A 288,358-nucleotide genomic window follows, 5' to 3' on the forward strand; every position below is an offset into this window, starting at 1 on the left:
CCACTGTTGTACAGTTGCTGGAGAAGTTGTAGTTTGACTTTCTGCAATGGTTGCTGCAGAGATTCTACTGTCATATATGAATATGGTTTGGCCACTGTTGTATATGCAGTCTCTCTTCTCCCTTTTTGGAAAACATCTTGTGAAAGGGAAACCAATTTATGGAAGGTTAAAGATCCAACTTCCATTTCTCAGGAATTATCTAGTCACTTTCATAATTAACTGCATAGCAAGACTGTCTTAACCTTTTTATTATATAATCATGGTGATTGTATGATGAGAAAGTGTCTATTCAAGGCAGAAAGCAATGGACCAACTTAATGACTGCCATGAGAGAAACAAGAAAAATTAATAGTTCCTATAAAATTCTTGAACCAAGAATTTCAATGACTCGACCCAGGCCGAGAACAAATTTCATAAACTATGAGAACTGATCTTAGAGAAAAAAGTATCTTTTTCATTATGGTGATGTATAACCTGTTCACCCATGTTCTGTCACTGATACAAGTAGAGCAAGAATTAGCAATGGCAAAAAAAACCAAAAAAACAAAAACAACACCATGACCAGCCAACAAGAAATCAGAGCAATGTGCACCACTATTCATGTGAATGTGTTGAGACTCATCTGCATTCCATCTAAAGCAGAGATGGTATCATTAATACCTCTGTCAAAGCTGGTGATAAGTTTCTAACAGTCTTTTCAATTTGTATGATTCCCACTGGTAGGAACACTGCTCTGATTGTTTGCATAAACAATGAGTCAGTAATTCCCTGAGGTAGAATACCTGAATAATCAAGGGTTGCATTGTTTTGGAGTTTGTGTCTGAATCAGAATTTTCAGCCTTGAGGATTTATAGAATTAGGGTCTGTATGTACAGACAAGTCTCAGAGTACTATAGTCTCAGAGTACTATTCCTAATGTTTATGAGGTTTTGGTCTGAGGCAAAAAGGACCAGGCATTCTGGATGCCAAGGAAGTGGTATCTGGTAGGGGAATATGGACAGCCAGGAAAAAAGTAGTTCATGGAAGAAGGTCAGAACCAAGACCTTACATTAGTCATGTCAATATCTGTAATCTGTTCACCTCATACAGGTAGCAAGTGTTTGGTCCACCACCCTTCACAGGTTGTTGTTCAGTCGCTAAGTCATGTCCAACTCTATGATTCCATGGACTGCAACACTCCAGGCTTTCCTGTCTTTCATTGTCTCCTGGAGTTTGCTCAAATTTATGTCCATTGAGTTAGTGATGCCATTCATTATAGGTTATTGAGTTCAAATTTAGAATAACTTTGGTTATCATCAGTAGATTGTGACTTTGCTGTGTCCCTCTCTTCAAGAAAAAAAAAAGAACCAATTACTACAGGCTGATTTGTTTAAGTTCATTTGTCCACCCTTTGCCTTTCCTTCTTATGACAAGTTACCCTATTAAGGGCTTCCCTGGTGGCTCAGAGGTTAAAGCGTCTGCCTGCAATGCGGGAGACCTGGGTTCAATCCCTGGGTCAGGAAGATCCCCTGGAGAAGGAAATGGCAACCCACTCCAGTATTCTTGCCTGGAGAATCCCATGGATGGAGGAGTCTGGTGGGCTACAGTCCATGGGGTCACAAACAGAAGCTCAAAGAGAGCAGGATAGGATGAAAAGGAATGGCTGTTTTCTACCAAGGATGACAAGTGGATGCCAAGAACAAAATCTGAGTATTAAACTGTGAATAAATAGCTGAGGAATACAAAGAGTGCAAGCAAAGGATTCAAATCAGGTGCTGACTTACCATGTTGGCATGAACCTGACAGGCCATGAGCAATAAGCACGGGCCTCTATGGATACCACACCAAGCTGAAGGCTGGAGTCCACAGCACTGAGCAGTGCATGATGTATCTTGGTGGGACCTCAAAGAAAACATGAGTAAACAAAGACCACCCAAATAAGATCATAGACTATTCAAATTTACTGTAGCAAGGGAGTCAACACCACCACTTGTGTTTGGGAGAGACTGAAAGTTGCACAAAGGAATACAAAATTTTATGGGGTGGGGGGTTGGTGGCAGGAAGGGAGAGCTTCAGGTATGATATGCTTGGAAGTTACTGGATGGGAAAACTGGAAAGAGGCTACCTAAAAGCAAGGCATCTAGTATGATTGATTTGGGGAGCTTGCTGGCTTTCTTTGGTTGGTCCTGAGTTGGAAACAAGGATAAAAATAGGGAAAATGGTAGTAATTGACTAAGTCTTGACCATTCTGGACTGATTGCTGCAGAGGTTGTGGGTCAGAGTTCTCTTGTCATATATGTTCTCACCATTGTTCATCTGGTCTCTTGGAGCCAAAGTATCTATTTTTCTTTCATTGAAAAATGTATCATTATACAGTATCTTCATCTGTTCAGTCTGTTACAACAGAATGCCATAGACAGGGGGCTTAAACACAGCAGGAATTTCTTTCTCAGAGTTCCAGAGGCTGGGAAGTTCAAATTAAAGCACGAGTAGACTTGGTATCTGGGTGTAGTTAGATTTAAATTAAAGAATATTTCTCAGCATAGTAAAACAGGGTTCACTCTGGTGGCTTCAAAGATCTCTTTTACCCCCATGGTTTGATGAAATAGCTCACCTTCATGTGAAGTTTACTATGTGCCAGGTACAGTCTAAGCATTTTGTAAAGGAAATTTCTATAATGTGATTCTATTAGTAATGCTTTCTGAGGGTCTACTGTGTGCTGGCTCCAGTTACAATTACTACCTTCTCAATCCTTAAAATAATCTGGCAGAGGGGCTCTATTACTCTCTTTTTAAAAGTAACAAGTAAGATTCTGGAAAATAAAAGGCAGCTTTAGGGCTTCCCTGGTGGTTCAGATGGTAAAGAATTCACCTACTGTGCAGGAGACTCAGATCTGATCACTGGGTCAGGAAGATCCCCTGGAGAAGGGAATGGCTACCCACTTTAGTATTCTTGCCTGGAGAATTCCATGGACAGAGGATCCTGGCAGGCTACAGTCCATGGGGTCACAAAGAGTCAGACATGACTGAGTGACTAATACTTAGGAAACAGTGCTGCTGAAGAAAAGAGTAGGGCTTAGGAACAGTCTGGCCTCTGTCACTTAGTTGATGTGTGACAGTGGGGAAAGCCTTTTAACTTGTCTGAGCTTTAGTTTCTTCATCTCACAAAATGGAAATACTAAAACCAAATAGGCTATTTTTCATCTGATATAAAATAATCACCTTGTTAGAAAGTAGAAGTTAGATCAACAAATCTCATCCAGTCGATGATCTTCAACCTGTCCCTGACCAGGACTGGAGCAAAATGGTGCAACCAAAACAATCTGCTTTGTCCAAGAAAACAAATTTTCAGAACCTGGAACATAATAGGAATGTAATCACTAGTAGCAATTATAACCATTGCTTTTGTTATACACAATGGACCAGGGGAAATAAAGGAGACCTCTCTAGTGAGTAATTCTCTCTTGGGCTGATAGGTATTCAGCTGGTTTCTCCTAATTAACTACACCTAATCCAGTCTGCAGATGGTGATTGCAGCCATGAAATTAAAAGAAGCTTACTCCTTGGAAGGAAAGTTATGACCAACCTAGATAGCATATTGAAAAGCAGAGGCATTACTTTGCCAACAAAGGTCCGACTAGTCAAGGCTATGGTTTTTCCAGTAGTCATGTATGGATGTGAGAGTTGGACTGTGAAGAAAGCTGAGTGCTGAAGAATTGATGATTTTGAAGTGTGGTGTTGGAGAAGACTCTTGAGAGTCCCTTGGACTGCAAGGAGATCCAACCAGTCCATTCTAAAGGAGATCAGTCCTGGGTGCTCTTTGGAAGGAATGATGCTAAAGCTGAAACTCCAGTACTTTGGCCACCTCACGCGAAGAGTTGACTCATTGGAAAAGACTCTAATGCTGGGAGGGATTGGGGGCAGGAGGAGAAGGGGACGACAGAGGATAAGATGGCTGGATGGCATCACTGACTCGATGGATGTGAGTCTGAGTGAACTCTGGGAGTTGGTGATGGACAGGGAGGCCTGGCGTGCTCTGATTCATGGGGTCGCAAAGAGTCAGACACAACTAAGTGACTTCACTTTTACTTTTCATTTTCATGCATTGGAGAAGGATATGATATGATGTCACTAGTAGATATGATAAGTATTTCAAAGTACCCAAGTATCCAAGGCTTCTAGATACCAGGTGACATAGGGGCTCCCGTGATTCATTGTTAACTAGTTTTCATTCTTCACAAGCTCCTATAGATGTACAACACGGTGCGCCCACGCTCAGTCTCTCAGTCATGTCCATCTCTTTGTGACTCCACGGACTTCAGCCCGCCAGGCTCCCCTGTCCATGGGATAGACAGGCAAGAATTTTCAGGCAAGAATACTGGAGTGGGTTGCCATTTCCTACTCCTAGGGATCTTCCTGATGCAGGGATCCAACCCACGTCTCTTGGATCTCCTGCATTGGCAGGCAGATTCTTTACCACTGTGCCACCTGGGAAGTCCATCAGTCAATCAGTTCGGTAACTCAGTCGTGTCCAACTCTTTGCGCTGCAAAGTTGGAGTTGCGCTCCAACTCCCCATGCACTGCAGCACGCCAGGCTTCCCTGTCCATCACCAACTCCCGGAGCATAGTCAAACTCATGTTCATCGAGTCAGTGATGCCATCCAACCATCTCATCCTTTGTCATTTCCCTTCTCCTCCTACCTTCAATCTTTCCCAGCATCAGGGTCTTTTCCAATGAGTCACTTCTTTGCATCAGGTGACCAAAGCATTAGTTTCAGCTTCAGCATCAGTCCTTCCAGTGAATATTCAGGACTGATCTCCCTTAGGATTGACAGGTGGGATCTCCTTGGAAAGCCTGTTTAGTTCAGTTCAGTTCAGTTCAGTCACTCAGTCGAATCTGACTCTTTTCAACCCCATGAATCACAGCACACCAGGCCTCCCTGTCCATCACCAACTCCCGGGGTCCACCCAAATCCATGTCCATTGAGTTGGTGATGCCATCCAACCATCTCATCCTCTGTCATCCCCTTCTCCTCCTGCCTTCAATATTTCCCAGCATTGGGGTCTTTTCAAATGAGTCAGCTCTTCGCATCAGGTGGACATAATATTGGAGTTTCAGCTTCAACATCAGTCCTTCCAGTGATTTTCCAGGACTTCCAGTCCTTCCAGGACTGATATCCTTTAGAATGGACTGGTTGGATCTCCTTGCAGTCCAAGGGACTCTCAAGAGTCTTTTCCAACACCACAGTTCAAAAGCATCAATTCTTTGGCACTCAGCCTTCATTATAGTCCAACTCTCACATCCATACATGACCACCGGAAAAACCATATCCTTGACTAGACGGACCTTTGTTGGCAAAGTAATGTCTCTGCTTTTTAATATGCTGTCTAGGTTGGTCATGATCTCAGTTTTCTGAATGTTGAGCTTTAAGCCAACTTTTTCACTCTCCTCTTTCACTTGCATCAAGAGGCTCCTTAGTTCTTCTTTACTTTCTGCCATAAGGGTGGTGTCATCTGCATATCTGAGGTTATTGATATTCCTCCCAGCAATCTTGGTTCCAGCTTGTGCTTCCTCCAGCCCAGTGTTTCTCATGATGTCCTCTGCATATAAGTTAAATAAGCAGGGTGACAATATACAGCCTTGATGTACTCCTTTTTCTATTCGGAACCAGTCTGTTGTTCCATGTCCAGTTCTAACTGTTGCTTCCTGACCTGCATACAGGTTTCTCAAGAGGCAGGTCAGGTGGTCTGGTATTCCCATCTCTTTCAGAATTGTCCACAGTTTATTGTGATCCACACAGTCAAAGGCTTTGGCATAGTCAATAAAGCAGAAATAGATGTTTTTCTGGAACTCTCTTGCTTTTTCCATGATCCAGCAGATGTTGGCAACTTGGTCTCTGGTTCCTCTGCCTTTTCTAAAACCAGCTTGAACATCTGAAAGTTCACAGTTCATGTAGTGCTGAAACCTGGCTGTGAGAATTTTGAGCATTACTTTACTAGCATGTGAGATGAGTACAATTGTGGGGTAGTTTGAGCGTTCTCTGGCATTGCCTTTCTTTGGGATTGGAATGAAAACTGACCTTTTCCAGTCCTGTGGCCACTGCTGAGTTTTCCAAATTTGCTGGCATATTGGGTGTGGCACTTTCACGGCATCATCTTTCAGGATTTAAAATAGCTCAACTGGAATTCCATCACCTCCATTAGCTTTGTTCATAGTGATGCTTCCTAAGGCCCACTTGACTTCACATTCCAGGATGTTTGGCTCTAGGTGAGTGATCACACCATTGTGATTATCTGGGTCGTGAAGATCTTTCTTGTACAGTTCTTCTGTATATTCTTGCCACCTCTTCTTAAAATACAGTAATTAAATATTCTTTGCCTATAGTAATTTTTACCCAAATCTAAGAACTGTCTTTCAGAAGGGGAATGAAGAGAAGGGAAAGGAAATGGGGAAAAAGAATAAAGTGGGATCAACATGACCCTACTAGTTTTGGTTCTAATCAGAGGTGCATGTATGTGAAAAAATAATAGGACAAAATATTTAAACCAGAATCTGCCATAGAATCAGAGATGCATCATTGCCCATACCAGTAAAGGGCAGCTGCTGAAAGTCTGTTCATAATTAGCAGGCTTGTTCCTAGTCTGACACAACAACAGGACAGCTTGCAAAAGAAAGACAGAGCTAATCAGGTCATGCGAACTATCCTCATTAGCTTCACATTCCAGGTAGTGCTGAAACCAATGTTTGACTTGAAAGAACCATCATTTCAAACAACTCTGAAAATATTAGTACTTTAATTTGTTTGCCTACTAAAGAATGCGTGCATGCTCAGTTGCTGAGTCGTGTCTGAGTCTTTGTGACCCCATGGACTGTAGCCTGCCAGGCTTCTCTGTTCATGGAATTTTCCAGGCAAGAATACTGGAGTGGCTGGCCATTTTCTACTTCAAGGGGTCTTCCCAACCTTAGGGATCAAACCTGAGTCTCCTGCATCTCCTGCATTGCCAGGCAGAGTCTCTACCACTGAGCCACCTGGGAAGCCCCTCTACCAAAGAACAACATAAATAAAATGATATATTAGCCATCATCTTCTTTTGGTTACCAAATGTCCTTTGTTTTTATAAGTCAAGGGGATTTCACATATGATGTTGTCTTTGTTTTTTTCTTATTTCTTTAATTTTGTATCTATATAAGATGATGGACGTTCACTGCACTTACAGCGATAATCATTTCATGATGTATGTAAATCAAATTGTTAGCCTGCACACTTTAAACTTATATAGCACTATATGTCGATTATAGCTCAGTAAAACTGGAAGGAAAAGAAAATAAAGCAAAACAAAATAAAGTCCCAGACTGGAAGGGGTACAGACACTCCTGTCCACATTCCATTCAAGAGGACTGATCATTTGCACCTCTGAAAGCCAATACCACACATGAAAGAGAGCTCAATTTTTTAGTGAGCAACCAATCCTTGGGTCAGGAAGATCCCCTGGAGGAGGAAATGGCAACCCACTCCAGGGTTCTTGCCTGGAAAATTCCATGGACAGAGGAGCCTGGTGGACTACAGTCCGTGGCATCAAAAAGAATCAGACACAACTGAGCATGTATGCACTCATTAATAACATCTAAGCCACCACAAACATATAATTAGCCAGTATGAATAATTCAAGCTAAAACAACCCTCCCTGCCAAAACCTAGAAGCCCAAATTCTTTGGTCTGAACTTCTCTAATTATACAACCTACTTCATTTCCAGTGTGAAATCAAGGTTCTGTTAAGACTTTCCTTATACTGATATTTTAAATTATTGAGTAAAGTCCACAAATTTCGCTTTAGTTTTTGCAAAGCTATTGTAGCTTTATTGTGTTATTGTTGTAGCCTTAATATGTTGACTTATAGTGGAAATGACTAGCATGTTTCAATGTTGCCTTCACTGTCTCTTCTAATGGTCAAACTTGTGTGCTTGTGTCCAACTCTTTGCAACCCTGTGGACTGCAGCCTACCTGGCTCCTCTGTCTATGAGATTCTCCAGGCAAGAATCCTGGAGTGGTCTAAACTACATGTGTGTGTGTGTGTGTGTGTGTGTGTGTGTGTGTGTATAATTAGCATCAAGGAGAGGAAACAACACAAGGATCTCTTATTTCAGTGAACTCTTATCATATCTAAACATGAAAATTACTAGCTAATCACTTTGGGTGTTTTATAAGCACAAAACATTAAAATATTAGCAAATATATGCCCAATCTCAAGTGGAATAAACAGAAAAAATATTGCAAGTTATATTCAAAACAAATTTATTGAGGATCATAGTTTTATTTCAATATCATATTGGAAAACAGATCCTTGTCAATAGAATCCTATTTTTATAGAATAATATTCCTGTGAAGTCCCATTGAGTTAAGAAGAGGGTGCAGTGCTCACCATCAAAAGTAGGTGATGCTGATTGTGTGATGGTCGCTACTATAGTGACTAATTCAGCTCTCCTGAGTAATCTATATGCTCTCATATTGCAATATAGAGGTAGTTGTTCATGTCACCCCTGTTGATCACACGGTGAATGCCTCACAGAGTAGGTTTATCAGTGTTTTTCAACTAAAGGAAATTGGGTTGACCTTATAATTTGTGTGGTCCTATTTCCTTCCAGACAAGTGATTTGTTACTAATGTAAGGATAAAGTAATATGAGAGTCAATTTTAGTAGAGAAGTTACACTGCTATAAGTTTTCTAGCATGAGCTCTGTTTAGGATGGCAATAATATCAAAATTGGTTAAATAATGAGAGTAGGTTTACAACACTATTAACATTCCAGTGATTACCCAAAGGGTCTATTTTTATTGGCTTGAAAGGACTCAGAGCCATCCAAATAATTTCTATCCCCAAACACTGTAGAGTCATCTTCATGAGTCTTCTTAGTTTTAGTTTTTTCACTTCTCAGGCAGTAGCATCTGTTTTCCTGGGGGACTTCCTAAGCCAAGGGGTAGAATTTGACTCATTCACCTAAGGGTCTTGTGTAGGGTCTTTAACAACTAAAAATGGTTAGAAATCATTCTTGTTGAACCTCCTGGGTGGAGGGTTCTGGCTAGAGAAACAGAGTTCTTTTGTCCCTGCTACTCGAGGGGATCGCTGATTCTGAAAGCCTGATGTTGGAATTTTCCTTTTATTTTGAACTACCTATAGCTTTCAAATAAACTCAGTTTTTTGCCTAAATTATCTAGAATCAATTTCTGTAAATTGAAACCCAAGAACCTGGCAATACAAGGACTAAAATTTGTGATCAAATAGTCACCCAAAGACAAGATATTTCTAGGATTTGACTGGGTATCATTTTTACATCTTTAAGAGTTGAAGGGTTCTACCAAGTAGACACAGATGAAAGAAGGTGTGTCAAGTTCAAAGGATTTATAACTATGTTAACAGCCAAAGAAATGCCAAATTCAGTCAAGCCACACAGATGGAGATGAAGATTTCCATAAGCAAGGTAGGGAAATGACTACATAGATTAGCAGACAAAACTCTTTACATTATGAAGTCCTTCCAATAATTGATATTGCAAACCAGATTCCAGTCATCACCTCTACTAATAACCTTGGCTGTTACTATATGTGAGAAAATACCCCTAAGGTGCCTTAGGATTTGGTAAATGTTTATGTAGTAAGTGGGCTTTCCTGGTGGCTCAGTTGGTAAAGAATCCACCTGCAATGCGGGAGACTTGGGTTCGATTCCTGAGTTGGGAAGATCCCCTGTAGAAGGGAATGGCTACCCACTCCAGTATTCTGGCCTGGAGAATTCCATGGACTATATAGTCCATGGGGTCTCAAAGAGTCAAACACGACTGAGCAACTTTCACACAAACACACACTTATGTAGTAGGTAAACATAAAACTAGAAAGATTTAAAATTGAGTTTTAAATATTTCAGAGAATGATATATAAAACAAACCCATTATAATAATAATCATGGCTTAGGAATCTGTACATATTTTGTATTTTGTGTACTACTACTGTTTCAGAGAATTTGGCCTATTAGTATAATTCATTTCATAATTCTATTTTAAAATACATCAATATGTAATTTAGACTGGTGATTTTAAATAGAAAATGTTTTAGTGTTTGTATTATCAGAATATTTAAAAGAACTTAAGAATCACTGGTATTTTCAAATTTAATTTATTAGATTTAAAAGAATGTTTAAGAACTCAGAGAGGTTTTGTTCATTAAGCCTGACAACAGAAACACCTAAAAGGAAAATAAAAATATCTCATTTATAATTGCAGTTTAAAATATATCAAGATGTTTAACTTGCTTTGTATAGAAGGCTATTACTCAAACTTTAAAAATAACTTATAAAATTGACTTATTAATGATAGAATAAAATTTGTAAGCTGAGTACAAAAATTTCAGCATTTGTAACTTCAATAAATACAGTAGTATTTTCATACTCAAAACAACTCCCCCTAAATTACATTGACAGAATCCATAAGGATGGATGGTAAAGGGAGAGACATTAGGACGTTAGTTTCTAAGCCAATTGTGTTAACCATGTTAACAGTGTTACATACAATGAAAATGTATTATTTACATCCTACGTAATACAAATGATTATTGGATCAAGTCTTCAAATTTCTCCTTGGCTTTCCAAACACATGATTTTTTCCTGTCATCGTATAAAACACTTAGAGCTTATATTTATTCTCCTGAAACAACTGGTCTACGACTTTCTCAGGAATTCCATATATGCACAAAGGCAGGAGAAATTACATTCAATTAAAGGGCAGAATGAAGAGAGTACCAAATTAGAAGTTGTTTGAACTAAGTTTAAGTTTCTCTCTGAACCCAATTTAACTACAGTTTGGGACATAGCACTTAACTTCTCAGTGCTATAGATTCTTCACCTGTGACATGCAGAGAGTAGACAGTATCTCCAAGGTTTTGCCCAATTCCACTATAACTATTAATTGCGTTAATCATATAAATCACTATCATAAATATTTTATCACTCAAGAAGAATTTAGACTAAAGATATGAAACATCATGCATTATGATTAATCTGTTAAAATAATTTTAGAAACATCATGACATAAAATGAATATATATCAAAGATTTTATTTATCTCCTTATTAAATGAGGAAACCAGTAAGGTGCTACAACTAATTCAAAGAATTTGAAATATCATACATTTAAAACAGATAAGAAACAACGAGATGAATTTATAAACAGATGCAAAATTGGTAAAACTGGTCAATATCCACAAAGTGATAGTCAATTTCACACTACTGGACATAATTTGCATTTCTGTGAACTAAAATTGGTTTCTATTATTTGAGTTTGGTACATATTTTTACAGTTCTACAAAGTTGCAAAATAGTCAAAATGAAAGTGTACATTCTGCAGCACCTCCAACTAAAGTTTATTCAGTAATTCCTTTTATCCATTTCAAAATATTCCTCAGTTCAAGCATAAACAGAGCTGTCAAGACAACTTTGTGGAGGACTAGAGATGGTAGAAGATAGAAGTAAGGGTTAGTTCTCTACATCTGTATTCATTCTCAGACAACTGAAGTATGATTCTATACTCAAGTAGAAAAATGGACATGAGAAAGTTCTCAGGAACTTCCCTGGTGGTCCACTAGCTAAGACTCCACTCTCTCAATGCAGGGGACCCAGCTTTGATCCCTGGTCAGGGAATTAAATCCCACATGCCGCAACTAAGAGCTCACATGCCACAAGTAAAGATCCCTCATGCCTCAACAAAGATCAAATATCCCTCATGCCACAGCAAAAACCCAGAACAGTCAAATAAGTAAATAATATTTATAAATAATAAAGGGCAAAAAGCGTTTCACTTAAGAACTCCCTTCAAGAAGAGTAAAAATTATTAATTTTGTTCAGTCTTGATTTGAATATGTATATTTTTCATATTTTAGGTAAATAAATGGCAAGTATGCATAAAACCTGTTTGCTGCATGGCAAAGGGGAGTGACTGTCTCCAGGAAATGCGATTATGTGATTACCTGAGTCAAGAGCTGAGCTAACCACTTTTCTGTGGAAGACAATTTTTACTTGAAAGAACAATTGACAAACTGTGGTTATTCAGACCTGGATATTTGCACCACATTTTTTCCATGATGTTTGACTGTCACTTCAAGGAAAACTATAGTATTTGGTGCAAATGGTAAGATTCAAGCTTTCCAGTGAAAATTAGAATTCTGCCAAACTTGTATCTTTCACCACTAATGACAGCTTCCCAATATTTAAAGACTTTTTTTGATGATGTAAGTGGAGATATTAACAAATACAATTTCTGATGTTATATAAAGAAGTGTGTTAATTTGAAAGGGAAAGTGAAAGTTGCTCAGTCATGTCGGACTCTGCAATCCCATGGACTGTAGTCCATGGAATTCTCCAGGCCAGAATACTGGAGTGGGTAGCCTTTCCCTTCTCTAGGGGATCTTTCCAAACCAGGGATTGAACCCAGGTCTCCCACATTGCAAGTGGATTCTTTACCAGCTGAGCCACAAGGGAAGCCCAAGAATACTGGAGTGGGTATCTGCATAGTTCAATGAACCGATATTTTCTATATGAACAGTGCATGATATCACAAAATCACCCATGGGTAAAAGATACATTCAAAGTACAAGATAAACCAATGGATTTTAATGTAACAGAATATGAAAATTTTATTGAGATGCTTTCAGATTCCACCTTGCTGCTAACTTTTAGGAAATTACTATTTATAGAGTTTGGGTGCAGTACAAAAGAATAAAACCATAATTTCTGAAAAGACCTTTAAACAGTTTTCAGAGTTCTTAATTTTAGGAGTGCAAAGGGATCCTGAGACCAAAATGTTTGATAAATGCTGCTCTGTGTACAAGTAGAATTTTAGGGACAAGCTATATTGTCAATGGAGAAGGCAATGGCACCCCACTCCAGTACTGAGTGGTAAGGAATCACTAATATTACACTGACGATTGGGGAACTTCCACTGTGGTCCAGTGGCTAAGCCCCTGTTCTCCCAATGCAAGAGACCCAGGTTTGATCCCTGGTCAATAAACTATATCCCACATGCTGCAACTAAGAGCTTAAATGCTGCAACTAAAGATCCTGCATGTTGCAACAAAGACCTGGCACAGCCAAATAATAAATAAATGAATATTTTAAAATACATGGACAATAGGGAAGATTTTACTATGAATATTCTTTTTTTATCATCATTCATACCAAATATAACAAGTATTATTATTAAGGCTCTGCCCTGACTAGGGTCTGTTCTAAATGTTTTTCATGCATTCTTTAATAATATAAGGATTATAAGTCCTTACAATGATCCTTTTAAGTAAGGTGTCATTATTATCATCATCTTCACTTCATAGAAGGGAAAACTGAGATCTAGAGAGGGTAATGAGGGTTAGAGGTCATGCAATCAGCAAGTCTGAGGCTTCCAACTACTCCACTATCATTAAGAAAGTCCCACCAATATTGCTCTGCACTTCTACAGAACGTACGCATGAGGCAAGGCTAGAGACTGGGCCCAGTGTTCTACAAACACACTGCCCATTATGAAAGCTGCTAGAGGAACTAAAGAGCCTCTTGATGAGAATGTAAGAGGAGAGTGAAAAAGCTGGCTTGAGATTCAGCATTCAAAAAACTAAGTCTATGGCATCTGGTCCCTCACTTCATGGCAAATAGGTGGGGAAAAAGCGGAAGCAGTGACAGATTTTATTTTCTTGGGCTCCAAAATCACTGCAGATGGTGACTACAGCCATGAAATTAAAAGACGTTTGCTCCTTGGAAGGAAAGCTATGAGAAAACTAGACAGCATATTAAAAAGCAGAGACATCACTTTGCCAACAAAGATCTGCATAGTCAAAGCTATGGTTTTTTCAGTAGTCATGCACAGATGTGAGAATTGGACCATAAAGAAGGTTGAGAGCCAAAGAATTGATGCTTTCCAATTGTGGTGCTGGAGAAAACGTTTGAGAGTCCCTCAGACTGCAAGAAGATCGAACCAGTCAATCCTAAAGGAAATCAACCCTGACTAGTGATTGTAAGGTCTATTGCTGAAGCTGAAGCTCCAATATTTTGGCTAACTAATGCCAAAAGCTGACTCATTGGAAAAGAACTTGATGCTGGGAAAGATCAAAGGCCAAAGGAGAAGGGGTGGCAGAGGATGAGATGGTTAGACAAAGGCACCAACTCAGTAGACATGAATTTGAGCAAACTCTGAGAGATAGTGGAGGACAGAGGAAGCTGGCATGCTGCAGTGACGAGTGTTGCAAGGTGTCAGACACGACTTAGCTACTAAACAACAGCAGCAACAACAGTCATGTTTGGTTATTTAATATTCAGCATATGCCTAGTCTGGGGACTTCCTTAGTAGTCCAGTGGTTAGAATTCCACACTCCCAATGCAGGGGGCCTAGGTTTGATCCCTGGTCAGGGAACTAGATCCCACATACCCCAACACTTTTCATGCCACAACTAAAAAAAAATATCCTGCATATAACAACTAAGATCCAGTGCAGCCAAATAAATAAATAAAATTAACAGCTTTAAAAGTTTATACAAAATGTGTCTAGTCTGAACTGAGATATTATAGAAGTATAGAATAAACATTGTACTGAGAAGCTTTAGAATGAGAAAAAGAAAATAAAATATCCTATTAATATTTTGCTTTCATTACATGTTGAATAATATTTTATTTGGATACATCAAGTTAAATAAAGAATAGCGTTAAAATTAAATTCATTTGCTTCTTTCTCCTTTTTCAAAATATGACTTCTAGAAATTTAAAAATTACATTTGTGATTTGTATTGGACAATGCAGTATAAACTCAGGTTTTAGACTTGTTTAAATAAGAGGTTTCATTGTGTGTATCACCTCCAAGAGGCCAGTTTCTTCCTTCCTGGGATATTTTAAGGGTTTCTTCCTTAATTAAAATAAAAAGCTAGTGACAAGTGGTTTGGTATCCTTAAAGAGCTCACACAGCTTCAAACAAGTTTATTTAAATAAGGGAAATAATCATGTTTCATCAAGCCCTTTTTCTGTTTTGTTCTGGTTTTGTTTTTTCATTTTTTTTAATTAATTTTTTAATTGAGGGATAATTGCTTTACAGAATTTTGTTGGTTTCAGCCAAACATCAACATGAATCAGCCATAGGTATACATAGGTCCCCTTCAACCTCCATCAGGCCCTTTTAAAACTGCCTTTGTTCAAACAAGTATTTTTTTGGCAAAGTTCCAAGGTCTGTTTCCCATATTGCATCATTGCCTTTAATCTTTTTATCATTAATATTTTAAAAAGGAAATTGGAATTAAAAAGAGAGAAGCAAAGTTATGTAATGAAATACATAGCAGAACCCACAGAGGTATTTTTGCAATGCAACTTAGGAAGAGAAATGAAATCAAGACAAAAAAAGAAAAAAGAAAGTGAGTTGGCCAAAAGCTTCATTCGGAAACATTACAGCTTATGTTGAAACCGAATGAACTTTTTGGCCAATCCCAAATATCAGGGTCTTGAGGCTGCTGCATTCCTGCCTTTGGGAGAGAGGGGGTTGGAGGAGGAGCTGTCAGAGACCATTTAGAACTTCCTCCTGGAGCTCAGATGTAACAAGAGTAGAAATGCCCAAGGCACAGTTCAAGTTTCATAACTGTGCATATGGAGAAATTGTCATACCAGCATTAATATTTTCTCCCTGTACTTTAGATCCCAAAATGATTTTTAAACATACCTCAATACTTTGGCCAACTGACAGTGAAGAACTGACTCATTGGAAAGGATCCTGAAAGACTGGGAAAGACTGAGGGCAAGAGAAGGGGGCGGCAAAGGATGAGATGGTTAGATAGCATCACTGACTCAATGGATATGAGTTTGAGCAAACTCCTGGAGATAGTGAAGGACAGGGAAGTCTGATATGCTGCAGTTCCTGGGGTCACAAAAAGTTGGACATGGCTTAGCGACTGAACAACAACAAAGTTTCTTCTTTAATAATAACCTACATTTATTGGTGCCTAGAACATCCCAAGCATTTCACATATGTAATCCATTTAATCTTCACCGTGTCAGAAAGAAACCAAGGCCACAGACGTACCAAGTAACGTCAGTTAATACATGGAATGGCAGGGATTAGAACTCAGCCTTCAGGGATCACGGGCTAGACATCAGAATTCAGCCTCTAACTACCTCACCACCTCTCTCAACTGAGTTATTCTGTCTCTACTTGGCCATGATGAATCAAGAGTCAAGAGCTGACACTTCCATATTACCTAATATGCATTATCTGACTTTATCTATAAATTATGATAAATTCAGGGTGTTGAAGACTAAGTCAGCCAAGGGTGATTTTTTTTTTTTAATATCGAAAGTCTACAATCCTAGAAATGCATTTTAACAGTGATCAAAAAGAGTGGAAGTCAGTCAGAAGCAGGCTTATCTTAGATTTTATCCCAGAGGAGCATTATGAAAGAACCAGGAAATCTATGAAGAAACTGGCTTTTGCTATAAGATGTGACTAAGAGGTTACATGCAAATTCCATCCTTGATCCCACTGTGAGGAGTGCAAGTCTCCCTGCTTTTATATCTTAGCATCGTTTGCTTTCCTTCATACTTAAACTTTCGTAAAGTATATCTCAGTCTATTTATTTGCAAAATCTGGATAACCTTACACAGTGTAAAGTTTAGACAGATTACTCAAAATGCTTGAAACAATTCCTAACATAACATAGAGAAGAGACTCAATAAATGTTAGTGGGTATTTATTATTTATAGTATTTCACATAATAAAGTGTTGCATATATTTTGAGTTCTTTTTTATTCAGTTCAACAAACAACAACTATAAAACAGTTCACTCATTTCTCCCATCCCCTTTCACTTTAACCTAACAAATTACCACATATATTTTGGGGATCATTCAATGCTTGACTCCTCACTTCTAGAATATAAGCTTCCTGGTGGCAGGGACCCGATAAGGCAATGGCACCCTGCTCCAGTACTCTTGCCTGGAAAATCCCATGGATGGAGGAGCCTGGTGGGCTACAGTCCATGGGGTCGCTAAGAGTCGGACACGACTGAGCAACTTCACTTTCACTTTTCACTTTCATGCATTGGAGAAGGAAATGGCAACCCACTCCAGTGTTCTTGCCTTGAGAATCCCAGGGATGGGGGAGCCTGGTGGGCTGCTGTCTATGGGGTCACACAGAGTCGGACACAACTGAAGTGACTTAGCAGCAGACTTAGCAGCAGGTGGCAGGGACAATTAACCACTGTGGCACACATCACAACCATGAAGAATGTGCTTCCTGGTGGTGAAGAATCACCTGCAATGCAGGAGATGCAGGAGATGTGGATTCAACTCCTGGAGAATAAAATGGCAACCCACTCCATTATTCTTGCTAGGAAAATTCCACAGACAGAGGAGCCTGGCGGGCTACAGTCCATGGGGTCACAAAGAGTCAGACATGACTGAGCGACTGAGCACACCATCAATAAAATATGAGCAGGACAATCACTTCCAGGTGGAAAACATAAATGCTGCACTCAGTTCTCCTCCTCAGTTTTTCCTGAGTGTATAAGACAGGGAGTACAACACTGAATCCTGATGTAGAAGACATCTGCTCTGGGGAGTAGCTGGATCCACAGCCGATGATGATCAGAGAGAAGTAAACCTCTATTGTTTAAGCGTCTGAGCAATAAGCAATAATGGGGTGGTTTATTACAGCAGCATAACCTACCTACATTTACTATTCCAACACATTTCATTCCCACAACCTAGTATAAGGTCTACCACCTAGTAAGTAATCAAATACATTTTTACTAAATTAATAAATCAAAAGCTTTAATGGTTGATAAAGACTCATTTTAGTTAAATTATTTTCAACTCTATTCTGTATACAATGAAAAGCTTTGGAAATTTTAACCAGTTCACATGTGGGGATCATAATCTGCTGTTGCTAAGTGACTTCAGTCGTGTCTGACTCTTTGCAGCCCTATGGACTGTAACCCTCGGTTCATGGGATTCTCCAGCCAAGAATACTGGAGTGGATTGCCATGCTGGGTACCAAACCAGCATCTTAGATATCAAAGCCAGTCACACATGCTTTGCACTACTAAGGGTCTCCATTAAAGTTTTATTGAATTTCAATTGAATAATTTTTTCTGTGAAGTGTTTTTGAAAAATATTTCTGTCACAGAGTCTCTTATTTAAATGACCCTATCTAAAGGCACCAGAGCCTTACAGAACGTGCTTGCAGAACTCTGTGTGTGGTCCCTGCCTCCCCACCAGTCACCACACAGATGCAGAAATTCTTCATAATCACATAGATTACACTAGAAACCAGAAGGACCTGAAGGTCAAAAACATTAAGACAACTTGTTTAATAAATTGAATTTGCAGTTTCTCTGGTCAGGGAGGAGGAAAGGGGGATGGGCATTTGGTTACTTATTTCAGCAAGAATCAATACATTTACCAAGACAAAAGAAAAACCATGAGCTCAGTTTAATCTGATTGGGGAAGCATGACAAGCTGTAATCGTGGTAACGGTGGGGTCAGGCAGAGGAACTGATGTCATCACAGAAAAAGTCATGAGCTCCAAGAGAATGAGAAAACGAAACCTGAGGCTCTGTCTGGGAAATGAGAAAGAAGTCACAGGAAAAAAAAAAAAAAAAAGTTGCCCTCCAGCACTACTCATGGTTCTGAGCAAATCAGTTCTTTAGAACACTCCTTAATTCCTGCAGCATGCCAGCTCTAGTGTCCAGGGGACCACGCTCAGTCACTTCGGTCATTCCAACTCTTAGAGACTTCATGGACTCTAGCCCACCAGGCTCCTCTGTCCATGGGATTTTCCTGGCAAGAATACTGGAATGGGTAACCATGCCCTCCTCAGGGATCTTCCCAACCCAGGGATCAAACCTGTGTCTCCTGCATTGCAGGCAAATTCTTTACCACTGAGCCTTCCAAGAAGCCAGCCTAGGGGACCACCAGGCTCATAATAACATAGATATTGGGAGGTGATCTGGCATCAGGTCTGATAGAAATGTAGAAATAAGCAGGTCTAAGGTGGTGGGAGGATAAGTGAAAGGTCAGCGCTGACCTGTGTGAATACAACAGAAACTCTGGGCTTTGAAGAGAGAGTACAGGGATGACCTGGGGTCCCTAGGCAGGCATCTTATCTCTACCATTATCTAGTTGTATGAACACAAGCAAGTACTTAAACCTCTCAGCACTTTCATTTTCTCCCCTGAAAATGAAGATATAACAGTGTCACCTGAAAGGATTGTTATGAAAACTTGATTTGGTTAATACCTGTACAGCACAGTTGTCCAACACACTGCATTTCTCAAGAAATGACAACCTTTGCTATTATGCCGTGGGACACAAACTCGTGACTTGTGGAATGCAGTCCTTACCAGTTCTGTGTCCCTGGGCACAATACTTACCTTCTCTGTGCCTTAGCTTTCTCATCTGTAAATGGAGTAATAATTCTTGTGTCATAGGGCCGTTAGAAGGCATCATGATACACCTTGTAGGGTTCCTCGCTCATAGTTATCCCACGATCAATGACATTGCCTGACCTTAGTACTATTTCTTCTGTTAACAGTAAGAAGCTGAATAGGATTTTGGCTCAGGCACCAGGAAATGCAGTGGGGCTGAATAGGAGTGAGGGTTTAAATGTATACACAGAATATTTGGGGAAATGAAAAAAAGAAAAAGGCTCTCATATTTGGAAAAAAGTGTATGTGCTTAGAACGGTGGGGTCTTGGCCCTTCGAGGTGACACCTAAGATGGCATACGGTCACCAAGGTTGTAACTCATGTAAGAAACCTGAGATAAATTCCTGAGAACAGAGATCTGCTCTCACTTCTTTGCATTCCCTTAGTTCCCAGCACAGTGCTAACGGCCCCAAACATTTGCTGAATCGGGTCAGAACTCGGGTCTCGCTCCCTGACTGTCCAGCAGAGGCCGCCCTGGGCCGGGACTCTCGGGACTCGAGCGCCAGGAGAGGAAAGGCCAGGGGTGGCCTTGTCATCGCCGCGGGGCCCGGGTGGGAGGGGTTTGGCGGCGGCTGTCGCGGCGGCGGAGGCGGCCCCGGGCTCCGGCGGCTGGGATGGAGCAGAAGCGCGCCGGGCGCCGGAGAACGAGCAGCTGACGGAGCCGCGCGGCGCTCGCCTCGCTTCCCCTGCCGCCTCCCGGGCCGCCCGGCTCCCGCCGCAGCCAGCGGGCCGAGGAGAAGCTGCCCGCGCTCGGGGGCGCTCGGTCAGTCCCGGCAAACTCTCCCGCCGTCCGCGCCGGGCTCGGCACCGAGTACCAAGGTACCATGGTCTGCAAGACCCTCTTCGCTCTCTGCATCTTCACGGCAGGTATTTTGGGGCGCTGTCCCTGGCGGAGGGGTCGGGCGCGGTATGGGACCCGAGGTCAGGGCTGGGTTGAGAGCTGAAGCCGGGGGATCGGGAAATAAGTCGCCGCGCGCGGTTGGCAGGAGTGGTGCGAGCCTCTCGGGTTGCGCAAAGGTATGTGCGCACTTGGTTTTGGGGTGATGCGCGTTTTTGGAGATTCTGTGCCGAGGCGGACCGAGGGGTTGACAGGGTTCTTCCCGCCGCAGCTCGCCCCCGCAACAAACTCCGGGCTTTGTGAAACAGGTGGCTGCCCAACGCGTTTGAAGCCAGGCTTGACGACACTGGGGTTTCTCGGGTCTCCGAGCACACCATGCCAGAGTTGGGCATCAGACTTCCTGACGCGGTTCCACCCAGAGAGGGATGAGAAAGAGAAGCAGGCGGGGGATAGCATCTGGAAAAGCGTGAAGTTTTGGCTGCGCACCTGGCCGGGCTGGTTTGTGTTCCCCGAGTTTTGGTGGGCTCTGTCTCCGCGTCCTTTCCTATTTACGCATGAGGCTGGTGCGGCAATGACAGCCCCGCTCCCCCCGGGCTCGAGCTTCTGATCACCGCTGGGGAGTTACCACTTCTACCTTGTGGCCCCTCGGCTCCCCAGAATCCGTGCCCTCTGGCTGAAACTGTTAACTTGGCAAAAACTAGCATTCTCCTGGTTCCACCCCTGCCCCTCCGGCCGGCTGGGCTTCCCCACGCGCGTATTTCTCTGGACCACGGACGGCAGCGGCCTCTAAGCAGGGGACTGGGGAGAGAGGAGCCCGAGGATTGAGCTTGGCTTGGTGGGGAGATGCAGAAAGGCGCTTTGAGTCAGAGATTGGGGTACCCAGTTTTCCTAGAAAATGCAGGCCGACAAGGGACAGGCATAGGAGGAAAAAGCCGCCGAGTGCGCGGACGCCGGCGTGTTTAAAGATAAGAATGTCCCAAAGCCACGTCCATACACAAATCATTTGACTCATGCTTGTGGAACGTGTATATATATTTTTCGTCCTGAATTGCTTGGGTTCTTGTAATCATGGACACAGGTCATCACAATCCCATAAAAAGAAACTAGGGATTTCCTGGCAGCTCAACAAAGGATAATGCAGTTTTGAGGAAAAGTTTCCCAACATGAGGCTACAGAGAGTCTTCTTCCTCTACTTGCCGAGCGCCTCAGAAAACTGTCTTTTCTCTGGTGTCTGCACGGTTCGGAGCGTCCGCAGCCTTGGCCAAGCTGGGAGCGCACGGATCCCTGCAAGTGTGACAGCCGAGGGTCCCGGCATTGCCAAGAAACGTTTATGAAATGACAGGGAAGGTGCCTTCCATTTTCCTCGCTAGAAATCTTTTCATGAGGCTCGGGGCTCAGAAAACCGTCAGTTAGCCAGTAGAGCTGGTAGGTAGGTTTGTTGGCTAATTTTATTTAGTGACTTGTCTTTGTTTTTTAAATTTCTTCCGGTTTTTTTGTTTGTTTGGTTTTTTAAACAACTCTAGCAGTTGGCAACGCTGGGATTAGGCAGTGTATTGTGGACACCGCCTCCTCCCCCGGACCCCCCTCCCGCCGTGGCCCCCGCGCAAGGAGCTCACGATTTTGTTTCCCTCCTTGGCCAGTTTTAGAGTTTAGCTCTGCTGTTTTTTGCAGCTGAAATCTTGCCCTTGTTCCTGGACAGAGTGAGGAGGCTGGTAGCTCAGGGACTGCCTGAGTAGCCTCATTCTCATCCTAAAGGACCTGTGTTGAGGTCAGCGTCCAGAAGATCACAGCCTCCGACTTCCAGGGCTCCCCTGACCCCCGGAGGACATAGTTATGTTTCTGGGTCCATCTCCCAAACAGAGCCTGCGGAAGCTTCATCCTTTCCTCTGAGTTTGTGCCTGGGAAGAAGTCTCTTTGGGGATCAGTGTGTTAGATTTACCTATACTAAGTTATCAGGAAAATCATATCAAAAAATGTATAAATACCTTATGAGCTTCTCTACATCCCCAAGTAGGGTGCTTTCAGAAACTAAAATACAACTTTTCTAGAAAAAGTTGGTAAAGGAAAGAGGGACTAGGGTTCTTAAGATGAAAGTGGCATGCGTGTTTCAGTGGATCATTCTGGCTCCCTTGGCAAAACTCTAGCTAGTTTCACCAGGCAGTTGCTTTTTCTTTTTTTTTTTGTTTCTTTTTTAATCCCCCCAACTTTAGTGGCTTCAGGAAATTTTCTGTAAAACTCTCAATGATACTTTCTTGAGTCAGGAATGGGGCGTAGCAGGGAACTTTGTTTTTTTAGCTTAATAAATCTACTCATTATAAATACCTAGCATTTCTTCCAACCTGTATAATGGACACTTGTAAATATCTGTGCATTGTCAACAATGCAGCAAAAGTAGACCTCTACACTTAGTTGTATTTTTAAAAGAAGGAAGAGAGAAATCTTGGGCTGTCTTCAGTTCTTCCAGAGCTGACTGTGGTAGAAAACTAGCGTGGCTATTTTACAAACCATTCCCAAACACCTCTAAGGCCAGTACTCTAGGCATACAGAAACACTACCTCTAAATTACAAGCCAGAACCTCCGAGGTTTGGCATCAGAACCAAGAGGGAAGGGAGAATGACGGGCCACAGGAAGTTTCCATCTTCATCCCTCTGTTTCCCCACTGGATTCAATTCTGTCATTCCCACCACCGCTGCTGCCACCCTCCAGTGCTCTATGGCACAATATGTTTAAAAATTCTCTCACTGAGACATCTGAGATTTACTGGAACTTTCCAAAGGCCTTTTCCAAACATTCAAGTAGTTCAAAGGAGAAACAAGCATAGATAAGAAAGACACAAAAACCCTTGACTCCATGTTTTCTGATGTGGGTTCTGCCCTGTATGCCCTTGATCTCCCCACCCCACCCCAGGGAGAATGCAGCATTCTGCCCCATTACCCAAGCTTGGTGATCAAGACCAGCAGGGCTAGATTCCAGTCTGCCACCCAGCTCGAGAGCCTATTTGTGTCTTGCGCCTGTAACATCATTCTTCAGGTGACTAACATCTCAAATGTCCTTCCTGGAAGACCCCACCCTCCACATTTATGGCTCTGTTCTCACTATAGATCCCAATATATGGAAGGGCCTTATCATAAGCATATTAAAGGAGTATCATAAATCTTACCATAAACGTGTTAAAAATAAACCCAAAAAATGCACACACGTTTAAGGCAACAGCAGGGTTGCCTATGGTTGGTTTAGAGTGGAGGTGAAGGGTGGCATGCATTGCTTTAGCCTGGTTACCTCCTATTCCCCTGAAGTCTGCGTCACAAAGGAACACATCCTTCACTGGGAAACCTACCTGAGAAGGTAGAAGTTTTCTATTACTATGGGATACATTTGTTGACACAGTATTGCAAAGTGGTGAGCACTCAAATTCTGCAGTTAGATTGTCTTGTACAAAGCAAAATTATTACCACTAAATTGTATAATCTAGGGACTTAATCTACCCATTCTTGACTTTTCTTATCTACAAAATTGAGGGACTAACACCTCATTAGGTTGTTGAAAGTGGTAAATGATTGTTCATACCTATAATGTCTGGGACATAGTAAGCACTCAAAAAGTATTAGCAGTTGTTATTGCTATTATTCTGATTAATAAAGGTGACTGTGTTCAGCACCAATTAGGTCATCCTCTCTGAAGTGTATGTGTTTCTGCTTGGCCTGTGTAAATTGAAGATCTCAACCAATATTCCAGCACAGTGCCAGCTGTTCTGGCAAATCCTCATGTGCAAATTAAGAAAAGATTCAGCTGAGCCTACTAAATGCCTAATTTGAAAAGGTTAATAATGTGCCAGCTCAAATTTAGCACAACAGTCCAAAAAACACTCAGTAACAAACAGAAGTGTCACCGAAGACTTTATTTCTTCCACAAAGTCTTTTGCAAACTGATGTGTTTCAAGAGCCCAACTCGGCTAAACCTTAAGGTCAAATAAGGCTTCCCTGGTGGCTCAGTGGTAAAGAATTCGCCTGCCAATGCAGGAGACATGGGTTTGATTCCTGGGCCTTAAACATCCCACATGTCACACCACGACTATTGAGTCTGTGTTCTAAGAACCTGGGAACCGCTCTAAGGTCATGCACAACTACTGAAGCCCACACCATAGAGTCCACGCCACACAGGAGAAGCCACTACAAGGAGAAGCTCCAGTGAGAATCACTACACTGCAATGAAGAGTGGACCCCGCTCACCGCACCTAGAGAAACGCCTGTGCAACAACAAAGACTCAGCATAGCCAAAAATAAATAAATGAACAAATAAAATTTTTAAAAAAATGTTTAAAATTTTTTAAAAAATCTTTAAAAAGATCCACAAATTTTGGATAATTGAGATCAAACAACTTAGGAAAAGGCATTTTGTGGTGTATGAATGACCCAGCATGGCTCTCTCCAGAATCCAAAATCATCAGTAATGGCCAGATCTCTAATTTAACCTGATCATTTGGGCCTAATTTAGTGTTGCTTATGTTTTCATGCATTGGAGAAGGAAATGGCAACCCACTCCAGTGTTCTTGCCTGGAGAATCCCAGGGACGGGGGAGCCTGGTGGGCTGCCGTCTCTGGGGTCGCACAGAGTCAGACACAACTGAAGCGACTTAGCAGCAACAGCAGCAGCATGTTTTCGTAAGAAAAATAGTGGCCAAATGTTTACATTGTTTGAGCAGATTTTCTTAAACAATAATTTTGCAGGGGGCAGGGGTAGGGGGTACAGCATTCACTGGAAACAATGAAGAGGGATGTTAAACATATTTTCAAAAGGGATTGGCTGTTTTTTAACACCCAAATGAAAGGAATCTTACTATAGCATTTACAATAGCTTTCTCCCTTTTTGAAATATCTGTTACTGAAATTGTATATGTTAGTTTAGGAAACAAATAGAGTCATCCTTCAGTATCCACAGCCTGCCCTCACCATAAAAAATCCTCAGATGCTCAAGTTTCTTATATAAAATGGCATAGTATTTGCATATAATCTACGTACATCCTTCTGTATACTTTAAATCATCTGTGGTGTTGGAGAAGACTCTTGAGAATCCCTTGGACTGTAAGGAGATCAAATCAGTCAATTCTAAAGGAAATCAACTCTGAATATTCATTGGAAAGACAAGCTGAAGCACCAGTACTTTGGCCACCTGATGTGAAGAGCTGATTCATTGGAAAAGACCCCAATGCTGGGAAAGATTGAGGGCAGGAGGACAAGGGGTTGACAGAGGATGAGATGATTGGATGGCATCATCGACTCAATGGACAAGAGTTTGAGCAAACTTCGGGAGATGGTGAAGAACAGGGAAGTCTGGCATGCTGCAGTCCATGGGGTCGCAAAAAGTCAGACGCGACTTAGCAACTGAACAACAACAATAGCAAGGTTGCTTAAAATACCCAGTGGAATGGAAATGCTATGTCAATTGTTTCAGGCATGCAGCAAGTTCAAGTTTTGTTTTTTGGAACTTTCTGGAATTTTTTTCACAATATTTTCAGTCTGAGGTTGGTTGACTCCATAAATGCAGACCCCATGGATATGGAAATCTGAATGAAATGGTGTAGGGCAGCTAAACTGGGTGAGGCACAGTTCAAAATAAAGCCAATCCTATGTCAAACGCATTGCTCTGATGAACCACATATGGAAGGCCAAAGGTAGCGCCGCTAGACAAAATACTGGGTGTATTTGCTTTGCTAGCAAGATATTGAATAAAACAGTTGCCTAGAAAAAATTAATGCTTCATTTAGGATATAGCAGTGGTCATGAAAAGACGTAGGCCGACAGTGGGAACCGTCATTATGCAATGATTGCTTTTTACTTGGAGTGTTAGTTGCTCAGTTGTGTCTGACTCTTTGGGACCTCATGAACTGTAGCCCACCAAGCTCCTCTGTCCATGGGATTCTCTCAGGCAAGAATATTGGAGTGGGTTGCCATTTCCTTTTCCAGGGGATCTTCCCAGCCCACGGATTGAACCTGGGTCTCCTGTATTGCAGGCAGATTCCTTACCGTCTGAGCCACCAGGGAAGCTCTAACCTATTAACCACTTTTACTTGGAAATGCAAGGTTAATAGGTTATCATCCAGTTAATGTACAAGTAGGGTGAATCCCATAGACAGAGGAGCCTGACAGGCTACAGTCCTTAGGGTTGCACAGAGTCGGACATGACAGAAGGGACTTAGCACACACAAAGGGTTACTATAAAATAAGACTCATTTGTGTACGTAGTTCATGGCATTACATTTCATAGTCACAGCTTAAATTATTTCAGTGATGGGGATTGATGTGACATCAGATTTTCTGATGTGTGGATCTTTAAATAGTCTTCATGATCCTTTACAGCAGCTTAGCTCATTTCTTTTACCTGTTATAATATTGTTGAGACTTTTGCCATTTATAAGGTAATAGAAACCATTAAAGCAAAATAAATGATTATATAATTGTTTCCATCTGTGTTTTTCATTGGTGCAAGATAGTATAATATTGATGGAAAATAAACTATTTTAGTTTTCTTTGGGTGAGTATTGCCAGGTTTAGCAATGAAAAATACAGGTTGTCCAGTCCAGTTTGAATTTAAGTAAATATGAATTCTGAGTCTATCCCACTTAGTGCTTGGGACACACTTAAGCTAACTAATTCTTCCTTGTTTATCTTGAATTCCGATGTAATGAGGCACCCTGTATTTTGTCTAGCGGCGCTACCTTTGGCCTTCCATATGTGGTTCATCAGAGCAATGCGTTTGACATAGGATTGGCTTTATTTTGAACTGTGCCTCACCCAGTTTAGCTGCCCTACACCATTTCATTCATTCGTCACAATCTGTTCATGGGAAGAAGACACCGAGATTTCAAAGCAGCTCTGTCTCTGGAAACAACTTACAAGGTTAGGATTCAGAAGGAGCTCTCCAACCGAACATTTTGAATTGGATTGCATATCCATTCACTGTGCACTGTGGTGGGTTTCTGAACAAGTGGTGGGATTTCTTTAGCCTCCCTGAGGCTACATTACTTTACCCTCCTTGTGACCTTTCCTTCAACAACGGAAAAAAAAGTATATTGTTTAAAATGGTAGCAGTGTTCTTGCATAGGAACTGGAACTAGTAGCTTTGCAGAATCCAGCTGGCAGCTGATTAAAAAAGAAAGTTATAGAACAGCTTTGGATTTCAAAGTTCTCTTCTGTGCCAGGATTTTAACACATCTCACAAATATTACATAAGGTTTGCATAATTCCTACAGGAAAGGTCTATACGTATCACTTGAAAGCTGTGGCTCTATGAAGCCTAAAGCAGCACATTAGACAGAATTTCAAGGCAGATTGGAGAAAAAAAATCCTTGAAGCAACTAGGCTGTGCCGGAAATTTGTACCTTTATACCTAAGGCCAAATATCTGAATAGGTGATTGTTAAGTGGAAAAAAATTGTGGAAAGTTGCCAGGTGTGATATTTAGAAAATATGTCTATTCAATATAAAATAAGATGGATGATAGAATACAACTTTGATAATATCTTACACTTGCAGTCCAAATTCTGACACTTGATTTTCTTTTCTATCAAGGAAGAAATAAGGACAGAGATTTTAGGGCAGGTGTTGCACATAAAAAGAATTAGAAGAGAGGGGATTTTGTTTATTTGATTTTTCTTTTTTTTTTTTTTTTTTTTGGTCATGGTTATGAACTTAAAGCTACCATTCAGGCTTCCTGCTGATTAGAACACATTAAAATATACATTACCTTTAAAATTAGGATATTCTTGCCAGGTTTGTGTCGTACAGAAGCATAATCTCATTACTGAGAGGGTTTATTCACCAGTTTGGTATCCAGGATGAGTTGTTACTGGCACTGTCTGCCCCTTATAAAACCTTTTCATTTTCCATTGGAAAAGCTTTTGTGATCCTACAGATAGACAGCAGACAGATACCATTGTACTGGCACTGAACAGTTATTTCACCATTAAACCCTCTATATTGCATGATTCTTGCTTTGTAATTTGGACTGTAATTTGGAGTCTTTAGAAAGAACAATAAAAATTATTGTGAGGATGAAAAGATGCTCTCTTTATTCACCATGCAAAAAGCTGCGTGTGTTCTGTTGTTTGTTGCTCAGTGGCTCAGTCATATCCGACTGTTTGCAACCCCATGGGCTGCGGCACGCCAGGCTTCCCTGTCCTTCACTATCTCCCTGAGTTTGCTCAAACTTCTGTCCACTGTGTCAGTGATACCATCAATCATCTCATCCTGCCCTCGATTTTTTAGGGAAATGTTTAAGATCCCAGTCATTCTCTTGAGTTAAAGTAATGTATCACATTAGGAGAGGACTCAGTCCATCTCAGAATTACAACATGAAGGTCTCTCAAAGCCCATTTGTCCATCAGAAGGTGCTAAGGAATCTGGTGGTCTGAACACCTCTTTCTTGGTTTGGGAAAAGTAGGTTATTGGTGGATCACATACTGCTGGTCATGGAAATTCTCTCTTTTGTTGGATCAGCTGCATGAGAGGTAACATCAAGATGAAAATGGCCATCACCCAACTGATGGGAACTCAGCATGTTTTATCTTAAAAATTGCAGTGTTGTCAGAGATGGCAATCCAGAGGAGAAATTTCTAGAACTGAACTTCCTGAAGAACTGCTGAGACAGTTCTGAGTAGGAGAAAGAATTACAAATTTTTGAGGATAAATAATCATTTAAATTTTGTTGTTGTTTAGACATTGAGTCATGTCTGACTCTTTTGTGAACCCATAAACTGTAGCCCACCGGGCTCCTCTGTCCATGGGATTTCCCAGGCAAAAATATGGAATGGGTTACCATTTCCTTCTCCAGGGGATCTGCCCAACCCAGGGATCATACCCACATCTCCTGCATTGGCAAATAGATTTTTTATCACTGAGCCACCAGGGAAGCAATATGGTTTATCTTCCAGGAGATGTAGGTGGGAAAGGAAGTGTGATATCAGATTATTGTATATGTGGAAAGTGGGTAAGAAATGGACAGAGGGTGGGGCCATGGCTGTTTCAGAATTTCTGTGGAGAATACGTGGAAAAGGCTGGGGGTGGTCCGCTACATGACATGGTGAGAATGTCAGATGGCTGAGTGATGCTGAGAAGTGAGCACTGAAATTATTGGGGCTACTAAAGTCCAAACCATTTCCATGATGATGCTGCTGGGAATGGAAAATTAATCCAGTTTCACTTTTAGGCAAGGGGGATAAACAATTTTCCCTCAAAATTTATATGCATATCAAGTGTCTTTTAGCCCACCTTTCTAGTTTTGTGAAAGGTTGAAAATTGAGCCTTTCAGAGGAATCATTGTGATGGCCCTTAAATGCTCTGAGATTTCAAAAGAAATTCAGCTGCATGGTTTGGTTCCATGAAGGAGGACTGAGTGGAGCTGAGTGACTGGGGCTTGCCCACTTCCAGGCAGTCCTCCTGGACTGCACTTCCCAAAGAGTCCTATTTTGAGCAGATTTTTCTTTCAGTGCTTATATGAAAAGAAACACAGCCCTAGTATTTACCTGGTAAGGATAGGATTTGTGTTACTTCCTCTGAGAGGCAGCGTGATATGGTGAAAGGGGCTTTGGAGGAAGACAGGCTGGTGGGATGCCAGCTCCAGGGTCTTGATTTCCTCCTGGTAGAGTCATGATAATATGTTTATTATCAAAAACATTGAGTGCCATGTAGGTAAACATCCAGCGAAGGTTTATTAAACAGGTACACCAACAGATAGAAGATTTCTTTTATTTCATTTGTTTATCTGCCTCTCACTCCTAGAATGTAAGGTGCATGAGAATTTTAGCTGTTTTGTCTCTGCTGTACTCCCAAGCTTGGAGAACAGAGCAAGACATGGAATGAGTACCTAGCAAATATTTGTTAAATTAATTTTTAATAGAGAACCTACACGTCTGTCTAAGGCTCTGGAGATAGGGCAATGAACAGAGTAGATGGAAGACTACCCTCAGAGAACTTACATTCTTTGAGGATGATGAATTTTGACTTGGTCAATAGTTGAGTGTCTCACAGTCATCTCAAATCCATCACGTCAAAATCTTGAAATCTGAATGTAGCCATAAGGGTTAATTTTGAATCCATCCTGGATCTGCTTCTGTGACTTTAATTCTTACTTTGCCATTTTTGTTATTATAGGCATACATAATGGCCTGCCTCAGGAGTGCTACCCACCCGCCTCTGCTTGACCCCTGGGCTAGGGTGCCTTTGTTTGGCTCATAGGGAGATAGCCTGATCCTGTCCACCTGTTAAGGGCTAGAAGGAAGTGAAACTAACATATGCCCCTGCTGAGGCTTGTCATTCTAAAAGATATTTTCATGAATTAAATGGTCTTTTTACTTTGTTTCCTCGCCTCCCCTCATTTCTCATCCATAAAAAAACCTGGCATCCAGGCCCCAACAAGATGGTTACTTTGAGGCCCTGATCTGCCATCTTCTCCGTGAACCAGCTTTCCAAATAAAGTTGTCTTCCTTGCCTCAACACCTCATCTCAGATTTATTGGCCTATCCTGTGGTGAGCTGAGCAAGCTTGGACTCCGTTACATGAACTCTTGGACTTTTCTCCTTAAACAGGCCCCAGTGGAGGCCTTCCTCACCTCAGTTAGTGGCAACCCCACCTTTTGAATTGCTCATGTTGAAAATCTTGAGTCTTCTTTTTTTTTCTCCTTTTAAACTTTTTATTTTGTATTGGAGTATAGCCGATTAACAATGTTGTGATGGTTTCAGGTGAACAGCTAAGGGACTCAGCCATACATATACATATATCCATTCTCCCCCAAACTCCCCTCCCATCCAGGCTGCCACATAAAATTGAGCAGAGGTCCATGTCCTATATAGTAGGTCCTTGTTAATTATCCATTTTAAATCTGGCAATGTGTACATGTTCATCCCAAACTATCCCTTCCCCCATCCATCTCCCTCAGCAATCATAAGTTCATCTTCTAAGTCTGTGAGTTTCTTTCTATTTTGTAAGTAAGTTCATTTGTATAATTTCTTTTTAGATTCTACCTATAAGGGATGTCACAAGTATTTCTCCTTCTCTTTCTGATGTACTTCATTCAGTATGACAATCTCTATGTCCATCCATGTTGCTGCAAATAGCATTATTTCATCATTTTTAATGGCTGAGTAATACTCCACTGTATATATGTACTACGTCTTCTTATAATGAGTCATCTTTGAGGCTCTTTTTCTCTCAACACCCCTCATTGAATGCTTCGAGGGCTTCTGCTCGCCCTACCTTTAATGTTCATACAGAAGTCAGACTCTTTCTGTCACCTTCATTAATGTCTGTGGTGTGATCCCCCATACTCTTTCTCTTGGAATTCTTCAGGGGCCTCCTCTCAGGCCTTGCAGCTTTAACCCTTTACCCCCTAAGGTCTGGTTTCTGCAGAGCAGCAGTCAATCCAGAGGAAATGTATCAAATGATACCATTGCTCTGTTCACAGCTCTGCCACAGCTTCCTGTTGCAACAGAGTAAAATTCCAGCCCATGTCCTTAGAGCTGCCATCCACATCTTCCTGAGCTGCTCCCTGTTCATCCTTGGACTCAGATTTCTACCTCTCCTCTGGTCCCCTGGCACCAGTCACACTGGTCTCCTTATTACATACCATGGCTGGTTCCTGTCTCTGGAATATCCATGTGGATATTCTTCAGATATCCACATGGTTAATTTCTTTACCTCCCTAAAACCTTTGCTCAAATGTCACCTTCTCAATGAGACGTGACCCTGTTCAACAATTTTTTAATTGGAGTATAATTGATTTACAATGTTGTGATAGTTTCTGCTGTACAATGAAATGAATCAGCTATATGTATACATATATTCCCTCCCTCTTGGACATCCCTCCATCCCAAACCCTCTAGGTCATCACAGAACAACGAGCTGAGTAGTCTGTTCCACCTGCCGACATCATATTCCCTATGCCTCTGCTTTTTCCTTAACGTCTCTCTCCTTTCATCTCTAGTCCCTTACCACCCTGGGATTTTTGTCTTTCACTGTGGTATCCCCAGTGGTATACACAGTGCTGTGGGTATCCCCAGTGCTGTGGTATCCCCAGTGCTGTGTGGCACTAAGGGGATACTCAGAATATATTTGTAGAACTGAATGATTCAAATATATTTTTGAGGGCAGGCAAAATGAAGACTTAAATTTTACCTTCTATCCCCTCAAAAGGAGACATGGGCAGACTGACTTACTATCAAGTGCTTGTGTCTATTGTTTCCAAATAGCTTAAAAAAAAAAATGAGTCAGTCTATTCATTTTCATTGAGGGTTACAGAAGCTGAACTTGAAAATCAGCTTTTTTAAAGCTATGCATATACAAAACACTTTTTTTGTAAAGGCAAGACTTTTTTTTTTTTGCCATGGATATCACTTGAAGATAGTTGAAACTTCTTAGTCTCTGGCCAGTTAAGGAAATGTCACCTTTGAGCTAAGCTAGAGAAGATAAAGATACTTCCATTATTTGAACATCTTTGAAAATTTTCTGAATAGCTAAAAAGAGCCTGATGATCAAAGTGATTTGAGCCTAAGGGAAGAATGACTGGCAATTTCCCAGTGGTGTCCAAGAAACTTAAGTCAATTCAAATGTTGAATGCTGAGGGTGTAATTAGTCACAAATAAGCTGAAGTGTAACAGAATGGGAGTTTTCCTGGCCTTACCGACTGCATTCTCACTTCATCCGTGATTCTGAACTATGAATTGTGTTTGAAGCATAAGCAATAGGTAGAAGTGATGTGAAATCCTGACTAAAATCAGACTGGTATTTCACAAGCACTTGTTCTTCACCCTGCAAGACTGACACCCCTTGACGTGGCTAGCAGTCACCCAGGCTGGCACATCCCCCAGCTTCATCCACCGACAAAGACTCATAGTACTTTCTGGCTGAAATAAAAACATCTACTCATTTAGCAGCTGCCAAAAAGAGCATGATCTTGGGAAAGAACAAAATACTGATCTTGAAGCCTAAGAGATAACAGAAAAATTTAAGATTATATCCTGGATAACTAGTGGGATCTTGGTGTATAGCACAGGGAGCTCTGCTCAGTGTTCTGTGGTGGCCTAGAGAGGTGAGATGGTGGGGGAAGGGGGTGAAAACGAGGTCCAAGAGGGAGGGGAGATATATATATTTAATATATACAGTTATATAATTAGTTATATAACTGATTCACTTCATTGTACAGCAGAAATTAACACAGTGTTGTAAAACAACTATACTCCAATAAAAACGGTGGTTGGTTAGTCATTCAGTCATGTCCGACTCTTGCAATGCCATGGACTGTGGCCTGCTGGGCTTCTTTGTCCATGGGACTCTCCCGGCAAGAATACTGGAGTGGGTTGACATTTCCTTCTCCAGGGGATCTTCTTTACCCAGGAATCAAACCCCAGGTCTCCTGCATTACAGGAGGATTCTTTACTGACTGAGCTATGAGGGAAGCCCATACTCCAATAAAAAATAATATAAAATAAAAAACTTCAGGGTAAAATATAATAATAAACATAAAAATATATGTTTTTTAAAAAAATATTGTATCAAGTTGAAGGGTGCCTTATAAACAAACCAAAGAAGGGAAAAGATGATCCTTTATATGAAAAACATGCTCCTTGCTTGTTCAGTGAGGTCTCTGGTCCATTCCTTAGGTGGAAAGATGCTCCACCATCTTGACAGCAGCATGGACTGAACAGAGTAAGGACAAGGAGGGGAGCCCAGGCTTTGTGCTGCAGAACCCATTGGGTATTGTGTCTGGGGTTGTGGGTATGACCCAGGAGGACAGGGGACCATGATGCCCCACCTTTCCTCCATGGGAGGTACCATATTCCCTGACTGAAATAAAAAATAAGGCCTAAGTTTTCACTGGAAGGAAAAGGAACAGGCATATGACACCCAGAAATCTCAAAGCCAAATGTGGCTGCTGAAACACTGAAAATTACTGCGTCACTGAGAATAGGGTTTCAGGTTGGAATATTATCAGAACGAGGGGAGATGTGGTTTTTGAGATTCAGGAATTTACAGTCAAGTTTTTGTTTTAAAAAATGCAATATCAGTAAGTTACAGTTGTCTCTTGTTCTATAACAGTTTTTCAAAACTGCACTCAAGCACTGATTTGTTTTTTATTTTTTATTATGGAAACTGTAAACATACACAGAAATTGACAAGATATATTTAATCTCTGTCCAGACCTGATTAAGCCTTATTTGTTTGTTTTGGTTAAGAGCTTTAAAAAATATTAATAAATTTGGAGCAATAAAGATGTGTCATTATGAAGTATTAGTCAGATCACAATAAAGAATTCCATGTTTATTCAACTGGGAAATATTCAGCAATTGTTTAAAACAGTGAAGTGACTCATTTATGTCCTGACAGGTAGAAATGGTGACAATATATTGAATTACTACTAGCAACTTTATATTTTACAATATATTGAAAGAGTAGGCTAAGGAATAAAATGAATTTTGTGATAAAATATTTAAAATGTCATGTGTATGCCTGTGGAGGAAAGAGTTTAGAAAGATACAGTGGTTATTTCTGACAAATGAATTTTGGGTCAGTTGCACTTTTTATTTTTTATACACTCTTGTTTGCCTGAAATTTATTTTAATGGGTTGTTTTGTCTTCAGAATTTGAAAAGTAAAGATATTATCAATATTTTATTCTCTCCTTATCAGTACTTAATGTGACTATAATAACTACTAGATGGCTACTTCTATCCTCAAAATTTTGATTCAAATATCACTCCAATGGAGTCCTCAAAAATAACATCTTAGAAAAGCAATAACTTCAAAAAAGTTTACAAGATATCACAGACTTAATGGGCAGGGGAGGTTCTGGGAAGGATTTGACTTAAAGTAATGCTATATTTTCTAAAGCCAGAGTGCTGCATAAATCATTGATCAGGACAACCATCTTGGAAAGTATTTTAAAAGGCTCTGAGCTAACCGTTTATGTTTAAGGTACTTTCTTAGTTTTTAATATCTTCAGCATTGGTCACTTATGGAAGCAATTTTAAATTAAAACATCACTCTAAGTTTTTCTAAAATGAAATTTGTCAACTTTGATGTCAATTAAGAAAAAACAGCCCTCAGAAGAATATGTGATCTATTTTTCTTTTGGCAACATTAAACTTATTATATCATCTTTTCAATGAAATAATAAAATGTGGTTTAGGTCAGTGCTGGGGGATCCATTATTAATACTCCATGGGGTTACCCCAGACCAATGCAAGTGTTAGTTGGGAGAGGGGACTGGGAGGAGACTGGGCTTTGGCGTGATCTGGGCCAACCCCATGTGAATTTCCCCTCTTCCCAACAGGTCTAGATTTTTCACATGTTTAACTATGTTCATTTCATCCACAACTTCATCTAATCCTCTCAATCACCCCAAGAGACAGGAAGTCTGTTCTCATTTTGCAATTCAGTTTCCTGAGTCTTAGAAGTTGAGTAATGAGATGCAGATCCCTCAGTCTGTAAGTGACAGAATTAGACTTTGAACCCACCACTACTGTCTTTTGCCCTCCTTGGCCCCTCCTGTCTTGAACTTGATAAATCCTCTTATGTAAATTTAGTCTCTAGCATCTCTCGCAACTCTGATACTCTTCACCATCCCCACAGCAACAGCCTTGGCTGAAAATCTTATCATCTCACCCTAGACTATTACAGTAACTCCTCAGTAATCACTGGTCACCCTTTCTCTTCTCACAATCTCTTGCCTCTCTCATGGAACTCTTTCAGCCCAGGCCCAACTGGCTATTCCCCTCTGAAAAAGGAGAAGCAGGCCCAGATATGCCTCACTCATCCAGGTGCCAGACTATCATTCCTACATCCCATTTCCAATACAAGGAACAAAGGCTCCTGGAGAAATGGCTAATTCCAGGTCTGAGTTCAGTTCAGTCGCTCAGTCATGTCCGACTCTTTGCAACACCATGGACTGCAGCACAGCAAGTCTCCCTGTCCATCACCAACTCCTGGAGCTTGCTCAAACTCATGTCCATCGAGTCAGTGATGCCATCCAACCATGTCATCCTTTGTCATTTCCCTTCTCCTCCTGACTTCAATCTTTCCCAGCATCAGGGTCTTTTCCAATGAGTCAGTTCTCATCAGGTGGCCAAAGTATTAGAATTTCAGCTTCAGCATCAGTCCTTCCAATGAATATTCAGGATTGATTTCCTTTAGGATGGACTGGTTGGATCTCCTTGCAATCCAAGGGACTCGCAAGAGTCTTCTCCAACACCACAGTTCAAAAGCATCAAGTCTTCGGCACTCAGCTTTCTTTATGGTCCTATTCTCACATCCATACATGACTACTGGAAAAACCATAGCTTTGACTAGACAGATCTTGACTAGATATGGGTTAGGAAATATATAAAATGAGCCTGGATGATCTTGTTATACCAGATAGCAAGGATGCTATCAAAGACTACCAGCCTCCTGTCAAAAGGACTCAAAACCACTTAATGAGGCTCTACTGGCCAGAGATAGAACAGTCTGAGCATCAGTAAGGATAATCGATTACCTTCTTTAAGCTTGTGAGTTCATTGTTGTTATGGTTTAGTTGCTAAATTGCGTCCAACTCTTTGTGATCCCATGGACTGTAGCCATCTGGGCTCCTCTGTTCATGGAATTCTCCAGGCAAGAATACTGGAGTGGGTTGCCATTTCCTTCTCCAGGGGATCTCCTGCATTAGCAGGCAGATTCTTTACCCACCAGAGAAGTTCTATGAGTTCATAATGGTACCAAAACAATGACTGCAGAAGACTTCACTGGTCTCCATTGGAAGATGCTAATAAACAAACCATTGTTTTGAAAAATAATAGATTAAATAATTTTCTTGATTGATCACTCGATCTTACTCATTTAAATTAGGTGTACACTGGGTGACCAAACATTAGATGATACAATAACTGTCTTCTTACAAGTATTCCAGCTAATAACTTGAGACAGCATGATAGAAATAGAAGATCACCATATTGCCACACCCTAGTGTATAGATGAGAACAGAGCTTGAGTAAGTGCCCTGAGGAGAGCTACCCTGTGATAGTGGAATCTGGGCCACCACCCAGATAAGGAGTTGTACAGTTCAAGTCATTGTGAATGCATGGAACACCAAAAGGCCCCCGGGGAAGCACAGAAAGGAGAGGGGATCCAGTTAGCCTGCTTCATTTCATTACATGTCAGCATAGGAACTCTGGAAAGGAATTAGAACTGACTTCCAGCCAGGCTTGCTATCTTTGTGCAACCACCCTGCACATCTTTATGAAGGAAGATTTCATTCTGGCTGAGTGAATGCAGTGAAGTTTGTCTTTAAATAATCCACAAGGTAGAGGAATTTAAACGGAAGTGTGCTCTCCTGGATAGAAAGGAAAACCTTTTCCTACCTCTCCGTTACCCAGCGGAGGTTGCTAGTTAAGTGAATGTCTGTCCCCAAACCTCATTCCCCCTCAGTTCAGTTCAGTTCAGATGCTCAGTCATGTCTGACTCTGCGACCCAATGGACTGCAGCATGCCAGGCTTCCTTGTCCATCATCAACCTCCAGAGCTTACTCAAACTCATGTCCATTGAGTCGGTCATGGCATCCAACCATCTCATCCTCTGTTGTCCCTTCTCCTCCCATCTTCAATCTTTCCCAGCAGAGGGTCTTTTCAAATGAGTCAGTTCTTCACATCAGGTGGCCAAAATACTGGAGTTTCAGCTTCAGCATCAGTCCTTCCAATGAATATTCAGGACTGGTTTCCCTTAGGATGGACTGCTTGGATCTCCTTGCAGTCCAAGGGACTCTCAAGAGTCTTCTCCAACACCACACTTCAAAAGCATCAATTCTTTGGCGCTCAGCTTTCTTTATGGTCCAACTCTCACATCCATTCATGACTACTGGAAAAACCATAGCTTTGACTAGACAGACCTTAGTTAACAAAGTCTCTGCTTTTTACTTTGCTGTTGAGGTTGGTCAGAGCTTTTCTTCCAAGGAGCAAGCGTATTTTACTTTCATGGCTGCAATCACCATCTGCAGTGATTTTGGAGCCCCCCAAAATAAAATCTGACACTGTTTCCCCATCTATTTGCCATGAAGTGATGGGACCGGATGCTATGATCTTAGTTTTCTGAATGTTGAGCTTTAAGCCAATATTTTCACTCCCCCCTTTCACTTTTAACAAGAGGCTCTTTAGTTCTTCTCCGCTTTCTGCCATAAGGGTGGTATCATCTGCATATCTGAGGTTATCGATCTTTCTCCCAGCAATCTTGATTCCAGCCTGTGCTTCATCCAGCCCAGGTGGCCCCATGTAGCACCACCCAAGATGGACAGGTCATGGTGGAGAGGTCTGATAGAATGTGGTCCACTGGAGAAGGCAATGGCAAAGCACTTCAGTATTCTTGCCTTGAGAACCCCATGAACAGTATGAAAAGGCAAAAACATAGGACACTGAAAGAGGAACTTCCCAGGTCAGTAGATTCCCAATATGCTACTGGAGGTCAGTGGAGAAATAACTCCAGAAAGAATGAAGAGACAGAGCCAAAGCAAAAACAGCACCCAGTTGTGGATGTGACTGGTGATAGAAGCAAGGTCCGATGCTGTAAAGAGCAATATTGCATAGGAACCTGGAATGTTAGCTCCATGAATCAAGGCATTGGAAGTGGTCAAACTGGAGATGGCAAGAGTGAATGTCAACATTTTAGTAATCAGTGAACTAAAATGGACTGGAATGGGTGAATTTAATTCAGATGACCACTATATCTACTACTGTGGGCAAGAATCCCTTAGAAGAAATGGAGTAGCCATCATGGTCAACAGAAGAGTCTGAAATGCAGTACTTGGATGCAATCTCAAAAACGACAGAATGATCTCTGTTCGTTTCCAAGGCAAACCATTCAATATCACGGTAATCCAAGTCCATGCCCCAACCAGTAACGTTGAAGAAGCTGAAGTTGAATGGTTCTATGAAGACCTACAAGACCTTTTAGAACTAACACCCAAAAAAGATGTCCTTTTCATTTTAAGGACTGGAATGCAAAAGTAGGAAGTCAAGAAACACATGAAGTAACAGGCAAATGTGGCCTGGGAGTACAGAATGAAGCGGGGCAAAGGCTAATAGAGTTTTGCCAAGAGAATGCACTGGTCATAACAAACACCCTGTTCCAACAACACAAGAGAAGACTCTACACATGGACATCACCAGATGTCCAACACCAAAATCAGATTGATTATATTCTTTGCAGCCAAAGATGGAGATACTCTATACAGTCAACAAAAACAAGACAGGGAGCTGACTGTGGCTCAGATCATGAACTCCTTATTGCCAAATTCAGACTTAAGTTGAAGAAAGTAGGGAAAACCAGTAGACCATTCAGGCATGACCTAAATCAAATCCCTTATGATTATACATTGGAAGTGAGAAATAGATTTAATGGACTAGATCTGATAGACAGAGTGCCTGATGAACTATGGATGGAGGTTCGTGACATTGTACAAGAGACAGGTATCAAGATCATGCCCAAGAAAAAGAAATACCAAACAGCAAAATGGCTGTCTGAGAAGGCCTTACAAATAGCTGTGAAAAGAAGAGAAGTGAAAAGCAAAGGAGAAAAGGAAAGATATAAGCATCTGAATGCAGAGTTCCAAAGAATAGCAAGGAGAGATAAGAAAGCCTTCCTCAGTGATCAGTGCAAAGAAATAGAGGAAAACAACAGAATGGGAAAGACTAGAGATCTTTTCAAGAAAATTAGAAATACTAAGGGAACAATTCATGCAAAGATGGGCACAATAAAGGACAGAAATGGTATGGACCTAACAGAAGCAGAAGATATTAAAAAGAGGTGGCAAGAATACACAGAAGAACTGTACCAAAAAGATCTTCATGACCCAGATAACCACAGTCGTGTGATCACTCACTAGAGCCAGACATCCTGGAATGTGAAGTCAAGTGGGCCTTAGGAAGCATCACTACAAACAAAGCTAGTGGAGTGATGGAATTCCAGTTGAGTTATTTCAAATCCTAAAAGATGATGCTGTGAAAGTGCTGCACTCAGTATGCCAGCAAATTTGGAAAACTCAACAGTGGCCACAGGACTGGAAAAGGTCAGTTTTCATTCCAATCCCAAAGAAAGGCAATGCCAAAGAATGTTCAAACTACCACACAGTTTTCCTCATCTCACATGCTAGCAAAGTAATGCTCAAAATTCTCCAAGTCAGGCTTCAGTAATACATGAACCGTGAACTTCCTAATGTTCAAGCTGGTTTTAGAAAAGGCAGAGGAACCAGAGACCAAATTGCCAACATCCACTGGATCATCAAAAAAGCAAGAGACTTCCAGGAAAACATCTATTTCTGCTTTATTGACTATGGCAAAGCCTTTGACTCTGTGGATCAAAATAAACTGTGGAAAATTCTGAAAGAGATGGGAATACCAGACCATTTGACCTGACTCTTGAGAAATCTGTTTGCAGGTCAGGAAGCAACAGTTAGAACTGTTGGACATGGAACAACAGACTGGTTCCAAATAGGAAAAGGAGTACATCAAGGCTGTATATTGTCGTTCCCCCTAATCTACTGCAAATGCCTTGCTTCCTTGAACTTTGCCAGCCTATCACATGCGCATGCATGCTTCATCACTCAGTCACGTCCAGCTGTTCGTGACCTCCTAGACTGTATTCCACCAGGCTCTTTTGTCCATGGAATTTTCCAGGCGGGAATACTGGAGTGGGTTGCCATTTCCTTCTTCAGGGGATCTTCCCAACCCAGGGATCAACCAGTGTCTCTTGCATTGGCAGGCAGATTCTTTTGCCATTGAGCTACTTGGGAAGCCTGCCAACCTACCACGCTTGGGACAAATATAGATTAGCTATTGTCTTAGGGTTGCCATAACAAATTACTGCAAACTTGGATGGCTTAAAACAACAGAAGTTGCTTTTCTCACTGTTTTGGAAACTAGAAGTTTGCCATCAAGGTTTCAGCAGGTCATGCTTCCTTCAAGCCTCGAGAGGAGGATCCTTACTTGCTTTTGCCAGTTTCTTGTAACCCCTTGAAACAGCTTTCTGCCCATTTCAGGTTCTCATTGGCTTCTGAAAGTATTAACTCTGATCTGTGACCTTCTTCCCTCTAAGTGAATCTGGGTTCAGATTCCCTTCTCTTAAAGACATTAGTCATCCAGTCTTGATCGGATTAGGGCCCACCCTAATTCAGTATGCCCCATCTTAACTCAGTTACATCTGCCAAGGCCAGATTTCCAACTAACGTCACATTCATAGGTACTAGATAACCCCTAGTTAGGGATTCAACATATCTTTTTGCAGGGACACAATTTAATCCATTCCAACTAAAGTATTTTCACATCTAAGCCATGTTCATGAAAGACCCTCCTCCACTGATAAAAGAAGCAGTTAAAACTTTATCAATTATTAATACAAGTCTGATTTCCCCAACGGCTCAGCAGGTAGAGGAATCCACCTGCAATTCAGGAGACACAGGAGATACAGTTTCAATCCCTGGGTCAGGAATATCCCCTGGAGGAAGGCATGGCAACCCACTCCAGTATTCTTGCGTGGAGAGTCCCAGGGATAGAGAAGCCTGGTGGGCTACAGTTCAAAGAGTTGCAAACAGTTGGACACAACTGAGCGACTAAGCACACACACTTTTATTCAAGATAGCAACTGCTATCACCTTGTATTTTTTAGTTACTTGTTTACCTACTTATTTATTTATTACCCTAGATGATAGGAGGTAGGTTGAGACTGTTTGAATCAGCCATTGCTCAACCAGATTGCTCTGTGCATTTGAAGGGGGATGTACTATGGGGACAGCCTCCCTCAGCCCTGACTACTAAATAACAATAGTACCCCACAGGCAGTGTGACAAGCAGAATAAAAGAAAATATTTCTTTAAAAATGAAGGGAAGAAAGGAAGAAGGGAGGAAATGCCTTCACAGATGTCTAAACTTACTAGGCTCATTGAAAACCAAAGGTCTACTTTAATGAGATTTTTAACAAATCTCCTTACAGCCTACACAAAATGGGTTGTTCTTAGCAATCAGAGTTCTGCTTACTCAGAACTTACTCAGCCAGTCTGCTGGCTGTGAGAGGACACTAGATGCTTCAGGAACATTCTGATTTGGCTCATAGGGCATGTGTAATATTTGCTTCCCTGGTAGGCCAGGTGGTAAAGACTCTACCTGCCTCTCCTGAATGCAGGAGATTCAGGGGACACAGACAGGTTCAATCCCTGTGTCAGGAAGATCCCCTAGAGAAGGAAATGGCAACCCACTCCAGTATTCTTGCCTGGGAAATCCCATGGATAGAGGAGTCTAGCAGGCTACAGTCCATGGTGTTGCAAAGAGTCAGACATGACTTAATGACTACACATGCGTGCATGCCTGTGTACTATTTGAGAGGCATGCGGCAGATTTTGAGGGCACTGTTTCCCTTCTCTGCCGTGTTTAATATGGTGTTATTTGCAGCACTGTGACTGGGGTAGAGTCAGAAAGAGAAGAGAAAGAGCAAAAGGTTGCAGGAGATGAAAATAGATTCTGCTTTTTTTGTGGTGAAGCTCACTACTGAGAGATATGACACCTTTCCTCTGTGCAGAGAGGGTAAGATCCACTCCCTAAAGATCCCCAAGAATACTGAAGTGGGTAGCCATTCTCTTCTCCAGGGGATCTTCCCGAAGGAGGAATCGAATCCCAGTCCCCATATTCCAGGCAGATTCCTTACAATCTGAGCCACCAGGGAAGCCCAATAAATGCCCATGTTCTTTCAATTAATATCCCAGTTACTAATCAGAAGACATGGATGTACATAATTAGGGCTGTGGTGGTGGTGGTGGTTTAGTCACTAAGTTGTGCCTGACTCTTGCGACCCCATGAACTATAGTCGGCCAGGCTCCTCTGTCCCTGTCCTCTGTCCCTAAAAAGGCTCTTTTCCTCAGTTCTAAGTAATGTAATTTCAGGGATTCCCCAGCCCCCGGGATCTAATGCCTGATCATCTGAGGTGGAGTTGATGGAATAATCACAGAAATAAAGTGCACAATAAATGTAATGCTCTTGAATCATCCCAAAACCAACACTTCCAACATGGTCCATGGAAAAAATGTCTTCCATAAAACCAGTCTTTGGTGCCAAAAACGTTGGTGACCACTATATTTTTGGATGTGGGACATAGGAGGTCACTGGACTCTTTCATGGGAAAATGTGGAAATTGTGACACTGTAGAACAGTGGATTTCTGTCTCTCAGTATGAAGAGTGTGTATGTGTCTGTGTACATGTGTGTAATGTGTGTATATTTGTGGGTAGGATGCGTGTTTCCCTCCTTTCTTACCTGCTTCCTTCCTGTCTAAAATATTTAGAAGAATTTTAAAAAGAAGAGACCAAGTAGCATAGAAAGAATGTCTTTTTCAAGGAAGATTAATGCTCAGCAGGTTCATATTTTTTCTGTAGTATCTAAAATTCAACGCTTTGTCTCCATAAAATAGCAAATTATCCTATACATTCAACAGCCACAGGCATGCCTGATGGCTCAGCAGTAAAGAATCTGCCTGTAATTCAAGAGACACGGGTTCAATTCCTGGATTAGGAAGATTCCTTGGAGAAGAAATGGCAACCCACTCCAGTATTCTTGCGGAAATTCCCATGAGCAGAGGAGCCTGGCCAACTATATAGTTCATGGGGTCACAAGAGTCAGATACAACTTAGCAACTAAACAACCACCACCCCAACACCCTAATTATGTACATCCATGTCTTCTGATTAGTAACTAGGATATTAGTTGGTAGAACATGGACATTTATTAGGCTTCCCTGGTGGCATAGACTGTAAGGAATCTGCCTGGAATGTGGTGACCAGGGTTTGATCCCTTCATTGGGACGATCTCCTGGAGAAGAGAATGGCTACCCACTCCAATATTCTTGCCTGGAGAATTCCATGGACATTTATTTGGTTCTGTGGCTGCCTATTCAATGTTTTTTTAAATCATAGCTTTCCTTGTAAATCAAAGTGAAAATCCACATTGGGAACTTTTTCCTCTGGGAAAAAACATAATATTACTTATAGGAGATTTAATTACTTAGATAGTTTTGCTTATATAGGCAAGAGAATAGTTTTAGAAAAGTAAGAGTCTACTGTTTAAAGCCTTTATTGATTTGGTTTATTCTTAAAGGGATAAAAAATAACTTTTTTAAGTTCTGACACTATAAACAGAGCTCCTTGATGAGAGCTGAGTTCATGCTGAGATAAACAGTTACAAAGCAAAAGAACAGTCTCATTATATTTTTAAAATCCCAGGGAGAGCCGTTGTTGTGCCAAAGCAGTGTGGTCAGACAGCCTGGGACCCAGTGTCAGTGCCCGAGAGACTAGGAGTAAAGAACTTTACAAGTTTTGAATTTTTTCTAAAACAATTAAGATTAAAGGAGTTAATCAGGAAATCTGAGGTTATATAAGGGGTGAGCCGGTCAACCAGCTCATATATCTGGTTTGGGGTGCATGTTTGGAGTGACCAAACTTTTCCATGGAAGATTGGACTTCAGGATAATTCTTCCAGAATGAAAGAAGTGACAAGAAACATGGAAGTTTGAAAAGTGATCCCCACTGCACTGACATCTGAGAGCATCCTGGTCCCCCCAGAGACATCTGACTGAAAAAAGCAGATGAGCCAGCTGGGACTCAAACCCCGATAGGACTCAAACCTCGGGCCCTGATAGGAGAAGGAAGGAAAGTGTGTCATGTCTAATGAAACAGTTTGCCTCCCTTAGCAAGTCAGGCTAGCTGATTTGGAGGCCACCAACAGCGGATAGGGAAGATCCCCTGGAGAAGGAAATGGCAACACACTACAGTATTCTTGCCTGGAGAATCCATGGACAGAGGAGCCTGGCGGGCTACAGTCCATAGGGTTTCAAAGAGTCATATTTGACTGAAGCAACTTAGCATGCACGCAAGCAACTGTATAGTAATTGCCCACCTCGAAACTGCCTCCCTGAAGGTGGCATGGCTGCTGCATGAGAATACATGACAGAAACCAGGAGGGGCTCTGGAATATATCTTCTGAAGTGCTAAGGCTCAACATCCACCATAAATTCTTCTCAAATTAGTGGAGAGAGATCATTCACTGTGTAAGCAAGAACTACCCAGGAATACTACTCAGCCATAAAAAAGAACAAAATAATGCCATTTGCAGCCACATGGATGCAGCTAGAGATTATCATAATAAGTGAAACAAGTCAGAAAGACAAATACCATATGGCATCACCTATGTGTGTGTGTGTATGTGTGCATGCATGCGTGTGTGTGCATGTGTGTGTGTGTGCGTGCTCATTTATGTCCAACTCTGTGACCTCATGAACTTCAACCCACCAGGCTCCTCTGTCCATGGGATTTCCCAGGCAAGGATACTGGAGTGGGTTGCCATTTCCTCCTCCAGGGGATTTTCCCCACCCAGGGATCAAACCCACATCTCCTGCATCTTCGTGCATTGGCAGGAAGATTCTTTACCACTGAGCCACGTGGGAAGCCCATGATATCACATATATGTGGAATCTAAAATATGACACAAGTGAATATATCTATGAAACGGAATTACCCACATAGAGAATAGACTGGTAGTTGCCAAGGGGGAGGGGTTGAGGGAGGGATGGAGTGGGAGGTTGGGGTTAGCAGATGTAAGTTTTCTATATGGAATGGATAAGCCACAAGGCCCTACTATAGCACAGAGAACTATATTCAAAACTCTATGATAAACCTTAATGAAAAAGAATATTTTAAAAATATAGTATATATGTGTATGTATATGTGCAACTGAATCACTTTTCTGTACAGCAGTAACTAACATTGTAAATCAACTATGCGTCAACTAAAAAACACACACAAAAAAAAGAGCAAGAACTTACCCAGGAAAACCCCAAAGCCTTCTGAGATGATGTATGAAGGGACAGAAATTCTAGGGAAAACACTCAGTTCTCTTGGACTTAGATGGAGCTGGTTTCTAGGACGGCACATAAAACTTGAATTAGAGGCTGTACAGGTTCCTTGGTATGTGCCAGTTGTACTTCGTCAAGTCTGTGCTAGCCAAAATGACATCATTTATCTTCTATAGAGCTGTGCCAAACCATACTGATCAAACTTTATTGACAGTAACAGCTTGGATATGGAAGGGCACCTATGTTCTTTGCTGAGCACTTACTGCCAGGTTTCTAACAACCCAAACTTGACCTTGTTTGACTCATAACGTCCAACAACAACAACAAAAAAACTATTAGAAATCACACAGCAAGCAATGTGTCGATCAGGACTTGCTGTAAATGCAACAGTTCTACCTGCCCATTTTCTTTTCATTTGTGACGCTGATAGCCTGGTCTAGCATCGTGTTCAGAAAACATAACCAATCCACTGCACCTGCAAAAGAACCATTTTTGCTGGCTGTGCGGAATAAAAAATAGGCACCAACTCCCCATCCGCAATGGGAATGTTGGTCTCATTACCCGGACTCCAAAATGTGCAGATTATATTGTTCACACGTTTTCTTGATTTTATTTTTATAAAAATGCACTTTTCTTAGCATCAAACCTCAGCAACACTTGATTTTTATTTTTGATGAGGAATCTGGCAGAACATAGGCAATTAGCTAGGAGCTGTGTCAATTTGGGAGACCTGATTAGCAGTTAGATCAAAATTCATCTCAGAATTTAGGTGTAAGTCCAAATGGATAAAATATCCTTCTGAAAGCATTAGCAGTTTGGCTTTCAGTGGGACATTGGATTAATTCAATCTGTGCTTCCTTACTACACAACATCATTTCAAGGTATAAATTCAATTTATGATATGGAAAATGGATAAGATATGCATAAGCTGGCCTTGATTTAACGAGGATGACAAGTTAAATATTCTGGTAAATGAAACGGTCCAAATAACTGAGCTTTCTCTGTACCATAATGTGGGTTGTTGATTTTTAAAATCAGAAAAAAACAACATATTTTAAACCATGTCTAACATTTATGATAAGGCCACTGATAAGTTCCATGCTTCCATTTGTCACCTGTTAAATAAGAGGATTAAATGAGATGAGTTTTAGTATCTATTCTTTATGATCTAAAACAGATTTTAAACCTGAGATCTACCAAACTTAGATGATCCATAAATGAGCTCCAGGAAATTCACAAAACATCATAGCCAACACTGCATGGATGAACTTACATGCCTTTTTTTTTGTTGGGAGACAATCCAGAAATTGTATCCCGTACTTGAACTCTGGCTCTCCAGTAGACTTAAGAGGGTCTAATACTCAGTCTGTGATTCAATTAACCCCTAAAGCTTTATTCTTTCTTGGACAGTTCGTAAGGTTCCTAGGGGTGGTCTGGTGTTTAAGGGTGTCCTTGCATGACAGTTGGTAACACTGGCTCATGTTTATTTGGACTGTGACTTCCTCAGTACAGATTATTATTGCATGGATTCACCTCACCTTGGGTTACCCACAAAGGTGGAGACTGTCCTTTCAAATTAAGGCTAAAGATGCAGGTGGGGAAAACAGTATGGCTTAGAGATGTGTCATTGAGATGGTCAGTGAGAGCCTGGGGAGTGAGCCTTGGGTGTTTTGACTTCCTAGGCTGGTGTTCTTTCCATTACAGTGCATTATGCAGAATGTCATAAAAGCTACATTTTAATGCATGCAGCTCAGCATTTCAGAAGCCATTTAGGTTACTTAAGGTTTCCAAACTCTAGCTGCCCACCTCTCCCTCAAAAACAGATCCAGAATGAATTAAGACTAGTGGCTAATATGAATTTCACTAAAAATGGAAAATCCTGCCCTGAGCATACAGCTCTTTAGGCTCCTGCTCCTTAATTCTAACAAAAACATCCATCTTGTGGATTCCCCAGAGCTTTCAGGTACAAAATGCTGCCCAGTCTTCACAAGCTCTTGGCAGTCAGCCAGTACCCCCATTATATAGACGAGCAAAATCAAGACTCATAGAAGTGAGACGACATGTCCAAAGCCACAGAGAAAGGTGCAGAGCCAGAAAGCAGTGCTGATCTCAGATCTCCAACTCTGCACCTGTTCACGGCAGCACAGCTGTTTCTACAGGATCCTCATGGCATTGGATGTAAGCGATGGGCACACTGGCTGGGACATACGTGGTCAGGTCAGACCATTTTCATAGACTTAAGCACTGGAGAAGCTGTCTGCAAAATAAATTCTATGGTAAAATAAGCAGTGTGTTCCCTGGAGTGTAGATTTGAAGAATTTTTCTAGAAAGTTCAGAATCTTTCTGCATACCAAGCAAAGGACAAATATATCTCTAACCAGCAAGAAAATAGCAAGACTAAACTCCTCCCCAGTTCTAAACGCAGCCAACACCTTTTTGCAAGAACTTTTTTTGTGGACTTACATTTTTTTTTCTAGAAGCAAACAGAACCTACTTCAAAGCAGAAAGACTATGAGAGAGATTTAGGACAAGAAAGACTATTATTTCTGCTTATGTGTTACTTAACTTTTTGCAAATTCAATAGGCATTGAAACCCAATAATTGTTCTATTATCTTCTGCCAATATTAAACCTTTTTCCTAAATAGTTATATGATGTTAAGTGGCTGGAAGAGGTATTTTTGTGATCAGGCTGTACTGAAGGCACATTATAATACACTGGAGAAATGCATGATTTATTTGTTTTGATTTTGACTTTTGAAAGATTTACATCTGGACATAGATATATAAAACAATAGTGTTTTGCCAGTGCAAAGGTAAGAATGGCTCAACTTCAACTAGTTTGATTCTGTCACTGCAGTGGTAGATGAGCAATTCCAAAACGTTCTCATTACAAACATGCAAAGAACTTGGTTTGGGTCTTGTGATCCCGGTTTTGAACGCCAGCCCTGCCGTTTTGGCGACAAGCCAAGAGGACGGGAAACTAACATGAAACCCAGTCAGATGCTTGCCATCATGTTTAGGCACGTTATACACATTTTCTTATCCAACTCTACAACAGCCCTGGAAGGTTGGTTCTATTGGTTTCTACTTCTGAATGAGAAAACAGAGGCTTGAGGAGGTCCAATCATTCCTCCAGAGCCACAGAGATAATGGATTCCAAATTTGAACCCAGATCTGTAAGCTATTAAACCCATATTCTTTCAGATTATTCAGCACTTCTTTCCTGGGCTCCCATGTTTCCAGCTGTAAAACATGATTACTAAACATATCTTTAGGGCTTCCCTGGTGGCTCAGTTGGTAAAGAATCTGTGGGAGACCTGGGTTTGATCCCTGGATTGGGAAGATCCCCTGGGGAAGGAAACTGCAACCCACTCCAGTATTCTGGCCTGGAGAATTCCATGGACTATTCATGGGTTCACAAAGTCAGACGCGACTGAGTGACTTTCACTTAACAAAACCTATCTTTTAGAATTGTCGACTTATAACATTCATTTACCCAGAACAATATAAATATATAGGAGGTCTTCAATAAATAATATTTCTCTTCCTACACTTTGTTCTGATAACAATTCTTAGTTTAGTAAATTAATTAGGGTTTTTTATTTCTTCTTTTTTTTTTTTAGATTTAGATTTTTTAACTTTAGATTTTGACCTAACTCAGGTCTTTTTAAAATGTAGAAGCAAAAATACAACTCTCAGTAGAGGTGCCAGTATGATGTTAGAGGACAAGGAAGACAGGAGTAACTTTCTTCCATTTTCTGTCTGGTGTGAGTAGCTTCAGGGCAGGGAGTAGGGTGGTGCTGTTCCGGTCCCAGGGAGAAGGTGTGGGGTTGCCAGGTGTCTTTTTAACTGTGCATCAAGACCCTGGTGCTGGGAAAGATTGAGGAGAGGGGAGAAAGGGGACGACTGAGGACAAGATGGTTGGATGGCATCACCAACTCAATGGACATGAGTTTGAGAAATTCCAGGAGATAGAGAAGGACAGGGAAGCCTGGTGTGCTGCAGTCCATGGGAGTCAAAAAGAGTCAGACAAGACTTAGCAACTGAACAAGACCCTTGTGAATACTTCTAACTTCATTTTATAATGTTACTGAAGTCCTGTTGCTTTGGGGAAGGGTTGAAACAAGACAACAGTCAAGCTGCGCCGTGTTGGCCTGCAGTATTTCTGAACGGCCTCTGTTGCCATAAGCAGGTTTCCCAGTGCACTGCCCAGGCCTGGTACATGGTAGAAAATGTGGACAAAATTTCACCAGAACTGGTGGGAAGTGTCAGTATTTCCTTGCTTGTAGGTGACAACCTGCTTACAGAGAGACTTGGGAAGAATTACTTGTCTGCAAGATGATTACGTATGTGTGTATATACGTATTTAACTTTGCTCCCTGGCTGAAGGCCCTGGAGCCCTCTGCATGCAGATAGGGAATGCATCTAAACCGCAAGTACCAGGGAAAGTGGAATGAATCAGGGTAAGCTGAAGCAGTGGAGAGAAGTGGTGATTCAATCTTAGAGATTTTGACATTTTCATTTAGCAAGCATTGACTCAGCACCTTTTTTTAAACTGAAAGTACTGGGCACACACTTCATCTTGAATGCACTAACCGTCTGGTGGAAGACCAGACTTCCAAACAAATGCTATAATACAGTATGGTGGGTTCCATGTTTGAGGTATGAATGGACTGTAATGTAAACAAAGCAGACAGGGTAACTATTTTGCCAGATAGAAAAGTAACAATAATATCTAGATAGTTTTAAAAGATAAATAGGAAATTTACAAACAAAAGAAAGGAGGAGATGGAGAGTATCCTAGACAAAGCATGTGCAAAGGCCCTGTATCCACAACAGGGGAGTTGTGAGGAATCCATGAGGCTTGGCTGTAAAACAAGAAGACCGGAGATCCAAATTGGGGCCAAGGTCAAACGTCAGGGGTCTGGATGACAACAGTCAAAAGACTCAAGGCCTAGGTCTGCCACTCCTCGGATGTGGCTCCAAACAACGCACATTGTCACTCTGAATCTTGTTTTCCTCATTTATAAAATGAAGAAACTAACAGTACCTATCTCAGAGAGTTGTGGGGATGCAATAAAAATAGCCTAATTGCTACAATTCCAGCAGTAGTAGTACTCAGTAAATGTCTACTCTTAGTAGCTATAGCTGTCATAGCAATCATTAATTTTACAATAAAATCAATAACTGAAAATGTGAATAGTGTTCGTATTAGACTTTTCAAGTGTCTTTCATAAAGAGAGTTTTATTGGGCTGTCCAGTAAAACTCTCTGTGAAAATGGAAAAGTTCTCCTTCTGCATCAGCCAGTTCATTAGCCATTAGCTGCGTCTGGCTTGTGAGCATTCGAATGTGACCCCTGTAGCTGAGAAACTGCACATTTTGTTTGATTTTATTAACTTCAAATACTACTGTGTAAGACAACGAAGGTGCAGAGTCATGAAATCATAGAATGTTTAATGTACAAGGAACTCTAGAGGTTGATATAAACTTTCCTCTTTCTTCCCCCACCCCCACCCCCACTACTGCCACTTTTCAAATATGGAAATGGAGGCTCGGAGAGGAAAACTGACTTTCCCAGGGTCACACAGCTAAAAAGACCTAGCAGTAGAACCCAGCAGGGCTTCTGGCCTCCTGGGCCAGGCTCTTACCATCCTGAAGTTTGGTCAGATAGTCCTCTCCACTTAAGAAAGTATAATATCTGTCGCCTAAGCTTCATGGTTTCTGGTGTCACCATCAGCCACCCCTCTTTTCCCCACCATGTACATTTCTGCTCCTTTTTTCCTCATACACATGCTGTACCCATTCAGTTCAGTTCAGTTCAGTCACTCAGTCATGTCCGACTCTTTGCAACCCCATGAATTGCAGCACGCCAGGACTCCCTGTCCCTCACCAACTCCCGAAGTTCACTCAGACTCACGTCCATCGTCCATCGAGTCGGTGATGCCATCCAGCCATTTCATCCTCTGTCGTCCCCTTCTCCTCCTGCCCCCAATCCCTCCCAGCATCAGAGTCTTTTCCAATGAGTCAGCTCTTCGCATGAGGTGGCCAAAGTACTGGAGTTTCAGCTTTAGCATCATTCCTTCCAAAGAACACCCAGGGCTGATCTCCTTTAGAATGGACTAGTTGGATCTCCTTGCAGTCCAAGTGACTCTCAAGAGTCTTCTCCAACACCACAGTTCAAAAGCATCAATTCTTTGGCACTCAGCTTTCTTCACAGTCCAACTCTCACATCCATACATGACCACTGGAAAAACCATAGCCTTGACTAGATGGACCTTTGTAGGCAAAGTAATGTCTCTGCTTTTGAATAGGCTATCTAGGTTGGTCATAACTTTTCCATAACTCACTGACAGATATCTTAGTCCCTGATTTTGACACATGCTAATGGGAAACACTATGTATTGGCAACAGCTCATTTAGAACAAAATACACAGACCACTGTTTTCATAACTAATACTTTTTTGTTGTAGTTATACTGGAGTATTATTGATGTTGTTGTTGTTACTTTGCCTGGTGGTTAAAACAAAGTGTCAACAAAGACCTTCTTTTAGTATTTACAAAATATGAGCCTAAATTCCTTATCCTTGGAACACTAAGGTGATTGAACAACTCACTTAGCAGGTCATTGGAGAGAGATGATCAGGTACAGACACAAGTCCTTGCAACAACCAGTGTAGTCCTCCTTAAACTCAGAGGCAGATCTGCTCGGGGCCTCTTGTGGTACCTGGTCTACAAATATAGCTCTTTCTTTCCTCTGCGGACAGAAGCTTCAGCCCTTCTCTGTTGCAGACCCTGGTGAGGAGTGGCATGTGGTGTCCGGGAGCTGACCTGAAGGTTTGCAGCCTGATTCTCTTCCTTCCTGAGCCTTGGGTGGGTCAAGGAGGGGCAGGGTGCATAGTTGAGGGAGGCATGGGCAGGTCAGCTAGCACTGACTTATTCTTAGTTCTCACAGTGCTCTACTGTGAAGTGGAAGAGGTCCTTAACTCTTGCCCTCCTGAGCACTTGCCATCACGCCCTGTATGGAGAAGGGCATTCACAATCTTGAACTCAGTCTTCTCTTGGCCTTTCAGGATTGCTGAACTCTGTGCATCTCTGTGCTCCAGACACACTGTTGTCTGTGGTTCTAGAAGATTCCTTCAGGCTCCCCTTTCAACCTGAACTGTGATTTTTCAGTCAGCTTAGCTCATTCGTACTCACTCCTTGAAAGTGAAAGTGTTAGTTGCTCAGTCATGTCTGACTCTTTGTGACCCCATGGACTGTGGCCCACCAGACTCCTCTGTCCTTGGAATTCTCCAGGCAAGAATACTAGCATGGGTTTACATTCCCCTCTCCAGGGGGTCTTCCCGACCCAGGGATCGAACCTGGGTCTCCCACATTGCAGGCAGATTCTTTACCATCTGAGCCACTAGGATCTCCTGCAAAAGCTACTCCTCAGGTAAACATTCCCTGAACCTCCACCCTCAAAAAGCAAATTAGCACCTCCCCACTCCCTGAAAATCTCTCTTACACACACACTCTCTCACACACACACATACACTCTCTCTCTCTCTCTCACACACACACACACACACTTTCTCACACACACTCTCTCTCACACACACACTGTCTCTCACACACACTCTGTCTCTCACACACACACCCTCTCTCTCTCTTCTCACACACACACACACAAAGTAGATCTCATTGCACCTTTATTTGATGTTTTCTTTATGATTCTTGTCGTCTTCTCATAGTTTGAAATGACACATCATTTCATGATTATTTGTTTAATATCGATCTCCTCAGACTGTAGATTCTATGAGGGTAGGGATCGTTTTTGTTTTATTCTGAAGCTTTAGTCCAGTCCCACACACTGTGTTGGAGCTTAGAAAATATCTATTGAATTAAAACATAAATGAAATAAAAGCAGCATACCAGTTAGCTACCAATTGGTTTAGCAACTGAAAACAAGGAATAATTGTTTGCTGAGTGAGTGAATGAATGAATGGCCTGTCCTACTGAGATTTCTATGTTAGCTTCTTCTTCAGTGGATGCTTTAGGGGTGATATTGCCTGAAGACTAGTTGGGACACAGCTCAGAGTGACTGACAAACAACAAAAGCAAAGTAATGAATGAATTTGTGGTTGCCTTGTAAACGTGACTGAAAAAAGCCAATATTTAGGAAAACTAAAGCTCCTACTCACTCATCCCACCCCCTCCCACCTCTACACCGCGCTGCCCACACGCCCCCCTTCCCGAAACCAGGGCCAAGACAAGTTGCTCAACTCTCCATTTCATCATGAATGAGTGGGTATTGTGTGGAAGCCATTTCTTGTCTGACAGATTGTAGGTACAAAAAAACTTGTTTTAACTTTCTTTTGTGGAAAAGAAGAACAGCTATTTGTGATGGAAAAATATTATTTTTTATCTACTGTCTCCAGGTTCCTTCTGTGCAGATGGGTCTTCAGAAGGGCCTTTGCTGAACAAGATGATGGGTGTAAACATGCATGAGATGGGAGTTGATGAGGTCTGGGCTGTAGATGGGTTGGAGTTGGGGGATTCCAGGCAAGTAGAGGCCATGTGGGTTGAACTTCCTGGGCAAAAAGGGGAAACACTGTTATTAGTGGTGATTTTCATTTCCTTGTGCTCTATTATATGCCATGTCACTTTCTTCTTGCCGTCCTCCACCTTCCATCATGAAAAATCTTCAGCGAAATTCCTCACTGGTGCCTTGGGTGGTAGGTTTCCCTTTGGCTAGCTGTGGAATTCAAAGGGTCTTACTTAAAGGTTAACTAGCAAAAGCTGCCACAGCTGCAATACTCAGAACAATCACAGAAACATGATCATGTAATGAAAAGGACACTTCTGTGATATTCTTTCCAAAAACCCATAGCCCCTGTCTAATGAGAAAAACATCAGACCAACAGAATTGGGAGATAGTCTCCTGGATGTGCATGTGGGTTAAGTCCCTTCAGTCATGTCCAACTCTTTGCAACCCCATGGACTGCAGCCTGCCAGGCTCCTCTGTCCATGGGATTCTCCAGGCAAAAATACTGGAGTGGGTAGCCATGCCCTCCTATCAGAGAGCTTCCCAGCCCAGGGATCAAACCGACATCTCTTATGCCTCCTGTATTGGCAGGCAGGTTCTTTACCACTAGGGCCACCTGGAAGTCCCGTTCTCCTGGACACCTGACCAGTGTTCCTTGGGACTGTCAAGGTGACGAAAAAGGAAAGACTGAAAAACCATCCCAGACAAGACGAGACTAGAGAGACAGGAAAACTGAATGTAATGTGGTACCTGGAACAGAAAGAGGACATGAATGGAAAAAGGATGAAATCCAAATAAAGTCCAATTAATATTGGTTTTAATTAAAAGTTTAAAAGTCATATATCCATGATAATTTCTTTGTTTTGACAAAAGTAGGATGTTAACAGTGACAAAACCGGATGAAGGGTAAGGGGCAGTTGTCTGCAACACTTCTGCAACTTTTCTGTAAATCTGAAATTCCTCCAGAACAAACAGTTTATTTAAAGGTAAAGCCTCATGACTAAAATAGTGACTGCTTTCTGTAAATCTAAAATTATTCCAAAATAAGCAGTTTATTTAAAGATAAAACCTCAAAACTAAAATAGTCAATGTTGGCTCTTTGTTAAACTAGTAGGGGAAGGAAGTAAAATAAATTACTAAAGTTTTTTGTTTTTTTATTTTTATTTTTTTTTAAGTTTATTTAAACAAAGTAATCACGAAATGGAAAACTCCACGCTAAGCAGACAGTGACATTTGTCATCACTGTCCCTGTTGCCAAAGGTCAAGGTTTTGGCCCCCTCATGCAGCACGGTCATCACTGCTAAAGGAAAAAAAAATTATTCTGACACTTGTTGAAATGATGAGGAAGACTTTATTCAAGGCCATTGAAATAGGAGTTAAGACTATAGAAACAGGGGAGAGAGATGGGGCTTATCTCTGAATATAACAATTTCAAATGGGGATTTATAGCCAAGGAGCAGGGTGAGAGGGTCAATGAACGGAAAATCACTAAGAAGCAATATCAAGGAGAGGGGGCTTCTCACTAAACCAACTTAGCAGGAATCTTGCCGAAAGCAGGCCAAGTACACCAAAGGTGAGGGATGAGGAACTTGGTCAGATATCCAAGGTGATGAGAAATCAAGGGGGCAGGGGTAGTTCATCAAAATGACTTAGCAGGATTCTGGTTCAGACTAGGCTAGTTGTTGTTGTTCAGTCACCAAGTCATGTCCGACTCTGTGACTCCATGGACTGCTGCACGCCAGGCTCCTCTCCTCAACTACCTCCCAGAGTTTGCTCTGATTCATGTCCACTGAGTCAATGGTGCTATCTAACCATCTCTTCCTCTGCTACCCACTTCTTCTTTTACCAGACTGGGCTAGGCAGGCCACAGACAGGATGAGGAAGGGCACAAAGGGACCCCAAGGTTGAGGTCAAGACAAGAAGAGGGTTCAGAGGAACCTGACTTAGGTTGAGAGGGGCTTTATCATCATCAGTCATGCCAGTACCATGTGATTCCCATTTGAGTGATGCTATATTATGAGCGTTTACCCTGCTTGATTCCTATCCAGGTGATTTGGTTGCATCCACAGTTGTATCCATAGTCTTGGGGGGCTTCCCTGATAGCTCAGCTGGTAAAGAATCCACCTGCCATGCGGGAGACCTGGATTTGATCCCTGTGCTGGAAAGATCCCCTGGAGAAGGGAAAGGCTACCCACTCCAGTATTCCGGCCTGGAGAATTCCAGGGACTATAAAGTCCATGGGGTCGCAAAGAGTCAGACACAACTGAGTGACTTTCACTTTCACTTTCTTTCATAGTCTTGGCGTAGTGCAGCCTGGGAGCAGATTCCACCTGTGATTTCACATTCAGCATCTGGATCTTGGACCTTGGCTTTTTGGGGTTGATGTTATCTGAGCCAGTTTCCTCCCAAATTGATTGGGTTGTGGGTCTGGAGACAACAGGCTTTGAGAATTTGGCCTGTAATTTTACAGATGGTTTGGTTCCTAGAATCCATTAGGCAATTCTCTCCCAGAGCAGAAGTCATTGTTCCAGTCAAAAGATCCTTATGCAGATGTAAGGACTTCACTTACAGAGCAAACACGAATCCCATCATCGGCTGGTTAAGGTCAAGGGCCAAGAGGGCTTTATTTCCCTCTGGGCCCGCCCAGCACATTCATTCACACTAACATCTCCAGGTCTGCAGGACTTTGCAAAAATCAATAAGCTCAGTCCCCATTTGCATTACTTTTGGTGTAAAATGTCATGGCTACTTGTCATTTGGGTAAGTTTTGGATCAGTGTGTTTCCACATAAAGCCAAGTAATGAAATGAGGACAGCCAGGCAATATCAAGCAGAACCAGTTTTTGGTTTTGGCCTGTATTCTGGCCTAAAATTATCTTCACAATAGCCCCATTTCTCCACCTGGCTTTGGCTGTGGGGCAGCTTAGAGCTCCATCTGCAGAGAGATAGACTGTGTCATGGGGAGAGCTTAGGGGAAGGGTTGATGGAGGTTGACATTGGCACATGGACTAAGCCAGTGAAAACTTAAGTTCAAAGTTGTTTTGTTTGGGTTTTTTTTGTTTTTTTTTTTTTTTTTTTTGGTTTCAGTTCCAAAAAAAACTTCATAAGCTAACACATTCTGACTCTCCCAACTCTTAAATAAATTCTGAAAGGACATAAAAGAAGGTCATAAAATCCAAGAAAATCTATGTCTATTTGTAAGGTCCTCTTGTTCTGCTGTTACTGAAATTGTGTTTTTTCCCTTAGGGGATATTTTAATATATGGAGAAGGTGAAACAGTGGCTAGCATATTGGGCAAAATGTAACCATTATTAAGCAACACACTGACAAGCTGTCAGCTTTTACCCCAACATTGGTGGTTTTTTAAGTATCCCACCAGTGAATAAAGCAGCAAACACAGGAGCCTTATGTCTTGGAAGAGGCAGGCAAAAAAATATAAACGTTTCATTATTTCTAAAGTCTTCACAGGGTTTTTTTCACCCTCCTTTCATTTTCCTTCTTGCAAAGTTCTTTAATTTTAATGCCATCTCTTAGCCAGCTTTCAAAATAAAATTAATATATGACTATGACTTCATTTCTTTTCAGCAGTTTATAATATTTAAGGACAAGCCAGTCATAATTTATTTATAAAATTTGATCCCATTTCTGTTTCTCTGTTTTGTCTCCTAGAAAGCAGAGGAAAATAGCCCTAAATAGATCTGAAAAAAATTAGACATTGAACTTTACTTTCCCCCAAATACTACAAATAAAATTAGAGCATTTGTCTCAAGAAAAATTAAGGGAAAGAACATTGCATCATTTGGAAATCAGATTACTAAAATATCAGGTCTGGATAATTAAGTTTGTACAGGTCAGGAAATAAGAAAGTTGATTTATTCTGGTTTTATGCCTCATCTTCTGTGTGGGTACTGTTTTCTGTAATAAGACGTCTGTGCTTCCTGAATTCTATACCACCTCAACGTCAAATGAGTTTTGAAAGTTTCACATGTCATACCCTGATTATTTGTCAGTGTACATGGAAGAAGAAAAGGAGGGGAAAATAATACTGGCACTTAAATTAACTGAAACAAGATTTGATTGTGGAGCCAGCCTCCACCCCCTGCCGTGGTCCCTCTGACTACAGAGAGAAAAGGCACTTTAGGATCAATTGTCTGTTATGTTTCCTTTTGCCAGTTTTCTTTCTTTTTTCTCTAGTGCAAAAGAAGGAACTTTTCCTTTTGATCATGTACTTCTGTCTCCTCAGTACTCAAAGGTAGCAAAGTACACAGTGTAATTTCACTGGGCAGAGTTAAACCTAGCTTGAGTTTGGGAAGGTGTCAAAATTGTATCCTAGAAATACAGGCAAATCTGTAGGGCTGTTGCTTTCCACTCATACCAAGAGTCGTGGTGCTTTCCGATGTTTAAGAAAGGCTGTGAGGAACTGAGAACGTCTCCAACTGCACAATCAGTGTGTTGAGGCCTGACACTGTCGTTTCAGTGTTACCTCCCCATCTCAGAGCATTTAACCCGAAACTGGGGATGAGCTTGACTGTTGGTAATATTATAACGTCACTGCATGATTTTAATGTACAGCTCAGGAGTGAAAGCCACACTTGAAAAGATATTTCTTTGTAAAGGGAAAGAAAGAGAGAACAAAAGAAAAAAAAAAAGTAAAGGAGGGAGGGAGGAAAGAAAAAATAAAAAGAAATGCTGTGTAAGCCAATTATAGACTAGGATGAGCTGGTTTGCAAAGCCGTTCATGTTCAAAAATAGAAATAACATTCTAGACAGAGACCCAGACTCAACTGCATACAGACATGCATTAAGCTGTGTTTTGACTGCAGGTCTCTCCTTGCAGGTGGCTATTGTCAAGGTCACCACTGTATATGAACACAGGGCTTCTCCTGACAAGGAAGAGGGTGGGGCGATGGGGGGCATCTGATGTCCTTCTGCCACTCCATCTCACTTTCATCAGTGCCCAGAGAAGCCAAGTCCACGGACCCTGGTGGTCACGTTGGGGGTCCAGGGCACCTTCCTGGCTGTGTCAGGTCGCTTAAAGAGGGTTTGCAGGCATTCAGGGGAAAGCACAAACCATAACTCTTGCTCAACATACAGACCAGCAGGGACCCCCGAGGCAGGGAATACAGTCCAGCACAGAGAAGGCTGTATTATTCAGGTTGCTGGATAATAGGCAGATAAAGCTGGATAAAGCAGACACCACATCTGCAGGCAATGGCCACTCCATCTTATCCAGCGCCAGCACCCGGGTCTTGCCTTCCAGACCTACATAGGGCTCTTCCAGAGCCAGACGAGGGCGAAAGGGCAGGCAGCCTCCCATGTCATCACAAGAGCTAAAGTGCCCATATTGGTGGTCAGAACAGCATCTCAAGGGCAGTGATACGTTCTCTTCAGCAACTTGCTTGAAGGCACAGCTCTGAGAGTGTTGCCTTTCTTCACAAGGTCAGAGAAGGCAAAGACAATAAAGGCCAGAAGACCAGGCAGTGGAGTGATGGAACCGAATACCCCCTGAGAAGGCCAGGCCTTAATTCCTCCCCTTGGCTCTGTCTCTTTGGGCACTCCCCAACACCTTGCCAACAGGCCGCCGGCAGCAAGAGTGGCCAGGGAGCCACAGGTTTGGTTTCCCACTGTTTTTGAGATCACAGTGCACCTCAACCTCCTCATGAGATGATCTGTGGGCTGAGTTCCCAGGGCACCTTACAGGGGCCAACCAAGTGAGGCTGGATACACCAGCCGCTGGGCTAGGTTCACCTGTGACCCAGATGTTGGAACACTTCGAGTTAAAGGAAGCTTGTCCCCATGTGAGGAATTAGAGGCTCTGCCTCCCTAAGTTAAACTTCAAAGTGACAGTGGGTGAACGGGAAGTACACAGTGTCTGGGATTCCTGGAGCACCAGCCAGATGAGACATTCTAGATCTTTCTCTTCCAAGTCTAATTTATGCCTCGATGCCAGCCTGGGCAGAAAAGGCACTGTAAGGAGTGCTGTCCTCTTGTATGGCCTTGTCCCTCTTCTCAAGTCTGAGGGGGCTGAGGGCCACCTGGGGCTCAAGAGTTCCCATGTCAGTCCCTGGAGCTTGTAGTGACAAGCAGGCTAAGCTTTCACCATTTATTCATTGGCACAGGAGTTTTGGAGGAATCTTAGCATGCTAGCTTTGAGGTGGAGGAAAAGATCAGGCTCATGAAAAACAGAATTGTTCTCAGCCTTCTCCCATATTCCAGAATGACCTAATAAAACATCAAATCTAACTGCCAGAAGTAGCTCTTTAATCCCCAGGCCTGTGGATTACCTACTTGGTAGATTTTCCTGAGCATACTGTAAATCCAGAGGCAATGTCCTCCCCACTGGCAAACGCCGACCCCAGTTACTGTCCACCTCTCTCCAAGTATTCAAGGAAGCAGTTCATTAATTTTGATATTATCATAAGTAAAACCTAGTCAAGAGACAAATCTTCTGCAGAGGAATTCAGTTTAGTTTTCCAGAGCCAGAGATCAATAGCTGGGAGCACGAGTCCAAGAGAGTCAAGGGGATCATCTTGAAGGGGTCCTGGGTCTAGTTGGAGTCCTGCCTCTCTCCTTATTAGCTCAGTGATTTTGAATAAGTCACCTAGGCTCTCAGCTTTGGATTTTCTGTCCATGAATGGAGCTACAGAGTGTAGTGGAGGGGGGGAAAATCCCTAAGAACTGAGCTCTGAGCATTTGAGGGTAAGTGACTTGGTATGTCTCACCCATTCTAAGGCACCCACTTTTTTTCCTTTATGATCACCACCTCTGAAACTTGGACGCATCTCACAATCAATGACTGAATTTTAATGGTGCATGAAATAATGGTTCATCTGAGAATTACTACCTTTGAGTTTGTGCTTCTGAGCTGGGTTTGCTCATCTGAAAATGAAGCAGTTGGAGCTCTGAATGGTCCATTCTGGGGGGGCCATTGGTGGGGTTAATGAGGACCTGACTTAACCTTTTAGTGACCTTATCCCACCTTTTCCCTGCCTGGTCTAGTTTATTCTCTCTTGGAGAGAGTTCTGAAGGTTCCTGAGATGTCCAAGAAGTAGGGACACATTCTTTCTGCAGCACCTATTAATGGGATGGGGCCAGTCCCCACCAGGGTCAGAGACTGGTCATGAGCATAAAAATTTGATGTCCAAAATGCTTCTTTATTCACATACAGCTCCTTGATGTGACTGGCAGTGGGGACATGGCTGGGACTGTGCACAGGTGAGCCAGGGCACTGATTACATGTGCCTCCCTGGCTCTGAGCAGGACACAGGGTGGAAACCCTGAAGATCCTGAATCACACCGAAGGAGCTCCCTTAGCATCTTCAGAGATGGAGAGAGAAGGAGCTGGAGGCAGGACCACATGGCCCTAGAACCTCCCCATCATCTGTAAGACCTACCTCATTCCACCATTAGGATCTCTGCTTTCCTGCCCTAAACGTTGGATTTGTTTTGCTTCTTGTTTCACGGTATAACAAAAAAAATTACTTTTAAAGCCTATGACAGCACTTGCCTTTCAACCACATTTGCTTACTTGATTTTGAAACCTCTCTGTTTCTTTCAGAACGCTCCATTTAGTGGGTTTACTATCAAGTTGCATGTGTGTGTTTCATAACAACAAGATAACTTCAGAAAGAAGCATGAATCTAAGATAAAACCTTTCTGAAGTCTCTGCCTTTGTAAACATCCCTAGCTGAACTTGAATGTTCTCAACATGTTTTTAACGCAGTTTTCCAGTCAAATCACATGAACTCTGACATTCTGCTGTAAATAGCTTCTCGATTCAAGAGCTCTATTTGGGGGACTTGTCTTTTACTTTCACAGCCTTGTGAAACCTCTTCTGGTAAATACATAAAGTAGTACTCCATGGTTTCTTATTCTGATTGGCAGAGACCCTAAGAAAACAATAGATTGGTCTGAGCCTATTAACAGCTGATTCTTTCTGGTCTCTGAATTTTATTTCCAGTGGGAAGTCCCTGATGATGTCATTGTGATGATGCCCCTTGTTTCCAGGCAGTGAGAAGAAATGAAAATGTACAATTTTGGTACAGGAGGGTTGAGGGCATCTGGAAACTGGTGTAGCACCAAGGAGAAGGCATGAGCTTGGATTTCAAGCAGGTGGCAGTTGAAAACGTTGACTCTGTCCCTTGTCTAGCAGACCTAATTTTCTGTGACCTTTCTTTCTCTGAGCTTCATTCTCCTCACTTGTAAATGAGACAATAGTACCTCACAGTGTTATTCTGAAGATAAAACAAGCTAATATGCGAATGTGCCTACTACAGTCCCCATCGAGCAGTGGTATTTGAACTTACCCCTTCCTCGCACTTCCCCATTGCTTTTAGAAGCCTTGTTGGTTTGAATTTTGATTTTATTTTTGTTTTTCAGTCAGCAAAGTGTAAAACCTGGGTGTTTTATGGCAGTTTTCATGGTACACATTGTATGCAATGTAAACTTGAGAGAGAAAAATGAGCAAAATCTGTGACTTAGACAAGGCTGGAAAAAATGTTATGTGGACGAGAGTAACATTTTTTCCCAATAACTATGAACAGACTTTAAAGAGTCTAAAAGAATAAATGACTTCAGCATATAAAATACTTCTCGTGTGTGCAAGCTCAGTTGCTTCAGTGGTATCCAACTCTTTGTGACCCCATGGACTGTAGTCCGCCAGGCTCCTCTGTCCATGGAATTCTCCGGGCAAGAATACTGGAGTGAGTTGCCATTTCCTTCTCCAGGGGAGCTTCCTGACACAGGGATTGAACCTGGGTCTCCTGAATTGGCAGGTGGATTCATTGCCACTGAGCCGCCTGGGAAGTCCATAAAGTACTTATATTTTCTCCTAAATATCTCCGTATCTTGAAGACAACCATGGCATCTCCCAGGACTAAATCACCCTCCCAGGGTAGAACTGGGGACGTGGTCTCTTCCAGACCACTGGAGAGTCAGGTCTCCTCGGCTGCATTGGAGTTCTGGAAGGGAGTGGAAGGTGAAAGCCAAATCCTGCCCTGAAGGTCTGGGTCACCTCAGATTCTTCACCCAGACCCTCTTTCACTGGCACAAGCCTCTAGCTGGCCATTAATTTAAATATACATTTTTCAGGGACTTTCCTGGTCCAGTGGCTAAGACTCCATGCTCCCAATGCAGGGGGAGCAGGTTCAATCCCTGGTCAGGGAACTAGATCCCACATGCCTTGACTAAAACCTAGGTTGGCTGCACTGGGTTTTAGTCAAGGCATGTGAGAGATATGCATTTTATATGTGCATTTTTCCAATGTAAAAAGCCTGTACTGTCCATACACTAAAGATTCTGGCTGTCTCTTCCTTTCCAACACAAGTTCCTAAGGTGTTGGCCAAGAAAACCCAGGCCGCCTCCCTCAGATTTCAGGACAGTGCGACCCACAGCTCTGTCCTAACCTCGCAAAGGTACGCTGGAAGGTCAGCTGCTATGAAGTATTGAATCCTACCAAGAGGGTTTGTTCAGATTTTTTAGACTTCCATATTTATTTAAGAGGAAGTTGTGCTTTTTTTTTTTTAAAGTTTACTTGTCTGAATTTTCTAATTTTCTATAATACATATATATTGCAACCATAATAAGGAGGCTTCCCTGGTGGCTCAGATGGTAAAGCGTCTGCCTGCAATGTGGAGGACTGGGATTCGATCCCTGGGTTGGAAAGATCCCTTGGAGAAGGAAATGGCAACCCACTCCAGTATTCTTGCCTGGAAAATTCCATGGATGAAGGAGACTGGTGGGCTACACAGTCCATGGGGTCACAACCATAATAATACAAAGTTCATTTTTTAAAAAAAGAAAACTATACCCAAGCCATTCTGGGAGAGTTCATTACATGGAGGTTAGTATCCAATTGGCTTGCCTCTCCTAACCAGATTAATCTGATTAAGACAATGGATGGAGTCAAAGGTGACCTAATATCAGTATGTTACCAACTTCCCTGGTCCTTTTTTTCTTTTTTGCATTTTTGAATCTCACTTATTTTAGCCATGACAGTATTCTTACAAAAGGATAATTTTAATAAAGATCCTTTAATGAGCAGCTCTCACTTATACATATTTATGAATCATCTTTGGTGCTGTAAGAGCCTATAGAAGTAATAACATCATACAGAGAAATGTAGTTACATTGAAGAATTTAAAAGATCACAGAAAAAGCATCTGGCTCCTGCTTTAACTTTTCCTGAGTTGACCGTAAATAAGCTGTCTGCAGTAGCTGCCCCTGAGACAGGGGACAACAGAACATAGTCACACGTGATGAGCTGGTTTCCAGAGGTGCTCTCTTCCAATCTAGATCTCCTCGTTCAAGGTCAGGACACATGGAGACGTGGAAGTCTTTCATTGGCCATGCTAGCCTGCCAGAATATTTCCATTCCGCATTCTGGTTTATTAACAAAGAATGTGGAAGTGGTTGCAACCACAGTAGAGGAAGGTGAATGCAGAAACAGGCATTATTGTGTCCACTTACAATTTGAGGAAGTGACTCTCAAGGGCAGCACTGGACAATGCAGCTGCCCTCCTGTCCGTTCTACTGTGACAATCAGACTGTGCCCAGCCCCGCCCCGCTCTGAAGGCTGAGATACCATCACGTATCCCTCAAGAGATAATTTGCACATTTCTCCTCCCCACCCGCCCCAACCTTTAAATGGCAGTGCAGTCTCTAAAAACTAAGACAGGTAGATCATGGCATCCAACAAATAGAAGATTCAGCCTCTATTCAGTCAGTCAGTTCAGTCACTCAGTCATGTCCAACTCTTTGCGACCCCATGGACTGCAGCACGCCAGGCTTCCCTGTCCATCACCAACTCCCGGAACTTACTCAAACTCATGCCATCAAGTCTGTGCTGCCATCCAGCCATCTCATCCTCTGTTGTCCCCTTCTCCTTCCACCATCAGTCTTTCCCAGCATCAGGGTCTTTTCCAATGAGTCAGTTCTTCTCATCAGGTGGCCAAAGTATTGGAGTTTCAGCTTCAGCCTCAGTCCTTCCAATGAATATTCAGAACTGATTTCCTTTAGGACGGACTGGTTGGATCTCCTTGCTGTCCAAGGGACTCTCAAGAGTCTTCTCCAACACCACAGTTCAAAAGCATCAATATTCAGCACTCAGCTTTCTTTATTGTCCAACTCTCACATCCATACATGACTACTGGAAAAACCATAGCTTTGACTAGACAGACCTTTGTTGGCAAAGTGATGTCTCTGCTTTTTAATATGCTGTCTAGTTGGTCAGAGCTATTCTTCCAAGGAGCAAGCATCTTTTAATTTCATGGCTGCAGTCACCATCTGCAGTGATTTTGGAGCCCCCCCAAAATAAAGTATCTCACTGTTTCCATTGTTTCCCCATATATTTACCATGCAGTGATGGCACTGGATACCATATTATTTTTCTGAATGTTGAGTTTTAAGCCAACTTTTTCACTCTCCTCTTTTACTTTCATCAAGAGGCTCCTTAGTTCTTCTTTGCTGTCCGCTGTAAGGGTGGTGTCTCTTGATTCCAGCTCATGCTTCATCCAGCCCGACATTTCACACGATGTACTCTGCATATAAGTTAAATAAGCAGGCTGACAGTATTCATCCTTGATGTGCTCCTTTCCTAATTTGAAACCAGTCTGATGTATAACTGTTTTAAAACACATCCTTAAGGGACTTCCCTGGTTAAGACTCAGGCTTCCAAAGCAGGGGGTACAGATTCGATCCCTGGTTGGGGAATTAAGATCCCACATGCCATGCAGTGCAACCAAAAGAAAATAAATTAACTAAATAAATGAATATCCTTTACATTTTTTAAACATGAAAAGGATCTTTAGCTTCTGTTGTTGTTTAGTCGTTATGTCCAACTCTTTGCAACTCTATGGACTGTAGCCCACCAGGCTCCTCTGTCCATGGAATTTTTCAGGCAAGAATACTGGAGTGGGTTGCCATTTTTCTTCTCCAGGGAAGCTTCCCAACTCAGGAATCGAACCCGCATCTCTGTGTCACCTGCATTGCAGGCGGATTCTTTATCACTAAGCCACCTGGGAAGCCTGATCTTTAGCCTGGCTTTAACATTAAATGAGCTCTAATTAGACATAGGGATCATTCCAGCCCAGGGATCAAACCCAGGTCTCCCACACTGCAGGCGGAGTCTTTACCAGCTGAGCCGCCAAGAAAGCCTAATTAGACATAACCAGACAATATAGTTAATGAGAGTCTGGGATTTCTCAGTCATGCTAGTTTGTGATTTTGGTTTTGTTTCTGGAAAGCAAAACAAAATAAAACAATACCATAGGACATAAAGCTCCAACCAGCAATGGTTTAGTGATCTCTGTTTCCTTGATCCACTTTAGAAACTTTGAAACAGATGAAAGACAGAAGTGTGTCTGTGAATACAAGAGAAGGGATATCCCTTACTAGATTTGGACATTTCCCAGACATTTTAGAGGCATCAACATACCAGAGAAGCTTGTAAAAAACTGGTATTACATCACCTTTGACTCCACTCATTGTATTAATTAGGAGAAGCAAGCAAATTGTAAGCAAGCAAGCATCTTCCAAAACCGCATCTACTTTGACGTCATTGACTATGCTAAAGCCTTTGACGTGTGGATCACAGCAAACTGTGGAATATTCTTAAAGAGATGGGAATACCAGACTATCTTACCTGCCTCCTGAGAAACCGATATGTAGGACAAGAAGCAACAGTTAGAACCGGACACGGAACAACAGACTGGTTCAAAACTGAGAAAGGAGTATGTCAAGGCTGTATATTGTCACCTTGCTTATTTAACTTATATGCAGAGGACATCAGGCGAAATGCCGGGCTGGATGAAGCACAAACTGGAATCAAGATCTCTGGGAGAAATATCAATAACCACAGGTATGCAGATGACACCACTTTAATGGCAGAAAGTGAAAGGAACTAAGCCTCTTGATGAAGATGAAAGTGAAAAAGCTGGCTTAAAACTCAGCATTCAAAAATCTAAGATCATGACATCCAGTGCCATCACTTCATGGCAAATAGATGGGGCAAATGTGGAAACTTATCAGATTTCATTTTCTTGGGCTCAAAAATCAATGTAGACAGTGACTGCAGCCATGAAATTAAAAGACGCTTGCTCCTTGGAAGAATAGCTATGTCAAACCTAGACAGTGTTTTTAAAATCAGAGACATCACTTTGCTGACAAAGGTCCGTATAGTCAAGGCTATGGTTTTTCCAGTAGTCATGTATGGATGTGAGAGTTGGACCATAAAGAAGGCCGAGCATTGAAGAATTGATGCTTTCAACCTGTGGTACTGGAGAAGACTCTTGACAGCCCCCTGGACATCATGGAGATCAAACCAGTCAATCCTAAAGGAAATCAACCCTGAATATTGTTTGGAAGATCTGATGCTGAAGTTGAAGCTCCAATACTTTGGCTACCTGATGTGAAGAGCTGACTTATTGGGAAAGACCCTGATGCTGGGAAAAACTGAGGGCAAGAGGAGAAGTAGGCAACAGAGAATGAGATGGTTGGATGGCATCACTGACTGGATGGATGTGAGTTTAAGCAAGCTCCAGGAGTTGATGATGAACAGAGAAGCCTGGCATGCTGCCGTCCATTGGGTTACAAAGAGTTGGACACGACTTAGTGACTGAACAGCAACAACAAGCAAATTGTACACCAACCTCTGTGTAATGAACTGTATCCCAATGGCTTGGATATAGTTCTTTTTATAATGAGCTTTGCATTATTACAGTTTTGATATATATGTACTGTAGAAAACTTGAAAATTCTAGAAGCAAACTTAAATATATAACAGCTTTCTTTTCTAACCACCCCAAAATCACCGCTGTTCAACCTTAGCACATGAGTGTATTTTTTCAAAGAAAGTTATTGATGCCTGGGAACAAGGCTTGAAGCACTGCCACGGCTGGTAAACGTGGATCTACTCCAGAGGCAACGGCCCTTCATTTCTGGGACAACTTTCAGACACACTTCCTTCAGGAACATTTCCTGAGAAGTGCAGTCAAGCTTTCAAAGAGAAAATGTGTGAAGCAAGTTCCCCAGAGATATGTCTGAATTAAATTGCCTTTATTCTAAGACATGTATAGTTTTTTCATTATAATTCTTTTATATGGGAAATCATTATCACCCCTTGAGTCAATCAGCTCAGTATTCAGAGGATTCTGGTGTCTGACCTCATAAAACATGCTTGTTAGCCTCATGCATCTTTCCCTACTTTTCCATTAACACTTGAACAGACAAAAAAAAAAAAAAAAAATCAGATTTTCACTGCCCTACCTCACCCTCCAACATCATAAAAATAATTGTTCCAGGGATCAGATACTGTCGTGTATGTGCAAGGATAATTCAGAATCTTGTACTCAGTCAGAGGGAAATCTAGAGGAACCAACTGCAGTTCAGGACTATGAAAAGGCTCAGTAAAAGCACTGACCTGCACTACCCCTTATACAGCATGAGGTTCATAGTAGAGTATGGCTTTCCTTACTGAATGCGGTCTGGGGATGAGTGCTTTTTGTTTTGTTTTGTTTCAGAAAGCTAACATCTCTTTCCTTAAGGAGGGAGTTTTTGAATCTTACCTCGTGACTCTCTTTTGAGACATATCTTCCTGAAATGTTATACTTTCCTGACTCAGAAAAGAAAGCAGATTGTGCATGAGCCTTGCAGCTCTGGGTGACTCGAGGTCATATTGTTATGGAACCTCAGTGATGCACTGATGCCATGGGATGCTGGCGTGGTTCAGCCATTATTCACCCTCGCGTCCTGAAGCCTGGCTCTGCTGGGAGCCATGACTGGCCCTGACCTGTGCCACCCTGTCAGTGTCTCTACCCTCTGTGCAGCCCGTGGCCCCTTACCTTCAGCTTCCTGCCCTCCTCCCTTCCCGTTACTTCTTTCTTCCACTACTTTGCCTCTCTTCCTTTGTTTTAAATTTGGCATCTGGAGAGTTTGGCTTTGTAATCAGAACCAGTGCCGGCAAGTTAGCTCAACTGTTGCTTTCCTTTGGCTATGGTTTCCCCTGGAGCCTTTACCTTCTAGTCCCACAAGCCTTCAAGACCTATCTTGTTACCTTTCTTCTCGATGTTACTGATGTCTTCCTGGCTGTTTTTTGTTCATCTTTCTCCTAGGCGGCTCTCTGGACTATTAAGAGTTAGTCAGTTAGTGTGACTTATTTTTACTACTTGTCCAGTTGAAAGACCATTCTGCAATCACCTGGGATCCATAAAGTAATCCATGAGACCCTCTGAATGCCATGCCTCTCACACTCTGATTGAAAGTAGTGCTCAGAAAATGTGAAAGCTCCTGTTATACACCAAAGCTGTACTTTGTGAAACAATAACTTAGTGACTAGTTCAGTTCAGTTCAGTTCAGTTGCTCAGTTGTATCTGACTCTTGCAACCCCATGAACTGCAGCACGCCAGGCCTCCCTGTCCATCACCAACTCCTGGAGTTCACCCAAACTCATGTCCATTGAGTCGGTGATGCCATTCAACCATCTCATCCTCTGTCGTCCCCTTCTCCTCCTGCCCCCAATCCCTCCCAGCATCAGAGTCTTTTCCAATGAGTCAACTCTTCGCATGAGGTGGCCAAAGTATTGGAGTTTCAGCTTTAGCATCAGTCCTTCCAAAGAACACCCAGGACTGATCTCCTTTAGAATGGACTGGTTGGACCTCCTTGCAGTCCAAGGGACTTTCAAGAGTCTTCTCCAACACCACAGTTCAAAAGCATCAATTCTTTGGCTCTCGGCTTTCTTCACAGTCCAACTCTCACATCCATACATGACCACTGGAAAAACCATAGCCTTGACTAGACGAACCTTTGTTGGCAAAGTAATGTCTCTGCTTTTGAATATGCTATCTAGGTTGGTCATAACTTTCCTTCCAAGGAGTAAGCGTCTTTTAATTTCATGGCTGCAGTCACCATCTGCAGTGATTTTGGAGCCCCCAAAAATAAAGTCTGACACTGTTTCCACTGTTTCTCCATCTATTTCCCATGAAGTGATGGGACCAGATACCATTATCTTCATTTTCTGAATGTTGAGCTTTAAGCCAACTTTTTCACTCTCCTCTTTCACTTTCATCAAGAGGCTTTTTAGTTCCTCTTCACTTTCTGCCATAAGGGTGGTGTCATCTGCATATCTGAGGTTATTGATATTTCTCCCGGCAATCTTGATTCCAGCTTGTGACTAGTAGCAGGACTTAATTTTCGGCAGGCCTTGTGCAAAAATGATAACACATTTTTGCACAAACACATGTTTGCACAACACATTAGGATAAACCAGAGGAGGAGTGGAGTGTCCAGGGCCAGTCGCCCTGCTGCCCTGAAGGTTGAGGGATTCCGTGTCTGCATAAACACCTGTAACCTACTCTTAGTACCCCTTTGGGAAGCCTGATATAAAGAGCCGTCCTGTTACCAAATAAGCAGAACTCACTTGTAAGAATGGAATAAACTAGCAATTGTGCCTTATGTGTGTATGTATGTGCTTAGTCATGTCTGACTCTTAGTGACTCCATGGACTGTAGCCCCCAGGCTCCTCTGTCCTTGGCAGCTTTCAGGCAAGAATACTGGAGTGGGTTGCTGTTTCCTACTCCAGGAGATCTTCCCGACCTGGGATCGAAGCTTCATGCCCTGTGTCTCCTGCATTGGCAGGTGGATTCTTTACCACTGTGCCACCTGTGAAGCCCATAAAGTTGTTGTTTAGTCACTCAGATGTGTCCAACTCTTTTGCAACCCCATGGACTATAGCCCTCCAGGCTCCACTGTCCCTGGGATTTCCCAGGCAAGACTCATGGAGTGGGTTGCCATTTCCTTCTCCAGGTTTAGAAATGAACAAACAGTAAGTATTAATTCAAAGATAGCTAACATTTATTGACTTTTCACTAGTCTTGAACATGCTGTTTTAAATGCTTTGTATGGCTATCAGGGAAGAAGCCAGGCTTCACGAGAGTGGGGTTATAACCTGTTCTCAGCCTATTTTTGTTCAACCTATGAATTACAATGGTTTTTAAAGGTTATTAAAGAAGTACACAAAGAAAAATACACAATAGACATGACTGTAGCTCCAAAGCCTAAAAATTTATTGTCTAGTCCCTATAGAAAGTTTACCAACATCTCTCAGAGAGGTTGGCAAAGGGTAACAAGCCTCCAAAAGAGATGCCAAGGACATAAGTGAGCAGAAAGACTGGCTCACCACCCCACAGTGGCTGAAAGTCAACAATGAGACTCAGCAGATAAGAACAAGACAGTTTTTATTTACAACTCAACAAACAGCAGGAACATCACATGGTGTGTTCCTCTGCCACTAAAGCCCACAGGACACGATGGGCCCAGATGGTGCCAGGGCAGGCGGTTATGCTGCAGCTGAGGAGTCCAGAATCCATGGCTCACCTCTTATAGTGACAGTGAACAAGCCAAGGAGCCAGTAGTTAGATGGTAGTTGTTGCTTAGTCACTAAGTCATGTCCGACCCTTCGGCAACCGAACTGTAGCCTGCCAGGCTCCTCTGTCCATGGGATTTCCCAGGCAAGAACACTGGAGTGGGTTACCATTTCCTTCCCCAGGAGATCTTCCTGACCCAGGGATAGAACCCACATCTCCTACACTGGTATGCGTGCTAAGTCGCTCCAGTTGTGTCTGACTCTTGGCAACCCCATATAGCCTGTAGCCCGCCAGACTCCTCTGTCAGTGGGATTTTCCAGGCAAGAATACAAGAGTGGGTTGCCATTTGCTTCTCCACTCCTACACTGGCAGGCAGATTCTTTACCATGGAGCCACCAGGGAAGCCCCACTCAGATGGTAGTCACCCTGTGTCACTTTGACTGACTTAATTGGCTACAAGAGTAGCTGGAGAAATGGCTCAGGGTCAAAGGGCCATGAGAGCTTGTAGTTTGGCACACACGGAAAAGAAGTATACAGGTGTCTACACCTTTGGCAAGCTGCTTTTCTGACAATGGACTGTCCCTTTCATCCTTACTGCAATCCTGTGAAGGAGACAGAACTCATCCCATTTTACAGATGAAGAAATTGAGGCTCGGAGAAAAGAAAGTAACAAATGAGCTTGCCCAAGGTCAAAAGTGACTTGCGCAAGGTTGCACAGCTCATAGGTGGTGAGAAGTGATTTAACACTGACTTAATTCTGATATTGGAGAAGGAAATGGCAACCTACTCCAGTGTTCTTGCCTGGAGAATCCCAGGGACGGGGGAGCCTGGTGGGCTGCCGTCTATGGGGTCACGCAGAGTCAGACACGACTGAAGCAACTTAGCAGCAGCAGCAGCAGCAACTCTGATATGACTTAACTCTGATCTGTCCAGATGCAGAGCCCCAACAACATACAGCTGCCTCATTCCATTGGGCAGGAAGCCAAGAACCACAAGGCCTAGACTGAAATCACAGACCTGATAAAGTAATTCATTGTTTTGCCTTCTTCCTTTAATACCAATACTGCTGAAATTTGGCATTTTTACAGTGTGGGGGGCCAGCAATGTACAACCCATTTGAAGATTTACATATGTTTAGATGCCAGCAAAAGTTTGCCAGAAACTTGCCTGGTAAAAAATGGATTTGGCTAGGTTTTACCTTTCCCGGTTGTTTTGAAAGGTTTCCTTTGAGATGGGAAAGACAAACACAGATTTAATTACCCTTCTCTTGCTAATGTTCAAACTGCCTAATTAGACTAGAAGCATTAATTGCAAATATTACAAACAGCAGCTCAGTATAAAATATTCCCTCATAATTTCTCGAGGCCCATCAATTAAACGAAGTCTCCGACATCTTCCTAATCCTTTGCATCATTCTCCCTGCAACTCCACAGGCAAATAATCATTTTATATAGAGCAGAGAAGCAGGTGCAAAGACGTGCTGTGTGTGCATGCCTGTGTGTGGAAAAGAAACTCAAACAGCAGAGAAGGTTGCTGGAAATGGGAATGTGAGCATATGCAGGTGAACTTCAGTAACAGTCCTGGCTCTCATGTGGAGCTAGTGTAAAGAACATGCCTGCCAAAGCAGGAAACTTGAGAGACGTGGGTTTGATCCCTGGGTCAGGGAGATCCTCTGGAGGAGAGCATGGAAACCCATTCCAGTATTCTTGCCTGGAGAATCCCATGGACAGAGGAGCCTGGTGGGCTACAGTCCACGGGGTCGCACAGAGTCGGACACAATGAAGCGACTTAGCCTGGCACACAGTGTAAAGCAAGGGGGTGGGGCTGTCGTAAGTGCCTTTGGGATTACAGGTAACTGAAACCTCTCAAATCGTTCAAGCAAAGGGGGAGAGCTTAATGAAAGCAATTGGTCCTCCCAGTACCCAAAGGTAGGCAATTTAGACAAGTCTCAGGCAAGACCAGTAAATCTAGATATGGAAGCTAGCTGGCCCTGCTCTCTGAAGTCCCAGGGTCCCTCATCCTCTCTGAAGTCCCTTGGTCCCTCATCCTCTCTAAAGTCCTGGGGTCCCTCATCCTCTCTGGAGTCCCAGAGTCCCTCATCCTCTCTGGAGTCCCAAGGTCCCTCAACCTCTCTGGAGTCCCAGGGTCCCTCATCCTCTCTGGAGTCCCAGGGTCCCTCATTCTCTCAGCTGCTCCAGGAGAGGAGAATGTCATGCTCACCAGCTGGGCCTTGAAGTCAGATTCCTGGGTTCACCTCCCGGCTATGTCACTTCCTATTCTCTCTCTTTGCCTCAGTTTCCTTGACTGTAAATGCTTGAGTTTCATTCAGTTCTGTGAGAAGTAGATAAGATAGTACCTTGTCGTTCAGTCCCTAGGTCATGTCCAACTCTCTGTGGCCCCGTGGGCTGAAGCACACGAGGCTTCCCTGTCCTTCACTCGCTCCCAGAGTACCAGACACAGACTAAATGCTCAGTGTCATTTGTGTTTCTCTTTCATGTTTGCCTCATTACTTTTTATTTGCAAATTAGCTTCTCCTTCTTCTTCGTGCCCATGGGAAGATGCCCTCCCAATTTAAACAGTAATCCTGGCAGACTACCTGATGGCTCAGTCCCAAATATTGGGTTGGCCAAAAAGTTCATTATGGAAAGACCCGAACCCTTTGGCCACCCCAGTACAATTTCTTGCAGGGTGGAATCTCATCGGTCTGGGTTGAGTCAAGTTTCTGCCCTCGGTCAGGTCAGCTGTGATTGGAGAATAGGACCAAGGTGTTTGTGTACGACCACAAGGGCCATTCCTTTGGTTGTGGGGGGTGGAATTTGTTCTCAGAAGAAACATAGCATTTTCATAACATTTGCACATCCACTATAAATATGGATAGTTATCAGTGAGAGACAGTGAATGTTATACTTAGTCCTGTCTAAAACCAGGAATTATATTAAAGACAAGTATGTAAATCAAACCTTATCTTAAATAGTATGAACAAAGTTCATGCACTAAAATTATTTGTAAAGACTTTCTAAAAATTTGAAATAATAACTACACTGAATATTCATTTTGTATATTAAAACTTAAAATATTTGAGGTGTTATCTAACCAGGCTGTCAAGGTCAGGAGATGAAATGGTGAAGTTTTAAAGTTGCTACTCATTTAGCTTGATCACCTTTTGAAGAAACTGAACTTGACAGAATTTGTGTTGTTCATGGTTTTCTCTTTAAGACTTGATCACTAAAGACAGAGTGTTCTGTTTTGAAAGGAATTAAAGTCCAACACAAAGAAGCAAGTCAGCACCTACTTCCCCCCAGGAAATTAAATGATCTTTGTCCTCCTTTCAGTTGTTTGGGACATAAACAGATTGTCAGTATCCTGACTCTCGTTTGAGCTGTGTTTATTTTGTTAAGTCAGAAGATAATTTGTTTCTGTTCCATTAAGCATTTATTTTGTGTTATCTGAGGTCCAGTGCTAGGGTCTATGTGTGAAGCTATGTGAGGAGTAGGATGTGGTCTTCCCTTGGGGACCTCACTGTGGGAGAGGTGGCCATACATACAGTGGATACACTCACACCGCCTTGAGAAAGATGCCCATGCTTACAGCTCACACTGCTGTGAGAGAGACGAGCATTATACAGTGAGTTCTGTCGTGTGGAACCTTGCACACAGGGACACTCAGTCATTTCTTTTTGAATCAAAGAATTAGTCGGTGCATCAAGGAGGGTGATGAAAGTGCTACCAGGCAAGTATAAAATGTCATGAAAGTATAAAAGACAAAGGGTGGTTCACTCTTCAAATAAATACTTGTGTGCCTACTGTGCACCAGACACTGTTCTGAGCATCAACACATTGCTATTCCTTCTGGCTAGAAAACTTTGAGAAAATGACATGAAGGAGTTGGCATGTGTGCTGAACCTTGAAGTTTACATTCATGGATTTAAACAGGCATCAGTGGGCCTGAGAGGATTTCAAGAGAAGTTACAAGTCCAGTTGGACTGGAGTTGACAGCAGTGGGAAGGGGTACAATGGCCAAGCTTACAAAGGTAATATAAGCCAAAATCACTGAGGAAAGGGCCTTTAGTGTTGGAGGATTCATTTGGGCCTGGATTTGTAGACAGTGAAGAGCTGTTGAAACTTGAAAGGGAAATTCACATGATCACTAGTCAGTTCCTAGTGATCCCCACTTACTGGTATAATCTCTCTTCCCTGTGTATGAGATGGACCTAGAGACTTGCTTCTAATGAATGCAATGCAACAAGAGTGCTGAGACACCACTTCCAAGGTACGGAATATAAAAGACTGTGATTTCCATCTTCCTCACACTCTTCCTGTATTTCTCCTGGCTCACCTGGATGATACAGTCTATTATGGTGTGTGCTACACTATAGAGAAGCCCATGTGGTAAACAATTGAAGAGAGCCTCTGGCCAACAGCCATGAAGAAACTGAGGTCTTCAATCCAAAAGTTCACCAGAATCATGCCAACCACCACATGCCTAAATGTAGGAGACCCTCCTCCGTTGAGCCTTTTTTTGACTGACGATCTGGACATCCTGCTTGTAGCTTTGTGAGAGACCCCGGCCCAGAGCACCTAGCTAAGCTGAACCCTAATTTCTGACCCACAGAAACTGTAAAATAATGCATGTTGTTTTAAGCTGCTCGGTTTGGGAGTGGTTTGTTATGCAGTGATCTGTAGCTGATATATCAGGAGAGAGGAAATGGAATATATGTGGGGATAAATATAAAGTACTTTTCCCCTTATTGTTTTTTACATATCTTTACAAGATAATTGGGTGTTTAAGGCAAGAATAGCAATAATGGAATGTGATTTTATTACAAAATTTTAAAAATTAAATGCATGGCAATTTTATATTTTTGGTGGACTGGGGTCAGGGCTGGGTATGGAGAAGGGTGTGTTTACAGGAGGGTATGAGGTAACTCTGTGAGGTGATGGGTGTGTTCCTTATCTTGATTTGTAGTGATGGTTTCATAGACATACATATGTCAGATCTGATCAGCTTTGTGTACTCTAAATATAAGCTATTTATGGTACATTCATTATATATTATGTATATACTGAGAAATATATAAATAAAAGTATAAAAACAGACAATAGAAGCTTAGGGAAGAGAAACCTCAGTGAGAGTTGTCTTTATTACAAGAGACTTCACAGAGGACAGAGGACCTAGCAATAGAGTGGGGCTTTGGTAAAATGGTAAAACAAAGATAGGGAGGAGCTGAGGCAGAGGGTAGAGAACCAGCAGGGCCAGGAAGCAGCAATTGGTAACTTGTGTGGAGGGGGAGAAGTCAATGCCCGACATTAAGCACAGTATGCCTTTTGAGGAAAACAGTCTTCTTTTATCTTTCCAGGGTAATTTCTTCTGGAAAATCTCCATAAGACAAATTCCTATAAAATCTAAAAAATAATTACTGCAAATTTCAAGAGCTGTTGATGCTTCCTGAGCCCTGAAATGAAGCCACTTATATTAAAACAACACCAAATCCCCTTAAAATTAACATTCTCACTTCAGTAGATGACATTACTTGTCATGGCGTGGCCTTCCAAGGCAAGTTCCCTTCATTAAGTCTGAATAAAGACTGAATGCCTTTATTCAGTTCATTTATGGCTATTCCATACTTAAACCTTTACTATCCTTTTTTGGCCCACAAAAGACAAAATAAATCAGCAAAAGCAATGCAAATGGTGTATAAGATTGTCACTACTGTAGATTGCAGACCAAAAATACTGAGAACACTTCACCATTGTGAAGATGACTTCATAGGGTCTCTTGTTTCCTGGTGTTCAGCTACTTGGGCACACTATCCAAAGTAGTTCTCTTACATGTGAATAAATAAATCATCACAAACCAAAGCAGAGTTTACATGAAATCTCTTGCAAATTTAGATCCCTGTAAACCAAAAGGGCACACACAGGAGTATCACTATAATGGGAAATAAGGTTAGAAAAGAATAAGTAAGATCAAGTTAGGAAACAGGTTTAATCATGAGATTAAGGATTTGGCAGTACTCTTGCCTGGAAAAATCCCATGGACGGAGGAGCCTGGTAGGCTGCAGTCCATGGGGTCGCTAAGAGTCAGGCACGACTGAGTGACTTCACTTTCACTTTTCACTTTCATGCATTGGAGAAGGAAATGGCAACCCACTCCAGTGTTCTTGCCTGGAGAATCTCAGAGACGGAGGAGCCTGGTGGGCTGCCGTCTATGGGGTCGTACAGAGTCGGACACGACTGAAGCAACTTAGCAGCAGCAGCAGCAGCAGGGAAGCTTATAAAATCTGGAAATGGGGAGTGACAGAGTGAAAAATGTCTTAAAGATTAACCTAAAAGTCATGTACAGAGTAGAATTAGGCAAAGGAAGAACAAGATGGGAAGGCTATTTTAGATGTAGTTCTGGAGTAGACTTGGTAAAGTCTGATGACATTGCAAACAAAGGAAATGACAATATAGTACCAAACACATTAACAATCATAATAATAATAATTAACATTTGTTGAGTACTTCATATGTTCCCAGCACCATTCTAAATCCTTACATGTATTAACGTGTATGCATTTAATGTCCATTTACTATGGAATATATACTATGGAATAATATTATCCCTATTTTACATTTCAGGCCCCAAGAGGTTAAATCACTTACCCATGGTCACGAAGCTAATGAGGAGCAGAGTTAGGGCCTGAACAGAGTGGTCTCCAGATTTCTGTGTATGCTCTTGCTGTTTCTCAAGCACTGACTCTGCACAGGTCCCATGATGGTACTGAGAGTGACAGTCAAACCCAGTCCGACACAGAACCAGAGTCCCTGCCTTCTCTCTATCTCCATGGCTACCGAGTCTAAGAAAGTGACTTCTCTTCTCCGAAACAGCTTCTGCTGCTTTCCCTGGCTCCACACTTGCCAGCCTCCAGTCAATTCTCTACCTTCACCAGGGCGATCTACCAAAAGCCTAAAGTTGATTGTGTCACTCTTCTGTTCAGAATCATCGGAATGAAGTCTGGTACTATTATGTGTCTTATAAGGCCTGCAGGATTCAGCCCCAGGTCATTTTGCCTTCTGGGTTCCAGACATAAGATTGTGCTCTCTCATTCTGGGATATTGTGGATGATGTTCTTCCCCTTTAAAATGTTCCCTATCCTTTCCACCTTCCCTGTTCTTCATGGACTGATCCCTACTCACCCCTCACATCCAATCTGAGAGGTCACTTGCCCCAGAAGTGCTCCAACACCCTGACTCAAATGTGCCTCTGACCCTCTCTGATGTGTTTGGGACAGTGCCCTGCACCATCACTCATTAGACAGCACTTTAATGTCACGCTTAGTTACTGGCTCACTCTATTCAATGTTAAGCTCTGTGAGGTCAGTGACCTGTTCATCCTTTTCTCCCCAACACTTAGCATGGTATCAAATACATGTGTGTTAGTCACTAGGTTGTGTCCGACTCTTTGCAACCCCACGAACTGTAGCCTGCCAGGCTTCTCTGTCCATGGAATTCTCCAGGCACGAACACTGGAGCCAGGCTTCTCTGTCCATGGCATTCTCCAGGCAAGAATACTGGAGTGGATTGCCATTCCCTTCTCCAGAGGATCTTCCCAACCAAGGGATTGAACCCTGGTCTCCTGCATCGCAGGCAAATTCTTTACCACTTGAGCTACAGGAAAGTCCTATCAAATACATAGCAGACTCTAGATAGTTGTTTTTAATTGAAGGATAAATAAGGACTGAGTTTGATAGGATATAAAAAATGAAAGTGAGAAAGCAAACTTTTTTAAATTTATTTTTTGAGGGAACATTGATTTATAGCATCACATAAGTTTCATGTGTACAACATCACACTTCTACTTCCATATACCCTACAACATGCTCACTGCCAGAAATTTAGTTTCCATCTCTCACTACACAGTTGATCCCCTTTACCCATTTCATCCAGCCACCCATCCCCACTCCTTTACCTCTGGTAACCACTATTCTGTTCCCTGTACCTACTACATCAAACTGTCTTTTAAACCATCATACCTAACTGGCACTATTGGCAGCATCAAGGAAGCATTTAAGAGAATTATTTTGGAATTGCTCAGGTTAGATAGGGACTTGTTGAATCTGGTGATAAGATGTTATCCAAAAAGAAACGACCTGTGTGCAGCTGGAATGATAGAATCAGGGCTCATCTGTGAAGCTGAAGATTCAGACTTGCTAATTCTACTCTTTTTTAAAGATAAGTTTACATTCCTTTCTTTGCTCAGTAGTATTTACCTAGACTGACTGTGGCTTTCTTACAGTGAAACATAAATCAAAATTAATACCTTGTATATTCCTCTTTAGGTTGTGTATACAATCGTCCATAGGAAGGAAAATTAAAATTCTCTATATGATTCAGAAAGCTTGCTTGTATCTTTTTTCTATTCTGCTGTTGTTTGCTTAGGTTGTGAATGAAAGGGAGGATTTCAGAGAAGAGAAGCCAAAGCTGAAATGCTCTGGATTCAATTACACAGCAAATGAAAATGCTATTCCTGAGCCTGTGAAGGATAATTTTGGCTTTTCAATATATTATTATTTGATAAGAACTTGGTAAAAAGTAGATTTTTTTCTGGATGAAGACTTGTGAATGCAATTATAGCCCTATAGCCTAACCAAGAAGAAGTGCTTGTGTTCCAGCCCGCAGAGATCTAACAGTTGATAAATGCTCTTAGGATGAGATGTGAATCTGTCTGCTAAAAGCAGCCTCTGAGATAGAGAGACAGTCCTCATAATCTGGCTGGCAGATAGGCCCTGCCAAAGGACATGAAGACATCTGTCCTACAGACCAAAAAATGACTCACTTATTTTCTTCTGGCTAGAGACAGGAGGAATTTGTATGTTTGGCTAGGCAGAAAAAATTCTTCCTTTCCGATGGATCATTTAGAAGGGTGTGTGTGTCACTCTCTCTATGTGTGTTATTGTGTGGCTTAATGTTTCACCACAGTGCAAACAAAGTGCTTCCTTTAGTAGCCTCAATATCTACAGGAATAAGATCCTTCTTACAAAAAGACCCACAGGATTGCTAGAAATACATCTCTGTGCCCAAACACTAGGTTTGCTTCATGTGAGCTGTGACTTTGGATGAATGGATTAAAAAGATGCCATTTGCCCCAAAGTGGATGAACCTCAAGGACATATGCTAAGTGAAATAAGCCAGACATAAAAAGAAAAAAAAATGACATAAGCTCAATTATATGTAGAATCTAAAAAAGTAATAGTAGAGAATAGAGTGGTGGTTACCAGAGGTGGGGAAGGAGGGGCAACGGAAAGACATGGATCAACAGGTACAAAGTTCTAGAGGATCCACTTCTATAGGATGAATAAGTCTAAACAGCTCATGTACAGCATGACAAATATAGTTAATAATACTGTATTGAGTTCTGGAAATTTGCTAAGAGAGTAGACTTCAGGTGTTCTCATCACACACCAAATATGGTAACTATGTGAGAAGATGATATGTTAGTTTGCCTGACCATAGTAATCATGTCATTGTGTATATGTCTATCTAATCATCATGTTGTATACCTTAAATATATGCAATTCTAATTTATTTTATAGGAATATAATTGCTTTACAATTTTGTGTTGATTTTTGCTGTACAACAATGTGAATCAGCTATATGTATACCTATATCCCTTCCCTCTTAGACCTCCCTCCCACCCCTCTAGGTCATCACAGAACATCGAGCTGAGCTCCCTGTACTATACAGCAGCTTTCCACTAATTATCCATTTTACACACGCTAATATATATCTGTCAGGGCTACTCTCTCATTTTGTCCCATCTCTCCTTACCCTCCTCAAAAGTCCACTTGCCTGTTCTCTATGTTTGTGTCTCTATTCCTGCCCTACAAATAGGTTCATCAGTACAACTTTACTAGATTCCATACATATGGTTAATATATGATATTTGCTTTTCTCTTTCTGACTTACTTCACTCTGTATGACAGACTCTAGGTTCATTCACATCACTACAAATGACCCAGTTTCATTCCTTTTTTATGGCTGGGTAATAGTCCATTGTATATATGTACCACATCTTCTTTATCTATTCATCTGTTGAAGGATATTTAGGTTGTTTTCATGTCCTGGCTATTGTAAATAGTGTTGTAAAGAAATAAATAAAAATAACTTGGATAAGGGGAAAGTGAAACTGAAAGGCACTCAGTCGTGTCCGACTCTTTGCAAGCCCATGGCTATACATTCCATGGAATTCTCCAGGCCAGAATACTAGAGTGGGTAGCCTTTCCCTTCTCCAGGGAATCTTCCCAACCCAGGGATCGAACCCAGGTCTCCCACATTGCAGACAGATTCTTACCAGCTGAGCCATAAGGGAAGGCCAGATAAAGGGAAGGATGATGACAAAAATAAGCCCAGAGGAGCTGGTTGGATGGGGAAGGAAACACAGTTGATAGACTTACTGACTTTGAGGGCAAAACTCAAAAGGCTGGAATTAGAGGACTGGAACACAGGGAAGAACGCCAGGCTGGTTATTTATACCTGGGAATTACTGTTGAAATAAAGCCATGAGGTAGAACTGCCTCTGCCTCCAGTTCAGCCTGTGTGCATATAGAGGGACCCTTTCTAATCCCAGCATCGCCAGAGGGAACCCACGAATAGATGAAAGAAGTGGTTCATGAGGTACAGGATAGGCAGTGTTAGTTTTTGAATAATTCTTTTCTAAGCAGCAGCACTTATAAATGTATTCTAAATAAGTAAACCCAAAGCAAAATCATTCTTCATGTTGAGCTACCAGCAGAGCCAAGTTTTATCCATCTTGCTCAGTTCACCCAAGTTAGCTCATGTAGCCAGAGTCTGTCCTTCCAGACTGACATGTTTAATTGCATCTATCAGCAGTGGCTGTGGAGTAGCATTTTAATGGATCCCAGAGATTTTCATCAGAAGATGCTGTACTTCAGTAATGGTGCCAGTGGTGCCTCCCCAGTTGGCATTGCTGATGCTTTTCCTAGCAGAGGATGTCATCCTGCAGGCATTTAAGAGATACTGAGGGTAACAGCAATTGGACGTTGGTTAACAAACGAAACCAACTCTGAAAATGATGTTTATGTGGCTGTATGTACTTGAGTAGTGATTTATGTTATTTTCAGCTGAGGTATGAATTCTGTGAGTAAGGTGAGTAAACTGCTGCCTCTGGAGTCATGAATATCTTAGGGAACAAGAGCATGAGAAGATCTGGATTTTTAGGCAAATTAAAGTCAGCATGCTTTACACAGGTGACAAATTAGGTGGTAATTAATTGCATTAAATAAGGATTCACCACGGAATTCCTTCAAACAGCCTGTTCCCCTCATTGCTTAATGTACTTGATTAAAATTCATTACCCACAACATCTCTTACATAAAGCATGGTTCCTCATATCAATTTCAGTGGATTTTGTTCATTAGGAGGCATATTTCTGCAGAGAAGATTCACCCCTGCAGAGTGAGTAGATTACCCTTGTCACACATAACCGGAAACAAGGTTGTGTCCACCCTTAGCTTGTGCTTTTTGTATCTTCATGTGAGCTCTTAGCTTGCACATGTCCTGGAACTTCCTAATGACAGATTCCTGTTCTTCCGGCCCTTTCTCTTTATTTGGGAACAAAGGGGCACCCAGTTCCCAATCCCCAGAGATGGTCCATCCATCTTTGAGTGCATATCAGGGTTTGGGCCACACTCCAGGAGACAGTAAAACACCAGATCCTCTCCTGGAGCCTCTGGTGGTGAGTAGGGTCTTGCTGCACATGGTTCCATCCACAGTTGTCATCTTCCATCCAGGTCTAGTTCTGAAAATGAGCCCTCTCAGTAGAGAGGCTAAGCACAGCACTGAGGGTCCCTTATGGGGAAATGGGTTAAGAATCCCACAATAGGGAAAGTGGTTCTCAAAGAGAGCTGTGCATCCAAGGAATGGTGGCCTCAACGCCCATGAAACCAGGTAGACTTCAGGGCTGCAGATTCTACCTCTGCACGTCCAGCCTAGAACTTGACTTGAGTGAGGAGCAGCTTCATTCTCATTTCCATGTCTGTAGAGGACAGAGATCCTTCAGTTCAGTTCAGTTCAGCCGCTCAGTAGTGTCTGACTCTTTGCGACCCCATGAATCGCAGCACGCCAGGCCTCCCTGTCCATCACCAACTCCCGGAGTTCACCCAGACTCACGTCCATCGAGTCAGTGATGCCATCCAGTCATCTCATCCTCTGTCATCCCCTTCTCCTCCTGCCCCCAATCCCTCCCAGCATCAGAGTCTTTTCCAATGAGTCAACTCTTCACATGAGGTGGCCAAAGTATTGGAGTCTCAGCTTTAGCATCATTCCTTCCAAAGAAATCCCAGGGCTGATCTCCTTCAGAATGGACTGGTTGGATCTCCTTGCAGTCCAAGGGACTCTCAAGAGTCTTGTCCAACATCACAGTTCAAAAGCATCAATTCTTCGGCACTCAGCCTTCTTCACAGTCCAACTCTCACATCCATACATGACCACAGGAAAAACCATAGCCTTGACTAGATGGACCTTTGTTAGCAAAGTAATGTCTTTGCTTTTGAATATGCTATCTAGGTTGGTCATAACTTTCCTTCCAAGGAGTAAACGTCTTGTAACTTCATGGCTGCAGTCACCATCTGCAGTGATTTTGGAGCCCAGAAAAATAAAGTCTGACACTGTTTCCACTGTTTCCCCATCTATTTCCCACGAAGTGATGGGACCGGATGCCATGATCTTCGTTTTCTGAATGTTGAGCTTTAAGCCAACTTTTTCACTCTCCTCTTTCACTTTCATCAAGAGGCTTTTGAGTTCCTCTTCACTTTCTGCCATAAGGGTGGTGTCATCTGCATATCTGAGGTTATTGATATTTCTCCCGGCAATCTTGATTCTAGCTTGTGCTTTTTCCAGCCCAGCGTTTCTCATGATGTACTCTGCATATAAGTTAAATAAGCAGGGTGACAATATACAGCCTTGACGTACTCCTTTTCCTATTTGGAACCAGTCTGTTGTTCCATGTCCAGTTCTAACTGTTGCTTCCTGACCTGCATACACATTTCTCAAGAGACAGATCAGGTGGTCTGGTATTCCCATCTCTTTCAGAATTTTCCACAGTTTATTGTGATCCACACAGTCAAAGGCTTTGGCCTAGTCAATAAAGCAGAAATAGATGTTTTTCTGGAACTCTCTTGCTTTTTCTATGATCCAGTGGATGTTGGCAATTTGGTCTCTGGTTCCTCTGCCTTTTCTAAAACCACAGAGATCCTTAGACTCTAGGAAATCTGCTCTGATGCCATACGTTTTTAAGCTTGCAGTTTTAGTGTAGTTTTTGCTGTTTAGGAGATAGCTTGAAAGGCAGAAACAGGATTAAAGGGTAGAAATGATAATTAATGAATACGAGTGGCTCAGACAGCAAAGAATCTGCCTGCAATGCAGGAGACTGGAGTTTGATTCCTGGGTCAGGAAGATCTCTTGGAGAAGAAAATACAACCAACTCCAGTATTCTTGCCTGGAAAATCCCATGGACAGAAGAGGCTGGTGGGTATAGTCCATGGGGTTGCAAAGAGTCAGACAGGACTGAGCACACGCACATACACCGCACACACACACCACACACACACACACCACACACCACACACACACACCACACACACCACACACACACACCACACACACACACCACAAACACCACACACACACACCACACACACACACACACCACACACACACACACATACACCACAAACACCACACACACACACACACCACACACACACAAACATAAAGGCCCACAAGCATTAACATGCATGAGGGGAAAATAGAGTCAAATTGCAGCTGTCAAAAGAAAGCCTATATAAAATACAAAACAGATTTCTCTTCCTGTTTGCTTCATCCATATAGCCTAGATACCTGGGTGCCTTGGTCAGAGCACTCAATACTTATTTGTTGAATTGGACCTAGACAAACAAAAACTGAATTTTTTAAAAATAAATTGCTAAGTGATGCTGAAAATTTAAAATCAAGAGTAGGTTGCCATTCTACTGAGTGTGTCTAACTTACATCTCATGGCTCTGACCAAGGTGGGCCAGCTCGTGTAACAATAACAAGTCCAGGGTCCCTGATTGTTGTTGAGGGGTCTTTGTTCTACTTCCTCAGCCTGCTGCAGTCACCTAGTCACAAGTGTATTCTTATCAAGACTGTGTTCTTGCACTCTTGGTGGGAATGTAAATTGATACAGCCACTATGGAGAATAGTGTGGAGATTCCTTAAGAAACTAGGAATAAAACTAGCATATGATCCAGCAATCCCACTACTGGGCATATACTTGAGAAAACCATAGTTCAAAAAGACACGTGTACCCAATGTTCACTGAGGCACTGTTTACAATAGCCAGGTCATGGAAGCAATCAAGATGTCCATCAACCAATTAATGGATAAAGAAGTTGTGGTACATACATACCATGAAATATTACTCGGCCATAAAAAGGAATGAAATCGGGTCACCTGCAGTGAGGTGGATGAACCTAGAGTCGGTCATACAGAGTGAAGTAAGTCGGAAAAAGAAAAACAAAAATCATATATTAACCATATATATGGAATCTAGAAAAATGTACTGATGAACCTATCTGCAGGGCAGGAACAGGGACCCAGACATAGAGAACAGACGTATGGACACAGCGGGGGAAGGAGAGGGTGGGACCATTTGAGAAAGTGACCATGTGTAAGACAGATAGCTAGTGGGAAGCTGCTATATAGCATAGGGAGCTCAGCCAGTGCTCTGTGATGACCTAGAGGGGAAGGATGAGGAGATTGGGAGGGAGGCTCAAGAATATAGCTGATACATGTTGTTATACAACAGAAACTAACACAACATTATAAACTAATTATCCTCCAATTTGAAAAAAAAAAGACATGCTGAAAATTGTCCCACAAGCTTTCTGAACTGTTTTTTTAATAAGGTGGAAAAATACAAATCACATTTAGCTTTTTTTTTTTTTCCTGATACATTCTGTGGGTTTTTGAGGCAGCTCAGCCTAGAGAATACGTCCGGGAACGCTGACAGGTCCAGTTGCTCATTGCTCTGTTGAAAAATGTCAGGGGTGCTCCATTCCTGAGGCTCATAGCTGATGGCAGGAGGAGGAATAGTGTCTCTTTAAGGATGCCTATTGAAAATCATTATCAGATTAAAGAAGGTGAAGGCATTTGGACCCAGGTTCCAATTAAACAGATCCACATAATAGCCTAGTATTTATTGAGCTCTTACTTTATGCTTGGCATTGTGATAAGCATTTTACGGGGTCTGTCATCTATACTGCTAATAATGCAAAGTCTGAAGAATACCTTAATCCCCAAAGGCATGTGTTGTTTATTTAATAGGAAGTCTGAAGTTTGGCATTCTAGTCCTGTCACGGCAAGATCAATAGTATCATCAAGGAAAAAGGTTCTTTCTGTCTTTCACTTCCATCTTCCCCAGTGGGTTGACTTTCATCCTTGGCTTCACAGGATGGTTGCCACTGTGCCAGACATCACATCTACATTAAAGGGAAGAAGTGGGAGGCACAAGTAGGCACTGAGAGAATTTCTCTTTCTTACATATTCTTTTTATGAGGAAGTGAAATTTCTCCAGAAGCCCCTTAGCCTATATCTTATCAACCTCATTTTGTGGAACTGGGCACACAGACATCTCTGGGTACAAAGGAGGCTAGGAAGGGAGCATTTCGCTTTTATAGTTTCAGTAAGGAGGCTAGCAGAAGGGGATTGGGAATGACTATTGGGTTAGTCAATCAACAGTGTCTGCCTTATATAGATTATTTATTTAACCCTCACAATAACTCTGTGAATGGAAGTACTGGTATTATCCCAAGTTGGCAAACGAGATGATCCCCTTCTCCAAGGGATCTTCCCGACCCAGGGATTGAACCCTGGTCTCCTGCATTGCAGGCAGTTTCTTTTCCTTCTGAGCCACCAGGGAAGCCCTTATATTACAATAGCTCTGTGAATGGAGGTACTGTTATTATCCCAAGTTGGCAAATGAGGAGATAGTAATTAACAGGCTTGCCCAAGGTCATGCAGCAAATAAATGGTCTAGCTAATATTAGCTAGATGGTTAAGAAGACAGGTTATTGAGTTAGACTACCTTCTAGGTTTTGAATCCCAGTTCTACTTTCCAGTTCTATATACTGGGAAGTTATTTAACCTCCTTCTGCCTCAGTTTTCTCACTTGTGAAATGGGGGTAATAATAATTATCCTAGGTTTATTGCAAGGATTAAGTTACTTAATACTTGAAAAGTATTATAGGTATTAAAAGTATTACAGTCTTAATGCCTTTTAATAAGCATTAGAGAAATGTTAACTAAGAAGCTATGAAGCAAGCATCTTCATTTATAATAACCCTAAACTGGAAATAGCCCACCTGTGCACCATTGGTAAAATGGATTAATAAATCGTGGTGCTGCTGTGCTATGCTGGGCTGTGCTGAGTCGCTCAGTCATGTCCAACTCTTTGTGACCCCATGGACTGTAGACTGCCAGGCTCCTCTGTCCATGGAATTTCCCAGGCAAAAATACTGGAGTGTATAGCCATTCCCTTCTCCAGGGGATCTTCCTGATCCAGGGATCAAACCTGAATCTCCTGCATTGGCAAGCGGGTTCATTACCACTGAGTCACCATAATTTGGTAATAAATGGTGGTATATTCATGCAATTGAGTGCTATCAGCAATGAGCAGTGATGAGTTGTTAAAACACAGCAACATAAGAGAGTCTCATGGTGAGTGAAAGAATCCAGACAGGGAAGAGGACACGCCGCATGCCTCCATTGATGTGAAGTTCAAAAACAGGGAAAGCTAATCTCTAGTGATGAAAGTCAGAACAAGTTTTCTTCAGAGGATTATGTCTGTGAGAAAGTATGAGGGAACTTTCCAGGGTGCTGGAAAGTTTCTGTATCTTGATCTTAGTGGTACTTATGCAGGTATATATATGTGTGTGTGTGTGTGTAAAAATTCACTGATTATGCACTTAAGATGTATGCATTTTATTATGCATATGTTATATTTCTATTCAATATTTTAAGAGGACACGAAATTTTTTTAAAGAAACTAGGAATCATAACCATTTGTGCTGACTGGCATCTTTGCTGAAAACCCTTAGAAGAAAAATGTTGGCAGGAGGAGAAAGGAGGCCCACCAATATCATGGGTCATTCGTCTTCTCTGAGAAAGCTCCCACCACCCCCTCCCACAGCCCAGGAAACTTGCTCTGAGTCATATTCCCAGTCTGGGAGATGCGTCTGCACTGGAGCCATCCCTGCCCTCTTGCCTGACTCCTAGGTGATCAGTGGTCAGCTTTGGTGGTGAGACAAATGGGAATGCATTTCATGGGTATTTCCCTGTGAGTAGTCAGGTTGCCTACAGATTCGCCAGTGAGAATGCCTATATGGGTTAACTTGGAATCCCCCCACCAACCAGGACTGCCCTGTCAAGGGCAGATTTCCAAGAAGGCATGGATGGGGCACCCACTGAGCTGGAGACAAAGTGGTGGGGAGAAGTGGTCAAGGACATTTAGTCTGAGAAAGCACCAGGGTGGCCCCAGCCCTTTGAGTAATTCCTAGCCTCCCAAAGGTCCTCGGAAGGAAACGGTTCAGAATCAAAGCAGACCCATACTACAGACTTTCTTAAGTTCTGATACTTTCTAGTTGCTGCAGAGTATGAGAAATGACTTGATTGTGATTTGGACCTAGAGGGCGGAGGTGGGTGGAGGAAGGCAAAGGAAAGGGTGTGACCTTTGTCCAGACAAGAAACCACTGCATTTTGTGACACCTGAACACAAAGACTTTTTTTTTTTTTCCTTTTCAATTTCACAGGAGAAATTTTTTTGGAAATTTCAGTAACCTACTGAGCAAACAAGAGAATGATGGGGAGCTGGATTGGGCCCCTGGACCACAGGGTGTGGCTCGCAGTGGGCATGGGGAGGAGAGACTCACAGCCTCAGCTATGGGTCACCAGAGGAGGGGCTGTCTTTGTGGAAAGCCAATCACCACGGATCACTCAAGATGCTCCCTGCACACTCCCTCCCTCCCCTCTGCCTTAGGAATGCCTGAAAAATCCCTTCAGAAAACCAAGGCCTGGAGGAACGAAGCCTTCCCACCAAGGCTGCTGAGAAACGAGTCCGGGTCAGTCTCCATCTTCGGTTCAGTTGAGCCCAGGTCCAGCTTTGATCAGTGCTGCCCCAGCACATCCTTGGTCCCCCTAGTGTCCGGTCACCAGAGGGATCCCCCGCAGAAGGCTGCAGGGTCCGGGTGGACCACAGGCTGGGCCACAGACACGGCGTCCCAGTCTGTAACAGGGACGCGTTCTCTGTGTGGGCCTCTGTGTGCACTCTTGCCCTGGGATCCACACGTGTTGGGACTAGGCCCACTGCAGAAGGCAATGCTGTTGTTCAGAAGATCCCCCTTGACCTGAAGGAGGCATCAAATCATTTTCCTCTCCCATCCCGCTACCCACCCTGTACCCACCTTAACCACAAAGCAGCCGAAGAGAAGGCACTCGCCCTCCCTATATCGTCTCTCTCTCCAGCTCGCCACCCTGAGACACCCCAATATGGCTCCTCCAGAATTTCGGGTGTCTCTTGGCATCTGTGCTCAGCACCGCCTCCTCCTGAGGCTGATCACCACAGTCTACCTCCAACTTAAAGGTAATGACTTTAGGGGAGCATTTGACTGACAAAGATAGCTGCTGCTTCTTGTGAGAAGAAAAAATTTTTTAAATGATGTACTGTATTTTTTTCTTCCCCAGAAAGCACAACTTTCTTCACAAATGTTATTCTGTCAATTAGCATGCACAGCCCCCACAGGGAGCTTGGTGAAACATGAGTCCAGATAGAGAAGCTGAGTCATACTCCATGTCTGTGGGTTCCGATTCAGTGGCTGGAAAACAGAAGGTCTCTTCCTCTTTTGGGACAAGAACGGGATCTCATTTCCACCAACGAAACTCTCAGGAGGATGTGGCTCTTCTCCTTCAAACAAGCGTCTTCTTAAACACAGTTTGATGGCTTTGGGGCATATACATTTTGTCTAGACATATGAGAGCTCTCAGATACCATATGGTTGGACCAGACTGATTAGTAATGGTTTTGCAGATGTTAGATGAACCTTCTGGAGTGTTGGGTACTCTTAGCAGCCCAACCAAACACACCATGGGGAATTTTTGTCACTGTGAGGAATCCAAACAATAGCTTTGCTCAACCTAAGCAATGATAAGGCCTAGTTTATATGTTAAAGTATACATATTGTTTTAAGATTCTTTTGTACTCTTTCTCACTCAGTTCAGTTCAGTTCAGTCACTCAGTTGTGTCCGACTCTTTGCGACCCCATGAATCACAGCATGCCAGGCCTCCCTATCCATCACCAACTCCCGGAGTTCACTCAAACTTATGATCGTCGAGTCTGTGATACCATCCAGCCATCTCATCCTCTGTCGTCCCCTTCTCCTCTTGCCCCCAATCCCTCCCAGCACCAGAGTCTTTTCCAATGAGTCAACTCTTCGCATGAGGTGGCCAAAGTACTGGAGTTTCAGCTTTAGCATCATTCCTTCCACTCAAACACTTGCTAAAGTTTAGTCCATTCAGTGCCAGGATGGTGAGGCCCACCTGTGTTTGGGCCAGTTGATTGACAGGCCAGCATTTCAAAAGCTGGTGACTCTGGTCTATATCATGCACAAAAAGAAGACATCCCTGTTATTGCCAAAGTGAAAACAAGCAAGCAAAAAGTATGTTTAGAGAGCCATCCAAAATTTCCTCAGAGCTGGTAGTTTTTATGGAGCTTAAAGACAAATCGAAAGGAAGATGCATTTCTGCTATCAAGGCCCAACAGATAAGCCAGAGAACATTTTCATTTTTCAAAGGGTAGAAAATCCAGGGTTTTACTGAATATTTATAAAGCACTTTCTCTGCCAGGAACATGAACAGCATGCTGTGGTCCCTGTTATTAGAGTTCCCAGTCTGATGGGAGACAAGCATCGGGAGAAATGACTCAGTATAATGTGTGCTACGATTAGCCACACAGAGGAGAAGGGCTCATTCAGGTTGGGGAATCTTCATAGAGGAAGTAAAGCTCCAGAGTTCTCAGGACTGGGGTAGGGTGAGGGAAGCCAGGGTGGGAAGAAGTACAGACTCAAAGGCTGGGAGGAGGAAGACAGCCAGTGTTTCAGAAATGTACACTGATTCAGATTACTAGAATCACAAGCCTCACCAAGAACGGGGTTGGGAGATCATCAGAGGTGTTATGTGCTGTGCCAAGGACTTCACAGTTTATCCTGAGGCCATTAGAGAGCCTACAGCAGGATAAAAGGGGAAGAAAAAGGGTCACATGGTCATGTAATTTTTTTAAAGCCCTCTCTAGTGACCCACCCTAGAGAATGTATTAGGGGAGATAAAGGAAAACCGGTGTTTGTTTGCCTTTACAAACAGGGGGCCCAGGCTTCAAAGACATCCTTGCATTTCCCCGTAAGTACAGTGAGATGGTTATAAGATCAGCCTGGAGCCAGACAGTTTCAGGTTCAAGCTCCAGCCATGCATGTTCTAGCTGCATGACCTTAGGGCGGATACATAACTTTTCTGATATTCTGTTTTGTCATCTGTGAAAAAAGATAACAATGGATATTACGATTGAATGGGATGATGCATGTGAAATGGTCAGCACAGTACCCTTCTAGTGTCCTCAGCTCATTCTAGCATTCATTTATATGTTTATAGTTGAACTCCTATTATGGATCAGATAATAAGGATATGTGAGGAGCAAATCCACTACAGCCTCTGTTCCATGTGAATCTTAGATTCTAAAGGGGAGTCACGCATTAAACAAAGCTTCCCATAAGCAAGTATGTAGTTACGTGACAATTTCAGTGCTGTGATGTTAAAATACAAGATGCTCTGAGCATGTAAGGGCTTGAGGCTGGAGATGGGGGCATGGGGGTTGGGTTTAGCAGGAGAATCAGCAAGGGCTCTTAAGCTAGCACTGGCAGGATGAACAGGAGATTCTCAGGCAAGCATGAGAGGGAGAGCTGTTTGGGCAGAAGGAATAGAGTACAGTGAAAAGTCTGATGTGTTTTCGGGCCTGGTGGGGAGCAAGGCTGAAGAGGCAGACTGTGCTTGGATCCCAAAGAGCCTTCTAGATCTCAGTGGGGTCCTGGAGTTTTATCTTCTATGCAGGCTTCCTTTCCTCCCCTCAGCCCTGCAAGGGGAGTGACATGGTCCAGTTGGCCTTGACTGTTAGCAGTTCCTTAGCAAGCAGAACTTCAGCAGGGCTGGGACCTCTGCCAGGCAGGCCTGGCACGATCCCCCGAGACCATGGGCAAAGGCACCCCTCAGGCTGACTTGGCAGCACAGGAGAGGGCTTGACTGTATTTTGATCAAATTTCACCGAATTTGCCAAAGCTTTGTCACATGTTTTCTCAGGTACTTAACAAGCCAAGGGCAGGAGAGGACATGTTGGGGGGGCTGGGGGGTAGAGAACAGGTGAGCAGCACAGGCAATCAGGCCACCTGGGACTTTGGCACTGGCCCAGTTTGCTGTTCACAAGACCCAGGAAGACACCTGTCACCCAGGTGACAGTTCAGGGCACTCCTTGTCCACCGGCTGCCAGTGTTGCCGCCCTGTGTTCTTGACACCCAGGCGGGCAGGAGGCAAGAGCACATGCACGGAATGCAGACTCTACCCTGGAGCATCTTGTAATTCCCTTCAGCACCGGGAGAGTTGCCTACATCTCCCAGCCATCAGCCGCCAATCTCTCCTCCTAGCAACGCCGGAAATCCCAGCTCAAGTCAGACATGGTTTTTTTGTTTTCACACATTAAAGGACAATATACAATGGAAACATAATCTATCCAACAAGAGTCTGCTTTTCTTCTGAGCAACAATCTGTCAGCTAATGTATTTTTTTTTTTTTTGCTTTTTAAAATTTTAAAATTTATTTTTTTTAATTGGAGTATAATTGCTTTACAGTGTTGTATTAGTTTCTGTTGTACAACAAACTGAATCAGCTATATGTATTCATATATCCCCTCCTTTTGAGCCTCCCTCCCACCCCATCCCCTATCGCACCCCTCCAGGTCATTACAGAGCACCGAACGGAGCTCCCTGTGCTCTACAGTGGTCTGTCTTACAGAGTGAAGTAAGTCAGAAGGAGAACAACAAATATCGTATATTAACGCATATGTATGGAGTCTAGAAAAATGATATTGATGAACCTATTTGCAGGACAAGAATAGAGACTCAGACAGAGACCTGATCTGTGGACACAGAAGGGGAAGAAGAGAGGGCGACAAATTGAGAGAGTAGCACTAGAGGCTGTTCTTGCCACAGAAAACGTTCAACCCGACCAAACTCCAGGAAGGACTTCCGTTTGTACATTTACAAGGAAGAATTTCAGATTAAGTCATACTTCTAGCCATCATAGCCCTGGATCTCTCACTTGAGCCAAGTATAAGCGATTTCCTTCCTTGAGTCACTCCGTTTCAGACACGTGAGCCTGTCACTGCCTGGGCAGGGACATGGTGTGTGGCAAAGTCACCTCTAATTTAGAGAATAATAGATCCAGTGTCTTCATTCTGTTTACTCTGCCATTTTCTCAAGAAAATATTGGCACTAATTCTTTTCTTCAGAGGAAAGTGGCTCTACTTTGGGTGGGAAAATTTATGGGGCACTGCATTATTTTGGGGGGATGTTTGTTTTTTTCTGGAGAAGGAAATGGCAACCCACTCCAGTATTCTTGCCTGGAGAATCCCATGGACGGAAGAGACTGGTAGGCTACAGTCCACGGGGTCGCAAAGAGTCGGACACGACTGAGCAACTTCACGTTCTTTGTTTGTTTGTTTTGCTTTTTTTCCATTTTAATGACTTCTTCTGAAATATAGTTGATTTATAATATCGTGGTAGTTTCAAATATATAGTTAAGTGATTCAGTTATACATATATCTATTCTTTTTCAGATTCTTTTCCCATATAGATTATTACAAAATATTGAGTATAGATCCCTGTGCTAATAGGCCCTTGTTGGCACATTATTTTAACTTCTTGGCTTATTTTAACATGGGCTCCCCCTTGCTTACTCTGTAATGATAGTTGCCAAAGTATGTTCTACAGGCCTTTTTGAGGTCTTTCCGAGACTAGGCACAGAGTGGTGGTGGGGAATTCTAATTCTGTGCCTGTCTCTACTTGATTTTCTTCAGGCAGCACTGCCCAACATCTCCTCATAGATGTGTAAGGTCAATTACACCACTTCCTCTTCCCTGTCTGTTCCCTCATTTATCCAATGAGGGGTCATAATCATGTGTCACCTAGACCTTTTCTTTAGCACTAAAAATAGTTTTGAAATCCTGGGATACATCCTTGGCTGTTTGACTTAATCAATTTGATCTTCCTGTGAAAACAAAAGTCCTACATATGAGAAAGCAGAAATGTTGTTTTCTTAGACTGTCTCAGTGATTCTCAGTGTTGAAGCCAATGTGATAGCATTTGAAGATGGAGCTTTGGGGAAGTAATTAGGATTAGACGAAGATGGAGCCCTCATCATGGGGTTAGTGTCCTTATAAGAAAAGACACCAGAGAGCTGTCTCCACACCTCCCAGCAGACACTGAGGAAGGACCATGTGAAGACACAGCTAGACGGTTGCCACTTACAGGCTCAGATGCAGCGCTCTTGCTAGAACCTGAATTGGCCCACACCTTAATCAGACTTCTCAGCCTCCCAACTGTGAGAAGTAAATTACTATTGTTAAAGCCACTTAGTCTATGATATTTTTGTTCTGGCAGCCTGAGCCAACTAGGACAGCAAGCATTCTCTAGGGTAGTCATGGCACCTGAGCTTTGGATATCTTCAACCTGAAAGAAGACCCAGCCTCACGTACTCAGAGTCATATGGAATGTACCATCAAATTAGGCAAATCAGAGGCTTTAATGCCTTGTTCACGTGAAGATGACCAGTGTTGGCCCGCAACTTCTACGCATTGTTGTTTGTTAGGGGTAAGACTCATCTGAACTATACCATAAAATACTTTAAGTGCTAAGTAGGTAGTCATGGGAAATGAACAACCACCACATTCCTCTTTGGAAGCAGGAAGGGCAGGAGTTATGAAAGTATATTAATCAGGGTTAAACAAGAAAATGGGTGTCTCCAGCCACCACACTTATTCCTGGAACGTGTCCTTTTCAGCACTATGATGATTGCCGTAGTACAGCTCTTAGCTCCCCTGGAAATGACAATGCAGCTGTCAGCCCGGACATCATATACTTTACTGGCATCTTGTGCGTTCTCATCCTTTCCAAACCAACTCAAAGGTCATCTCTTCTGTGACTTTTCTAAATGTCATTTGAAAATGACTTTGTACATTTTCGCATTCCATGGTCCCCATACCGTAGAATGGTATTCATCTTTCATCTATTCATCTTACCTTCGGTCTCCCATTGCAACTTGCTTTTACTTCCATAATGTGCTGATCATATCATATTACACAGAGTTGGGTGTCCTTTCTGTCCTGCTAAATAGTGAATTCTCTAAGTGCAAGGTCAGGGACATAGAAACTACTCAATAAAAGCTTGAATGATTGAATGAAGTTGTGCTCCTTTGTATATAATAGATGACATTGCTCATTCATGGCAGATTTCCAAGACTGACTTAGCTGCCAGACAAAGTCTCTGTCTACCTCCATCTGCACATCTATTATATGATATTAAATAGTAGTTAAATGTTGTCCATTTTTTTTGGCCTCGGAATCTTTAATGAGTCACGGGAGCTACGAGAATGCAGAGCCAGTAGGTTCTAATGTCACATAGGAAGATTCAATGTTTTCATAATATTTGTTCCAAGCATTGTTTGGTCCCTGTTTCAAAGACCTCATGACCTGCATTCATTCTGAAATTGTTGAGACTTCACAGCTGCCAAAAGTCCACCACTGTAACGTGGACTAATTTGGGAGGTCTGTATCCCTGTTTACTAAAAGAGTAACTCTCCTATAGTTCATGGTCTTCACCAACTCCTTTTAAATAAAATAAAACCAATTATTTTGACAACAATCAAAGTGTTCAATTCACTTAAATATTGAGAAAACTGTGTTTTCAGGTTAGATTCTGTAGCACAACTTTCCATCAGCTTCTGAGCCCATCACACAGCTGAATGCCTACATCCCTCTGCATCCCTCTTTTCTCCCTTCCTCTGTGCTAAAATCTAGCCCATGTTTTTTTCCTTATGCATCTTGATCATGTTTGGCTGTTACCTAATGCTACCCCCAAGGAAGTCACCTCAGAGTTTAGAGAATTAAATAATTGCAGACCTAACAAGACTTTCCAGGTGGTGTAGTGGTGAAGAACCTGCCTGCCAATGCAGGAGATGTAAGAGATGAGGGTTCAATCCCCAGGTGAGAAAGATCCCCTGGAGGGGTCATGGTAACCCACTCCAGTATTCTTGCCTGGAAGAGCCCGGCAGGCTATAGCCCATGGAGTCACGAAGGGTCAGACACAACTGAGTGACTGAGCATGCACGCACTAACAAGACACAAGGCATCCATGTATGCATGGCAAAGAACAGAGGCTGACATTTTCAGCAAGGTCCCTCAAATAACAGCAGGTAGGCAGCTAGACCCAGGCAGCCGTGGTGGATGTGGCCATACCCAGTGATGCATAGAAAGGAGTAGAGAAATGTTGGGTATTTTTTTAAATGAAGTTCTTAAGTTAGTTCATTTTTACACTCTCCTTCTTTACCTCCCTCCTTTTTTCCCTCCCTCCCTCCCTTATTTCTTTCCTTTCTCCTTCCCACAAGTACTTATTGAGCAATTACAATGACCTAGGCACTCTTCTAGGCCTAGAGGAAACAACAGTGAGTAAGACCAGGTCCCCACACCATCATGGAGCTTACCTTCTGGTGGAAGAGAGGTATAATAGGCAGATAAATAATACATAGTTTCAGGAAGAAACAATTTTATTTTATTAACTTTATGAAAAACAAAGAAGAGCAAAAGATGCGGTGGTTCCTCAAAACATTAAACATAGAATTACAATGTGTGGGGATTTAGCCACTAAGTCATGTCTAACTCTTGCAATCCCATGGACTGTAACACACCAGACTCCTCTGTCCATAGGATTTGCCAGGCAAGAATATTGGAGTGAGTTGCCCTTTCCTTCTCCAGAGGATCTTCCCAACCCAGGGATAGAACCTGTGTCTCCTGCTTGACAGGTGAATTCTTTACTGCTGACCTAATAGACAAAATTCCATTTTGGGCCATAGACCCCAAACAATTGAAAGCATAGTCCCAAACAGATATTTGTGCACATATGAGCGTACACTATTCACAATGACCAAAAGGTGGAAGCAGCCCAAGTGGCCATCACTGGATGAATGAATAAACAAAGGTGGTGTCTGCAATGGGATATTATTTAGCCTTCAGAAGGAAGGAAATTCTGGCATGCGCTATAACATGGATGAACTTTGATGATATTTTGCTAGTAAGTGAAATAAGTCCGAAACAAAAGGACAAGTATTGTATGATTCTATTTATATGAGGTACCTAAAGCAGTCAAATTCAAGAGATATAAAGTAAAATGTGGTTTCCAGGGACTGGGGAAAGGGGAAAATAAAGAGTTATTTTTTCACGGGTACAGTTTGGGAAGATGAAAAAGTTCTGGAGATGGATGATGGTGATTGTTGAACAATAATGAAAATGTACTTGGGGCCAATGAACTATACACTTCAAAAATGGTTAAAACATTAAATGTATATTTTAACACTAAAAAAATTTTTTTAAACCTTGAAAAAAATAAGCAAGGGGCTGAAATACGAATGACTTTGGCTAGGACTGTCTGGGAAGATTCGTCTAAGGAGGAGGTTAACATTTGACTAGAGATTAATCAGAATGATGAGAACATGGAATGATGAAAGGGAATAGTTTTGGATTTTCTTCTAAGCATAACCTTGGAAGGGTTTTGATCAGTTTAAATCAGTTTGATTTATCACTTTAAAATATTACACTGGCTGCTATGTGAAAAGTAGACTGAAACAGGAGGAAATCTGGAAGCTAGCAGACCAATTAAGAGATGGTGGCAGTTGTCTAGACAAGTGACTGGTGGCTCAGGTGATGTTGAGATGATAAGGGAGGTGGCAAGGAGTGACTGGATCTAGGTACAGTCATCATGATTTGCTGGTGGTTGGATGGAGGAGGGGCAGTGAGGGAAAGAGATGCATTAAGGATGATATTTGGATTTTTAACTGAGTAACTGATCGAAAGGCCTTGCCATCCACTGAGATGGAAATGACCAGGGGAAAAGCTTGTTGGGAAATGGTAAGGGGTGTGGAGGGGCAATCGAGAGATGTGCTACATAAAAAGTGAAATCATAAACTCAGTGTCTAGCATAGTACAAGTACATAGAAGCCATTTATTAAATATTTGAGTAAATGAATGAAACTGAATGGGATAAATGGAGGTAGGGAGGACAGAAGAAAGGAAAACTAATTCCAAAATTTTATAAAATATGAAAAAAATGGCAAAACAACATGAAGGTAAAGACCCCAGGCTCAAATTTGGGAGAACCAGGTCCTAGTCTCAGAAAATATTTCCAAACTTCAGATTCCTTCCTCTTCTCAGCTTTTAATCGGGGCCCTCCCCCTTTCTTCTTTCACAGGAAATGTGCTCACACCTTTATTCGCCCAAGAGGGCAAGCCCATAATCCTTGCATCCCTGTGCCGGGTTGCAGAGCTCAGAATCCTGAAGCAGGGAGCAACCAATCAGTGAGCACCCGTGGCAAGGAAGAGCCAATCAGTGAGCTCCACCAGCTTTGCCCTTCCCCAAACCCATCACATAGGCTGGGCATCCCCGCAGGCCTTGTGGAACAACCCCTTTAACAGTCCAGACAGATTCTCATAAAGTCGCTTCAGCAGAGCATCTCAGTATTTAAGGGCATGGCTTTAAGCAAGCAGAGACAAGGCTAGTTCACGCCATGTATTGGCTGAACTTGTGCATACTGACCCACTAATTGCTCCTGCTGAGCTTTCAGGCTGGTTCCTACTGATAGTCACCAAGGGAGGAGAGAGCAATTAGTGGGATGAAAATATTTTTAAAGTCACCTTCACAATTACAGAGGCACAGTGTAAAATGAGAAAGACCTGTGAAAATACTGTAACACAGCCTTGCTGTGCACTTTTTCACACATTAACCACTTTTGTCCTGGCTCTTCTACAGGGCTGAGGCTACAGAGCGTGTCTGCATCCACCCCTTCTACTGATTCTCTTCTGGCAGAGACCACCACACCGACAGCCATCTGGACCAGCTCTCCGCAAAGTCCTCCTGCCTCCCCTACCAGTGGCCCACCCAACAGCTCAGTCCTCCTAGATCCAACACCTGTCCCCACATCTCTACCCACAAAGAACATCTCCACAGAGCCCAGAGAAGAGCAGTCCACCAGCCCTGCCTCCAACTGGGAGGGCACAGACCCTTCACCAACAAGTGGTGGGGTCCACTTAACACCCACGCCTGAGGAACACAACTCAGACGCTCCGGAGGCCGGTGTGCCCACTACAGGATCGCAGCCCCCTGCTGAGTCCCCCACAGTCACCTCCCCTCAAGCACCAGCCTCATCACCTTCACCCCCATCAACCTCACCACCTGAGGTTCCATCTGCCTCCATCAGCACCAGCCACAATTCTGCTGAGACCAGCACCAAGCCCACAGGAGCCCCAACCACACCGGAGTCCCACACGGAGGAGCACAGCTCTACTCTCACACCTACTTCACATGCCTCGTCTGAGTCAGTGCCCACGGAGGTCACGCCTCAAGCAACAGTGCCCCCCAAAGTGACCTGTATACTGATAGACATGGAGACCACCACCACCTCCCCTGGGGTGATCATGCAAGAAGTGGAGCATGCGCTAAGTTCAGGTGAGTCTCTGGCTAGAACACATGTCTTTGACAACACTGAGATACTAAGAATGCTGTTCAGTTAACCAGACACAATGGATTGAATTTGAATTTTGGAGTGCAACACCTGAGCTGAAGTTTAATTTGCAAGAATTTCCACACGTGCAAACTTTACTCTCAGTCCCTTAATAATTTCCCCATGATAGTTCATTAACTCTGGCCAGTCTATATGATTTGTCTTCACATATGTCACAGGGAATGTAAAGGAATGAGACTGGGTAAGCTAAGGGTTAACAGCTTACTGACTTTGGATGGAGCTTCCTAGGTTTCAATTCCCACTGCTGACCTTGAGCAAGTCATTTCATCTCTTTGTGCCTTGTTTTTCCTCATCTGTAAAACTGGGATAAAGAAGACTCTATCATACATGGTTCTTGTGGAGATTAAATGAAATGACATATATAAGTGCTTAGAATAGTTCCTGGCAGGGAGTAAAGTACTCAGGAAATGTCAGTTGTTATTATGATTGTGCTCGATGTTTTAATGCTGTATTTACCTCATGAAAACAGTCAAAGAAAGTAGAGCGGGGGTGGAGAGAATGCTTGTTATTTCAAGTCACTGATATATTTCATGAGAAAGACAGTAAATTCTATTAAACATCACATTTGTTTTTATTCTTCCAGCCACTCATAAAGTTGGTATTAGTTTTATCTTGATTTTGCAATCTTGGAAATTATGACAGAGATTTAGGGTCTTTTCTGAGGTCAGATGCATCTGACATGGAAGTGAAATCTGTACCCTTTGGGGTACTGGGCAGGAAAAGGCCTTAGTGGGAACACTTAGCTTCTTGATTAAGAAACAGTGAATTAAGAACAGCCAGAAGGTGAAAGAGAAAATGAAGCTTTAGCTCCTTGCCTTGGTCATCCTGCCAGGGACATAGACTCAGAGGGGAATATTTGTGATTGACTGAGCCAAACAGGACCAGCTAGGGTCAAAGAAATGGTTGTGACTGAGGAGAAATTAACATCTTCTAACAAACAATGAACAACCACTGTGAATGGAAATCGTGGTAAACAGTGGAGCTGGGGAGAAACAGAACTAAGATTGACAAGACATAACTTCTCATAGAAGAGCTCGTAGTTTACTAAGGGAAAAAGTCCAGAAGACTTGCAAATTCTTATTTCAAAGGTCCAGCATATATCAGTGAGAGTCCCACCAAGAGTTAGAGATATTAATATAATCAAACTAGGATAAAGGAGTGAATGACAGAGTTACAGCTGGGGCATGAGAACCCCAGGGCATCGGAACTGCAGAGCTGTCATAAGTCAGGCCTTGGAGGAGAGAAGGGTAAACCAGAACCCAGAAGGCGAATCCTGTAGAATAGACCACCTCAGCAGGGGCAGTGACTCGGGCGAGGGACAAGGCTAACTCAACGTTAACTTCTGGAAGTGAAGGGGATCAATGCTCTGCCCTCTCTCTCCCCTTGCCCTCTGATATACTGCCAGATGCCAAGGACGAGAAGCCCACTGTGGTCCACATAGTTCAGCCTCCTGGAGGGCGGCTCAGAGAGCAAAGTGGAGAAAGGTGGAGAGTGGATCTGGAAAGGCGAAAGGAGGAACTCACAGTTCAAAAATTGCTTCCTCTGTCCCCAGTATCATCCTATTTGTACCTGCAGCTAGCACTTGGCACATTGCATTTAGATGTGTCCTTTCAAGAATTCATCTGCCAATGCAGGAGACATACAAGATGTGGGTTCAATCCCTGGGTCAGGAAGATCCCCTGGAGAAGGAAATGGCAACCACTCCAGTATTCTTGCCTGGAGAATCCCATGGACAGAGGAGCCTGGCAGGCTATAGTCCATGGGGTCACAAAGAGCCGAACTGAAGTGACTTAGCATGCACTCACGTTTCTGTCTTTGCTCTCTGCCACATCCCCACTTTCTGTCTCATGCTTTCCATGCTCTCAGCTGCCATGAACATTTCGAGCCTGGACTTGGTATCTGGATCAGAGTGGGTGTTGACTCAGTCCCTAACAAAGGTGCCATCCGAGGACAGGCTTGCCACCTGTGGTCCTGTCTCTTCTCTTTCTTAATGCAGACCTCATCACCTCCAGCATGGCATTGCTTCTTCAGTTTTCTAACTAGTCTCCCGTTCTCCACTCTCTACTCTCTCCTGTTCTGCCCTCTTCAGGGTACCATGGATGTAATGGACCAATATTCTGAGCACCTACTCTGAGCCTGGCATGCAAGAATATCCCTAATCTGACACAACCTACTACTTTATTCAAGTCCCTCTTTTTTATAGGGAAGATTATCTAAGACAGACCTGTTCCACTGTTCTGGCTTGTATTTTAGATCATGTGTCTTGATTTCCTCAACTCACAGCCAACAAGGCTAAGAGACAAAAAAATCAGTGACAGAGCTGGGTCATGCACCAGAAAGTTACAGTTTTAGAGAATATGGTCCCCAGTAGGAACTGCAGAGTGAATGAATGAAGGGATGATTGAATGACTGGAGGAGAAGGTGTGGCAGGTGAGAGGAAAATCCCTGAGCACGGACAGTATACATTTCCTAGACCCAAGGGGGTTTATCCCTTCAGATCAGATCAGATCAGTCACTCGGTCCAACTCTTTGCGACCCCATGAATCGCAGCATGCCAGGCCTCCCTGTCCATCACCAACTCCCGGAGTTCACCCAGACTCACCTCCATCGAGTCAGTGATGCCATCCAGCCATCTCATCCTCTGTCATCCCCTTCTCCTCCTGCCCCCAATCCCTCCCAGCATCAGAGTCTTGTCCAATGAGTCAACTCTTCGCATGAGGTGGCCAAAGTACTGGAGTTTCAGCTTTAGCATCATTCCTTCCAAAGAAATCCCAGGGCTGATCTCCCTCAGAATGGACTGGTTGGATCTCCTTGCAGTCCAAGGGACACTCAAGAGTCTTCTCCAACACCACAGTTCAAAAGCATCAATTCTTTGGTGCTCAGCCTTCTTCACAGTCCAACTCTCGCATCCATACATGACCACAGGAAAAACCATAGCCTTGACTAGACGGACCTTTCTTGGCAAAGTAATGTCTCTGCTTTTGAATATGCTATCTAGGTTGGTCATAACTTTCCTTCCAAGGAGTAAGCGTCTTTTAATTTCATGGCTGCAGTCACCATCTGCAGTGATTTTGGAGCCCAGAAAAATGAAGTCTGACACTGTTTCCACTGTTTCCCCATCTATTTCCCACGAAGTGATGGGACCGGATGCCATGATCTTCATTTTCTGAATGTTGAGCTTTAAGCCAACTTTTTCACTCTCCTCTTTCACTTTCATCAAGAGGCTTTTGAGTTCCTCTTCACTTTCTGCCATAAGGGTGGTGTCATCTGCATATCTGAGGTTATTGATATTTCTCCCGGCAATCTTGATTCCAGCTTGTGTTTCTTCCAGTCCAGCGTTTCTCATGATGTACTCTGCATATAAGTTAAATAAACAGGGTGACAATATACAGCCTTGACGGACTCCTTTTCCTATTTGGAACCATTCTGTTGTTCCATGTCCAGTTCTAACTGTTGCTTCCTGACCTGCATACAGATTTCTCAAGAGGCAGATCAGGTGGTCTGGTATTCCCATCTCTTTCAGAATTTTCCACAGTTTATTGTGATCCACACAGTCAAAGGCTTTGGCATAGTCAATAAAGCAGAAATAGATGTTTTTCTAGAACTCTCTTGCTTTTTCCATGATCCAGCAGATGTTGGCAATTTGATCTCTGGTTCCTCTGCCTTTTCTAAAACCAGCTTGAACATCAGGAAGTTCACGGTTCACATATTGCTGAAGCCTGGCTTGGAGAATTTTGAGCATTACTTTACTAGCGTGTGAGATGAGTAACCTATTAAATCAAAGAATATTTATTTTGCATCCACCAGGACCCTATGCTTGATGCAAAGAAGTACTAATAAGTAGAAGACCTGTCCTCTGAGATTTTATAGTTTTTTAGTTGTTCAGTCACCAAGTCGTGTCTAACTCTTTGTGATTCCATGGACTGCAGTACACCAGGCTTCCCTGTCCTTCACTATTTGCCAGAGTTTGCTCAGACTCATGTCCACTGAGTCAATAATGCCATCCAACCATCTCGTCTTCTGTTGCCCTCTTCTCTTCCTGCCCTCATTCTTTACCAGCACCAGGGTCTTCGCATCAGGTGGCCAAAATATTGGAGCTTCAGCTTCAGCATCAGTCCTTCCAATGAATATTCAGAGTTGATTTCCTTTAAGATTGACTGGTTTTATAGTTTAAGTTAAAAGAAAGAGTACAAGTAACACTTAACACCACTCCTTTGTTTCTTTTTTAAAAAAATATAATGCCATTTATTTAGAGCACCTTTCATTTGAAGTGTGGTTAATTATCCTTTACTCCAGTGCAGGAACCACAATGAGGCTAAGTGACTGCATTTCAGACTCGTTTGTTGACTATGAGGGCTACTCCATTTCTTCTAAGGGATCCTTGCCCACAGTAATAGATATAAATGTTCATCGGACTTAAATTCTCCCATCCCCATTCATTTTAGTTCACTGATTCCTAAAATGTCAATGTTCACTCTTGCCATCTCCTGTTTCACTACTTCCAGTTCATGGACCTAACATTCCAGGTTCCTATGCAATACTGTTCTTTTACAGCATCAGACTTTACTTTCACCACCAGACACATGCACAGCTGGGCATCATTTCCTCTTTGGTTTAGCCTCTTCTTCCCTTCTGGAGCTGTTTCTCCATTCTTCTCCTTATTGGACACCTACTGACCTGGGTGTCTCATCTTCCAGTGTCGTATCTTTTTGCTTTTTCATACTGTTGCATACTGTTCATGAGTTGTAGGAGAGGAAGGGAATTGGGACCCAAGGAGAAGGCAGGGCAGGGTAGACTGAGGTGCACACACCTGGGTTCCGCAGCACAAGCACAGAACTTGCTCTCGTCAAGGTCTCCAGTCCCCTGCACACTGCCACCTCTCGAGGTTAATTCTCAGTCCTGGTATAACCCAACCTAGCACCGGACATGGATGGCCGCTGCCCTTTCTGAAGCACTGTTTCCACTTGACCTCCGAGACGCCTCTCTCTTGGTTCCTCACCTACCTGGCCGACTGCTCCTTCCCAGTGCCTGTGGCCTTACTTCGCCCCCTCACCTTTCTACACTGGATCACCCCCGGGCCAACACTGCCTTCCTATCCCCCCAGCCTCTCCACACTCCTTTCTCCCCACACTCTGACCTCATCCTGCCTCCTGACTGAAATGCCATCCACATGCTGATAACCCAGAGATGTGAAATTCTATCCCTGTTTCCTTTCGTTGAACTAAAGACATGTCAACACCCAGCTGTCGATGAACTCATGGTCTCCACTTGGGTGGCTCTTGGGTGGCTCAGATGTCATGTGGATCAGGTGAGCTGCTGATTTTCTCACCCCTCCGTCTGCGCCTCTCTCAGAAACCACGGGCTAATCCTAGACTCTTTTCTCACAGACGCTGCATCCGGTCTCTCAGAATTTCCCCTCACACCGCTGTCCTCTCTCACAAGTGGGACTTGAACACCCTGTAACTGAGCTCTGCTCCCCACATCTTCACCAGAGAGATGCTTTTCAAGACCCAGGACAGATCCTGTCCTCCTTGGCTTTGCTTGTGCTTTACTTTTATCCTTTTAATTTTATATTGGAATGTGGTTGATTAACAGTGCTGTGCTTGTTTCAGGCGCACAGCAGAGTGACTCAGCCACACATATACATGTATCCATTCTCCCCCAAACTCCCTCCCATCCAGGCTGTCACGTGACATCAAGCAGAGCTCCCTGTGCTATACAATAGGTACTTACTGCTTATAGCAGTGTGTACATGCCCGTCCCGAACTCCCTAACTATCCCTTCCCCCTACCCTTCCCGGTTGGTAACCATAAATCCATTCTCTAAGTCTGTGAGTCTGTGTCTGTTTTGTAATTAAATTCATTTGTATCATATATTTTTAGATTCTGCATATAAGGGAAGTCATACAATATTTTTCCTTCTCTGACCTACTTCACTCAGTGTGACAGTGTCTAGGTCCATCCATATTGATGCAAATGGCATTATTTCATTCTTTGGGCTTCCCTGGTGGCTTAGATGGTAAAGAACTACCTGGAGTGCAGGAGACCTGGGTTCGATCCTTGGGTCGGGAAGATCCCCTGGAGAAGGGAATGGCAACGCACTCCAGTATTCTTGCCTGAAGAATTCCATGGACAGAGGAGCCTGGCAGGCTACAGTCCGTGGGGTCACAAAGAGTCGGACACGACTGAGCAACTAACACACACACACACAAAATTCCATAGTACAGATGTAACATATCTTCTTTATCCGTTCCTCTGTCAATGGACATTTAGGTGGTTTCATGCCTTGGCTATCATAAACAGTACTGCAATGAACATGGTGGTGCCTGTATCCTTTCAGACCATGTTTTCTGCAGATATATGATCAAGAGTGGGACTGCAGGGTCGTATGGTAGCTCTATATTTAGCTTTTTAAGGAACCTTCATACTGTTCTCCATAGTGGCTGTGCCAATTTACATTCCATGTTGCTGGGGATGCTTGCACTTTTAAATCAGAGTAAAACCCGAGGTCTGTATCATGTCTGCAGTACTCAAAACGCCCTGAACCTATCCTGTCTCTCTGCCTTCACCTGCTTCCACTTTCATCAGCAAGTACACTGGCAATCTTACTGCTTCTTGAACAAATTGCAGACACTATTGCCCCAGGGCCTTTGCACTTACATTTTCCTGTCAAGTCTTTAAAGGCTCCCTCCTTTTCATCAGGAAGGACTTTGTTTAGCTGTTATCTGCTCAAGAGGTAGATACCTCTTGATACCTCATACCCTGTCTGGAATAGTAATCCCATCAACATGGATCCCTTTACCCTACTTGCCTTTTGATCACTTACCACTTTCTGACATTATCTCATTTATTTAGTGAGTAGGTGTCTGTTTTCTGCCACCAGACTATCAGTTCATGAAAACAACGATGTTGTTCACAAACAGGAACATCCCCAACCACTGTAAATGAGTCAATCAGCCAGTACCAGAGAAGCAATTTAATCTCTCTGAGCCTTGGTCTTCTCATCAATAAATGGAATAAACATAGTCTCCAAGTGAAGAGGTTATTTAAAAGTTTAGTTGAGACAAGAAATATACAGCATAGTGGCTGTTGAGCAATGGCTCAGTTGATGCCTGTGCTTGTTATTTTACTATTATTTACCAGTATCAACAGCATGATTATTGTTATTATTCTGCTGTTGTGATTACTATTATCATTGTTACTGTCTTTATCATAATGAAGAATGATATTATCTTCAACAAAGTCTTATTGAACTTTCACTGGGAATCAGGCCTCTGGCTAGGCAGTGGGAATTTGGTGGTGAATGAAACAGTCACCCTCCTTGTGGAGTTTACAGTGTTGTATGTACACAGCATGGCAAGTAGCCTAAGTCTGGTCAATCCTAGGATGTGTGGAGGAAGACACTGCCAAAGAAGAGGAAGGAAGATTTTAGGACCACTGTAGCAGGATGAGACAACTGACTTTACTTGATGAGCCACTGATGGTCACCAAAGGCTTTGGATCAGGGGAAGAAACTGTTGAGCATTATACTTTAAGAGTCCTCTCCCACTATTGGTGGGAATGCAAACTAGTACAGCCACTATGGAGAACAGTGTGGAGATTCCTTAAAAAACTGGAAATAGAACTGCCATACAACCCAGCAATCCCACTGCTGGGCATACACACCAAGGAAACCAGAATCGAAAAAGACACGTGTACCCCAGTGTTCACTGAAGCACTGTTTATAATAGCCAGGGCATGGAAGCAACCTAGATGTCCATCAGCAGATGAATGGATAAGAAAGCTGTGGTACATATACACAATGGAGTATTACTCAGCCATTAAAAAGAATACATTTGAATCAGTTCTAATGAGGTGGATGAAACTGGAGCCTATTATACAGAGTGAAGTAAGCCAGAAAGAAAAACACCAATACAGTATACTAATGCATATATATGAAATTTAGAAAGATGGTAATGATAACCCTGTATGTGAAACAGCTAAAGAGACACAGATGTATAGAACAGTCTTTTGGACTCTGTGGGAGAGGGCAAGGGTGAGATGATTTGGGAGAATGGCATTGAAACATGTATAGTATCATATGTGAAACAGATCGCCAGTCCAGGTTCCTGCATCCATGATACAGGATGCTTGGGGCTGGTGCACTTGGATGACCCAGAGGGATGGTATGGGGAGGGAGGTGAGAGGGAGGTCCAGGATGGGGAACACGTGTGCACCCATGGCAGATTCATGTCGATGTATGGCAAAACCAATACAATATTGTAAAGTAATTAGCCTCCAATTAAAATAAATAAATTAAAAAAAAAAAAAAAGAGAGTATCCAACTGGTAGGAGTACATATATGTAAATTGCAGGGAGTTCAGGACTGGAAACTTGTAGACCAGTTTATACCTGGTTTCTGGTTTGCCATTGACACTGACAGACTATATTACTCACTACTCTGACTTTAAGGGCTCTTCACTATAAAGTGAATACAAGACAGACAGTCTTTCAGGGGTTGTGTATGTGTATGTGTGTGGGGTTTTTTGTTTTTCGTTTTTTTTGGCTTACCATACCATGAAAATTGTTTATTAGAATCATCCTAAGCAGAGGAAATGAGATTCACATTCATATGAAGTTTACTGAGAATTTACATATTTCAAAAATGGGCTAGAGATTCACACAGATAATCTTCAGAACATTCAGAATCTTCATCTTATTTTCAGAACATTCCAGTGAAGTGATCTGGGTGGTATCTGTTCTTTTTTTTTCAAGATTTATTTGTTTATTTATTGGCGTGGTTGGTTTTTGTTGTTGCACACAGGCTTTTCTAGTGGCAGCAAGCGGGGGCTACTCTCTGGTTACGGTGCGAGGGCTTCTCATTGCAGCAGCTTCTCTTGTTGGAAAGCACGGGCTCTAGAGCACAGGTTCAGTAGCTGTGGCGCACAGGCCTTGTTGCTCCACCACATGTGGGATATTCCCAGACCAGGAATCAAACTGGTGTCCCTTGCATTGCAAAGAGGATTCTTAATCACTGACCACCAGGGAAGCCTGGTGTCTGTTCTATAGGTGATTAAATTGGCCCAGAGAGGTTAAATGACTTAAGTTTTGACTTGAGTGACTTGGCCAGGATTCAAATTAATTCTTCTGAGGGACCCTAAGTCTTCCTTCCACCATACCCATCCTACTTGAATTCATAGAAATGAAAAGGTTGTAAGGATCCATGGCCTCCAGACCTGCTGTGAAAATGAGCCACATGAGATGTCAAATGCCCGGTGCTGCCCGCTGGGCCTGAGGGGCAGGGCTGCCAGATGGGAGGAGAAGCCCATGGCAGCTGCAGCCATCCCAAAGCAGCTGTGCAGACAGAATGAGTTTTCAGTTTTGTCTTTCAGTTTTTGTTTGGCTTTTGAAGGAAAAGAGAGACATGGTGTGTTACGTATGGGTCATCTTGTGTTATTAAATCAGAGTTCTTCAAGGGTGAAGACTGGGCCTGCTATAAGTTTGTGATGTCCTGAACTAGATTGAGTGGTGCCATGCAAAAGCTTGAGAGGCAAACTGATATCACACACAAAATTATACTCAAATAGTCCCTAATTCCTGCAAATGCAAAATTTCAAATTATACTCACCGTGCTTGTTGCAGACTGGATAGTCTCTTTTGTCTGTAAGATCCAGGTGGCCACTGGTCTTAGTCCGTCCTACGCTTTCCATTACAAAGAGAAGGACTCCTAAATGTGAAAATGGGTGAAGGCCTTTGAACTTTAAATTGCTAGTCTGACTCCATATCTATTCATTATGAACTGTGCTAATAAATACCCTGAAAGAAAGGGCACCAGGCAGGCACAGACATCTAATCCTCTCTGCATCTATACCTATGCAGGACTTTCAGCTGTCAAAACACCTTCTTATTCCAGGCTAACTCTTAGGATGAAAACAGATTTGAAAAATGAATTAACTCCTAGAAAAGGGGGAAGAATCATTTTTAAAGTATACATAGAAAGATTCTAGGGGTAAAAAAGTATATCTTATAGTAAGTTAATGACCAGTATATTTAGATGATATATTCAAAATATATAAGGGAGGGATGATGATTTAACAAACAAATATAAAATAATGTTAAACATTTATTGATCAGATTCTTTCAGATTGCTCAGAATGCATCAGGGAGCAATAATCCTAAAAAAGTATTGTATCTACCTTAGGCTAAGTTTTACAAATATTAAATCATGGTACATGCCCAGGCCTGGTGAACGGCACCAACAATTTTACTTCAATCCTCCATCACTGAGTCCTGTTGGTTTGAACTCTTAATAGGTCCCAAATTCATCCACTTCTCTCACTCTCATTTTCATGCCAAAGCTCCCATAATCTCCCTGTGATCGCCCCTGACTGGTCCATTCATGTCCTTTCCTGCACCAATATACCATCTTGCTAGTTCTCCACACAGAAGCCAGAATGATAATTAAACACAAATCTGATCAAAACATGTATAAACTCACTATTACCAACATCCCAGCCCCTCTGGGGCATCCACTGCTCTGAGGATGAAATCTACAAGCCCACAGAGCCCCAGCAGGGGTAGGGCTCTGCCCACGAAGCCTGCCTCATCTCAATGCCTACCCCTCCGTCTCTCCATCTCCCATGCCACCTCTCTCCTGGTTCCATGTACCTGTGACTCTCCCTCTTGTCACAGGGCCTTTCTTAGCCTGGAACCTTCCCACAACATGTCATCACTTCATCTAGTGAATTCCAATTCACTCCTCAGGTCTAGGCTCAAATATCACCTGTTCAGGAAGTCTCTGCTGGGGCCCCCAGTCCAGCTCTGGACTGTCACAAATTCAGTTGTTACAAACTCACAATTCAGTTCTTTGCGGTGTGCTTATACATTTATTTGTGTGGCTCTTTGTTCACAGCTTACACTGCTTTTTCAGGTACATGATGGGATGGGTGTTGTCTGTTTGGGCTCACAAATATATCCCCAGCACCTAATAGTGTCTGGCTCAGAGCAGATGCACAATAAATGTTTGATGAATGAGTAAATGAATGGCTTTTAATGACTAAATACCAAGCTTTAGACAATAAAGATGTATATTCACCTCACCTCATAAATTCTAAACTTCAAATTGAAAATGAAGAGAAATTAAACATTTTTACATTATCTTAATCTGTTTTGTCTACTATGACAAAAATACCATAAACTGGGTGATTTAACCACAAATATTTATTTTTCACAGTTCTAGAGGCTAGGAAGTTCAAGATCAAAGCACCAGCATTCCTAGTTCAGAGCTGGTGACTTACTGCTATGTTATCCCATGGCAAAAGGGGTGAGGGCACTCTCTGAGGTCTGTTTCATAAGAACACTAATCCCTTTCACGAGGGCTCCACCCTCATGACATAAGAACCTCCCAACGGCCTTACCTCTTAATACCATCACATTGCAGGTTAGGACTGTAACATATAAATTTGGGGGGTACATGTAAATTTTGGGATCCTGAAGACCTGTGCAAACCCCTCTAATACACCATCATCATTGTTGTTCCATCAGTAAGTCACATTCGACTCTGGCCCCATGAACTGTACCCCACCAAGCTCCTCTGTCCTCCACTATATCCCAGAGTTTGCTCAGATTCATGTCCACTGAGTCAGTGATGGTATCTAACCATTTCATCTTAGGCTGTCCCCTTCTCTTTTTTCCTTCAATCTTTCCCAGCATCAGGGTCTTTTCCAATGAGTTGACTCTTTGCATCAGGTGGCCAAAATATTGAAGCTTCAGCTTCAACCTCAGTCCTTCCAATGAATAGTCAGAGTCAATTTCCTTTAGGATTGACTGGTATGATCTTCCTACAGTCCAAGGGACTCTCAAGAGTCTTCTCTACACACAATTCAAAAGCGTCAGTTCTTCAGTGCTCAGCCTTCTTTTATACTCTCACATCTGTACATAACTACTGGAAAAACCACAGCTTTGACTATATGGACCTTTGTTGGCAAAGTGAGGTCTCTGCTTTTTAATACATTGTCTAGGTTTGTCATATATTTTCTTGGTCTCCAAAATCACTGTGGAAGGTGACTGCAGCCATGAAATTAAAAGACACTTGCTCCTTGGAAAGAAAGCTATGACCATCATTTTAGATGTCTGAAGGGCTGTCTACCACCATATGGGATTCTACCCACCCCATTCCTATCATGTCTCTCTTTTCCCATCATGCTGGCTCCTGTCTTTGATCCCCATGGACTGCAAGGCTAACAAGAGTATGAACTGGTATAAGCCCTCACTCACATTTTTTTCTTTTGTACCCAATTCTTTACACTTAAGCTAAACCCCTAAGCTTGCTAACACTCATATACTCCCATAAGGAGCTCCAACTGTCAGATAATATTTTAGATTTAAAAATATTCTGAATTCTACTACTTTTATTTCTCCTTTGGTTTACTTTTAATTTTTATTTCTTTAACCCCCAAAACATTTTGTATTGGGGTACAATCAATTAACAATGTTGTGGGAGTTTTAGGTGAACAGCAAAGGGACTCAGTCATACATATACATGTATCCATTCTCCTCCCAACCCCCCTCCCATCCAGGCTACCACATAACATTGAGCAGAGTTCTATGGTCTATATAACAGGTCTTTGTTGGTTATCCATTTTAAATATAGCACTGTGTACATGACCTTCCCAAAGTCCCTAACTATCCCTTCTCCCCCCAGCATCCTTTGTTTACTTTTACTGCTGCTGCTGCTGCTGCTAAGTCGCTTCAGTCGTGTCCGACTCTGTGTGACCCCATAGACGGGAGCCCACCAGGCTCCCCTGTCCCTGGGATTCTCCAGGCAAGAACACTGGAGTGGGTTGCCATTTCCTTCTCCAATTCATGAAAGTGAAAGAGAAAGTGAAGTCGCTCAGTCGTGTCCGACTCTTAGCGACCCCATGGACTGCAGCCTTCCAGGCTCCTCCACCCATGGGATTTTCCAGGCAAGAGTACTGGAGTGGGGTGCCATTGCCTTCTCCTACCTAAATCTTAATCTGGCTTTAAAATATTTACAAAACATCCTTTGAAAAATCTATGGCAAGGTAATAAAATCAGCTAGTTATCACTGATGTTGTTATCTAGTAGCAATGTAATATCATATTATTTTAATTGTCTCAGTATCACCTTTCATTACATTTGGAAAGTTTGCTCCATGGAACACTTTCTTTCTTTCTGCTTCAAATATGTTCATCAGTCACATATGACTAAATGATTAAGTGATTTTGGAAATGCTTCACTGAGGACATGGGATTTAGCTTATAAGCACAGCTGATATCATAAATGAATCTATGGCTTGTTGGCTCATTGGGAAAACTTGTTGGAATATACCTGATTCCACATCCAGACTGAACTCTTACTGTAATCTGAATCAAAGGAGCATGTTTTTTTGGTTACAGAATGCTAACAGGAACGTGAGACTAGATCAGCACTAACCCACTGTCTTCATCAGAAAACATTCTACAACTCCCACCCCGGTGTGTTGAGTCAGGGATATTGCATTTGGAGAACACATGATGGATGCTAAGTTGACATTGTCCTCAGCATGCCTTGCTTCTCAGGTCCTGGGAAAGAAAAATACTGGCCAGCAAGAGACAGCATTTTATTCTACAGTATCTTGCTTTTGTCATCAGACCCACAGCCTTCAGTGATAGAATGCAGGCTCCAAACCTTAAGGTGAACTTTGGTTAAAGTCATAAATCTCAGTACATCCATGGAAGTGGGCCATCAGAAACATTTTGCCATACTTTTGTTTGGTGAAATTATGGGGTCATTTCCTAGCCAAGCTCTAGAAGGGTAAAAATGTTACCCATAGTACAGACTTTGGCATCAGACTGCCTGGTTCAGCTCTCACCAATGCCATTGGCTAGATGGAAGACCTGAAGTTTATTCATCACTGAGTATCACGTTTTCCTCATCTATACAATGAAGGTATAATAGCACTCACTTTATAGGATTCTTTTTAGGATTAAATGAGACAAGTATACAAAGAGTCTCTTACATAGTTTACACGAAATCAGTGTTAGCTATTATTATTATTACAGTTGGGTGTCTTATTCTCAGTGTGGATACCAACAAGAGTTTGACTCTTCTAGACTTTGACTTTTTTTTAACTTGAAAAAATAAAATGTTTGTAAAAACACCTCGAGATTCCCCAAGAGGATTATTACTATAAATATTAGGTAGTCAAGATCCATTTAAGCACCTGTTTATAACACAGTTCAGAAAAGGATAATCCACAAAGTGTGAAAGAGAAAAGTAATGTTCACACTGGAAATTAGTAGTTCTTTCATGAAACTTGGGAAATCCAAAGTAAAGAGGTAAAGAGGACAAACAACTAGAGATTTCTAGCTGGGAGAAGATAAATCATGGAGAAGAAAGGACACAGAAGCTGAGCTTGAAGGATTTTGCCCAGGCTCCACTTCCACCTGATGGTGGAGGATTAAGACCTAGAGCATGCCTTCTTTGCTTAACTGGCATCAAAGTTTGCAAATTACTTTCTTGGCAGCCTGAGTCTGGGAGAAATTAAAACTTGGTAAAATACAATCTCCAAAAGCAGGTTCCTACCTGGCCTTAGTGATTAATTACATGGAGGCAAAGCTAAATTAACTAATGGTTCCAGAGAGATCCTCAAGTTCTTGGGCTGCAGTAACTGTACTGATGTCACTGCCCTTGGTCAAGGTGTTGAGACAGGTGACCTGAAACTGACTCTCTGCTTCCCAGCCAAGAGTCATTTTTCCATGACAGACTGGCATACTATTTGGGAAACAGGGTTAGAGCTCTGTCTTGGGTCCTGAGAAGCTCCTCCCTTCCTTCTTGATGCATCCTTGGAACCAAGAAAATGTCAGTGTGGAAAGTCTTATTTGCCAAGGCTAGGGAGTCTCAAAGGGGTCTGAGCCTTCACCTGCAGACTAGATGAATCTCAAAAAGGGCATAAACAAATTTTCTGGCTTACTTTTCTCTTCAGTATTGTTTTATCTGGAGAAGGAAATGGCAACCCACTCCAGTATTCTTGCGTGCAAAATCTCATGGACGGAGGAGCCGGGCAGGCTACAGTCCAGGGGTCGCAAGAGTCAGACACGACTTAGTGACTATACCACTACCACTATAGTTTTATCTGTGGTCACGTCTCATTTTCATCGCTGGAATACTAAAGAGATAGAACAACCAAAACATTTTTCAGTTTTCATGGAGATAAATGGCACCTGCATCACATGATTTGCCCCTCTATGTGGGGCATCTGTAAAAGGGTGACTTCAGAGAGGGGATCCTCAACTTGGCCCCCTAAGTTGAAAGTCAGAGGCCACAGCTAATTTCTCAGCCTGCCTGCTGCCTTGCAGCTAGTGGTCCCCAGATGGAAAACTCCCAGCTTTTCAGGGTTCCCAGTATCTATTTGATACTCTCAAGGCTAATTGCATTAAAGATAGCAGATAGCAGAGAGAGATCAGGATCTATTTACCTCTTTCTAACATGACTCCTCAGTAGAAATATCTTGGTCCTTCAGGCAAGAAACTTGATGACCCAACATGATACAGCTCACCTGCTCTCACTACAGATCAGAATTTTCACAAGAGGAGAAGGAAACTTCTCCTCATCCACGACAAACAATAAAGGGGACTCTCTGATCTTTTTTTAAAAATTAATCTCCAGAAATCTCTCCCATCCCAGTCCCTCAAAGATGACTCAGAGCCGAGATCCCCATCATGTCAAGGTGTGGTTCTCTCAGCCCAGTAGAAGCTATAATTCAGCTCAAGCTGAATTATCTTTAGTAAATCAAGTAATTTTAAAAGAGTAATGATAGGCTTATAAAGGGCTTCCCATGTGGCGCTAGTGGTAAAGAATCTGCCTGCCAATGTAGGAGATGTAAGAGATGCGGGTTCAATCCCTGGCTCAGGAAGATCTCCTGGAGGAGGGCATGACAACCCACTCCAGTATTCTTGCCTGGAGAATCCCCATGGACAGAGGAGCCTGGCAGGCTACAATCTATAGCATTGCAAAGAGTCAGACATGACTGAGGAACTCAGGCAGGCTTATAAAACCAGGCACTGAGAATCTGTCCTGCAGGAGAGAACAAGAAGCAGAGACTGACATGATTAGGGATAGATGTCAGGGCTTAGTTCCTGGCTTCAGGGTTGTTAATGGGTAAGAGACGCCCAGAGACTGAGACCTTTGTACTGTACTTCATGATGGACAAAGCATTTTAAATACACTAATTTGTAAAAGTGCTCTGAGAGCAAAGCGAGTGATTCATCAAAGCTGGGCACACAGTAAACATCAGCTGTGTGAATGATTGAATGAATTGCCACTTTACAGGGAGAGACAGGGCCACAGACACGCTATGGAGGCAGGAGCCATGAACCAACTTGCTCCTGACTCTTCAGCTAGCGTGTGTATAAAGCCAGTCTTCCAACCCAGGTCTTCTGGTCACAGAAATAAGTTTGGGAAATCCAGCCTCAAGGGTAGAATTCCATTTCTGCACAGTAACCAGATGAATAGGTTTTTATTAACTGCTTTTGCTAAACTCCTAAGTGGAAATGCCTACACGGCTCTGTCCAGCTCGGTGCCCGGCACAGGGTAGCAGGGAAGGAACCGGTGCCTGCCATGACTTCTGTGGCCACAGTTGTTTTTCTTAATGCTGTTATTTACTGCTTTTGGCACAATACTAGAGATGTCCCCTGAGAACTGTTGTGAAGTCAAGACTGAATTCAGCCTTTAAGGAGAGATTGTTAATAACATTCAGATGGAGGGGTCACCCCTGTTTCAGGAAGAAGGCTCACTCCCTGTGGGCTCCTTTTGGACTGGGGAGCGCTGAGTGAGAGGAATGCTCCCTGACATAATACTCATGGCAAGCTGCTGTGTGGTGATCAGCTTTCCCTGATGCTGTGGGGAAGGAGGAAGAGGACCACTGTTCACTCTTCTTAGAAACCCAGCCTAGTTCGCATGACAGGTGTCAAAGGCGAGCTGGGGTCAGGCGACCTAATCAGGTGGTTATAACAAAGAGGCTTCATTTGTGTTGGGAAAGATTGTAATTGCAAGTGAAATGAAGACACTTTAAAACTATGGTAACCAGGACCTGTGCAGATTTGTGTGCCCTGGCTGGCATTAATTACAAACCTGCACTCCCTGCATCCTTCAAGCACAGCTGACATGCCTGCAGGAGAGAGAAATGAAGGGAAAAGAAACGCGCACTTGCTCGGGAAAATGCAAATCTTTTATCTCAACAGAGAGTCGTGTTTCTTGTATACATTTTTTTAACTAAATGCTATCCAAGTGGGTAAGATACTTTTTAAAATTGGGGTATAGTTGTTTTCCAACATTGTGCTAGTTTCTGCTGTACAACTAAGTGAATCAGCCTTATGTATACATATACACCCTCCCTCTTGGGCCTCCCTCTCACCCCTGCATTCCACCCCTCTGGGTCATCACAGAGCGCCAAGCTGAGCTCCCCGTGCTATATAGCAGCGTCCCACTAGCTCTTTATTTTACACACGGTAGTGTATATTTTAGACAAAAATAAAGCCAGTCCCTAAACCAGGGCTTCTGATTACAGGAAGTAGAAAAATACAGGTATTAGGGATCCTGCCCCAAAGTTTGAATCCCAAGTCTGTCCACTGACCATTTCTACAAACTAACTAGCTTTTAGGAGAGAGTATAAACATGAAGTAAATGATTCCAATTGTGGTAATATTTGACCGATTTTGATAAAGTTCACCTCTGTCACTCTGTGTGACGAATTGACTGAGCAGTAATGTAATGATTTAAAGCTACAAGAGGAATGGTGCAGCGGAGAGGACTGAGACAAACTTAGATTGTACTAATTAAAAAGAATTCTGTAGCATATTTGCATGCAAGCTCTATGCCTCCTCCCTTATAAAACTCCTTATAAGGGAGTTTTAATTTTGTATCATAACTACTTACAAAGTTCGGTTTAACAAATAACTACACTTTAGAAGAATCAGTTCTTTTATGAGTTACTTACTTTGGGTCTAGACAAATAAAGAAGTACACTGTGTATCCTTAGCTTTTAAGGGACTTTCAGTGCAGAGAGTTTGCAGAACATGTTCACAGAAAGCTGTATTTCACACGTCTTTATCTTAGATGTATAAGCATACCTACCCACAGCTACACCTGTCACCGTTACAGACTAGAATAAGTTCATGGACTTGTGCCGTACGAAGGGAAAGATCAAACATCTAGAAAAGGAGGGTTCAAGATGAGCAGACATCACTGGGGGTGATTTGCAAGACAAAGTTGGACTTGAAAAGATTCTTGCGAATCCTGCCTCTGGCCAGAGTACTCCCATGGTTCCCACCCTCTCCACTGTCGAGTCCAAACAGCACATCTGGCTTTCAGAATTCTCCACAGTCTGGTCCTGAGTACCTAGCCACTTCATGGTCCCTTTTCATTTCCGTCACACCCACTTATGCTGACGGCAGCCTTAGTTTTGTCACCTCTGTAAGTTGTGTGACCTTGGGTAAGATACCTCTCTCCTCCATTCCCTCAATATCTCAGTCTCCTAACCCATAATGTGAAGGGACCAGGCTCACAACAGTCCCCTTCATTCATGCCCCTGTGCAAAGCACATCCTCCCATGTGACCCTACCAACAGCGCCATGATGTGGAAAGCACAGGGATTATCCCAGTTTTCAGGTGAGGACACTGGTTGAGGTGCTTCTACCTTCAAAGTAAAAGTGTAGTCGCTCAATTGTGTCCAACTCTTTGTGACCCCATGGACTGTAGCCCACCAGGTTCCTCTGTCCATGGAATTCTCCAGGCAAGAATCCTGGAGTGAGTTGCCATTCCCTTCTCCAGGGGATCTTCCCAACCCAGGGACTGAACCCAGCCCTCCCTCATTGCAGGCAGATTCTTTACCATCTGAGCCACCAGGGAAGCCCTCTGTCTCCAAACTCAGTGCTAATCCTTCAGACCTGAAATGTTAGGTGTCTGTCTCCATCTAGCTGGTTCTTGCCTCAAGCCTTCAATACTGTCTGTCCCAGTCCTGCCCACCCTTTAGAGAACAGTTTCACTCCCTCCTCTGCCCTACGCCTGCTGTTAGAGACACACCCTCCCCCAAGTCAGAGGCAGAAATACAGAGTTTGCTGCCACCCACCTCCCACTTTAAGTACCCACCTGTTTGTCCATCCCATGCTACACTCCCCTGTGAGGTCCCCAGACTCTTGTCTCCACCACTGGGTGGTGAAACCTCAGATCCCTGCCTGTTGTGTCTTTCTACTGGCACCGTCATAGCCCAAGAGAAGCCCAGGGAGCTCCATCAGGAGATTGGTTTGTAGCTTGTGGAATTGGTTTGAGGTCAGAGGGAGATAAGCTTCATTTCCTCTAGTATGAGAGAGAGTAGGAAGAAACACAGGGGTAAAATTCTAGCAGAATTCAAGGCCAGAAGTCAAAACGACCTTCAATAATGTAAAATTAGGATCTGCCTAGATTACAGTGTCCAAAAATGGAAATTTTTCTTTTTCACGTTTTCTCCCCCATATCACAACCTACACACACATGCATGCATGCACACACCCACAGACACACGACCAAAGCAAATCGCAGCCCCCGCCTACCCTGTGGTGTTGCCTATTCTGCAGTGTAAGCTTTAGGTGACACTCCCAGTAGAGTTCTGGACCACAGCACACACTAGAAACTGATGACCTGGCCCTTCTTGGGCTGCTGTTCTGACTGGTGTCTGCTCCTCACTGAACCTTCTCCCCATTAACCAGAATCATTGAGTTTCAGTTCATCTCCACCAGGACCCATATGAGGACCCAAACTCCCACATGGCCCAGAGTTGGGCCCTGATTCCTAGACAGCCAACAGAAGGTAGACAGAGAATGGGCCAGAGCAGCAGATTTTATTTGCAAGTGGACTCGGATCTAACGTGCTTCTCCTGCAATGCAAGAGACTTGAGTTGGATCGCTGGGTTGGGAATATTCTCTGGACAAGGAAATGGCAATCCACTCCAGAATTCTTTCTTGGGAAATCTCATAGGCAGAGGAACCTAGTGGGCTATGGTCCATGGGGTCACAAAGAGTCAGACTTGACTGAGTAACTAACACTTTCTATTTCACGTTGGGATCTGATACTAGGGTCCAGATGGCAGGAGAACCCAGCAGGTAATAGTGTGGACTCGGGAGCCAGCCCCTGTATCCCAGTCCCTCTAATTACCAACCATGGGCTTTGGGCCCTTAACTTCTCTGTGCCTCAGTTTCCTCATCTGTAAAATGGGGATAACAAGAGGACCCACCTCACATAGTTCTTGTGAGGATTGCTTGAATCGAAATATGTGACGCTTATAGAGCAATCCTGGCACAGAGCAAGTGTTGGTTGTCGTAATTTGTATTCTTGTTGTTTATTACTGTTTACCCTTGTTGTTGGAGGAAGGAGTTGTGACATGAGACTGTTACTGTAAAGAGGGGAGAGCCCTTCCGTAGTGCAATAAAGGGAGATTTGGGCACATCCAGAGGTCAGCCCTCCAGTTCCTTTCCTTACCAGCTGCCCACTTCTGTCCTCCAGCTCGTGGGCAGACACGTTCTTTTCAAGAAGAATTCATCTAAGACAGAATGTTCCTTTCCTCTTGGTGGTTTTAACTGAAGGAGCCACCACACACTCTGAAGTGGCCACCCGCTCTTCTTGTTCATTTCTTACCTATTCTCTAGACCAGGAAAAGGAAAGAAAAGATCAAGAACACTGAAAAACAGTCAAGAGGTTTGTTAAAGACTTCTCAAAATAGATCAGACGCACACACTCATACCCAAGATCCTGACCAAAGCACTTACACATGCATTCTAAACAAGCTAACTGATGAATTTCCAAGGAGAACGTAGTTCAGGAGTCATCCACGAATAGCAGCAAGACACACCTTCTTTTGTCACACTAGAAACATCCCACTGTCATCTCCTTTGCCCCCTGGCGCTCTCAGAGCAATTGCAACTTTTTGGAGGAACCTAGGAAAGCTCTTTCTTTCAGAGGTCATTTGAGTTCATGTCATCACATCCTAATATTCTCATTTCTGGATATGATTAGCAGGTATCCTGCCAAGAGGTCAGATGAACTGTTTCTTTCATGCTTAAAATAGGAGAAATAAAGGAACCCCCTCAATGAGAAGAGCCCCCTCAGATGAGGACATCTGAGGTTTGGGAATATTGCTAAGCCCAGGAAGACAGGAGAGCACCTTTAGGACAAGTGACTGGGAAGTAGGCTGGCCAGAGCTCCTTCTGTGTGTGCACGACTCCCTGTGTCTGTGAAGGACTAGGGGGAGTATAATAAAAAGAGGCAGGTGTTGGGAGAGAGAGCCCTTAAAATGATGCCATAGTTTATTCCAGGACTTCACAGGCACAGGACAGAGTCAAATAAGGCAAGTGATGCCCTCCAGGAAAGCCTGTCCTTCGGTAGTCCGCTCAAAGTCTGACCAGGAGCGTGGCTTTCTGGGATTTTGCTTTGGCTATTTCAAGGATATAATCGGATTCTATTCAGACAGATATTTCTAAAATAACTCCTCCTGCTCGGTCATCCCTGGGGACGCAGAAGCACATGCTGAGGTGCTTAGACCGCAGCTGTGTCAAGGGAGTAGCCTCTCAGGAGAGACCCGGAGCACAAGGTTCCAGGATGGATGGGTGGGGAGACTGCTGCTCAAGAACTTTCTTAGCACAGTGACTGGGCTCAAAAACTGCCAGTTATCTTTTTTCTTTGTCAATATTGCGTTTAATTATTCAACATTTTAAAAAATTAATTAAACACCCACAGTGGGCTAGAAGCTGCCTGGTGCTGAGAATTCAGGGAGGTGGCAGAAGAGACGCAGGATGAATGTGAGAGTCTGTCTGGGTAAAATCGCAAACACAACACAGAGTGTTTACGAGAAGCAGATACAAAGAACCGAGGACGCACAACAGCACTTCAACTTGCTCGGGGGTGTCAGGAAAGCTTCCCAGAAGGGCTGATGTTTAGTAGGAGTTGGCCAAGCTGAAAAAAGGGTGGCGATGTACCAGTATATTAATGATTAAACAGGCAAACCCCAGGAAATCGTCCTGGGTTCAAATGTTAGCTTAATGATTTGCCAGCTTGTAAAATCTGAATCAAGTTCTTAAATCTCTCTGAGCCTTGACTGCTCATCTATCAAATGGGACTCCTTCTCCTCACCTCATAAAGAGAATTAAATGAGACGTGAGCTGTAAGTTTCCCGGCCCAGTGCCAGACCTAAGTAACCACTGCAAGTATAGAATAGATTATTCTTTAGCCTGTTCTGGTTTTATATCCTATCTTGCTACCAAAGTGGGGGAAATACGAAACCCCTCTGAGAAGCCTCAGCCTTCAGAGATGCCTCCAGAGCTTCTTCTGCTCCATCACACCCTCCTCGTTTTTTTCTCCCCCTGCCCCTCCACCTCAAAAGAAGAAAGAGTAGCAAGTGAAGGGAAATCCCAGCTTACTTTAACCAGAACTCAGGGGGAAATGGCACTTGTTTTTGCAAGGAGGAAATCCAGCCTTTTCAGTTACTATATACAGTTGGGCTCATTTTGGCTCAGCAACCCCCTCAGATGTTCAGACCGCGATGTCCTGAGGTGTGGAACTTCCCAGGAGGGGCTTCTCAGCAGCTTCTGATGGCGGCAGCTGCCATGGAGGTGAGAGCAAGCTCAGGACATGAGACGTCCCAGGACCGGGGCCTGATGAAAGCCTTCCAGTTCCAGAAGACCCTTGCCCCCCCAGGTGGCATCCTCTGAGACAAGCTGGGTGGCAGAATAGTTAATAAAGTGGCCCAAATATATAAGTGTAGTCCATTTTACCTCACATGTTTCGTTCTCCTTTTGGGCAGTAAGAACCCTCAGAAATGCCCTTTTGTTCAGCTGCCCTCAAGGGCTCATGAGGTGACATCACCTGCTGATTCCAGCTTTGGTCACGTGGGCTGTCCTTTATGACCAAGAAGGGTGGCCTTCAAGAGCCTTATTTGAAGACTTGTCTACACCAAGGGCCAGATAGCCACCAGTCAGAGAAGTGAGTCATTCTACCACTCGCTGTATTAAAAAAAAAACAATAGCAACATGAGTTGGGGAAATGCTGGGGTTTTTTTTAAGGTTTAGTATTTTATTTTAAATGACAAATTCAGTTTGAATTTCTATTATGACAAATACAATAAATATAATTCACATAAACCAAAGCTTTGTGGAATCTCCATTAAGTTTTTTTTTAATTAATTTTTATTGGACTGTGGTTGCTTTACAATGTAGAGAACAAATATACGGATACCAAGGAAGAAAGGGGCAGGGTGTGGGATGAATTGGGAGACCGGGACTGACGTCTATGCACTATTGATACTGTGTATATAATAGACAACTAATGAGAACACCCTGTACAACACAGGGAGCTCTGCTTAATGCACTGTGGTGACCGGAATGGGAAGGAAGTCCAAAAGGGAGGGTATATACATTTATGTATGGCTGGTTCATTTTGCTGTACAGAGGGAACTGCCTGTTTTATCTTCAATAAGAGGTGGTATATAAAAAAATCCAGGAAATCGCAAAGTTGGAGAAGATCCAACAGCCTAGAGTTAGGGAAGAAACTTTGGGAAAGGTCAAACCTATGGTCTCCTATATTAATCATATCCTGGGGCAAGAAAGAAGGGTCTGACAGAGAAATCAACTATATTCTTTCTCTTCTCCCATTTTTTGAAAGGAGGAGATTAAATTCAAAGGTCAGTTTTCAAAACTGCTCCTAATTGCAATCAGTGTATCTTTTAAAATCCTGAAATACCCCCATTATTTTATTGTGCAGTAATAATCCTCATTTCTCAAGCTCTTAGAACAGCTGTTAAGAGGTTTCAGTGAACTTTGAATTGTTCTAACTTCAGCACAGTTTGAAGACCAGGAACCTAAGTGCCACCTTTCAAAGTAGGAGTAGAGGTTTTCCATAAAGGGATCTGATCTTGAATTTTCTCTGCTTGATCCAGTCTGCAGATTTGAGTGTTTGGTGCCATAATCATATCTTGATAGTAGTAAATGGGGCGTGAGAAATATACTGATAATTATGCCAGTCTGGCTCTAAATAACCCTAGTAGCAAAGAGGTGGGTGTGTGAGTGTTCAGGATGTGGGAGCTCTGAAATGGTGCACGATGTCAGTCTGTGTAGACAAGTCAAGGTCTGGTCTTGGTCTCGATGTTAGCAATTCCTCCTTGGCCTTTTAAAAATTATAACCAGTGGGGGCATTGATGTCTGCTGCAGCCTCCCTTCACCCAAAGCTTGGGGGAGTTACTAAAGAGTTCACGGGTAAACTGATTTGCTTCTTAGCTCTGCTCTAATTCCTTTGGTGGAATGACTAATGAGAAGCACAATACACAAAAGCCATTCATAAGAGAGAGGGAAAAATAGAAGAAGTGGCAAAATAATCTACAAATGGTATATCTCCAAAAATGTGGGGCAGATCCATCACCTTGATGGATCCATAAAAGATAGTCACTGGTCCAGGAAGTCATGTCTGGATAGGGCTTTAGCTTGGTGCACGTGGGTATATGCAGTCATGTCCAACTCTTTGCGACCATATGGATTGTAGCCCACCAGGTTCCTCTCTCCATGGAATTCTCCAGGCAAGAATAATGGAGTGGGTTGCCATGCCCTCCTCCAGGGGATCTTCCTGACCCAGGGATCGAACCCAGGTCTCTTACATCTCCTGCATTGGCAGGCGGGCTCTTTACCACTGGCAATAGCTTGGTGCATAGGGCATCTCATTTAATTTTCTTAAAATTATGCAGACGAGTAGAACAGCTCTTCTTTCTGTATATAAAGGTGTATATAGCAGGTGAGCAGTGTATGAGTCGACAGGGTTAATAGCCCGCATTCAGACAGCCAGTAATGACAGAACCACACTTGAATCTACATCTCCTAGATCTGAAGCTCTTCCCAATGTGTTTAAGAGTCCCATTCATTTGTTCAAGTAGAAAACAATTTCTCAGTGGCCTGAAATAGTGAATGGGGCCCCTAATAACAATTTTAGTCACTTTTAACAAAAAGTCACTTTAACTAAGAGACAAGAGCCCAATTGATTCTTGCATTTCTGAGGTGAAATAAATCTGAAATATATACATTATTAGTCACCAGCTCACACAAAAAGCATGCTGTGCTCCAAAATAGTCATCTGTGGAAGCAATGTGGTTATTCTCATAAGGTTACATGCTCAAAGGGTTTTGTTTTGTTTAAGTTGCCCTAATAGTTGCCTTTGGAGCCAGATTCTAAACTACACAATAAAACATTCATGTTACTTTATAACTGTACCTGGTTATTTCTACAAGCAAAAAATAGTGTTACCTAACAGACTTGACCTTATTTTATATATCAAACCTGACTTTATCCTCTACAAAATCAGATTTACCAAGAATGAAAGCTGTGGGGTTTGTTTTTTTTTTAATGCTTTGATTTGATGGCGTCATTAAAATTAGCACATTTCCTACCAAGATGACCCTTTTGAACTGGACACTGATGTAGCTGTGTGGCTCTGGTTTATTAAAACATCAATTGCATCATCTTGTCATGATCTTTGATTAAGCATCCTAGCTCTTCCAATATCTTGCGAGTGCTAGAAAGACAAGCTAAAATGAACTAAAGAAGAAAATGGGACTTCAGGAGATTTTAAATCCACTTTGCCTGCAAACAGCAGCAGCAGTGGCAACAGATTGGTGGTATTCTTAAAAAGATAATCAAATATTACTGTGGCCTGTTTTCTGAACTCCAGGTCACCCAGAAGGTCTTAATAAATAGTGACCATTTACTCAACTTAGCCTAACCTGAGAAGTGTTTTGATAACAGAATGAATCCCCTGGGGTTTGTTGCAGAAAGATCTGAAATGAGCACCCTCCCTTCACCTTCTTGCTGTGCTTTGCTCTTTCCCAGGCAGCATCGCCGCCATCACGGTGACGGTCATTGCTGTGGTGTTACTGGTGTTTGGAGTTGCAGCGTATCTGAAGATCAGGTAAGACACACCTTCTTCTTCTTCATAAAGAATGGAATTCCAATTTGTCAGGCTCCAGGCTGAGCGCTGTTTTGCTGAGTACTTGTTTCTTGATAAGTGTCTTAGCTCTCAGAAATCTTGGCAGGGAAGTGAAAATGGCCAGCGGCTTGCACCCTGGACAGGAATAGATGGGACGGTATCTGAAAGCTGGCAAAGCAGAAGAAATCAGCAAATATACAGCATGATGATGTAATGGAAGGAGAATGAACCCAGAGTCAGGAGACTGGGGCCTTGGTCCTCTGCCCTTAAATCACATCATCACCCTGAGAAAGTCACCTGCCTCCTAAACCCACCTTGTCTTACCTGTGAAATGGAAGAGAAGTGGGGTGGGGGGGCTTGATGGTTCCTAAAAATTGATGCTCTGAACACTGCTGTGGAGGTGTGTACCCAGCCTGGAAGGAGGTTCTCACTGCTTCTAAATCAAAATGTTGAAAATACAAGGATGGTATAGTGTTTCCTATCAAACTGGTTTTTCTTTTTCCCCCTGAGATTTTATTCTTATATTTTGGGTTTTAAAGTAGCCTGTCTCTTATGAAAAGAGTCACTCAGTGGTAAAGAATCTGCCTGCCAAAGCAGGAGACATGGCTTTGATCCCCAGTCCGAGAAGATCCCCTGGAGAAGGAAATGGAAACCCACTCCAGTATTCTTGCCTAGGAAATCCCATGGACTGAGGAGCCTGGTGGGCTACAGTTCATAGGGTCACAAAGAGTAGGACAGACTTGGCAACTAAACAACAACAAAAACCAAAGAGAAAGTTGTAGTACTCTGTGAGTCTCCCACTTTTGTTGTCTGTAGGAGTGTTAAGTCACTTCAGTCATGTCCAACTCTTTGCGACCCCATGGACTGTAGCCTGCCCAGGCTCCTCTGTCCATGGGATTCTCCAGGCAAGAATACTGGAGAGAATTGCATTTTCTCTTCGAGGGGATTTTCCCGACCCAGGGATCAAACCCACATCTCTTATGCCTCCTACATTGGCAGGCAGGTTCTTTACCACCAGCACCACCTCGGAAGCCCCTATTAGCACTCTGTAAAATCCCAAACTCTCAAAGACCACATTTTTCACACTGCATGTCCTGCCAGCTGTTAGATGCCAAAAGGCAAGCAGCACTCTGCTTCACCAGTCTGTGCAGTGCCTGTAACAGGAACAGGAGGACACGTGCCACTGCGGTGAGCACAGCTGGTCCCTGACCCCCAGCACATTATCCTCCCAACAGCCGGGGCCTGGTTAGAATCAGGTCAGAATCTCCTCTGACCTGTCATTCCCTCCCTCAGACACCCCCAGTGGCCTCCCCCTCACCCCTAGAATTCAATTGACTCTTCAGCTTGTCCTGGTTTTCTTCATGGACGCACCCTGCCCATGCCTTCTTGCTCATCACACATTTCTCTCCCTGCTAACCAGTGAGCTGCAGTCACACTGGCTTTCTATCCAATTTTTAGGATACGCTAGGTTCCTTGACTCTCCAGGTCCTTGGTTCTTGTGTGTGTGTGTGTGTGTGTGAGAGAGAGAGAGAGAGAGAGAGAGAGACTGGCTTTTTTATTGGAGTATAATCGCTTTACAATCTTGTGTTAGTTTCTACTCTGTGGCAACATGAATTAGCTATTGTTCTTCAGTCTCTAAGTCATATCCAACTCTTTGCCACCTCATGGTCTCCAGCATGCCAGGCAGCCCTGCCCATGACCAACTCCTGGAGTTTACTCAAACTCATGTCCATTGAGTTAGTGATGCCATCCAACCATCTCATCCTCTGTTGTCCCCTTCTCCTCCAGCCTTCAATCTTTCCCAGCATCAGGGTCTTTTCCAGTGAGTCAGCTCTTCGCATCAGGTGGCCAAAGTATTGGAGCTTAGGCTTCAGCATCAGTCCTTCCAGTGATATTCAGGGTTAATTTCCTTTAGGATTGACTGATTTGATCTCCTTTCAGTCCAAGGGACTCTCGAGTCTTCTCCAGCTCCAGTCCGAAAGCATCAATTCTTAGGTGCTCAGCCTATGTATACATATATTCCCTCCCTCTGGAGCCTCTCTCCCACCCCACTGCCATCCCACCCCTCTAGGTCATCACAGAGCACTGGGCTGAGCTCCTTGTGTTACATAGCAGCTTCCCAGCGGTTATCTCTTTTTACACACAATAGTGTGTATATGTGTCAGTGCTACTTTCTCAGTTTGTCCCATCCTCTCCTTCCCTGCCTGCACCCGCGTGTCCATTCTTCTCATCTCCGTCTATCCCTGCCCAGCAAATGGGTTCATCAGTAGCATTTGTCTTGTTGGACCCTCTCCCTGAAATGCTTTTCTTCTAGTTCTTCCTCATACACGGCTTTCAAGTGACATCCTCTAGGAGAGGTTCCTCCTCTTGGTTTGGTGCCCTTGTTATTTCTTCTCCTAGTGTCTCAGTTAATTTCATCCTGGCGATAATCACTATCTATGATTTCATTTGTTTTTTTATGTTTGTTTGAGTGTCTATTGTCTCTTTTCCCCACAAAACTGTAAGCTGCGTGAGGATCCTGGCTTCATCTGTGAGCATTTTGCTGGCACAAAGAAGATGCTTCATACACTGAGTAAATGAACAACCAAATGTAAGAACACGCAAGCACACAGGCACAGTGGTGCACACAGGTGTGCTCCTGGTTTTTGGTTTTTTTTTTCATCACTGCTGTGCTTCTTTCTCAAGGGGCACGTCTGGTCCCCCACACAGAGCTCATATATTTAGTGTCTCATCTGTAACCACACCTCCCCTCTGCTGCCTCCCATCTCTTCCAGTCACCCCAGCCCAGCCCAGTGCCCACAGGGGAGCCCTCCCCCCACTCCCCTTTTATCTCCCTCTATCTTTTGTTCTACACAGGAACCAAATCAATCTAATGACGGTGTCAAGTATCAGAGTGCCTTGTAATATCACCCTTATCTCAGGTACAATGAACAGGAAAGAAACATTTCAAAGAGAAACTGGAATTAAAGTGTCAGCATTATCTGTGTCTAAAGCCTTTATGAAAGGTTTCGGGGGTCTTCAGATTTTTTTTTTTAATTATCTTTCTCTTCATTAAGTCTGTATTTCCTTGAGCATCAAACAGTTTTATGAATTATATCTTACTCAGTGTTACCCTTTTCTGCCTGGCTTAATTACTAGTTTATCACCGTAGAAACACTGCATTTTAATTACGAGTTATATTGGCTTTTATGAACCTTTCTGGGTACCTCATTCCCACTTTGTAACAGAGCTTCTCTTTGTGTTTGGGAGATTCAGGGTGGGATTCAAAAAAAGGAACTTACAGAGAAACTTTGGAGTCATTTTGGAATCACCAATGGTGAGTTCCAAAGGGCTCTGTCACCAAAAGGAACACCCACAGTGTGGGTGTGGTGGTACAAAATAGAAACATTTCCCTCTCTCCACACAAAAATAATGTTGAAATAACCTCAGGGCTGTTGTTCTTGACCCCAGGCAAGAATTCAAGTTCACCACCTGAAGCGTCCCACTGACCACAGACAGGCAGACTAGAACAGTGACTAAGAATTGAGATTCCACTGGGGATCAGGGGGATGTCAGTTTCTGTCCCAGCCCTCGCGTTTTCTAGCAGGTTCTATTAATACCATCACCGTGGCATGTAACAGAGATTCACTAACCTTGACGTCCCTCCTCTTTAAGATGATGTGGTGGTTTAGTCACTAAGTCGTAGCTGACTCTTGCGACCCCATGGAGCCTGCCAGGCTCCTCTGTTGATGGGATTCTCTAGGCAAGAATACTGGAGTGGGTAGCCGTTCCCTTTCACAGGGGATCTTCCCAACCCAGGGACCAAACCAGGGTCTCCTGCATTGCAGGCGGATTCTTTACCAACTGAGCCACCAGGGAAGCCCCTTTAAGATGAGCACAGTAGCTTTAACTATTTGATAGCATCATTTGGAGGAAGATGGACGCTGCTTCCCAAGTACATAGTTCTGCCACCACCACCACCATCTCTGTCGTCATGATCAAAGTTACTGGAAGGAACCCCAGTAAGAGGGTTGCTCCATAGTTACTGAGCGTTAGCCATGTGCCAGGCACTCTTTTAAACCCTGGGGTGTCATATCAGTGATAAGACACAGTTCTGCCATCTCAGAACTTAATGCGTTTGGAAAAGTTAGCGGGCCATTTAAATTGGTTCTAATGAGTGCTGATTAACATTGTATAACATTTTATTTTAAAAATTTAAGATATATTTTTTTCTCCACGCTTTCTCCACATAATAAATTCAGTGCATGACTGAAAGGAACTAGTCGTTGTTTCTCTTCCCCATTGTGTAGATCCTCCTCTTAATGTAGAAAGGCCCCCAGTGGTGTGAGTATAAGAGTGTTCATTATTTTTGGCACTACAAACTTAAGGATGGATAAAGTGATCAGACCCCTGTTTGGAAACCCCCTAAGGAAAACCCCTTTCTGCTGCTATGTTAATTATTTTGGAAAATTGATAGCATAAGGAGGTTAATAGCACTCATAAATCTTAAGGTTGTGCTAAAACCCCTTCAAGTGTCACTCTGCCAGATTCTTGGAAAGCCCCACTAATCATTAAGAGGCTTCCCAGGTGGCACTAGTGGTGAAGAACCCGCCTGTCAATGCGGGAGACACAGGTTCGATCACTGGGCCAGGCAGAACCCCTGGAGGAGGAAATGGCAACCCACTCCAGTATGCTTGTCTGGAGAATCCCACAGATAGAGGAGCCTGGTGGGCCACTGTCCATAGGGTCACACAGGGTTGGACACAACTGAAGCGACTTAGCACACGCACTAATCATTCATCAAAAATACATTTGGCTCCGTTGTCAAGTGTGCATACATGCATGTGTGTGTTTACGCATACCTAAGATTAAGTTTGGCCTTGGCTGGAATTTCTTCCATTCCTATTGTCCCAGATTTCTGAGAACAGTAAAATGATAAGAAGTATGTTGTCTGTGGTTTTTCAGCTCACTTAGCCAGAGCAGCAGGTGACTGAAATCACAGCCCTTGGGGGAGCCATTAGCGTCTGGCCTGGGCTATAGCCTGGCCCAGCTAATTTCCGGGCCAATGCAGAAGAAGAGTCTATTTGAAAGGGCAGCCTCATCACCAGAAAAAGGGCCTCTTCCTCCTGGAGAGCTCTGTGAACCAGTGGCTTGAGAGTTTCACCTCTTAGCCAAATTCTAACTCCCTCTGAAGATGTTGAGTAAACTGATCAGCCATCCGTTTTCACACTCCGCTCTTTAGGAATCCACGACCCCTAGTTTTGTCTCATTATCTTCTGTCTGAAGGACCTCATCTCTCCGTAACCTAAGCCATGTTTAGATTCAGCTAATAAAAATGAAAAGCCCAGAACCTTCCAACTCTCTTTACTACTATCCGCCCATGCATTGTAGCCGGCAGGAGTATGGAGTGGAAGGAGGAACATGGGCTTTGCAATCAGGTTCGATCCTGACCCTTCTACTTACTATTTAGGTGGCCTTGGGCAAATTATAATCTCCCTGATCCTTCATTTCTTCACCTGAAAACATAGAGCTGATAACACCTATCTTTCAAGGTTGTCTTGTAGAGGAAATGGAGGAATGAATATAGGCAACCTGGAAAGACTGTATTACATGGTGGTTAAGAACACGGACTCTAAGGCAAGTTTACTAATCACTCTGTGCTCAGCTTCTTCCCTTATGAAAGGGGACTAGAACACGAATACCTAACTCAGGCTTGTTATGAGGATTAAATTATGATACAGACAAACATTCAGGCCCCAGGGTTGAAGTGAAGGCCATGGTAGGCTCAATACTGTCATCCTTGTAATCGTCATCACGTGCTTCCTGCTTAGTTGCTAAGTAAAATGGTAGCCACCAACTGCCCCATTCTCTAGGCATCGGGGATCCAAAGGAGAGTAGAGAGGAGAGGAGGAGGAAGATGGCACAGCAGCTCAGTTTTCTAATCACATGTTGATGTGACGACTTCCATGTCCCATCCTGGCAATTTCAGTGGAGCTTTGTCTAAATGCCTGTGGAGTGGCATCCTCGTGCTGCATTAATAGAAACTCTCTCTGCGAAGTCTTTATTCCAGGGCTTGTTTGCAACTTTAAAAGAAAGCAAAAGCCCTGCCTGCCTCTAGCAGAAGGGTGTCTTTAATTAATGATGATTGAAGAATGAGGTAAGTCGATTTTGTTTTTGTTTAAATTGGCTCAAAACTGTTCAGCCACGGGATAATCTCCCGGGCAGGAGACTGTATCTGTCATAGTACTGCGGATGCTGCTGTAATTAGGTGTGCTGGTAACCCAGACAGACAACACGGGCTGTTCCCGTCACAAAAATAACTGTGATCTTGATTTGTAGACACAACAGGGTCTGGCTTCTAAGACATCTGGTTAGAAGTAACCTGTTTTACTTTAAGTCTTCTGGTGATGACATTTTCTACAAACTGTATTCCTCCTGGCTGTTATTAGATTTAAAAAGCAGGCCCACAAGGAGCCAATCATGATGTCTAAGATCTTCTGGGGTTTGTTTGCTACACACTGGTCTTTTCAGACCAGCTTTTGGCATTCTGTAGGTCTAGTTGACTTGATTCTCTAACTCAGTGGTTCTCAAATTTCAACGTGCATGAGAGCCAATGGGCAAGCTTATTGAAAACACAGTTTCCTGGGTCTCAGCTCCTTAGGTTCCGACTGTGTGTCAGGGTGGGACCCGTACACTGGCAGCTCTCAACAGTTCACGAGTGATGCCAAAGCTGCTGGTCCAAGGACCAGACTTTAAGTAACCTCACTCTACTTTCACCTCCCAACACTCTAAAAACACTGGGCTCTAACGTTTCCCGGGTATGATCTTCTATTGTTTCATGCCTCTGTTTTTATGAACATGCCGATCTCTGACTAGAGGTGTTTGGTTCACTTTTTTTTTAATTCAAGCATAATTGCTTTACAATGTTGTGTTAGTTTCTGCTGTATAACTATCAGCTATATGTATACATATATCCCCTCTCTCTTGGACACCCACCCCCACCTCTCTGGTCATCACAGAGCATGGAGCAGAGATCCCTGCACTTTAAAGCAGCTTCCCACTAGCTATCTATTTGGCACATGGTAGTGTATATATGGTTGTCTGAGGAGGCCTTACAAATAGTTGTGAAAAGAAGAGAAGCGAAAGGCAAAGGAGAAAAGGAAAGATATACCCATTTGAATACAGAGTTCCAAAGAATAGCAAGGAGAGATAAGAAAGCCTTCCTCAGTGATCAGTGCAAAGAAATAGAGGAAAACAATAGAATGGGGAAGACTAGAGATCTCTTCAAGAAAATTAGAGATACCAAGGGAACATTTCATGCAAAGATGGGCACAATAAAGGACAGAAATGGTATGGACCTAACAGAAGCAGAAGATATTAAGAAGAGGTGGCAAGAATACACAGAAGAACTATACAAAAAAGATCTTCATGACCCAGATAATAACAATGGTGTGATCACTCACCTAGAGCCAGACATCCTGGAATGCAAAGTCAAGTGGGCCCTAGGAAACATCACTATGAACAAAGCTAGTGGATGTGATAGAATTCCAGTTGAGCTATTTCAAATGATGATGCTGTGAAAGTGCTGCACTCAATATACCAGCAAATTTGGAAAACTCAGCAGTGGCCACAGGACTGGAAAAGGCCAGTTTTCATTTCAATCCCAAAGAAAGGCAATGCCAAAGAATGCTCAAACTATTGCATAATTGCACTCATCTCACACACTAGCAAAGTAATGCTCAAAATTCTCCAAGCTAGTCTTCAGCAGTACGTGAACCATGAACTTCCAGATGTTCAAGCTGGGTTAAGAAAAGGTAGAGGAACCAGAGATCAAATTGCCAACATCTGTTGGATCATCAAAAAAGCAAGAGAGTTCCAGAAAAAATCTACTTTTGCTTTATTGAATATGCCAAAGTGTTTGACTGTGTGGATCACAATAAACTGTGGAAAATTCTGAAAGAGATGGGAATACCAGACCACCTGACCTGCCTCCTGAGAAATCTGTAGGCAGATCAGGAAGCAACAGTTAGAACTGGACATGGAACAACGGACTGGTTCCAAATTGGGAAAGGAGAACATCAAGGCTGTATATTGTCACCCTGTTTATTTAACTTATATGCAGAGTACATCATGAGAAAGGTAGGGCTGAATGAAGCACGAGCTGGAATCAAGATTGCCAGGAGAAGATCAATAACCTCAGATATGCAGATGACACCACCCTTATGGCAGAAAGTGAAGAGGAACTAAAGAGCTTCTTGATGAAAGTGAAAGAGGAGAGTGAAAAAGTTGGCTTGAAACTCAACATTCAGAAAACTAAGATCATGGCATCTGGTCCCATCACTTCATGGCAAATAGATGGGAAACAATGCAAACAGTGACAGAGATCCTTGTGCTTAACAGCACAATTTTGGGGGGGCTCCAAAATCACTGCGGATGGTGGCTGCAGCCATGAAATTAGAAGATGCTTGCTCCTTGGAAGGAAAGCTATAACCAACCTAGATAGCATATTAAAAAGCAGAGACGTTACTTTGCCAACAAAGGTCCATCTAGTCAAGGCTATGGTCTTTCCAGTGGTCATGTATGGATGTGAGAGTTGGACTATAAAGAAAGCTGAGTGCCGAAGAATTGATGCTTTTGAACTGTGTTGTTGGAGAAGACTCTTGAGAGTCCCTTGGACTGCAAGGAGATCCAACCAGTCCATCCTAAAGGAAATCAGTCCTGAATGTTCATTGGAAAGACTGATGTTGAAGCTGAAACTCCAATACTTTGGCCACCTAATGTGAAGAGCTGACTCATTTGAAAAGGCCCTGATTCTGGGAAAGATTGAAGGCAGGAGGAGAAGGGGATGACAGAGGATGAGATGGTTGGATGGCATCACCGACTCAATGGACATGAGTTTGAGTAAACTCTGGGAGTTGGTGGTGGACAGAGAGGCCTGGCATGCTGCAGTCCATGGGGTCACAACAAGTCGGACATGACAGAGCAACTGAACTGAGTATTTGGACCTTTGTTGGCAAAATAATGTCTCTGTGTTTTAAAATGCTGTCTAGATTTGTCATAGCTTTCCTTCCAAGGAGCAAATATTTAATTTCATGGCTACAAGCTCCACAGTGATTTTGGAGCCCAATAAAGTAAAATCTGCCACTGCTTCCATTTTTTCCCCATCTATTTGCCATGAAGTGATGGGACAGGATGCCATGATCTTAGTTTTTTTAATGTTGAGTTTCAAGCCAACTTTTTCACTCTCCTCTTTCACTTTCATCAAGAGGCTGTTTAGTTCCTTTTCACTTTCTACTATTAGAGTGGTATCATATGTTTATCTGAGGTTGTTGATATTTATCCCAGCAGTCTTTATTCCAGCTTGTGAGTCATCCAGCCATGCATTTTGCATTATGTACTCTGCATAGATGTTAAATAAAAAGGGTGACAATCTACAGCCTTGTTGTACTCCTTCCCCGATTTTGAATCAGTCAGTTGTTCTATGTCCAGTTCTAACTGTTGCTTCTTGACCCACATATAGGTTTCCAGGAGACAGTAAGGTGGTCTGGTTTTCCCATCTGTTTAAGAATTTTCTACAGTTTGCTGCAATCCACATAGTCAAAAGCTTTAGCATAGTCACTAAAGAAGTAGATGTTTTTCTGGAATTCTCTTGCTTTCTCAATGACCCAGTGAATGTTGGCAATTTGATCTCTGGTTACTCTGCCTTTTCTAAACCCAGCTTGTATATCTGGAAGTTCTCAGTTCACATACTGCTGAAGCCTACCTAGAAGGATTTTTAGCAAAACCTTGCTAGCATGTGAAATAAGCACAATTGCACAGTAGTTTGAACATTCTTTGGCATTGCCCTTCTATGGGATTAGAATGAAAACTGACCTTTTCCAGTCCTGTGGCAACTACTGAGTTTTTCAAATTTGCTGACATATTGAGTGCAGCAGTTTAGCTGCATCATCTTTTAGGATTTTAAATAGCTCAGCTGAAATTCCATCACTTCCACTAGCTTTGTTCCTAGTAATGCTTCCTAAGGCCCACTTCCTAAGGTCCAGAATGTCTGGCTTTAGGTGAGTGATCACATTATCATGATTTTGTGGGTCATTAAGATCTTTTTTGTGCAGTTATTCTGTGTATAATTGCCACCTGTACTTAATTTCTTCTGCTTCTGTTAGGTCCATACTATTTCTATCCAATAAAGGATCTTTGCATGAAATGTTCCCTTGATCTCCAATTTTCTTGAAAGATCTCTAGTCTTTCCCATTCTGTTGTTTTCCTCTATTTCTTTGCATTGTTCGTTTCAGAAGACTTTCTTACCTCTCCTTGCTATATTCTGGAACTGAACTCGGCAATTCAGTTTTATATATTTTTCCCTTTCTTCCTTGCTCTTTACTTCTCTTCTTTCCTCAGCTATTTGCAAGCCTCCTCAGACAACGACTTTGCTTTCTTGCATTTCTTTTTCTTTGGGATGGCTTTGGTGACTGCCTCCTGTACAGTGTTATGACCATCTGTCCATGGTTCTTCAGGCACTCAGTGTATCAGATGTAATCCCTTAAATCTGTTCATCACCTCCATTGTATAATCATAAGGATTTGATTTAGGTCATACTTGAATGGCCTAGTGGTTTTTCCTCCTTTCTTCAATTTAAGTCTGAATTTTGCAAGAAGGAGTTCATGATCTGAGCCAGTTTTGTGTAGCAAAACAGTGTGGCACTCAGCTCCCAGTCTTGTTTCTGCTGACTGTATAGAATTTCTCTATCTTTGGCTACAAATGTAATTAATCTGATTTCTGTACTGACCATTTGGTGATGTCTATGTGTAGAGCCATCAGTTATGTTTTGGGAAGAGAGTGTTTTCTATGCCCAGCATGTTATCTTGATGAATCTCTGTTAGCCTTTGCCCTGCTTCATTTTGTACTGCAAGGCCAAACTTTCCTGTTTTTCCAGGTGTCTCTTGACTTCCTACTTTTGCATTCCAATCCCTTATGATGAAAAGGAGATCATTTTTGGTGTTAGTTATAGAAGGTTTTGTAGGTCTTCATAGAACTGGTCAACTTCAGCTTCTTCAGCATCCGTGGTTGGGACAAAGACTTAGATTATTGTGATGTTGAATGGTTTGCCTTGGAAAGGAACCAAGATCATTCTATCATTTTTGAGATTGCACCCAAGTACTGCATTTTGGACTCTTTTGTTAACCATGAGAGTTACTTCATTTCTTCTAAGGGATGCTCCCACTGGAACGAAAGCTCCCTTAGGACAGGAATTTCTGTCTCTTAGTTCACTAGAATAGCCTGGAATAAGGCCCCAGAATAAGGCCTGATCAATGGCAACTTTTCAATGAATAAGTGAAAGAAGCCAGGCAGGGAAATGAGAATCAGAAAGAAAAAAAAAAAGCCACAGACATAAACAAAGGAGGCAGTGACAGCTACACAAACTGGCTTTGCTAATGGATGGTGCGAGTCTAAAGCTTAATGGCTGATGGCTAATGAGCTGCAAGTTCAGTTATGTTCTCCCAGCACTAAGCCATATCTTATTCATATTTATAACTCTCCTTTTTAGCAGGGAATAAGCCCCAATGATTGAATGGCAAGATACACTTAACTAGGGACAAGAGGACCTTAGGAGGAATAGTAATAAGCAAAGTTGTAGACTTGCTGGAGACCTGGAGCTCACCCTTATAAAGGAGAAGGTGTTTTCTAAAATATGTTTGTCTCGACAAAGAATAAAGGTAAACACCTCATTCATTCTCAAAGACCATTGAGTTCCATTAAGTACTGATGCTATAGCTATCTTAAAATAGGTATGTTTTCACTGTTGTGGGAAAGGCTTCAAACCACAAGCATCACCACTACATTTAGCGGTTGTCACCAAGAAGGCATCACTGACCAATTGGGGTGAGGGGAGAGGGAGTGGGGACTGCTGCTTTGTTAGAGCAAAGCCACTTGAGAAGAAAGCAATGAGGCAAGAGCTTCACATAAATCATATCCCATTTTGTCCCCTTGGGTTCTGTTTTTAGCTAACTAAACCATCTGATACAGTAGAACAACAATGACAAGAAGCATAGTGTCATTGATTTACAGGGGCTGTGAGCTCATGCTGAATGCTTTGAAACCATGTCATTGCATAGGAGAAATTCTAATTTTCTTTCCTCTTCTAATCTTTAGGGGCAAAACTGTGGCTTTGGCCCTCTGTGTTCCCTTTTTTTTTTTTTTTTGAGTATAATTGCTTTACAATGTTGTATTGATTTCTGTTGCACAACAAAGTGAATCAGCTATATGTATACATACTTCCCCTTCCTCTTGAGCCTCCCCCTCACCCTCCCCCCATCCCATCTCTCTAAGTCATCACAGAGCACCGAGCTGAGCTCCCTATGCTATACAGCAGCTTCCAGACATTCTACTGTCTCAGTTTGATACCCCCTCTCCTCCCCACGCCCTCCCCCACCACAAGTCTCTATGTCTGCATCTGCTAAAGTCTCTATTCCTGCCCTGCTAAAATAGGCTCAACAGTACCATTTTTCTACATTCCGTATATGTGCAAATTGCCACAGGCCATACTAATCCCAGTAGTAAACAATCCCCCTCAAGGCAGGAGACACAGGACATGTGGGTTCAATCTCTGGGTCAGGAAGATTCTCTGGAGGAGGAAATGGCAACCCACTCTAGTATTCTTGCCAGGAAAATTCCATAGACAGAAGAGCCTGGCAGGCTACAGTCCATGGGGTCGCAGAGTTGGATGCGACTAAGTGACTGGGCACATACTAATCCCTGCTGGTATTGACCAAGGAAACTGTGTATTTTCTCTGTGTCCTGTTTATATGCTACACTGGATCTAAGCAGTGATCATTAAGTATTTATAAAAGTATCATTGTGTTAAGAGCAACATATCAGACATTCATAAAATTAGAAGCAAAGTAAGTCATAATCTGCCCCCCGGGAGGTTTACCATCTAAGGGAGCCAGTGCACAGCAAATGAAATCCTTAGCTGTGCTGGCTGCCTGCCGGTCTTTATGAAGCAATGGAGTAAACAAAACTGCCTTGACCTGACGATGATGTCATTCGTACAGAGGGCTCTTCAGTTTGAAATTAGATCAGCCGCCTTGCAGTACAGAACCAACTGACCTTAGTTTTAGTAGCAGCCCTCCCATGACATCATAGAAACAGCCTTTCAGATCCCTGGAGCTAAGCCCCATCTTCCTAATCTTGAGAGTGGGAGTTTTTTCACCACTTCAGGCTCCACAAATGTCAATCTGGAAAAGTCCCCCATTTCCATCTAAAACATGTCATGATTTAAGACCTGGAGAGCTAGTTGAAAGTGATCATTAATGATACTCTACTTATCTCACAGACATGTACACACACACAAATACACACACAAAACGATGTGTTTGTCTTCCTCTTTCTGCAGCATTACAGAATTTATCCAAACCTGGCTTGAATTCCAGCTCACCCAATTCTTCTTGTTTAGGCCCATAATAAAACATGCCCTTTGGGTTCGGTGGGGCTTCTCTGGCGGCTCAGATGGTAGAATATCTGTCTGCAATGCAGGAGACCTGGGTTTGATCCATGGGTCAAGAAGATCCCCTAGAGAAGGGCATAGATACCCACTCCAGTATTCTTGCCTGGAGAGTCCTATGGACAGGGGAACCTGACAGGCTACAGTCCATGGGGTCACAAGAGTCGGACACGACTGAGCAACTACAGTACTACAGGTTCAGTACATTCCCAAGTCCGTTTTATCTCTCTTACATTGCTTTCCTCATTTTTGTTCAACTCACAGTTCATTCAAATGAGAAGACAAAGAAAAATGAAAGCTGCATTTTTTCCATTATTTTACTAGTGTGTGTGTGTGTGTGTGTGTGTGTGTGTGTGTATGTAGTAGTAGACATCTCTTACAACACAAGAGGTTCAGGTATAGCTCTGATCAATAGTCTTGCCTGCAATAACCACAAACAATAAGACCTGATGCCCAGAAGATTTTTTAATCCTCTAACCCAACTCCAGCGTGGTAATAATTTTGTTTAATTATAATATAAGAAGCTGGTTTTATAACCATGCCTGGGGCGTAGTTTCAGGAGTTCCTGGTGAAAGTGAAGGAGGTTCAGTTTTCACTCAGTAAACTTTTTTATTCTTTGCAGATCTACCATGAGTTCCTATATGTTTCATTATAATAAAAATTGAAAAGCAATGTTAGCCAACATTTATTGTGCCTTTACTATGTGCCAGGTCTTTTATATGCATTACCTCATTTAATCCACCCAAAAATTCTAATGCAATTTATTTTGTTTCTCCATTTTATAGATGAAGAAATATGGGGTTAAAAATATAGTCTAGGATGTACATCTATAGGTCCAACTGATATCTTATGAGAATAAAATTATATGATAGATATAAAAATACTGTGAGAAGTTTAATTACCATGCATAGGTGAAGCAGGAGAATTCTATCAATAAGAGAATGTGTTTTTTGGGTACTTGTTGGCCAGGCTTGCCACAGTAAATCATGCTGAAATTTAGGCCCAGTGCCAATCTTATAAGGGCTTCCCCGGTGACTCAGTGATAAAGAATCCACCTGCCAATGTAGGAGATGCAGGCTGAATCCCAGGGTCAGGAAGATCCCCTGGGGGAGGAAATGGCAACCCACTCCAGTATTCTTGCCTGGGAAATCTCATTGACAGAGGAGTCATGTGGGCAGGCTGCTGTCCTTTAGAGCACAAGGAGTCAGGATGCACCAGTCTTGTAATCCCTAGGTTTTTACTTATTCATTCCATAGCTTCCATTTCTCAACCATCCAATTAAAGGCTCTGATTGGACATCAACAATCTGGTTCTTTTCAAGATCATCTCTTCTCAAATACCGACAGATATAAGCAAGTTTAAAAGAGTGACAGCAATTATTTTAGCAACAGAGAGAAGTATAAAACAAATGCTTTTTGTGCCTCTGGGGCTGTATTTTCATTTTGTTTAATTTTCATATTTAGGTGAGAAAGAAATTAGGGGGGTATGTTTGTCTGTACTATATATATAGCATTCCTGATTTCCAGTGGCAAGGTGTAAAAATTCACAAGCTAGCCTGAATCTCAGAGGCACCAGAGTCTCATTTTGTAATATTCTGTCAGTCCTGCCATTAGTTTTAGTCTTAAAATGCCATAATCCTTTCCAGGAAGCTCCCATCTTGTGAACAGATTGAATTTTCAGGATTTTTTTTTTTTCCAATCACTGTTTCTTCCATAAACATTTGTTGAGGACTTACTATTTATTGAGGATTTACTCTTCTAGGTGCTGGAATTAGAGTTAAGAACAAATAAATCAGGCAAATAATCCATACATGAAGTCTAATTAGAGGAGAGAGGCAATAATAGTATAAATAAGTAAATTATATGGTATGTTAGAAGGTGATGAGTACTATGAGAAAAATTAAGCAGGGAGTCCTGTGGGATGGGAGTTGCAAGTTTAAATAGATTTTCTAAGGAAGGCTGCCTTGAGAAGGTAACATTTGTGCAGACTTGAAGGAAATGAAAAGAACTATGTGGAAAGCTGGAGGGAAAATGTTCCAAGATGAGGGGACAGTAAGTGCAAAGGCCCTGAAGCACGTGTGTCAGGCATGAGCAGAAAAAGCAAGAGGTGCTGGCATAGTAGCTAATGTGCTCAGAGAGGTAATAACAAGAGCCAGACCCTGTAGGGCTTTACAGACTATCGTGGTGACTTTGGCTTTTACTCTGTGTGGAATGAGGAGCTGCTCAATGGTTTTAAATGGAAGAATGATAATCTGATTTCAGTGTCTTTTAGAAACAATATTAATTGTGGAACAGGTTCCCGGGATGACCCAGCAAAGCCTGATAAGTGCATATTGCCACTGAACTCAGGTGCTAATCAAACTCTAAGAAGCTGAGTTCAGAGCACTGGGTCCAGATCCCAGAGGTAGGGACTCAACTCATAGCTCAGTTGGGTGACTTTGGGTGTGTCCGTTAACATCTCTGAGCCCTAGTTTCCTCATTGAAGAAGTAAGGATAAGCAATACTGGACCATGGCTTTATTTTGAGGCTCACATGCCTATGGAACATAGAAAAACTCTGTAGATGATGATAAAACATGATATGAAGTTCAGGGGGGTGGTGAGAGTATCAGTGGGTCTGGTTCTGTCATTATCATTTCAGGGAAAATGAAGTCCAGAACCTAAGCCAAAATGCCAGGAATGCAACCTTTGCTTTCCCCTTACTTCTTATTAAGTAGCCTTGGAAATGGAGCCTCTTCCTTCTCCAGCACCAGAGGTCAATGAGAGAGACAATGGCCCAGCAGACCTCAATAGAAGGTGCCAGTAGGGCTCCCAGTGGATCAGTCATAACTTACAGGGAGTTTGCAGACTGGGGCCTCCCTGCTTGATGGATCTGCTGCCAAGAGTTTGTCCTGTGAAGAATCACATCTTCCCTTCCCCTTCAGGCCCCAGGGCACGGGGCTCTCCGTAACATGGGCAACTTCAAATAACCACAGCCTCTTCTCCTTCCCACCAGGCATTCCTCCTACGGAAGGCTCTTGGACGACCACGACTACGGGTCCTGGGGAAACTACAACAACCCTCTGTATGATGACTCCTAACAAAAGAACGTGGCCAGGATGAGGAATAACTGTCTTTATTTATCAGTGCTTATCCAGTAGAATTAATAACAAGTACCTGAGGCGCCTTGAGCGACAATCCTGTTTTGTTGGTTTGGTTGTTTTGTTTTCTTCCTCCCTCTCCTCTGGCTGCTACAACTTCTCCTTTCTGGTACCAAAAAACAAAAAACAAAATTATTTAAAAGTGAGTGGAGTCTGATATGCAGCGGACATGGGCCAACCCTGAGCCATCCAGGCTGGATGCCACAGTGGTGACGTCTGTACCTAGCGGGGGTCCCACCGAGAGAAGAACCAGGAAGAGGGATGGATCAAGTTGTGTCGTCAGGGGTTACTTTTAGGGGAACTTTCTGTGTGTGGTATTTCTTAAACTTTTCTTTATGAAATTACATTAAATCTTGATGAGGGGAAAGGCTATGAGTGCTGGGAGGAGTTCGCCCTACAGGTAAGGAAGGTAAGGGGTTTCTCAGATTCCTTTTTAATCTTGGTTTATCTGGTTGTGTCTGATCGGATACCTGCTTGGCTCTGCAAGCTGGAGGCCAGCTTCTTAGATGCCTAATTAGGGAAAGAGAAAGCAAGAAGGTGCCTTGGAGGGGACCAGCCAGCCGAGTACTACTACAGAGTGGTAAACTGCTGTCGGATCTCAGCGTGCCAGCCCCCCAGCCGCCCCTCCAGGCCATCTGTGTCTGCTAAGGATGCCCGGTTATCTAGCCATCCGCAGCTGGGACCCCAGCCCACAAGCTTTCAGTGGAGTTGCGGTTCCACAGGAGAAGGCTGTGCAATGAGTTTAGTTGTAGGAGACAAAGGGAGAGGTGTGTGGAGTGAGTGTAGAGTCGGACGGGGGAGGGGGGGTTGTGGAGGAGGGTGGGAGGGAAGAGGGGCAACATGCATTGAATACCTCATTAAGGAAGGTAGGATCAGCCCCCAGTGACTGTCAGAGGCATCCACTGCATGGAGGAACCTGTAGAATCCTTGCTTTCTACCCACAAAGCAACTGGTTCACTGCCTTACTGTCTGTTGGATAATGGCTGTAAACTTTTTTTTTTAAATTTTTTAAAAGCTCTAGTTTTTCTGCAATTACTCAGTGAGCCTTTTCCATAGGAAATAGATACCGTGATTAATCCATTTATTTTTCCCAAATGCTTACCTTGCTAATTCTGCCATTTAATAAATGAACACCCCTGGGTACACAGTTTTAAAATCCTGTGTCACAAATTTTGAGAAAGAACTGATTGTCTTTGCCGTCATCCATTTCCAGCTGTATTCTCAACAGCAGGTAATTTCACTCCACTGCCCCACTGGGAACATTTGAAAATACCTGGTATAATTTTTGAGTGTCACCCCCTGGTGCTCCCAGTGGGTAGAGGCCATGGATGTGCTCACCATCCCACAGTGTAGAAGATAGCCCACCCCAACTGAGAGTTATCCGGCCGCAAATGTCAATAGTGCCAAGTGTGAGAAACCCTAATTTATTGCAATGCCCATTGTGACAAAACAAGACGTTCCAGGTTAGTGATAGTTTTTACTTTTAACTAAATGAAATGATTCGTTAAATTTTTATCTGAAAAAGTATTTAGTTTGTTGGCATTGTATTTAAAGTATTTAGTTTGATGATCTGTTTTTGCGCATGATTGCCTTTTTATTTCTCTGTGTTTTCTAGATAGCTCTATTTCACGGCTCTAACCCTGTCCTCCTGAAACACCCGGTAATAGCAACTGGCATCTTATGTCTGATTTCATGGAGTACAAAATATACTTTAAGTTCTGTTTCAAAATGTGTTCTCTTGTCCGACGCTGTCATACAGAACGTAAAACTGCATTTTTTATTTCTAAACTCGGACCTGCTACCATGGCTGTTTAGTTTCCAGAAACTTGACCTTGGACTCATCCTGTCACTTGCTGTGACCCAACGAAGTCCTGGCATGAAAACGGCCACTGCCGGGCAGTTCTAAACCTCTCTGGTATTAGAAACATTAGAGCTATGCTACTTTCTGCAGCCTGCCAACCCCCGGCTCTGAAAGAAATCAATCCTAAACTCCCTAGGTGCCAAAGGAGAGTGAGCAACCCCCAGAAGTATTTTACAACAGGAGGAGGGAATGAGAAGTAGGCTTCCAGGAATTCTCATATCTCTGATTATGAAAATTATTAAAAAGTGGACTTTCTCAGGAAAGTGGCCAGGAATGACCAAGCATGCCCCCTTTTAGCAGTGCTTGGCCTGAATAACTATCCCTCTTTCCTACCCACAGCCTTCCCCCCATAGGCTTTCGGTTTGGCAAAGGACACTTCAACAAAAACAAAGGACATTCCATATATTTTCTTTTCACTCGGACACAGATATGTTGACAAAATGTCTATGAAGCCCCTTTGGAGAGGTGGTCTTCTGGATGTTGCTTGAGTCAAAAACACTGGGTGAGAGGGACCGGCCTCTTCCCAGGGAATCCTGACCAGTTACAAATCACTGGGTCAGCAAGCAGTTTTCCTCACCAAGGCTGCTGTTGTACAAGAGGCTTTGATACGTTGGTTGCTCTTATGAACTTCTGGATCTTTATGATAAAGAGAGGGCTCTGGGCCTGCAGCACATGCATTCGGCAAGGTGACAGCTTCCCCTAAACACTCGAGAACTCCTTGTTATGTTAGTAGAAAATACCTATGGCTTGAATATTTTTCCAAGTGCATTTTTCTGTGTTTAAGTTGGCCAACAATGTTAATAACTGCATTCAACACACACACACACAAAACATATGCCAATAAGTGACGTCCTTTATCTCAGGGAGCGAGTCTGTTCAAGCTCTACACAAGGGAATTGACTCCAATGGGTCTACAACAACCACACACCATCCAGGCACTGGACTAGTCAGAAAGTGTTAGAGAGAATGTCACTCACACTAGAAGCCCCTTCTAGAATATAGGTTACAAATGCTGACAGAATGGGCTTCAACCTTGATTTCCTGTGGCCCCGATGAAGGCTCCGGCCCTCCCTGGACGTCTGTGTCTTCATTTCTTAGGCGGGCGTGATGCTGTCCTATGGACCTCACCCCATGCTACCTCACAAATCTGTTGTGAGGATTAATGAAGTTATGTCTACAGTGTTTTTAGTTTCTGGAGAAAAATATTTATAGACATTTTAAGTATTACATAGATGTATAAGTGATCTTGGTTTCTGGTTTGGTGTGTTGTTTTACTTAAATGTATTAAATGACACCTGTCTAGTAGCTACATACAGACAGCTGTTAGAGCTCTGAGCTGTGCCCCAATGCCACTGCCTGACTGCCTGGGACCACAAAGGATGGTTTCCATCCCTGAATGAAAGGATGGCCCAGGATGCAGGTCTCACAGACTGTTGAGTTAGGGTAACACGTGTGGATATCTGAGCGCTAACAGCCGTGGACCTGGCCTTTACCACCCCGAAGTCTTCTGAGTTCTTTGTGGAGTTGATTTGGGTTTACCATCATCTGTTTGCCCTTTGTCTTGCTTGCAGGGGTGCATGGTTCAATCCTTCGCATCTGAGAAATGAATTTTGCAACTGGGCCAGATGCTAATTTGCACGTTGATTCACCTTCTTTGCCTTTTACCTCTTTTGGCAAATGAATGTACCATTTCAACTTTGATTTTAAAGTGCTAGTTGATATTGGTAATAGTGCTATCCAAGAGACCAATGCCAGATTGCTTTCTTTGGGTAAGCTCACACCGTTTAAAGATGGAAAGACGTGCAACTTCTTTGCTATTTGATGTCATTGTATCTACATTTGTTGTAAGACATATTGCATACTAATGATAATTATATCAATTAAAGTTCTTAAAAGCTTGCATCTGACAGTGGTGATTCACATTTTGATATGTTTTGTTTTTCAAGCCATTTGGTTGCTGTGCTTGGTACTGCTCGCATTAAGCAGCCATGGCTCCTTCTTAGAGAAAATTTATCCCACATCAATAAATAATACTTTCTGCAGAGTGGGAAGTTCTCTCTGATCTTGAAACAGAATTGAAGGATATCATAAATGAAGAAACTTTCCAAGCAGTGATTTTACTCTTAACTATACACCATGCCTTATAAAATAGTTGTAAAAAGAAACACTTTGATTTGACAAATAGTTATATATAATAAGTTATATTAAGGTGGTAGCAATACATTTGATACTTGCTTTGTTCTCCTTCAAAAACACTCAGCACACCCATCCTATCTGACAGTGAAATAGTAGGCAGTTTTAATCATCCAGAATATTATTTCCACCCCCAGAAGCCAACCAAAGACTATTCTAATTCTGAAGAAAATGGCAATAGCAAAGCCCAGACATCTTACAACATAAGAAATAAAGGGATACTCTTGCAAACTAGAGCATGTTGATTTGATGATGGATTTATGCCGGGGTCCTGCCCCAGCTGATCCAGGGTATTCGAAGGGGAGATGGCGTCGGCGACTTAATTTAAATATTCATCAAAGATATAAAGAGTAATAGAATGAGGATAGCTCAGCAGGAAAATTCAGTGGAGAAAAGAGGCTGAGTAACTTGGTTTACGTGGGATACCAATAAAACTTCAAGACAAGAAGTTTGCACCACTTACGTAGGCCGCAGGCGTCCTTCCATTCTCCTGAAGGAGAGGAGACACTGAGGCCTCCCCAGTCGGATCTTAGAAGCCCAGGCATAATTAGTAAGCATGGCGGGTTCCGCGCTCCAGATGGAGACTCAGCCAGAATTTGAGAGAGAGAGCAACAGGGGGAGACCAGTCTTTTGAGGAACTGATCCCAATTCTTTATTTTCCAGAGTCTGTTTTTATACACTGAGATGTTATACAAAAGTCACGCGGGGTCAGCAGTCCTGACTTTTATTAAAGTCAGGTGCTTCATACAAATGTATACAGAGGTCTTAGGGGCGTTACATCATCTTCTGGCCAGGGGGCCTGCTGACAATTTATGACCCTCTCCTTGTGACAGCGGTCAGTCAACACTTATTTCTCCAGGGGTGATTATTCTTAAAACAGATGCCACCTTCCGAAGGTACCAGATAAAGTTACATTCCTATAGGGTGAGGGTGTAGTGGGTTTTAATTAAGGAAAGAATTTACTTAGCCTAAGGTCCAACATGATTAATATCAAAGGTTAATACTTATTTCTTCTATATATTCATTAATGTGTATAAGGGCAGGGGATGTGGAGACTTAGCAGTAAACATTGGCTCAACAAATGAAAAACTCTTCACCAATACAATTTCTAATCAGCCCACTGTACTTATACTAATAGTTTTCCAACTTCTCTAAAGAACCTGTTTTTAGAAGGTTTAAAGCATCTCGTGCCTCTCACAGTTGGGAGGCTGTGAGCAATCACATGTGGCCAGACAAGCCTGTCAGGCAGGCTAGAGAACCTTCAGAGGAGTTTGTAGGTTGAAACACTCCTATCACGCCCAGGAATTATTATTAACTGGAGCTCTAAGTTAACTTCTTCTCCAAAAGAGGTGGTGGGGGGACAGCCCCCCGTAAAGTCAGAGGTGTAGGTGAGAGCACAAAGTAGTAAAGTAGGCAGGCTCTGGTTATGGGGGTAGATGCTTGAGGATTTCCAGGGGAACTCCTGAGGCTCGATCCTGCCTTTGCGTATGTCGAGCCTCCTTCCTCATGACCTTTGCCATGGGCGGAGTGCCTCACGCCAGCCCCCAACAGATTTAAACTTAAGGTCAGACTTAATACGTTAGATACCTGCCTTCCAGTGCCACAACATGGAGGATTGATGGGGAGGAGTCAAGATGGACCAGGAGGACAAGACATGAAACAAGCCCTTCCCCATTGATCATTCAGAGGACCTGCCATGGCCCTAAAAACAAGTAATAACTCCATTATTCCAAGCTTGCCTGCACAGGTTTGGTCAGAAAGCACATTAAGTGTGTGCATAGAAAGGAAAAGCCTAATAATAATTTATAGTGTTCACATCTTTTGAATTACTGGGTCAGATCAATTTTTTCCCCTGTAGCATAGCTTTTCCAAGTCAAGTCATAATCTGTTTCAATGGTTGAGTAACCTATCTCCATCTTTTACTCTCCTAAAATTCAACAGTGTGCCCCAATAGCTAATAGCTATATTTTGATTTTTGTCAGAAAGGATTGAGTCATAAGTGACAATTAAAAACACTGATCAAGGAACTTCCCTGGTGGTCCAGTCGCTAGGACTCTGCACTCCCAAGACAGAAGGCCCAGGTTAAATCTCTGGTCAGGGAACTAGACCTCATATGCTGCAACTAAACATCTCACATGCCACAACTAAGAGTGGACACAGCCAAATAAATAAATAATCAAAAAAAGACAGCACTGATCAAACTGGGAAAAACACTCATAAGATCTCTTAAAGGATGTAGTCTCTGGTGTGTGTAGAATGTACTATGTTTTCTGGACCAAAACAGTATTAATCAGTTCTAGTCAACAAATATATGGTGTTTCTATTTAAGCAAGACACTGAATATTTACTATTAAAAAAAAGAAGTAATGCATATTCATGAGGAACTTTAGGGGCCTGTGGACAACTGTTTAATGTATTCCTTGCATCACCTCTAGTGGTTTTCACACTCTCGTCATCTTACAGATGGGGAAGCTGAGGTTCCAGGATATCAAATTCATTCATGCATGGACTGAATCCTTCTGTCTGCTCCATAATGAAAAAGATGGCCTCTGCTCTCCATGTATTTACAGTTTAGTAAGTAGCAGAGGTGGGATTCAAACCAAGTCTATCTGTCACCAGACCTCTTTCCACCCAAGGGACTGGTATCTGATGTAAATATAATCCAGGTTTTAAGACTCTCACATCCCTTGCAAAGTCCCCCATCAGCTATTTCGGGCAATCTCAAGAGTGCCTGGCACGCAGCCCAGAGCAAGCCCAGTCAGCTCCCAAGCACATGTCCCCCTGCCAGGCACTGTCAACTGTCTGCCAACTCCTGCTGCCCCGCCAGGCTATGTTCTCTGCCAAGAAGGAGATTGCCTCACCTCATCCCCAATCTGCCAGGGCACTGCCATTGCCCAGGGTTTTAGTGAAAACCTCGCTCTTATTGTCCACTTGCAGCCTCGTCACTCTCCACAGGAGTCTAGCATAAGTCCACAGCAGCCTGGGCTTGAGGGTGCTGCCCTCGGCATCACTGACCCCACTTGTCTGAAGCCTCCATCACCACACTAACCTGTCTTTCCTCAGTGTCGTTGTAACAATGCTTATTCTCACATAGCACTTAGTATGAGAAAGATACTGTTCTAAGCATTTTACATGGATTAATATCCCATGGGGTAGATACTGTTAATAGCCCCATTATACAGATACTTATATTACAGACCTTAGTTTCTTCATCTGTATAATGGGGCTATTAACAGTGTTGCTATTAACAGATTTCCCTAGGTGATGCAGTTGGTAAGTGGTGCAGCAGGATTCGACTGTCACCAGTGGACCTCCAGAGTCCATGCGCTTGGCCACCTCCACAGAACCCTGACTCAGTGCTAAAGATTCCTGCCACAGATGCTGGGCCAGCCAACCCAGTGAACCCAATGGGACTACCTGAGGCCAAAGCTGGGCAAGAGTCCTACCTCTTGGAAGGTTTCTAGAATAGCCAGAGGGACCCACTCTTAGGGCATCCAGCCAACCAGATTCTGAGCTGCCTCTATGTAGATTCTGGCACTGTCAACCAAGGTCACCTACCAAAGTCACCCATCCATTGTAATCAACAACAAGGACTCCAGGGTGACCCTTCCCTGTCACCAGACCACACAGCCGCTATGGTGAGACAGTCCAGACTGCCATCTTGTTCTCCCACTGACCACATCTCCCTTGGCACTCAGACAGAAGTTGCTGCAACAAACACTGCTGGGCAGAGTGTTGAAAAGTTCCAGTCAGTCAGAGGCCAGGTGTTGCCAGGCGGTATGAGAGTCACATGACCACACTCAACCCCTGTGCCAGGACATTCAGCATTGTCACGGGGGTTCATCAGGGAAAAACAAAACAAAACAAAACAAAAACCAAAAAACACTTTTCCTTGAATTTCTGGGATGTTCATTAAAATCTTAATCTGAAGTCAAGGATTTCAGATAGAAATGGAGTCTTTTTAAAATTTTTATTGAAGTATAGTTGCTTTACAAAAACCCAAAACAGAACTCTGGTATGACCCAGCAATCCCACTCCTGGGCATATAGCCAGAGAAAACCATAATTCAAAAAGATACACATACCCCAGAGTTCATTGCAGCACTATTTACAATAGCCAGAACATAGAAGCAACCTAAATGTCCATCAACAGAGGAACAGATAAGGAAGATGTAGTATATATATACAATGAAATGTTAGCCACAAAAAGGAAAGAAATGAGAGTCTTACACAAGCGTTGCAAGAGCAGGAAGAAAAAAGGTTAGGCAAGCCGTGCCGGGTAACTGCTGACATTCTTGGGTCCCTGAGAGGCTGTGGCATCTCAGGCTGCAGCTATGAGGCAGATGGTTCTTGGGAGCTCATGGAGAAGCGAAGCTGCCTACACATCTTGACAGCAACAGCTTCTGGAGAATGGCTTTGCCTTGTCTGTATCGTACCTGAGAACTATTTGTGGACAAGCTCTAGCCAGAACCCCACAGGAAAGGAGATTGCAAGACACATGGTTCCTGCCTTCTCTGTATTTCAGAGGATAGCATGGTAACGATTCTGAGCTGAATATGGAGAGCAGAGCCCATCCCTTTACCCCAGGTTAGAACTTCCCCCAAAAGACATAACATCATGTTATTCCAAACGTGATGTAACTGTCCCTTACACAACTAAGGACACTCACTAGCCACTGAAAAAGAAAGACACCACCTCCCATATGTCACTTAACCTCCCAAAATATTTCCTCCTAGTTCAGGTACAATGATTGCTCTTCTGTGAGTTAAATGCTAAATTACAGGGTTGACTGCTTTATATTAGATAGAGGGGGATGAGAAAGGAGAGAAAAGGGACTGATTAATATATATACCTATACACCTATCAAGTCTAGGAGGAGAATAGGCATAGTTATGAAACACTTCCTCTTCACATCTAGTCATGTGGAACATTGCTATCTGTAGCTTTCTTCTCCCACTTACCATCATAGGCTCTTTTTGTCCTCAATCAACACCTCCTCTGGTTGTGGTTCTTTCCATGGCAGGATGATGCAAATGTTCTGTCAAAACGTGAGTACAACTTGGGACTGGAAAAAATAAAGGAGCTCTTGGACTGGACACTGTTTTTATAATGCTACCACTTTGTCTTGCTCATAGTCATTAAATTTATACACACACACACACACACACACACATATATAGCTGTTACTTCTATTTTCTTTTTTTTTTTTTTAGATTTAAAAGCATTTAATGACATCGCATATATTTAACAGATAGGGCAAAAGTTGAGAGGTACAGGTCATATGACTGAGCACCGGGCCTGAGTGACCAACCTCCCTGTCAGGCCCAGCCTCTGGAGTTCTAAAGACAATAAATGAGGTTTTATGAAACCACAAAATACATATTTTTTTAGTTTGACCTAATTTTTTGACCTGCATATTATGTGACATCTTAGTTCCCCAACTGGGGATCAAACCGATGCCTCCTGCTTTGGAAGAACTGGACCACCAGGGAAGTCCCAAATTTGATCTAACTTTTAAATGAATGGGGGGAGGGGAGACAGTTCACACTGAACGGTTGGTTGGTCAGTTGGTAAGTCACTTCAGTCGTGTCTGACTCTGTGCGACACCATAGACGGCAGCCCACCAGGCTCCCCCATCCCTGGGATTCTCCAGGCAAGAACACTGGAGTGGGTTGCCATTTCCTTCTCCAGTGCATGAAAGTGAAAAGTGAAAGTGAAGTCACTCAGTCATGTCCGACCCTCAGCAACCCCATGGACATATAATGTGCCAAATACTCTCCTCTCCCTACTTTTATTGCCCTTCCCTCTCTCCTCTGCCCAGCCCTCCAACCCACCTCATCCATCCCAACAAATAGGAAAAAACAAAAACAAAAAACAAAAGGTGGGGGTAGAAAATAGAGAAAGGGTTCAAAATGCCTTTCAGCACTTTGCCTGCTGCAGGCAGAGCCATGGTCTTCCCTACCCCTATCCACCTACCCACCAGTGACTCCCAGCTCCCTACCTCTGTCTGGAGTCTTCTGAGAAGGAGGAAGCCTTCAGAAAGCTGGAGCATGATACAAGACCTGCTGGGATGAGCAGGGGAGAGGAAAAGCAGGGTTTCCTTTCATTGATTCACTTTCAGCATGGACGTTCCAACAGCCATACCGCCCTCCGTTTCCCACCAGTCGCCCTCCCTCTGGGGAAGAAACTCCAGGCTATAGATGGGTTTGTGTGCTCAGTCATTTAATCATGTACAACTCTTTGATACCCCATGTACTGTAGCCCACCAGACTCCTCTGTCCATGGAATTCTCCAGCCAAGAATACTGGAGTGGGTTGCCATTCCCTTCTCCAGGGGACCTTCCAGACCCAGGGATTGAACCTGCATCTCCTGCATTGGCAGGCAAATTCTTTACCACTTTGTCACCTGGAAAGCCCAGTAGATGGGTTTCAGCTGGAAAGCCCAGTAGATGGGTTTCAGTTCAGTTCAATTCAGTTCAGTGACTCAGTTGTGTCCGACTCTTTGCGACCCCATGAACCACAGCACGCTAGGCCTCCCTGTCCATCACCAACTCCCGGAGTCTACCCAAACCCATGTCCATCAAGTCAGTGATCCCATCCAACCATCTCATCTTCTGTCATCCCCTTCTCCTCCTGCCCTCAATCTTTACCAGCATCAGGGGTTTTTCAAATGAGTCATCTCTTTGCATCAGGTGGCCGAAGTATTGGAGTTTCAGCTTCAACATCAGTCCTTCCAATGAACACCCAGGACTAATCTCCTTTAGGATGGACTGGTTGGATCTCCTTGCAGTCCAAGGGACTCTCAAGAGTCTTCTCCAACACCACAGCTCAAAAGCATCAATTCTTCGGCACTCAGCTTTCTTTATAGTCCAAGTTTGCTGAGCCACAAAAACAAGCTCTGGAGTGATATGCTATGGAATGAAATACAGGTTGAGTAGCTCCCAGTGGCAATTAGTCTCAGGTTCTGAGGCCCAGGGGCTGTTGGAATGATTGAGCTCTCTCCTCCTGACATCCATTTCAGGAAAGCAGCTAAGCTCACCAAACAGCCTTCCTCATGGGCCACAGCCTTGAGACTTTTGTCACCTTCCAAGGGTTCTCAGCATCACCTGGCTGTTGGCCCTCTTCTCCTCCAGAATGGAGAGGTTGGATTTTCTGTCCATCTCTCATAGGCCAGTTTCAATGTCCCCATCACAGTTAAGGTACATCCCTGAACTGGTGTCTCAGAGACTGGCCTTTTGAGTCATCACAGGGAGCTGACAGATGGATCTTCAGAAAGGCATCATCATTCTTTCTAAGTCTCTCTGAGCTTGGTAGCTGGTTCCCTGGAAAGTAACAGACTGTCAATCTAACCATAGTCAAAACCACAAGGAAAGGAAAACCAGAAGACCAGAGATTCTGCCCACTCACCATCCTTTCCCCATTGGTCCTTTTCCACATTTCAGACATCAGCTGTAAAAAGAAAGGCACCTTGGGGAATCCAGGCTGCTACCTGATGGAGGCATACGGGATTGGAGACCAACAGAGAGCCTCTCGTTTGACTTGTTAAAGGCACCATGATTCCCCTAAGGATTAGACTGGAATGGAGTTGAAGCATTGGAAGCAAAAATTTAATTCATTCATTTACCATTCAACAGAATATTCGCTTATACATTCTAGATATAGAAACCAGTGATATAAGGCATGATCCCTAGGATAGTATTCATCCCCAGAATGCTTTTAGTCTAATCAAAGAGTCAATCCTGTGATTCCATTCAAAGCAGTGGGTACCTTGGTAGTATAATGTGCAGGGGACAGTGGGAGCACAGAAGAGGGTGAAGTGAAAGGACTGACAGTGTCCTGACAAGTTTATTTTCGTCTTCTTTATTCCCAGATATTTCCCGTTCCCCATTCCCCTTTCCCTCCAGCCTCACTCCCACATCCATGTCTGCCTAACCAATTCCCTGAACCTGAATTTGCCCCCAGGGGCTTTTCTCTACAGATCCATTCTTTGCTGTCATTCCCAAATTTTATTTTGAAAATTACTTTGTCCTCTTACCTGACCCCTAACCCATTTGTACCAGGAGTCCTGGCCTCTCCCAATCCAGGTCACAGCCAGACAGGCCCTCTATTCCAGGGTTTGTCACCTCCCAGCAATGCCCCAGCTGGAACCTGGCTAGAACTGTGTCTATAACTGTGGAAGAATGCAGGAGAGAGAAGAGAAATGAAAGATGAGACAAGTGGGTGGGGGGAAGGGGAAAAAAATCCTCGTTTCTTCATCTTGCCACAATTTTCTGATGATCGCCAAAGAACCAAACTGCTTCTCCTGACTACGTGCTCAGAAGCAAAGGAGACGGGAGAAGGGGAATGACAAGCGTCGAATACCTGTTATGTGCCTGCACCATGCTGCTGCTGCTGCTGCTGCTAAGTCGCTTCAGTCGTGTCCGACTCTGTGCGACCCCAGAGACGGCAGCCCGCCAGTCTCAGCCATCCCTGGGATTCTCCAGGCAAGAACACCCGAGGGGGTTGCCATTTCCTTCTCCAGTGCATGAAAGTGAAAGGTGAAAGTGAAATCGCTCAGTCGTGTCTGACTCTTCGCGACTCCATGGACTGCAGCCTACCAAGTTCCTCCGTCCATGGGATTTTCCAAGCAAGAGTACTGGAGTGGGGTGCCATTGCCTGCACCATGAGGGAGGTATTAAGATCTGTTTAGAGACCAGGAAACTGGGGCTCAGAAAGATTAAGTGACCCTCCCATGGTAACAAAGCTAGGAAGAGACAGTCTTGATTTCCATCCGGAACTTCTAATTTCAAAGTCCATTGTCTCTTTGGTATAATAAGGCTTCTCAAACTTTAATGTGCATCCAGATCACAGGGGATCTTGTTAAAATGCAGATTTGGAGTTTGGGGGCGGGGCCTAAATTCTGTATCTGAAATAAGCTCCCAGGCAGGGCTGATGCTAAGAGCTCCAGGCCGCCCCCTCACTGTAAACAGCAAGGCCCTGGGAAATGAAGCCTTCTCATTATCCCTGGTAAACCCCGTGGGCCTTACCGGAAGTAGTTCCCCACAGAGGTGATATACCACCTCTTGACCCCAGGGCGGCAATGTGTGGCAGCACAGGTTATTTGGATTTTTAGTCATTGCTATGACAATGGAATTACCAGCATTTCGTACCCGACAGTCAAGGATGCTATTAATACAAATCCGACCAGAGGTGAAACAATCCAGGCTGATTTTCTAAGGGCAGTCCTGCCCGGCACAGAATCGTCCCGCCTGAAATTCTCATAGCGTCCTCACCAGAGAACTCCCAACAGCAGCGTCGGGTGGTGCATACTGCTATCAGGCACCATCTCCTTGCCTGTCTTATCTCCATTTACTAGTTCTCGGTCATTAGAAGCATCAGCTGTGCCCTCCAGCTGTTCTGCTGAGAACTGTCATTAGTGAGAGCTGCTCTCTGGGATATCAGGGCACACGGGTGAGTGCATGAGTGTTGATGCCGCTTCTAGAACTCCAACACGTCAGCAGGAAAGATGATCCAAGGTGGGCCTAATCAGAGAGAGGGATATGTTCACCTGCTTCTGGGCACCCTCGAAGAGCACAGGGATGTGGCTGTCACACAAACTTGGATATTTTAGGAAAGCAAGCAGGCCAGCTGATGAATTCACATCATTTTGCTTTCCCCCAGAATTTCAAAAGGTGTTTTATTCAGAAGATGGGAAAGGAGCTGATATCTACTAAGCTGCTGCCACGTGTCAGAAACTGAACAGATGCTTTACAAATATTATTTCATTCCATCTGTAGCACGGAGTAGTCATTACAAACTCAAACTCTGAGCTGGAGTGTCTGGATTTGAATCTCAGTTCAGCTAATTACCAGAAGTGTTACCCTGAAAAAAATTTACACTTTGAGTTCCTCAATCTCTTCATCCATAAAATGGGTAGCAGAAGGGTACCTGCCTCATTAGGCTGCTATGAAAGTAAAATCAAGTAATACATGCAGAACCCAGACAAAGTCTCTGCTTGTTAAATAAAATAGCCATGCAAGATTAATTATTTTTCCATATTTTAAAGATGAGAAAACTAAGGTTTACTCAAGTTCGGGCACCTACAATCTGGAAGAACCTATCTGATCAACCATAATGAAAGCTAATATTCACTGAGAACTTACTATATACCAGACACTATTTTAAGTAATTTGGTGGCATCAGCAGAATCCATCCTTACAATCACTCTAAAAGACGTATTATTAGCCCCATTTTATCTGGTTGGGCTTCGTTGGTGGCTCAGTGGTAAAGAACCCACCTGCCAAAGAAGGAGACACAGGTTTGATCCCTGGGTTGAGAAGGTCCCCTGGAGTAGGAAATGGCAACCCACTCCAGTATTCTTGCCTGGAAAATCCCATGGACAGAGGAGCCTGGTGGGCTACAGTCCATAGGGTCAAAAAAGAGCCGGACACAACTTAGCGACTAAACAATAACAACAACAGATTATTGGTAAAAACCAGCACAAAAAATAAACCCACAGTTAGGTCTCAGTCCTGCCAATTACTAACTCCGAGGACCTTGGACATACTACTTAATCTCCCTCAGCCTCAGATTCCTCACCTAAAAAATGTAGACAATAATACTTACTTGGCAAGGTGCTTATAAAGACTAAATGAGATCCTTTGTCCATAGTCTGTCTGCATATTAAGCGCTGCTCTATGACTGTTAATCCGCATCTCTTTTCCTTTCTCTGTGCCTCAGTAGGATGACAAATAGAGATGCAGATATTTTATATGGTTGAGTCCCTTTGCTCTTCACCTAAAGAATCCATGTGCAATGCAGGAGACTCTAAGTTTGATCCCTGGATTGAGAAGATACCCTGGAAAAGGGAATGGTGAACCACTTCAGTATTCTTGGCTGGAGAATTTCATGGACAGAGCCTGGTGAGCTAAAGTGAAGTAAAAGTTGCTCAGTCATGTCCATCTCTTTGTGACTCCATGGACTGTAGCCTGCCAGGCTCCTCTGTCCATGGAATTCTCCAGGCCAGAATACTGGTGTGGATAGCGTTTCCTTCTCCAGGACATCTCTTCCCAACCCAGGGACTGAACCCCAGTCTTCCACATTGCAGATGGATTCTTTACCATCTGAGCCACCAGGGAAGCCTCAACTAAGCCATGGGTCACAATTACTGAGCCGGCGCACCTAGAGCCTGTGCTGTGAAATAAGAGAAGCCACGGTAATGAGAAGCCCATGCACAATGAAGATCCAGCCATAAATAAATAATAAAGTCTTTTTTAAAAGTGACAATCAATGCCTTACTGATAAGCTAAGGATTTATAGCTTAATTCAGAGTGTGACTGCTCTTTAACCAATCATGAATTCATATAATCAAGGTTTTTCACCTTTCAAATCAACACACCACATTGTCTTGTCACTAATTATTTGCATTGCCTTAAGTCTATGAGAAAAGCACATCAGCTTCAGCTGATAGGAATTCATAAATACAAAGTTTTTTCATTACAGTTAAAGTGCTATTTCGGAGGTGATGGCACCCCACTCCAGTACTCTTGCCTGGAAATCCCATGGACGGAGGGGCCTGGTGGGCTGCAGTCCATGGGGTCGCTAGGAGTCGGACACAACTAAGCAACTTCACTTTCACTTTTCACTTTCATGCATTGGAGAAGGAAATGGCAACCCACTCCAGTGTTTTTGCCTGGAGAATCCCAGGGACAGGGGAGCCTGGTGGGCTGCCGTCTATGGGGTCACACAGAGTCAGACACGACTGAAGCGACTTAGCAGCAGCAGCAGCAAAGTGCTATTTATGATAAGCCTATAAAGATTTGAACTTCTCAAGTTAAGCCATCCTAAGTCAGGTGGTGTCTGTTTCCAAATATTTCATTAATCACATGTGATGTCTTTGCTCAAAATGGGGATTCAGGTCTGCTAACTAATCCTACTAGCAGGGCTTCTCTGGGAGCCAGGGAAAAGATCCCAGGTCTCAACTGAGTTATTTTTGACAGTGGGTAATTCCACATCCCAGAGATGCAGTTCTTTGCATAATCAAGTTTTTAAAATGTCAGTAGCAGTTTTGAGAGTTATAAAAGTATTTCTGACTTTTGTAAAGGCTTCTAAATAGCCTAAGATTGTTTAATCTTTCCTAATGAATTTAGATAAAAGTTGAAGTTTTTATCCATCTGAAGGGGGTTCTAGTACAGAACCATGGCTGCTGAGTGATATGTCTGCACATTTAGTCCTAAAATATGTGGCTCTGCATCCAGAGAAAATAACCTGGCCTTGGAAAAGCTGAAGTCACAAGCTTGAAAAGCTTAAACAAACAAAGAGAAGCTCTGAGGTATGTTTACAATCCTCGAACAAAAATTGTATTTATATTGAGCATATTCCCAACCCAATTTCATGAATTGGCCCTTCTAGGAATTTGGGGAATTGGAGGACAGAGTAGTGTCTTATATGATGGTAAACAAGACCAGCATACTTCAAATCTTCTACTGTGGACCATGTAAAGTATGAAAAATGACAAAGAAATAGCCATCAACCCAGATGATATATGAAGACCAGATCCAGCCACAGTCATGCCTACAGACATTCTATAAATGAACTTGTACGGTCTTTTCAACCTTGCTAGTAATTTTTAAAATTCCAAGTAAAACTAGTGCACCATTTTGCACCATGTTTATATGACTAGTGTACCATTTTGCACCATATTTATATGATAACAACAAGGGGGGGAAACCCCTAACTATAAAAAAGCAAGGTATTCAATACCAGAAATTCTGTGATGAAACTGTCATTTCATGTATTTCTACTGGGATATAATTTGGCACAAACCTTCTGTCACAGGTCAGAAATCCAAGAATCATACTCCAACATAGAGATCGCAGGAGGTTTATTGGGGAATGATTTGGGAATGGGGAGAGGGTGAATTGGAAATGTAATGCCATCTCCACAAAGCTCTTCGTCAATCCCACAGGAAACTCTGGAGCTGAAGCCATTCTTCAAAGTTGCCTCAAATTGGGTGTTAATTGCAGGCTCCTCTCTGGAAGGAAGCTCTCTCCATCCTCAAGAAAGTTCCAGAAAGGGAATTCAGCCTAGAGTTATCTGCCATCAACACTCTCACCAGCTGGGGGAATGATGCAATAAGTTGGAGGGGGATCTGCCACGGTGTGGCACCCTCTGTTGGCAGCTCATCACTTCTTTGGGACCCACTTGCTTCATATAACTAATATTGGGAGAAGCTCCTCCAGTATTCTGTTTGATTACTTTTCCTGGAAGAATCTTACAAAAGGAAGGTTAGTGAGAAAAACTTCCATCCCTGCCATTGAACAGACAGTAACAGACACTTATCCTGACTGACGACCACCATCTATTCTAGAGTCTCTTTGTCATCAATGAACACCTCTGCTGGTCTAGGTGGCTGGATTGTGGAGATGACCCAGACACTTATCTTTGAATAAGAGTGGCCGTGGGTCTCTGGTCACCATGATGTTCACAGACTGTGTTTTCAGCAACATTTATTATCTACACTGGGATCACTTGAGTGTCAGATATATTCTTCCTGCTCATCATGTGTTAAGAGCTGCCCTTCCTCTGCCTGGTGGTTGGGTCAATTACTCCTGCCAGTATGGTGACTACTCGCTTTACCTGCTGGACTCTTGGGACAAGCTCTTTGACATAATCAAGCATGAGCTTAATCCCATAATAACCTAAATAGGATTTTGCTGTGTTCCTTGGTGGGCCCATTACCCCTTTAAAAACCAACACTATGAAATGTTAGAATTCAAAGTTGCAGAGAAGGAAAACACAAATCCCCTAAAGGGGACACAAGGGCCGATGATAAGTGGGGTCACTATTACTCTCACCTTTTGCTTCCAGGATCCATGCCTTCCACATCTTGCAAACGCAGCACCATATAATATGTGATGATTTGAGGTGTCTGCTCCATCTTTGAGGATAGCATTTCATCTGCACAGAGTGTTCTCTCCAAAAGGCCATGGCACCCACATTCTGTCAATCCAGCAGCCTGTGGTGCTTGGATACTATAGACTCCACGGTCACGAACACACTGCTCATCTCCTTTGTTACGTGATGTAGGTCTCTTGATCCATTGTAACTTTATGTGGGATCCAATGTTTATGGATCGAGCACTGTCTAACCCCTTGGTTAGCAATGCTGGCCGAGGCTATGCAAGCAGAAAAGGCAAACTCATACTTGAAATAGGTTCCAAACCCAGTGTGGAAGCGTCCATCAGCTGGACCTACCACAGATCCCTTTTCTGCTCTGAGACCCACACAGAACTGGCAATCTTCCATGTTACCCTGTAAATGGGTTAATTTAATATTCCTAGGGTGCTGCCCCCTGAAATCAGAGGCATATATCAGGCACTGTCTTCTTTCCTGGTGGTGGGAAGTTCAAGATACAATCACATGCCCACAACTGGAAAGAATGTTCCAGAGTGCTCCAGAACATTAGACTAAAAATTACACTGGTGCTGTGGACCGCTGAATCTTGTTAGGGTTTATTTCTTATCCTCTGGAACAAATTGTATTCATTTGCACTTGCTTTTCATTGTTGCAAAAAATCACCACAAACTTAACAGCTTAAAACAACACCCATTTCTATACCTCAGAAGACCAGGCAGATACAACTCAATTCTCTGCTTGAGGTCTCACAAGGCCAAGGCATGGTGTCAGCTACTCGGCATCCCACTTCACCACTGTTAACAAGTTGAACAGCTATACCACCGCCACCACGGGCACAGGCTCTGGGTGTTCTGCATACTATCAGCAGGTTTTACTAGATACCCAATTTTTCTTGCGTAAGTTGAATACATTTTACTTAATGCACTGCTGCTGCTGCTGCTGCTGCTAAGTCGCTTCAGTCATGTCCGACTCTGTGCGACCCCAGAGACGGCAGCCCACCAGGCTCCCCCGTCCTTGGGATTCTCCAGGCAAGAACACTGGAGTGGGTTGCCATTTCCTTCTCCAATGCATGAAAGTGAAAAGTGAAAGTGAAGTCACTCAGTCGTGTCCGACTCCTAGCAACCCCATGGACTGCAGCCTACCAGGCCCCTCTGTCCATGGGATTTTCCAGGCAAGAGTACTGGAGTGGGGCGCCATTGCCTTCTCCAACTTAATGGACTAAGTAGCCACTATTTGTATTTATAAATTTCACTCTAAATGAAAACCTGTGGCCTCCTTCACGGCCACCTATTCCATGTGAATAAAACAGTGAGCAATTTCACGTTTCAATGAAATCTTTTTTACTCGCTGTAAACATGGCTGGTCCTCCTTCAGCACTTATCTCAATGTATGTCTTCCTATCTACACCATGACTTACAAAGTTATTATTAACTAATGGAACCAAATCCTTCTACATCATGAGTTTTTAGGAATAAAAAGAACAAAAAATTGTCAAACAATTTTTCCTCACTTGTCCCTTAATATGACACTTGTCAGGGGCTTTTTAAAACTCTGAAATCAGTGATTTTATAGAACTGCAATGCAAAATATTTACTATTATTATACATTTGTGATAGTAATTACCCCATTCACATTACATTTCACTGATACTGAGCAATACACAACAGAACCATGTCATAAGGGAGTTTTACCAATAATCCTCAAACATGATAGTTATTAACTTTGTGACTAGTTTTACAAATTCGTGTGATTTGTACAATAAATGCTCATTTTTGTCATGAGTAGTACTACTTTAAAGATTCTTCTTTCTTTTTGGTCTTTTCTTTGCCTTTAGCAACAAAATTTATTGGTATTCTACTAGAAAGCATCATTGTGACTTATCCTTGGAAAATGCATCAGTTTGCTTTAGAAGTCATTTGTGGAAAAAAACTGCTATATTATGCCCATTCTCCCCTTCTTCCTTAGTATCAGAACCTTACATTTCAGATGGATGCTAAGTTGCTCAGATGGAGGAATATCGGACTACTTTCCTTACAGTTAGGTTGGTCGTGTGACTAAGTTCCAGTCAGTGAAATATAAATAGAGGTGTTTGTGTAGGACTTTGGGAAGTCTCCTTGAAAAGGAATGGATGTGCCTATCTCTACTTCTTTTTACTTACTGGAGTAGGATTGTAATGTCTGGAGCTCCAGAAGCCATCTTTGACCATGAGGTAACTCTAAGAACAGAAGCTAGGTATTAAGATGGTAGAATAAAGAGAAAAGAGCCTGAGGCTCTGATGACACCCTGTATTTGCTCTATCAACCCTAGACTGCCTGCTCCCAGACTTCTTCGAGAAAGAGAAATTAATCTCTTTCCATTCAAGTCACTGTTACTTAGGGGTTAATTTCTTAAATGCAATTGAAATGATTCCTAGGGGATATATTGTTATACTTGTTTTTAAAATATGCAAAAGCTACTATGTCTTCATGCCTCTATTAGATGTTTTTCAATGAATAATACACTAAATACTAGGGTAAACTAAGTTGTCAGTCCAGTAACACTCAAATTTCAGATAATTAGTGTTATGCTTTCTAACAATACCTTTCTCTGTGTGTGAAAAATTATCTTTTCCATGGATTTTCTTGACCTGGTTGATGAAAATTCACAGTGTATGTTCATTATATGCACATTATCTATTAAGAAGTCTGTTCATACATCCTGAGTTACAGTATTGATGTGACTATTGTCATCATTGTTCTTGTTCAGTTGCTAAGTCGTGTCTGCCTTTGTGCAACCCCATGGACTGTAGCCCGCCAAGCTCCTTTGTCCATAGGGTTTTCCAGGCAAGAATACTGGAGTGGGTAGCCATTCCCTCCTCCAGGATTGTTACCATTATACTTTGATAAATCCTCTTGCTGCTACTGCTAAGTCACTTCAGTCGTGTCCGACTCTGCGCGACCCCATAGACGGCAGCCCACCAGGCTCCCCCGTCCCTGGGATTCTCCAGGCAAGAACTCTGGAGTGGGTTGCCATTTCCTTCTCCAATGCATGAAAGTGAAAAGTGAAAGTGAAGTTGCTCAGTCGTGTCCAACTCTCAGCAACCCCATGGACTGCAGCCCACCAGGCTCCTCCATCCATGGGATTTTCCAGGCAAGAGTGCTGGAGTGGGGTGCCATTGCCTTCTCCAAAATCCTCTTAAGCCTTTGAATAATTTTGATAAAATCAAGATATCATGCAACAGCCAAAATCAAAAATAACAAACATGAACAAAAACACCAAATAAAATACAATTGTAAAGAACAGTTGGGGAAAAACATTCCATTTGCCAAATTTTCTAAGCCCGGTACATTATAATGGACTCCCATCCAGTTTGTTATTGTTTAGTCACCAAGTCATGTCTGACACTTCTGTGACCCCGTGGACTGTAGTGCACCAGACTCCTCTGTCCATGGGATTTCCTAGGCAAGCATACTGGAGTGGGTTGCCAGGTCCTTCTCCAGGGGATTTCCCAACCCAAGGATCAGACATGTGTCTCCTGCTTGGCAGGTGGGTTCTTTGCAACTGAGCCACCTGGGCCCAGTTTAGGTGTGCAGTGGGTAGAGAGCTTGTGAATGTTAGAGCAATTTTTAAAGAAAACAGTTGTAAACAGATACAAAAAGATGGAATCTCTGTTCTAACCAAGGCTATGGCAGCTGAGGCTACAGATCAGGCTTCTACAGCCCCCCAAGCCCTCCTCCTTTCAAACTTTCAAAAACAGCCCATATCAAGCAGCTCCGTGGACCTTCCTCTCAAGTATTTGTGAGGAGCATCTGCTGGATTCATTTGGCTTATAACAAATGAATGCTATAATATGATACAGCCCCTCCTGGCTGTATCATGTTCTCTCTGTGGGTTTCTGTGCTTCCAGCCAAGAATATGAAAAGGTCTCATGCCTCTGCATCCCCGACCTGGGCAAAAGAGAGGATTCTAAAGAACTCTTGCTTCTGTCATATATTTTTGGCCCCTATGTAGTCCAGGACAAAATCTGTCTGCATGTGAAGTGATTGCAAACTTTTTGAAATTCACACACAAGCACAGTAATGAAAACGAAGGAAATGTAAGCAGAGACAGCTGACTCACATGGCCTTCTGACACAACCAAGGCTTTCAGAATATTTTGGTTTGCTAGGAATATAACAGGATTTCTCTGAAGCCTGTAATTAATCTTACATTGCAAATATGTGAAATAGATGTGGACAAAATGTTTTTTCCTGAAAGTTGTCACACTTTCTGTGGACTTCTTAATAAACTGCTGGGACAGCCAGGGGTCTGGGGAGCCCATTCAGACCTCCCGGCCTTCTGAAGCAAGAATGTCACGGTGAGTGACTCGATGGCGGAAGCACCACAAAGCCCTGAAAATACTACTTTGGGGTAAAAGATGGATAAGAAGGATCTCTGACAGCCAGGGCATAGCACTCAAGCTAGTTCTAAAACTAGGATACCTTCTGAATTCATCAGGAAAACTGAAAATCACAGCAGCCTGTGTGCAGGTCCTTGGCAACACGAGCGTAGTAACTAAGCTGTAAATGACAGCTGCCTAGAAAGAATTGTACATTAAAAGGAAAAGAAAAAAATCCTACTGTGCTTTATATGGATTTATATCTCTGACCTCTGCTCTAATCGTAACTTCAAGAATGTCTACTATGAGCACTGAGAGAAAAATGTCTCTGCCAAGTATCATTTTATGACTGCCCCTGGGCTTGGGGAAGAAGGGTTACTGTGGGGGCTTTGGTTATTCCATCCTAGGAAGTATAGGGTTAAGAGTCCCTCCATCCAGCCCGTTCCCAGTCATTTCCAGTTAGTAGGTGTAGGCCATTGTCTTGAACATGCACACCAGAGGAATCAAAGGCCACAACCAGAGCCACTGTGTCTGGCTACTCACAGGTAGTGTCCTGCACAGTGACAAGAATGTCATTCCCAAGGTCAGCAGTGTTAATGGCATCCCCTGGAGTTGTGCAAAGCGGTGGCTCTGGCCCCAGAGAACCTTCTGCCTTAAGATACCTCCCCTTTCAATATCCCCAATACCCACTTCCCACTACTCTAGAGTCTTTTCAAAAACAGATGGAGAAACACTTTACAAAGCATAAAAAGCTATGCAAATCTAGGGGACCTAAGGGAGTCTGGTACTCTTTCTAGTAGGCTCATTACCTAGAGAGACTAATATGTTACCTAGAGAGACTAATACATTACCTAGAGAGACTAATTTATTAATATATTAATCCATTTAAGTTGATTAAGTATGTGAGGTACTTAAAAACACTTAGCACACTTTGAGGAACTCTACATATGTAAGGTATTTGAATGATGATAGTGAGTACCTGGTAAAGAGGTATTTTAATAAACAGCAGTTCAAAAGAATATGACAAAAACAGGTAAGAATTAATGGGGGAAGAGTCCTGATGAGTCACAAATGTCATCAAAGCCAGGGGAGTGACCAGAGATGGCAGAAGGTCACCGAGACCCCAGGTCAAGGGGATTAGGGGGCCCCAGAGAATAAACAGTGATGCTAAAAATAAACTTCATCCCTTAACCAGCTTTGCAGTCACAAATTCATTCTATTTTGCTTGCTCTCTCTCTCCTAGTATATCCATTCTTGTCAGACTTTAATTTGTGAAAATAAGAACGAAACTTCTCAGTTCACTCAACCAGGGCTGTTAAAAGATTAATTAAATGTTCAGCTCTCCTTGAGTTTCCTCTGCTGGGAATAAACATTCTGCCTGCTTTCTGTAATGTGCTTCGTGCTTGGTGAAATCTTAGAGGGGTGACAACTGGTTTGCTGCTCCTGATCTCTGCCCTCTCCTCTTTAAGTACTGGCCGTGTTTTCCCACAGAGCACCTCTCTCCTAAAGTTACCTTATCATTTCTGCTCCCCCTCCACCCAGACACACTAGATTTTAACTCCCCTGAGACAGCATCTTATTCATCTTTCCATTCTCCATGGCTTAACAAGAAGGATGATTAATGCTTTAAACTACAGGGAACTCCTGAAGTAAGCAACCTCACAGGTGTGCTAGTAACCTCAAGTAAGGGAGGAAAATTACATTAAGAAAAATTTAAGGACCTAACCTTAAGCACTTAAGACCCTTAGCAATTATTTCTTCTCTGCAAATTGGAGATGGTACTTACTATTTTAGTTTTTCCATATAAGTGTTCTGGGCCCACTGGCAATATAGAAGAACAGGTTTGAAAGGGTCCAGGTTTCTCATGTCACAGTCCCAAGAGGCTCAGAGAAGAGATGGCAAGACAGACAATGAAACTTAAAATCTGGTAGGGAATTCTCTGGTGGTCCAGTGGTTTGGACTCCATGCTTTCACTGTAGGAGCTCTGGGTTCTATCCCTGGTCAGGGAACTAAGATTTCATAAGGTATGCATCAGGGCAAAAAAAAAAAAAAAAAAAAAATCTAGAGGTGGAGATAAATAACAAGCAAATGAATAAACTATTCAGAACCTAGATACGTTCATTGCTAGTGTATGTTTGAAATCTAAACCCCAATTATACTCAATAAAAACCTCCCTTTCCCATTTGTAAGGAAGCTAACATAGGTTACACTAAAAATCCTTCTCCTATGTGATGTTGCATTTCAAGTGCAAAGTGGAGAGCCTGACCCAGTTAGAAAATTATTTTATGTAGCTCAATAAACTTAAGATTATGCTTAAGGAGCATTTTTAGCATTTACTGAAAAAAAATTAAATCAAAGCCAAAAGTAGTTAGCTGTAAAATGAAAAAGATTGGTGTAGTGGTTTTTCCAGGTCAAATGGTAAAGCTGAAACTACATTTCCCAGAATTCTGGGTATTATACAGAGTTAGAGTTGGCATGAGAATTGGAATTAGCATGAGATTTGGAAGAGGGAAATGGAGTATCAGCCATTAGTTCTAAGGTCCTCAAGTTTAGACATGAGTGACAGACAGATGGAGGTGCCAGTGAGCTCCATGTAATCATCACTCTCCTCTTGTCAAAGTTAAGCTCTTGTACATGACTACTCACCCTACTGTTTAACAGAGATCCCAGGTGCCTCAGCAGACGTGTGGTTGTGGATCCAGAGAGGCAAATATTTCCCCACATCCTTCCCATCAGCTCCCCTTTCAGTCTCACTTTGGCAGCTGGCTATGCCTGGCTTCTAGATTGACTGGTTGATGTCTTCTGAGATATTCCAACTCAGCCTTCATACCTGGACTTTCCCAGCCTCCTACAATTCTATAGGGTCCACCTCTTGTAATTATTCCTTATTCATAGCTCAGAAAGGTCAGCTTCCTGGCTGAACCCTGATGTTACAATTGATTAGAAAAGATTGTTTCCAATTCCATTCACCTTTGTTGAGCATCTATCTGGACCAGCTGTCTTCACAAATACTTATCTCATTCCATTCTCACGACACCTACGTGAGAACTCTCTCTCACAGGTAGGAAAACAAAAACTGAAAGGGGTTAACTGACTTGTCTAAGAGAACTCAGCTTGGAAGGAAAGAAGAGTGTAGCAAAGCAATTCTCCTTGACTGCCAGCCCCCACCCACACATCTCACACACACACACACAAACACAACCGGCAAAGAAGATTCTACAATTTCACGTTCTCAAGACCATTTGGAGAAAGAAATGAATGACATCATGGCTGAGGAAATTAAGGTAAGCTAATAATTAATGAGATGGGGACTAGGGCTAAGTTAGAGGCGGGTTGCGGTGGGGGGCGGGGGGGGGTGGAGAATTAAGCATGCTGGCAATACTCCAGTTCTCACAACCGCCCCCTGACCAAGGCATCACTACTGTTCTCCTTTTACAATCAGGAAACAAAGAAAATACAAAGCCTCAGAGCAACTCAGAAGCAAGGGGACAAGCAGAAGCAAGTCTTCAAACACTCTAGTTCTTCAATGGCAGAATATTTAATCAGAATTCTGAAGAAGTCACATAACTTTCCCATACAAAATGAGAAAATGAGAGGAAAATGACAGGAGAGAAACACAAATGAAGAAAAAAGAAAGAGAGAGGAGAGAAAAAGAAGAAAGAAACGGAGAGAGATAAAAAAAAATAAGGAAGGGAGAGAGGAAGGAATGGAGGGAAGAAAGAAAATGATAGAAGTAAATGGGAAGTAAGGAAGCATAATTGGGAGGGAAGGGGGAGAGGTTGGCAGATGACCCCATTTAGTCCAACCACCATTTCTTGGTCACTTGCTGTGGGTCTGAAACTGCAAAGACTCTGGGTATATGTATGAATAAGTCACCCCAGTAGCCATGTATGGATGTTAGAGTTGGACCATAAAGAAAGCTGAGTGCCAAAGAATTGATGCTTTTGAACTGTGATGTTGGAGAAGACTCTTGAGAGTCCCTTGGATTGCAAGGAGATCAAACCAGTCAATCCTAAAGGAAATCAACCCTGAATATTCATTGAAGGACTGATGCTGAAGCTGAAGCTCCAATACTTTGGCCACCTGATGAAAAAAAATGGACTCATTAGAAAAGACTCTGATGCTGGGCAAGATGGAAAGCAGAAGAAGGGGACAACAGAGGATGAGATGGTTGGATGGCATCACCGACTCAATGGACACATTTGAGCAAATTCTAGGAGTTGGTGATAGACAGGGAAGCCTGGCCAAGCTACAGTCCATGGAGTCACAAAGAGTTGGACACGACCAAGGACCTGAACTGAACTGAACTGCTCTGTGGAGCTTATATTCCAATAAGCAAACCAGATGTGAACCTGCAAATTTAACAATTGCTATATTGTCTGCAATTTACTTTAAATTGCTTATACTGTGTGGTATATAGATGGACATTTTAATTTATATCCTGGGAGTGGCTGGTTAATATCCGAACAACTCTAATCAGAAACACACACTCCAGGCATGGTACTTGAAAAACTCTAATCAAAACCCACCCTCCAGGGACAGTTATCATAAAGTAACAGTTACATTAATAGTTGATCAACAGCAGAAAATGTGTTACTTGGTATAATGGATATTGGAGATAATTTTTCTTTTGTCAAATAAAAGATCTTCCAGTTTTAGGAAATGACTAAGAATGTTGTACAAACTCTACCACCATCACATTAAAAACTGTAGGAATCTAGCAAATCTAGTAGCCCTCTATCATTTGAAATGATGCCTTAGGCCTTGGTATCTCTTCTGGTTGCACAGTCTACCATTTAGGCAGTGTTTGATACTGATTCAAATTTAGCTGAATCCTGCTGCTAGAATATTTTCACATTTGCCTCGAATGAACTCTTTAATTAAGAGCTGGTCTGGGTGCATGAAAAGACAGAGTGCTAGGATTTCATTGAGCTTACCGAACAGGCTGTGCGATGAGTTTTGTGCCTTTCTGATGGTATTTGTTGTGCAGAAACCATTAGATTTGCCTTCAGTGTAATATCCCTGCTTTTTGTGAGTTCTGGAGAAGATATAATAATTATAAATGGCCAAATGAGCCTAGGTCGTTTTACAACAGTAATTAATTTCAAATGTTATAAATGCCCTAAGGGAGAAATACGGGTAACACGGAAGCATATAATATCTATTCCTGATTTAATCTAATAAACCAGAATTAGGGGTTACATGGGAGGCAGGGGGAATTAATCAACTGTAGGTAAAAGGCCAAAAATCAAGGAAGGTTGGAATATTTAAGGCTGAAAGAAGGCCACCTGAGCTATGTCAAGAAGAGAGGACACTCGTTAAGACACGAAGGAGCCAAATTCCATGAGTCTTGTAGCTAAAGATTTAACTATCAATAGATGGAATTAAAAGAGGCAAATGATTGAAGGAATGAGTGAGTGAGTGAATGAGACTTTCCAAAGCAGAGATCAAAGAAAGAACACTAGGTCCAAACACACAAATCTTTCCTGTTTGACAGAAATCAAAGACTAAGCCAAAAGGAAGTGCTACTTGAAGAAGCGTGATCTTGGGCAGTGTGGTCAGCCTTCAACTTTAGCAAGGAAGAGTAGCTATTCTGATCAAAGCTCTGCCCTAGTGTTACTCCAAAACCGGGTTTGCCTCTTGATGGGTGTCAAGCCAATAGACAACGAAGCCAAAGATCAGAAGAAAGGATTTACTACTTGCAGCAAGTAAGACACCAGAGAGCTTTCCCAAAGTAGTGTTTCTCCAAACACTACTTGGGGAAGTTTAAGCTAAGGGAACATGCATATTGAGCAGAGGAGAATTCAGCACAGAATTGAGACAAAGGTTCACAGAGTCCAAACTTTAGTTGACTGAAGTCGGGAGGATCAACATCATTATCTCTTGAAGAAGAACTAGGACTCTGCTTTATCACTGCACGGCTGTTTGACTGCCTTTTTCTCTGTTCCTGTGCTCCTTTGTTCCCTGAGACCATTAATTAATGAGACCTGTTCAAGGACAGGCATTAGGATTAAAGAATTTGCTTATTTCTGTTAGCTTTTTAGCAATATTTCCTTCTTTAAAATAGCAGTAGTATTGGATCGCAAAGTGGCTAGAGCATGGCAGAGACTGGTAAGTCCTTTTTCTCCCAGCTACATTTGCATCTCCTTGCCATGTGATATCTAAGCAGTTTCTTTCTTCTGGTTGCAGTGGACTATTCCCTCTTACACACATAATAGTCAGTTTCCAATCCCTCAGGTTGAATGTCCCAATTCTTAGAAGGTGCTATCAGTCATTCCTTGATGTGCCAAATTCCCAGATATTTGAAAGATCAGGCTTAGATCCAAAATGGCCTAGGCCAAAATGACTTCTCTTGTGTCCAGAAAACCATGCCCAGTTCTCTTTTCCTGGGGACCTGCTAACCTATCTGTCTATACTAGGTGAGTTTTTCTGGCATTTTATCTTTGTTCTTGGACAGTAAGTTTATCTTGTAGGTACTGCTGTGCTGAAAGAGATCTCAGAGGTAGAGATTAGTGGGATTCTTTCTGGCACTGTGTTTGGCGGTGGTGTTTTTTGTACCAGTGTCCAATTAGCCCACAACTCCACAGTGAACAGCAAACCTCATTCATTTGCATAATTATTTCCTTTGCTGTTTCCTTTATAAAAAATAATGAGCCATTATGCACATAATTAAACCACGCTTAACAAATGAGGGCCAGGCTGACAAGAATCACATGAGAAGGCCAAGAGAAATTAGCATCAAGGCCTGTATGCTAAGCATAAGGCCAATCTAATCTGCACTGTCTCCTGGGAGCAGAAGGACTCCTTGGGAGTCTCTGCTTTTGGATTTTCACTGAGGTCAAGCTTCCAAGAGAAAACATGATTTGATTTCATCCAGCCCTTCTCCTCTGCTTCTCTCCTTCTCCTCCTGTCTTTCTCAGTGAGAAGTATCTGGCTTGCTTGTTATTAGGGCCCTTTGCAACAAATCCTTTGATTCCTTTCCCCCTCTCCCTGAATGAGATATTTTCCCAATGAACCTTACTAAAAAACTAATAGAAATAAGTGAAGTTCTTTAATCCTAGAAGTCCAGTGATAAGCTTTATGGAGACCAATATTTCCTTCTTTAAAATAGCAGTAGCATTGGATCACAGAGTGGCTAGAGCAAGGCAGAGACTGGTGAGCCCCTTTCCTCACAGCTACATGCGAGTCTCCTTGCTATGTGACTTCTAAGCAGTTTCTTTCTTCTGGTTCCAGTGGATTGTTTCATCTTATGCTGATCCTAGTCAGTTTCCAATCCCTTGGACTGAATGTCCCAATTAATAGAAGGTACTATCAGTCGTTCCTTGATGTACCAGAATCCCAGATACTCGGAAGGTCATTGATGAGTGATGCAGTGAACATTCCAGGTCTCCCTGGTCTGGATTCTATTTTCCTTGGGGCTTCATTATTCACTGGATGGCCTGAGGAGCAGCAGCATCACCTGGGAGCTTTTTACAAAGGCAAAATCTCGGGCTCCACTCAAGACCTTCTCCAGACCTACTAAATCAGAATAGACATTTTAAGATCTCCAGGTCACTGTTTCCATATTAAAGACTGAGAAGCAATGATCTAGGGTAATCAGCGGGACTCATTCGGTTCAGTTTCTTCTAGGGTTTTGGACTACCTCGTATTCACTATGTTGGTAGAAGAGGAATTCCAGTCTTCAAGCTATGGGGATGGCTAACTCCCAACACAGGAGAAATGAATCATAGCAGTTTGTTAATCACAGATACTCAGAGCTCAGATGACGGAAGAACATCACATGCCTCACAGGCCACATGGGGACTATATTCAGTGACAGACTGAACAAACAGGTACTGCTGGAATTAACCTTTGTAGTGTCCAGAGGGTAACACACCCTCTGTTTCCCATTGGAAGATTGGCTGGTTTGAATAACTGTGTGAGCTGGCCAGGAAATGCAACCTGCTACTTGGGGATAAATGGGAACTGTAGTTGGTCCCATAGCTAATAAGAAGGGTTACTTGGCTTAGGAAGCTTACCTGAGGAGTAGAGTGGGAGGGGAACTTGTTGTTAGGATATTCAAGGCGCCCCCTTTGCCTTCTTCATTTCACCAGATGTCAAAGCAGCACATATTTGGACCGTGATTTTGTACTGCATGGGGAAATCACCTTATAAAGTCACCGTGGACTCTTGAGAGTACCTTGGACTGCAAGGAGATCAAACCAGTCAATCCTAAAGGAAATCAATCCTGAATATTCATTAGAAGGACTAATACTGAAACTAAAACTCCAAAACTTTGGCCACCTGATGCAAAGAGCTGACTTATTAGAAAAGACCCTGATGCTGGGAAAGATTGAAGGCAGGAGGACAAGGGACAACAGAGGACAAGATGTTGGATGGCATAACTGATTCAATGAACATGAGTTTAAGCAAGCTCTGGGAGATGGTGAAGGACAGAAAAGACTGGCCTGCTGCATTTCATGGGGTTGCAAGAGTCAGACACGACTGAGTGACTGAACAACAAATCCCACCATATCAAACTGCTGCTGCTGCTGCTGCTAAGTCGCTTCAGTTGTGTCTGACACTGTGCGACCCCATAGACGGCAGCCCACCAGGCTCCCCCGTCCCTGGGATTCTCCAGGTAAGAACGCTGGAGTGGGTTGCCATTTCCTTCTCCAACCATATCAAACTAGATGCATATAAATCACCAAGCATAGTGCCTGAACTATGGAAAATGCTCAATAAATATATGCTATGCTATGCTATGCTAAGTCACTTCAGTTGTGTCCGACTCTGTGTGACCCCATAGATGGTAGCCTACCAGGCTCTCCCATCCCTGGGATTCTCCAGGCAAGAACACTGGAGTGGGTTGCCATTTCCTCCTCCATGCATGAAAGTGAAAAGTGAAAGTGAAGTCACCTAGTCGTGTCCGACTCTTAGCGGCCCCATGGACTGCAGCCTACCAGGTTCCTCCGTCCATGGGATTTTCCAGGCAAGAGTACTGGAGTGGGGTGCCATTGCCTTCTCCTCAATAAATATATATAGCTCCACATCTCCTCCCTCTTTTTAGTCTGAGCTCTATAATAACCATAGCCTATAATGATTCAGACTCTACAAACACAGCTTGAATACCTACCATATGCCAGGCACTATTAATTCCATTCACAAGCATGATCTAATATTCACCCCAACACTGTGAGTCAGTGTTCTAATCCTTGTATTATGGACCAGGAAAATGAAAGAGAACTTTACCCCGTCAAATGGATGATGTTTATTATATCTCTCATCACGGCATTTATCAATGCAATCTGTGATCTACTATAATCATACAATGAAAATCTAGTAACATAATAGAACCTTCATAAATATACAGATGCCAGTCACAATTTGTGAGAAAACTGTAGCAGAAAAAAAATGAATTTACTTGGCTAACTCAGTGATATGAGCAGCAGGGAAGATGGGCAGGTAGAAAATGTTTGGGACTTGATTTGCTGGTCTGATGCAGATGAAGTGTGACAGTAACTAGAAGGTTACTTGAGAAACAGATAATTGAAAGAGGCAGTCTTAGGAGTATCATAACTCTCAGTTTTTCTAGGTTACTTAAGTTCTATCTGATTAATTTCAATCATCAGGAGCAGTGCATCTGGACTTTATCTTTTTAGTCCCCCAAAGAGATGCTCTCATTCATGGTTAGAGGTAGTATCACATAGTGGTTAGGAGTGCAAACTCAGAATCCAGACCTCCCAGGCTCAAATCCCAACTCCTCTGCTTTCAGGCTGCAGGATCTGGCTTGGAACATAGATAATAACAGGTTTCTATTTATAGGGGTTTTGTGACGATGAAATGAGTTAACATACCTCAAGCACATAGAACAGTGTCTGTACCAGCCTCGAAGTGGAGGCTATTATGATTATGAATCAGTGCTCTGTCCTTGGCTCACATAGAGGATCAATAAAATAAGGGGTTGTGTGAGACTTACTTAAATAAATGGAACAAAATAGACAGCCCAGGAACATACCTCAGTATACAGAAGAATTTAGTTTATGGTAAAGAAGATGATTTCAATCAGTAAAGAAAGATATTCAATAAATTGTGTTGAAATAATCGGATAACTTGTCCTCCCAGGACCTTGCCCTCCATTTGTACTCCATCATATGCTGCTACATCACCAATGTCCCATTCCCCCCAGCAAGGAAAACATTTATTCCTATATTCATTGAATAAGTCAGACTCTCAATCCAAGAAACTCATTTTAAAAGCTCATTACAGGCGCCCCTCCTGATACCAATTATGTAATCCATTAGGGTGCTGGCAGGATACAGATGGCACATTCAAACAGGATAATTAAGAAGAGTTTAGATAAGGCACTATTGACAAAAGTGTGGTGGTAACCTACAAGAATGGTAAAGAACAACAGAGTTAGCAAGACAAGCTGAATATCAGACTAGGTCTTCAGAAATGAAGCTGTTAACAAAATGCAGTGAGACCTGAGACCTACCACCTGATAGGACCTGTGGTCTGGGAAGGGGAACCCAGCCACTACCAACCTGAAGCCTGGCAGGGGGGAAGATATGGGAAAAAAAACACTTTGCCTGTGTCTCCTCTGGCACTGTCTGTACTTCAGGAAGGAAAGGAGCCTGGTTGGTCCAGCTGATACACGTCAACCTCCTAGCACACAAAGGAAAGTTGCTAAGAGAAGAGTGAACTTTAGGAGTAAACAGAGAATAAGAGAATATTCCAGCATTTCCAGTAAGGAAGCAAATGTCTCCTTCCACACAACTGGAGGGAAGGGCCATTTATTGTCTCCTTCATTTGCTGAAGTTTCTTAATGATCAGAGAACATCAGCCTTGGATAAGACTAAATCTTTGTCTTGTTATACTGATAGGAAGGATCCCACTTATAATCAAGGTTTCAACAGTGCCAAAATTTAAAGAAGAAGGCCACATAACCTATATCTCATAAATTTGCTCATAATATTATTAATATTCAAGTTACCTTAGAGTCTATAACCCCCATTCAGATAACTTCAATCTTTGGATTTTGACATACGTAAATTATAACAAATTATCAGAAAGAGAAATTAAGAAAACAATTCCATTTACAGTTGCATCAAAAAGAATAAAATACTTAGCAATAAATTAACCAAGGAGGTGAAAGATCTGTACGCTGAAAACTACAAGTCACTGATGAAAGAAATTGAAAAACACATAATAAAGAAAGTCTGTGCTGATGGGTTGAAAGAACATATATTGTTAAAATGTCCATAGTACCCAAAGCGATCTACAGATTTAATACACTCTCTATCAAAATTCCAATTGTCTTTTTCATAGAACTAGAACAAACAATCCTAAAATTTACATGGAACCACAAAAGACCCACAAGAGCCAAAACAATCTTTTGACAAAGCTAGAGATATCACATTTCCTAATTTCAAAATATAACAAAATTATAGTAACTAATACAGTATGGTATTGGAATAAAACCAGACACATAGATCAGTGGAACAGAATAAAGAGCCCAGAAATAAACCCATGAATATATAGTCAATTAATTCATGACAAAGAATCCATTCTGTACAGTGAGAAAATGATAGTCTTTTCAATAAATGATATTGAAGAAACTAGATAGTCACATGAAAAGAATGAAACTGGATTACTATCTTACACCATACACAAAAAATCAACTCAAAATGGACTTAAATTTAAGATCCAAAAGCATAAAACTCCTGGAAGAAAACATAGGGGGTCAGCTCCTTGACACTGGTCTTTTCAATGTTTTTTTGGACACCAAAAAGCAAAAGCAAAAGCAAAAATAAACAAGAGGTACCACATCAAGCTAAAACATTTCTGCATAGGAAAAGAAAAAAAAACAACCAAATAAAAAGCAACCTATGGAATAGGAGAAAATATTGCAAATCATACATCTGATAAGTGGTTAAAATCCAAAATATATAAAGAATTCTTACAATTCAATAGAAAAACCAAAACAATCTGATTTAAAAATGGATAACAGCACTGAGTAGACACTTTTCCAAAGAAGACATACATGTACATGACAAGGGGCTCAGCATCAGTAATTATCAGAGAAATGTAAATAAAAACCACAATGAGTTATTACCTTACACTGTTAGAATGACTATCATCAAAATGACAGGCGATAACAAGTAGCAAGCACTTGCCAGCTCCCATGATAGCATGAGCCAATCCCTTAAAATAACTTTCTCTCTCTCTCTGTTTTCCTCTTCTCTCCCTCCCCTTCTCCCTCTCTCTCTCTCTCTCTCCCTCTCCATATATATGCTTCCATTGCCCACCTCACAGGTCATGCATCCAAGAATTCTCAAAAAGGGAAGAGAGAAGGTTGGAGAAAGGAGGGCTGGGAAAGAAGAGACAAGACTGAAACCTCCCCTTCCCTCCCTTCCCCTCCGAAGAAAATTACCAGCCAGGGAAATGAAAACATTTTATCTTTAAATCAAGTTCAGGATTGTATCCTAACTTGGAACTGAATATCTTAATTTCTGAATTGAAACAAATTGTGATTGTACAATTATGGTTTATTGTTAGTATGTAAAAGTAAACCAGGGCAGGGAAACACTTGCTCCACTGAATATATTTGAAACAGACAAAAAATACACTTTTTGAATATATCCCAAGAGCCCTGATCTTCAAGGTACCAATTACACGAGTATTTCTTTCTGTGATTAAAACACAGCCAAAAGGGACTTCCCTGGTGGTCCAGTCATTACGAATCTGCTTTGCAATGCAGGGGACACAGGTTCCATCCTTGGTTGGGAAACTATTAATAAGATCCTCCCTGCTGCAGGAGCAGCCAAGCCCTCAACTACAACTACTGAGCCCATGTGCTCTGGAGCCTGTGTGCCACAACAAAAGATTCTGAATGACACAATTAAGGCCTGATGCAGCCAAATAAATAAATATTTTTTAAAAAGAGCCAATATTCAATTTTAACCTCAATTTAATGAATATTTCCACATTTCTTATAAATCTAACTGCATATATTATTGGTTGCACTGCCTAAAAATGTCTTTTATATGAGAACTTACAGGATAAATTCTTTAAAGATTCCCCCTAAAAGTTAGATTTTTCAGTACACACAAAAAAATGTATATTTCAACTTATAATGAAAATGATACTACCTTTATTTCAACTAACATGTATCACCAATGTACCACGTGCTAAACATGTGCTAAAGATAGCCAAGTGGATACCGCTTCTGCCGTCTAGAGTCACTGGCTGGTAGGAGAGACAATTACTGCATAAGTAAGTATGAAGTTAAAAGTTTTGCTAAGCATTATCAAGAAAAGTATTGTGTAAGACTACAACAGAGGGTGACAATTTAGATCAATAAATTTAGGAACTGTCCCTCTGAGGAAGCGACATTTAAGCTTAGCCCCAAGGAGTGGGAGTTAATTAGTTCTGCAGAGAACAGGAGAAGTGCATCCTGGCAAAGAGCAGCACGCCCCTCACTGGAGGTGAGAAGCCTTGGGTGTATTGAAGAAAACATAGCTGGAGTGTAAAGAGGAAAAGGGAGGGCTCTTGGTAAGGGATTCTGGGAATCAGTGAGATGATAAAGGGCCTTGGAGGACACAGTAAGAATTTTGGATTCTATCATAAGTTCAGTGGGGAACCATGAAATGATTTGAAGAAGGAAGCAAATAGTTTGATTTATGTTTTTTAAATGCTCACTTTGGCTACAGTTTAAGGACTGGATCAAGATGGACAAGAATGAAAGAGGGAAGAACTCCCTTTCCCCCACCAGATAGCTACTGAACTATTACAGTGGTCCAGGGAGATCATGGTGGCTGGTGAGCTAGAGAAGACTGGTGGATTTGACCTTGATTTTTCCAGGTCAAGTGATGGGTTGGATGTGAAGAGTGGATGGGGGTGGGGTGGGAAGTGTCAGAGATGACTCCCACTATATGAAGGTCTCCACGTTCCCTTATTTGCCCTCAGCCCTGAGCCAACTCTCAACCCATTCCCCCACCAACCTTCCATCCATTTAGCACTTGAGTTCAGCAAAGATGGCATGAGGCATAAGCACATCTATTCACCACTCTGGAGTTGAAACATCCACATGAAGGGAGTGAAAAACTAGAGAAAAACACAGACCATAGCACTAAAACCATTAATAAGGAACATAGCCATTTGACCTATGACTGATTTGCAAGTCCTAGTTTCAGGCCCTAATGACAGCCCTTATCAACGTATGTTCTTTCTGACAATTTCACTTACAGCAAGAATCTATCATCTGAATGTTAACATAATATTAAACTTTAAATAATATTTAAAATTTTAAGTGGTAATGATTCTAATTTATCACCCAAATCTGAAGTAATAATGAGAGCATTTGTCTTAGAAACACAGTGGTCTCTTGCTTTAACTATTTTTAAAGTTATGCCACTCATTTTATCGCCACTGTCTGGTCCAAACTCAGATGATGCTCTGGGGCCAGAAAGTGCACAGATGCATAAATCAGACAGAAAAGTACAACAGAATGTCTTGGTAATGGGCTCTGAAGCCTGCCAGAGAAACCTGTATTATAGCTGGAATAAACTTTAAATTGCTGTTTTAAAAGAGAAAATAAGGCGAAGAATGACACTCCTGGATTTCCGACATGAGCAACCAGGTATATGGAGTTAGAATTTATTAAGACATCAAAGGCCAAAATGGGCAGATGAAAGAGGATAAGCAAGTTCCAAACGTGTAGCATTTAAGATGCCTGTGAGGTACCTGGGTAGGGTGATCAGTTTGGCAGTTGTATATGGGGAGCTGATGTTTAGAAGAAAGATCCAAGCTAGAAACAGAAAAAGACATTACATTGTTGAATCATAAATTATATGTACAACTTTGTTAGGAGATAAGATTTCTCAACAAAATAAGTATAAAGTGAACTGAAAAGAAGGTACAGGACTGAAGAGGAGACAAAGAGTAGAACCAGGACTGTAATGCCATAAAATCCAAGAAGAAAACAATTTGTTCACTATTTGCTTTTAAGAACTAGATCTGGTTCTCAGCAGTTGGAGCTCACTCACCCCACATTTGGCATACACTCACCCCACATCTGGGTACAAACACTTCTCCGCTCTGCTCTTCTATAAATCTTCACATTTCACTAACTTTTCTTGTTCCTTCCTCCATTGGGTTCAAACCACACAAGTTATGTTGGGCATTTGCTCAAGAAAGCAAAGAAGATAAGACACCAGGAGGTCTACCAGTTGGCCCAAGACAAAGTTCATTATTTCAAATCACTTCCATACACAGACTCCCAATTTTAACTTTGTAACTTCCTTGAGTGAGGAGTTGGCACAAGAAAGAAACTAAAAGAGAGATGTTGGAAAGCAAAGATTAAAAGACAAAGAGAAAGAGAGAGAGAGAGAAACAGAGAAATACTTGAGAGAGATGTCTCTTCTACCAGATAATCATCTTAAAAATCTTTAGCCATGCTTTCAAATCTTTCCTTGCTAAATGGCCATTTTGGAAAAGAATTATCTCAATTTGGCATATAGCCTAAGATACCAAATAATTTAGAAGGCTTATACTTGTCTCAGGGAAATTCACAAAGAAAAGAGGAAAGTATAAGTTCAGGATTCCCTCTGACTTAAAAAGTGAACTGGATCATTCAAATCATTTCCAAATGGGCCTTAAAATTGTTTTACAGACAAGCAAAATTACTGTGGCTTGAATGTTTGTGACACTCATTGTATTTAGTGTCTGGTGATAGGTTGTATTTTTTCTTTTTGATATCAAAGATAATATCTGTGTTTTGAAAAGTGAAAGTGTTAGTCACTCAGTCATGTCCAACTCTGCAACCCCATCAATTGTGGCCCACCAGGCTCCTCTGTCCATGGGATTCCCCAGGCAAGAATACTGGAGTGGATTGCCATTTCCCCCTCCAGGAGATCTTCCCCACCCTGGGTCAAACTTGAGTCTACTGCATTGTAGGCAGATTCTTTACTGTCTGAGCTACCAGAGAATTCAACTCCAGATTTTTGTTCTTAAGCACTTAATAACAGACTTTAGAATTGGATCTGTATGTGAGGCTAGCTCACATCTGAAACATGCACTTCTGCTTTATTGACTATACCAAAGCCTTTGACTGTGTGGATCACAACACACTGTGGAAAATTCTTAAAGAGATGGGAATACCAGACCACCTGACCTGCCTCTTGAGATATCTGTATGCAGGTCAAGAAACAACAGTTAGAACTGGACATGGCACAACAGATTGGTCCCAAATTCGGAAAGAAGTACATCAAGGTTGTATATTGTTACCCTGCTTGTTTAACATATGCAGAGTACATAATGCAAAATGCTGGGCTGGATGAAGCACAAGCTAGAATCAAGATTGCTGGGAGAAATATCAATAACCTCAGATATCCAGATGACACCACTCTTATGGCAGAAAGAGAAGAAGAACTGAAGAGCCTCTTGATGAAAGTCAAAGAGGAGAGTAAAAAAATTGGCTTAAAACTCAACATTCAGAAAACTAAGATCAAGGCATCTGGTCCTATCACTTCATGGCAAATAGATGGGGAAACAATGGAAACAGTGACAGACTTTATTCTGAGGGGCTCCAAAATCACTGCAGATGGTGACTGCAGCCATGAAATTAAAAGATGCTTGCTCCTTGGAAGAAAAGCTATGACCAACCTAGATAGCATATTAAAAAGCAGAGACATTACTTTGCCAACAAAGGTCCATCTAGGCAAAGCTATGATTTTTCCAGTGGTCATGTATGGATGTGAGAGTTGGACTGTGAAGAAAGCTGAGTGCCAAAGAATTGATGCTTTTGAACAGTGGTGTTGGAGAAGACTTTTGAGAGTCCCTTGGACTGCAAGGAGATCCAACAAGTCAATCCTAAAGGAAATCAGTCCTGAATATTCATTGGAAGGACTGTTACTGAAGCTGAAACTCCAATACTTTGGCCACCTGATGTGAAGAACTGACTCATTGGAAAAGACTCTGATGCTGGGAAAGATTGAAGGCAGGAGGAAAAGGGGACGACAGAGGATGAGATGGTTTGATGGCATCACTGACTCAATGGACATGAGTTTGAGTAAGCTCCGGGAGTTGGTGATGGACAAGGAAGCCTGGTGTGCTGCAGTCCATGGAGTCACAGAGTGGGGCATGAGAGACTGAACTGAACTGAACTGTGAGACCAGCTACTACAAATAACTAATTATATGACCTTGAGCTAGTTACCCAGGCTCTCTAAGCCTACAAGTCTGCATTTGTAAAATAAGTATGTACCTTCCAGAGCTGTTTTGAGGATTGGTGGTGGTGGTGGTGGTGGTGGTGGTTTAGTTGCTATGTCATGCCTGACTCTTGCAACCCCATGGACTAAAGCCCACAGGGCTACTCTGTCCATGGGACTTTCCAGGCAAGAATACTGGAGTGTGTTGCCACTTCCTTCTCCAGGGGATCTTCCTGACCCAGGAATTGAACCTGGGTCTCCTGCATTGCAGGAGATTTTTTACCAACTGAGCTACAAGAGAACAAGATAAAAGATAGGACACAGTTAGATACTTAACTTAATGAGAGTTTCTAATCATTGAATTTTACTGTCTTCCTAGGAGACCCTCACAAAATCATCCAGAAGTTATACATTCCATAGACCACACATTGAAGTGGGCAAGGAAGTAGGGCTTACATTATTGTCATTGCTGATATTGAATAGTGTTCTGATATTAATCATTGGAATACATATTGGAAACATACTAATTATTCAAGAAAGTAAATCCTTCAGGTTTCCAGGTAGGAGGAGCATGAGCTGTTTTATGATGTTGACAGTCATCTGAAGCCCAAAAGAGAATGTCCTCACCTACCCAGGTTAGGATCATTAGATATTACATTCCTGGAGAACTATTCCACCTTCTCCTTTCTTCCTTGTTTTTTTGTCAGTAACATATCTTTGAAAGCTGCTAGAGGCAGTCCTGAGCAGCATAAAAGAATGGATATGAGCATCATTACAAGAATCTGATGATAGCAGACATACAGCCATTATACACAAAATAGGAAAAAGAAGAAAAGATCATTTACTTTAAGTCCCAGAAGTTTTATAAACAAAATCTGAACATTTTATTATTTAGTTTTAAAGATGAGTAAACAAAAACTCAGAAAGATTAAGCAACCCCTCTGAGGCATTTAATGATAGACAATAGAGCTGAGATTTGTGTCCAAGTCTTTCCCATCTTGACATAAAAATATCCTCTGACTCTTCACCACCCTATATTCACTTCCATATATACACACCCTTTGCATATAACTTCATACTTCCTCCCGTTATTAAGATAAAGTGTATTTCTCACTCCTTCACTTTGAGTTTAGCCATATGATTTGTTGTTGTTGTTGCTCAGTCACTAAGTCATCTCTGACTCTTTGCGACTCATAGACTGCAGCATGCCAGGCTCTCCTGTCCTTCACTATCTCCCAGAGTTTGTTCAGATTCATGCCCATTGACTTGGTGATGCTATCTAACTATCTCATCCCCTGCCACGCCTCCTCCTTTTGCCTTCAGTCTTTCCCAGCATCAGAGTCTTTTCCAATGAGTTAACTCTCGTGTCAGGTGGCCAAAGTATTGGAGCTTAAACTTCAGTCCTTCCAATGAATATTCAGGGTTGATTTCCTTTAGGATTGACTGGTTTGATCTCCTTGCAGTCCAAAGGCCATGTGACTTACTGTGGCCAATAGAATGAGGGGGAAGTAATTATGTGCCTAAGTTCTCAGAGACCTTGAGCATTTTGTACTTGTGTTGTTGGACCTCTGCCATCACCATGAAAAGTACATATCTAGATATTTCCCAAGGGGAGGAGAATCACATGCAGTAGAGCCACTCCAGCCAAATCTAACCCCCTGCCAAACCCAGAGCTAGTCTGTAGATATAAAAGCTATAATATTAAGTGGTTGTCATTGCTGACCACTTAGTTTTGGAGTAATATTAGTATTTGTTTTGCAGCAATAGCTGACAGATGCACATACTATCAACATCCTGAGCTTGACATTATTCATATCAATGTCATTATGAAGACTTCCTTCTGCAGTCATGAGGATGGTAACACAGAAGGCCAGCTGCAAACATCTTTGAGAAAGATATTGGAGATATTGCTAAGAAGTCGAAAAAGCTCATAGTGATATTTGATCTCTTGTATTTGAAGAGGAGAAAATCTATTTGAGATTTTTCCCAGCCTGAATTTTTGCCTACATTTCCCCAATTTCAATCTTAGCTTTTGGTTACCATCGCCTCCTTCATCATCATTTCCTAAGTCCAGTCAGCCCAGCCACAAATGGCTTTACTGAACGTTCTGTCTTTTATCTTCTCTCACTCAGAGCCTCTTAAGACTTTCAGTTGCAATTTTCTAAAGCAGACTAGGTCTTCATTATTTATGGGAGCCTGTTATTTATGAAGCAATCTCTTGAACATAGATGTCACCTCCAACGTATTAAATAATAATTTCATGGCTTTCCATCAGTAACAATCTGAGGTAGATGCAAAGCTATTTATTCAAACTGAAGGCTCTGTCATTAATCAGTAAGTCCCCAAGTGACTGGCTCCTTCTATGTTCACTCTTCTCTATCATCCCTTATATAGCCTGTTTTTGTTTTAGTTTTTTTCAGTTTTTCAATAAAACTGCAATGAAAAATTAGGATAATGATCTCTGGGGAGAATAAAAGCACTCGTGCTCCTCCTAAGAAAAGCTATCACAAGATGATATATAATAAGTCATCAGATGTATGACTCTCTATTTCTTAATTTAACTTGCTATGTAATGTGTCCACGTGTGTATGTAGATAAATGCATTCATTTGTTTTGCTACTTCTAATATATTGAAAGCTTCTTGAAGATAAGGACTGTGACTTCTCTTTCTCTGCAGCTCTAGTGCCCATCAGAGCCATGAGCATAATAGATGCTCCATAAACATTCGGTAAATGAATGAAAAAATCCTCATTCTGCAGTGCTCAATCTTTCAACAGAAATAATTTTTTTCAGCTGTGCCTTCCAAGTAAAAGAAGCTGCAGAAGCACCCAGCATGGCAGGGGACTTGTGGGACTACTTTGTTTGCTAAATATTTCACCTTCAGGGCACGATAGCACTCTCAAAGGTAGGTGTTAACAGTTGCCTTAAAATTATTATCCCTAAAGCAAAAGCAACAGAAAACTTCCCTCCCCATGTGCTCCTATTACTTGCGAAATAAGCAGCTTTCCCATAATGCAGAAGCTCCTCCTTTTCCCATCTTTCCTTCTTTGCCCTACCCTTACACACACAAAACATCAAGAGTTGTTTGGATGATATTTACACTATGTGACTTTCTCACTCAGTTTGTTTCCTTGGGTAATCCTCAGAAAATAGAGGAAGAACACAAAGGTAAGTCCTCTCTGGTTCACTATTACCTACATCTGTGTTCCTGAGTCCACCTAAAGGGATGACTCACAACGTCCTTGGCTGGGATGGCTTCAGTTGTCTCCTGTTGTTTCTCTTTCAGGCTATCCTCACCCCATTCTATTTCTCAATTTGTACCAGAGTGATCTTTCTAAAACACGCATACTCCCCTATTTGACAACCAAAATAGCTTCCAATGCCAAGAGAAGTAGCTGTTAACTTTTTATGGAGGACTCTTCCTGTACCACTCAAACACCCATGTGCATAAATCCACTAAACTTCACATACAATCTTAGATGTTCCTTGGATCCCAGGGTTAAGATGTCTTAAACCAAAGAGAAGTTTCTACTCCTACACCTAGCATCCAAGTTCCTCCACAATTTTCCCAAACTGTGTTTCTCAGCTATCTAATCTCCCCAAATTCTCCTAATTCCAAATAGATTTGCCACCCAGAGTGCTTTTCCCATTTACTTTTACACACCTGACAAAACTGAAGTCAGAAACTCTGGATTCTAATTAGCTAAAGGATTTTTTAAGTTGTTTATAGTTTCTGAAGCTCAGTTTCCACATGTACAAATTGATGGAGCTGGCTTAGATCAGTGTCTCCCAAAATATAAGTGAGACACTAATTTTAGGTGGAATACAATCCATTAATGTTTATTTTAAGAATAGGTTGGATGGCATCACTGATTCAATATATATGAGTTTGAGCAAACTCCAGAAGATAGTGAAAGACAGGGAAGCCTGATGTGCTGCAGTTCATGGGGTCACAAAGAGTTGGACACAACTTAATGACTGAACAACAATAAAGATACTGCAAAAACTAGCAAGCACATAGATGAACCTATTTGCAAGTTATGAATAGAGATGCAGATGTAGAGAACAGATGTGTGGATATGATAGGGTTGAACTGGGAGACTGGGGTTGACATATATACAGTACCATGTGTAAAATAGATAGCTGGTGGGAACCTAATGTATAGGGAGATCAGTTTGGTGCTCTGTGATGACCTAGAAGAGTGGGATGGGGTGGTGATCAGAGGGAAGTCTAAGAAGGAGGGCACATATGTGCACATATAGCTGATTCACTTCACTGTACAGCCAAAACTAATACAACCATTGTAAAGCAGCCATACCACAATAAAGGAAAAAATGGCAAGATTATATGCAATTCTGAAGCCTGAGGAGCACTGGACCGCTGGATCCCCAAGGCTCCTCCCACGATACTTTCCTAGACTCTCTCTTCAAGGAGAACTTGGCTCCCAGAGCTGAACTTGTTACTCTATTCAAAACAATAAGAACGGAGATCAAAGAGCTACCTCTTTATTCTCAACAAGAAGAAAAGGTGAATTAAAAAAAATAGCTCTCCATTTTTAGGTGGAGACAACTAGAAAGAATTTGATATGAATTGCCCAAAGTCTACCAGGAAAGTATTGTCGACTTACAGAACTCAGAGCTTGCTCGCTTGAGACTGGCATTGACAGTTTTGTTGGAGTCAACTGATGGCACAGTTATGGCTCAAAACATAAATGAGCATAATTTTTTTTCTTAATGACTAACACACACACATTCAAATCCAGATAGAAACTGCAGCTGCTCCCTCCAACTACTCTAAGTTTGATGAACAGATGGCAGGCTTCCTCTGGGAATGCAAAGATGTAGGGCTGTCTCATAGATAGAAATCACATAAAGTTAGAACACCAGGAGGAGTGGGTGTTGTGACTACAAATACATTTAGAATTCCTGCAAAAATGGTCTGGGTCCTGTGTGCTGCACATCATTCATGGCTATCGTGGTCTTTTATTTAAAATATTGATGATTCAGAGGCCGTGTATCATTCAATCAGTAGAGATATAGATGATATAGATTTAGATATAAACATAGACATAGATATAGACATGGGCTTCCCAAGGTAGCTCAGTGGTAAAGAAACCACCTGCCAATGCAGGAGATGCAAGAGAAGCAGGTTCTATCCCTGAGTCAGAAAGAACCCCTGGAGAAGGAAATGGCACACCATTTCAGTATTCTTGCCTGAAAAAAAAATTTATATGGACAGAGAAGCCTGACAGGTTACTGTCCATGGGGTCTCAAAGAATCTGACACAACTGAGTGACTGAACACACACACACAGATATAGATATTGATTTTAATATGTGATGACTGTTGCGTCCAAAGAGATTAGAATTTCTAACAGATGAGCTTTTTCTCTGTAATTTACCACAGGATATAACTTACACGTGGAATCTAAAATATGACACAAATGAACATATCCACAAAAAATAACAGATTTACAGATATAGAGAACATATTTGTAGTTGCCAAGGGAGTGGGGGGTAGAAAAGGGAAGGATTGGGAGTTTGGGATTAGCAGATGCAAACCATTATATAGAAATAGAAAAACAACACAGTCCTACTGCATAGCACAGAGAACTATATTCAACATCCTATGAGAAACCACAATGGAAAAGGATATGAGAAAGAATAGATATATATTATATATAATATATTATATATATATATATATAAATAACTGAGTCAGCTTGCTGTACAGTACAAATTAATACAACATTGTAAATCAACTATACTTCAATAAAATGTTCTCAAGAAAGAAAATATCCTGATTTCTCTTCAGATCAAATAAATCTTTTGCCTTTTCTCCATAATTTAAAAATAACCATCCTAACATCTGCACTTCATGCGAAGTTGACTCATTGGAAAAGACTCTGTTGCTGGGAGGGATTGGGGGCAGGAGGAGAAGGGAACCACAGAGGATGAGATGGCTGGATGGCATCACCGACTCTATGGACGTGAATCTGAGTGAACTCTGGGAGTTGGTGATGGACAGGGAGGCCTGGCGTGCTGCAATTCATGGGGTCACAAAGAGTCGGACATGACTGAGCGACTGAACTGAACTGAACTGAACATCTCCATCTTTACATAAAACAAAGTCTAGGAATTGGGAGCTGTTTCCTTCCTTGAGATTTGTTTTGTTACATGTTGCTATTCCTTAATGTAAAATCAAACCTAAAAAGGAAAGAAGGAGTTGTTATTTAATGTGTATAGAGTTTCAGTTTCACAAGATGGAACATTTCTGGAGATCAGTTGCGCAACATGAATGAACTTAACACCACTGATCTGTACACTTAGAGACTGTCAAGATGGTTTAAAAAATCAAGCCCAAACTAGGAAGTGTTAGAAGTTAAATCTGAAGAGCCTCCAATAATCTCGGATTGAAATAAACCCAGAAAAAGCAAATAAGAAAAGGACATAAAGAAAGCATGTCACATACACTCAAAGATGTATCTAGCTAATACCCTTTGGAGATAAGCCCATTAAGAGGAATACAAGGCAATTCAGACTGAATGATAGAAATTTTCAGGAGAAACGAAGGGACCCTTTACAAGAGATGTAAAAACATCACATGCCAAAAAAGTCATTTATATGAGGGAATGGCACTGATAGTAAAATATGGACCAGACAATAGTGGGTTTAGTGGAGGGGTAATGAACCAAGTACACGTGAGACAATTTAACCACTGGTGAGACCATAGCATACAGACTCCCATCAGGAGATCCCTTCTAGCTCTTTCTATCTCCTTCATCTTCAGTGCTTCATCATTTTAGTTCTTACTTCTCAGAAAAAAAAAGGATCACTTTTTAAAATCATTTTATTTATTTATATTTGGCTGTGCTGGGTCTTTGTTGCCGTGAGGGCTATTTTCTCTAGTTGGGGAGGTGGGGACTACTTTCTAGTTGCAGTGCAGGCTTCTCATTGCAGGGGGTCCTCTTGCTGTCCATCAGGGACCTAGGGCACACCAGCTTCAGTAGCTGCAGCACGTGGGCAGAGTAGTTGTGGCTCCCAGGCTCTAGAGCACAGGCTCGATAGTTGTGGTGCACAGGCTTAGATGCTCCATGATATGTGGGATCTTCCAAGATCAGGGATCAAATCCATGTCCTATAAATGTTTAAAAACAAGCTCTTCAAAGAACAATGTGTATATACCTGACTACTTGTTGTAAAATTTAATGATAGGATGAGTAGCATACTCATTATAAGTGATTTGGTTCAGTTCAGTTCAGTTCAGTCGCTCAGTAGTGTCTGACTCTGCGACCCCATGGACTGCAGCATGCCAGGCTTCCCTGTCTATCACCAACTCCCGGAGCTTGTTCAACTCATGTTCATTGAGTTAGTGATGCCATCCAACCATCTCATCCTCTGTCTTCCCCTTCTCCTCCCACCTTCAATCTTTCCCAGCATCAGGGTCTTTTCTAGTGAGTCAGTTCTTTGAATCAGGTGGCCAAAGAATTGGAGTTTCAGCTTCAGCATCAGTCCTTCCAATGAATATTCAGGACTGATTTCCTTTAGGATTGACTGGTTGGATCTCCTTGCAGTCCAAGGGACTCTCAAGAGTCTTCTCCAACACCACAATTCAAAAGCATCAATTCTTCTGCACTCAGCTTTCTTTATTGTCCAACTCTCACACCCATACATGATTACTGGAAAAAACCAAAGCTTTGACTTTTATTGGCAAAGTAATGTCTCTGCTCTTTAATATACTGTCTAGGTTGGTCATAACTTTTCTTCCAAGGAGCAAGCATCTTTTGATTTCATGGCTGCAGTCACCATCTGCAGTGATTTTGGAGCCCAAAAAATAAAGTCTGACACTGTAGCCATTGTTTCCCCATCTATTTGCCATGAACTGATGGGACCGGATGCCTTGATCTTAGTTTTCTGAATGTTGAGTTTTAAGCCAACTTTTTCACTCTCCTCTTTGACTTTCATCAAGAGGCTCTTTAGTTCTTCCTCACTTTCTTCCATAACGGTGGTGTCATCTGCATATCTGTAGTTATTGATATTTCTGCAGGCAATCTTGATTCCAGCTTGGGCTTCATCCAGTCCAGCATTTCTCATGAGGTTCTCTGCATAGAAGTTAAATAAGCAGGGTGACATCATACAGCCTTGATGTACTCCTTTCCCAATTTGGAATCAGGCTGTTGTTCCATGCCCAGTACTAACTGTTGCTTCTTGACCTGCATACAGATGTCTCAAGAGGCAGGTCAGGTGGTCTGGTATTCCCATCTCTTTCAGAATTTTCCACAGTTTATTGTGATCCACACAGTCAAAGGTTTTGGCATAGTCAATAAAGCAGAAGTAGATGTTTTTCTGGCACTCTCTCACTTTTTTGAAGGTCCAAAGGATGTTGGCAATTTGATCTCTGATTCCTCTGCCTTTTCTAAAACCAGCTTGAACATCTGGAATTTCACGGTTCTCATATCATTAAAGCCTGGCTTGGAGAATTTTGAGCATTACTTTACTTTACTGAGATGAGTGCAACTGTGTGGTAGTATGAGCATTCTTTGGCATTGCCTTTCTTTGGGATTGGACTGAAAACTGACATTTTCCAGTCCTGTGGCCACTGCTGAGTTTTCCAAATTGGCTAGCATATTGAGTGTAGCACTTCCACAGCATCATCTTTCAGGATCTGAAATAGCTCAACTGGAATTCTATCACCTCCAGTAGCTTTGTTCATAGTGATGTTTTCTAAGGCCCACTTGACTACACATTCCAGGATGTCTGGCTCTTGATGAGTGATCACACCATCGTGATTATGGGTCATGAAGATCTTTTTTGTACAGTTCTTCTGTATATTCTTGCCACCTCTTGTTGAGATCTTCTGCTTCTGTTAGGTCCATACCATTTCTGTCCTTTATTGAGCCCATCTTTGCATGAAATGTTCCCTTGGTATCTCTAATTTTCTTGAAGATATCTCTATTCTTTCCCATTCTAATTTTTTTTTTCTATTTCTTTGTATTGATCGCTGAGGAAGGCTTTCTTATCTCTCCTAGCTATTCTTTGGAACTCTGCATTCAAATGGGTATATCTTTCCTTTTCTCCTTTGCCTTTCACTTCTCTTCTTTTCATAGCTATTTGTAAGGCCTCCTCAGACAACCATTTTGCCTTTTTGCATTTCTTTTTCTTGGGGATTATAAGTAATAAATAATAATAAAATTTATAAGCCCATATGGCTAATTGGTTCTTACTGAATGACTTTTTTAACATTTACTGAACACTTGTTATATAGATCTCCTATGATTGCAGTCAAGAAATAGTGTAGTTCCAACATGGATGGAACACAGCGCCAGTATTCTTACCTGGAAAATCCCATGGACAGAGGAACCTGGCTTACAGTCCATGGTGTCACAAAGAGTCAGACACAACTTAGTGACTAAACTGCCATCAACATGAATTTTGGTTGATAGTTTCTTTTATGTTAATAAGTAAGAAGAAAGTGAAACCATAAAAACTTATGTCAAACTTGAACTAATTCTTTTCTCCTTCATTAGATAATTTTTGAATACTGGAAGAATGTTTCCTCAATTTTTTTGTGTGTTATTTTACGATATAATGAAGGCAAGTTCTTGAGAGAAGAACCTCTTTTCTGTTTCTTTTTCACTGTAACATAACTAGATGAAGGGACAGTCTTTCAAACTTAAATGAAAATGGACGTTCTTTCCAACTTAAGTAAAATAAATAAACAACATTAAGAACTCTTTCATCTAGCACATAACACTAGTTATTTGCAGCATTTATTGATTTCGCTGGTATTAATGACCATAACTGATTTCGAGTTACCACTGTGACATCACTGAGCCCAGAGTAAGGAAGAGATGAGGGACAGCATACTATTATGTAGTATTTCCTCTATCAGTTCAGTTCAGTTCAGTCACTCAGTTGTGTCCGACTCTTTGCGACCCCATGAATCGCAGCATGCCAGGCCTCCCTGTCCATCACCAACTCCCGGAGTTCACCCAAACTCCTGTCTATCAAGTTGGTGATGCCTTCCAGCCATCTCATCCTCTGTCATCCCCTTCTTCTCCTGCCCCCAATCCCTCCCGGTATCAGAGTCTTTTCCAATGAGTCAACTCTTTGCATGAGGTGGCCAAAGTACTGGAGTTTCAGGTTTAGCATCATACAGTTACAATAAACATAATCTCGAGAGCATGGATAATAGTAACATGTAGTAAAATACTTATGGAGTCATGTTTTGAGTATTTACTACCTTTGTTTTATTTTTTAATGGCTCTTTTATTTTTTTTTTCAAATTACATTTGATTTGCAGTATCATGTTAGGTGTACATGCTGTGGTGCTGGAGAAGACTCTTGAGAGTCCCTTGGACAGCAAAATCAAGCCAGTCAATCCTGAAGGATATCAACCCTGAATATTCACTGGAAAGACTGAGGCTGAAGCTAAAGCTCCAATACTTTGGTCACCTGTTGCAAAGAGCTGACTCATTGGAAAATATTGAAGGCAGAAGAAGAAGCGGGTGGCAGAGGCAGAGATGGTTAGATAGCATCCCAACTCAATGGACATGAATTTGAGGAAACTCTGGGAAAGAGTGAAGGACAGAGACTCTGAGACAGGGTCACAGAGTAGGACACAAATCAGCAACTGAACAACAAAAACCACCATCATGTTAGATGTACAGCACCCTTTCCCTTTCAGTAATTGTGAATTTGTTTTCTATGTCTGTGAGTCTCTTTCATTTTGCAGCTAAGTTTATTTGTATCTTCGTTTTGCAACTAAGTTTATTTGTACCTTTTTTTTAGATTCCAGATATAATAATATCATATACTTGTCTTTGTCAGACTTACTTCATTTAGTATAATCTCTAGATTCATCCATATTGCTGCAAATGGCATTATTTCATTTTTTATGGTTGAGTAACATTCCATCCATATATATATATATATGTGTGTGTGTCTGTGTGTGTGTATATATATGTATAGTCAATCCATATATATATATTCCATCCATATATATATATGTATATTCCATCCATATATATATATATATGATAGAATGATATATATATATATATATATATATACCACACCCCAATGTTCACAGCAGCACTGTTACAACACCCAAGACATGGAACCAGCCAAAATGTCTATCTTTGTTTTTTGGGTTGTTTTTTTTTTATTATTTTACTTTTGGAGTGCAATTGCTTTACAATGTTATATTCAAGTCTGTCGTACAACAAAGCGAATCAGCTGTATGTATACATATACCCTCTCCCTCGAGCCTCTGTTTCACACTCCTCACCCATCCCACCCCACTAGGTCATCACAGAGCAGCCCTGTGCTACACAGCAGTTTCCCAGTAGCAATCTTACACAAGGTAAGGCTTTCCAGGTGGCTCAGTGGTTAAAGAATCTGCCTGCCAAGCAGGAAACGCAAGAGACACGGGCTCGATCTCTGGATCAGGAAGACCCCTGGAGGCGGAAATGGCAACCTACTTCAGTTTTCTTGCCTGGGAAATCCCTTGGACAGAGGAGCCTGGTTTACAGTCCATGGAGACTCAAAGAGTTAGACACAACTTAGCAACTAAACCAATGTATATATGTCAGTGCATGTTTTTAAAACAACATAAATTTAACACTTAACTGTAAGATTAAAGCTTTTCACTTTTAATAATGGCTGCATTTAATGACCAGCTCATAGAATGTCTGAAAATTTAAAAATCAGGCCTCACAAGCTAGTATGAGCTTTCTCCAACACACCATCGGATGTTGGTCTCTTAGCACTGCTTTAGACTGAAACGTGAGAAATCCGCTCAGTCTACATCTACCACGCCCCTCCCCAAGTTCCATATCATTTTCCTTTGATCAGCGTTTTCATCCTCATTGTTTTTGTTTTTGTTTCTGCCTCCATGAAACACCTATGATTCTAAAGATAAATCATTGATTCTCTATTTCCATATCAATAACCTTCACTTTCATAGTGTGGGCTTTTTCTTTGAATTTACACCTTTTTTCCCATGAACCTGGGAAAATCTCTCATGTTTGAATCAGATTTCTGCAGTATAAATTCTGCTTTTCACTACCATTGTATCCTTCCTTTCTTTGTTAACTTCCAGGGTCCCATTATTATGCTTTTGGTTAGGCATTTATGGAAACACTTTTATTTTTAAACCATTGTAGAGAAGAGACAAAAGTGGTCTACTGTCTCAAATTCCACAAATTACACTGTATATCTATATAGATGGAAAAAACAGAAAGAAGCAGGACAAGAGAAAGGAGAAAAATTCAGTAAGTTCAATGTAATTTTCTTACTTATTAAATGAATTACACAGTCATCATGAAGTAACTGTTACTATCTCTCACACTAGCCAATTTCCACATCTTTTTTCAATTTTCTAAAATTTGTCTCACCAACTCTATCTAATATTCAAGAAAACAGTAATGTTTAAATTTCATACTGATAAATACAAACTCTAACAAAATAATTTGACAAGGGCATTCATTTTTATTTTCTTTGAATGACAGGAAAATAACAATAGAGGACTTTGTCACGTATGATAAAGAAAACAGACTAATCAAATTCAAGTAAAAGAGAACATTTCCTCTAGCTAATTAGTCAACTAACAAGCTTTTTTATAGTTTACTAATTCATAAATTCTGTGTCCTTATTAAACAGGGCAGAGAGCTTGCTGCACAGTACCTAAATTAGCATAGTATTTTTAGGTTCAAATGTTTTGCCTTTTACTATTCCTTAAAGTAAACCTTTTCTTAAAAAGAAGACGTGTATTTCTGATTTCATATTTTCCCTTTGTAAAAAGGAGTTTATATTGTTTTTCCATACATGCATTGCATTTTCTTCCTATCTTGATCTTTACCCTCCTTGTGATTTTTGATTTCTACTTCCTAGAGCCTGAGTCTTCTTGAATGATATTGAGAATCTCCAATTTTTAAAAAACTTCTTCTGGTTCCTTACCCATAAATATCCTTACATATCCTTAGGTATATACTGTCTCCATTCTTTTGTTTTAAATTGCTTTATAATATTGTGTTGGTTTCTGTCGTACATCAACATGAATCAGCCATAGGTATATGTATATCCCCTCCTTCTTGGACCTCCCATCTCCATTCTTGAAATTATATACCTTCTTTGAGAATTCAGGATATTTTCCTTCCCTCACTTTTCCATAGATTCTATATTGTGGTTTTTGTTTTTTCTCTTTCTGTAGTCATCATTCAGTGAGGAAAGAGCCCTCCGTGTTTGCCAGAATACCTGTCTTCCTGAGTGCTGGTTTTTAGATCAACATTTGGAAAGCAACATGATAAGAAAATCCCTCTTTCTCATTTCTTGTGTTGCACAGGTCTTCCTCATATGCAGCTTTATTACACTGAATTAAAATGACCCTCTAATCCTATTGCTAGATTCTTTGATACTTCAAATTACTCGATTACATTGAAAATGACAGTATCCAGGATATTAAGCTTCTGGTCTCTCTGCCTAATTCCCTAATCTTATTCAAGGGGACCAAATCTCTCAAGACTCAATGCTCTCAGTCCCTTAATGCATCCTGCTTTGTTCTTTTCTAAAAGTTTTGGGTTCTGAATTAATCCAGAAGTGTGTTTTGGAAGGTATAATACATTGGCACTTTCAAAAGTAAAATCCATGGAGCAGGGGAATAAATGGCCACATATCCTTTTGAACAAACTCAGAGATTTTGTCTGGAGACCAGATGGTATTAGTAGAGGGGTAAAACATCTTCTCCCCTTCTTTCAGACAGATGAGATAATACTGTTTCATAAGATAAAGTGTGAAAAGGTCACCTGTACTTTTTTGAATAGTTAGTTCCATTGATGTTTATTCATTCATTGATGTAGATATATTCAATCAAAGTTTAACTGGGTATGGTTTTTATATTATCACTAGAGTCTAGTCAATTAATATACAAGTCTAAAGTATATAGATGGATGCATCAATGGAAAGAAAGAAAAAAAAGAAAAGAGGAAGGCAGAAAGACAGGTGTAAATTGAATATTCTCAGGGACAAACCTTAACCAACAGGTACTGGAATCAAAGATTAAATGTCCCAGACTCCTATCTCTATGTGGGGCAGTTCTGAGATGTGCTATACGTGGCTTCCCAGGAGGACTGAGACTTAGATGCCCACAGCTCATTAACATGCTTTTTATTGATTTTCCCTGACTTCCTCACATGTGCTTACTGCCTCTCAAATAAACTACTTGCACCAAGTCCTTATCTCAATGTTGCTTTTGGGCAAAATCAAGCCAAGATGCAGATGCTCTAAAAATAGTACATATTAATTTTCATCTTGGTGTGGAATAAGAATTTCAGTCTGAAGTTTTAGCATAGAGCAATAATCAGATATTATCAGTCTTTAGATAGCAATGCCATCACATACAATAAGCTCTCTTATTATTTTTTAATTCCTATTCCTTACATCCCCTTCATCCTTGGTTGGCCTCTGCTCTATGACCATGAGTTAATAAGAATCATTCAGCAGCCCATGACTTTCTCTGATACTTTCATTTCTCCTTCAGCTGGTCTACAGAAAGGCAGTTCTTCACAGGATGACTTATGAGGTGACCAGTAGATGAAACAAGCCAATGGAAGACTCTCCTTTGGAGGTCTGGGCTGTTTAATTTTACTCTCTCCCTCCATATTAATATTGAGCCAATCCAATCCATTCATAAGGACTAAACAATGAACTACTGAGTTACTAGCAAATTTACCAGGTACTTACTCTAGTCCCAAAATCTCCATGAGGGTCTTTAGAAGAGTTATACATAAGTGACAAAAACCTTAGGTAAATTTACACACAGCTGAATGCTATTTACAGAGACAATGCAAGTCTTCCTGCTGATTTTCACATTTGAATATTTTTAGGACAGCTCTAAAGTTTTTGCTTCTCAGATGGTGCAGTTGGTAAAGAATCCGTCTGCCAATACAGGAGATGCAGGAGTCGCATTTTCAAATCCTGGGTCAGGAAGCTCCCCTAGAGAAGGAAATGGCAACCAACTCTAGTATTCTTGCCTGGAAAATGCCATGGACAGAGGACACTGGTGGGCTACAGTCCATGGGGTCTCAAAGAGTCGGACACGACTAAGTAGGCACACAAGGATGAAAGTTTCTACTTGTCTTGCTTTTCTGGTTCAGCCATATAGATTCCTTACTCTGCAAAGAGGAACAAGGCTACTGTTTAATTTTTTGTTTTAAATTGGCAAGTATTATATTAGGAAAAGGTAAAGAAGTTGTGGAGCCTCCACACACATGTGGGGAAAGCTGCTTCCATCTGTCAACACTTCCCGGGGAGGCAAGGCTTGTTGTTGGCACTACTTGTTCTATAAAGAAGCAGATGGCCCATAAGAAGCTGTTTCCTCAGTTTCATTTGCTTGCAACAAAAGCAGTAAAGCTCTGGCTTTGAAATGGGGCTCCCACAACTAAGTAATCTAGTCGATTCACCTCTGAGATTAAGGTTCAGATGAGGGTCATCCCAAAGTCAAATAAACAATTCCCAGGACATCCACAAGGGGATTGGCTATGGGGGCAATTCAAACTCAGAGGGATGCTGCGCAATGCCAAAGAAAATTTTATTCAACTTTATCCTAAGCTTATAAGCTTCCGTGGACATGAGTGGGGGACTGTGGTCAGCTCCTTCTAGAGATTAATTGTGATAGGTCTCTTGGAGAGTGATAGGTGACCTGTACTGAAGTGAAATGGACCTCACCTTCCATAGCATCACCATCATCATGCTATGACCAAATGACCCAGGGACATTTTCTGGGCTGACTTGAATTTATTCCTGCTCCTTCACCTCTAGGTTCACTGCCAAAGGATACGGTAGCCTAAGACCTAAGAGTTCCCTCTCACAGAGCCATAGACACAAGTGTGTCTTAGCATTATTAAAACCATGGGGTTAAGAGTAATTATGACTTCCCTGATGGCTCAGTGGTGGTTAAAAAAAAAAAAAACCACCTGCCAATGCAGGAGACACAGATTTGATCCCTGAGTTGGGAATATCTCCTGGAGAAGGAAATGGCAACCCATTCCAATATTCTTGCCTGGGAAATCCCAAGGACAGAGGAGCCTGGTGGGCTACAGTCCCTGGGATCACAGAAGAGTCAGACATGACTTAGTGACAGAAACAACAACAGCAACAAAAGTAACTGTCCCCTAGTCCTTCCTCAGATATGAGGCTGAGATAAGACATGGTAGGTGTTCCATTTGAGGATCAGCAGGCTTGAAATCCAATACATATGTAACTAATACTGAGCATTCACCTGAGCCAGATACTGTTCTATATGGTCTACATTCTATGGCATATTGGTTGATAAAAAGATGGATACCATAATCTACCCCAACTCCTTTACTTTCCTTACAGAGTGATATTGACACTCATCCTATTCAGTGGTAAGATCTGTGACCTTTCCCATTGAACCAGAGTGGACCTTTATGGCTACTTCATTCAAAGGTATATGGAAGAAGTGATACCATGTGAGTTCTGAGGCTAGTTCATTGAGGGTGATACACCTTCCATGTATGTCTATTGGAACATATGCTCTTGGAACCCAGCCTCCATGCTGTAAGGGAGCCCAAACCACATGGGGAGTCCAGATGGAAGTGTTCCAACCAACAGCCCTAGCTGAGGTCAAAGTGACTCCAGCCCTAGACACCATCTGATTGCAACTACAAAACAGACCCTCAGCAGGAATGATGAAGCTGAACCCAATCAACTGCTAGAACCATGAGCAACGAAGTAAAACATTTGTTCTTGTTTTAACACAGTAAATCTGGAGTTATTATACAATAATAGATCAATGGAATATATTTATAAACTTATTTAATCTTTATAAAAATTCATGAATTGGGTATTATTATTCCTACTTTACAGATGTGGGAAAACTAGGGCATTGAATGGTTAGGTCATGTGCACAATGTAAATAGTAAGGCTTGGTTTCAAACCCAAAGAGTCTGCTTTATTACATTTTATGCTCTTAATTTCTATACTGCTTCTTTCATGCCCCTTTTCCCTTTAAAAAGACACTGAGAGCAAGGAAAAGTGAAAAACCAGAAGAGGTGGGAGAGGGACTGGTTTTTCAAATACATAGCATCTATCAATTCAAAATTCCTTTAGCCATGATTTCTCATTCTACCTACTGGGCAAATACAAACCTCTTTGGGAAACTAACACCAATTCCTTTCTACATCTGAAATGCCAGGAGCTGGTGCTAAACACAGCCCCAAAGAAGCCATTCATTTCCCTCCATTCTCTTCTGCATCATCTCCATTACCCAGAGAATTTACCTACCCTCTCTGACCCTAGGAATCACCTCTGGAGAACACCAATTTCTCTAGGATGCTTTACAAAACCAACAAGCTTCACCATTAAATCTGAAGCCTGGAGACAGGAACTGTGTAAACAGATAATAGTGCTTAGCTGTGTCCGACTTTGCGATCCCATGGACTGTAACCCACCAGACTCCTCTGTCCATGGGATTTTTCAGACAAGAATGCTGGAGTGGGTTGCCATTTCCTATTTCAAAGAGTGTTCCTGACCCAGGGACTGAACAATACCTTCTGTGTCTCCTACATTGCAGGAGGATTCTTTACCTGCTGAGCCATCAGGGAAGCCCCGCTGTGTAAATAATCAGCAGCAATTCCACAGCAGTCAGCTAACAGACCCAGAAGTGGCCCACTTGGACTTGTGGGAGGTTGAGAATAGAGTGATTTGAGCCAGACTCCCAGAGGGGACTTGAATGAACTCTTCATACTTAGCATTCAATGTGGAAAGTGCCAGGGAATTTGTAATAATGTCACATGAAACATCATACCCAGCTACCTCAACCAACCAGCAGCCCAAATGTTTTGATGACTTCTTAGTTTGTGACTTTGTACTCCAGGAAGACTGGCATTAACTTCAATGAGCACACCCTTCTGGGAGTGAGAGATCCTAGAGAGAGGAACAAGTTACATAAAAATCATGTCTAAGTGTTTACAAGTAAAATTCAAAGCCAATCCGCACCACAGTGACGGCCAGCTGAAATCAGAGCAAGTGGGGATACCAGCAACATGGCTTTCTAAAGCATGAGAAATTGTTTCTGACCTCAAAAGTTACAGAGATGATTCTCCAAACTGTTCATTTTTTAATACCAGCCTGATTACCCCTTCAGCTTCACAAAGGATTCCACAGCACTGGTAGGAAAATCTACCGGCATTAAAAAGACATTAAATTACTGAGTCTCAGACAGGCAACCTAGAATTAAAACTGCTGATGTGAAAATAAAAGTCCAGATGAATCAGTATTTTCCTTCTAGTTCTTTCTAGTCCCTTCTAGTGCCTCAGATCTATCCTGCTTGGCCATGGGAGTTTCTCATGCCCTACACATGGCCCTCTCCCATGCTCCCTCCACCCCACCCTTTTGCCCCAGTCTTTCTAGAGTTCACATCACATGCATACTTCACTTTACACTAAGAAACATTTTCTTAAAAATTGTCTATCAACCTTTTAAAATTTATTTATTTTTAATTGGAGGATAACTGCTTTATAGTGTTGTTTTGGTTTCTGCCATACGTCAGTATGAATGATTCATAGATGTCTATCAGATTTTTGTAAGCTGTGTCATAGCCCCCCCTTACTTGTTTTATGTTCCCAAAGTCTTTGTTTTTTTGTCTAATAGTCCTTCAAAAAACTGTGTTCCCCCAACCCCATACTTTAATCCTAGTATTCTGTAAACCACTCTTCCTCCTTCATGACTATCTCTTCAAGTCACCCACAGATGGTTCAGTTCAGTTCAGTTCAGTTTAGTCGCTCAGTCGTGTCCGACTCTTTACGACCCCATGAATTGCAGCACGCCAGGCCTCCCTGTCCATCACCAACTCCCGGAGTTCACTCAGACTCACGTCCATCGAGTCAGTGACACCATCCAGCCATCTCATCCTCTGTCGTCCCCTTCTCCTCCTGCCCCAAATCCCTCCCAGCATCAGTCTTTTCCAATGAGTCAACTCCTTGCATGAGGTGGCCAAAGTACTGGAGTTTGGTTAGAACACATAAAAACACTCAGGAGAGAAGGGTTGGGGTATGGCTTGGTGATTTCCCATCTCCTGATTGAGAGTTCTGAAATTCTAGAAGTTTTTCTGACCACTGAGTATACCTCCAAATGTCCATGAGACAAATGCCATGCAGCTCACTGTAAGTTGAACTAAAATTTAATTCAAGAATTAAAACTTGGAACTTACCTGGTGGTTCAGTGGTTGAGACTTTGCTTTCCAGCGCAGGGAGTATGTGGGTTTGATCCCGGGTTGAGGAGCTAAGATCCCATATGCCTTGTGGCCAGAAAAACAAAATACTTTCGTATTAGCCGAATTGGTATTGTAACAGATTCATTAAAGACTTTAAAAATGGTCCACATCAAAACAATCTAAAGAGAAATAAAACACATTCTTCACCTATGAGCATCTTGCCTTTCTAATGAACCTATCTTTAGAGTTTAAGACAGGAGCCAAATCTCAAATTTCAGGTCATTAAAATGCATAGCACATTGGAAAGTGGACAGGTGCTAAATCATGTCTTCTGGCCACACTCCACTTGCAGTAATGATGACTGGCGCCTAAAAATCCCCTCTGTGACATGCGAATGAGATCTGCAATTGTTTTGCCCTGTTTAATAGCTGAGATGTTGTCCCCTGAGGACCTGTCTCACATGGACACAGTCTCTTCTCATCATACTTGTAGGAAGCACTTTCTGAAGTTTGGAGACCCTCCCCAAAGTCCTCCCCACAACTCACCACAAGACAAGGAAGCTGGGGCACCACCAAAACATCCTTTATACTAACTTATGGATCTCTGCTGTCTTCACAATTACTTTTCCTTAGTCTCTCCAAACACAAAAGGAAGATTATCAAAACTGAACTATTTCTGTAAAACATGTTTCTTAACCTTCAAAGTGCAAATGGCTGAGATTTCCCAAGATTGGAAGAGAAATCATCCAGGAGAAAAAGCCTTGATGTGGTGCATCCCTAATCCTCAACAATAAAACAAAGTGATACACACAGCAATTCAGATAAATACCCAGAGCATTATGCTGAGTGGAAAAGGTGAGTCTCAAAATGTTATATACCCTGTTGCTCCAACTATATAAAATTATTAAAATGACAAAATTATTGAATGGAGAAGAATGGATGCCAACAGTTAGAGAGTGACTTGGGAGAGGGGTGGAAAGAAAGTAGGTGTAGCTGTAAAATAGCAGCATGGGGGATCCTTGTGGGGATAGAACAGTTCTGTAGCTTGACTTCATCAAGGTCTACAATTGTAGACAGTACTATTGCAGTACTATCATAGTATTATTATTGTACTTTTGTATCAATACTATAGCTTTGCAAGATGTTACCACTGGGGGGAACTGGGTGAAGGATATAAGGGATCGCTACTCTTTCTTACAACTGCATGCAAATATACAACAATATCAAAATAAAAACTTAATTTAAGAGAGGGGAAAAAAGAAATCATTGGATTGAAACTGACAGAACCAGGCTCTAGCTCAAGGTTTGCCAATAGCAAGTACAAGCCAAGTCATCCAACCTCTTTCATTCTGTCTCACCATCTGTGAAATGGGGTTGGACAAGACCATCTCTGAGGTCCCTGTGATTTCAACAGCCAAGTGATTTCAGACTGGCTCCTGGTGTATAACAGCCTTTGAAACAGCAGGGGCCACCTGAAGAATCAGGCTACCATAGCAGAGTCAGGGGATTTACAAAAATAGTCTCTGTAAATACCATTTACCAAAAAAAAAAAAAAAACAAACCCACAAACCTAGCATCTATTAAACATAACATGCTATGAGATGAACAGAGAAACAATTTGGAAGATGAAAAATTTAAAGGTAATAGTATCTCAGCATTAAAGTCATGATGGGTTAAAGAAATATTCTACAGCGTAGTGTGATTGAACAGTATCTCTTGTTAGCTATATGTAAAGAAAGTGAGCCAGCATTTCTGCCATCTTGATATAGTACACCTACATCACCCCCTCATTTTCCGGCCTCTTTTCATTGTTAAACTATTCTTGTTCATAATGTTCTGCTTTCTGGGGAAACCACAACATACAAAACAGGAAGTTCTTTAATACAACTTACAGTTTTAGAAGGGGAAAAGCCCAAGCAACTGATTAAGAAATGAAAATTTTAGTAAAATTTATGTTTGCTTTTCATATCACCAAATAACCAGCCTGCTTTTAATCATCCAATAAACTAAACTGAGTAGTTTATTTGGCATCAAACATATAATCAGTGTCAAAACATCAACAAGCTGGGTAATCTATTACATCAAATCAGCAGCCTTTATTCTTCCCTGAAAAAAAAAAAAAAAGGTATCTTTTTCTATGTACATTTCTTCAAGGAGCAGTAAGTATTGTTAAAGAAAACCAGAAGGAAGAAACCAGCAAAACAGTATGTAGTCACTAACATCTGTAGGTAAGATTTGAGAAGTCCAGGGAGTGTTCAGATTCATCAATTATCATGGAACTAGATTCCATGGTGTATTTTGATATTCAAATAACTCAAATATTCTATCATTACACCTACTAAAACTATGTGCAATATAATTTATCCTCATTCGATGGCTGAGTAGCCATAATAAAATTTTGCGCAATCTCTGATAAACATGACCTCATTTGCTACTGAACAATGCTGAGATGCAAATGGGCTTGATGAATTTGATGGAACCTATTTGAGCTTGTGAAAATAAAGGGCATCACTTTAAATTTTGAAACTACCCTCAACACTGCTGGCTTAATGATTCCCTTTCTCTCTTCAATACAAATTTTCAGGCAGAAAATGGCATCCTTGGATTTCAGCTACTGGCATTTTTCCATCGAAGGTTGAAGGGGTGTCTTCCCTAAAGATTTTGTCTTCTACACTGAAATGACTTTATCTTCTACTTCTCTCCTCCTGGTTATTAATCTCTCAAGATTCAGAAGCCTCTGTATTCTTTAATATTCAGAAGCTTCAAACACTAGTTTTGTAATATCATTGCTATTTGCTGGCTCAACTTTTGCCACCTTTAATATTTCCTTCACTTTCTCTATATGAAAAAATTTGCCCACAAACATTAATACAGTTCCCATTACTTGTAAGGCATATTATTTTCATTGCATTTATTGTCTGGGCATGCAGGAATAGGCTTAAATATTTAAAGAATTGATGTTATCTGTTCCTATAAGACTTATTCCAAAAAGCATTCCAATGCTTTTTCATCATGAGAAATTTGCAAAAATAACGAAAGGCCATGTTTTTTTTTTCTAGGCTAGTCTTGAAATGTCATACTTAACATAATTTCAAGCACAAACAATAATAATAGTATCATAAGCACAGCATTTTAATGAAACACGTTATTTTCCAACAGATATATCTAGCTTCCTGACATCATTTAAAGATAGGAAAGCCATTTTTCAAAAGAAAAAAAGCATATGACTCACTTAATTGTGTCTACTTGTGAAATTACAGGGACTCTGCAAAGTTCATTGGATCATAGAGGGGGGGCCTTTTCACAGTGGTTCTGTCTGAAGCACTTAGAAAACTTTACCTGGTTATGGGGCTTTAAGGAGACAAGGATCACAAAGCTTTTTTTCTTTTTACCAACCAAAGTAAATACTTTTTATTAAATCTCTTTTTTAGCTGATTAAATCTCAAGATTATCAGATCAGATCAGATCAGTCGCTCAGTTGTGTCCGACTCTTTGCAACCCCATGAACCACAGCACGCCAGGCCTCCCTGTCCATCACCAGTTCCCAGAGTTCACCCAGACTCATGTCCATCGAGGCAGTGATGCCATCCAGCCATCTCATCCTCTGTCGTCCCCTTCTCCTCCTGCCCCCAATCCCTCCCAGCATCAGAGTCTTTTCCAATGAGTCAACTCTTCGCATGAGGTGGCCAAAGTACTGGAGTTTCAGCTTTAGCATCATTCCCTCCAAAGAAATCCCAGGGCCGATCTCCTTCAGAATGGACTGGTTGGATCTCCTTGCAGTCCAAGGGACTCTCAAGAGTCTTCTCCAACACCACAGTTCAAAAACATCAATTCTTCCGCTCTCACCCTTCTTCACAGTCCAACTCTCACATCCATACATGACCACTGGAAAAACCATAGCCTTGACTAGATGGACCTTTGTTGGCAAAGTAATGTCTCTGCTTTTGAATATGCTATCTAGGTTGGTCATAACTTTCCTTCCAAGGAGTAAGCGTCTTTTAATTTCATGGCTGCAGTCACCATCTGCAGTGATTTTGGAGCCCAGAAAAATAAAGTCTGACACTGCTTCCACTGTTTCCCCATCTATTTCCCATGAAGTGATGGGACCGGATGCCATGATCTTCGTTTTCTGAATGTTGAGCTTTAAGCCAACTTTTTCACTCTCCACTGTCACTTTCATCAAGAGGCTTTTGAGTTCCTCTTCACTTTCTGCCATAAGGGTGGTGTCATCTGCATATCTGAGGTTATTGATATTTCTCCCGACAATCTTGATTCCATTTTGTGTTTCTTCCAGTCCAGCGTTTCTCATGATGTACTCTGCATATAAGTTAAATAAACAGGGTGACAATATACAACCTTAACGAACTCCTTTTCCTATTTGGAACCAGTCTGTTGTTCCATGTCCAGTTCTAACTGTTGCTTCCTGACCTGCATACAAATTTCTCAAGAGGCAGATCAGGTGGTCTGGTATTCCCATCTCTTTCAGAATTTTCCTTATAAAGGACATTTTAAAAAAAAGAAAGAACTTTGACCCTTATCCAACACTTGAAACACTCTCACATCCCACTACCAAATGGCCATTGGTCCTCCACTTGAACAGGGAAAGAAATATAATTCAGCACTTCTCAAATAAGAATCATCTAACTTGCTTCTAATAATTCAGATTCTGACCAAGGCAACTGTGGTTATGCACAATTTTCACAGGGTCTTTGGTAAACACCAACAGTTAGTTCTGGGTGAAAGTTATGGATTCCTCCTGAAAGCAAGTCTCAAACTGAATCCTGGCACACACACAGCAGCATCCCCAGCAAACAAGCAACAATCATACCACCAGTTTGGCAAAAGCCAATGGAGTTCCAGGTTTCAATTCCTCTGAGAACTCAATAGAACTTTCTGTGGACAGTTCACTGGAGGCAAAAAAAAGCAGGATTCAGCCAACTACCTAGTCAGACTCAGGAGACCAAGAAGTCTCCAAATTAGTTCTTGAAACAGGCTGAGAGATTGCCCTCCAGATCTCAATGTCTTTATCAGGACTTTGGTGCCTGGCTCAAACAGTGGCTTGTTTGACTCAGAGTCTAGGTCAGGAGTCACCTCCCAGAGTCTCCATAATGTCTGTTGAAAGGCTGAAGCTGAGTTACATAGTAAATTCTAAGGCTTCGGGGTCTTAAACAATGTCTGTGCATAAGAAGGGTCTTCCATAGATGTATTCAGAGGGAGACTGTCCTTCCCTTTTCAGGCTTCCCTGGTGGCTCAGCTGGTAAAGAATCCACCTGCAATGCAGGATATCTGGGTTCGATCCCTGGGTTGGGAAGATCCCCTGGAGAAGGGAAAGACTACCCACTGCAGTATTCTGGCCTGTGAGAACCCCATGAACAGTATGAAAGGGCAAAATGATAGGATACTGAAAGAGGAACTCCTCAGGTCAGTAGGTGCCCAATATGCTACTGGAGATCAGTGGAGAAATAACTCCAGGAAGAATGAAGGGATGGAGTCAAAGCAAAAACAATACCCAGCTGTGGATGTGACTGGTGATAAAACCAAGATCCAAAGCTGTAAAGAGCAATATTGCATAGGAACCTGGAATGTCAGGTCCATGAATCAAAGCAAATTGGAAGTGGTCAAACAAGAGATGGCAAGAGTGAATGTCGACATTCTAGGAATCAGCGAACTAAAATAGACTGGAATGGGTGAATTTAACTCAGATGACCATTATATCTACTACTGTGGGCAGGACCCTTAGAAGAAATGGAGTAGCCATCATGGTCAACAAAAGAGTCCAAAATGCAGTACTTGGATGCAATCTCAAAAAATGACAGAATGATCTCTGTTCGTTTCCAAGGCAAACCATTCAATATCACGGTGATCAAACCTATGCCCCACCAGTAACGCTAAGGAAGCTGAAGTTGAACAGTTCTATGAAGACCTATAAGACCTTTTAGAACTAACAACCAAAAAAGATGTCCTTTTCATTATAGGGGACTGGAATGCAAAAGTAGGAAGTCAAGAAACACCTGGAGTAACAGGCAAATTTGGCCTTGAAATACGGAATGAAGCAGAGCAAAGGCTAATAGAGTTTTGCCAAGAAAATGCACTGGTCATAGCAAACACCCTCTTCCAACAACACAAGAGAAGACTCTACACATGGATATCACCAGATGGTCAACACAGAAATCAGATTGATTATATTCTTTGCAGCCAAAGATGGAGAAGCTCTATACAGTCAGCAAAAACAAGACTGGGAGCTGACTGTGGCTCAGATCATGAACTCCTTATTGCCAAATTCAGACTTAAATTGAAGAAAGTAGGGAAAACCACTAGACCATTCAGGCATGACCTAAATCAAATCCCTTATGATTATACAGTGGAAGTGAGAAATAGATTTAAGGGATTAGATCTGATAGACAGAGTGCCTGATGAACTATGGACAAAGGTTCGTGACATTGTACAGGAAGGAGACAGGGATCAAGACCAGCCCCATGGAAAAGAAATGAAAAAAAGCAAAATGGCTGTCTGAGGAGGCCTTACAAATAGCTGTGAAAAGAAGAGAAGCGAAAAGCAAAGGAGAAAAGGAACGATATAAGCATCTGAATGCGAAGTTCCAAAAAATAGCAAGGAGAGATAAGAAAGCCTTCCTCAGCGATCAATGCAAAGAAATAGAGGAAAACAACAGAATGGGAAAGACTAGAGATCTCTTCAAGAAAACTAGAGATACCAAGGGGACATTTCATGCAAAGATATGCTCAATAAAGGACAGAAATGTTATGGACCTAACAGAAGCAGAAGATCTTAAGAAGAGGTGGCAGGAATGCACAGAAGAACTGTACAAAAAAGATCTTCACAACCCAGATAATCACGATGGTGTGATCACTCACCTAGAGCCAGACATCCTGGAATGTGAAGTCAAGTGGGCCTTAGAAAGCATCACTGTGAACAAAGCTAGTGGAGGTGATGGAATTCCAGTGGAGCTATTCCAAATCTGGAAAGATGATGCTGTGAAAGTGCTGCACTCAATGTGCCAGCAAATTTGGAAAACTCAACAGTGGCCACAGGACTGGAAAAGGTCAGTTTTCATTCCAATTTCAAAGAAAGGCAATGCCAAAGAATGCTCAGACTACTGCACAATTGCACTCATCTCACACGCTAGTAAAGTAATGCTCAAAATTCTCCAAGCCAGGCTTCAGCAGTACGTGAACCGTGAACTTCCAGATGTTCAAGCTGGTTTTAGAAAAGGCAGAGGAGCCAAAGATTAAATTGCCAGAATCTGCTGGATCCTGGAAAAAGCAAGAGAGTTCCAGAAAAACATCTATTTCTGCTTTATTGATTGTGCCAAAGCCTTTGACTGTGTGGATCACAATAAACTGTGGAAAATTCTAAAAGAGTTGGGAATATCAGACCACCTGACCTGCCTCTTAAAAAACCTATATGCAGGTCAGGAAGCAACAGTTAGAACTGGACATGGACAGACTGGTTCCAAATAAAAAAAGGAGTACTTCAAGGCTGTATATTGTCACCCTGCTTATTTAACTTATATGCAGAGTACATCATGAGGAATACTGGGCTGGATGAAGTACAAGCTGGAGTCAAGATTGCCAGGAGAAATATCAATAACCTCAGATATGCAGATGAAACCACCCTTATGGCAGAAAGCAAAGAAAAACTAAAGAGCCTCCTGATGAAAGTGAAAGAGGAGAGTGAAAAAGTTGGCTTAAAGCTCAACATTCAGAAAACGAAGATCATGGCATCCGGTCCCATCACTTCATGGGAAATAGATGGGGAAACAGTGAAAACAGTGTCAGCCTTTATTTTGGGGGGCTCCAAAATCACTGCAGATGGTGATTGCACCCATGAAATTAAAAGACACACTCCTTGGAAGGAAAGTTATGACCAACCTAGATAGCATATTAAAAAGCAGAGATACTACTTTGCCAACAAACATCCATCTAGTCAGTTCACTTCACTTCAGTCTCTCAGTCATGTCTGACTCTTTGAGACCCGATGAATCGCAGCATGCCAGGCCTCCCTGTCCATCACCAACTCCCGGAGTTCACTGACTCAAGCCCATCGAGTCAGTGATGCCATCCAGCCATCTCATCCTCTGTCGTCCCCTTCTCCTCCTGTTCCCAATCCCTCCCAGCATCAGTGTCTTTTCCAGTGAATCAGCACTTCACATGAGGTGGCCAAAGTACTGGAGTTTCAGCTTTAGCATCATTCCTTCCAAAGAAATCCCAGGGCTGATCTTATTCAGAATGGATCTCCTTGCAGTCCAAGGGACTCTCAAGAGTCTTCTCCAACACCACAGTTCAAAAACATCAATTTTTTGGCACTCAGCTTTCTACACAGTCCAACTCTCACATCCATACATGACCACTGGAAAAACCATAGCCTTGACTAGATGGACCTTTGTTGGCAAAGTAATGTCTCTGCTTTTGAATATGCTATCTAGGTTGGTCATAACTTTTCTTCCAAGGAGTAAGCGTCTTTTAATTTCATGGCTTCAGTCACCATTTGCAGTGATTTTGGAGCCCAAAAAGATAAAGTCTGACACTGTTTCCACTGTTTCCCCATCTATTTCCCATGAAGTGATGGGACCGGATGCCATGATCTTCGTTTTCTGAATGTTGAGCTTTAAGCCAACTTTTTCACTCTCCACTGTCACTTTCATCAAGAGGCTTTTGAGTTCCTCTTCACTTTCTGCCATAAGGGTGGTGTCATCTGCATATCTGAGGTTATTGATATTTCTCCCAGCAATCTTGATTCCAGCTTGTGCTTCTTCCAGTCCAGCGTTTCTCATGATGTACTCTGCACGTAAGTTAAATAAGCAGGGTGACAATATACAGCCTTGATGTAGTCCTTTTCCTATTTGGAACCAGTCTGTTGTTCCATGTCCAGTTCTAACTGTTGCTTCCTGACCTGCATATAGGTTTTTTAAGAGGCAGGTCAGGTGGTCTGGTATTCCCATCTCTTTCAGAATTTTCCACAGTTTATTGTGATCCACATAGTCAAAGGCTTTGGCATAGTCAATAAAGCAGAAGTAGATGTGCTTCTGGAACTCCTTGCTTTTTCCAGGATCCAGCAGATGTTGGCAATTTAATCTCTGGTTCCTCTGCCTTTTCTAAAACCAGCTTGAACATCTGAAAGTTCACGGTTCACGTACTGCTGAAGCCTGGCTTGGAGAATTTTGAGCATTACTTTACTAGCATGTGAGATGAGTGCAATTGTGCAGTAGTCTGAGCATTCTTTGGCATTGCCTTTCTTTGAAATTGGAATGAAAACTGACCTTTTCCAGTCCTGTGGCCACTGTTGAGTTTTCCAAATTTGCTGGCACATTGAGTGCAGCACTTTCACAGCATCATCTTTCCAGATTTGGAATAGCTCCACTGGAATTCCATCACCTCCACTAGCTTTGTTCACAGTGATGCTTTCTAAGGCCCACTTGACTTCACATTCCAGGATGTCTGGCTCTAGGTGAGTGATCACACCATCGTGATTATCTGGGTTGTGAAGATCTTTTTTGTACAGTTCTTCTGTGCATTCCTGCCACCTCTTCTTAAGATCTTCTGCTTCTGTTAGGTCCATAACATTTCTGTCCTTTATTGAGCATATCTTTGCATGAAATGTTCAAGCTATTCATCTCCAAAAGTAGGAGCTTCCCTAAAACTCGAGTTTCTGAGTCAGGGGTCAGCATCTAGCCCAAGATATACATTATATCTCTCCAAATAAGCTCATAAAGTAAAGTTAGTCCTGTAAAGGCTTCTATGTACTTTTTGGATCTAAATAGTCTAGACCATAATTGGGACTGTTTGAAATTCTACCTAAACTAAGGCAACCCCTCCTGGAAGGGTGTCCTGATTCTCAGCCTGTTCACTTGAGAGCCCCAGATACAGGGGCAGAGTAAGAGGACAGGAAGAAGCTGAAGGTTTCTCACCCAAATCTGTACCCTTAGGACATAAGTCTGGCATGTCTCTCAGAGAGATAAAGTGCAACACATATGGCACGTTTACCCATTTCTCTTGTTTTCTACAGAACTGGTCTAATTACAAAAGAGTATTATAATTGAGACCCTTCAACTGGCCAGCATTCCCCATCTTTCAAAGAATACTGTGGCCATTCAGTATCACAGAAGAAGATCAGGCATGTCTTTTTTAAATTCTGGGGATAAGACTTGTCCCAATTTTCTTTAAAATATATTGTAAAGGGGTGGTTCTGGAACTGCTAGCTCCCATCTGTAAGAGAGAAAAAAGTGGCATCCATAGCTGTGGCTTCTTTCCGCCGGAAACATCCCTCCCTGCTCTAAATGGGGGTGTAGACAGACTTTTCCCCAAAACTTCTTTTTCTGGTCGGACTTAGTCTTTTTCTTACCAATGCAGGCACCTTATTTGTCCCTCCCTACCACCATGGCAGGGTGGAGATGCACCAGGGGTAGACCTGATGGTATCCCAAATTGATTTCCAGTTACTTACCTTTAAGGCTTTGATTTTCGCTCCTCCTCTGATGCTGCCCAGGGTGCAACAGAGTAGCCTTCCAGAATGCCTCCCAAGCTAGGACTACTAGGGGAAGCATCCATCTTACATGTGTCTGTGCACATTCCTAAGTACAGTCCTGACCACAGTAGAAGCAGTGAGTCATAAAGGGATGCACAACAACCAAGATGTCCCTTCTGAGTGTCAGCACAAGAGTATAGCAAAAGAGGTGGTGGAGGGTTGGCCAGTAAGGAAAGAGTGGTTTTTGTCCTCAAGCTACTAAGGCCAATCCTTCCAGTTCATTCCCACAGATTCCACAAAAGGAATATTTAAGGAGTTGAGACAAAAGCCACCAGAGAGCCTCCTCTGATTCCCTAACAGTTAGCACTATCGAAGGAAGAAGCAAACTGTACTTCCAATCTGGGATTCTCGACCTATATTCTTAGAAACCTCGTGCCCCCTAGCAGCGCTTCCATCCATACAGTTCAGAAGCACAGTTATGGCAAGGACTCGCTTTTAGGACTCTGACCCCACTTTTAGGACTCTGGCCTAAAAGCAGCCAAGAAGAGACATGACTGAAGCTAGAGTTCTACCTGGCTCCAAACGTGCTCCTCGTTAAGTCTGGGTTCCCCATGACTACCAAGCTTGGGGTCTAAGTAAAAGTACACAGTAATGGCATGGATCACAAGTTCCTCAAAAGTCTATGATCCGAGAGATTAAGTTAGAAGCTCTAATTCCCTATGCAATTATGAAATGGTCAAAGAGATCAGGAAGAGATGACTGAGAAAGGAAAGTTCAGTCCACACGTTTTGCCCATTTCTGGTCGCTCCCCTCACAGGGACGTTGGGTGTCTCTGGGATTGGCAGGTTGGTCTAAATGCCCAAAAAGGCTCCCCTCTTGGGGGCTGCCTTCAGTCACTACGAGGCACTGCAAAACCGCAGAGCAGGCTCATCATTTGCTTCACACAGGGCATGTCATTCATTCACACAAGAACACTGTACAGTTAGTAAAGAAGAAAATGTGTATACTGAGAAAGCAGAGAGACTAGAGCTCTGAGTGTTCTTACCCTGTCCTGAAGACCCCAGACTAGCCGCCAAGATGATACCTTAAGGTGAAGGACGTCGGATTCACGGTCTCCGAAGAAGATATAGCTTCAGGACCAGGGACCAGGCTTGATCACTCAAGAGCTTTTGTGTAGCAGAGTTTTATTAAAATGAAAAAGGGACAGACAAAGCTCTTGACATAGACATCAGGATGGGGACAGAGAGTGCCCCCCTTGCTAGTCTTAGCAAGGGAGCTATATACTTTTTTAATTGGTTATTAAATCAAAAGAATGTCTCAAGGTTGTAAAGATCTTACCAGACCCACTCCCACAATTTACATTTTAAGATAACAGGATTAGTAAGGTTTTCAAGAAGGAGAGACTGTCCTCAAGCAGGATACATTATTGTTACATAATCCTTAGTACAGAGTTTAAACTGAGTTGTTTTGTTGTGTAATCATCAGTTCCACTTAAAGAAAGTTTTGTGTGACTAAGACTAAGGAATGCAGAGAAAGGGGGGAAAAAAGACGTTTGTCCTTTTTTCCTCCTTAAGAATTCCAGACCCCTATCTCCTCTTCAAAAGCCCCAGACCCCTTTCTCCTCCTCAAGGACCATGGACTTCTTTTCAACCTGCCTAGGAATTGACTTTCTCAAGACCATCAAGGAATCAACCTCTGGGTGACATTTCTGAGGATGCAGACTGCTGGACCATCTATATTTTTATTTTCCATGTATGCAAGGCAGTGAGCATCTCTACAATACTGCCAGAAAATCCACATATAATGAAAACTAAAAATTCCATCAAGAAATACCCAGTTCTGATATTCATTTGTCAAATAATAGAATTTCTAGTATTCATTGGAGATGAATATAATTGCCAAATATAAGTGCCAGCTAATCACCCTGGAGTATATAGTTCTGATTAAGACAATTAACCACAACAAGGGTCTAGATTAAAACTAAATCAGACATACATGTTCATATCTCAGAGTTTATGCTGATGTATTTTCAAGAAGGTTATCCAAGACTTTCTGACACATACTATCTGGGCCTGAAATTTTTCATTTTTTATAAGATCCTCATACAAATCATAGGTGTGATAGAATTTTGTGAGCCACAGTCTCAGACATTCTGAAGATTCTAGGGGACACAGACTTTGTCAAAATCCTGGCTCTTCCACTTGATAGCTATGTGTGTGCCATGTCACATTGGTCTTGCCCAATTCTTTGCACCTAGAGTATAGCCCACCAGGCTCCTCTGTCCATGGGATTCTCCAGGCAAGAATGCTGGAGTGGGTTACCATGCCCTCCTCCAGGGGATCTTTCCCACCCAGGTATCTCACCCAAGTCTCTTACATTTTCTGCATTGGCAGGTGAGTTTTTTACCGCTAGTGCCACCTGGGAAGCCCTCACAGCTATGTACCTTGTTTAAATACTGTGATTCCATTTCCACATCTGTACAATGGCCAAAATATTACCTACCTCACAGGATTAGTGTAAGGGTTAATGAAAGTTTTAAAAGTAAAGTTTTAGTGGATTAAAGATCTAAACGTAAGACCAGAAACTATAAAACTCCTAGAGGAGAACATAGGCAAAACACTCTCTGACATACATCACAGCAGGATCCTCTATGACACACCTCCCAGAATATTGGAAATAAAAGCAAAAATAAACAAATGGGACCTAATTAACCTTAAAAGCTTCTGCACATCAAAGGAAACTATTAGCAAGGTGAAAAGACAGCCTTCAGAATGGGAGAAGATAATAGCAAATGAAGCAACTGACAAACAACTAATCTCAAGAATATACAAGCAACTCCTACAGCTCAACTCCAGAAAAATAAATGACCCAATCAAAAAATGGGCCAAAGAACTAAATAGACATTTCTCCAAAGAAGACATCCAGATGGCTAACAAACACATGAAAAGATGCTCAACATCACTCATTATCAGAGAAATGCAAATCAAAACCACTATGAGGTACCATTTCACACCAGTCAGAATGGCTGCGATCCAAAAGTCTACAAGTAATAAATGCTGGAGAGGGTGTGGAGAAAAGGGAACCCTCTTACACTGTTGGTGGGAATGCAAACTAGTACAGCCACTATGGAGAACAGTGTGGAGATTCCTTAAAAAACTGGAAATAGAACTGCCTTATGATCCAGCAATCCCACTGCTGGGCATACACACTGAGGAAACCAGAAGGGAAAGAGACACGTGTACCCCAATGTTCATCGCAGCACTGTTTTTAATAGCCAGGACATGGAAGCAACCTAGATGTCCATCAGCAGATGAATGGATAAGAAAGCTGTGGTACATATACACAATGGAGTATTACTCAGCCATTAAAAAGAATACATTTGAATCAGTTCTAATGAGGTGGATGAAACTGGAGCCTATTATACAGAGTGAAATAAGCCAGAAAGAAAAACACCGATACAGTATACTAACGCATATATATGGAATTTAGAAAGATGGTAACAATAACCCTGTATACGAGACAGCAAAAGAGACACTGATGTATAGAACAGTCTTATGGACTCTGTGGGAGAGGGAGAGGGTGGGAAGATTTGGGAGAATGGCATTGAAACATGTAAAATATCATGTATGAAACGAGTTGCCAGTCCAAGTTCGATGCACGATACTGGATGCTTGGGGCTGGTGCACTGGGACGACCCAGAGGGATGGAATGGGGAGGGAGGAGGGAGGAGGGTTCAGGATGGGGAACACATGTATACCTGTGGCGGATTCATTTTGATATTTGGCAAAACTAATACAATTATGTAAAGTTTAAAAATAAAATAAAATTTTAAAAAAATCATAAAAAAAAAGAAATCTTGGTTAAACTTGCATTTAATTTGTAAGATTGGAGTTCTCACAAGCTATTCCTGGTGAAACTTTAATTAAAAAAAATAATAAAAGTAAAGTTTTAACCCAACGATTTGCCTATAGCAAAAATGAAGTCACTCTGTTGTGTCTGACTCTTTGACACCCCATGAACTGTAACCTACCAGGTTCCTCTGTCTATGGGATTTTCCAGGCAAGAGCACTGGGGTGGGTTGCCATTTACTTCTCCAGGGCATCTTTCCGACCCAGAGATAGAACCCGGGTCACCCACATTGCAGGCAGACACTTAACAGTCATGACTTAAATTTAGATGAAATATCTTGAGCTTGATTTTGATTCCAGCTTGTGCTTCATTCAGCCCAAAATTTCTCATGATGTACTCTGCATATAAGTTAAATAAGCAGGGTGACAATATACAGCCTTGATGTACTCCTTTTCCTATTTGGAACCAGTCTGTTGTTACATGTCCCGTTCTAACTGTTGCTTCCTGACCTGCATATAGATTTCTCAAGAGGCAGGTCAGGTGGTCTGGTATTCCCATCTATTTCAGAATTTTCCACAGTTTATTGTGATCCACACAGTCAAAGGCTTTGGCATAGTCAATAAAGCAGAAATAGATGTTTTTCTGGAACTCTCTTGTTTTTCAATGATCCAGTGAATATTGGCAATTTGATCACTGGTTCCTCTGCCTTTTCTAAAACCAGCTTGAACATCTGGAATTTCACGGTTCACGTATTGCTGAAGCCTGGCTTGGAGAATTTTGAGCATTACTTTACTAGCATGTGAGATGAGTGCAATTGTACCACCCTTACGGCAGAAAGTGAAGAAGAACTATAGAGCCTCTTGATGAAAGTGAAAGAGGAGAGTGAAAAAGTTGGCTTAAAGCTCAACATTCAGAAAACTAAGATCATGGCATCTGGTCCCATCACTTCATGACAAATAGATGGGGAAACAGTGGAAACAGTGTCAGACTTTATCTTTTTGGGCTCCAAAATCACTGCAAATGGTGACTGAAGCCATGAAATTAAAAGACGCTTACTCCTTGGAAGAAAAGTTATGACCAACCTAGATAGCATATTCAAAAGCAGAGACATTACTTTGCCAACAAAGGTCCGTCTAGTCAAGGCTATGGTTTTTCCAGTGGTCATGTATGGATGTGAGAGTTGGACTGTGTAGAAAGCTGAGTGCCAAAAAATTGATGGTTTTGAACTGTGGTGTTGGAGAAGACTCTTGAGAGTCCCTTGGACTGCAAGGAGATCCAACTAGTCCATCCTAAGGGAAATTGGTCCTGGGTATTCATTGGAAGGACTAATGTTAAAGCTGAAACTCCAATACTTTGGCCACCTGATGCAAAGAGCTGATTCATTTGAAAAGACCCTGATGTTGGGAAAGATTGAAGGCAGGAGGAGAAGGGGACAACAGAGGATGATCTGGTTGAATGGCATCATTGACTCGATGGACATGGGTTTGGGTGAACTCCGGGAGTTGGTGATAGACAGGGAGGCCTGGCGTGCTGCAGTCCATGGGGTCGCAAAGAGTCGGACACGACTGAGTGACTGAACTGAACTGAATCTGGAGCTTTCTTGCCTCTGTGAGACACAAATCCTGGATAATACTGATTTTTCTTAGCACTTTAAATTGGTGTTCACTACTCAATGAACTCTTCAGCTGTGGTCTGAGCAGGGAATTATAGAGTAGAACTGTTACCATCTTTGTTCTAGAAAGAACTTCAACAAACTCTAAAACTACAGAAGATAAGTTTTGGAGATCATTTCACATGGTTGAGTTGAAGTATTCTTTACACATGCTGTTGCAAAGTCAAGTCTATATGATCTGTACTTTTGTGGGGGAAAACAGTTGCAAAACTAAATATCCTGTTGAATTTCATCTTCTTGGGTATATTATATCAAGATATTTTTGAATTCTTATTCTGTCATCCAAACTACTTGCTCTCCTTCAACCTCATATCCTCTCTAAATGTTGTTAGTATACCCTTAAATTTTGTTCAGGTCTTTGATCTTACAAAATGTTGAATATAGCAGAATGTTCCAAGTTTAAGTCATCACCTTTAGTGAGGGTTTGTCCTACCAATAACTGGTTTCTCTCATTGTCATTACATTCAATTAGTGTTTTTCCATTTTTTCTGTAAGAACATGATGAGCAAGAATGTGTCAAAATCCTTGCTACAAGCCAAAGAACACCATGTCTATCACAGTAATTTACTCTGACAACTTTAACAAAGAAAAAATAAATGAAATTAGTATGACATGATTTACTTTTATTGAAATGATATCAGGACTAGGAACTCCACTTTTTGCTTCTAAATAAAAAGGAGATTTTAATTCATGTATGAATAACAATTAATTGGCAGTGATTGCCTAGAGCATGATTTTGACAATGTTTCTAGGCTCAATCCAAATATAGCAGTCAGGAAGGCCATGATCAGATTATTTAGCAATATCTTCCATGGATATACTAGGTAAGAAAGTGGTAGCATCTTTGTAACATATTTATGTCATCCCTGGCCTGGATTTTTTAAAATCTAGCTCTTAATTTACTAAATTATAGAATCTTATTTGGCCTACCATATACTGCGTCCATCTTTCCTCCTGTGGACAGAATGATATATACCAATTTCCTGGTGTGCCAATGTTTCTTATCTTTCATATTTCTTCAAGATTGGTGAAATGTCTCAGTGATATGATTTGTGAGTTTTCTCAGTACCATGGGATGTAATTTTTCCAGGTGAAGAGATTTTTCACTCACTCACAGCAAGAAAAGTGTTCCGTTATAAGTTTTTCAACTATACTGGGCTTCTATTTCCCTTTGCTAACTTTTCAATGAAAAGTGTTGGTCGCTCAGTCATGTCTAACTCTTTGCAACCCCATGGACTATAGACCACCAGGCTCCTCTGTCCATGGAATTTTCCAGGCAAGAATACTGGAATGGGTAGCCATTCCCTTCTCCAGAGGATCTTCCCAACCCAAGGATCAAACCTGGGTCTCCCACATTGCAGGCAGATTCTTTACTGTCTGAGCCACCAGGGAAGACCAGTGATTTGAAGATGAAGTAACAATAGTGTTATAAATGTTCTCAGTGGCTGATTTTACCTTCCAAAGATAGCCACAATACTCCCATCCCACATGGTCTCTTATAATGTCCCCTTGACAGACCATGACTCTGGACAGATCTTTATAACTTCTTCAACCTGGTGGAGTATGGTAGAAGTGACATTATGTGATTTCCAAGCTAGGCTGTAAAAATAACACACATGCCCACCTTATTCTCTCTTGAGATACTCACTCTTGGAATTCACCTGCCATGTTGTGTGGAAGCCCAAACTGTCCCATGAAGAGAAACATGGAGTGGCCATGTGAAGGCATTATAGCCAACAGGCCAGTTGAGGTCTTAGCCCAACAGCCTTCACCAGCTACCTGAAATGTGCATAAAGAAGACTCAAGGGATTCTATCCCAAAACAGTAGAGTCACCTTCAGCCTTCAAATCTCACTAGTGAGGCCTCAGACATCATGGAACAGAGAAAAGTTGTCCTTGTTGGGCCTTGTTTGAATTTCTGAACTGCAGAATCCAGGAGCATAATAAAATGGCTGTTTCGTGCAACTATATTTTAGAGTGGTTTGCTTCCTATGTTGCACTAGTGGTAAAGAACCCGCCTGCGAATGCAAGAGAGGTAAGAGACAAGCGTTCAGTCCCTGGGTCAGGAAGATCCCTGAAGGAGGGCATGGCAACCCACTCCAGTATTCTTGCCTGGAGAATCCTATGGACAGAGGAGCCAGGTGGGTTACAGTCCATAGGGTCTCAAAGAGTCAGACACAACTGAAGTGGCTTAGCACACACACGGCACAGCAATAGTAACTAGAACAGCCTCCTTGATAGAACAAATGCAAAATAGAAGCTCATTCTTTAAATGTCACTGTTTCTCAGTTACCACCTGCATTGGAAACACTTGATATGCTTGTTAAAATTCAAATTTCTAGAGGCACGCATGAGTGCTCGTGCGCGCACGCACACACACGCACACACACAGTGGTCCTGGAACAACTATGCCAAACACAAAGGAATGGTGGAATCATTGCCCTGGAGAAGACTAGTGGTATATGTGGGCTAAGCCTGAACTTGAATTAAAAATCTCATTTTCTGGACATTAGGACAACTTGAACTTGAATTAAGAAATCTCATTTCCTGGCCACTCCAGAAACAGCTGGCACTATTTCCAAAGTCTTAGCTTCAACATTCAAATGTTTTATTATTCAACAAGATTACAAAAATAGATCAGTTTCAGATAAAAATGAAAAAGCATCACTTCATGTGGAAATGGATAATGAATCAAAGGCGAAAGTTACTGCACAAGACCATAATAACATCACCTTTTTAATTATTCTGATCCACCAAATCCTGGACATGGTCCTGGTCGTTCATAGCTTGTTTGGAAGGGAACTGTCCAGCACCATTGCTTCCTGAATGAAAGTCATTAAGCCCAGTGAAATGAAATCCTGGATCAGCCTCCCACATGTGTTCTAGGACTGAATTCCCTTCGAGAGAAACCAAGGTCCTTACTCATTTAAACTCCATTATGAGCACAGCCTGACATGCATGAATTCCTGGTAATGCCACAGAAAACGAGGGATGCAGAATAGAGCCAGTTTACTCAAAATGTTTGCTGACTAGAACTTTCATAATCCCTGAAACAGAGAGGAATCCAAAAGTTCATCTTTTAGGAAAGCAGAATTCATACTCTAAACATATCTTTTTGCCTAGTGAGTACTAAGTTCAAAGAAGAATCCAAACTGTAAAATATATTCAAATATGCAACTTTGTTATGATTGCCACTAAAGGAGTAAGGTTTGCTTTATAGAATAAGAATGTTAGGTGATTGTCTCTTCAACATTAAAATTCTATGGGTATAAATTTGACTGCTTCCTTGTAAGTAGCTATTTACTGGGGAAAGGGAGGATTTGTATTAATGATTATTTTCTTTTAATGAAATTTAATCACTGAAAAGTAGGGATTTTCATAATTATAACTATTATTTATTGAATATTCACTATGTACTATACACTGTTAGATGCTTTTTTGGCATTTATTTCTGTTTTTTTAATTGAAGTACAGTTGACTTATAGTATTGTGTTAGTTTCAGGTATACATTATTGTGTTGGTTTCAGGTATACAGATATACAGATTCAGTTATATATGTGTGTGTATATATATGTATATGTATATGTATATTTCTGTTTTTTCAGTTAGTTTCCATGAAAAGTAGCTTTGAGAGAATAAAAACCTTGCCATTGATGTCATTGAGTTGTGCTCACAAAAGGTAGGGACTGAATGAATGATCATGGAATGGTGGACATGCTTCAGATGTTTTAGAATCAGCATATCTTAAGGTTATGTTTATAACTTTTAATGAAGTCTATTTTTATTCCATTTTCAGGTTGATGTTTTTAATAAGCAAAGCAAAGGAAGCATGATGCCGGTGCAGTCATTCAGATAACAAGATATTGGGCTAGATGCTGTAAATGATTTTAACAAAATGCAGGTAAAAATACTCACATGGCCCACTCCATAAAACATTTGGACTGCTGCATTTATCAACATATTCTTACTTTTACGAAGCAGTTTGGAAATCTACATTTCCTAAACAATAAGTTGTTAAGATCCATCCAAATTTTGCATTTTCTGGCAACACGAATTTCTGCTCTTTTTTGTTCTGCAGGTATTCTTGTCCTATAGTCCATGCACGTTCATATTTACTCGTATAAAGAACTACATGTTTTGTATTTTTGATTCCCGTCTTCTGTAGAGGATGTTATTTAGATTTATTCCTTTGGACTCCAAGTATGCAAGTTAGAATGATCAAATGGTAACCATGGTGACAAAAAGCAGAGTTCACATCTTAGCAGGGTCATGTCATTCTTTCCCACAGTGCAGAACTCACATTCTAAGACTAATTCAGTATCTAAAAATAAATCTCAGGACAGCTCATGTTGCCATTTATGGGAAAATATGACCGGGTCCGTTAACTAATCTTCCTGTTGCAGAAAAAGAATCCCTCGTTAGTAAACTAAGAGATCCCAGCTTTAGAGAAATGAAATGACAAGGGGAAAGGGAGAACATTCTTCTCTTCCAGAGTAATTTTTGAAGCTTAGAACTACCCCATAGCCAACAGGAATGCAAAACCATATCCAGTGAAAAGGCCTACCCAAAAGGCAATAAAAACATTAATTAAATAACTACAAACATTTGACAGTACTTATAATATAGCCCATACATGGTGGCAAAGCAGTCACTAAAGAATCCTCCAACTGGAATTTTCTCACACACGGGCAGTACTGTTTAAACACTTGGCTCTGTTACTGGCTGAATCCCAGGAATGCCTATGGCCTCAGTCACGCTATAGTGGGGCTGGTTCACTGGCTGATGGCACACGTGGTCCTGGCCCCATCTACCCTTGGTTAAGCCTAGTCATGTGTAAGAGACAAGCTCGATACTTCTTCCTAAGTCCACTCTGAGGTTTATAATGAGAGCCTTTGTTTTTTCATTTGATCCTTGGACTTCACATTAGGCAAACAGAGTGATGGAAAATAGACAGAATAAAAAATTTAACTTATTTGCAAAAATACTACTACTGTGCATCCACTCTGGCACTTAAACTAGCTGGACACAGCTAAACTTTTAAAATCAGCTTTCCTTTTATTTCTCAATCTTAACTATGCTTGTATCTTTCTTAGTTCAGCTCCTTAGATATCTCCTATTTTCATCACTAGTCTTCCAACATTCTTATTCTGAAACTGAATCGTGATTATTTCTATTATTCAATAGTGTTATCAATAGTAGTCTAATATTATACACTAGCTCGTATTCACCTTGTAACTGAAAATCTGTGCCCTTTTGCTAAGCTCTCCCTATCTCCCCCACTCCCTAGACCCTTGTAGCCACTTTTATGCTCTTTGTTGCTATGAGTTCAATTATCAAATCTTCACATTGTACACTTTATTTTGCTTGTAAATTTTACCTCAATGAAGCTGGAGAAAAAGAAACTTTTTTCTCTTTCAGCTTCACTGGACATTAAAGAAAGATGCTTCCCTTTGTTTGTTTTAGTTCCGGGACCTTCCTTTCTAGCTTAGGTCATTCATCTCTACGTAATATTTGCCTAGTTTCATATTTACAGGAACGTCCGCCTTGACAAGGACAGAGTTTGTTTCTATTTGTTCTGATTCCATTTACACTATTTAAAGGGTTCAAGTGGTTCTAGCACATGTACAAACATAACCAAAGACTGACTCACAATAAAAACAGATGAAATAAGCCTATTATTTAACAACATAATGTTTCTGCATTGTAAATACTTGTGAGTGTCTTTAAGGCACTTCACAGAGAAGAGCTTGCCATAGTTAGAGCACTTCTCCCGAAAATAAACTTGACTTGATGGGCCAGGAGTAAACAAGACAGAGGACTGGAGACTCGTACATCTGGATAAGAGGGATTGATAGTGAAAGAGAAATTACACCTATCACAAGGTAACTGGAAAAGGCTAAAGAGAAGCATCTGAAGATGAAGACAGCAAGCTAGTTTACAAAACCATGCACGGGTAACTTATCTTCCTGAAATTAGTTTGTAACCATGAGATGTTTTCACAGTACAGAAAATAGTTCTGTGACTTAGTCACAATCAAACAAGGATAATCACAAGGAGCAAAGATGATGAGGAAATAACTATGCATTCTCCAAATGTCCATCTCCAGGATAGGAACTTTAGAAGGTGGAAACTCCAGCAGAAAATTTACAGGCAATACAACCAGTTACTTATCTGTCTGAGAGATAAGCAGGACACATTTACACTAGGCTACACTATATCTTTTTTTGGAGGGATGCCAGTATTTAAGGTTGCTAAGTTTGAGCCAAGAGATGTAGTTCTAGCTCTGGGGCAAAGCCTGGAGGTCCATGCCTTCTTCATTTAGCAGAGCACCCAAGACTGAGATGTGGGATGGAATAACATGCTGATTTCTTAGAGGGTCACACCAGGAACCAATGCAGCCTGACCTTGAGATGGCCTGAGCATAAGTGCAGCAGCTCGGCCCTCCGTGGCACTGTCTACAAAGACTGAGAGGCACCCTGAGAACTTCCAGTGCCTTTTATTTACCCAAAGATTAGAGTCAACACCTTCTTCTTTGCCGGGCTCTAGTTTAAGGCAGTGAATAATAAACAGAATATTAGAGAGATTTACAACATAGTGCTTTTTATTTTCTACTGGAAGTATCATTAAATAGAAATCAAATATCTCTAGTTCTAGTTTTTCAGCTTTCTCTTGGTGAAGTTTCTTTCCTTGATATATTCCCAAAAGCTAAACAGTGAAGACCACACCACTGGATCAGGAATGTTGGACAAAGAGAGGTTTGCCCTTCAGCAAGCTCTGTGGACATAACCTGGTTTCTTCTTCTCTGTAGGCTAGACGGATGTTTCCCTCTTATATCCAAATGAAAATGACAACAGTGAGATCTAGCTATAATTCTTCTTTTCTCAGGTGGAGCTCTGAGAAATGGTATTGCCTCTAGTCTCCAATATATAGAAATGCCAAAGAGTAGCAATTGACATGACGAAGCAAGATAGAAAGATTTCACGCTTTGTTTCCTCCCCCTTATGGTTAATGGCATAAATCATGGCTTAGGCATGCAGCAGCCCAAACCTTGAGGTACTACAATATTCCATGAGAGTTTATCAAGTCCATACATACATTTTTAAGATAAAAAAAAAAATAACTGTCACTAACGAGTAAGAAACTTGGATTCCTAAACTAGAATTGTTCAGGGTCTCCTGGCATTCAATTATGACTGCACTACTTATTTGAATGGATTATGTCTGTCCAGCAATACAACAGAGATGAGAGTACTCTCAGACATTGTGTGTGTTTTTCCTTTCTACATGTGCCGATCTCTCTGTCGCTGGATTGGAACCCTATTCCTGCTCCTGACTAATGGATGTGGCCAGATGGGAAGTGTGTCACGCTCCATTTGAGGACCTTAAAATAGGTGAGTTTGGGGACTTCCCAGTGGTTAAGAATCCACCTTGCAATTCAGAGGACAAGGATTTGATCCCTGGTTGGAGAACTAAGATCCCACATGCCATGGAGCAACTAAACCTGTGTGCCACAACTACTGAAGCTGTGGACAGGAAACACAACTAGAGAGCCTGCACACCAGCCAGAGATATGAGCCTGTGCAACCCACGTGTCGCAACGAAGACCTATTCAACACAGCCAAATGAACACATACCTGTTCAGAAGGCAGGTAAATATAAATTTTTTAAAAGTATATGAGTTTTCCCTGCTCTCTTCCCTTGCATCAGCAGCCCTATGGGCAACTGGGATTTCCAGGCTACTGTAGGGGAGGGCAGTGCCCTGGAGAGCCAGGCACTCTGTTGGGCTTTCTGGGAGCAAGAAACAAACCTCGATACTGCTTAGCCACTACTGATAGCTCAGGGTTCATTTGTTCCTGATACACAGTTTATCCTAGCTTGACAAATTCAAAGGGAAACACACTTAGCAAGTTTACCAGGTATTGTCTAAAGTAGTGCTTCTGTGCGTTTGTGTGTGACAAACCCCTTCAAGCTTCAAATCCCAGTATTCCCAGTGAACAAATCTTTGTTTAGTATAGTGGACAAAAATTCTGATTCTGAGCCTGAGTGAAACCCAAGGCACAGTTATGTATTTACCTTATACTTGGATGCCAAAGTTCCACCACTTACTAGCTGTATGGCTCTGGGTATGTTACTTAACTCTACAGACTCAATTTCTGTATCTATCAAATGCAGTTAATAATATTATCCAACTCATAAAGTTGTGAGGATTTAAATGAGTTAGCATACATAAAGCAAGATGAACACAATCAATATTATTAGTATTATTTTAGACAATTTCATCAAAAAATTTTGGTCATGATGATTTTTAAAAAACTGAAGTAAAATGACATCAGGATTGTAGGGTGAAGAGAAGATGGTAAGATGCTGTCACCAAAATGATGGTTGTCAGATTGAAAACTGGAAGTTCTAGCATTGGTAGGGGTGGCTGTGATTGTAAGGGTGGTGGACTGTGGTCTATGGAACAATCAGTGGGTTTTACCCATTTTTATTTTTATCTATTTATTTTAATTGTAGAATAATTACTTTATCATGCCGTAAATACAACAGCACGTATCAGTCATTTGTTGGTCAGTTGTTAAGTCATGCTCGACTCTTTGGACCACTGCAATGCACTAGGCTTCCCTGTTCTTCATTATCTCCCAGAGTTTGCTCAAACTCATGTCTGTTGAGTCAGTGATGCCATCCAACCATCTCATCCTCATGATGTATATATATACATATGTGTATATATCCCCTTCCTCTTGAGCCTCCCTCCCCTCTCCCATTCCACTCTTCTAGGTCTCAACAGTGAAAACTTGAATGGGCTTTAAATCAAAGACTGCCAGCATAAATCCTGCTAGGAAGCTGACTCATAGTGTGAAGCCAGTGACGCTTATCTCCATTTTCCTACCTTCATTTCAATGGCAGATGCTCTTTGATGGTCTATAATAAACATCACCCACCATATCCAGCAAATCCCTTCCCTTAAACCTTTAAAAAAAAAAAAAGATGGCATATGCTGGCTTTGTGTCTGTAAGGCAGTATAAATCAGTGAAATGAAATGTGCCCATTTCTGGCTCACAGCAGAAGCCACAGTTGTCTCTGCTCCTTCAAACCCAGGTTGTACACAAGGGGAGGGGCCAAAAGATGCTGTGCAGTCTTAACTAAGCCAAAATGAAGGGCAAGTATGATGGATTTATCACTGTCACTGATCTAGCACTGACTGATGGAAGAATTTCCTATCAACCTCTAAAGCAAATTTCCGCTGAGACTGTGATGTCACTTGGGATATAGGAACAAAACACCAGTCACACGTGTCAAACATCAGCTGAAGAACAAATCAAAACCATCAGCTATTATTTTTAAAACGTAAAAGAAAAAATTGGAAAGCCAAGTATGTAGGAAACATATTGCACGTGGGAGGGAAGGAGAGTAAAGATTGCTTATGGAAAGAAGCACCGTACCTTAGAGAAGGCACCATCTGGAAACTCCAGTTGAGTATCTGAAGCAGAACTACAGAGCTGAAAAAAAGAATGAGTAATCATACTGTGTGATGAAGGGATTAAGTAAATGTGTTCCTGACAACAAAACAGGAGAATAAGTTAATTTCCTCTTTTCCCTTAAGAAATGTTTCAGGAAACAAAGTTTCCGCTCTTCTCTCCTGCCCAGCCATTCAATACAATTAGCAAACAATGTAAGGGGAGAAAACACATTCTTTCAAAGCAGGTGTCTGGAAAGGCCCACCTGTCAAGTGCAAGAACAACTGAGAGCTATGCTGGTTACCAAGTGCTAGTAACTTCCTTTCTGTTTTCAGAAGACTGGATATTTTAAACAAGAGCAATTCTTAAAGCCTGTCTCTCCTCAATCTTTCAGAAGATCATAAAGTCATTGATTCTTTGATGGAAGTCAACACAGGTCATTGCTGCTAATCTCCTCATTTTGCAAATAAGGTCCCTGTAGCAAAAACATCATAGATTTTTAGTGTCAGAACCAGAACTAGAGTACAGCTTTCTTGCCTCCTATTTAAGGCACAGTTTTTTTCTTAGGGCATAAAAACAAACTGCTGCTCTAGGTCCTTCTTATCTGATCATAAACTCAGATGGAATGTCACAGATTTCTAAATTCAGATGTAACTAACCATTGCAATTTCTGCTGGTAAATGCGATGGTGAAAGTGAAAGTCACTCAGTCGTGTCTGACTCGTTGTGACCCCATGGACTATACATACAGTCCATGGAATTCTCCAGGCCACAGTACTGGAGTGGGTAGCCTTTCCCTTCTCCAGGGGATCTTCCCAACCCAGGGACTGAACCCAGGTTTCCCACATTGCAGGTGGATTCTTTACCAGCTGAGGCACCAGGGAAGCCCACAAAATGCACTGGTAGCAATGGCCTTCAAAAGATAAGTGATCCTAGAAGGCATAGTTATGTACCTGTAGATATTCATCTTATACTTGGTTGCCAAGATCCAGTCTTCATGTGATCAAATTATTCGACAGATATTTGTTGAGACCCAACTATGTGTGAGTATCATTGTGCTGATTAGTTGAAATAATCTAATCAAAACCAACGAGAAACATTTTAAATTTTATTCCTAGGAGTAAGATGCCAATCCTCTTGTAAGGAAGCTGACCCCTTAAAGAAGCTTAAAAATAAAAAGGAGGCAGAGGGGAAGAAAAGAGGAAGGAAGGGAGTGGAGGGGAGAGAAAAAGGGAAATGCACACTCAGATGAGCACTGTTTTGGGTACAGTGCCGTATCTGAGACCTCTGAACCGCCAGCACACTAAAAATGGTAGATGGCCATGACACTGTAGTGTACGCAAGACTGAACTAATGCAAGATATGAAACTCACTATTAGATTGCCTCGGGGAGACTGATTAGGACTAATTGGCATGGCTTCACCCAAGGAATAATAACAGAATCCTGTCTATTTCACCCTTTTACCAGGGTTCGTGACAAGAACACAACATACATAAATGCAAATTTTTAAATTGCCCTGAAGGTCCAATAGTCATAAAGGAACAGACTGAGAATAGCTCGAAGCCAGTCTTTGCCTTGATATTGTGCCCGCCTGCATTCTAAAATGGCAATTAAGCTACTGTCCTCCCTGCCCCTCTCCTAGACAAGTCTCTGCCATGACAAAAGAGATAGACTTGAAATAAGATGGAAAAATACCTGCCTTGGATGTGCCTCTAATCAGATTTTCTAGATGCTGCCAGGAAATCATGGTAGTGTTGTGCATAACGCTGTTCTAGAAGAGAGAGCAAGTTGGCTCCCTGTCTGAGGGATCTCCAGGCTGTCAGCCACCTGGAGCCCCCGCCATGCCTTGGCCCTATTAATTCTGACTGTCAGCTTCTGCCTGAGGCCGAGACAGGCTGAAATATACAAACAGCAAGAGAGTTAATAACAGCCCTTGCATCCAAATGATACAGATAACAGGCTGCAAAGGATGCAGTCAGGTATGAAAAAAAGATCTATCAAATCACTTGATATTTAAAACCTTTCTTAGAAAGTAGTATAAGAGGAAATTCTGTACTTCAGAAATAAAATTTCTGTATATTCAAAATTCCATTAGAATCAATTCTCAGAAAAACCCACCAGGGCTTTCTTCGTTCCAGTGCTGAATTGATCAACAAATTCAGCGTCATTAGCTACCTGGAGAATCCCAGGGACGGGGGAGCCTGGTGGGCTGCTGTCTATCGGGTCGCACAGAGTTGGACACAACTGAAGTGACTTAGCATAGCATAGCATAGCATAGCTACTATGACCATCGGTGCTATCTGAGGGATGTATATTGTGGTTTGGACTGAAATCATCCTCAAGGACACAAAACATGTAAGAAGGAAAGGAGGAAGGAGATGAGACATAATACTAATGAAGGTATCGGGAACAGTAATCTGGGCGTAAAGGACTTATTTGGAAGATGATTCCAGGAAGGGGTGGGAGAAAGTGGAACAGCAAGACGGGGTGGGAAATCAAGTAAGATGTGCAGTTTGAGCAGGTGAGCACTGTGGGTTACAGGATCAGTGCTACCGCGGACCTTCTGAGAGACTGTATGGGATACGAGTAACCCACTTCAGGGTGAGCAAATGCAGTATTTGTCAACTCCATCTCCTGCTTTTTGAGGGTAGCTCCTGAGATGTTAATTTCCCAACACTCTAGCCTACACTGCACAGGGACCAGAGATGCACCAAGGTAGGAGGACACCATCAGGCAGGGAGATGCAGGAAGCCATAGGTGCACAGGAGAGGCGACTTCTGGGTTAGGTGGAGATGTGTGGCAGGATGCTGGCATCATCTACAGAGCAATGCAAGACAATCTGTGATGTTGGTGCTTTGGGGAAGGATACATTGTCATGGGCAAGAGAAATCAAGGTAGGCTTCGTGTTTTTTTTAATTAATTAATTTTAACTTGAAGCTAATTATTTTACAGTATTGTAGTGGTTTTTGCCATACATTGACATGAATCATCTGGTTCATTAAGTATGCAAAGGTCTGCACCAGATTAGAAGTACTGAATCTCTCTTGTCTTCACTGTTCCATTTCTAAAACTGGCATTTTTCACCAACATACCTGAAGGTCCTAAAAAGTTAACACCATTTTTTATTTAAAGCCAATTTTTCTAAATTACAAAGTTCTTCTACAATTATCTCCTTATTTCTCATTCACCTCTCAGCATGGTATCCCTCCCAAAGGAGATTTGTTTACCATCCTGACCATGTTCTCAGGAAGCAAATTTCTTGAACTTTTTGCTAAATTTGTCCTCTTTCCTTGATACTGACTTAGGGATGTGCTGGTTTCAGAAGAATTTTTCACACTGTCAGAATCACATATATACTTAGCTGCAAGGAAAATTAATTTAGTAAATTGATGAAAACTTGGTGCCAGGATGCAGGGCACTGCCTAAGTTTGAAGGATGCCACATCTTTTGTTCTTGAAATTAACTAGACATCAGAAATGGGGGGAAGCTTCCAGATGAGAGGAATGGTTTTTTAGGGGTAGATATAATATGATATGACAAAATATGCTCAGTAAATGCTAATTAAACCAGTCTAACAAGAGAGTAGGTCCACACCAAGGAAGAATGAGAGTTAAGGTCACAAAAGAAAGTCACGAGCCAGACTCTGGAGGGTTCTGAGCATCAGATGAGGCATAAAGAGACACTGAAGATAATGGATGAAGAGATGAGATGGCAGAAGCTCTTTGAAGATAAAGAATAATGAAGCAGTTATGAAACAAATTGGAAAGGCAAAAGGCTGAAGGCAAGAAGACCAATTATGAGGTCATCTACTAACTCGGGCATAAATTTTAAGGGCTTATAAATATGTTACAATTTATAGTCAAATGCACAGAGTTGCACAGGTGTTACAGAAAGGGACCCAGCTGAGAGAGGAAGTGAAGGAAGAACCACTTTTTCTAATTTATCCAGAGGGGGGCACCTTTTTCTAATGCCAGCTAAGAAACTACATATGCCAACAGGAAGCTTGTTTTCTTTCTTCTTTTTTCTTTTTTTAGTACTTTATTATTTTTTATTGTCAAGTAACATTTCACTGTAAGAATATAACTGTTTTTTCAGAGAACAAATGTCTTATTCATCCATGTAAACAAAGCTCCCTGAAGAATTGTAGCTGCTTACTAAACATTTTTAAACATTTGTTGGAAGGAAAAGACGAAGCTTACTTTCAATTAAAACACACACATATGAACCTATATGCACAGAGAAGTGTTTGCACCAGGTAGGCAGCAGTGGAATGGGAAAAAGATAAATAGGAGAAACAGTTAAACTGGCCTTAATAACAGCTGCTCCATGGCAATATGGTAAAGACACATAAGTTAGAATATTAAAATATAAGATAGATTACACTATCTCAATCATGGTTTAGTAAACTTCATTTAATTCAACAAAAGTTATAGGATGGGGGTCACCTGGATTTTAAAATATCCTTATTAATAATATTCTGACTCTATTCTGCATCACAGAGTGCCTGATGAACTATGGATGGAGGTTCATGACATTGTACAGGAGAAGGGATCAAGACCATCCCCAAGAAAAACAAAATGCAAAAAAGCGAAGTGGCTGTCTTAGGAGGCCTTACAAATAGCTGTGAAAAGAAGAGAAGTGAAAATAAAAGGAAAATATATACCCATTTGAATGCAGGGTTCCAAAGAATAGCAAAGAGAGATAAGAAAGCCTTTCTTAGCAATCAGTGCAAAGAAATAGAAGAAAACAACAGAATGGGAAAGACTAGAGATCTCTTCAAAAAAATTAGAGATACCAAGGGAACATTTCATGCAAAGATGGGCTCAATGAAGGACAGAAATGGTATGGACCTAACAGAAGCAGAATAAGAGGTAGCGAGAATACACAGAAGAATCTTCATAACCCAGATAATCACGATGGTGTGATCCCTCACCTAGAGCCAGACATCCTAGAATGTGAAGTCAAGTGGGCCTTAGGAAGCATCACTACGAACAAAGCTAGTGGAGGTGATGGAATTCCAGTGGAGCTATTTCAAATTCTGAAAGCTGATGCTGTGAAAGTGCTGCACTCAATATGCCAGCAAATTTGGAAAACTCAGCAGTGGCCACAGGACTGGAAAAGGTCAGTTTTCATTCCAATCCCAAAGAAAGGCAATGCCAAAGAATGTTCAAACTACCGCACAATTGCACTCATCTCACACGCTAGTAAAGTAATGCTCAAAATTCTCCAAGCCAGGCTTCAGCAATATGTGAACCATGAATTTCCAGGTGTTCAAGCTGGTTTTAGAAAAGGCAGAGGAACCAGAGATCAAATTGCCAACATGCGTTGGATCATGGAAAAGGCAAGAGAGTTCTAAAAAAACATCTAATTCTGCTTTATTAACTATGCCAACGCCTTTGACTGTGTGGATCACAATAAACTGTGGAAAATTCTGAAAGAGATGGAAATACCAGACAACCTGACCTGCCTCTTGAGAAACCTGTATGCAGGTCAGGAAGCAACAGTTAGAACTGGACATGGAACAACCAACTGGTTCCAAATAGGAAAAGGTGTACGTCAAGGCGGTATATTGTCATATGCAGAGTACATCATGAGAAACGCTCGGCTGGAAGAAGCACAAGCTGGAATCAAGATTGCCAGGAGAAATATCACTAACCTCAGATATGCAGATGACCCTTATGGCAGAAAGTGAAGCAGAACTAAAAAGCCTCTTGATGAAAGTGAAAGAGGAGAGTGAAAAAGTTGAAGTTTCTCAACATTCAGAAAACTAAGATCATAGCATCCGGTCCCATCACTTCATGGCAAATAGATGGGAAAACAGTGGAAACAGTGGCTGACTTTATTTTGGGGGGCTCCAAAATCACTGCAGATGGTGACTGCAGCCATGAAATTAAAAGACGCTTACTCCCTGGAAGGAAAGTTATCAGGAGGACAAGGGGTCGACAGAGGATGAGATGGTTGGATGGCATCACCAACTCAATGGACATGAGTTTGGGTAAACTCCAGGAGTTGGTGATGGACAGGGAGGCCTGGAGTGCTGCGGCTTATGGGGTCGCAAAGAGTCAGACACGACTGAGTGACTGAACTGAGCTGAATTGTATCTATAAAATTTCTATCATCTCTAACTTGCAGAACTTGTAAACACAAGAAAACATAACTGAACAGAAAACCAAGTAGAGAGATTTTATTCTTTCTTTGGTAATTCAGAAATCCTCAGAAGCTTCCAGGGCCTCAGGTGATTGGTAGGATAATCAACGATCACCATCTATTACTATGAAAAATGAATTTGGCATTTTATTCTCTCCAGTTATTTTAATGCTCTCCTTTCTTTTCATTTTGTTTACAAATGTAGAAATGCATTCAAACACACACATACAAACACACACACATACACACACATACAAACACACAGAACTAAACTTGTAAATATCCCCCTTAGGGCTGTTTATAACATTGCTTTCAAATGTGACCTTTGCAAACAGCTTATTCAACCAAAATTAGATCAGAATGAAATTTGAAGGATGTTTCATCCTTTATTCTTTTAAATTAGCTGGGAACTAACTCTTCGATATTTATGACCACTCACTGAAAATACATGATTGTTCTACTGGGAAAATAAGGTTGCCTTGAGCAGAGTTGCAGGAAATCTGATTTAAAAATCCAAGTTAATAATCTTCACAATTCTAATAGGGCAATGTTGTAAATTAAACAGAAGTTAATAGGTACAGCAAAAGAATGACCTCTGTGGGTTCCAATTAGAAGAAGCATATCCAGGCAGAGAGATGGGGGCTCAGGCCAGAGACAGATACAGGTGGTGGGGCTCATATGAATAAGAAGCTGAATTAAAAACTGAAAGAAGAAAAAGGATCCTTCTCTTGCTTATTCTCTAAGATCTTTATTATATGATGTATGGGTGCTGCGGAAGGTTTAAGCAATTCTTGAATGAAACTCAAAGTGTTAAGAGCAGCTAGAACATGAGTGTTTGAGACCTATGGACTCACACATCGGCTCTGTCACTTACTGGCTCAGTGATTTGGACAAGTTATTTACTGTCTTTGAGCCCCCAAGTCTGTTATCTGAAAAATGGGTCTGATAATATCTAACCTGTAGGATATGTGAAAATGCTGAACACAGACTTGTTTGCATAGTAAGTGCTTGATTGTTCCATTTCCCTTCCCCTCTCCCTTCTTAGAGAGGCTAATAACCTTGGAGAGTACCAGTGTGTTCTGAAATGTGGACACATTGGACATTCCTCCATGACTAAGAGGTAAATTTTGCCCATCTAGCTCCATTGGTATAGCTCCCTCTTTGCCAACAATAGGAACCTGGTGGCCCCAGGAGGCAGTGTGGCGCAGGGCATAGTGTAGAAGACTCTGGGCTCTCAGGCCATCCTACCTGGGTTTGAATCCTGACTCCACTGCCACCAGCTGCCTGACCTAGGAAATGTTGCTTAATCCATAGATCTCCAATCTTTTACGCACCAGGGACTGGTTTATTGGAAGACAATTTTTCCATGGAGTGGGTCAGGAGGATGGTTTCCCGGTGATCCGAATGTATTAAATTTATTGTTCAATTTATTTCTATTATTATTATATCAGCTCCACCCAGATCATCAGACATTAGATCCTGGAGGTTGGGGACCCCTGGCTTAATCCTTCTCTGCTTAAGTTTTCTTAGCTGCCAAATGGAAGCTAATAAAAACATTTTCTCTTAGAGTTGTGAGAACTGAATGACCTGATCCAGGAAGGAATTTAAAACAGCTCTTTGTACACAGTTCAGTTCAGTTCAGTCACTCAGACGTGTCCGACTGTTTAGGACCCCATGGACTGCAGCATGCCAGGTCTCCCTGCCCATCACCAACTCCTGGAGCTTGCTCAAATTCATGTCCATTGAGTCAGTGATGCCATCCAACCATCTCATCCTCTCTTGTCCCCTTCTCCTCCTGCCTTCAGTCTTTCCCAGTATCAGGGTCTTTTCCAATGAGTCAGTTCTTCGCATCAGGTGGCCAAAGTATTGGAGTTTCAGCTTCAGCATCAGTCCTTCCAATGAATATTCAGGACTGATTTCCTTTAGGATGGACTGGTTGGATCTACCTGCTGTCCAAGGGACTCTCACGAGTCTTATCCAACACCACAGTTCATAACCATCAAGTTTTTGGCACTCAGCTTTCTTTATAGTCCAGCTCTCACAACCATACATGACTACTGGAAAGACCATAGCTTTGACTAGACAGACCTTTGTTGGCAAAGTAATGTCTTTTATACACAGCAACCATTTAATCGAAGTTAAGACCATTACACCAAAATTCCAACCCTGGAAAACAGAGAAATTCAGAGTGGTTTTTCACAATGAAGTCCGCTTCTGCTATGAAGAAATCTGCATGAAGATTCCTTGAGAAAGTGGCTTAGTTTACAGCTTGTTGCCTGGAAGAGGGCCCACAGTTCAGCAGCGTGCTCAGGAAGATGAGATGCACCTGTGAACGTGGATTAATTTTAGAGCCCATTATGGACAAAAGATCCTGGCAGGCTACAGCCCACAGCGTCCCAAGGGTAGAACACAACTTAGTAACTAAACCACATGTGCCAGGCTCTGTGACAGTATGGAAGCTCCAGACTTCGGTTTATTTGAAGAATTCGCATCCAGAAACTCCTGGATGCACGTTTGATCTTATTTGGGTAGTCACAATTTGAAGTTAAAGTGCTTATTGAAGTATTAGTCACTCAGTCATGTCTGACTCTTTGTGACCCCATGTACTGTAGCCCACCAGGCTCCTCTGTCCATGGGATTCTCCCTGCAAGAATACTCGAGTGGGTAGCCATTCTCTTCTCCAGGAGATCTTCCGACCCAGGGATTGAACTTTGGTGTCCTGGCTTGGGGACAGATTCTTTACCATCTGAGCCCACCAGGGAAGTCCCATTTACAATACAGCAGATGTTCTGTTTACTGTGACCTTATTTTTATGTGAAAAAAGCTCCTCCCTCTAATAAAGGTGCCACCATCTGTATGAAGTAGGTAAATCATAACGAAGGAATAATCACACTTCTTGGAGTGTGTTTCCTGTTGGAGTCAATTCTGAGTAGCTATTAATAGGGCTCTTTCAGAGCTGAATTTCAGGGAATGCTAACATTTGATTTAATCAACCAGAGCTCCTCCAGATTAGTGTAAGACATATTCTTATACTATTTTGTTTTCCATCATATTCTCTCTAGGGAAGATGGGGGAGGCTCCACAAACATGGAGATTAGTGAGGTGACAGCTCATATACTCTTTAAAGCCAATGTGCTTAGTCACTCAATCATGTCTAACTCTTTCATGACCCAATGGACTATAGCCCACCAGGTTCCTCTGTCCATGGGATTTCCTAGGCAAGAATACTGGAGTGGGTAAGCCATTCCCTTCTCCAGGGCATCTTCCTGACCTAGGGATCAAACCTGGGTATCCTGCATTACCATCTGAGACACCAGGGAAGCCCTTAAAGCCAATGAGGCCCCCAAACATTAGCCATGGAAGGACACTGTCTCTAGAGGGATAGAAAGAAAGCAGAAGGGAAGGCACTCAGGGCTGCCTCTGAAGATGGGTGTGAGCAGGCTGGGCCCTCAGCAAAGAGCCCTGAGCTGCTGCCCCCTCCTCACACCTCTCAGTTCTGGCAAACACCTGGACAGCCTGTCAGTCTCCTACCTGTGCTTCAGGTGTGTTTCTATGCTCTTTATCACGTCTTCAACCTCCCATGAGATAGGAAAGAAATATGTATTATTACTGTTTGTGCCCATTAGAAAGCTATTAACTCTCATCTCCAAATTCATCTCGGTCTTCTCTGCTCCTCTACTGTGGCTGGGGTTCTGAAAACTTTCTTCCTTTACCAGCTCTTTCTATAGGTTCTTATCAAGAGGGGGCACTAAACAGAGGCTGGAAGGCTAGGGAAGAGGAGCCGATCTTGTTCCTCCCGGTTTGCTTGCTATTTAGTCAGTACCCTCAGCAAAGGCTTTATGCCCTGGCAAGGCAGTGGGTCCCAGCTTCCAGTATCTTTTTTTGTCATCCTCAGAACCATCTCACCTTGCCCTCGCTAGCAATTCTGTGGGAACTCTCCTCCTAGTTTCCAGGTTCTCATCACCATAATCTTTTTGCTTGGCTCACCCAGGACTGTGGTTGGAAGTACTTCCTGCCATTATTATATCTGTGATACCCTAGTGTCCACTTTTGGCTTTTCCAGTTTCCAACAGTTGTTTAAACAGTTCCTTATATTAAATTCTCTCTGTTGAAATATCTACTGAGGTGCTTTCTCTGACTGATCTACTGTGTCTGCTCTAAAAGATTCGGGGAAATAAAGACAACAATATAAGGCCGGTGAAACCCGTCTTGTCCTGCTGCATAGCCCTACTTGTGCCATCCTTTCTCCCAACAGAAGTGTTAATTTCCAATTAAGGTATCAACTGATAAGCACTTAAAATGTAAAACTCTCAAGTTTTTGATGTTTTGCAAAAGTTTTCAATAATTATAGTTCGGAGGGTTTTTTTGTTGTTGTTGTTCTTTTTTGGCTGTACTGAGTGGCATGCAGGATCTTAGTTCCCTGACCCCTGATGGAAGCCATGCCTCTTGCAATGGAAGCGTGGAGTCCTAACCACTGGAGTGCCAGGAAGTCCCAATAGTTATGTTTTAAATTGTATATAAATGCTTGGTTTGTGAATGTTTGTCACTGAGCTGGACACTTTTAAGGAGAGAAGGATGGTATGAAATAACATCCCTGCCATCAAGAAACTGCAGTTGAGAGAAGAAGAGCCAATGTACAAATATTAATAAGAGAGACACATGAAACATAATATAATTATAAACTGAGTTGGATGGTGCAGACCACAAACGTATTAGCTGGTGAAAAACAGAAGAGGTCATAGGGACAAAGTAACCAGGACTTCACAGTGGATTATGAAGTGAATTTGGAAGGATTGAGATGTGAGACGAGAATGGAGGAAAACTGTCTGGACTGAGGAGCAGCATGAACAAAGGCACGGAAAACGGAACATCGGGTTTTGGTATGTTTCTCCTTTGTTGTTGTTTAGTCACCAAGTCATGTCTGACTCCTTTGCAACCCCATAGACTGTAGCCCACCAGGCTCCTCTGTCCACAGGATTTCACAGGCAAGAATAGTGGAGTGGGTTGCCACTTCCTTCTGCAGGATATCTTCCTAACCCAGGGATTGAACCCATTGTATATCCATTGGTACTGAATAATATGAATTTACCATTAGATTTTTCTAGGTTGACCACCTAAATAGAACCCAGACTCCTGCAGACTTAAAAGCAGTTAAACCAATTGGAATTCCATCTGCCACTTAAAAGGAACTTTAAACTCAAGAGTCACTCAACTGTGATAATTTAGAAGCATAGCTCATATATGTTTACCAACAGCTGAGGATTTAATATTTGAGATTAATATCCCGGTAATCCTTTTGATTGACTTGGAGGTTTGTCCAAGAAGCTTCCATCCTGCAGGAATGACTTGGATGCAAATATCAAATGCAACTGCTGGTTGGAGAAACCCTCAAGAGCCAACCGTAGCCTGTTTAATTAGAATCAAATCTCTAGAGTCACATCTACTTCAGACAAAATACAAGCTGTATCATAAAGCACCAAAACTAACCACTAAACGATTTATGACTGTTGATACCTGCTTAGAATCAGGTTTTTAAAATGGAATTCTAAATGCCTTTTGCAAAGTTATAAGGAGTCAAGTATATTACACAACCACCTTCACCAGCACTTTCATAAATCAATGACTTCAAGTGGGAGCAGAGGACTTTAAATTATAAGCAAGAAGATAATAGTAGAATTAAATCCTGACCTTTCCCATAAAAGCAACCATCCTCTTCCCCACCCCCACTCTTCTCTAATTTACAGTAATGTAGTCCATATGGAAGAAGTCAGTGTGTGTTTGGGAACCAAGTCTTACACTTTCTTTTCCATCACAAAAGCCAGTTGTTCTTCAGAACCATCCATCAGGATCATATTACATTCTGAAGCATTAAAAAGGAGGCCTGAGCTCAGACCTCCTGCTGAAAAGTTAAGTTGTCAGTTGTTAGGCAGAAAATCAATCAGAAATGCATTTGGGACAATGGCCTGCTGCCTGGAATTACACCAGGCTAGACAAAAATCAACCCAGTGGCAGAAAAACACTAATGGTTGGAGATATCCATGCTGTCTTAGACAAGGCAGATCAATTTATTTAGACACATTTGCTAAATGGAAATGTGCCAGTGCCAAGTCTCGGATTTACATATAATTATAGCAGAACAGTTGCAAGATTTTCTCATAAGCATCAAGATACTCTGTAGCTCCAACATGTGCCAGGAACTTCAAAATTGTTATAGATTGCTTTGGCTAACTCACATTCCTATCCCCAGGCCTTGCCGTAGACACAGAGACTTTGCCACAGTTTGGGTAATCAATCATATCTTTTGCAGATGCTCACGGAAGACACATGGGTAGCTGGTATTATCACAAGCTCTGTGTAGCCCCTTGCTGAGTGGTCTCCGAAGAGTGTTAGTCTCCTAAGAGTTATTGTTAGCATTCATGACACATGCTTAGTCGTATCAGACTTTTTGTGACCCCATAGACTGCAGCAAACCAGGTTTCCCTGTCCTTCACTATCTCCTGGAGTTTGCTCAGCTCATGTCCATTGAGTCAGTGATGTCATCCAACCATCTCATCCTCTGTCACCCCCTTCTCCTCTTGCCCTCAATCTTTCCCAGCATCAAGGTGTTTTCCAATGAGCTGGCTCTTCACATCAGGTAGCCAAAGTGTTGGAGCTTCAATATCAGTCCTTCCAATGAATATTCAGGGTTGATTTTCTTTAGAATTGACCGTTTTGATCTCCTTGCTGTCCAAAGGACTCTCAAGAGTCTTCTGCAGCAAGTGATAGTATTAAAAATAGTAGCTAACATGATTTTAGCACTCCATCACAGTGTTAAACACTTTACATGTTCCTGTAACCCTCTCAGGGACGTCCCAGGTGGCTCAGTGGTAAAGTATCTGCCTGCCAACATAGGGGACATAGGTTCGATTCCTGGGTTGGGAAGATCTCCTGAAGGAGGAAATGGAAACCCACTCCAGTATTCTTGCCTGGAGAATCCCCCATGGACAGAGGAGCCTGGCAGGCTACAGTCCATGGGGTAGGAAAGAGTCAGACACAACTGAGCATGCACACTCATAACCCTCCCAACAATCGAAAGAGGTAGGGCCTCTTATTTTCATTTTATAGTCAGGGAAGTGTAGACAGGATGAGTCATTTATTCAAGGTCACTTAGCTGATGGGAGGGACCAGAAATCAAGTCAAACCTGAATGATCCCAAACATTCCTGCTCACCGCTTGGTGATGTTACCTTCTACACATATTAGTTAAATATCTATGCACAGAGGAAAACTGCCCTAAAAAATGGACAACAGCCTCAACCCCAAAACCCAGCACCTCCCAAATGTTTCTGTGCTAACAGAATCAAGAAATCCAGAGAATTTGGATTGGCACTATCACATTCAGAGTCCTCCTGGGTAGGGGTTGTGGTAGCTTCATGTTTGTTCTCTTATGAAGAAGTCCAGTAAATTATCAACCACCTTGATCATGTACTTGAAAAGTTTGAAGGCAGCACTCACATCCTAAGCCTTATTCCTCCATCACTAAACAACCAGGTGTCCCTGTAGTTAAAACTATATTTTTCTATAGTTCTCCACTCATCTCTTCTTCACTGCCCTATGCTTTTGCCAGGACCTCTGGCATTTATCAGACACTTGTGTGCTTGTTTGGGTCATCCATTCTTTATAGAACTAATGTGACTACTTGGAGTGACTGCTTTAAATGCTATGATCAAAATCTCCAAAGACTTTCCAGCATTTATTTCTATTACAATATGCCTGTGGGGATAGGAAGTATTTCCAGTTCATAGATGCAAAAACTGAGGCACAGAGAAGTTTACAAAAGGAAAATTTTCTAGCACTAGGCTAAGTGCACTGCCCAAGTTAACGAAATAGAAAATGACCAGAATATCCAGGGATATTGGCCAGGTCTGTGAACCCTGGTTTGACGCTCCTTGCTTCAGGAAAGACAATTTATCTTCTTGAAGGTTGTTTTTCCCTGAACTCCTTCACTCTCACACCCCACCTTCTGTTAAGTCACAATCCAGTTTTTATCCTAGCCTAGGCTTTCAGCACGACAGTCATGTTTCCCAACATTGAACTATGCACAGTCTGGACTGGGATAAACATGAGATGATTTCCTTTCTTTAAAAAAGGTTGCTGAAACATGGATGGTTTTAGAGATCGTCATACTGAGTGAAGTAAGTCAGACAGAAAAGGAGAAATATCGTATGACAAACCTTATGTGCAGAATCTAAAAAGAAATGATACACACGAACTTATTTACAAAATAGAAACAGACTCACGGAGATAAAACTCGTGGTTGCCTGCGGGGAAGGGTGGGGGGAAAAGGGGTAGTTAGGGAGCATGGGATGGACATATATATACTGCTATATTTAAAATAGATAACGAACAAGGTCCTACTATATAGCACAGAGAATTCTGCTCAATGTTTTTGTGGCAGCCCAGGTGGGAGGGGAGTTTGGGGGAGAATGGATCCATGTATATGTACAGCTGAGTCCCTTCACTCTTCACCTGAAACTGTCACAACATTGTTTATCAGCTATACCCCAATATAAAATTCGAAGAAAAAAATAAAAAAGGTTGCTGAGTAATTCCGTAAAGCAGGTACATGCACAGATACTGAAACCAAAATGCTTAGGTTCAAATTCTAGTTTCAACCATGTGTATGTCCTTGATTAATAACTTGATACCCCATTTATCCTCTTTGCAAAATGCTAATAATAATGGTACTTAATTCACAGTCCTTGTAAGAATCAAGTGCATTCACACGAAGCTTCTAAACAGTTCCTAAAACACATTAAATGTTTGCTGTTTTTACTATTCCAAACTATCCTCTTCCCTCGCTCTCAGAGGAAAGATTCTTTTAGTACTGAAACATTCTTATTCCCTATTACTCTCCTTCAGAAGGTCCTAATCAAATAAAATTCACCATCCACTACTTCTTCCTCTCCTCCCTTCCTCCAAACCACCGTCCAATCTGACAGCATAGTGTTGAACTCTATCTTACATACAGGCAGTTTTCCTCTCAAAAAATCAGACTTTCCCCTAGACAGAAATGGTTTTAAATTTCTATAAATAACCCTCAATATTGGTAACACTGGTTAGTCTAATCACAAGCCAGATCTGTCTCTAAGAACCTGTGCATGATCAAAATATCTTGAGAAATCCCTTTTGCATCCCCATCCCTACTCTCAGGCACCATCAGGGAAATGAGGCAACATGAACCTCAAAGCCCAGCGGTGGTGATGCATAGAGACAAAGCACTTTCTCTCTTTGGGTGTATTTTTTCTTCCTTTTTCAATCTCAGGTTGTTCGGCTAATTGTTCCCCAATATCCATTATTCCCTGGTAGCTCAATGGTAAAGAATCCGCCTGCCAATGCAGGAGACGTGGGTTTGATCCCTGGGTTGGGAAGATCCCCTGGAGAAGGAAATGGCAACCCACTCCAGTATTCTTGCCTGGAGAATCCCATGGACAAAGGAGCCTGGCAGGCTACAGTCCATGGGGCCGCAAAGAGTCAGACATGATTTGGCGACTAAACAACAACAATCCGTTCTTCTCCTCTCCCAGTGCCATAGAATTCCAGCTGGGCTCACTCAGTCACTAGAATAAAGACACCATTTCCCAGCCTCTCATCCAGTTTGGTAGTGCCATGTCACCGAGTTCTGGCTATGGGATGTGAATATAAGTGATGCTCACCACACCACTTCTAGATTGTACCCTTAAGAGGAGAACCATCTCTTTCTGGCCTCCTCTGACCTGAAGCTTAGACTATAGATTTGGTGGCAAGATAACTCAGACCATGTGGCTGAGAGCAATGTTCACAGACAGAGAAGCAGCAGAGGGAGCTTGGTTCTCTGGAGAATCTCACAGAGCAGCACGCCTGTAGCAGCCCTGGCCCCCCTCCCTTGGGATTGTATATCAATCAAAAAATAGCATAAATGGTTCAATCCACTGTAACTTGGGGTCTCTTTTACATGAACTTAATGTACCTCCTAACTATATTCATTGGAAGGACTGATGTTGAAGCTGAAGCTCCAATACTTCTGCCCCCTGATGCAAAGAGCCAACTCATTGGAAAAGACCTGATGCTGGGAAAGATTGAGGGCAGGAGGAGAATGGGAGGCAAAGGATGAGATGGTTGGATGGCATTACTGACTCAATGGACATGAGTATGAGCAAACTCTGTGAGACAGTGGAGGACAGGGAAGCCTGGCATGCTGCAGTCCATGCTGTTGCAGAGTTGGACATGCCTGAGCAGCTGAACGACAACAACCTCCTAACTAGTACACTCATCTATTTTGTATTCTTTTTAAAGGAATTTATTTCTGTCCTGATTTTAGGACTTATGCAATTGTTGTTACTACAATCCTTTGATTTAAATCCTTTTTTGTTTTCCTTTTTAAAGTATACACTTGAGAGTTCCCTGATGGCCTGCTGCTGCTGCTAAGTTGCTTCAGTCATGTCCGACTCTGTGCAACCCCATAGACGGCAGCCCACCAGGCTCCCCTGTCCCTGGGATTCTCCAGGCAAGAACACTGGAGTGGGTTGCCATTTCCTTCTCCCTGATGGCCTAAGATTTTGGGCTTTCACTGCTGTGGCCTGGGTTTAGTCAGGTCAGGGAACTGAAATTCCGTAAGCCTTGTGGCTAAATAAATAAAGTGCACCCTCAATAGTATGTAAGTTTCACCTTGAGCCTACGTTGTGTTACTTAGTATAAAAGTACTGACCTCATTGAAAAAAAATAACTTTTCCCCAGATGTTCTATATTAATTTGATATAGGACTTTGGACTTACCTGGCATCCATTTTCTTGATTTCCATATAGTTTATCTATGCCAGAATTCCACATTTATGAATGATAATGAAGCATATTACATCTGGTTTCTAGTCTTATTTATTCCTTTTCATTTTCAATGACATGACAACTTAGGGATAAAATCTAGGTTTGGAGAAGCAAAGAGGTATTTATGTACATTTTCCATGTGTTGTATAGCTTATTTCACCAATAACAAATTTCATTTGAACATTTGGTATACATCCTGATGTTCAAGCTGGTTATAGAAAAGGCAGAGGAACCAGAGATCAAATTGCCAACATCTGCTGGATCATGGAAAAAGCAAGAGAGTTCCAGAAAAACATCTATTTCTACTTTATTGACTATGCCAAAGCCTTTGACTGTGTGGATCACAATAAACTGTGGAAAATTCTGAAAGAGATGGGAATATACCAGAACACCTGATCTGCCTCCTGAGAAATTTGTATGCAGGTCGGAAGCAACAGTTAGAACTGGACATGGAACAACAGACTGGTTCCAAATAGGAAAAGGAGTTCGTCAAGGCTGTATATTGTCACCCTGTTTATTTAACTTATATGCAGAGTACATCATGAGAAACACTGGACTGGAAGAAACACAAGCTGGAATCAAGATTGCTGGGAGAAATATCAATAACCTCAGATATGCAGATGACACCACCCTTATGGCAGAAAGTGAAGAGGAACTAAAAAGCCTCTTGATGAAAGTGAAAGTGGAGAGTGAAAAAGTTGGCTTAAAGCTCAACATTCAGAAAACGAAGATCATGGCATCTGGTCCCACCACTTCATGGGAAATAGATGGGGAAACAGTGGAAATGGTGTCAGACTTTATTTTTCTGGGCTCCAAAATCACTGCAGATGGTGACTGCAGCCATGAAATTAAAAGACGCTTACTCCTTGGAAGGAAAGTTATGACCAACCTAGATAGCATATTCAAAAGCAGAGACATTACTTTGTCAACAAAGTTTCGTCTAGTCAAGGCTATGGATTTTCCTGTGGTCATGTATGGATGTGAGAGTTGGACTGTGAAGAAGGCTGAGTGCCGAAGAATTGATGCTTTTGAACTGTGGTGTTGGAGAAGACTCTTGAGAGTCCCTTGGACTGCAAGGAGATCCAACCAGTCCATTCTGAAGGAGATCAGCCCTGGGATTTCTTTGGAAGGAATTATGCTAAAGCTGAAACTCCAGTACTTTGGCCACCTCATGCAAAGAGTTGACTCATTGGAAAAGACTCTGATGCTGGGAGGGATTGGGGGCAGGAGGAGAAGGGGACGACAGAGGATGAGATGGCTGGGTGGCATCACTGACTCGATGGACGTGAGTCTCAGTGAACTCTGGGAGTTGGTGATGGACAGGGAGGCCTGGCGTGCTGCGATTCATGAGGTCGCAAAGAGTCGGACACAACTGAGCGACTGATCTGATCTGATACATATTTAAATATCTTAATGGGCATTTTAGTTCACTGTTGTTAATGTTTTATTTATAAATTCACTTTCCATTTCAAAGATAAATGTCCTTAAATTTATATGCATGAGATTTATTATAGGTGTCAATGTGGTTTTTCTGAATTGCTACTTCAACAACTCAGGATTTTTTTTTCTTAATTATTATTCAGTTTATTAAAGTAACCAAGTCAGAAACATAATTTTGAGCTTTTAATTTCAGTTTTTATGTTTTATTCTATTTATAAATGGATGGACCTTGAAGACATTTTCTCAATGAAATAATTCAAAGAAAAATACTCTATGACCTCACTTACATGCAGAATCTAAAAAAACTAAATTCATAGAAACAGAGATCAGATTGGTGATTGTCAGAGGCAGGGATGGAGGGTAGATGAATGGGTGAAGGTGGTCAAAAGGCACAAACTCCCAGCGATACAATAAATTAATTCTGGGGATAAAATTAACAGCATGCTGACTACAGCCAACAATTCTTCACTGTGTATTTGAACATTGCCATCAGAATAGATCTTTAAAGTTCTCACTACAAGAAAAAAAAAATGTGACTATGTGAGATGATGGCTGCTTGCTAAACAGTTTGTGGTAGTCATTTTGCAACATATACATGCATCAAACCATATGGTGTACATCTTAAACAAGTATAATATGTCAATTATATCTCAATAAAACTAGAAAAAATAAATTTAAAAAATGAAATAGTTAATTTCAATAGTCACTCCCAAGAAGTCAAACCAAATATTTGATTAATCTTTGATCAGCTCAGTGTGTTTAGTTTCTGTTATAAATTTAAGATCTCTTAAACATTTTACTGGGCTTCCCTGGTGGCTCAGATGGTAAAGAATCTGCCTGCAATGTGGGAGATCAGCATTCAATCCCTAGATCAAGAAGATCCCCTGGAGAAGGAAATGGCTACCCACTCCAGTATTCTCGCCTGGTGAATCCCATGGATAGAGAAGCCTGACGGGCTCAGTCCATGGGGTTGCAAAGAGTCAGACATGACTGAGCAACTAACACACAAACATTTTACTACATTTACATATTTTATATAATCACATATTTTAAAAGCACCTTTTGAATGCCACCATAAGGAAAACCTTCAAAGCCCTTAAAAATCTAGCAAAATTCAATATGTCAAATTTAAAATACAGGGAATTCTAAGCTCTGTTAGTCAATAATATTTACAAACTTAGTAAAATATTTAATTCATTTAACTTAAAATCATAAGTTTAAATCAGCTACTGAATTACATATTTTAAATAAGAGTTACAAGGCTGATGTGTATAATGTATTCAATTTTCTTTAAATATAAATGTGCACATAGTATAGCTTAATTAGCAGAAAAATATTACTATTATGATTTTAGATCAAACCTGAGTCTGCTGCATCCCAGCATTGCAGGCAGATTTTTTACCTACTGAGCCATGGGGAAGCGCACACATTATCTCTGAGATTATGTTTCCCTTGGGTGAAATGAATTTTGTATACACACAAAGAAATGGAGTTAGAGTATGTCATCTTAAGTGAATTGCAGTGATAGTCTGAGTGTACTGAGGTTGCTTTTTGGACAAAGGCTTTGGCCAGAACTGAATTTCCACAGGCCACTGAAGGACAAAGGGACCTCTTTCATAGAGCCTCTCTGCCAAGAGGAATTCTGAGCCCATGCCCTCCAAATAGGTCAGCTCCACGGCCCCCTGAATTCAAGTTACACATTTTCTATTTCTTCAATCTGATTTGAGTCTGCAAATTCCCACCAAAATTGTTTCAGCACTTGATTAGATTTCACTAATCCATTTACTGCCTGGTTTCATTCTGAACACTTTTCATATTTTTCTGTGGGCTCCCACAGAAATCTTATAGATATTTAAGTAGCATCTGATTGAATTCTGCAAATTTTTCATCTTTCTCTGACTTGACAGACCCCAGACATCATACTAATGACAGTAAGGAGATGGATGCCTCTGAACATTATTATTAGAGCACATTTGTAATAAATATATGCTTTCAAACTGTATTTACATTTTTAAATCATTTTCATCCACAATTCTCATTGTTAAACCTGACATTTTTGTTGTCTTCTCACTTGCAGAGTATATTTTATCTTATTTTTTTTCCTATTTTTTTAATCATTCAGTTTTTTATTATAAAAGAAATGTAATCTTCCCCAGAGTCCAGAAACCCTGTCTTTAAATTCTAAACTTGTCTCCTTTTGTCCCTGGAATCTCTAGCCCAACATTATATCAAGCTATTATACAGAATGAAGTAAGTCAGAAAGCGAAAGACAAATATCATATATTAATGCATATATATGGAATCTAGAAAGATAGTAATGAGGATCCTACTTTCAGGGCAGCAAAGGAGACCCAGACATAGAGAACAGACTTTTGGAAACTGTAGGGAAAGAAGACTGTGGGATGACTTAAGAGAATAGCATTGAAACATATATATAAACATATGTAAAATAGATGGCCATGAGAGTTGGATGTATAACACAAGGAACCCAAAGCCAATGCTCAATGACAACCTGGAGGGATGGGGACGGAGGGAGGTAGGAAGAGGGTTCAAGAGGGGAAGGACATATGTATACCTGTGGCCAAATCATGTCGATGTATGACAGAAACCATCACAATATTGTAATTATCCTCTAATTAAAAATAAAAAATTTTTAAAAGCTACATTACCTATGACTTCAGAACTGACACTTTTAAAACTGCCTCTCTAAGGCCTTTATTGTTGTGCTACGCTGTGTTTAGTCGCTCAGTCGTGTCTGACTGTTTGCGGGCCCATGGACTGGCCCCACCTGGCTCCTCTGTCCATGGGGATTCTCCAGGCAACAATACTGGAGTGCGTTGCCATGCCCTCCTCCAGGGGATCTTCCCAACCCAGGGATCGAACCCAGGTCTCCTGAATCGCAGGCAGTTTCTTTACCATCTGAGCCACCAGGGAAGCCCAAGAATACTGGAGTGGGTAGCCTATCCCTTCTCCAGGGGATCTTCCCGATCCAGGAATCAAACCAGGGTCTCCTGCATTGCAGGCAGATTCTTGATCAGCTGAGCTACCAGGGAAGCCCCTAAGGCCTTTATAGAGTAACAATTTTGAAATAATTTCATACTTCCAGGGAGAGAAGTTTTTAAAATATGACAAAGACTTCCCATTGTACAACACCAAGATTCCTCAAATATTATTATTTTATCACATTTGCTTTATCATTCTCTTATATCCATTGGTATAATATTTATCTTTTGAAACACTTGTAAGTAAGTTTTAAATGTCACTTTACCTTTAAATACTTCAGTTGTATTTCCCAAAAATAAGGATATTTTCATGCATAAAGTGTTAATCACTCAGTCATGTCTAACTTTTGGCAATGCCAGGGACTGTATAACCTGCCAGGTTTCTCTGTCCATGGAATTCTCCAGGCAAGAAAACTGGAGTGGGTTGCCATTCCCTTCTCCAGAGGATCTTCCCAACCCAGGGGTCGAACCTGGGTCTCCTGAATTGCAGGCGTTCTTTACCGTCTGAGCTACCAAGGAAGCCCATTTTCATACATAGTCACAGTGCAATCATCAAAATCAAGAAATTAACATGGATGCAATACCATTAGCATTATTAATAATACTAGTGTTGTTACCTGATTGTAGACGGATCTTGAACAGAGTTTGCCAGTTGTCCCATTAATGCACTTTAAATTGTCCAGAAGTAAATCCAGGATCACCAGTTACAGTTGGTTGTCATATCTCTTTGATCTTCTTTAATCTAGAACCATTCATTCTTTTTTGTAGTTCATAACTTTGATAGCTTGAAGATTTCAAGCTACTTATTTTGTAGACTGTTTCTTAATTGGGTTGGTCTGATATTCCCTGATGATTAGGTTCAGAGTAAGTACTTTTGTCAAGAACATTATAGACATGTTGTTATGGCCTCAGGTGGCACACAATGTTGATGTGTCCCATGTCTAAGATGATTTATGCAGGGGCTTCCCTGGTAGCACAGTGGGTAGGAATCCACCTGCCAATCCTGGAGACACGGGTTTGATCCTTGGGTTAGGAAGATCACACATGCCTCAGGGCAACTGAGCCTGTGTGTCTCAACTACTGAGCCTGTGCTCTAGAACCCAGAAACTGCAACTGCTGAGACCACAAGCCATAACTACTGAAGCCCTCTTACCCTAGAGCCCATACTCTGCACCGAGAAGCCACCACAGTGAGAAGCCTGTGATGTGCAACTGGAGAGTAGCCCCCACTGGCCAAAACTAGAGAAAAGCCTGCACAGCAACGGAGACCCAGCACAGCCAAAAATAAAACAAATGAATAAAACATCCTTTAAAAAATGGTGTATGTCAGTTTTCTCCACTGTTAACACACTACTTTCTTTGAAATTAGTAAGTGTATCATGCAGAGATACTTCATCATACTTTCACCTCTGGTTTTAGGAGTCATTATTGATTTTTGCCTGAAACAATTATCATTGTAGTGGCTGCCAAGAGGTGATTTTTCTAACTCCATCATCTTTTTGACTTTGTTAATTGGAATTCTATTATAAGGAAGAAAAATTTCTTCTCCCCCTCTTGTTTGTTTATTCATTTACTTATGTTGGTATAGACTCAAGGATTTTTATTTTATTCTTTGGGCTATACTCCATTACTATGAAGTATATACTATGATGCTTAAAATGTCCCAGATTTGGCCAGTGGAAGCCCCTTCAAGCTTCCTCCTATGTCCTTTGCACGTGCCCCCCTCCTCTGAGCACTTCCCTGCATTTTAGCACAAGAAATGTTCCATGTTCTCATTGCGCTTTTTCTGTTCCAGACTCTGAGTTAGCCACATCTCAAAGGAGCCCTGTATTCTTTCAGTGGAGAATAATATTTAGAAGCCAAGATCTGGGTCCTACATGCTCTCATGGCTACTGGAGTGTTCTCTGAACCGTTTTCAAGCATTCCTAACAACAGCTATTCCAGCTGACAGATGCCTTTGGAAAGTCTATAAGTAATCATCCAACAGTCTCATCAACATGGTAATAGGTGGGTCTCCACACCAACCTGTCCCATTGGTTTTTCTCAGTCACTGGGCTTCCTAGGGGCCATTCCCTCCTGGGTTATATCATTTTTCCCCACCCTAAGGGCAAGATACATTGGAGGGACTTCCATCTCCCCACCACCTGTCCAAACTAGAATTTCTAGCTCCCCCCTGACTTGCAATTTTCTTCAACACTTCCTCCTCTCACTTATCCTTTTCTTCATATAACTTTCTTTCATCCAATTTTTATCCTGGTATTCTTAGAAGTGACTCTTTGCACAGAATTTGCTTCTGGGCTCTTTTTATAGATTCTGGAGTTTGAGGCTGGAAAGAAGAAAAAGTAACTAACACAGACATTGACTTTCTCTCTTCTCCATTTGTGAAACGCATCATGCATATCTCAGGAAACTGGAAGAGTAGAGAGAAACCCATCAGACCCTAGAAGGTTGTAAGACTTAATCCTCAAGACCATTAGAGTCATATCATTTAGGACAGAGAGTAATTGCAAAAGAAAACAAAGTAAAATTAGCTATATAATAAAAGACAAAATGAAGAAAAGAGACTATTTAAAATGCACTAAATATAAGAAGGGATATAAATGGGTTTCCTACACAGATAATACAATATTTAAGGATTAGAGTTGCGCAATGAATAATGTAAGCAGAAAACACATTAAAGAGTTCAGTTTTCTGTTCACAGGTCAGAGGCCAGATGTTGGTCCATCACAGGAGACTTTAGGGAATCATCCTGAGAATGGTGAGGCAAGAACTGTAGGGAAATGATTTCTATGTAATCATGAGATATCTCATGCATCTGGTAGTAGAGAAGCCAAGGGAAAGTTAGAAGGAATGGTACACGGAGAGTTAACTTTAACCTCACTAAATATCTCTTTGCAAAACATTTCTCCTCTCTCTCTATATATAAAAATAGATATATATACATATAACTATCTTTAGTTATATGTATATATAGTTATATATTTACAACAATCTTATCTTTGTCACAGAAAATCCTTTCATTTTAGAAAGATAATAAAAAGAAATAAATGTATATGTTGCACTTTTAGGTTAAAAGATATATATTATATTATACATCATTTACATATTTATGTAATAACTTCAGAAATAAGTCTACATACTCAAGGGAGCTATAGTACTTCCTAGTTTTCCAGATCTGAGTTCAGTTCAATCAATGTTCCACATGACTTTCACCTTTAGAAACCCAGTGTGCTGCTGAAATTCTTGCAATTTTGCCAACATAGAAGGGAAGTGAGAAACAGAATATATTCTCTCTTATTCCCTAGGTCACAACTCTTCCTGGACCATGGAAACGATATTCCCTGTCCTCTATTCAAAGACGAGAAAAACCCCAGGGTCTGCCCTGACCAACTCCAGTGCCAAGAACAGAATGGTTCCCTCCCACTGCTTCTTCTGCCTCCACACTGCACTCTACCCTCTGTAGGTACCTTGGGTTGTAACACTTTTATATTCAAGATGAGCTCTCAGGAAGATTTCCTTGGAGAGATTTTTTTTCTTTGTGTCCTATTTTTTCAAATGTCATGATTGTTGTGTGGGCCATGTTTTAGTTCTTTAATTTTATAAACCATAATAACTGCTGCTTTAAGGAAAAGAAATGTGTCAATATGAAAATCCAGAATAAAGGACTAGAGCACACTTGATTCTTTTTTAATTAATTTTATTAGAGTATATTTAGTTTACAATGTTGTGTTAGTTTCTACCATTCAGCAAAGTGAATCAGCTATTGTTGTTTAGTCACTAAGTCATGTCGAACTCTTTGTGACCACATGAAATGTAAGTCAGGTGGACATAGGACAGGTTCCTCTGTCCATGGGATTTCTCACACAAGAATACTGGAGTGGGTTGTCATTTCCTTCTCCAGGGGATATCTCCAACCCAAGGATTGAACCTGTGTCTCCTGCATGGCAGATGGACTCTTTACTGCTATATGTATATGTGGATCCTTTCTTCTTTGGATTTCCTTTCCATTTAGGTCACCAGCACACTTTATTCTTGATCTTGAAGTTCTTCTATGCATACACCACTAGTCTAATATTAAACCTCACCCAAGTTAGAGTCCCTACATGGATAGGGGAATCCTACTGTTCCCATTTAGGGTAAAGCTAAAAGATAGAAAGGCTGTGGTTTTTCCTGTGGTCATGTATGGATGTGAGAGTTGGACTGTGAAGAAGGCTGAGTGCCGAAGAATTGATGCTTTTGAACTGTGGTGCTGGAGAAGACTCTTGAGAGTCCCTTAGACTGCAAGGAGATCCAACCAGTCCATTCTGAAGGAGATCAGCCCTGAGATTTCTTTGGAAGGAATGATACTAAAGCTGAAACTCCAGTACTTTGGCCACCTCATGCGAAAAGTTGACTCATTGGAAAAGACTCTGATGCTGGGAGGGATTGGGGGCAGGAGGAGAAGGGAGCAACAGAGGATGAGATGGCTGGATGGCATCACTGACTCGATGGACGTGAGTCTCAGTGAACTCCGGGAGTTTGTGATGGACAGGGAGGCCTGGTGTGCTGCGATTCATGGGGTCGCAAAGAGTCGGACACGACTGAGTAACTGAACTGAACTGAACTGAAAAGATAGAAACGTCGTAGATAAGTTCTGATTGTAAATTACCACTTTATAATATGAGGGCTTCTGTCTGTGATTCATAAAGACAAGATGTCAATGTCTTTCTACTCTTTAAGATGAGAAAAAGTTTCTTTCTTAAGTTTTAAGCAATGGGAAGAACTTAGGTTTCCTAAATTTTGATTTTCTTTCATTGGTCTTGAGCTTACATTAGCCCTGTCATTATTCTATGTGTGGGCTCTATTAAAAGCCCATTTCCCTTTTCAAGGGTCGGGGTCAGGCTTGGATATGTTACAGATGGGATTTACTCTGGATACAGAAGCTCTTGTCTGTCATTCATTTTCCTCCCCATAGGAATGATGTCCCTTAGGGAGGATTCTCTTCCATGGCTGGTGATGAAAGCCTAAAAGCTATACCCTTTACTTGGAAAGTCTAGAAAGGAGAGATTTAGGGCAGACAATACAAAAGAGTGAAGCTGGATTTTTCATTATAAAACATTTGAAATAATAAATTTCCTCCCAGTGAAAACCAAAGTCACTTTTGTTGATTTGTTTTTACTCATTTCATGTCCTCATGTGAAGAACAAACAAAAAAGCAAGCTGTAATTTTTGAGATCAAAATGTCACTGCCCAGCCTCCACCCTCCCTGGAGATCCCACCAGGTAGAGAAAGTGGAGATTTCCTTCAGTCTTTTCTTCCCTGATTCTCCTCCCAAAACAGCAAGGAAAGGTTTACAATACTGTGCATGTCTTTCAAAACCAGATCCATAACATAAACATGGTCTATGAATGATCCACGTTTCGGTCCAAGACCAGAGGTGATTCTCCGATCAAGAAATAGAGGTGCTTTCTATCCCATAGTAGATATCATTTTCACCAAAATCCCTAAAAAAGGTGAGGATGGAGAAAATAAATCTTTCAAATTCCTCTTATCATCACCCCCACCTCTCCTACCACCACCACTAACAAACTCCATTTTCAATCATTCAGAATCAAGATTCCTCTCATTCACTCCTTCCCCACAACGTTCATCGCTCTATTGTAAAGTTTAAAACTAAAATTAAAAACAAAAAAAAAAGGATCCCTTGCTCATTCGACAGCTGATGAGCTGTTATCCATGAGCTGATAACAGCTGTTATTCAGCTGTTATGGAGCATCTCAGACAGACTCAAATGCTGGTGACAGTTACCTTAGTAGGGGCTGAAGTTTATAGCAAGGGTAGCAAAGGACACTTAGTGAAGATAAGTTGGCACTAGCCAATTGGCCAACTCAAATTATTAAAACACTTCTTTTTTTTTTTAATTAACCAGCATTATATGCAAACTTTTCTTCATGATACCCATAGTAATAGGATAGAGTCAAGGAAGGGATAAAAGGCCTAGGATTTGAATATGATTATCAGAAGGGGTAAAAAAAAAAAAAAAAGCTAAATTTTTAACAGTTAGTTTTAGGCCAAATTAAAATGTCTCATGGACTATGATAGCGTTATCAAATGGCTATATAAACAAAAGACTGATTACTTTTGTAGATTAGGGGACACTAGCATCAGTATAATTTTATTGCATTTTTATTTATCATAAACCTGGAGGGAAAATCTCCAGGCCAATCCCTATGAGGGTGAAATACTATTCTTCAGGCCCCACCAGAATGGAAGTGGGTAGCCTAAGAACCTAAGAACACTTCAGGCAGAGATAGCAGAGACAAAAGACAACATCAAAGCCAAAATAGGCAACAAGATTGCCTATAAAACATCCCAACATTCATACTCAGAGATGAAGGGACCATTTCAAATATTCTGAATGAAAGTTGGATTCTTACAGAACATTGTTTGCTTGTTTTAAGCCTTTATTGAATTTGTTACAATACTGCTTCTGTTTCATGTTCTGGTCTTTTGACCTTGAGGTATGTGGGATCTTAGACCCCCTACCAGAGATCAAACCCACATCCCCTGCAGGAGTCTTAACTACTGGGCTGCCAGAGAAGTCCCTAATAGAATATTTTAAAATTTCAAAATTACATTCATGTCATCACCATTTTACACTCAAACTCTCTCGAAGATCCCAATTCTCCAATTCTCTGGCCGTCCAGGCTGAAAAGACAGACCTCACAGACCCATGGACAGAGCCCTCCCCCGCCCTTTTCCTGTTCCAGGCCATGCTTGGGCAGGCTTGCAGAGCCTCAGGTGGAGATGCTCAGGGATGTGTCAAGTTCAGCACATCAGGCCTTTTAATTTCAAAGTGCAAATTAATTTCTGGAATTATAAACAACTGCCTTTTCAAACTAAATAAGTTACAGAGGACATTTTGGTCTTGAAAATCACTAGGGAGGAAAGAAAATGAGTGCAGAAGTGAGATTATTTTTAAAAGTTGAAAAAAGAAGGGGGGATCCAAAGAGAGCTTTATTTGACTCTGCATTTATGAAATTTCCTGTTCTAGAGGAAAGATGGAGGAAGACATCGTCTTTTATTCCATGCCACCCCCACCAATATACCAGTGAGTATCTTGTTATGCCTGTTTATAGAAAATGTTATACTCTTTCAAAATTGATATTTAATGGCAACCTGTCCTTTGGCTCAGCCTTTGGGATCTTTGGGATGTGGTCCTGGTTCACTCCTCCAGGAAGGTTCTACAGTCCCTCTAGATCTTAAAACTAAAGGTCTATGTGCTGCTGTAAGGCGAGAAACCATGGATGATAGTTGAGAAGCCAGAGCTTCCTCTTGTGGCCCTCCCCACAGGACTGGGGCACTCATACCCATCTCTCTCTCCTCCAGGGTGGGGTCAGCCTGGAAACATGAACCAGGAGAGCATGTCTACCTCAAAAAGATGAGCAAAATGACATCAGAAACATGTCTACAAACTTGTACAAAGTGGGAAAGGCCATTTTACATGTTTAATTGGAGAAACAGAAAACATGCTTTATGTTTGCAAATCTCAATGATCCTTACCATGACTTTTTGCCCAATCAAATGTGTGTTTGATCTGTCTGAAGACCAAATGTGTTTCTTGAGTACAAGGTGAGTATTCTGTGCATTGCAAAGGAAAGAAAACGTGGACTATCTGTGGGCACACATGGATCTCCCTCCCCGTAGGAATTCTCCTGGAAGGATTTGCACCTTCCAGATTCTAGAAGTCTCCATGTTGCTCTCCTGAGATGAAAGTAGAAAACCAAAGAGACTATGACTTGTTGGCCTTTCAGTACAGTTACACATGAGAATCACCAGGGGAGATTTTTAAAAGCACTAGTGCCGGGTATTCCCAAGGGAATAATGTAAGACTCCCTAATGGTAGAAAGAATCACTGATTTTAAAACAACTGAAATGACAATTCCTCTCATCTCCAAAATGTGAAAGTCATTTTGCTTTCCTATAACATCTCCATTTTAAAGGATGGGAGAGACAAAGACATTCAAAGCACTGTAAGAAAATAATTCACCCCAAATCATCCTTACTTCTTCCCATCATTTTTGGTAAATTTTTAAGGTATAAGTAGAATATCTGTAACCCCAAGCTCTTAAACTATGCTAGAAGGAAGGGCTGAGACCATAAACTTGAGATTGTATCATGTCCTCAGGCCCCATATAGGTGAATTTCTCTCCTCCAACCAACACACAAAAGAAGCCACATGGCCTTCCCAGCTCCTCATCCTCCCCCACCTCCAGGTCCTTGTCACAGGCTGAGTTATGTGTTGTGTTGTGTCTGTGTGTGTGTTCTTAGTCACTCAGTCACGTCCAACCCTTTGCAACCCCTGCAAGGCTCCCCTGTCAATGGAATTTTCCAGGCAAGAATACTGGAGTGGGTTGCCATTCCCTTCTCCAGGGAATCTTCCTGACCCAGGGACCAAACCCAGGTCTCCTGCATTATAGGCACATTTTTCACTGTCTGAGCCACCAGAGAAGGCCACAGGCTGAGAGTTGTGTTTCCCGCAAATCATATATTGAAGTCCTAACTCCTAGCACTGCAAAGTGTGACTGTATTTGGAAAGAGGTTTTTTTTTTTTTTTGGAAAGAGGATTTTTAAAGAGATAGTTAAGGGGAAATGGGGTCGTATGGGTGGGTTCCAACTTAATAAGACTGGTGTCCTTATAAGAGGAGGGGTTAGGACACAGACCTGTGGACACCCAGAGAAAAGACTATGCGAAGACAGAGAGAGAAGATGGGTATCTACAAGGCAAGAGAGACCTCAGAATGAAACCAGTCAACTCTTTGATCTTGGACTTCCAGCCTCCAGAACTGTAAAGAAATATATTTTTGTTCTTTAAACCACCCACTCTCTGGTGTTTTGTTATGAAGCTCAGCAAATGAATCCAGCTTCCCCAAAACAAGATTCCTTTTTGCTTTTTTCTGCCTCTGCCATCACCTCTCCCACCTACCAGTATGTGGTTCTTCCTTAGGCTCTCTGGATCTGACTCAGGAGAAAAATAAATGAAATCCAGATATTCTAGAGGGTCAAAATAGGATTTTTCTCCCCCAATTACTTATTTCCTTCTTTTCTGTATTGCTAGTGGGGAGCAGGATTTTTTAACAGAGTGAAAGGAAATATTTTGTTGAATAAACATGCATGAAAATTATGCTACAAGAGAAAGAACCATAGACCTGAGTACATGCAGAAGACTCAGCACCGAGCAAGTAAGGAGTAGAGGCAAGGAGACACAGAAGTTGGGGGACCACAAGGAAACCTTATTTTAATGATGGAACTAAAATCAGATTACTATTTTAATTACATCTTCTTTCCTTGTACTGATAAAAGACCAAATAGACATCAACCAAACCTGGAAAATATCCCTACAATCTATCAAAAAGATGAGACGTAATCAACTATTTTAGTCAAAAAGAAGCCTTTAGATTAGACTCAGGAAGAATTTCATTTTACCTGCTTAATCATGTATGAGTATTAGTCCCTTCATTTCTCTGTTGGTGATGCATTCAATTAAGGAGCCCAGTTTTCTGTCCATGAGTTAGAGGTCTGAGGTCATGTATCTCAAGATGGTGAAATCTGATTGCCCCACACGCAGAAGTCCCTAAGGGAAGATGATCCCCCAACAGCCATAGGACAAGCTGGAAATCGAAGTGCAGATTAAATGGCTCTGGATGAATAAAGTGTTCATTTTAACTGTCAAAATACTGAGATGATAACTTTTCTCAAAACATAGATCCAAAGACATTCTTCACTAAATGTATAAATTTAGTGAATTTACTAAATGTCTCAATTTGAAATATGATTGGGAAAACATTAACTTATTTTTTGAAACCTAATGTCAAAGAGGGCAACTCAGGACAATTCCTTCAAAGAAGTCACAGGGCCAGTCTAGGACACAAAATGACATAGTTATAAGCCCTTCAGCATCCTCCTCCCAACTCTCATTTACACATTTATTTTTCCAGCTCTAGCCGAATTGTAAGCATGATCTCCCTACTGCCATTTTTTTCCCTGAATTGGGGTCAAAGGCCATATCCTCAAGGGGTAGATGAATGACTTTTCTCTTTAACCCTCCTGGTCCCATACTGCTCAAACCCAGTGGATGGCATCCCCAGCTTTCCCCTCCTCAGTCTTTCAGATGAAACTAAATATCTCTACCCCATCCATTGCTCATTTTATTCTTTGTTTTCCCAGAAAAACATAGAGCCTTTCACTTGCTTCCTTCTTCAAGATTTGTCTTATCCTCAGAGGACTCTTATCCTCAGCTTCCCAGGTCGTGCTGGTGGTAAAGAACCCGCCTGCTGGTACAGGAGACATGAGAGATGAGGTTCCATCCCTGGGTCAGGAAGATCCCCTGGAGGAGGGCATGGCAACCCACTCCAGTACTCTTGCCTATAGAATCCCATGGACAGAGGAGCCTGGTGGGCTAGAGTTGATGGGGTCATAAACAGTCAGACACAACTGAGCAACTGAGCACATGTGCATGCACAGAGGACTCTGCTCTCTCTGCAAGTTATTAGAGAATTACTAAACTCCCATGGAAAAGTCAGCAGGAGGGTGGGTGTAATATCCACTTACTTGAATTCTAGTAATATGAGAAATAGCATTCATGAGAACTGGAGACACTTGTTAAACACAGAATAAATGTGACTGAATGGCATTTTGAGATAGTAATGCACAGGAACCTTTTTTTCCCTGAATTTCCCTTTCTTGTCCCACACCCAGACATCAGAGGGGCTGTTCTTTGTCTCCAAAAAGCTGAGTGGTAGGGTTGGAAGAAGAAAATTATCAGAAGATGTTTTTGGCTTTTGTTTTGAAAAACCTAAATCTTTAGGATATGTGAATGTGTGAGAGTAGAAGGAGCAGCTTGAATAAACATGAAAGGACAAGGCTTTCCCTTATATTGAAAACAGATATTCCCAAGCTGGGAGAGGGAAAGAGAGATTGTGGGTCCCAGAGCATCAGGATTCAACCCAGTCGTCTAGTTGTCAATAAAGGAGTCAGAAAGGCCAGAATTGCAACAACTAAAAGGGTATCAAGGAAGACAGAATAGAGACAGGCTCGTAAAGATTCCTGAGCCCCATACATGGTATGGTAGCAATAGTAAACACCATAGAATTGAGCATCTGAGACTTTACTCTACTTGTGAGCTTATGAGTTAAATGGCCACAGTTCCACACATGCCAGCAGAAACACGAGTCACCAGAGACAAAGGCTAAGGATGTTATCACTCCGAGCACAGCAGGCAACATTATCTCCATGTTCACATTGACTTACCTTGTTTCACAGTCCCACGGGGACTACATGGAACAGCACAAATGGATGTTGCCCGCAGCACACAGCTGAGCTGCTCCATTTTAGTAAACCTCAGTACGTTAAGAAGGCTACAGGGAAACCTGCCCGGTCTTCATTCTGGAGAGTGGTATTATCTTTATTATACTGAGAATCAAACAAATCTCTCTATTCCAGAGACAGACACTATCGTCCAAGGCTACTTGGTATATGAACAGCCTTGCAAAGATTATCCAGAATAAACTCTCTATGCCTCTGCTCCTAAGACAGTAGAATACATAAGACCATGATTGGTAGAGAATTGTCTCCCAACACTGAGGAGACAGGAACAGGGGATGACTCTGCTGTGATGTGTGTGCTTTGATGATTGAAGACCAGAAAAAGCCTCTACCAGCATCACCTCCACACTCCATGAGCCGTGGGGACTATAGCATAACCCTGGAGAGGAGAACAGAGTGAGGAGCTACACTCCAAGCAAAGAGATTAAATAAAAGTCTGAATTCTGTGTAATGGGGCAGTTAACTCTCTGCCTCCTTCAGCTACTAGAATGTCAGACTCAACCCCAGACAGGATATTTGAGGATGACTGGCTGGAAATAACAGACAACCCTAAGAGAAAAAACCTTTAGAAAATGGCACTTAATAAGTTTGCACATTCTCTCAAGAAATGGCTGGATCCCTGTCCAATAACCTTACAATGAGGGGCAGGTCCCACACCTCTCTGATGTAACTTATCAGTTTTTCTTTCTTTCTTTTTTTATTTTTTACTGAAGTATAATTGCTTTTCAATGTTGTGTTAGCTTCTGCTGTACAACAAAGTGAATCATATGCTATAATCATACATATGCTATATGTATGCATATACCCCTTCCCTCTTGGGCCTTCCTCCCAACCACCACCCCCAACCCACCAATCTAGGTCATCACAGAGCACCAAGCTGAGCTCCCCAGGATCTGCAGCAGCTTCCCACTGGCTATCTATGTAACACACGGTAGGATATATATGTCATTGATACTCTCCCAATTCATCCCACCCTCTCATTTCCCCACTGTGTCCACATGTCCATTGTATGTCTGTATTTCTATTACTGCCTGCTAATATGTTCATCTGTACCATTTTTCTAGATTCCACATATATGTGTTAATATGCAATATTTGTTTTCTCTTTCTGATTTACTTCACTCTGTACGACAGACTAGGTTCATCTACATCTCTACAAATTTATTCCTTTTGATAGCTGAGTAATATTCCACTCCATATATGTACCATATCTTCTTTATCCATTGTCCATTGATGGACATTTAGGTTGCTTCAGTTTTATAGGACTCAATCTTAAATAAGAGCAGACAGCCAGGGATCACCATACCTCTGAGCAAAGTCATTAGCATTTTTTTAAAAAAAGAAAGAAAGAAAGAAATACACAGAGATAGGAACTCAGAGGAAACAAACGATGAAGAAAAACAAGATGAAGTTTTTGGGTTTTTTTTTTTAAGTTATAGTTAAGAGTTCTACTTTCAGGAAGCTGGAACCGATATACTTTTCCATACCCCTTCCTCCAAGTATGACTAAAAGACCTGGGCATTATTAGTACCCATCTGTTCTTGCATATTGTCCATTTTTTCCATTAGACCCCTTAGCATATTAAACCTATGCTCAGTCACTCAGTCATGTCTGACTGACTCTTTGTGGCTCCATGGACTGTAACCCACCAGGCTCCTCTGCCCATAGAATTTTCCCAGCAAGAACACTGGAGTTGATTGCCATTTCCTACTCCGGGGGATCTTACCTAGCCCGGGATCAAACCCGTGTCACTTGGGTCTCCTGCATTGGCAGATGGATTCTTTACCACTAGGGCTGCCTGGGAAGTGTAGGTGTCTTAAATTCTAGGTCTGATCATTTCAAAATCTCTGCCATATCTGAGGCTGATTCTGATGCTTGCTCCATCTGGTCATACTGTGTGCATTGTTGTTTTGGGGTGTTTTTTCCGGCCTGTTAGTATGCCTTGTAATTAAAACTTTACTGCATAAAAGGAAATGTAGCAAATAGGTCTTTTTTGTGTGCTTTATCTGGCTAGGATTTAGGTGTGTTTAGCGTTTGCTGAAGCTAAAGTAGGTATCAGAGGCTAAAATTTTCCATCCTTGTTTTTGTAGCCCCTGTTGTCTTTGAGTTTCCCTAAAGACTTCCTCTTAAATAAGATCTGAGACATACAGTTCTTTGAGATGAAACCCGCTGTTACTTTATAGGAGTCCTACTGACATGGTGGTAAAGTATGTAGGGAGAAAAAGCATTCTGTAGTCCTACAAAGAGGTCTCACCCTGTTAGTGAGCCTGTGCCCCGGAGTTAAGACTTTCACAAGGGCTTCTCAGTTTGTTTTTCTACTCCCTAGGTGATACAACAAGGTTACAAAGGGCAGGATTGCTATTTCCTTTCTTCCAGAAGGGTTCAGTTCAGTTCAGTTCAGTCGCTCAGTTGTGTCCGACTCTTTGAGAACCCATGAATTGCAGCACGCCAGGCCTCCCTGTCCATCACCAACTCCCGGAGTTCACTCAAACTCACGTCCATCCAGTCGGTGATGCCATCCAGCCATCCCATCCTCTGTAGTCCCCTTCTCCTCCTGCCCCCACTCCCCCCCAGCATCAGAGTCTTTTCCAATGAGTCAACTCTGCATTAGGTGGCCAAAGACTGGAGTTTCAGCTTTAGCATCATTCCTTCCAAAGAACACCCAGGACTGATCTCCTTTAGAATGGACTGGTTGGCTCTCCTTGCAGTCCAAGGGACTCTCAAGAGTCTTCTCCAACACCAGAAGGGTTAGACTCTGACAAAACTTCAGTCTGTTGGGCTCTTATAAAATAGTTTTCCCTGATGCACACATTGTGAAGAACAGAATACTCTAGACATGTTTCAGAATGGCTATTCCAATTATTCACTGTGAGAAAGTAGTAGAACTCCTAGACATAAAACTCAGTAAGCCTAAACCCTGTGGAGTTTTTTACTCTCAAACTTGTCCACACCAAGCCTCCAGCAATTCACTAATGCCACCTTCAGTTTTTCTACCCTTGCACTTGTTCCTGCAGAGGTTTCTGCTCATGGATTTCTGCTCTGGTAAATTATGATCCTGTGTATCCACCTCTCTCCAATTTGGGGGGCAGCAGTCTGCCCTGTGACCACAATTCTCTGGAGGATATGAGTTGTTGATTTTTTAGTGTGTCACACACTTTTTGTTGTTGTTGTGAAAGTGGGAGTGACAGCTTCCAAGTTCCTTACACACCTGATGCTGGATTGGAAACCAGAAGTCCAATTTCATAAACTTTTTATTGTCTCATAAGCACACAGTTTCAGGGATGTTAATCCTCTACTCCAGTGCCCTGGAAGCAGTTATTGTTGTTCAGTTGCTAAGTCACATCCAGTTCTTTGCAACCCCGTGGACTGCAACATACCAGGCTCCTCTGTCCTTCGCTATCTCTCGGAGTGTGCTCAAACTCATGTCCACTGAGCCAGTGATGTCATCTAAACATATCGTCCTCTGCCACCAACTTCTCCTTTTGCCTTCAATGTTTCCCAGCTTCAGAGTCTTCTCCAATGAGTCGGCTCTTCACATCAGGTGGCCAAAGTATAAGAGTTTCAGCATCAGTCCTTCCAATGAATATTCAGGGTTGATTTCCTTTAGGATTGACTGGTTTGATCTCTTGCAGTCCAAGGGACTTTTAAGGTCTTCTCCAGCACCACAATTCAAAAGCATCAATCCTCTGGCACTCAGCCTTCTTTATAGTTCAACTCTCACATCCATACATGACTACTGGAAAAACCATAGCTTTGACTATATGCACCTTTGTTGGCAAAGTGATGTCTCTGCTTTTTAATATGCCATCTAGGTTTGTCATAGCTTTTCTTCCAAGGAGTAAACGTCTTTTAATTTCAAGGGGCTGCAGTCACCATCAGCAGTCATTTTGGAGATCAAGAAAATAAAATCTGTCATTGCTTCCACTTTCCCCTCCTTCTATTTGTCATGAAGTGATGTGACAGGAAGCCATAATCTTAGTTTTTTTGAATGTTGTATTTTAAGCCAGCTTTTTCACTCTCCTCTTTCACCCTCACCAAGAGGCTTTTTAGTTCATCTTCCCTTTCTGCCATTAAAGTGGTATCATCTGCATATATGAGGCTGTTGATTGTTTCTCCTGGGTATCTTGATTCCAGCTTAGGATTCATCCAGCCTAGCATTTCGCATATAAGTTACTCTGCATATAAGTTAAATAAGCAGAATGGCAATATACAGCCTTGACGTACTTCTTTCCCCATTTTGAACCAGTCAGTTATTCCATGTTCAGTTCTAACTGTTGCTTCTTGACATGCATACAGATTTCTCAGGAGGCAAGTAAGGTGGTCTGGTATTCCTACAGTTTGTTGTGATCCACAGTCAAAAGCTTTAGCATAGTCAATGAAGCAGAAGTAGATGTATTTCCAGAATTCCCTTGCTTTCTCTGTGATCCTACGAATGTTGGCAACTTGATCTCTGGTTCCTCTACCATTACAAAACCCAGCTTAGACATCTAGAAGTTCTCAGTTCACATTACTGCTGAAGCCTACCTTGAAGGATTTTGAGCATACCTTACTAGCATGTGAAATGAGCACAATTGTATGGTAGTGTGAACATTCTTTGGCACTACCCTTCTTTGGGATTGGAATGACTAGACACAAGTTAGACAGAGGTCCCAGGGCAGCAAATCTAGTCTCCTCTCTTCAGTGTAATCACTTCCTCCATTAACAACCTCAGTACAAGGGACACAGGGAACAGACTGGGAAGTCTGACGAGTGTTTTGTGATTTAAAAAAAAAAAAAAAAACCTTCATAAAATACTGTAACCACACTCTCTTTCCCTAGGAAAAAAAGACAGTAAAGCATCCAATTAACCTGAGAGAAAACATTCCTATGAACTGCTATTAGAATGAAAGAAGCTATTTCAAACATATTTAGCTAAGAGCAAGAGTTAGTTTGGGTTCCTGTGATTTTCAAAACTCTAATCCATTTTAATCCTTTAATTGCTTTGTACTTGGGCTGAATTAGGAAGTTCAAGTTTTTGTCCATGAGTCTGAAGTCTGAAAGAAAATCCTGTGATTCACTTTTTAGAAGGAGACACTTTCAGTACCCTTAAAGTATTTCTAGGGATTATCCCAGAATAGGGATAATTTTGAACTTTAGGAACATTGGGTTAAAGACAGTTATATTAAATAGGGTGGAGAATATCAAACCCAAAGGAATGATTAAATCAAACAAGAAACCATTTCTGCAGTTGTCATTCAAGAGAGAAGAGACTATTTCCAGTTTTAAATCAAATAACTAAGGTGTGGATAATTTTCTCTTTTTTTAGTAATTTTTATTGGAGTATAGTTGATTTACAAAGCTGTGTGAGTTCCAGATGTGCAGCAAAATGAATCAGTTATACATATACATATATTCACTTTGGGGGATTCTTTTCCCATATAGATTACTACAGAATATTGGATAAGTTCCCTGTGGTATATGGTAGGTCCTTATTAGTTATCTATTTTATATAGAATTGTATGTATATGTCAATCCCAATCTCTCAATTTATTTCTCTCCCCCCTTCCTCCCCTGGTAACCATAAGTTTGTTTTCTACATCTGTGACTCTATTTCTGTTTTTAAAATAATTTCATTTGTATTATTTTTTTTTAGATTTACATATAAGTTATATCATATGGCATTTGTCTTTCTTTGCCTGACTTACTTCACTCCATTTGACAATCTCTAGGTCCATCCACGTTGCTGCAAATGATATTATTTCATTCCTTTTTATGACTGAGTAATATTCTATTACTACCACATTTTTATTCACTTCCATTGTTAACTGACATTTAGGTTGCTTCTGTGTCTTGGCTATTGTAAAGTGAATAATTTTCTCCTATGTACGGTTTAAGGGCTTCCCAGGTGGTGCTAGTGCTAAAGAACCCACATGCCAATGCAAAAGACATAAGAAACACAGGTTCGGTCCCTGGGTCAGAAAGATCCCCTAGAGAAGGGCATGGCAACCCACTCCAATATTATTGCCTGGAGAATCCCATGGACAAAGGAGCCTGACAGGCCTTAGTCCATAGGCTCTCAAAGAATCAGACATGACTGAAGTAACTTAACACACACACAAACATATATTTTTAAACTACTTTTCTTGGTAACTATAGTTGCATCAGAAGAGAAAACTAGATTATTGCAGGGATAGGAATGGGAGGGAAACCTGCCTTCTATCAGAAACACATTTGTACTGTTGGAATTGGTACCACATACATATATTTATGGGCATAAACCTAATAATTTATTAGTTGCTTATTAAATAAATAATTTTATGAAAAATGTAAGCAATGTGCTAAATTCCACAATTTCCAAATGCAGCAGTTAACATCACATAATCCTTTCCATAACTTCACCCAGCAGATGTGTTATTTGGTCTTATTCTCAAGCATCTGGTTTTCAAGATGGCTCTGTTGCTGACTCCTCTGCCCTAGGGTGGGATCAGTGATGACTTGCAACACCCACAAGCTGATTGTGTCAATTTAACATAAAGAAGAAAAATGGAGAATAACCTTTCAGACCCAGATCTCAGGTTTAGTGCAACATCCTCAGCTCATTTGAGAAAGACCTACCCAGCTTAGGGGGTAGAGAATACAAAGCATGTCACCTCTTCCCCAGCAACTCTGTAACACGGAAGAGAAAGACACATGGTCTTTGTTCTCCCAAAGCAGGCCCAGATGGAGTTCCAGGAAAATTTTCCATGTTTCTCTTGTTGCTTCCTCACAGGCTATCTGCTCTCAGTGAGTAGGGAAGGAGGGTCTCCTTTCTCTCTCTTGTTTGTCCTCTAACACCTTAAATCCCGTGGGATGATGTTCATTTTGTGTGCACGTGTGCGTGCACACACACACACACATACTCACACACCTCCCCATATCATAAACCTGACTTCTAATAACTCCAAGGTCTAAATTTCTCTTTCTTTTCTCTTTTCCCTAACTCATATTCTGGCTTCATCTCAAGTTCATCCCATGGGATGACTATGGCTCTTGTTGAAACAGGATATTCTAAATTCTGTTCTCCAGATGAACCCTTAAGAATAGGGTTCTTAAACTCTAAGGTGCCAAAAAGGAAGAGGAAAGAAAGGACAGACAATGAGCTGTGGTTGATTATAGCTCAAGAGGGCATATGATTGATTCCCTTATTCACAGGGGTTGATGACCTGCACTAATAGAATCCAAAGCCAGTGAAGTATGGATTCTAAAAAAAATCCATTGGTTGGAGGTAGAGTGATTATTGACAGAAAAATGTTGATAAACAGGAGTTTACTGGAATTTTCCCTGGAGGACATTGCCTGAGAGACAAGTAACTGGAAGTGCTTTAACCAGCCTCAAGCCTTTGTTACTTTCAGTTTATGGTGTGTGACTATAAACAGTTGGACATGACCGAAGCGACTTAGCATGCACCCACAAAGATTCATGAGGAGAAAAGAGCTAGTGAGAGACACACAAGCCTTAAGACTGGTGAGAAAAAAGAGGTTGGAGACATATGAGGGGTGAGAGAAGAAATAGTTAGGGGTTAAGGATCTCTTTTCTGGAAGTGCGCTCAGCAGTCCCGCGTATCTGTCTCTTGCTTCAACTGTGCTTGGAGGGAACAGACCCAGGGACGCCCCTTGCTCCAGCCTCCGACCACCCTCCAACGTTTTTTCCAGTCACAACATTCAGAATCAGGCACTCCGCTGTCCACAATCACTGGGAATAACCACCATTTTTTGAGCTTAACTCCTTATTACCTATCAACCATAAACTCCCAGATTCGCCAGAATTATTCCACCGAGGTGGAGACTTCTCTCCACCGCCTGGTCAACATGCATCTGCAGGCCTCCTACACTTACCTCTCTCTGGGCTTCTATTTTGACCTCGACAATGTGGCTCTGGAGGGTGTGGGCCACTTTTCATGAATTGGCCAAGGAGAAGCACAACGGCCCAGAGCATCTCTTGAAAATGCAAAATCAGCGCAGGGGCCACATGCTCTTCCTAGACGTGCAGAAGCGTCTCTAGATGACTGAGGTAAAACCAAGGATGCTATGGAAGCCACCCTTCTCATGGAGAAGAATCTGAACCAGGCCTTTTTGGGTCTGCAGAGCCTGGGTTCTGCCCACACAGACCCCCACATCTGTGACTTCCTCCAGAACCACTTCCTAGATGAGGAAGTGAAACTCGTCAAGAAGATGGGTGACCACCTGACCCACCTCCTCAGGCTGGCTGGCCCCCAGGCTGGGTTGGGCGAGTATCTCTTGGAAAGTCTTGCCGTCAAGCAAGACTAGGAGCCTCTGGAGCCCAGCGGCCTTTGAGGAGCCCCCTAACATCAGGGCATCTGCCTGAAGGCCCTCTTTACATCCATTAGGCAGCTTTTTAACACCCTGGAGAGCCCACTCTCAAGCCTTGGACCAAATGGAAACAATAAAGCTTTTTGAAGCCAAATATATATATATATATCTTTTATATATATATATATATGTTTTAAATAATATGTTTAAATAAATATATAAAGCATATATATATATATATATATATATGTTTTCTCCTGCTGACAATGATACTCAAACTCCAGAGGAACCTATGGGCTTCCTTCTTGACCTCCCCTCACCAGCTTCCCTCTTTCTCAGCCTGAGGTAAGAGTTGGGGTTGGGCAGGTGGCCAGAAGCAGTGGGGCAGGGTTTCCATGGGAACCCCAGGGTATCTGAGAGACTCTCTCCCACTCCGATCTTACACAGATTTCCTAGCCTATGCACCCCCATTTCACACTCGGTGGAAAAGAACACAGGCGTTTCCCTAGAAACAAAAGAAGTTTAAACCACACCCCATTTCTCTCCTCAACTTCTCAGTTTAGAATACGTAATTCTATGTTGTTGTTTTTTAGTTGCTAAGTCATGTAAGACTCTTCACAAACCCATGGACTTCCCACTCAGGGATCGAACACAACTCTCCTGCATTGATGGGCAGATTCTTTACCTTTGAGCCATTTCTGGTGGCTCAATAGTAAAGAATCCACCTGCCAATGCAAGAGACATGAGACCCGCAGGTACGATCCCTGGGTAGAGAAGATCCCCTGGAGAAAGAAATGGCAACCATCCCAGTGTTCTTGCCTGGAAAATCCTATGGACAGAGGAGCCTGGTGTACTACAGTCCATGGGGTCACAAGAGTCAGACAGGACTTAGCGACTAAACAAATAATTCTAATTCTATTCCTTATACTAATTACTTTCTAGCACAGTGGAGAATCTCCTTAGTAAAATGGAAAAAATTATAATTAGACCCATATACTATTTCATCTCATGTGAGCTTCAAAATAATTCTGAGCTGTAGGAAATGAGATTTCACCCTCTTTTTTCAAATGAAGAAAATGAAACCAGCTTCACCATTCAGACCTGAATTTTATTCACAATGCCCCATTTTTACAAGGAAAAACAATAAAGAACTTCTAGTTAACATTAGGTTCTACTCAGACTTTGCTAGGAGCAACAAGTTATTAATGAAGTAAAGTAGATTTGATGTAAAATAGTGAAAAAGGAGTTGCCAGCTTTGGAGACTCTATATCTCCAAAAAGATGAGTTACACTGACAAGAGCATTCTGTCACTGAGGAAAACCTAAAGTGTAGAGAGTGTCCATCTTTCTCAAACACAGTGACACCTTTTGCAACTATTACTACTTTTCTGCTGAGACCTGTAGAGAACCAAAGCAGGAGGTCTCAGAGCAGGATGTCAAAAAAAGCAAATTAGGGCTTTTCAAATGATCAGACTGAACAAAATGCACTGCAAAATGAGATCCCCTGGGGCTAAGTTCAGAAAAACAGCCAGCTCCCTGGGCCATCAAGTTAAATTCCATGGAGACTATTCCAAAATGGAAAAATGTCTACCTGCCAGATGATCTCTTGTGAAGGGTACTGGATATGCATACCACTTGGAGTGGGTACAGTGAGACCCCCAAAAGGTGATTGAGTGACTGACCTGTGTAAGGAGGGTGGGGTGACTACAGGGCTCTGTTTTTAATTGTTCTAGATATATTTGGGGCCAGAGCTGAATTGCCTGGGATAAGAAAAGGAAGTTTGAGCCCCACTCCTGTTTTAGTCCTTCCCACAAATAGCTCGACTGTACTGTGCCTCCCTTCTAAACAAACATAGAATGAATGTTTTTTTTTAATATCTATTTAAGGGGGAACCAAACTAATCATCAGCCTGGGCTTCTCACGTGTGTTAGTGTCATCCAGATTAAAGACATGAGTGCTTCAAGAGAGTCAGGCTCAACTTTTAATATTCAGTGAGTGTTTATAGAGCACCTACTGTATGTCGGGCACTATCCCAGATCCAGGGAACACAGTGAACAAACAGGCAAAAGTTCTTACCCTCAGCAATCATACTATAATTTGGTGGAAGGAGACACAATAAATTTAAAATACGTTAAGTTATAAAGTATGTTAAGAAGAAAAAAAGTGCTACAACAACAGGAAAAGAAAGGAGAACAGAGTGAGAGGATGGGGTGTGTAACAGGCTAGGTATGTGTGCAAGATGGCACTTTGCATGGGCCAATCGGGATTGACCTCCTTGAGAAGGTGCCTGCTGAACAAAGGCTTGTGAGAGGTGAAGAGTGAGCCTGGACAAAGATAGGGGAAAGATTTTCCTGCAGAGGAAACAGCTAGGGGTGGACCTCATGGTGAGAAAGTGCCCAGCACCTTCAAGGAACAGTGAGGAGGAAGAGGGAACAAAGAGGGGATGAAGTCAGAGAGACAGGGGAAGGGGGATCGGAGATCAAGGAGCCAGACTGCACAGGGCCAGGGGGATCGAGGATCAAAGAGCCAGACTACACAGGGTCTTATAGACCAACAGAAGGATTCAGTTTTACTCTGAATAAGGGAGGTCTTAGAGGATTTTAAGCACATGACTGATATGATCTAGCTGATTTGTGTTATAAAAATATAATTCTACTAGTCATGTTGAAAATAAGCTATAGAAGAGAAGCAAGGACACTGCTGGTTAGGAGTCCTTTGCAACCAGAGAGAGATGGCTAGTGGCTAGGAAGCAGTGAAAATCGTTCGGTCATGTCTGATTCTTTGTGACCCCATGGACTGTCCATGGAATTCTCCAGGCCAGAATACTGGAGTGGGTTGTGGTTTCCTTCCCCAGGGGATCTTCCCAATCCAGGGATCAAACCCAGGTCTCCCGCATTGCAGGCAGATTCTTTACCAATTGAGCTGCAAATGTAGCCCAAGAATACTGAAGCGGGTAGTCTATCCCTTCTCCAGCAGATCTTCCCAACCCAGGAATCAAACTAGGGTCTCCTACATTGCAGGTGGAGTCTTTACTAACTGGGCTATCAGGGAAGCCCTGGCTAGCAAGCAGGGTTTTGACAATTGAGGCAGTGAGAATTGATTAAATTATGGATATAATCCTAAAGGTATAAGCACTACCTTCACCCTAAAACTCAATTATGCCTCACACTCTGTCTTTACATAAGACAAAACACAATAGTTTAGTCATTAAGCAGAGCCAAGGACCTTTAGTTACTCCTTAAGAGTCATAGATAAATATTCTGAGCCATATCCTGTGAGCTGTTTTGCAGATACTGAAGCCCCCTCACCAGGCAAAAGAAGATGACTCTGTGAAGACAGGAAGACTACATGATGACCAGAGAAAAGCTGTGACATAAGCAACTCCACTTCACACAATTCCGAGAACTGTCCCCAAGAAGCGGGAACAAACTCTGAAACTAGAGATTGACTGTACTCAAAACAACCAAGAGGATGCTCATAGGACCGCCACATCACTGATACTGAGATGACTGTCAGAGCTGACTGTGCCATCCTGCTCCCTCCCTCCATGCATACAACCTTGAACCTCCATAAAAGCTTCTACTCCTTGAGCAGCAATCAGGAGTTGGTTCACAGACACAAGTCCACCTTCTCCCCCAGTTGCCAACCTCCAAAATAAAGTTACCTTTCTTTCCCCTTGTCTCCCGTGAACTGGCTATCAAGCAGTGGGCAGCCAGACCTGAGTTTGGTAACAAAGGTAAAGGCCACAAGATGTCTTGACACATTGGATGTATGAGAGAAAGGAAGGAAGAAAGGGAAAGAAGGAAAAAGAGGGACAGAGGAAAGAAAGAAGACAAAACAAGAGGGAAAGAGGGAAGCAAGAGAGAAGGAGAGAACGGGAGAGGAAAGAGAGAATTCAAGGTTGACTCTCAAAGTTTGTGGTCAGAGCCAACTGAAAGGATGGAGTTGCCATCAAATGATACAGAGAAGACAGCAAGTAAGACAAACTCACTTGGAGTAGCCAATGGCAACCCAATCCAGTATTGTTGCCTGGAAAACTCCATGGATAGAGGAGTTTGATGGGCCACAGTCCTTAGGGTCACAAAGAGTCAGACACAACTGAAGCGACTGAGCACACAGCACACAAGATACATTTAAGGAGAAGATGAATCATTCCATTTGGGACATGTTGATTGCAGATGTCAAGATGGGCAAGGAAAGATGCTGAGAAGGCTGCTCAAAATATCAAACTTAACATGTTCCAGAGAATCCTACTCCTGCATCCATCACCTCTCACACCCAATCCAAAATACCCCTTTGTAGTCTTCTATTTCTCAGGGTATATAGACATTGTATTCAATATAGACATTTACTCAAGCCAAAAACCTTGAAGTCATCCTGGACTCCCTCTTTCTGTCATATCCCACACCTAATTATAAACAAACATTGTCAATTGTTCTCAAAATGTACTCAGACTCTAATCACTTCTCACTCTGTCCAATGCTGCCATATCTATCCAAATCATTAATTTTATCCATTAAAAGTAATGGCTAAACCACATAAACTGAACTCCCGGGGTTAAAAGGTAAATATTAAACTTAATCTCAAAAATATTTTTTCTGTTATCTTAAAGTATTCAAATATTTAAACCTTGACATTATAGTATAAGAATTATAATTTTTATTACTATAGGACACATTTTAACTGAAATCACTTTTAAATGAGGCTGGTATGTGAGGGCACACTCTTCTGTTTTAGGACACTGCTGATAGTGATGCTATCACCAAGGTAACATCTTCTTTCCTTTTTTAATTTTATTTATCTATTTACTTTTGTCTGTGCTGGGTCTTCATTGCTTTTGCACAGGTTTTCTCTAGTTGTAGCGAACAGGGGCTACTCTTCACTGCAGTGCACAGGATTCTCATTGTGTTGGCTTCTCTTGTTGCAAAGCACAGGCTCTAGGGCACTTGGGCTTCAGTACTCACAGCACATAGGCTCAGTCGTTGTGGCACACAGGCTCAGTTGCTCCAGAGCATGTGGAATCTTCCCAGACCAGAGATCAAACTCATGTCCCCTGCATTGACAGGCAGATTCTTATCCACGGCACTACCAAGGAAGTCCTTTCCTTCTTTTCTAACAGTAGCTCACATAAGACTTACCTCCTTAACTCCTGAATTTGAAGATTTGGTTGAGGGTAGTGATCACTTGTCCCTCAACAAATTCTATAAACTCTGGGCATTGCCTGAGAAAGATGCTTCCTGACAAACTTCAGAGGCTTTTTGTAAGATTGTCGCCCTTGCAGGTATCTGATATTTCTAATATTTTTGCATGTATTTGCCATTTCACAAATCACTTAAAAAGTCTGTCCTTAAACCTTGAATCTAAAAAGATGGCAACAGAATGATATAACTTCCTTTGAGACAACGAAATGAGCTCTGACTTTCCATCTATATATCAGTTTTTGTTTCATGAGCACCCATATTAGTACCTTCTCTGTAGTTAAATGCTAGAAGAATCATGTAACCTAGCATGTAAGATATCTGCATGATCAATATACTTCATATCGGTCATTTCTTCAGTGGGGTCTAAAAACAAACTACTTACTCTTCAAGCAACCCTTTGACTGAGTGAATCCTGTCATGTTGATATTTTTGTCTGCCAAATATCATCAAACCTTTCTCTTAAGTACCCTGTTTGAACACTTTGCTTAAGTTCTTGACAATGAGGTTCAAAGATTTCTTATAGCTCATGAAATTTGTCTTTGGCTGAAGAGAAATCTTGACAGTGCCTACTGTCTGCTGATGGGTTGAAATCCTGTTATATTTGTCCAGGTGGTAATTACTTTCTGAACACACACCAAAAGGTGTGATTCAAAACATCAATTGTGATTCTCAGATCACACACAGCCTTCACCATGTCAGTTTCATTGTCAGTGACAATCACATTATTGTTCAGTTGCTAAGTCCTATCCAACCCTTTGCAACCTCATGGACTGCAGCACACCAGGCTTTCCTGTCCATCACTATTTCCCGGAGTTTACTCAAACTCATGCCCATTGAGCCCATGATGCCATCCAACTATGTCATCCTCTGTCATCCCTTTCTCCTCCCGCCTTCAATCTTTCCCAGCATTAGGGTCTTTTCCAATGAGTCAGTTCTTTGCATCAGGTGGCCAAAGTACTGGAGCTTCAGCTTCAACTTCAATCCTTCCAATGTATATTCAGGTCTAATTTCCTTTAGGATTGATTGGTTTGATCTCCTTGCAGTCCAAGGGACTCTCAGAGTCTTCTAGTCACGTGACATGACAATTTCTCTTCTCATTTTCTATTCAATAACTATTTCTTCAGTGAGACTCACTATGTTGTTGGCTGTTGAGAGACTTAACATCTTTCAGCAAACTACCAAAGAGAAACAGAGTTGAATTTATCATTAATCCACCAGGCTGTCAAACTTTGAAAAAGACATCTGGCTCTCTCTCTGCATGCCGAAATGTCTGATGTATGGTTTACTAAAGTAGTACACTTAATGATGATGTTACTGCCTTTGTGTTCAAAGCAGACATAATTCAGAAAAAGAGATTTTCAGTAGCATGTTTTGTAGAAGGAACTTTAATCTAAGATTCATGTGCATACCTTAAAAATCCTTCTATTGAAAATGGAAATAGACTATGGAAAATTGTCAACAGGCTAAAACAGTCATTTTCACAATTCTTTTATTTAAAAGCTTAGGCTTCACAAGTTCCTAAGTCTAAGGAATCATCTTCTAAAAGGATTCTAACAAAGTCTGTGTTTCTAGACTTGTCATATAAACAAAATGTGTTTTAGGTACCTCATTTTTCTCTAACTCATTTTCTTCCTAGTTTTTAGCATGTCTTAATCAAAGATTAGTTTTCATAGATGTTGTTGAGCATGATTGCAGAGTCTTTCATCCCTGTGAAATTTTGAGGTGCTGAAATTAACATTCTGCTTTTAATCCAACCTCACAAGATGAGAAGAAATCCCAGATAAACCATCTCTATGAAACACTCATGGACTAAATGAAATTAAAGAACTAAAACTTAAATACAGTTCTCAAAAATTATTTTGTTTATTGTTATGAATATGAGCATATAAACTACAAAGATTATAATAATTATATAGCTAAGTATTCTCATCATTATTACTATTACTACTACTCTTAACTGTTATTAGCAGCTTAGTAATAGTCAATATTTTTATAAACATGTTAGTAGAAATAGATATAATATTCTTCCTAAAATTATATGGATAGCACATTCTCTCATAATTTTATTAGCTGTCAATCTTTTTTCTTATTAAACCATTTGAAAATACTTAATGTTTGTTTTTTTACATAAAATTAACAACTTTGACCACCATCACTAATTATTTTTCCCTTATATAAACATTTATACTTCAATCAAGTGATAAAATTTCAGCATGTAAAACATATAGTGATATTTTTCCCTCCAAAAAAGTGCTTGCTGATATTTGATAGTGAATTTATGTGTTCATAATAAAGCTGAAATTCATACCTCCTTGAATTACTTAGTTTTCCTGGCTACGCATGACGGTAACCATGAGGTTATTGACCACACAAAGTTCAGAGATGCCAAGAATGACAGTGAAGCAGGTCCAGCTATCTGGCTTTGAAGGCAGAGTCCAAGATAAAAAGATCTTGGCCGCACACCAAAGGATGATCTCGGTGACATTCCTATATACGTGTGTGTTCTCACTCCTACCCAGGATATTAGCTTCATGAATGCAGGGAGTTTTTAAATTCATTGTTGTGTCTTAGGTGCTTTGCCCAAAACCAAACACATAGAAGACACTCAGTAAAATTTGACAAATGAATGAATGAATACTATTCAGCTGTTATAAAAAACAAAAGCTGTCTATGACAGTCCTCTGCTATCTACAAGGGATAAATTCCAATCCCAGTCAATGCCTGAAACCAAACCCCATACATATACATATGTATATATACAGACACATATGTATACTATGTATTTTTCTATATATACATACCTATGATAAAGTTTAATTTATGTTAGAGCACTAGATTAGCAACACTAATAAAATAGAACAACAAAATATACTGTAATAAAAGTTCTGTGAATATGATCCTTCTCTCTCTCCTTCTGTCTCAAAATATCTTGTTGTACAAATTTAATGCCTTTTTCATCTTCACTAAGCATTTATCCAGCACTGTGGCCACAATCTTTGCAACTTGAGGTGCTATGGCAAAACTAGCACAAATTCCTTTTTCTTTCTTCACAATTTCAAAGGTTGATTTGTTCCTATGATAGCAAATTCAGCATATGATTTTTTTTCTTTACTTTTTAAGTCAAGATCTTTCACCTTTTCACTTACAGGAAACACGTTAAGGCTACTCTTTGGCTCATATAAATTGCCAATGTTACTACTCTTTCATTTTGGCATCTTTACTAAGTAAAATAAGAGTGACTTGAATACAAGAACTCTGATACAAGGCAGTCGACTTGCTAACCCACTAAGTGACCACCGTGTGGGACACAATGGACAAAGGGATGACTCATGACCCCGGCAGGACAAAACCGGATGATGAGAGATTTCATCACGCTACTCAGAACAGCGCACAAAGCAAAACTCATACATTGCTTATTTCTACAATCTGCTATTGAATATTTTTGTACTGCAGTTGGCCAAGGGTAATTGAAATTGTGGAAAATGAAACCACAGATAAGGGGGGCAACCATACTTTTATTGACATGAAAAGATGTCTACAACATATTAATACAGAGTAGTATGCCTTTTATATAGATAGTTACTTTGCTTGCTATGGTATCTTAAATAGCTGGATTACAGTCTGAGATATGGGAGGACTTAACAAATACATCTTGAACAAATGAATTAATGAAACAAATACAGTAACTGCCATGTGGTTGTACCTCCTTCCTCCAGTCTTTCAGTCTTCCAAACCATCTTCTTTCATTCATTCATCCATTTATTAATACGTCCACGCAATCAATGCCATAAGAGTGATCTAACATTCAAGTCTGATGACGTTTTCCTGCCCAAAATTCTGTAATGGCTCCCTATAACCTCCAGGATAAATTCTAGCAGCTGTAACAGGGCACGCTAACACTTTTTATCATCTGATCTCAGCAAACCAAAGCAGACATATCTCTTGCTGCAGTCGCCTCCTCATTTCCTCATGCCCTCACATGCCTTAAGCATTAGCAACACCAATCGTTGTAATTCTCTAGGTACGCTAATACCATGTTCCTTCAATGTTTCTGACAAGCAACCTGCTGCCACTCTTATCTTTGTTCCTCTGTATTTAACATGTCCTTTTTCTCTGTCTGCTTTTAAGATTTTGCCTTTACCACTGGTTTGAGCAATCTGATTTTTTTTTTTCCTGGACATCCTGGCTTGCAGGATCTTAGTTCCCCTACCAGGGATGGAACCTCTGCCCCCTGCAGTGGAAGTGGGGAGTCTTAATCACTGAATCACAAGGGAAGCCCCAGCAACTTGATGATGATGTGCCTTCATGTGGCTTTCTTCATATCTCTTGCACTTAGATTTCATTTAAAGTTTTTATTAAATTTGGGAAGTTTTCAGCAACTATCTCTTCAAATACAAGTATTTTTGTCCCCATCCCCCAATCCCTTCTCTCCTATGAGACTCCAACTTCATGTATATTAACCACTTGAAGTTCTCTCATAGCTACTGATGCTCTTTGCATTTAAAACATTTTTTTTTCTATCTAGCTTCATTTTGGATAGTTTCTATTTTTGTGTCTTCGAGTTTACTTATCTTTTCCCATGTCTAATTTGCCATTAAATACATTGTGATTTTTATCCCAAGCTTTATAGTTTTCATCTCTAGAAGTTCAGTTTGGGTCTTTCTTATGTCTTCCATTTCTCTATTTAACTGTTTGAACATACCGAATAACTGTAACTGTTTAAATGTACTTGCTTGCTAATTCTAACATCTGTGTCAGTTGCAGGCTGGTTTTGATTGATTAATTATTTTTCTTGTTATAGGTCATGTTTTCCAGCTTCTTTGTATGCCTGGTAATCTTTGTTTTAATGACAGACATTGTGAATTTTAACTTGCTGGGTGCTGAGTACTTTTGTACTCATATAAATATTTGTGAATTATGCCCAGGATGCAGTTTAGTTACTCAGAAATAGTTTGTCTTTCTTGAGTGTTGCTTTTATGATTTGCTATGTAGGTCTCAATTGGTATTCCCATCTAGGGTTAATTAATCCCTGCTACTGAGTTTTCTACACAATCACCCTAAACTATAAACTTGCCAGTTTGGCTTATGGGAATAAAAAACATTTCTGGAACTGTGTTAATGCCAGGGACTATTTCCTAATCCTTTTAAAAATTTTCCCCCTCTACCTACCTTGAGTAGGACTTAAGACTTCCCTGGTGGCTCAGACAGTAAAGCATCTGCCTACAATGCGGGAGACCCAGGTTCAATCCCTGGGTTGGGAAGATTTCCTGGAGAAGGAAATGGCAACCCACTCCAGTATTCTTGCCTGGAAAATCCCATGGATGGTGGAACCTGGTAGGCTACAGTCCATGGGGTCGCAAAGAGTCGGACACGACTGAGCAACTTCACTCACCCACCTTGAGTAGTTTTCTTACACACATGCACTGATAAGTAATCTGCTTATTATTCAAAGAAAACTTCTGCAAATCTCCAGGGTTCTCCCCGTGTGTAGCAATTCCTTCTATTATTTTGTCTTGCAAACTCTAGCTGCCTTGGTCTCCCCAGGCTCACAGCTCTATCTCTTCAACTTAGGAATCTGCCAAACTCTGCCTGGGTTCCCTGTCAGTGATGTTTTTAATATTCACTTTTACTAATTTTTTCCTTAATGCACACTGATGTTTTTGAATCAGAGATGGATTTCTTATTATATTCACAGCAAAATCAGTAGAGAAATAGTGCAATGTCCCTCCCCCACGCCTCCAAAGTAACCTGATGAGAACCAGATATAAACATTTGTGGTATGTGGATGACAAGCTCAACTCATAAGTGAAGAACACAGAAAACAAGTTGCCTGTTCTTGCATACAAGAGAAAGAGGCAACTGCCTCCCCTTCCACACCTGAGAATCTCCTTGGAAATGTCTTGCTCTAACCCTTTGGAATGTAAATAAATCTCTCCAGGGGAAAAATAATCCCTATGTCTCCAGATTTACAACTCAGAGATGTATCCAAATTCTAAGTTCCATCCCCTCTTGAAATGTAAACACATATCTCTGGCAGTAGGTAAATCTCTCTGGAGTTCTCACTCTCTATACAGTTATAAATTAACTTCTAAGACTAGCTCTCAGAATATATTCCAAGTTAAGTAAAATTTGCTAAGAAATCCTTAACTGTGTGGAAACATAAACATATTTTCTCTATAATCTCACATCTTCCCTATACCTTGACCTGGAAACTTTTATATCAATAAACTGAAACAATTGCATGACTGACTTGTTAGTTTCCCATCTCTCATGGATCACTGTCCTTTATTGCCCCTTGTTCTGTGTCTTGAAAACTGTTGTTCTATATATTTTCCCTAGTTTTATTGGTTGGTCCAGGTGGAAGAGTAAATCTAGTGTCTGTTATTCCATCTTGGAAGGGAGTAAAAGACCCATGCTGTTTTATGGTTCCTTGACCTTGCACTTACTCTTCCCTCTGTTTGGTATACACTCCACCACCAAAACACCTATTCTTGTCATCCATCTGTCAAAATTTACATCTTTCGGTCTCAGCTCAGGGCACTGGCTCATATGTAAGTTTTCCTTGACTCTTTCATGCACATTTGGGTGCCTATAGAAGACAAGGGGCAACAGAGGATGAGATGGTTGGATGGCATCACTGACTCAATGGACATGAGTTTGAGCAAACTCTGGGAGATAGTGAAGGACAGGGAAGCCTGGTGTGCTGCAGTCCATGGGATCACAGAGTCGGACATGACTGAGCGACTGAACAACAACAAAACTGAGCATGGCTGGTTCCTGCCAACATGCATCCGGTCCCTAATTCTAACATAACCTTCATTTTAGCATAACACTTCCCCATGCATCCACGTACTTCAAGAGAGGCTCATCGCATCCCTGCTCCAGATTCTAAGGGTAATTTCATTCATCTTGGCAGTGATTTATAGACGATAGGCACATAACCCACGTCTGGCCAATGAGATGAGATAAGTCGGCTAGTGGACTTACAGAAAAAAATTCTTTGCTCCTGAAAAAAGACAAAGAAAGAAATATTTTTTCTTATTCTTCTGTACATTGTCATATTTGGATGTGCTTGGATATTGTATCTCCTTACAAAACACTGTGAGAATTAAGCCACCACTGTTAGAGCAGAAAGATAGAATCTGGGTCATTGATGGTATCCTTGGGCAGCAGTCTTTCAACATAGTCATGTGCAATAAATTTTCAAATTACTTAAGACAATTTGAGTTGAGTTTCTATTTCTTTCAGCCAAACAGCCAGCCTCACCAATGAACTACCTTTATCCCCAAGCTCCTATAGCATATTGTATGTGCCTCCATTTTCAACTGCCGTTGGCTGAACATCTATCTTCCTCCAGATTCCAAGCCTCTTTGAGAGCCAAGAGGACACAGGGCATTATGTCTCTTTAGAACCAGGGCTTGATACAGAGTAGGGGTGCAAGGCATGGAAACAAATGACTGTTCACCAGTCAATCTTTTCAGAAGGTTGCCAAGTTTCTGTCAATAGTATTATATATTATTATACAGTAGCATATATTACAAGAATATTTATTAAAAACTTCACTATATGCAAACCACATGCATCGTCTCATGCAATCTTCCCCAAAACCCTCTGGAGTACACTGTTATAATACTGCATTCATTTTACAGCAGGATAATGAAAGTTGGGAGGCTTCCCAGGTGGTGCAGTGGTAAAGAATTTGCCTGCCATTGCAGGAGAGGCGGGAGATTCGGGTTCAACCCTGGGCCAAGAAGATCCCCTGGAGCAGGAAATGGCAACCTATGCCAGTATTCTTGCCTGGAAAATTCCATGGACAGAGGAGCCTGGCGGGCTACAGTCCATGAGGCTGCAAAGTTGGACACAACCAAGCACACAAACAGAGTACACAATGAAGGTTGGGAAAGTTTGGTGACTTGCCCAATATTATACAACTAGGAAGTGATGGGGGAGAAGGCAATGGCACCCCACTCCAGTACTGTTGCCCGGAAAATCCCATGGATGGAGGAGCCTGGTGGGCAGTCCATGGGGTTGCTAAGAGTCAGACACGACTGAGTGACTTCACTTTCACTTTCCACTTTCATGCGTTGGAGAAGGAAATGGCAACCCACTCCAGTGTTCTTGCCTGGAGAATCCCATGGACAGAGAAGCCTGGTAGGCTGCAGTCCATGGGGTTGCACAAAGTCGGACACGACTGATGTGACTTGGCAGCAGGAAGTGATGGAACCTGGACAGGACATGTCAGGAGCTTTCAGGTGTCAAAGTGGCCAGTTAAACCATCAAGCAAAAATGGAAGTGGCAGTGAATCTTTAACTACTCACTACCACAAATAGTACAAGAGGCTCAAGCCAGAGAAAGCACTGAGTGCCCCCTGTTCCTCCTCCCCTGAAATGGCACACTGCTCAAGAGTCAGATGAATTAGTGCAGATATGGAGGTGGTCTCACTGTTGGGGGACCCCAAACAAAAGACTCCTGGGGCCTGGGCAGAGGTGGGAAGAGCTGGGAGTATGAAAGTAATAAGCACTGAGTCAGAGTAAGGGAAAAGTGTCTTCAAGGTTTCTCCCTCCTCCTACCCCACCCATAAAGAGACCTTCGCAGAGGCATCTGAAGAAGATCTCAGACCAAATCCACACATAAAGAGACCTCGGACTGAAGGTACCTGGGTCAGGAATGCACAGATACAAAGAACATGACCAGCCAGAGGGAACTGAAGCTTTGACAGCATCTCCCTTCAGAGAAACTGTTTCACACGGGCTGTGCACAGGTGAAACCTGTCAGGTAGAGCCTTGGTGATTGCCTTAAGATTGGACCCAAAAAACACACATTGGCTTTTCCGGCCAGGAGTCAGACTCCTCAGGATCCAAGTCTCTTAACCACTAGATCTTTTCTTTGAGTAAATGACCTTATCTTATTAATTTCTATCTCCCCAGCAAAGTCTAGCACTGGACTTTAGCCCATGATACATATAATAAAAGTGAATTGAATCGAGCTATAGAGAGTAGTGAGAGAGAGAGAGATAGTTGCTGACATTCAAATACTAACCAAAGATTCTGCCATGGTTTAACTGTCTTTCTTTTTAAAGGAATAAACTGATACTTCAGAAGCATAATCCAATAGTTCCAGGAAGATATTTTCAGGATGCTATTAATGAGATATCCTCAATAAATTCTAAAATTTTTCAAATGCTTCATTTATCCCTTTTTCACCTTGTCATTGAACTCATACGTATTTCATCAACTATCATAAAATTCCAGATTCTTTTCCTTTTTCAACACCAAGCAAGATATGTAGATATCCAATAAGTATTCATTAATGAAGATGGTGAAGGTCAACTTGATATGTTTTTCCCCTAATTGCTTTTGAAGACCCTTAGCATCCTTTAGATTTGATTTGAAAGCTTTAGAAGAGCACATTTCAAATCTATATATTATTAATTAACATTACTAGATATTGCCATTTTTCTTTGTTCAAAAGGCTTTGGTGTCATTAATTACATATTCAGAGTGATGGGAACAGATTCAGTTTAATCTAAAAACCCTAATTCATTAAACCATTTCTGCACTGCTGAAATCGAGAGTTGGGAGAATAGCATTCTGTTCTGGGGTCATTCTTCTTTCTTCTCCCTCTTTCAGTTGGGATAGTAAAGCAGGGTGATACAAGTCAGTTTGCAAAGTCAAAGGTAGAAGATATATCTTTTATAGCTACACAACAACAACAAGAAAACCTATCCATTAGTGTCTGGTTTCCCCACATTAATATGTGGGGATGTGTTAATACACATCCCTAAAGAGAGAACCCCAGGGAAGGTGTTAAATGAAAACATAAAGTGAATTTACACGTGTATTTTTTAAGTAACCTGTCCTTTATAGAAGTTAAATGCTTTCTAAGATTGTCCACTTCCCAGAACTTCCCCTTGACCAGGCCTCTCTGACACTTTCCCACCTCTACTCCCTCTGTGAACCAGCCTACCACATACACACATACACACACACACCCACACACACCCTCACTATCTTTAAGCCTGTATGTTGCCAGACTCTCCAGCGTATGGAAATGCCACCTTAAGGACTTGTTAAGATCACCTGAACACTAGAGGGAATCAACAGCAGATCAGATGATACAGAAGAACTGATCAGCAATCTGGAAGACAAAATAGCGGGAATCATTCAGTCAATACCTATCAATAACAATTTTATTGTAAATAAAATACATGTTACAATCAAAAGACAGAGGGGCTAAATGGACCAAAAAAGTGAGACCCATCTATATGCCGCCTACAAGAGACTCAGATCTAAAGACACACATAGATTGAAAGTGAAGTGATGGAAAACTTCCATAAAAACTGAAACAAAAAACATACAGCTGAGGTTATCTATAGGCATATCAAACAAAGTTGTTCTAACCTGTTCAGATCACCAGGGAAAAGGCATTATAATTACTGAACAGCCTTCCTCCCTAGCATAGCATACTCCTCTACACTCTACAAATGTTAGACAATTATTCCAACAGACACTTATTTTAGCCCTGGGTTTCTAGCTCCACTTGAGTTTTTGAAGTCAGTTTCAGTTTTCTTAACAGATACTTAAAGTGAAATTTTACAAAGCGAGTTTCTAGTTTCTTCTCCAATCAGGCTTCTTCCCCAGCTAAAGTTAGTGTCCTCACTGGGGCCCCTTTTCTCCCTTGCCTGCCCTTATTTCCTACCATACACCAGCCCTTCCTCCCCAAATATATTGTCTTTTAAGGCATTTTAGATCATAGCCTGTTATCTCATGATCCCATAAACAAGATAAAAATAGACGGCAGAGGACATAGAGTCACTGAAGCAGCCAGCAGCATCTCTGTTTTAAATTGGAAAGAATATGCATTCTGACACAAGGGTTGGGGTGATATTTTGGGCTATGAGAAGAGGGGAGTTGGAAAGTTCAAGGGAACTGTGTATTTTGGTACATAAAGGAAACCCTGCTAGAATTGCTTCAAGGATGGAGTCTATGATTTTCTTTTCATTAAATTAGTTGGCTGACTATAGCAAATCACAAATTCCAAAGAGAATTCAAATGAAGGAAATATATAAGATCAGCACTGGAAGTTTGCATTTAACTCAGGCATAAACTTCTGATCTTAAACAGGGAGAACTAACTCCTTTGATATGTAAAATAAGTTCAAAACTATCCTCCTGTTTTTCTCTTTCTGGGAAGGAGTTTGCACATACTAGAGCCACTTTAGATGATAAATAACATCCCTTCATATTCCCCAAAATCAGTGAAAAATGAGTCCAAAAACCTGGACTCCAATTTGCAGCCACCTTGAATTTGGTGATGTGAATTACCTGCCTTTCTGAGTCACAGTTTCTCATTTGCAAAATGAGGATAAGGGTATCTTTTTTCACAGGGTTGGTGTGCAAAGCCTTTTGTAACCTCTAAAATCACTATGATGGTCCAGGCACATTTCCAAAACATTACTGTCACCATCAAAAATTTGGGGACTGGAACTTCTCTGATGGTCCAGTAGTTAAGAATTTGCCTTGCAGATGGGAATGTAAGCTGGTGCAGCCACTATGGAGAACAGTATGGAGGGTCCTTAAAAAACTAAAAACAGAGCTACCATTTGACCCTGCAATCCTGCTGCTGCTGCTGCTAAGTCGCTTCAGTCGTGTCCGACTCTGTGCGACCCCATAGATGGCAGCCCACCAGGCTCTCCTGTCCCTGGGATTCTCCAGGCAAGAGTACTGGAGTGGGTTGCCATTTCCTTCTCCAATGCATGAAAATGAAAAGTGAAAGTGAAGTCACTCAGTCGTGTCCGACTCCTAGCGACCCCATGGACTGTAGCCCACCAGGCTCCTCCGTCCATGGGATTTTCCTGGGCATATATCCAGAAAAAAACATGACCCGAAAGGATATATGCACCCCAGTGTTCATTGCAGCACTGTTTACAATAGCCAAGACATGGGAGCAAGCTAAATGTCCATTGACAGAGGAACGGATAAAGATGCGGTACATATATACAATGGAATATTACTCAGCCATTAAAATGAATGAAATAATGCCATTTGTAGCAATATGGAGGGACCTAGAGAGTGTCATGCAGGTGAAGTCAGACAGAAAAGGAGAAATATTGTATGACATCCATTATATGTGGAATCTAAAAAGAAATGATACAAATGAACTTACTTACAAAACTGGAAGAGACTCACAGACTTAGAAAATGAACTTATGGTTGCTGCGGGGATGGACAGTTAGGGACTTTGGAAAGGTCATGTACAAACTGCTCTATTTAAAATGGATAGCCAACAAGGACCTATTGTACCGCACATGGAACTCCACTCAATGTTATGTGCCAGCCTGGATGGGAGGGGTTGTTGGGGGAGAATGGATACACGTATATGTATGGCTGAGTCTCTTTACTCTTCACCTGAAACTACCACAATATTGTTAATCGGCTATACCCCAATATAAAAAGTTTAAAGTATGGGGGGGAAATTAAAGTGTATGTGACTAAAAAGTGAAAAAAAAAAAAATCGCCTCGCAATGCAGAGGACATTGCTTCAATCCCTGGTCAAGGAACTAAGATCCCACGTGCCACAAAGAAACAAGCCTGCTCGCTGCAGCTAACTGAGCCTGCGCCCTCTGGAGCACGTGATCTGCAGCTAGCAAGTCGGTGCACCAGGAGGAAAGATCTCTTATGACACAACAAATATCCCACACGCCTCAATGAAGACTCAATACAGCCAGATAAACAAATAAATATTTTCTTAAATGTGGGAACCATGTGTTGGTAATCCATAGACCCACTAGCCTAAGGAAGGGAAGACATTTTCTGCATATAATGCCTGTGTGTTGCCACCCTGAAAACATAGTAAAGTGAAAAGACTCTGCCAAGAACTGAGAGAACTGAGACCCATCACTGCCCTGGAAGGTATAAGTCCTGGCAGGGTTCACTGCCTGAATCTTCTAAGCAAAAGGATAATTTTGACCAGAAACACAACAGAAATGGATCATTTTCACATATACAATAACTAAACTACTACTTAACATTTATGAAATACTTGCTATGTGCCAGGAGTTGTTCTAAGCACTTTACTAGTTTTACCTAATTTAATTCTCCCTGAGAAGTAGGTGCTATTATGATGATTTGCCTAATTTTACAAATGAGACATAAAAACTAAGTAACTTTCTTCAGGTAATATAGAACTGTTACAGAGATTTGAACTCATACTCTTAGCTGCTTCTTTACTCACCCTTCCCTTAAAATCCAGATAAGATTTTCTTTTCAGAGAAATGTGAAAAGTCTGAACCTCTCTCCAGGACTCCTGTAAAACCCAGGGGGTGGGACAGGGCAGGGGGAGCCGGGGACATTTCTCTGCCAAGGTTCCCTTTGGCTCTCATTTTCTGCTCACCATCTCCCTGTTTGGGTCTATCAACCCAGAAGTGGACTCCGACTGCCCATGATTTCCACCCCAAGAATTTTTGAAGGCTTCCAGAGATAGGCTTGACAGCCCTGTAGTAGAAACAGCTTGCAGTTCACACAATTCTGTTTCTGTAAGTCGCTGGGCAGTTTCCACAGCCTGGGCTCTAGCCTCCTGCCCTGTTGCTCAGCCCTCCTCTCTCCATCCTTCCCCACCCCCTTTCTTGTCTGTCTCTCCAATTCCTGTTTAATCTTTTGTTTCTTTAGTTTCTGCCATCCCATGCTCACAGGATCTCACTTTGCCCCCAAGTGATTTATTAAGATATTTTTTTCCTAATCAAAGGTTGTTCCCTCCCTGGGAGAAATTATTAATATAATGCTAGCTCTGAAAATGAGGGTATTTTCACCTTGGTATATATCCATTTAATAAATGGTTACTCTTAGGATGTAAAAAGAAGGGGCGGTAATACATAAAACCGAAGCAATCTTTGATGTCTTGAACTCTTGCCCTGCTAAACCACCGAAGAATAATTAATAGAGGGAATCACAATCTCAAAGTCACTGTAATTATGATGAGCACATTTGTACAGATCATTTTAATCTATTATAAACACATGATAACAGGAGGAGTACTTTCACCCTGAAACGTTAAAATATTCTGTCATTAGGAGAGAAAACAACCTGGCAACATGACAATGTGTCATGTTTTGGAAAAACTACCTTCTTCACCCAAATACTGTGGCAGCTCCACAGGCCCCTGAGATACCCAGCTCGAAGCTAACGCGCTCCAGCTGTCAAAAACATCAGGCTGCTCTATCAGCAGCATTACTGGGTCATAGACACTTGC

General features: G+C 41.8%; 1 protein-coding gene and 1 pseudogene across 1 annotated transcript; both read left to right on the plus strand.

The window, feature by feature from the left end:
* Positions 1-20,043: 20,043 nt before the first annotated feature.
* Positions 20,044-144,438, plus strand: PARM1 (prostate androgen-regulated mucin-like protein 1). Its single transcript, XM_055588800.1, has 4 exons — positions 20,044-20,329; positions 100,291-100,986; positions 126,936-127,014; positions 143,506-144,438. The coding sequence occupies exons 1-4, from the start codon at positions 20,287-20,289 to the stop codon at positions 143,588-143,590; spliced, it is 903 nt and encodes a 300-aa protein (XP_055444775.1). The 5' UTR covers positions 20,044-20,286; the 3' UTR covers positions 143,591-144,438.
* A 111,865-nt stretch (positions 144,439-256,303) lies between these two features.
* On the plus strand, positions 256,304-268,910 carry LOC129657113 (ferritin light chain-like; annotated as a pseudogene).
* Positions 268,911-288,358: the final 19,448 nt, after the last annotated feature.

This window comes from Bubalus kerabau, chromosome 7 (assembly GCF_029407905.1).
Source record: "Bubalus kerabau isolate K-KA32 ecotype Philippines breed swamp buffalo chromosome 7, PCC_UOA_SB_1v2, whole genome shotgun sequence".
Taxonomy (NCBI): Eukaryota; Metazoa; Chordata; class Mammalia; order Artiodactyla; family Bovidae; genus Bubalus; species Bubalus kerabau.

Bases quoted from the DNA above. Each gene is read 5' to 3' on its own strand.
- PARM1 (XM_055588800.1), top strand. From the start codon at position 20,287: ATGGTCTGCAAGACCCTCTTCGCTCTCTGCATCTTCACGGCAG. The intron at 100,987-126,935 runs GTGAGTCTCTGG...GCTCTTTCCCAG, and splicing joins GGAGCATGCGCTAAGTTCAG to GCAGCATCGCCGCCATCACG. The intron at 127,015-143,505 runs GTAAGACACACC...CCTTCCCACCAG, and splicing joins GCAGCGTATCTGAAGATCAG to GCATTCCTCCTACGGAAGGC.